Source organism: Sarcophilus harrisii, chromosome 6 (genome assembly GCF_902635505.1).
Source record: "Sarcophilus harrisii chromosome 6, mSarHar1.11, whole genome shotgun sequence".
NCBI classification, from domain to species: domain Eukaryota; kingdom Metazoa; phylum Chordata; class Mammalia; order Dasyuromorphia; family Dasyuridae; genus Sarcophilus; species Sarcophilus harrisii.
Window position 1 is genome coordinate 33,609,548 of NC_045431.1, and position 244,190 is coordinate 33,853,737.

The 244,190-nt window shown below is 32.4% G+C and overlaps 1 protein-coding gene and 1 non-coding gene across 2 annotated transcripts; one reads left to right on the forward strand and one right to left on the reverse strand.

Annotated features, from left to right (window-relative positions):
• Nucleotides 1–30,518: 30,518 nt before the first annotated feature.
• Nucleotides 30,519–159,297, reverse strand: GABRA2 (gamma-aminobutyric acid type A receptor subunit alpha2). The gene is made up of 10 exons (XM_003773285.2): nucleotides 159,038–159,297; nucleotides 158,065–158,142; nucleotides 155,335–155,450; nucleotides 95,413–95,480; nucleotides 74,030–74,250; nucleotides 71,480–71,562; nucleotides 63,127–63,270; nucleotides 61,957–62,109; nucleotides 46,182–46,384; nucleotides 30,519–33,514 (listed from the first exon to the last, which is right to left on the reverse strand). Exons 2-10 carry the CDS (start codon nucleotides 158,133–158,135, stop codon nucleotides 33,209–33,211), a joined length of 1,365 nt encoding a protein of 454 aa, XP_003773333.1. The 5' UTR covers nucleotides 158,136–158,142; nucleotides 159,038–159,297; the 3' UTR covers nucleotides 30,519–33,208.
• A 34,132-nt stretch (nucleotides 159,298–193,429) lies between these two features.
• Nucleotides 193,430–193,536, forward strand: LOC111721377. The gene has a single exon (XR_002770610.1). It is a non-coding gene; the product is annotated as a U6 spliceosomal RNA (small nuclear RNA).
• Nucleotides 193,537–244,190: the final 50,654 nt, after the last annotated feature.

Below are 244,190 nucleotides of genomic sequence, written 5' to 3' on the forward strand. Positions count from 1 at the left end.
CTTTTGTTACCACTACTACCCAAGAATTTATCTAAGACAATGTTTTAATAGCATTTGGAAGGGAATATTGAAAGAGTTTTAGCTGAGTGTATTCTCTACTCTGCCTTTTTGGATCTCCATCATCTCATTTCTTAACGTTCCCTAATGTGGACTTTCCTTCATGTGCTTCTGCTTTATTCTCCAAATCATAGAATAACAGAATAGTGAACTCTGAGATATAGATAGGACTTCAGCAATATCAGATTTAAGCCATATTCCCAAAGGAACCCTGCCCTCCCCACACAAATGTTTTTAGTCTTTGCTTTAATATCTCCAAGGACAAACACTCCATTTTTTGACAGTTCTAATTTGGGGATGATTTTTTATTTTGTTTTCCCATGATAACAAGTGCAAATTCCACACTGCATCCTTTATCATCTCTTCTCATTCTGTCATCTAGGGTAATAACATAACAGGTTTAATACCTTTTCCATATGAATATCTTATATTTTCTATAGATTGCTGTCATATTCCATTTCCCAGTCTTCTCTATAGATCAATACACAGACATGTCCACTGTATATTCTATATTGTAGACATGCTCAGCTCTCCAGTTTATCAGTGTCTGACCCACATCACAAGATGAGCAACCATAGCAAGAAGCCAAGGTTGAACCACGACAAAATCTGTTCAGTGAATATCAAATCTGTTTTACATGAAATGCATTAAAATGCTTGAAAATAGCAACTATTTCCCAAATCTTCCATAATCTAAACTAAATATAGCTACTTCCTACAATCAGTCCTAAAATCATATGGATACAACCATCCTGATGACTGTATTACATATCACATAACATATTAATGTTCTTATTAAATTCTGGATATTATTTTTGAAAACCACTTCAAATGGTATCTGAGAGAGTACCTTTTATCTCCTTATTACTGGGAATCTTTAAGTCGTAGCAATATAATAAATCATAATATATTCTTATGTTTCCAAATCTCACTGCTGATTCATATTGAGCTTTTAGTCTATTGGAATACCTAGACCTTTTTCAAAATTCTACAGAAGAATAGTACTGCAATTGACTTTTTTTTATAATTTATTCCTTTCTCTAGGACTTTGCAGATGATTCTGCTCATTTACAATGTATTTTCCCTTTATAGTCATTTCCTTCAAAACCTTTCTCTAAATCATTTTCCTTTGAAATATTTTCTTGAATTTTCACCCACAATTGTGCCTATGCACAAGCCATCTGTGACTGTAATATAATTCCTCCTTTTGCCTTTTAGAATTCCTAACCTCCTTGAAAAGTTCAGTTTATGTCCCATAGGAGACTTTTCTTGATCTCCTTGGTTGTTAGTTTTCACACCCTTCACCTCAAATTATACTCTAAATACTTACATGTTTACATATAATATCCTCTCATTAGAATGTTAATTTTTGATTAAGGATTACTTTTTTCTCTCCTTTTGTCTTCTGTTCCAGTATCCAGTACCTCACATTTAGCACTGTGCCTTAAATAATAGCAGATATTTGTTAAATACTTATTGTTTATTCTATTACCTAACTTTATACTGATACTAAATTTCTCCTAAAATGTAAAACACACAGAATATTAAGTATGACCAAAGCCCTATTTATATAACACTTTAAGTCTGTCAAAGGATTTTGTTTACACCAAATTTGTGAGGTTTAAGGTATAGTGTTATTTCATTTTTATATCTAAAGAAACTGAATTTTGGAGACATCAGTTGACTTGTACAGGGCTAAAGAGGTTACAGGCATAAGAACCAGAATTCAAAACTTGTAAATCCTGACTAAATGCATAATTTCTTCTTTACTATATTTTCTGCTCCTTTCTCCTGTTACTAAGAAAAAATAAAAATTTAGCTCCTATAAAAGAATTTATATGCTTGTTATTTTTCTCTTAGAGTTCATAAAAACTTTTTTTTCTAAATATATGCCATCAAGGTAATTAGATTATAAAACTTTTCAAATAAAAAGAGAGAAAGAGCTATGTTTTACTTTCCTATTTCTCCTGTCCTTCCACCTCCCCCCACCAAAGCACAAGATTGAATAAGAGTCACTGAAGCAAGGCTTGTTGACTAAGAAAGTTAGAATAATTATGGAAATTAAAAAAGAAGATGATTACAATAGTATCTTTTTATAGAGAGTAATGAAATAAAATATGCAATTTGCTCTTTACATGATAATATCTTATTGCAGAGAATTATTATATAAGCAATGTAATAGACAGAGCTCTTTATTTTTTTAACTAGTCCGACTTCCTATTATATATCAATCAACTATAAAAATTTAGGGAGAAAAGGACCACAAGGTAAATGCTAGAGAAGATTCCATATCCAACTTACAGTTTTGATTAATGAATTAATGGTTAATGAATGAGGCAGTCTGAGACTACTTTGATATATTTATACTTCAATATAATGATGGATCTGTGATATAATTCGTGATGTGCTTGATGAGGAATATAGTCACCTACTCACATTTTTTATAATTCTTATCCTCATATCCTTCCATAAAACTTCCATAGAATATCCACCCAATTTGGATCTCTTGATGTTGCATGGATATCAATGGATGTAGTTTTTTACTGTCATTATACAGGAGCAACTCATCTATCTCCCATCATATATCTCACTGATGCCATTTTCATACTGCATTTCCTCTGTATTTTTTTTCTTGATAATAGTTCCAGCCTACCCCTGCATCTGTCAATTGCTCTTTGAGTGATCGTAAATGTTTCATAATTATTTCTAATTATTTTTTGTGAATTATTGGGATGTAGTTGGCAGATGACTCATATATAAAAGGTAGACATCAATTTTCTAATGAAACACACCACATATCTTGAGATAATTTTTGTCAAAATTATCTGAGTAAATCCTATGCTCTTTAATTCCTTCCTACACCAAATTGACTGTCATTTTAAAAGCATCTATAAAAACAATGACCATCATCAAGTACTGCATATTTGAATAGTTCTATGTCCAAGAAATGGACACTTGGTTTTCAATGCCTAATTATAGAGATTTTTCACTCTTCCTCCAAGGGCAATTGGGAATTATTTATACTGAATGTTGCATATGACTCCAGCTGCATCATGAGGTACAAAATCTGTAAGAATTTGCCAAGCCATCATTACTTTAATTTGATGACTATGCTTTGCTATTCAATTATATAATAGAAGGTATAATGATCACAGAAAATGAATAAAGATTGAATGATTCAGCATATTAGAAATGTAGTGGTGTCTCTCAGGGGTTATAGCTGTAATTTAGCTTAGATTTCTTTCTTATTTTTTTATTCAGCCAGCTGGCCAGTCAACATTTATTGAGCACTTTGTGTACCCCTGTCCCAAGTCCTAGAAATTCTATAGATACACTTTGGGAATTGTGTTCCTGGTTCAAAATACCTTTTTATAGCTATAGAACCAACGCAGTAAGCAATTCAAAATATATACTTACTGGTTTTGGAATATCTATAGTTATTATAGACTCTATAATTTTGACTCTAGAAGATTCCCATTAAAAAACTTATTTTACCAGGGTCTTAGCAAAAATCATTCTGTTGTTTGCCTGGAGAAAAAAACTTAAATAAGTACTAAATGCCTTATCACTCACATATTGGAAACCAGGTGAAAAATATTTCACCATAATAATCTATGTCTAACATGACATAATTTAATTATGTGTTAATTATATGTTATGCTGAGTTGGAGTTAGGTCTCCAAGATTACAAGTGAAACTTAATTCTCTCCACCTTGAATTTATTTCTAGCCACTCTCTCAACCTCACTCTTCTAGAGAGTAACTTGGATTTGAAAACATAGGAGAAAAAAATAGCATAAAAAAAAATCACAATTGATTAACTTAAATATATAGAAGACAATGATAAAGCTATTTTATCTGTCATGAGAAATTCTAAAAGTTGAATTAGCAATTCTTCATATATTTGAGCCCAAATTAAGGAATCATACTTCAATTATGTCAAAATAATTCACATAAAATCAATCTTTTTCCTCTCCTAGAATATGCCTTATGGAACTTCCTCTCAAGGTATTGAGATCATAATGCATACAAATTAACAATAAAAGTTGGTAACAGCTAATAAATGGCAGTCTTACTAGTTTAGGAGAAAATGTAAATAGTTAAACATAAGTAGACAACATAAAGAACCTTAGAGTAAGCCTTCTTGGGGGTGGAGCATTAAGCTCATTGGCTAGATTCATACTATTCTCATATATAATATATATACACATATATATTTATGTGTGTACATATATCCATATATAGATGATCATAGTGTGTATATACATACATAAATACATAAACACACTCCAAATACACATATACATACATACATACACATTCAGATAGATTCAATAATGTTTGGGTGACTAGCCTCAAAAAAAGAGCTACTATTAGTTTCATATTAAAATGGCATGAATATTTTGATGGAGTAAGCCAAGGATATGTTCTGGGTTCAGTATTTTCAATTATTTTATTAATGACTTAGAGAAAGATATAGTGAGATGTTCATCAAATTTTCAAATAACACAAATTTCAGAGTTAAGAACCAAAAATAACTTGACATAGTAGAACATCATTGGACTGAATATAATAGAATGAAATATATTAAGGTTAAATGTAAGTTTTACATTTGCTTGCAAAAAAGATCCAGTTTATAAGTAAAAATGAGGGAGAACTAGAAAGATAATCTGCATTCTGAAAAAGACCTGAGGACTATGAATTCATGATTCTTGTGACATCCAAAAATAAATCAATGTAATCTTGAACTTCACTAAAAGGAACATAGCTTTTGTAAATAAGGAGATACACTGTGCTTTGATCATACCTTCTCTGGAGTATTTTATCAGTAAAATACAGTTTAAGAAGGCTATTTGGTTAATCAATCTAGAAGCATTTGTGAAGTGGCTTCTATGTGTGAGGCACTATGCTTGATGATGGGAATACAAACAAAAAGAAGGAAACAATCTCTACTTCAAAGGAACTTACATTCTAAAAAGAAAGACACTGATAACTTATATAAGTATATGCATAATAAATATCAAGTAAAATGAAAGCATTTTAGCACAATGTTGTTTTCTTGAAGCAAATTACCACATATAGGGAATAGGAAAGGCTGACTTAAGATGCTGTTTGAGTTGCAATTAAAAGGGGGAAAAAAGGGAGTCCGTGAAATAGGTGGCAGTAAAGAGGGTACGCATATCAGGGTTAAAATCAACAGTTTTAAATGTAGGATATTGGTCAAGAAGAATGAAGACTGAAAAAAGGGCCATTAGATGTGTGAATTGAGAGATAGCTGGTAAAATTTGAAGAAAGTAGGTTTAGTTAAAAGTTGATATCAAATGGCAAATTGCCAAGGGCTAAGAAATAAGAAAGAAAAAAAAAAACTAAGTAGAGTGAATATAGAAAAATTTTTCAGGGGTATCTATAGAATAATAGCCTGAGATGATTGTAGGGTCTAGGAAAAAAAAATAATTGAAAGGTATCTTAGGTATGCTTGACATAGTATTAAAGGAACAATTAACTAGGGAGAGAGAGAGAGAGATGAGATGAAGGAGAGAAGAAGAAGAAAAGGAAGAAGAAGGAAGAGGATCAAGGAGGAAGAGAGAGATGAACAGGAGAAGAAAAAAAGGAAAGAATAGAGGTAGAGGAGAATTATATGGAATAGGAGAATACAAACAATATTGCTACTAACACAGCAAACTTTAGAACTTAAGGTCCCAGGAAAGACCTGATTTAAGAAATGACATTTGAATTAAAAAATAAAGAAACATCAATGACTCCTTATTCCTCTAAAATAAAAACAAACTCATCTATCATTTCATATCCTTGAAAATCTGATTCCATCCTACATTATCTTGTCAAACAGATTTATAGTTCCTACTCATATACTCTATGTAAGAGCCTAATATGCCTTCTTGTTATTTCCAAGGCACAGCATTCCACCTATTACTTCCATATTTCCACACAAGCTGACTTCTAAAGGAAATGTTATCTCTATACAAGCCACTTCCTTCTAAGGTTCAATTCAAACACCACCGACTACACCAAAAACTACAGGTTTTTCCTGGCTTCCTCAAAACTTAGCAATTGTTAGACTTGGAAAAATATTTGTAATTACCAATCTCTCTCTCTCTCTCTCTCTCTCTCTCTCTCTCTCTCTCTCTCTCTCTCTCTCCACACACACATACATACACACACACACACACACACACACATATATATATATATATATATATATATCCCACTCCACCATATAATGTAAACTGTTCAGTTCCATGTACAGTTTTTAAATTTTTTTTTGTCTTTATAGCTCAGTACCTTGCTCATATCATGTACTAGGAAAATGAAATTTAATTCCTACTTGGTGAACTGAATTCAATTCATGATTAAAAAGCCAACATATTAACTGTTATTATTTCCATTTCTAAGATAAATATAAGGGGTGTTAAGCAATTGCCATAGCAAAGAGGAAAAATAAAACAAGATTTCTTCAAGGAAGGAATTGTTTATAATTTTGTCAGTGTTGTATACATGTTTATCAAATGGATAAATAAATGAGAGAGATTTAAGGAAAAAGTTAAAAGATAAATAAGAACAATCCAAGAAAAACAAATCAACCTATCAGGGGAAAAAAAGGATCCAAAATGCTTTGGGTTTTCCCAGTGGCATAAAATTTACTTATTGTGAGACTACCAACTACTGGTTTTTAAAAGAACTGCTGAAGGATAAGTTTAAGTACTATGCAGTGATTTTGTTCTTGTTGTTATTGTTGTTTTGCTGAGCCAGTTGGGGTTAAGTGACTTGCCCATGATCACACATCTAAAAAGTATTAATTGTCTGAGGCCAGATTTGAACACAGGTCCTCCTGCCTTCAGGGCTGGTGCTCTACCCACTGTACCACCTACCTGTCCCCTGTGCATTGACTTTTAAAGTCACCATTACACCAAGTGGCAGGCAGCATCCCTGTTTGATCAGGACTGCCATCCCCTTTCAGCAATGCTGTTGGAATGGAGGTAACTTCCATTTTTTAACTCTCTTTTACATTTTTGACCTTATTTTGAGAATGCCTCATTTAGGAGGCAAAGCTGTTCCAAGGGAACAATTCAACAAGCAGGTAGTACTTTATCAAATAGATTTAAAGCAAGAGTGATTTTTTTAAAGTTTATGAGAAGTAGGAGAGAAATGTTTTTGCAGCTATTTAGCCAAAAAGATTATTCATAATGTATTAAGATCAAGAAGTGTAAATATATATTTTAAATGTGCTGATAATTTGTACATGTAATTTACAAAGAACTTGTGCTTATTAAAATTATTATTTTCATAATTTCCATACATTATTCAGAAGTTTACCAATTGGTATAAAAACATACTTCCTTCTTTGTACTTATAAAGAAATAAAACTGTTTAAAGTAACATTCAGTGTTGTACAGTTTCTTGTTCTCAATTATGATTTTGTATCACATCTTGTTATTTTACCCACTGATCACAAACAGATATTTAAATCAAAATATTAAGATAATAACTACAACATAATAACAACCCTCACATCTTTAGTGGTTGGAGTTCTGTTGTGCTTATAGTCTCACAAACCCACCAACAAAGTTGGATACTGGAAAAGCTGAGGGAGACATACATGCATCCTTCTCTATGGCTCTCCATCCAATAAGCATGGCCTAAAGTTATCCATTCTTTTATTCACCTGTCAAATAGTGAAGCCAAGAGATGGAAAACATGGTTTTGTTATTAATTTAAAAGAACATCTGAACAATTTTGTCAAGAAATTAGATTTTTCTGAAGAAGTTAAATGACTCTGAGAATGACAAAAAAGCTACTCCTATCTATAGTGTCATTTCCTAGCAGTGCTGGTTCTTTGTGTGTTAATAGGCAGGGAGCAAACATCCTAATTCATTTTGTGAGGCTATCATTAAGCATAGCTTTAAAACATGAAAATTAGTTATAGTGGACATGATGGTTAGAACAGGAAAGGGATGGGTGAGATGATGATTTAAAATAAGGGAAAAAACCTTCAAAATAGAAAAAAAAATACAAAAGCATTCAAAATCAATGACCAGAACTGATAGCTTAGTGACTGTTTAAACATTTTTCCTTGGGAAAAAATATACTTCTGCTAATGTTGTAATTACTTCCCTATATCTTCTTCTGTCTTAGGGTAGCTTACAGCTAATATTGGGGTCATAGGGGCCAAACCATTTGCACTGACTAACTTGATTGGGGCCCATGAGGCTTGATGATGTGTCTTAATACACAGCTATAAGCAATTGTTTTGTGGGGCCCTAAATGAACTATCAACATCAAAAAAAAAAAAAAAAAAAAAGTAGAGGAAAAACAAAAAAACAATTATTTTAAACTTAATTTTTAAAAAAACTGAAAAAGTTTTCTATTGTTTTCAGCCTGGGTTTCCATTTTTTTTATTTCCAAATGAGAGATTTAATGAAATGTATTTAATCTTTATAACATCCTAGAATTTTCTCTTAGGGACCAAGGCTAAAATCTGGCACCTTCATTACCATAAGAGAGGAGGGGCATGACTGGAATGAAAGAACTATACTCAAATGTATCTAAATTCTAAGGCCTAGGAAATAATACCAAGAACATAATCCCTACCACTGTCATCCCAGAGGATGGGAAAGCCAATTATTTATTTGGTTAAACCAAAAAACTCAAGAAATTCAATGCAAACTTAAGGAGATCCATAACCTTAAGGAAGAAAATATCTTCTTGAAAATGAGAAGGGGCTTGGGGGAAACCATATATATTCATACTTAATTGTAGCCTCCTTGGGTAAAGGTGGGGAGAAAGAGGGAAAAAGAATAAAGTAAAAGGTATACAGAGGAGAACAAGAAAATAGGAGAGAGCAAAAAAAAAAAAAAAAAGATGGATAGCTCTGAACAAAATGTGTTGTTTATTACAGAGACTTTCTTGAAATGCAAATTTCTTATTTCATATTTTGAATCATCTCATATTCTGCTTTGTGTATGGCAATGATTTTTTTTCTGTTTCCTTTTCCTATTTTTCTGTTTTGTATTTGTTTTAAATAAATATTTTTTTAAAAAGACAAAAGTTTTGGGATATGGAATTTAGAAGATCATATAACAGAACTTTCCCTCCGACCAATTCCCATTAATGTTGTGGGATCAATTAGGAATCCTTGAGAGAAACAAGGAAAGAGATTATTCTCTTAAAGGATCCTTTATCAATATCAAATGAAGCATAATACTGGAACATATGCTCACCAACCTGCTTTCCAGTTTTATGGAAGATGTCCAACATAAAGTTGAAATGAAAGGTTACTCTATACATACTGAATAGGCTCTAATCTTGGCTGAATGCATAAAATAACCGAAAATCACCAGATCTCTTCAGTGAGACACGAAAAAAGAGAGCAACTTAGAATGTCACAGAGGAAAAAGTCCATGGTTAAAGAACTAATGTTACCCATGTGATAATTGCAGTTAGATGAGTGCCACATGAAATTTGGTTATTATTAGATCTTGTGCAAACATATCAAATAGCTAACATATTTGATCAAGAATTCTAGAGAAGTAAAAGAATAGGGAGGGTGGCATTTGAAAAAAATATTCTTCATCCCTTTAATTATCACAACTCTCTACTGTAAGCACCATCATTTCAAAATCCAATATATATTTTTGTTTTTTTTTTAATTTTGAGAACTGAATCCTAAAAGTCATCAGCAGTAGACACTTTCACATATACTTGTTGTGATCAAGCCTTTCTTTTTACAAATCACAAAATGATGTTTTGATTAAAGAATAAAAATTGCTTCAACTTATTACATTATGTGTAAAATTCTCTCCCCAATAAGAATATACTTTTCTTGAGGAAAAGATCTTATTTTGATTTTGTCTTTGTCGCTCCCATGATTAGTCCAAGGCTTAGCTTATAATGGAGATTATAAATGTTTCTTAATGATAGAATGGAGGAAGGAGTTCCAGTTCCATCTTGAAGATGTTGATAGGGGTTATTAGAGAATTAAAATGAATTTTTTTTATTTCAATGAGTAGTTTTAAAGGATGAATGCATTTCACAATACATTAATTTTATATATTAATATTAATTATCTATTATTAAATTACATTAATTATTATATATTAAATTCCCTATGTCATAATTCTCATTTCAGTAGGAATGCTTGTGTGATGCTCAATTTTAAAACTTCTGTCTGTTTTACCCAGGAAAAATAATGTTGAAGCATAGAATGAATGATGGTTTTAAAAACGGAAAGGACTATCCATAGATAATCTATTCCAATATCTTCTCTTCAGTTACTTGAGATTTCTATAAATTCAAGAAACATGATCAAAATCATCTGATCATTATTCAGGTTTGTTGATAGCCTCAAATAGATCTGGTGGACTGCTCATCTCCATATTAATGGGATAGGAATATCATTTAAGAACATACAGATAGCACAGTACTTAGTTCAATGACAATTCTTGATTAAAACAAACAATTGAGCTTGATTAAGTTTCTGTCCAAAAAGTTGAAATGAATGAAACCTCAGATGCAGAATTATCTGGCAACCTTAGCAACAAAATTTCTTCTCAGCTGTACATTTTAATGTTAACTTTTATTATGAGAAAGCTATCACTTTCAACTGGCTTACAGACTTTTGAATGGGATGTTGAATGGAGATTATCAGCCACTAGAAAAAGTGGCTAAAACCATTTAATTTGAATGAAAGTCCATTCAGCTGGAAAAACAAAAAGCCTAATTGCTATGAAAATTATGGTCTCTCTGGTGCTCATGTAATCAATTTGAAGACAACTCAGGAAATTCATACACTTCCACCAGATCGGTCCAATAAACAAATATTCTCTAGGAAGACAGTTGAAATTCTTCAACAAATACCATTATTTTGATATTTCATTGCTAAATTGACCCCAATGCCTTTTGCACCAAGCTTTTACTTACACAATATTTCTTATGATGAAATCAAAATATCCCATTTTTTAGGATATTAAAAAGCATATATAGGACAATATTAAATGTAACAATAGAAAGGTGGAATTGATTTTAATGAAACTGTTATTTTTGTTCATGGTACCAAATGTGACTGATTTCTCATTTTTAATTCATTTCCTCCAGGAAATTTATACAGAAAGATCACTTTTCTAACTTATAAACAGGTATCACAATTCCTTACTTACATATAAAGATATACACATATACATGAAATCCTAGAGGATTTTAAAAGAAGAACATTTTATATATTAGGTTTTGGTATGTTTAAATAATATTAAAGTTTCTCTGATTCATGGTACCTCAAGAATAACCCTCCCCCCATTTACAATGTATCTACTTTGTAAAATATATATTTGTTTGCATATTGTCTCTGTCCTCTGAAATCTGAGCTTCTTGAAGATAAGATCTATGATTTTAGTTTTCTTTGAATCGTGTAGCTCAGTTTCTGACATGTCTTTCCTGTGTTTAGCACATATTGACTGCTTAATAAATATTTTATCTCTGGGTCTATATTGTATCCAACAAGAAAATAGAAGCTCCAGGATGGTAAGGTATATATATATATTTTTTTTTTCATTTTTGTCTTTATGTTCTTAAAGTAATTCATGTCCCCAAAGTCTCAGTGCAGTTTTAAGAAATATTTTACATAGTAGATACTTACATGCCTATTGTATTTGATCAAATACATATAGATAATAAATATAAGATTTTGATTATATATATTTTAACAGTACTGCTTGCTCTAATATTCTCTATTTCCATGATATTTCATTTGGGGCAACAAAAAATTTTGTGTAAAGGATTTGATAATCATTATTTCCTATTACATCATATACTGGGTAAGAGATAATAAGTATTTACATAACATTTACAATGTATCAGTAAGTGCTTTACAAATATGCGATTTTATCCTCATGATAACCCCATGATGTAAATGCTATTATTATCCCCATTTTACAGATAAGGAAAGGGGCAAGTAGAGTCCATTTACTGCTCAGAGTCCAGCAGCTAATAAGTGTTTGAAGCTGGCTTTGACCTCAATTTTTCCTATCTACAAGCCTAAAACTTTATTTTTTTTTTTGTTTTCTTTTTTTAAATTAAAACTTTTTTTTTTTTTATTTTTCAAAACACATGCATGGACCATTCTTCAACATTATTAGCCCTTGCAAAACCTTGTGTTCCAATTTTTCACCCCCTTCCCCCACGCCCTTCCTTAGATGTCAAGTAGTCCAATATATGTTAAACATGGTAGAAATTTATGTTAAATCCAATATATGCATATATATTTATATAATTATTGTGATGCACAAGAAAAATCCAATCAAATCAGTTCAAAAAAGAGAAGCAAAATAAAATTCAAGCAAACCACAACAAAAAGAGTGAAAATCCTATTTTGTGAACCATACTTAGTTGCCATAGTCCTCTCTCTGGGTGTAGATGGCTCTCTTCATGACTGAACAATTGGAACTCGTTTGAATTATCTCATTATTGAAGAGAGTTATGACCATCAGAATTAATCATCTCATAATCTTGTTGTTGCCATGTAAATGATTTGATTCTGCTCATTTCACTCAGCATCACTTCCTGTAAGTCAACCTAGAGCTTTATTTACTGCACCAACTAGCTAGTCCTATAGCAAGATAGGATAAGATAGTTGGATGAAATTTTAGAAGTCATCTGATTCACCAAGGGCTGTAAAAATGAAGAAACAGAAATCAAGACAGGGAAATGTCATGCTTCATACTATATAGGTACTTCATGGCAAAAGTGATCTGAGAACCAAATTCTCCTGAACTGCTCTTTCCCAATTCTTCTTTCCTGCCTTCTATAAGAAAATTTTCATGTTTTCCCATACTATTAATACTTTCCTCTGAGATTACCTCTAATTTGCCTTGTATGTATTTTGTATGTAAGGAGTTAGTCTTATTTATTTATTTATGATTGGGTTCCAAGTGCTTCATACAATGACTGGCAGATAATAATACATAACAAATGCTTCCCAGCTGACTATTGACTGACTTTTTCTTCTCTACCATGGAACACATATTGACTCAGTCACACAAGTATGATAATTCTTTTGCAATAATTAGAATATTTTTATTATTTTGAACTGAGTTCTAGTGTTCATTCTGCTATACTAAAGCATTTGACTTTTGGAGATAGATCAGTATTTTCTACACCTCTTGGGCTTTTGAACCCTTGTTCTCACAGAAATCTATACCATCCAGCATTCCTAAAACTAATTATTTGCCCTGTGTGGCATTTACTTCGCTTCCAAAATGTGTATATTTGAACCCTAACTTCTTATTTTGCTAAAGCTTTTTTATTTTGAAAACAAATGCATAATTTTCAACATTCACCCTTGCAAAACCTTGTGTTTCAAATTTTTTCCTTCCCTACCTCCCAACCCCCCCAATGTTAAGTAATACATGTATGCAGTATGCAAAATGTGCAAATCTTCTACACATATTTCCATAATTGTCTTACTGCAGAAGAAAGATCAGCTCAAAAAGGAAAAAAAAAAAAGGAAAACAAAATGCAAGCAAACAACAACAAAAAGATTGAAGATGCTATGTTACGATCCACACTCAGTTCCCACAGTCTTCTGAAGATTCTGGGTGTGGATGGCTCTCTTCATCAGAAAATTATTAGAACTGCCCTGAATCATCTCATTATTGAAAAGAACCACATGCATCGGGATTGATCATTGTATAATCTTCATGTTGCCATGTACGATTATCTCCTTTTATGTAAGTCTCTCCAGGCCTCTCTGAAATCAACATGCTGATCATTTTTATAGAACAATAATATTCCATGACATTCATATACCATAACTTATTCAGTCATTCTTGAACTAATGGGTATCCATTCCATTTCCAGTTTCTTGTCACTACAAAAAGGGCTGCCATAAATAGTTTTGCACATGTGGTTCCTTTTCCTCCTGTAAGATCTCTTTGGAATACAGACCCAATGGAGACACTGCTGGATCAAAGGTTATGCACAGTTTGAAAACTCTTTGGGCACAGTTTGAAATTGCTCATCAAATTGTTGAATCAGTCACAATTCCTCCAACAATGTATTAGTGTTTCAGTTTTCCCATATCTCATCCAACATTCGTTATTATCTTTTCCTGTCATCTTAGCCAATCAGAGGTGTGTAGTGGTACCTCATTGTTGTCTTAATTTGCATTTCTCTGCTCATATGACTAAAAATGGTTTCAATTTCTTCATCTAAAAATCATTCATATCTTTTGACCATTTATCAATTGAAGAATGGCTTGAATTTTTATAAATTTGAGTCAATTGTCTATATATTTTAGAAATGTGACCTTTATCAGAACCCTTAAATATAAACTTTTCTCCAGTATATTGTTTCCCTTCTAATCTTGCCTGCATTGGTATTGTTTGCACAAAATCTTTTTAACTTAATGTAATCAAAAGTATTCTTTTTGCATTCCATAATGTACTTCAGTTCTTTTTTGGACAAAAAATACTTCTTTTTCCACAATTTTGAGGGGTAGACTATCCTTTGTTCTTCTAATTTGCTTAAATTATCCCTCTTTATGTCTAAACCATGAACCCATTTTGATCTTCTCTTGGTGTATGGTGTTAAGTATGGGTCAATGCCTAGTTTCTGCCACACTGATTTCCAATTTTCCCAGAAAATTTTGTCAAATAATAAGTTTCATCCCAGAAGCTGGGGTCTTTGGATTTATCATTCACTATGTACTATAGTCATTGATTATTTTGTCTTGTGAACCTAACCTATTCTACTGATTGACTGTTTCTTAACCAGTACCAAATGGTTTTGATGACCACAGCTTTATAATATATAGTTTTAGGTCTGGTACAGCTGGGCCACCATTATTTGCATTTTTTTCATTAATTCCCTTGAAATTCTTGACTTTTTTTTCTTATAGATAAACTTTGTTATTATTTTTTCTAGCTCTGTAAAATAATTTCTTGAGAGTTTAATTGGTATGGCACTGAATCAGTATATTAATTTAGGTTGTATTGTCATTTTTATTATATTAGCTGAGCCTACCCAAGAACATTTGATATTTTTCCAATTGATTAGATCTATCTTTATTTGCGTGAAAAGTGTCTTATAATTGTATTCATATAGTTCCTGACTTTGCTTGGCAGGTAAACTCCCAAATACTTTATATTGTCTACAGTTAGTTTAAATACAATTTCTTTTTGTATCTCTTCCTGTTGGATTTTGTTGGTAACATATAAAATGCAGATGATTTATGTAGACTTATTTTGTCCAAATTTTCAAATGATGAAATTAAAGGCATCCATAGTCATATGAAAAAATGCTCTAGATTATTATTGACTAGAGAAATGCAACTTAAAACAACTCTGAGGTACCACTACACAGCTCTCAGGTTGGTTAAGATGACAGGAAAAGATAATGATGAATGTTGGATGCGATGTGGGAAAACTGGGACACTAATACAGTGTTGGTGGAATTGTGAATTGATACAACAATTCTGGAGGGCAAGTTGACATTGTGTTCAAAGGGCTATAAAACCGTGCATATTCTTTGATCCAGCAGTATCTCTACTGGATCTATATCCCAAAGAGATAATAAAAATAGGAATAGTGATATGGTAAATTATTCTGATAGGTTTCCTACTATTCATAAGACCCACATTCTTGGTCTAAATGCTAGCTGGTCATAGTGCATGTTTTTGTGATATATTCCTGTAATATTTTTGTTAGAATATTATTAATTTTTTACATGAGCACTCATTAAAGAAATTGGTTCACAGTTTTCTTTCTCTATTTTCCTGATTTACCATTCATATCATATTTCTGCTATAAAAGCAATTTGATAGTACTCATTCTTTTCCTATTATTCCAAATTGTTTATGTAAAATTGGAAATGATTTTTTCTTAAATACTTAGTAGTGTCAATTGTGAATCCATATGGTCCTTAAGATATCTTTTTAGGAACCTATTGATGGATTACTCAATTTCTTTTTCTTAACAGATATATATATATATATCTGCAAATCCATCCATATCCAACCATTTCACATATATTGTTACATTAATTGGCATATATTTGGGTTAAAAAGCTCCTAATAATTATTTAATTTTATTTTATTTGTAGTGAAGTCACCCTTTTCATTTTTGATACTGGTAATTTCATTTTCTTTTTTTAAACAATAATAACCAAAAAGCAATTTTATTATTTATTTATTATTTATATATTTATAATAATTATAAAAATATTTATATATTTGTATAATTTATTTTTCACAAATCCAGATGATTTTTTTCTTTTTTTAACCTTATATTTAAATTTTTTAAAATTTTAATTAATTTTTTTAAATACACATTGCTTCAGGGAAAATCAGAAAAAAAATGAAAAAAAAAAAAAGAAAAAGTGAGCATTGTATGAGTTTGCAAATGAAATCTCTATAGTTCTTTTTTCTAGATGCAGATAGCATTTTCTTTCCTGTCTATTGGGACTACTTTTGATCACTGAACCACTGAGAAGAACCAAGTCTTTCATAGTTGATGATCATACATTCTTGCTTACAAAGTATTTCTGGTTCTGCTTTCATTCAACATCAGTTTGTGTAAATCTTCCCAGGCCTTTCTACAATAAACTTGTTTGTCATTTTTAAAGAACAATAATAGTCCATTACCTTCATGTACCACAGCTTGTTCAGTCATTCCCCACTTAGTGAATATCCATTAATGGGTACTCTTTTGCAATTATTTGCTACTGCAAAAAGAACATCTACAAACATTTTTGTACATGTGGGATCTTTTCCCTCCTTTATAATTTCGTGGAAATATGGACTCAATAATGACACTGCTGGGTCAAAGTGTGTGCAGTTTCAAAATCCTTTGGGCATATTTCCAAATTATTCTTTAGAATGGTTAAATAATTTTACAACTCACCAACAATGCATTAGTGTCCCAATTTTCCCAAATTACCTCCAATATTTATCATTATCTTTTCCAGTCATCTTAGCCAATCTGAGAGGTATGAGGTAGTAACCATTTGCATTTCTTTAATCAATAGTGATTTAGAGTATTTTTTCATATAATTATAAATGGCTTTAGTTTCATCATCTGAAAACAGTTCATATCTTTCAACCATTTATCAATTGGGGAATGGCATTCTTATAAATTTTAAACAGTTCTTTATATAATTTAGAAATGAGATGTTTATCAGAAACAATAACTATAAACATTTTCCCCTAGGTTTGCACTTCTCTTTTAATCTTATTTGTTTGTGCAAAAACTTTTTAACTTAATGTATTCAAAGTTGTCCATTTTGCCTTTCATAGTGTTCTCTGCTTCTTTGGTCATAAATTTCTCCCTTCTCCAAAGATCAGAGATCTAATTTATCCCTTGCTCTCCTAATTTGCTTATTATATCACCCTTTATGCCCAAATCATGTAACCTTTTTGGCCTGATTTTGTATGGGATGTGAGATGTAGGTCTATGACAAGTTGCTCACATTATTTTTACCAGCACTTTTTGTCAAATAGTGAGTATTCATTCCAGAAGCTGGAGTTTGAGAATTTATCAAATATTAGATTACTAACTCTTGATTATTCTGTCATGTGTATCTAACCTATTCCACTGATCTATCACTCTATTTCTTAGATAGTACCAAATGGATTTGACGACAGCTGCTTTATAATATAGTTTTATGTCTGGTGCTGATAAGCCACTATCCTTTATATTTTTTCATTAATTTCCTTGACATTCTTGACCTTTTGTTCTTCCAGATGAATTTTGTTATTATTTTTTTCTTTCTTTTTATTTTTTATTAAAGCTTTTTATTTACAAAACATATATATGGGTAATTTATTCAACATTGACCCTTGCAAAACCTTTTATTCCAAATATTCTTCTCCTTTCCCTCACTACCTCTTAGGTGGCAGGTAGTCCAATACACGTTAAATATGTTTAAATACATGTTAAATACAATATATGTTTACATATTTATACACTTATATTGCTGCACAAGAAAAATCAGATGAAGAAGGAAGAAAAAGAAAAAACTGAGAAAGAAAACAAAATGCCATCACTGAACAAGTGCTACTAGTTTGAGTCACCTCATTGTTGGAAAGAGCCACATCCATCAGAATTGATTGTCTTATAGTCTTGTTGCTGTGAATAATGATCTCCTGGCTCTGTTGATTTCACTTAGCATCAGTGCATGTAAGTCTCTCCCCAGGCCTCTCCCTGAAATCATCCTGCATGTGAAATGTTTTGTATTTTCGTTTATATAGTTCCTGGGTTTGCCTTGGCAGATAGACATCCCCAAATTTAATTTTGTCTACAGTTATTGTAAATGTAATTTCTCTTTCTATCTCATGACACTGGATTTTGTCAGTAATATATAGAAATGCTGATGATTTGTGTGGGTTTACTTCAAAGCCTGAAACTTTGCTAAAACTGTTCATTGTTTCCAGTAAGTTTTTGGATGATTTTCATATTTATTATTTCAATTTGTTTTCTTTAAAAGTGATTAATCTCTCCTTTGATATTTAGGAATTCCAATTTGGTCTTTGAATAATGATTTGCAATTTATTCTTTTAGTAGTTTTTTTTTTTAATTTATGCTCAATAGTTGTGATGATCTTTTCTCTATTTTATTGATGTAAACATTTAGAGATATTAATTCCCGGCTGCTTTAGCTGCATCCCATAAATTTTCTTTTGTTATGTCATTATTGTCATACTGTTTAAAGAAATTATTTCCTATGATTTATGTTTTAGATTCATTCATTCTTTAGGATAAGATTATTTAGCTTCCAATTAATTTAAATCTATATTCCTACGGTCTTTTATTGAATATAATTTTTATTGAATATGAGCGGAAAAGGATGCATTTAATATTTCTGCATTTGACTGAAATTTTATGCTCTAAATCATGGTCAAGTTTTTGGAAAGATGCCATGTACAGCTGAAAACAAAGATGTTCTCATGTATAATCATATTTAGTTTTCTCCAGAGGTCTATCATATCTAACACCATAGCTTCTTTCTTATTTATTTTATGGCTCCACTTAATTGATTGTGAGAGGATAAAGTTGTGATCTGCCTCTAGTAAAACTATATGTTATATCCTCCTGATAGGACATTTTTTTTTCCTTTAAGAATTTAGATGTTTTGCTACTTGGTATTTATATATTTAACACCATTACCTCATTGTCTATATTACCTTTTAAGAAAAATTTTAAATGATCGCTTCCTAACCTATTTTCCCATCAGTTGTTTTTCCAAGAAAGTATTTTATATTTTCTTCTATTTTTTCATTATTTTGATTTTCTTTTATTATTTCTTTATGTCTCATTGAATCATTAGCTTACACTTGTCCAATTCCAATTTCTAAGGAATCATTTTCTTCAGTAAGATTTTTGTAGCTCCTTTTACATTTGGTCAATTCTATTTTTAAGGAGTTCTTTTCTGATGTTAATTTTGTACTTTTCATTCCATTTATTCAGTTATAATTATAATTTGTTCTTTTCAATGACTTTTTGAACATTTTTTCCTGCTTGGTCTATTCTGCTTTGAAGGAGTTTTCTTTGGCAGATTTTACTTTGTGTTTTATCATTTGATGTTAAAGTTGAGTTGTGCTTCTGTGGTAGAGGAGGCAGTGTTTCTAGTTTCAGGTTTTGCTGCTGGTTTCAGACGTAGCTCTGGGGTACTGTTGGTTTTTCAGTGCTCCAAGAGGGTATATAATGGAGGGAGATATTTGGACATAGCTCTTCTAGGTCACACTCTGACTTTACCCAGAAAGGGACCCTTGTAGCTCCCTTGTAGCTATGAGTACTTGCACTCTTTTTGGCCTTTGGGATTAAGGCCATTTCCCTTTTTTCCTGCATGTGAAATTGCTAGTGCTTCTTGATGTCTGAGAATTGAGACCAGGATCTCTTCTCCACTTTGAGTGACCACAAGCACTCTTTTCTACACTAGAAACAGGACCAGGAACTGTCTCATGTTAGCCATGAATGTTATTGCTCCTTTTTGATCTGAGACTGAACCCCCAAAACTGTTTAAGCATTGTAACAGCATTCTAAACCCAATATCATCAATTGATCTTCTTCAATCTTGTCACTAATTAATCACTTGAAGGCATGGGCTATGCTATACTCCAAAGAGTCAGGCATATCCTGCTGACCTTCTAATTATTTCATCTGAACTTTTGTGGATCCTGCTGCTGTAAAATTCAACTTGAGGAGTTATTTCAGAGTTGTTTGGAGGAGATTTTGAGAAGACTGACATGAATGCTTCTCTACTACATTAACTTGGCTCTGCCTCTCCTTAACTTTGTCTTACTGGATACTAAAAAAGAAATCTCAAATACAATCACAATCCTAAAATCTTCAGATTCCTAGATTATTAGTGTAGAAGAATGGAGAGAATGCTGAGTTTGAAGTTAGGACAATGAGTTAAAGTAATCCATCAGATACTTACTAAATCTTTCATCCTCAGCAACTTACTTAAGTTTTCTTTGCCTCAATTTTCTTAATTGTAAATATATGGAAAATAATAATAATAATAATTTTAACAGGGGTTTTTGTAAGGATAAAATTAGATAATATTTTTAAAATGTTTACCACAGTACCTGTTACCTGGTAGGTGCTAAATAAATATTTATTTCCTTTTTGGCTTCCTTCCCTCCAATTCTATCTATATTCCTTTCCTCAATTCTGCTGCACAATTGATAGAAACTTCAAATAGCAGTAGACTTCAGAGATCATCTTTTCAAGGGGTTCTTGGCTTGGGGTCCATAAGCTTCCTATAAAATGCATAATTATACTTCATTGTGATTCTCATGTATTTGAGTATTTGTTTTGGGGAATCCATATATTTCACCTAATTATGAAAGGAGTTCATGATACACACATTAAAAAGATTAAGGATAACTCTATTAAAATATCCACAACAAGCTATATATTCTTTTCTTGAAAACTTTCAGTGATGGGAAGTATAATGCCTCCCAAGGCAGCTCCCTCCAAATTTGTACAGTTCTAATTATTAGGAAATGTTTCCTTAAGTCAAGCCCAAATTTGTTTCTTTGGAATTGCCATGCATTGCAACTAGATCTGACCCTTGAGACCAAGAATAATGAATCTAATTCTGTCACTCAGATTAATTTTACTTGTCTTGAGAGGGATTATTTCAAAGAAGCCTAAAAGACTTGTATGAAATAATGTAGAATAAAATGAGCAGAACCAGAACATGAATTTATACAACAATAATACTAATGCTGCAAAGACATAAAACTTTGAAAGCATTAAAAACTCTGATTAATGCAATGACAAAGAACTAATTCCACAGGATCCATGATGAAACCTGCTATTCACCTCCTGTCAGAGAAGCAATTGACTCAAGATGAAGAATGAAACATTCTTTTTTAGATATGACCAATGTGGAAAGTTTTTTCTGTGTATTTTTATAACAATCTTTGTTGGCAAAATGAAGATAAAACAAATACCTGTTAATATAAAATATAGTTTTAAAAATTGCAGGAAAGTGGTGGGTAACATTCAATCCATAGCCAATTTGGGGATTTCTCCTAATGATTTGTTAATATTACAGGACTTTAGCCTTTGTTTGGTTTAAATGGGGAAGCTTCTCTCATTGAAGGTTAGTCGTGTCTACTAGAGTCTTTATCTGAAGACATGGGAATATTCAGGAGACTGGCTAAATAGATCTTCAGAGTGAACTTCTCTCAGAAGACCTTTCCTTCCCTATAATATATAGGAGAAAGTTGAAATACCAATTTCCTTCCTGAATTTCATATTCACCTTAGTCTGTCAAGGAAAAAATTAGGAATGAGACATTCCTTTTTAAATATGACCAATGTGGAAATTTTTTTCTGTGCATTTTTATAAGAATCTTTGTTGGGAAAATGAAGATAAAACAAATATCTGTTAATATAAAATACAGTTTTAAAAGCTGCAGGAAAATAATGGGTGACATTAAATCCATAGTCTCAGAAGACCTTTCCTTCTCTATAATATATAGGAGAAAGCTGAAAGACCCGTTTCCTTCCTGAATTTCATATTCACCTTAGCCTGTCAAGGAAAAAATTATCAACAAGCAGTACTTTGTCTGAATTCTTTGAGGCTCAGGAACTAGAAGTCACATACATTTTTTACCACTAACACGACTCTCCTTAGAGGAAACTGAAATGGATGCACTGGGGCAAAGACACCAGTGAGTAGCATATATTTGCATTTACTCTGAGTAGAGAAAACTTGAATTTATACCTTCTTGTTTCAAAACATGACTCCTTATTGGGCACCAGGAATTTTTTTTTCTAAAAGCACTTGGGAGTACTCTGGACATGTTGCTGTCTATTTGACCAAAGAGCAGAGTTCAATTAGATTTTAGTACCGTTTTGTGAGCAAAACATATTCAAAAGTTTGGGGATTGGATGTAGAGAGACAAAGACTTTTCATAATGCATAAAGCTGCTTGTAGAAAGAAGACTTTTTAATTTCTTGAAGAACAAAGCAAAAATGTTATCAGGGAATGTGGTCCTACTGCAAAGTAGAATGCTTATTCCCCAATGCACAAGTATTTTTGGTTTGTTTTCTAGGGAGAATTCAAACCACAGTGGGATGCTAAGGGTCTGGGAGGAATTTGCAGAATGAATAGGGTGAGTTGATTGGATTAAACATCCAGCTGAATTAGCAAAGGTTTACTCCTGAAAGATCCTGATGCTTTTTTTGAGAGTTTTATATTTCTATATCTATTTAAGGAACCCTATCTGTACTAACTTTATCATCTTTTTTTGTGGGGTAAAACTTAATAAAAGAAATTCATTGTATTACCCTGCATGTTTCTATAGAACCCAAATTTGGAGACATCTAGACTAGAACTTTATTTTGTAGTTTTCCTAGATCAACTTCAGACAAGAACAAAGAACTGATAAAAGAAAATTGTGGATAGAAGCATTTTGTGTGATCCCAGAGCCTGGGAGAACCACTGATCACAGATTACATATGTCTCTGTGAATATAAACAATGAATTTAATAATAATAGTAAATATAGATTGCCAATTATATGCCTAATACTCTCAAATATACATTTGCATACATGTATATGTATGTACACTTATTTAGCCACACAACAAATATGTCCTTTAAAATTATACATTTAGATTTTGAGGATAAATAAGATATAAACATACATTATATCCTGAGTTAGAAAGGAATAGAAAATTCTCTCAGATTTGGTAGAATAATTAATCTCTTAATGAATTTATTTTCTCACTTCTATATATGACCCATGTGATTGAACAATGGCTTCCCTATCTATGTCTCTGAATTCTATACTAGGACTTTAGCTATTTTACTTATAATTAACTCCTAAATGATTAGAGAAGGTGTTAATGCCCCCAAATCAAGGAAATCCATTCTTTGTGATTGATCAGGCTAAATCTTTCTCTCTTAGTTTACCCAAAGGAAGCTCATCCATTGTTAGAATTACAACAAACTAGTCCTCATACTTGCTCTCAATGTTGAACACTGGAATATGTGCTCATAGATTTAAGAGGGCAATCAGAAGTTATTGAGCCTAATATTCATGTTATAAAGGTAGCTCTGATTCTCTTGAGACAGGGATAAAGAGATTTAAATCAGGGACAAGAACAGAAATAACAGTGATATATAAATAAAAACATATAGCAAGGATTCTGGAATATATTATAATATTGGAGATATTACAAAAACCTGAAATAAAGGAAAGGAATCTTTGGACTTATATGAAAAAGTGCTTCAGGAGCTAAAGGTTTCTGTTGATTTCCTGAGCTGCCACCAATAATGTCTTATAATCTCCTTTATATGGAGAGACAAAATGATAATCATATTCTGCGCCTAATAAATGTCTAACTCAGGATTCAAAGTGTGCTCAATTTCCAAATGTTCCCATGATAACTTAAGCAGATATGCACATTATCTTGCTCCCTAGAGAGTAAAATTTACAATATATTGATTTAAAATTAAATGAATACTCATGTATTTCACATATAATGATGATGGATAATTTCCAACAAGCTTAAGAGAGTGTTCTTTTACATGAGAATCTTCCTTGACTTTGAATTTTAGGAACAATAATATTCAGTTTAATCTTCCCATAGTAGCTTTACAGGGTAATTTGTTTCCTTTGTGAAGACCTCATTTTGTCATATCTAATGCTTCCTGATCTCCTTTGGGGTTTTCTTGGCAGAGACACTGAAGTGGTTTGCCATTTCCTTCTCCATCTCATTTTTTTCAGATGAAGAAACTGAGACAAATAGAATTAACTGACTTGTTCAGAGTCATATAGGTAGTAAGTGGGGCCATATTAGAACTCATGAAGATGAGTCTGCCTGATGGTAAGCCCGGCTCTATCCATTATACTACTTAGCTGCCCCTCATTCTAATTCAAGAATGTGAGTGAGAAATTTTGTTTCATTTTGAGATCCTATCCTTTGAATTCAAATGACAGAATTTTCCTATGGCTGATTTAATTAGGATCAGTTTGAGCAAAGTTCTATTTAGTGATCTAACAATTCACATTATATAAAGTTTTAAGATTTAGAAAGCAGTTACAAATCTACAATTTAGATCTATGCTCTGAAAGTAAATTGAAAGGAACCTTAAAGGTCTGGCCTGACCTTTCCTCATTTCACTATGTAGAAATGGGAGGTCATAGAGGTTAAATAATTTGCCTAGTCACACAAGTAGCAAGTATAACAGGATTCTTCTGAACCAAAGCTTCTGAAACCAAAACCGTGATCTTGCTTTATAATACAATGATGGTAGACTGATTATTATTAGGTCCTTTTACAGGTGAAAAAAATGAGTTTTGGAGATAGTAATTTGCTTATGGTCTGGTGATTGGGATGAGTCAGGTTTGAGATTATAGCCAGGTTTTTGACTCAAGATCAAATGCTTTCTCTTCTATGCTACATTTCCTCCAACACCATAAAATTAGTGCAAAGAGACTGATACAATACACAAAGGACCCTTTGCTGTAGGACTTAGTGGGTATGTTCAGAATCTTAATTCCTCTGGTATCTTCTCTTATGTTCTCAAAAAATGAGATCACCTACCTACAATACAATAGTATGTACAAAAATTATGGTTTTAAATTAAATTAACATCATGAAAACCACCTGGATTTCTGATTTTTGCAGAAGAAATTGAACTATCTATATTTTCTCATTTGACACCTTGAAATCATAGGAGAAAAGTATAATAGCTCTATTTGACAGATAAAGAAATCGAGATCCAAGAAAACTAATAATTTGTCCAGAAGCATAGACATAATAAATATTTCAGGCAAGATTCAAAACTCAAGTCAAAGATTCTGACTCCAGAATATCTTAAGTATAGGGAACTCCCAGAGAGATTGTAACTTCTCTTCAATAACATAAGTAAAGGCAGCTTGGGAGAATTAATGACAGTAGACTTTTTGAGTTTATATACCTTCTCTAGCATAATTAGCTTTATAAGCCAGAATAAACAACTTGACCACTAAGTACCTTAGATGAAAGGGTAGGATTTACCCACTAAAAACAATAGAAAAAATCCACAATGCAGTGCTTCAATTTAACGTAACTTTCTTAGTATAAGGTATCAAATAAAAGCAAACACAAAAATTCTCCTTAGTATAAGGTTGAGTACAAGAGCACCAGTTTTAATATTAATACTGTGTTAAAAAGGATATATTACAGTACTGTTATTTTTTTAAATCAACAATGTTAAATGCCATATGATTTAGGACTGTTTCATGTTTATAATAACGTTTAAAGATAAATAGATTGATGTAACAAACAGATGTATCTCCAACGATAATTAGAGTTATGGTGACGAGGTCTATTAACAGAATCTTATTAATAGAATTTTATGTGTTGGGGGAATTATTTTGGGATAATTATGTTTTGATACATCATTAGTTTAAATAGCAATACTTAAAATAATACAAATAGATTTACATTTAAATAGAATTCCATTAAATCAACATGACAAACCTAATGGAAAGAAATGTTCAAAAGCAATAAAGGCTTGAGACTGCTATTGGAGAAATAGGCATGCTTAATCACTTTATTGCAATCCTGTCATATAAATCTGATACTTTTTTGGGATGAAAATTCCTGAAAAGTAACTAATTTTCTGGTCTATGGTATCATTTTTTAAAATAAAGAATAAAAGTAATGAGGCAGTTTTTCATTACTTTATAAGTAGGAATATTATGAACATTTTTTACAAATATCCACTTCTTCACCCCTTATTCTCTCCCAACCATAACTGCCCAATTAAATACAGTTTAAAGAGAATAAGAACTAAAACTTATTATAAAGTATTTGAGGCACATGCCACAACTAAACTTGCACTGACACCAAATTGTCATTCTTATTGACTAAATATTTATCATTAAATTGTTAAGAAATACTTCTGAAATCCAATATATTGAAATTAATTTTTAATAAGAAGTACAAAAAGATAATGTTAAGTGATATGTGCAGGTAATCAATAATTTTTTGTCAACAGCAAGCAAAAAGCGGCACATTCAAACAAAGTTTAACTTAATTCTCTTACACTTAAAAAAAAAGGCTATAAATTTTCCAATTAAAACAAAGTCACAAATGAAAGAATACTATCACCCTTAGTTATATCCTAATAGCTAGAAACTTACCAGAGAAGCACCCAGAAATTTCTGTGCAATGTCACTATTCAAAGGTCAGTGTATGTGCACGTTTCATGCAATGACTCTTCATGTGGCCTTTGCTGTTAATTGGTGAGAAGAAATATAAGTCCCTCTGCTTTCTCTGTTAATTAGGTGACTCATCAAAACATTTTCTAAAGATGTTTCTGGACACCCCCAACAGACAATAAGGTTATCACATTCAAAGGAGACTAGGACTGCTTACCTGAGATTCTTCTCAACCTAAATTGTGTTTATTCCCAACATTCTCAAAGGGAGGGTCCAACCAATTTTCCTGTCTTAATAAAGTCTATTAAATCTCACAGTAAGTTGAGACATAGGCACCCATAATTGCCAGGGATCAAGCATTTGGCTGCAAGATTTCAATCTCATGCTATTACCTTTGGGCTTCAATTTCCCACAAGCCTTCAGTTTTATTGAGAAGTTTTAATCTTAGTTTATCCCCACAAAACTATTGGCCCAAACCAATCAAAAATAATAAGCACCTATTATATCCCAGTCTTTATGATAGATGCTACATACAATAACCAAAGTAATGCAGTCCTAAACCCCTAGGAGATCTGTTTCACAAACTCTTAAGAGTTATTTATTTCCTTTAGAAAAAGAACAAGGTGTTTTTTGCAAACTTTGCTTTCTAGTGGGATCAATGCTTATTTTTTTGTCATAGGAGCAGAAGTATTTTTAATACATCACTTTAATTGGAGCAGTGAGAGGTTAGTAAGAATGTGTCTTGTCATCTGTCTGGGGAACTTCGTGTAGAAACTCCCTTCACTAATGCAGATCAGTAATTCATCTACTATGCATCTTAGGATCACAAATACAAATGGTAGTTGCTAAGAACCTGGTGACCAAAGTGATAGTATTTGTTAGAGGTAGGATCTGAACACTAGTCTTCAATACCCCTCTCCCCAGTATGCCATAGTAGAGCTAAACCAGAAAATTAGATTTCACAAAAATCCTTTGTATTGAGAGAGATAAGAGGTTAAAATATCAAGTTGAAATCAAGAAATGAACCAAAGAGAGTGAAAGGTGGGGTTCTTCACACCAATAATGGCAGTACAATTCTTTTGTTTTTCTTCCTTAAGTCTCTTATAAATGTAAAAGCACAGTATTGGAATTCATCTGGGGGCTCAGATTCAATTCATGATTGTTTTTTGAACATGATAAGTAAGCACAGAGGAAATATAACAAGCAAATTGCTGACAAATTTGTGTCCAAATGAAAAACAACTTAAATGTGAAATAGTTAATAAAATTTATATTTAAAATAACTTCCTGAATGTTATTACCAACTTGGAAATGACAAAATTAAATGGCAACACAGAATGAGAAACAAAACCCTAACCTATGCAAAACTTCCACATAAATGGAATTCTTTTTTCATTTCTCTATTCCAAGAAGTAGATTTTGTTTCACAGGAGAACAATGTTGTCTTTTTAGATACTCTGAGGTTGCAAATAGCTGTGGTAATATTAAGTTGCAATATTTAAAATATATTAATATGCGAGCTAGTGAAAGCTCAGCAATTTCCTCAGTTTGCGTATACTAGATACTAGGTGGCTTTAGGCATGCATTAAATAGAAATTCCTGGTTGCCAACCATAAATACTACTCCATGAGGAGAAAAACCCCATTGGATCTCAAACCAACCAATTATATTGGCCTTTCCATGAGCATTTGACAATGAGTTGGGTACTCAGTTTCTACACACTTTTAAGAATTTCATAAGGGAATATTCTTCAAAATGATCTCTGGCATTCTTTAGGAGGCAATTATGTTATCCTGTTGACTTATTGTAATTAGAAATGTAAACGTATGAGGAAAAAAATATATTCCAGTTAGATATGATGGATTTAGGTATTATGACTAATTCCCTAAGGCTTTCTAGAGTCTATTGAAGACAATAACAATGAATATTTTCATTCATTGTTTCTCTTTCTAAAGTTATTGCCATTTCCAAAGCTAATTATTTGTTGAAATAAAACCATCATGTGAATTAGATCCTTGTTTAAAGGAATATTTTTGGTTTCACAATTTCATATGAATTTCTAATGGCTCATGTTACCTACTTATTTTCCAGGATCTTCATATGTTAATGTATAAATTCAAACTTTAGGATATTAGCTAATAATTCTTTAAGAAGAGAAGTATTATAAGGAAAAGCATATGAAATAACTTTTTTTCTTTCCAATTTTGATTATGTATTGGCATTAGGTCATTTATTATTATATGGTGTATATTTAAATAAATGTATTTCTATTTTACATAAAATAGGAATTCCTTCTAAAAAAATAAAATTCTCTGAAAAGCTTTTTCAGTTTTAACAAAGTATTAAGCCCAAAACAGATAAGATGAATAAATGTTACATCATAATTCAAAGCTATGCATGAAATAGTATGTCTTGGGATGTGTACTGTCACTACAAATTCTAAGCCAGAAATAGTGCCTTAAAGGGTCTGAATTCTGTGCCTTTGGATTTAATACACTGGTTCAAAATAGATCCTAAGGGAAAGGAGCTCACTTAATAGAAAATCAAAGTCAGAACTGGATAATATTAGGCTAGTTGATTATTCCCTAAAATTATTCACCTTTCTACCCAGACAAATCAAGCAGAAGAGTCACAAAAACAGCTTTGCGGTATATTAAATGTTAGTTAGATTACTGGAAACAAAATAAATTACCTTCTTTTATATACTTTATTTTTTAGTCACTCCAGTGGTCATTGTAAATACTTGTTAATATGGATGTTAAGAAAGTTGACTGTTCCAAATTAACTATGGTAATTCAGTCATGTGTAACTGACATTGTCAAAGTGCTCTTCCATTTGGGGAAAAAAGCCATTGAGTACAAAGACAATAGAGCTTCCTGGTGGCTCTTTTCCTATATGATTACTTACTCATATTGGATACTCTATAAATGTGAGCTGAATGAATGAGTAAATGAATGAAGATACTTAAGGAAATCGGTAATATGCAGAAAGCTAGCATATTTATTTTCATTCTCTCTCCTTCTTCGCCCCTTCTTCTTTGAAAATATTAAAGTCATGCCAAGGGAGCCAATTATTACCATCTTATATCATATATGGCAGTAAATCATAGAATAAAAAACCCAGTCTTTACCCCCTCTCCATAACACATTGAATTCAAATGTAGATTGTGAATTCTCTCATGGCTTTTGAAGCTTTCCAAATTCTACATAATAAATATAAGACCTAATGATCTTTAGCCATATAAGCAATGGATTTTTATGGGAATCTTGATATTTTTATAAAGCTGAAGAGATAATTCAAGATGCTTCTTAGTGTGATCCTGAGACATGCTAGAAATACAGAGAAACTGAAGAGGAGCATGATCTTAAGTTCCCTTGAAAAAATTATTAAGACTGACAATTCAAAATGACTGATTTTAATGTATTTATGAACGAATTTATGTTCCTTGTCATTTTATGTTTAAATCAATATGAAATAGAGAGCATAAAAATATGACTGTCTCCAGTATTAAGCTAGTTTTGCATATTTCATTGATCATTTTATTTTAGCATCCTATCTAAAGGGATGAGATTCATATTAATTTCTATTAACTTTAGTAAATTTTATGAGTTATTTTCAAGGCCTGCCAGACAATATAATTATATATATCTTCATCTCTTGTGTTCATATCTTCAAATATCACATATACACATACATGAAACTGGTATTATGCCAAGGGAGATGCTTAGGGTTTTTAACTTAATTTCCTACAGATTTTGTTTTGTTTTTCTTTATGCCTTGAAGTAAACTATTGATTTCATTAGTATCTATTTTGAGTTGTTTTTCTATTGGTTGAGTAAAATGTTCAGGCTCATGCCTTTATAATTTGTGATCCTTGTTCTCCATGGAGTTTTCTACTTCTACCCAACAAATTTGCATCATTCCTCCACATCTATTCAGACTCCTAAAGGATTCTATTTAGGGATATGCACAGAAACACATGCACCGAAGTCAGAGCAGTAACAGAGCATTCTGAAATAAATTATGTGAACATATAATTAGGACAGAAGATCTTCAACCATTGAGACCACAGAAAATAATGATTCTAAGGAATGTGCTCCAACTTACACATAGGACTGATGCCAGCAATAAACCATGCAAGGACAGCCCTTTGCCAAAAGCAGAGAGAGATTGTGTGTGGTGGTGGTTGATTTAAAGAATCAATTATTTACAAGCTTTTTTACATAAATACATATTTATAAATTTATAATTTATACCTGGGTAGTTTGACGTTAAGGACATACCTCAGAATTTACAAACAGAAACATTTTAAACGTATAATATATATATGATGAAAAAACAAAACACCCCTTTTATTGTTTGCCTTCAAACCTTACATACTTTATCATATCATTGAAAAACATATCTGAATTACATGGGAGATCTGCAATGTATACACATATATATATGAAAATGTTCCTTTTTACTTAAATGTTTAAGTTAAATGCATGTTTAAAAGTTCTTTTTTTATTGATAAAGAAGGCATCATTAGAAGGGGATTAGATAATCATATATGATCCTTTGGTTTCTTTACTGTCATATCAATTATATTGTGACCAGTGGGACTGTTGACTATTGTCTGCTTCACCATGAAGTCTATTATTAAAATGAATTTATGACCTTGATTTCAATATAGTCATACAGAGCACAGAAAAGAATAACATTAAAAAAAATACTAGAAGAAACAAAGTAAAAAAGGCAAATGAAAGCAACATTGTTTGGTTCTTTTTGCTTTTTTTTCCACATCAGAAGATATTTCTTTTATTGAATTTTGAACACACCTATTTTATGCACTAGACTCAAATACTATACAAAACTGCAAGAAATGACACTGTACGACTACACGTTTCTACAAAGACATCATCGTAAAGGTGATCTCTTGGTAAAGGTCAACTAATAACTGCTAATATATGTGTGAATCAGAAGGACTTTTAGATCGTCCAGAAGTCTGGAAGCAAGGGGGTCATACACAATCATTATTTTTTCTTTAAAAGTTATCTCAGGGCGTAAAGGATTTTCAAAACATTCAAAGGAAAACAAAAACAGAAATTTATCATTCTTATTCAACATTGATATAAAATTGAAAACGGCTTCTAATCTTGCTACTTGTGTGTTGTGTGTATGTGTGTGTGTCTCGGTGTGTGAAATAGTCAATAATTGCCAGTAATGCTTTAAAGTTTAAGTAAAAAAATGTTCAACTCTTACCAAAACCTTGACTGGTATACAAAGCCATTGTAAAGTTATGTCAGCAAAATGTAAAGTTGCAATTTACAAAAGCAGATTTACATTAAATCTTATCTGAGAGAGCTGCTTTTAGGAGAGAAAAAGTGTCACTTTAACTGCCTCTTCCATTTGAATTAGTGGCTTCCCCAAAATGGTGAAGAGAGAAGCCTTAAGGCAGAATTATCTGTATTAGTAAACAGGAACAAAGCGTATCTTACAGTTTATATATATGCATATATGTATGTATATGTATATATATATATATATATATATATATTCTCCATGACACAAACACTCTGATCAATTTCTGAGGAGTGGGAATGTGAGCTTTGTTCAACAGCCTTCAGTTTGAAATGAATTTTTCCTATCTCTAAACCAAGGCTATTTGGATGATCAATCTCAAAATAAGACACACTTGAAAGATAAGACACTTTCTTTTGTGAAATGGAGACATGAGATTTTAAATTGCATGGGGCTGACAAAAATAATTTGCAGGGTTTCGATGACTGCTTCATTGACAACTTTCCAATAAGGTTTAAAAGGTAAGAAAATAATGACTCTTGTCATTCCAACAATTATTTAATGCTAAGGATAATTAACATCCTGTCAGATTGTGAATCATCTAAAGTTTGAGGTCATCATACTGCAATATGTACATGGATAAACAAACTGTACAGAATAATTAGAGGCTGAATCTTGCTTCCTAGCATTCTTCCTATGTGCACCAAACTCCCAAATACATCAGCAGGGATTCTGAGCACTCAGGGAAAGTGTTAAGTTTGCAGAGAACAAACTCTGCTATTAAAAAAAAAAAAGGTTTTGTAATCCATTATTGTAAAATTAGACATGAGTAGAGAAAAATTCTAACATCTAACTAAAACAAAAGTGTTCCAGAAGTGTTGTATAGGACTCCCATTTTCATTTCTACAATAAATAGAGGTCATATTCAGCATACCTGAAATTGACTTCAAACCAACTTCCCTCGGTACACCTTTGTAAAAGCAATGGCTCAGTTGGCATGGGTGCTATCTGCTTACAGATCCCATGAATTAGCAAATGTGGGCCTCCTTTGGAGACTTACTGATAAGAGAGATTTCTATATACAATCTGTACATATTGGTTCACAAATTAGCAGTTATTAGTCGGACTGTACATAGCAAAACAACCTAGCAGATTTTCATTTTGCAGGAATGATACCAAATGGGAATTTTACATTTAGGTTGATGGAGCAAATCCTAAAAGCACAGGCTCCCTATTTAAATATGTTGCCCAGTACACTAAATTAAAAGTACCAAATAAGACTGGGAAAACTATTCTAGACATTCTGTCAATCTTGCTAACACTGTTGAATGTTTTCTTTGCTTCTGCTGGTTTTCCTTCTGGTTTCTTGTTGGTTTCTGCTGTAGTAGCACTCTTGGAGATGGTGGAAAGAACAGGGTCCTTGGTAATATTTGGAGCATAATTGGCCACAGCCACAGCATAAGCATTGTTCTTCTTCATGACAGATGCCTTCTCTTTTTTCTATTAAAAGACAGAGAAATTAAAAGAGTGCAGGGAGAAATGGACAATTACTTTAATGGAAACTTGGTCAATGGGAGCCATAAAGTAGATTTGCTCACAGGAATCATTGTTCATGTCATACTTCTATTATATTTTGCCATCATATTGCTATTCTGATAGCTTTTTAAAGGAAGTAGCATAAATCAGGGACATGGACATTGGGGAAGTTAATTTCATTTAAGTTGGATTGTAAAGATAGAAAGCAATCATGAAGAGAGATTCCTTATTGGGATACCAGTAATCCCTATTGAGCTGTAAATGTGGTTTAAATCTAATAAAAGGGTCATTTGGTTACAAGAAATTTCCCAATGCATCATGGCATTATAGTGTATCACTAAGTTATGTACAAGGGGCAAAGAATATAGGAAAATATGCCCTGAAAATGTGTAATTCCAAAATAAATACTCTCATTGAATTTACGTCATTTTGCAATGTGGATTTTTCCTTAAGAGGACAAATATTCAAAAAAACTTTCTTTTTTTTAGTAAGAAAAACACAGTAGAGATGTGGATGACAAGGTAAGAAAAAAACTGAATAATATACAATGAGTGTATATATATATATATATATATATATATATATATATATATGAATGAATGTCACCCTAAGAGCTAATGGAAAGGTATATAATGGATTGTAAAGAGGCTACTACAGATAGGCAATGGGGAAGTGTGAAGAAAAAATAAGTGACTGCTGTCACACAATAAGACCCAGAATTATTTCACCAAACACCTGAGGCTCCTGTGCTCAAAGGTAGAGCTCAAAGCACTTCAAATCTCAGAGGCACACAAAAAGCTTGGGAAAGCATTCCTTGTGCTCCAAGAGCAGTGCTCAGCTTTAAAAGCTATGAAATTGGTAAAAAAAAAGAGAAAAGAAACAAAAAGAAAATGAGCAAGAAACAAAAAAGATCCTTGACCATAGAAACCTACTATGACGACAGGGAAAATCAAAATATTAAGTGAAAGATCTCAAGAGGATAATATCAATAGGAAATTGGGATTCTCTGATCATGGTGAGAGCAAAAGATTTCTGAGTTTTTTTTGGTGTATGAGTTCCCTTATGATGTCAGAGGAAATCCAGGAATACTTCCAAGATGTTGCAATTTGCTATTAATTTATAGAAAGGCTTGCAAATAAATTGGCTAGATAGGTAGAGAGTATAGATAGGATGTCCCTAAGAATGAACATTCCTTAATACTTTCCTCTGAGTAATAGCAACAAAAACTACAGGAAGTAAAGAAAATTGAACCCCTAAATTAAAATTGATATCATATAAATTCCTAGACATTTAATACTAATATACATATAGCATTTTGCCCAAAAGAATGTTTTTGTATTATTAGTATGAATAATAACTACCTCTCAAACTTCTACTTTAGACTACTCCTTGATATAAAATATCTACATCAACATGTACATATTTGCAAATAAAATGACCACATATTAATGTCATGCAATGTATTTATAACAATTATCTACTCCTGGATGCTCTAAATTGGCCTATTTTTTAAAAAATTGAATTTATGTTTGAACATGTGTCTGAATATGCTATAGGAATGTAGTAAAATCACTGTATTGCTTTAATTCTCCATTATCAAAAAAGAAATCGAATAGAGAAATTAAGCCTTTTTTAATATGCAGAAGAGAACAGAGATTCATAAGGAAGAAAAGGCAGGCAAGAAAGCAGTTTTGAATATCAGTGTTAATACCTTTTAATATATTATAAATAAAGTAAGCTGTATGGAATGGAGATTCATCATTTCTTATATAATCTTTATTATGTTCTATTGTCTATTTAGATACCCTTATTATCTTTGTTGCTTTTTAATTTCATCAGTATTCCATAGTTTAAAAAATAATAAAAAGACTAACTCTTAGGTAAATAATAATAAATGTTCTAAATTGGGAAACAAATAGTAGTTGTTCCTACCTACCAAATCCATTCTTTTATGGAAGTAGAAAACATTAAGGGGGGGAGGAATTGTTGGTCATTTGACCATTATTGAACTGTGATAAAAGTTACAAACATATGTTACATGTATGTTACATATGTACAATATATGTTACAGGTATACTCACTTCAAGAAACAAAGAAAACACTTTTTAAAAATTCTCAGCATTTTTTCAGTTGTCTGAATCATAGGTATAACTGTTTATGATGGGCGCTAGTAATACTTGTTCACTTGCCATTTCTTCTATGAGTTGACACTGTTCCTCCATATGCCCTTATGATTTCAGATTTTATAATTCTCTAAAATTCTTTTATATAAATAGATAGGCAAACTATCAATTGTAACACCCTTGAAATCTCTGCTAAATGGCAGAATATTCTATTTCTCAATTTGTCATCAGAATTACTCCACAAAGTTCTCTTAAAAAAGACAGAGTATTCACAAAAGAAATCCTGCTTAAGGTCTTGGAGATTGGGAATGGATCCATGTCCCCCAAAATATAAGTAGGAGGAGAAAAAGAGAAGAAAAGCCTCCCTCTAAAATATAGAACCAATATTTGCTTTTGGTTTTAACTTTTCAAAAATTCATTAAAAGAGAACAAAAAAGACAGATATTTTTTAAAAAATAACATGTATCACGATCAAATGCACAAGCAACAAATAGTTTATATTCCTTGGGGTTTTAGAAGGTATTGGTTGGTTCTCTTAAAAATAGATCATTATAATATTTTGAAATTAAAAATAAACCCTGTTGGAATCAAATTAAGCCAGAATTAAAGCTACATATATTTGTACATTCAATTCACACTAATAGGATCCTTGGGGGTTAATTTAATTACACCTCTGTTAAAGGTTATATATGTAAATACCAATATTCATTCTACTTATTCTAACATACACAAGCAGAAAGAAGGGAGGAATCCCTTTGTTGTTTGTTCAACAATATTGCCCATTCAGTTTTTAAAACTCTTTCTGAAATTACAGGATAACCTTCACATAGACACTTGAGAAGTGAAAATTTTAAAAAGAAACATCCTTGCTATAGAGTTTGTTGATATATCCACTGAAGCAGAATGAAAAGATGCTACAACCCACCATAATTAAATTTTATTTTCTATCTTTTAAATGATGTCTTACAGGATTCAGAATATATTGAGAGTTTGTTTATTGCTGTATCAAGGCCTCTGGGTGTATGTTCAAAAGTGCCGATCACTAATATGACTAAAGAAGCAAGGGGCTTAATTCAAGCTAGGAAAAGGTCTGATTACTATCATAAGCATAACCTGTATCCCGGTGACAAAACAAAGTATGCTTTTGAAACCAGGAAGTGCAAATAATACAATGACAAGAAAAAGAATATATTTCAGATTTAGAATTCAGCTGGTCGAAAAATGTGAGCAATTGGTCCAAACTATAACTTACAAAATTTTAGAGTTAGAAGGAATCTTAAGAATCATCTAATTCAATCCACTTAATGGATTAACTTAAAAATATGGGAAATTAATGGGCAATGAGATTGTTAATGAGTTAGTAATCAAGTTGTTACTAGAATACTGCTGAAATTATTAATACCAAGATATTTCTAGTCTTTTTTCATAGGAAGAAAGAAATGTATTCTATATGAAGCAAAAGATAATCCTTTCCTAAAAAGCATAATAGTGTATGAATTTCATAGAATGGGTTATAAAAATAAAAGATATTCATTAAGGAGATAATGAACAAGTTTCTGCACTACTCCATTCCAGGTTACCAAGAGAATCTATATATATTATTCTGATACAATGATCTTAGAGTCAAATTTTAGTATCATAGATGACCATAGAGATCATTTAGTGTAAATGCTAAAATTTTGCAAAACAAGAAATGGAAACCAGAAGTTTGAAGTTTCTTACCAAAGGACACAAAACTAATAATTTTCAGAGTAGGATTTAAGCCTGCATTTTCTCTGGTTTTCTTCCATTTCTAGAATGTCCTTCCTCCTTATCTCTGCCTCCTGGTTTCCTTCAAGTCTTAGCTAAAATTTTACCTTCTACAGATAGCTTTTCCAAATCCTTAATTTCAGTACATTCTCTGTGCTTAATATTCATTTCTACTGCACACACACACACACAGATAGATAGATAGATAGATAGCTTCTTTTAAAATATTTGTTTGTTTATGATTTCCTCTATTAGATTATGAGCTCCTTGAGGGTAGTGACCATTTTTTAAATGTTTCTTGCATCTCCAGAGCTTAGCACAATGACTGGTGCATAATAAGCATGTAATAAAATGATTGTTGACTGACTGAACCCAGAAGTCTTTGATATCAAGTCCAGCATTGTGGGCATTATAAAGCCTTATCTCCAACTATTACATATATGTGTATGTGTGTTTGTAAAAATATATATATATACATATACATACACACACACACACACACACATATATATATATATGTAAAGGACTGAACTGGTCACTAAGGATAGTTTATTTTAACTCTAATTTTGCAGATTAGCACAATGAAGCTGAGAGATGCTGATACCCTCAGAGTCAAATAGGTAGTATACAAAGTCGCACTCTCTGCCTAGAGAGTATCTTACATATAGGAGAATATTATACAATATGTACCAGCAGATTGGGAGTCTTCAAGTTGTAAATAAGTGGCTGCCTTAAAGAGTTTGTGTTTTTATTTAGTAAAAAAGTTAAAATGTTCACAAATTTTTAGCATTGGAATAAAAATAGTTGTATGTAATAAATACAACTAATAATAAGTTAATAATAGCTAATATTTATATAGCCTTATTATATACTATTATCTCTACTGAGCATCTCCTTTGATCCTTAAAATAACACTGTGAGATTGTTCATTATTATATTCACTTTAGAGTTCAGAAAATTGAGGCAAAGGGGCTAATGAATTGTCCAGAGGCACACAGGTAGGGAGTGTTTAAGGCTGAATCTGAACTCATTTTTTTTACTCCAGGCTCAATACTCAGTCCATTGCATCAGCTATTTATATAAAAAATTTATTGGAGTTTGGAGACATGGGGGTCAGGGAGACTAGTTAAGAAGCTGGACAGAGTGGAAGAGTACATTGAATACTAGACTTAGAGTCATACTTCCATTTATCTATATGTAAAGTGAGGATAATAATACTTTTACACATATCATAAAATTTTTGTGAGGGAAATACTTTGTAAGTTTAAAGTGTCATTATTAGCTAATTTTCCAGGTAGGTGGTGATGAAGATACAATCACTGTGACAACAGTGGTAACAGAAAAGAAAGTCATATTTGAGGGATTTGGTCCACTCAAGAAAGCCCTATTTGGAATCAGTGGAGGGTTCAAATGCCAGGTCTGCCATTTACCATCCATGTGATTTTTGATAAATCACTTTACCTAGTGAGGCTTCAGTCCTTAACTTGCCAGTTGGAGGTTGGAATAGATGATCTTTAAAGAACTTTCTCACTCCAAATCTGTGATCTATGCTATGGCATTTTGTCGCTAACTATGCATAGGAAATTACTGAGAAGAAAAAGTAACAACACAATTGTAAAATTGGATAATGAGTGAAAAACTGAAAACTGAAGAGATCACAGATTTGTATTTAAAAAAAAAAAGATCACTCCCTTTGGAATATACTGATTTTAAAATAGTTTCAATGCATTCAGGTAAGGATAATCATTAAGAAAACTAAAAATCCAGATCAAAATTTCCAGAGAAATATGAGGTCCAGATATATAGACTACCAAAATTTCTTATCATTTGCTGTTAAATTAATTAGAGCATGTATTGAAGAAGAGAGTGAAAAAAGAGGGACAAAACAGATATCTGGAAAATGTTTTTCTTAAAAGAGAGGAAGAATGAAGAAGACTCTTAAAAATCAGGGAGGGAGGATATAGTATAAAATTAGACAGAAAACCAAAGTGGCTTGAAGGACATTGAATTTCCTAGGAAGGAGAAGGAGAGGGAAGGAGAGAGAAAGTGGAGGAGAGAGGGAGGGAAGGAAGGAGAGAGAAAGAGACAGAGAGAGAGAGACACAGAGAGAGAGAGAGAGAGAGAGAGAGAGAGAGAGAGAGAGAGAGAGAGAGAGAGAGAGAGAGACAGAGAAAGAGACACAGAGAGAGAGACAGAGAGAGAGACAGAGAGAGAGGAGAGAGCACACAGGATCACACTCACTTTCAGGAGAGTATATAATCAATAGGGTAAAATAGGGACTCTGAAAGGTCCCAGCTATATCAATGTCTTGATAATCACTAAAAAAGCATGTTTGGATGTATCAAAGGATTTTATAAGAAAGGATTAAGAACAAATGGTGGTATTCCAAAAATTTTTAAGGCATATAACTAAAGTCTTGCAAAACAAGTTTTGTTCTTCAAACCTACCAAAAAAACACCTGATCCAACCCATCTGTATTTATACTAAGAGCTCATGGGTTCTATTCACTCCCTTTATCACAACCATTAGGAATGCCAATGGGAAACACGTTAGTATTATATTAGAATCTTGATTAAGATGGAAAGTCAAATCTAATTCAACATCAAATAAAGAACAAATCCATGGACATTTCTTTTAGGTGAAAACCATGAATTCCTGACGACTGTACTATATGATTTTCTTTAGTTTCTAAATTGCATTTCTATTTTCATGGATTTTTTTTTAATATTCTTCATGTGTGATTATCTCAGATATACAACCAAATCAAAGACTAATAAAACAATTCAGGCCACCTTATAACATATATCAGGCACTCTCTTCAAATGTAATGCACATCAGCAAAGGAAACTAATGGAAACTAAACTTTTAATTAACTTGGCGAGTCAGAAAAATGCTAGGAGAGGGAATCAAGACATAACTAGGAAAGCCAAAGAACTTTTAAATCCAGTAAGTAAAATAAAAACAATATTGGCCTGAGGTGTGCTGACTCATATACATAGTCTACTGATTTCAGGGGGAAGAGTATCCTGAGCCTGAATTAAATATAATCACAAGTCTTTGGAGTTTTGTCTGGTTCACCAATAACTGCATACACAGAATTTGCTACCTCATTGTCACCAAATCAATTTATCCGTCCTCCTCTTCTTTCCCTTTCTCTTTCTCATCAGAACTTACCTTTGAATCTTTTTAGTGATTTTATCTATGCTTTAATAGTAGGGTAAAGACAAGCTGATTTTTACTACCTTCTTAGCAAGTTTTGGACATAAATGAAAAGATCATACAACTGGGAATCATAAAGCAGAAACTCTGGACAAATCAACTCTAGACTTAACTATAAATATATTGAAATGCTCTCTCTCTGTCTCTCTGTCAATCTCCCTCTCTCTCTTCCCCTCTCTGCCTCCCTCCCTTTTTCTCTTTTTTGCTCTCCAAAGAGATGCTTGAAAAGAAATTCATTTTAAGTATCAGGTTGCTAAATTAATATCCAGAAAGAACATTCATTTTAATTTGAGAACTAAAAAAAAAAGATGAAAAAGCTCAGTTGTTTCCCTGTGCAATTATGACAAGGTTTCAATGATTCTGTAAGAGTTGCTTTGTCTGTTCATGATTTTAGAAACAGATATACTTAAATGTATTATTCACCTCTATTAAATAATTGCCAATCAAGAACGTAATGCCTTCAACCACAGATCCTCAGCTTTCTGAGGACAAGTGCTATAAAAGGACATTATCTGGTACTCTAAATCATAACTGAAATGTAAGAATGATATACCACTAGGGGAGAAATCACAAAAGCATAACAAATTCCTTCTGTGGGATTTGGATACTCTACTAGATTTGGAATTAGGTGATCTGAATTTCAATCCTGTCTTTGCCATTTCACTGGATGAATAACCATGTACAAGTCTCTTAATAGCTTTTATCATCTTAATAACTCTAGTTTCCATATCTGTAAAATGATTACCAATATATTTTAACTCTCTACCTCAAAGGATGGTTAAGAAAATGCTTTGTAATTATAAAGTTCTTTAGAAATCCTAACTATCAGCATCACTATTTTAAAAAGAACATTATGATCACTTGGACCATATCACATATGCATGTAACTAATACACCTGACAAAAACTGACAGTTGCCCTCTAAATTAATGTATCAGTTCTGGAAGAAGGCATACATATCAAGATACTTAAAATGGAATGGAATGTTGACATAAATAATAATATATTGGGAAATGAAAACAATAAATAAGATACAATGGAAATGTTTAAAACGTTGAGAATACAAGTACATCAAATTGACTGCATTTTTTTCAAATGTTTATTTGATAGTCCTGTCCTATGGCAAAATTCTAGAAAGCTGGATTAATTTTAGTAATATAACACAATTTTCAGATTTTACTCAATATTTTGATATTTATACCTTGTTAGTCTAAAATGTTCAGATATTTTGAACTTATTCTTTCTCATGACATGCTTTTTTTCTCCAAATTTGCACCTTTCTGACTGACATTCTTACTCCATTCCTATCCCATGCTCCCTTTTTTGAACATATACCACACCTTGCCCTGTATATAGGAGATTTTATCACAGAAAAATTAAAATTTTAAGCTTATTTAATTGGTGATTCCTTGCATGTGATATTAAAAATAAATGGGAAGCCGATCAGATGTGGCTGATCTCCCAATAGGGAACAGCTCTGTAATGTGTGACAATCCAAATATATTCAAATTGAATTTGGAGGGATGTCAATTCTTCTTGTGCAATAAGAGAACTGTACAGTTCTGCACACATGTATTGTATCTAGGATATACTATAACATATTTAATATGTATAAGATTGCCTGCCATCTAGGGGAGGGGGTGGAGCGAAGGAAGGGAAAAGTCAGAACAGAAGTGCGTGAAAGGGATAATGTTGTAAAAATATTACCCATGCATATGTACTGTCAATAATAATAATAATAAAGGAAAGAAAAAAAAAAGAAATTGGAGGGATGTTGAGAACCTGCCATGAGTCTGGCACCATGTGAGAAATGTCATATCTTTCTAGATTACTGATTGTTTCCTTTCCCTGTTATGTTCAAAATATCACTCATTCAAAGCCCCAAAAATGATCTGTTGTCTGTCATGGATATATAGTAAACTCCAGAGATTTTTTTATTTTTATATTTTTGGCAGTGATACCAATATAACTTTGTTTCTTCTTCTTTCCTCCTTTTCCTCAGGGCTCCAGGCATTCGAATTAAGCCAAATGCTTTTCTTTGAATGAAATAAAATGCAGCAAAAGTAATCTCTTCTTTTAAAGCTTTTAGAAGCATTGGGAATGGGATGGAATCGTTACTTCAATGAAGACAAAAAAATTCAAATGGAATTGGTAAATCCTTTCACATAAAGAGAAAGTACTTTTTTTTTTTCATTTTTGAGGCAATTGGGGTTAACTAACTTGCCCAGGATCACAGAGCTAAATAGTGTTAACTTTCTGAGGCTGGATTTGAAGTCAGGTCTCCTGATTCTAGGACCAGCGTACTATCAACTGGGAAAAATTTTTATTTCCTAGGTATATATTTACATATAAGTAAAATGATATAAGTACAATTTTTTCAATGATTCATTAACAGGAATTCTTAACCTGTGCCTGGAAATTTGTTCCTAATAATATTTTGATAATTAATTTTCAACATAATTAGTTTGTTTTGGAATCCAGAAGTTGACTTTTTTTAGATTTATTTAAAATACTTTCAGAAGAGTTCCATTGGCTTCACTGGCTTGACAAAGATGACCAAGAAATAAAAATAGTCAAGAACACCTACCCTAAGAAAACCAAGCTGTATGACCTAAGGTAAGCCACTTGATATCTTATTGCCACAATTATCTGACACTAGAATTAGATGAGATATTGATATGCTTCTATGGAGAACTTTTCCTATAGGCATTAAAAACTAGGTTTAGAACACAGCAATTATATGAATACACACATACATGCATGCACACATGCATAATATTTGGAGACACAATATTAAGAAAAATTATATATACAATATTTATTTCCATTCATAGGATCAATTGTGTTGATTAAAGTATATCAATATGCAATTCTCTTTACAAAAGTCCTTGACTAATTACTCAAAAATGTTATTGACCAAAGAGAGCAAATCTAATAAATATCAATGAAAGAAATTCCATCAAGGTATTTTGGTATAATTGCTAAATGGTATAACTCTAATAACAGTCCTAAGCTTCTCAAAGAATTTCAGTTATTATTAATGGAAATTGAATTTATTTTCCTTTTTTTGTTAATAATCTAGTTAAGAAGTAGCACATTTCCAAGATATCTAATAACTACTCATTACTCAGACTGTAAAGAACAGGGCAACGTGAGAGAAAAATTCCATTTTGAGAAGGCCTAGAAACACACATGCATGCACATATACATGAGCATGCAGCCATACACATACACACAATGAGAGAGAGAACCTTCTAATGAGACAGTTTTTCTTTTCCTTTCAGGGTTATGGATTTTTATAATAATGAGGTAAATTATTTCTTATGCACCATAAGTTGTACCAAATGTTTGCGTTGCAATACACATGCCTTTTAACAAACACTTTTTTCCCCCTGTCACATTTTAAATTTCCATTCCAAATTCCCACCCACACTCCATTCCTTTTATCATCTACTGAGAAGACAAGAAGGTTGAATGTGTGTGTATGTATGTGTGTGTATGTGTGATGTATGTACACATATAAGTATGTTTGCATATAAATATATGCATACATACAAACACATATATGATGATAAATTTTCAAATGGAATATACAGAATAAATTTTATAACTATTTTTTATTTTTAAAAGACCTGGAGCTATTCATATTGTTAATATTAATTAGCTTTTCTTAAATAGATGAGCCTTTTAAAATGAAAAAAGTGCCAGAGAAATCTGTTTTTACCATATTTAGGAGGAGGAGTTGAGTGAAATACTGCACAAAAGACTCTAGGAGAGTAGCACAGGAAGATTTCAAAACAATTTATGTACTTATTTTAAAAATTTTAAATCTATTTCCAAACTTTTTTTCTAGCAATTTTGTGAATTGGATAGTTCACTAACATTTGTTCTCCAAGAGACTAAATTTTAAGAGCATTGATTGTTGCAATTGCTTTAGACCAAAGAATAATAACATTTTTGCACCTTTGGCTACATAAATCTCATCATGCCTACTGTGTCTCCTGGACATAAAAATATGATTTTGACTACTATTTATAAAATTTAATATGATTATAAAAACATCATTATTACATAATATATTTAACTAGTTCAAGATTCTGTTTGTCTTCATCTGTTCTACAAAGGCATCAAAGATCAAACAATATGCTTGTAGATTTTTTCAACTTAGAAAAGCAAACAAACAAACAAAAAAAGACAGAGGGAATTCTTCTGACAGAGTACCGTATGGGTTAAGGGAATAATTGGCAATAAGATAAAGATAATGGCTCAATAAATAGAGTGCCAGATCTGAAGTCAGAATGACCTGAGTTCCAATCTGTACTGGGGCATGCACTGTGTGACTCTGGGCAAATGACTTAACCCTGTTTGTCTCAGTTTCCTCATCTGCAGAATGAGCTGGAGAAGGAAATGGCAAAAAGTTCTAGTGTCTTTGCCAAGAAAACTTCAAATGGGATCACAAAGAGTCAGACATGAGTGATATGACTGAACAACAAAGATACAGGAGAATAGACAAAACTTGTCCTGCCTGGCATTCTATCACATAATAAAAGCGATTTCCTTCTGATCTTCCTCATCCTTCTCACATAACCAACAAATTATATTTCATTTAGAACACTAGCATTTATTCTCAAACACAAATGTGACCATACTTCATTATCCTGTGCACCTAGGTAACTTTATTATTTAAAAAAAATTAAAAGTAAATATTCATTGACTACTCAGTCACTAAGAGTAGTTTTTCTTTAATTCATTGGACTAAAGGAATTAACATTTAAGGTTTTTTCATTAACAATAATAACTAACATTTATGTAGCGCTGTCCATGTGCCAAACACTATACTCAACATTTTGTAGACATTGTTTATAATGTTAAGGCCTAATACTCTAAGACTTTAAACTACAATAATATTATTTTATTTTCTGATTCATTTAAAATCTCTCTCTTTTCTCTCTCACTCTTAAATTCTCTCTCTTTCTCTCTCTCATAAATTTTCTCTCTCTCTCGCTCTCTTTTTCTCTAGGGCTTAGAAAAAATGCTTTAAATGAAACAAAAATGAATAATTTTTGTTATTTTTGTTTCTGCTATATCCTTGTATGCATATAATTTATACATTATATGTACACATATATATGTGTACATATATATACACATACATTTGTAGATATGTATATGTGTATACACACATAAATATATGCATTGACATAACAGTTTTTGTGTATACAGATGCATATTTCCACAAACCTGTGATTTTACATTGGTTCAGGTGTACTCCTGTATAGAAATTCTTTCAATCCTTGAAGATCAGCAGCTCCTCTGAGTTATCATTTCAGAGGAAACTCTGTGGAACTATAATGTGAGTGCATTGTCCAGGGACCCACATTTAGTGTGTCAAGGGAAAAATTTTCCTAAGTTGCTTTTGACTATAAAGCCAGACCTCTATCCACTATGAAACGCGCCTTTCCTAAATTTATAGCTGGCTTTATTTGGGCAAATTTGGGGTTGCTATGGCAAATTATTAATTTAAAGGTAACTGTCACTTACCTTGTCATTGACTACACTCTTTCCATCCCATGCCCAACCTCTTTTTGTGAAGTAATTGACGGTAGCAAATTCAATCAAGGCCGAAAAAACAAATGCATAGCAAACAGCAATGAACCAGTCCATAGCTGTTGCATAAGCTACTTTGGGGAGAGAGTTTCGAGCGCTTATGCTCAGCGTTGTCATGGTCAGGACAGTTGTCACTCCTAAGGAGGAAAATGGGGAGAAATCACAATATTAGCATCAGATTTCTTTAGATTTTTTGATCCTATTTTAAAATGAAACTTCTTTTGTTCCCTTTAATATTTGGGCACCTTATAAAACAGTTATCCTTAGTTATCATGGACATTAAGTATGTATATTGAATACACATCTGTTCTAAAACACTGGAAATCATCACCTGGCATTTATTAATTACCCTAGCAATCAATGCTAAGGTACTAAGATTTGCAAATATAAAGAAAGAAAAAAAAATGAATGAAAATGGAATACATCATGTCCACCATATAAAGACCTACTTCTTTTCTGAGTGTAGTCTAGCTATAAACTTAAACAAACATGTGAGAATGGATTTGATTTTCTTGCCTGAAGACCAAGCATTTCAATTGCCCTCTTGACATTATTTTTAATGAGAAATGCCCTGAGATACTTCCCACTGACTTATTAATCAAAGACTATGCCAGGAAATAAGAAAGTCCAAGTCTCCACAATATTGTTCATTATAGAAATGCTATAAATATATTAAGCAAATTTGAGCACATGGCACAGCTAGAAATCATAAAGGAAATCATAGAGGATTTCTGGGTTGCATTTTTGGAAGTATAAATAGAATAAATTGGAAAAAGAAAGAATACTTTTTAAAAAAAATAGTGGGTCTTAAAAGAAGAAGAAAACAAAGCCTACTCAGAAAAAAATAAATTCCCAGATTTCAATAAAATATAATTTAATAATCTTGCTCATTTTTAAAATCATGTTTCCTTTGGGAGTTTTTTTTTTTCATATTGGTCTTATAGATGAAGCAACATGGTAGTGGAACAATACTTCTCTATATGGGTTGTCATGGACTAGATGTGCAATTAACAAAACCAAAACAAATATGAAACTTTAGTTTATAATAAATACCATTTTCAATTCTGGAATTCACATTTATTTAACACTTTTAAAAATAATTAAATTTTGTTTGCAAAATTAAATGTAAAAATGACTTTAATACGCTTTAAAAATTGAGTTCCTAATATTCTCCATCCCTCCTTTAGTCCTGTACCATTGAAATGATATGCATTTTCATATACATTTTAAATGTGCAGTCATGCATAACATTTTAATGTTAGTCATATTGTGAAAGAAAACACAGATTAAAAAAAACACTCAAGAAAAATAAAGTAAAGAAATAGAATTCCATGATCTGAATTTAGACCCCATCACTTCTTTCTCTGGGAATGAATAGCATTTTTTCATCACAAGTCCTTCAGAATTTTCTTGGATCATTGTATTGCTGAGTTAAGTCATTCACTGATCATCATACAGTATTATTGATACAATATACAATGTTTTCCTGATTCTGCTTATTTTACTTTGCATTAGTCTTTCCAAGATTTTCTGGGACTATCTTGCTTGTAATTTCTTATAGCAAAATAATATTCCATCACAATTGTATATAACAACTTGTTTAATCATTCCTCAATTGATGGACATTCCTTCAATTTCAATTTCTTTGCTACCACTAAAAGAGTTGCTAAACTGCTTTTGCAAATTTAGATTGTTTTCCTTTTAAAAAAGTATTTTTGGAGGTACAGACCTAGTAGTGGTGATCTTGGTCAAAAGATATGCATGGTTTTATAAACTTTTGGAAATAGTTCCAAATTGCTCTCTGGAATGGTTGGATTGATTAACAACTCCACTGGCAATCCATTAGTGTCTCAGTTTTCCAACATTTCCTTCAACATTTTTCATTGTATTATTCTGACTTATTAGTCAATATGATAGGTGTGGGCTGGTAATTCAAAATTATTTTGATTTGCATTTCTCTAATCAATAGCTTTGATTGCTTTATCTAAAAACTTTATATCCTTTAATAATTTATCTATTGAGGAATGGCTAATATTTCCAGAAATTTCACTCAGCTTTTGACATATTTTTGAAAATAAGGTCTTTGTCAGAGAAAGTTGCCATAATTTTTTTACACTTATGATTACTTTGCATTTCCCTCTACTGTGTTTTCCTCTTTTAATTCTACTTTGTTTTTCCTTTAACTTCGTCCATTATAAAAAGTATTTTGCTTCTGAATTTTTTTCTGACTTTCTCACCCCCATCCTCTCCTTTTTATCAGTGCCTCTCCTCCTATCATCTTCCTCTCCTACTTCTTTGTAGGGTTAAGATAGTTTTCTATAATGAAGTAAGTGTGTATGTTATTCTGTCTTTCAGTCAATTCCAGTAAAAAAAAAAAGACTCATGCACTTCTCCCCACATCTCCATCTTGCTCTTCACTGTAAAAGCTCTTTTATGTCTGTTTTATGTCAGATTATATACTCCATTCTTCTTCCACCCTTACATCTCCCATTTTTTTCTACATTCATTTTTCTAACCCTTAATATTTTAAACTAATCATCCCATGATATTCAACTTACATGAGTGACATCCATCTATGTATACCTCTTCTGACTGCTTTAATAACGAGAAAGTTTTTAGAAGTTACAAATATTATCTTATGTAGGAATATAAACAATTTAACCTTATAAAATGATTTCTCTTTCCTGTTTATCTTTTTTGATGATTCTTCCAATCTTTTATTTGAAAGTCAAATTTTCTATTCAACTCTGGTTTTTTTCATCAGAAATAAATCAAAATCCTTTATTTCAATAAATATCCATTTCCCCTCTGAAAGATATTATAATCAGTTTTTCTGGGTATTTGTTGTAATGCTTGATTATATTCTCTCCAAAATATATAGTTCAAATTCTCTCATCTTTTAATGTAGAAACTGCCAAATCTTATGTTATCATGACTGTGCTTCCATGATATTTGAAGTATTACTTTTTGACAGTCTCTAATATTTGGCTGTAATACTTTTAAGAGCTCTCATTTTAGTATCTCTTTCATGAGATGATTGGTGAATTATTTCAACTCTTGTTTTACCCTCAGGTAATAAAATATTAGAGAAATTTCCCTTGATATTTTCTTGAAAGGTGATGCCTAGGCTCTTTTTTGATCATGGTTTTTAGGTAGTTAAATAATTCTCAAATTATATTTCTTTGATATATTTTTCAGGTCAGTTATATTTCTGATGAAATATTTCACATTTTCTTCTATTTGTTTATTCTTCTTATATTATTTTATTGCCTCTTGCTATCACATAACATCATTCATTTTCATGCACCCAATTCTAATTTAAAAGAAGAATTTTCTTCAGTGACATTTTCCATTTGGCCATGGTTACTTTTTTAATTCATTTTTCTCTTTTGATTTTAGTGTGTTGTTTTTTACCATTTGACTTATTCTATTTTTAAGGGATCATTTACTTCAGTAGTTTTAGGTCTCCTTTACCAAACTCTTGCCTCTTTTTCATAATTTTCTAACATCACTCTCATTTCTCTCATTGTTTTCCTCCACCTCTGTTATTTGATTTTTAAAATACTTTGCTGAGCTCTGTCAAGGCCTGGGACCAATTTATGTTATTCTCTGAGTCTTTGAATGTAGCAGTTTCAACTTTGTTATCTTCATTTAAGTTTCTATTTTGATCTTTGTCACCATAACATTTTTATGTAGTCAGGATCTTGATCTGCCATTTGCTCATTTTCCCCGCCTACTTCTTTTTTGTTAGCCTTTTTAACCACACAGTGATAGCTCAAACAGATTTTGTACATTCTAAATTCCAAATTTTGCAAACATTTTAATAATTAATGTGATTGTTGAAAGAATATTGCTGTGACTGCGATTTAAAGTGCATGTCAGAAATATCAACTTGATTTTTTTTTCCTCACTAAGTCTTCTGTAGCCCTATTAAGGTCACAGCACAATATGACATAATGTTAGAGCTTGCCCAAACTTAGAAAGAATCCCTCAACATGGAGCCCTTGCTTGGTATCACCTACTTTTGTATTAAAGGGACCATTAACATGATGGTAAGTCATGGACAGTATTAATCATGTCTACAATGAGGTGCTTTTGTTTGTGTTTTATAGTGTCTTTAAAACACAAGTATGTTTTGCCATTTGCCCTTTGTGCACAGACTTCCAAACATAATATATGTATATCTAGGGTCCAAATAAACCCAAATAAAGGTATTTTAGAAATCAGTTGCTGAGATCTTCCATGGCACAATCCCATTAACATTTTTTCAAATCCAATATTTTTTCATCCTTCTGATCTGAGTCCTAGCCTACTTCTAAGTTGTCTTGATCTAGAAAATTCTCTCACATGTTCTTTTGTGCTGCTACAAAATTTGTTTGGCAAAGTTTTTGAAGTTTTGAAAAGAACTTAGACAAATCCCTACTTTTTCCCTGCCATCTTTGCCCTGTCCTCGTCAGCACTTTCAATGTAAAAGGAGGTTACTTTGCAAGGTAAAAAGATAGACCAAATTTAGAGAGTTTATAATCATTGGGTTTGGAGGAAAATGGAGAAAATATAGACATACACACAAACAAACAGATACCTATGAACATGAGAAAAATAATTGCATTGGAAAGAAAATTGGAATAAAAAAAATTGAAGAGATAGAGATTAGTTTCAGGTGGCTAGGAGGAGTGGTGAGCAGGGCAGGCTTCATCGTGGTATATCATTATGGCAAAATACCACAGTAGAAAATCAACTTTTTTTTTGTTTCTTCCTAGAGTGTCATATATAATTTTGAGCCAACTATTCCTTCTTTTTAATAATTAACATCTAATATGTACAAAATAGTTTGCTAGGCACTGTGGGGAACATAAAAATAAATAAAATGATCAAGAAATGTACAGTCTAATAGATATCCTAAGAGTATATATCATCAGCACAGAGCACAGACAGGAGAGCAGTGACATTACCTATCTCAGGATCACACAACCTTGGGAGCATATATGTTATAATATATTATAGTATAATATCTATAATAAACATGTGCATATATTTGTGTGTGTATACAGATACACATCCAGAGAGAGAGAGAGAGAGAGAGAGAGAGAGAGACAGCGAGACAAAGACACAGAGAAATAGAGAGGGAGTGAGGCAAGAGAGAAAAATATATGGAGTCAGAAATTTCAACAGTGATTGTGGATGGAATGAGCTCACTCATAAAACAAAAGCAGATAGAACAGATTAGAAACCAAAATCCATTATTCTGTTTATAAGAAACGCATATGAAATAGAAAGACACATATCATTAAAATAAATAGCTGGATGAAAATCTACTATACTTTAGCTGAAGTAAAAAAGGCAGGGGTAATAAGCATGATTTTATATAAAATTCAAGCCAAAATAAACCTAATTAAAAGGTTTAATTGGGAAACCACATTAGGGTACTTTGAAGTAATGCAAAACATTATAACAGGTTTCTCTGATAAGAGAATTTCTCAATTTCTCAAGAATTATTTCTCAAATGTATACTGACTAGAACTTAAGTCAAATTTATTTTTAAAAAAGCCATTCCCCAATAATAAAATGGTCAAAGGTCACAGAGAGACATTTTCAAAATAGATCAAAGCTATCTGATGTATATGAAAAAATATTAATTAGAGAAAGGGAAAATAAGAAAACTTTGAAGTATCACATCAAACTTATCAAAATTAACAAATATTGGAGGGGATAAGGGTCAACAAATGAATTGTTGGTAGAGAATAATTCTGGAGAATTTTGGAAAATAATTTGGAACCCTTTCCAGGGCACTATACAACTCTATATATCTTTGATCTAGCAATATCATTACTAGGTCCATATCTAAAAGAAATCAAAGAAAAAGGAAAAGAGCCTTTATGTGCAAAAATGTTTTTATCAGGTATTTTTTTTGTGGTGACAAAAAATTAGAAATCAAGTTGATTTCTCCAGTTGGGAAAAGACTGAACAAATTGTGGCATATGATTATGAGGAAGTAGTGTTGTACTATAGGAAATGACAAAAAGATGTGGTTTCAGGAAAAAAAAAATATGTCAAGAACTATATGCATTGGAGCAAAGTAAAGTGAGATGAGTCATATCATTTTTCACAGTAAAAGCATTGGTGCAATGATGATCCAACTGTGAAAGATGTGGCTACTCTGATCAACACAATGATCCAATATAATTCCAAAAAGACTTTAAAAAACATTATCCACATCCAGAGAGAGAACTGATGTCTCTGAGTACAAATTTAAGTATAATTTTCTCACTTTATTTTTCTTGCTTTTTTGAAATATGACTAATATGGAAATGTTTTTATGATTTTACATGGATAATTGTTATCACATTGCTTGTCTTCTCAGTGGATATGATATGGAACTGAGGGAGAAAATAATTTATAAATTAAAATTTTAAAATAAGGAATGCTAAAATAAATAGTAAATGTGAATGTTAACACACACACACACATACACACACACTCATTCCTAAACCAAAACCTCCAAATCCTAATCTATATAGATGTGGGCTCTAACCCTTTTTCCCCCTGAGAATGGGGTGATGGCCAAATTGGTTTAATATATAAAGATAGTTCAGAAGTTCTATACATTTTTGTCATTGTTGTTGTTCAGTCTATGTTTCTGTAGTATCTGATCACTTTCAGGAATTTCTTGGCAAAGATATCAAAATTCCATTTTCTTTTCCAATTCATTTTGGAGATGAGGAAACCGGGGAAAATTGAGTAAAGTCATACCTACCAGAGTCACACACAGTCACACAAAGCCATTAAGTGTCTGAGACTGGATTTGAATTCAAATTCAAATTTAAATAAGTCATACACACTATCCATTGTGCCACCTAGTCGCCATCAGGACTTCACATATAATTCATCCAAATTCCTAGAACTGATCAAAATTTGAGAGAGGAAAAACAAATAAACAAAATTCTGGATCTTATATCACCTATTCTCATGGATGAAAGGTCCTTCACATTTCCCAAAAATTTATAGGTATTGAAAGAAGGGAGAAAAGGTCAAAAAGAAAAGAAGCAGAAAAAAACAGAATGGGAAGAGTATTGAAAGGGTTATTGGGAAATTCCTTAATAATCTTAAGGAATCCATTTTCTTATACAGCAATTTCTCATTTTTTTTTCTAATGTTGAGAGGTCCTTTTCCATGCTATATTTCCACTAAATAAAATGCAATTGAAGCAACTGAGCCCCTCTACCCTTGAAATAATTTGAAATTGGGAGAAATTTTGAGGACCTAAATCATATACAATCACATTTAAATGAAAGAAGATCACATAGGACTGAAAGTAGTATTTAACTTATTCTCTACAGAGAAAAGATCAAGAAAATCTTAACTAATAATTGAATTTGCTTTTGATCTGGATTGATTTTGCTTTAACTATTTAGTAAAATTATGCTCTTTGGGTAAAAACCAAATTCACTGGGGCAAACCATCAAATGGAATAATAATGACAACAATCATTTTTAACATTTGAAGAGGAAGGAAGGAAGGAAGGAAGGAAGGAAGGAAGGAAGGAAGGAAGGAAGGAAGGAAGGAAGGAAGGAAAGAAGGGAGATAGGGAGGAAGAAAGAAGAGAGAGGGAGGAAGGGAGAAGAGACAGGGAGGGAGGGAAGGAAGGAAAGAAAGGGAGAAAGAAAGAAATGAAAAAGAAAGGAAAAGAAAGTAGTTAAATGATGCCTGAATTGTTTCTTTGTTATACTTATGCATCTCATTTTAGGATGCAAATGTCAAACAAGTGAACTAGTTTATATTTTAACTTACAAAATGAACTCCTTATGAGCAGGGATTCATTTTTACTTTGAATTTCAAACACTAAGCACAATGGTCCATAATAGGCAATTAATAAATATATTTGACTAATTATTATGGTGCTCAAAAAGAATCTAATAATATAAAGAACATAGGTACTGGATTTGGAGTCAGAGATGCTGGATTCAACTACTAGTTTTACCACTTTCTAGCTATATGACCTTAGGCAAGTACGTTACTGATTCCTTCTGCCTTTCAGTTTCCTAATACATAAACTAAGGACAGGTAGTCTCAATTAGAGATGTAAAAAAGCATGACTATTGGCAGCATGTATTCCATAAGATTTCTTTGTGTAGCTGAAAGAGATTAACATGTAATTAGGAAAAATTTAACAAAATAAATAAAAATAAAATAAAACATAGATAATGTTAAAATGTGGTTTTCTAAATAGGTACCCTCCAGAACCCTCAGGTACAATTTAGTGCCTTCATTTCTATTTATGTTTGACAACACTGGTCTAGATAATCTTGAAGGTTCCCCTACACATCAAAACCTAAAATATTATGTTTCTTAGATGAAAATATATTAACATTAATAATAATGTCACATGTCAATATAGTCTTCTATCTTTTTTTCTCATCTCCGTATTGGAAGGATCTAGAATGTGGAGGAACAAAGAAAACTAGACAGGTCGGAGAATATAACAAAATACTAAAGAGAACATTGCAATGATACCACCTACTGGCTACTGCTACAAGTAAAAATCAAAAAAATACTGCAGTCGCAAAAATATCACACTGCTTTTCTTATTAATTTTCTATGGCATATTAGAGCTTAATTTTGCAAGAGTGCAAAAACAAATCTATGAATACTAAGGGAACATTTGGATTGCATTATATAAGGTTATAAAATAATCAATTTACATCCATTAATCTACAATCTATGATAATTAGTTAAGCACTGGATTGATTGTGTTTTTTTTTCTTTTATATGAATTGTGAAGAAAGGGCTAATGTCAAATATTTGAATGTACTTTAAAAACTATTTCCAAACAGATAATTAATATGTTAATTACAACCCATTCTGATCAATTCATTAAAAGCAATTTCCATATCAGTTGAGTCTTTATTAGCAATGTTGCAATTCTTACATAAAATAACAAAAATGTAACAAAAGCAAAAATTAACAGTGTATATAATTCAAATATCTCTTTATTCTGACCTGTGTTTTATCAAGATATATTAGGGAAAAGATGGAATATAGTATTCTATAGATGATACATTATTAATTATTATTTTGAAAAATCACAAAAAAGGGAACATTGAAATAAATGTTAAACTTGAAAATAAGATTAGAGAAGCCTTTATTCTTTGCTAAGATACAGAAATACTAACAAGAATAAACATGTTTTCATATGTTTCCTAAGTATTAAAATTTAATATGTAATCTTTAGCAAAGGGTGTAGTGAGGTAAAAAAAAAAATCTCAGAACAGTTAACATCCACTTCCTTGTTATTTAGAAAGTTAAACAAAATTTTAATCTTACTGATCAATCATCACTAGCTGATTAAAAAAAAAATCACTTGAAGGTGATGAATCTTTTCTTCTTGATTTCTTAACTTGCATAGATTAATTCCAAATGAGGAAAGTTCAAACATGCTTAATGATATAGGGATCAATTACAAACTATTTGCTGCCTCTCGATCAAGAAATCTTAAAATCAATATATTCAACATATGTTCTATCCTATCATTGTAAGTTTGAATCCTAAAGTATTTTAAAGCCAAACTTCAGGATTTAAACACCAGCTATATACATATAACCTCATGTCTTAATATTTTTTGGGGGGTGTTGGGGAGGGTTTATTGACAGAACCCATGCCTGGGTAATTTTTTCTCATGCTTTAATATTTAAAAAAAAGCAGTTTATGTTTAGGGAATGACCCACAATGATTAATTTCAGTGAATTTTAAATGGTCATATTTTTATTAAAATAATATTTTTTCTATTGTATCCTAAAACAATAAAAATCAGCCTTATTGATTAGAACTCAACCAAAACAATTTTGAAACAACTGATATCCCTACCTTTGAATTAATCATCTATAAGTAGATACTTCATTGTTCTTTAAATTTACATCATGTATGTCCCACTCCAATATCTAATTCTAGCATGAAGGTGACCCTGCAGTCTTAAAAGATTTGACAGAGGAGTCAAAGATCTGACAAATCCTTATGAGCTGAAATGGCCTGATGAAAAATTCTAGACCTGCTGTGAGAGAACTTGCCTGAGGACTTACATTTCATCCAAGAAGCAAGAGGGATTCACTGAAGATTATTGAAGAGGAACATGACATTAAAGTATTTTTAGAAATTATTTTTGCTCATATTTAGACCAGCATCTTGTATCCAATACATGTTTATTAATGAAAATGCACTGATGCTTCTTCCAAGTATCTCATACCCCATAGATGGAAAGGGATAACTCAAAAGTTCTATATAATCTGATTCTAATTCTACATCTATGAAGGAGGTAGACTGATATTGAGCAAATCAGTTAACAAATGAAAGCCCCAGTTCAGAAATACTAATCAACAGATTACTTGAAAAGTGATAACATATCAAACTGTGCATACCCTATGACCCAGCAGTGTTATTCCTGGGATTATATCACAAAGAGATCTTAAAGGAGGAAAAGGGGCCCACATGTGCAAAAAATGTTTGTGGCAACCCTTTTGGTAGTGGCAAGAGACTGGAAATTGAGTGGATGCCCATCAGATGGAGAATGGATGAATAAATTATGGTTTATGAATCTTATGGAACATTATTGTTCTGTAAGAAATGATCAGCAGAATGATTTCAGAGAAGTCTGGAGAGACTGACATGAGTTGATGCTGAGTGAAATGAGCAGAACCAGGAGATCATTTTACACGGCAACAACAAGACTATGGTGATGATCAATTTTAATGGGCGTGTCTTTCTTCAACAGAGAGATGATTCAAACTCATTCCAATTGTTCAGTGATGAAGAGAGCCATGTCTACCCAGAGAGAGGCCTGTGTACTGAGTGTGGATCACAAAATAGCATTTCCACACTCCTTTTTCCTTTTTTATTCAATTTTTCTTGTGCAGCAAGATAAGGTATAAATATGTATACATATATTGGATTTAACATATAATTTAGCATATTTAACATGTATTGGACTACATGCCACCTAGGGGAGGGGGTAGGAGGAAGAAGAGGAAAATTTGGAACAGAAAGTTTTGCAGGGGTCAATGTTGAAAAATTACCCTTGCATATGTTTTGTAAATAAAAAGTTATAATAAAACAAAAAATAAAAGTGATAACTTTTTTTAAGTTGTGAAAATTTCACATATTTAATATTCTTAGGCATGTGGAGATGATGATTTGTGTTAGAGAAGAGAAAATGCTTTATACTCATAAATCCTTAAAGTAGACAACTCAGGTCTAAAAGTATTTAGTAAACAATTAATACTTATAGTTAGAAGTGTTTATTATGCAAAGTATTTAGTAGAGGGGAGACCAAATCAAATTGAAAACACTACTAGCTGTCAAGGGAGTTATATTCTACTGGAAAGTTATATTCTACTGTAACATTCACACAAATAAGAGAATGCAAGATAAATTGAGTAGAGAGAAAACCTTAACTAATAGAAGTGTCAAGAAATTGTGTGAGCCTTTAGTTGAGTTTTGAAAGAAATCAAAGATTCTAATAGGCAGAGGTAAAATGTGATGACCCTGTTAGCACCCTGGATACTTTAGAATCAGCCGGAGTCAGGATCAGCAAAAGTCCTTGATCTTTATTCTTTTTGGACATGAACAGAATGGCAATAAGAAGTGAGAGGAATTGCAACAGGAATCCTCCAGGAGTGACTCTGGCTTTCTCACTCCACCCCCTAAATCCTGCCTCAATCTCCCTATATGCCAAACAGATCAAACCTGCACAGAATAGTGGGGCAGGGCCATTCTTTCTCCAAGCATATGCTAATAGAGTGTTGTCCAATTTGTAATTAACCTTAAGAGCTCCGACCTCAGTGCATCTGCTCAGCTTCAGCCCATTACAGTAAAAAGGCAGTGCATCTAAGACAGGGAAGATTGACAGACTAAAAGGAAGGTTGTGGGAAAGGGAGTGAGGGGAGAGATGAAATATCAAATTCAGAAAACAGAAAGTAGGACTATGCCTATTTGGTTCCAAAGTAAAAATGGACAAAGGGCAGTGATTTGAAAAGGTATGATGGAATTGGAACATAAGCAGCTATCAATGTCAAACTCACATGTTTATATTTTATTCTAGAGGCAAGAAAGATTAACTGACAATTCTTGAACAAGGGAAAAATGCTGAAATGTATTCCTAAGAACTTAAAGCAACATTTTGCAAGTAGGCAGTGTTTATTTAATGAAAACATTGTTTTTTTTTCCCTAAATAAATTATACTTCCATCAGTCTTAGAAGTAATTCAAATTCAGTTCTTAGTTTATTAATTTGTCTAATTAACTGGTTGATTTACATATGGATAATATTTCTATAAATCTATATGGGGCCTTTGAACAATCTAAGCATATGGTACCTTTATGTTCCAGATCTTATGATAAACTCAACTGAGTTTGCAACAAAATATTATAAAAAAGCAAAAATTAAAATGACTTAGGGAAATGCAGTTATATTTTTATACTACCATAGAGCCCTTAAATATTGAGACCTAGAATTAGATGCATTCTAAAATGTGTTTTTTTTTTTCTACTACAGTGGATTCCATAGTCTAGGTAAAAAGCATGCTCTCTCTCCTTTTTTAAATTTTCTGCCCCTCTCTCTATATCTCTCTCTCTCTTTCTCTTTAATATTATTGATTGAAAGTACCTTATTTTCAAACTAAATAAATTAGTTATACACTTTTCATTTAACTCTAAATTTATGTTGTTGTTGTTGTTGTTGTTTCAAATTTCAAGGGTAACTATGAAACCTTTCTCTTTATTCCTTTTGAACTAAACAATATTTACATTTATATAGCACTTAAAGGTAATTACATATTTTACTTACAATTCCATCTACTATTAAAGACAAATATCATTATTATCGCTAGATATTTATCACATACTTTGCTTTTCTGATTGGCCATCCAGATCTCTGATGTTATCTTAGACTAATGGAATCTTTTACAATCCCTGTAATCAAGAGGTGATAAGGTTGACACAATTGTGAAAACAAAACTAGGATTTCAGAGCAGTCTAATTCCAGGTCAATCACTGAGTCAATTTAGTAAATGACTTCTCTGTGTCTTCTGAAAACTGGAAATAATGCTTATTCAAAATCTCAGAAGAAATATGTCCTTCTTTCCATACTTTAGAATGTCAAAAAGCAAATGATACCAGCAACAGTGTTAATTTATATGTTGTAGATATGACTACAAAATGATAAAGAAAAAATAAAATTTTAGAACTAATCTAAAAATCCATTCTACTCTATCTCCTATTTGTAAAAATGAACAGATGCCTTAGGAATGAAAGATAAAAAGGAATATCAACTATTGAGTCTTGGAAAATAGAATGTTTGGAATGGGAAAAGCTTTAGAGATCAACTGGGTCAGCCTCTTGATGAGAACATCAGTACCAGCTCTTAAACTTTATTATAATGCAGTAATCCTCAAAACTATCTGGCACTGGCTGAGCAATAAGAAGTTAGATCATTGGAACAGGGTAGATATTTAACATACAATAACAAGCGATTATAGTAATTATGTGATTATGTGCATGACAACTGTAAAGGTTTAACTTTTGGGGAAGAGAATTCATTATTTGGTAAAAAAAAAAAAATTGTTGAGAAAACTGGAAAACAGGATTGGGTTTAGACCAAAATCTTATACCTTTTATCAAGATAAAGTCAAAATAGATACATTCCTTTGTTTTAAAGAAAGATATCATAAGTAAATTAGAAGAACATGGAACATATTACCTATCAAACTTATAGATAGAAGAATTTCTGAATCAATTACAGATTAGAGAATATTGTGAGATATAAAATGGATAATTTTATTACGTTAAATTATAAAGGGTTATTCAAATAAAAACAATGTGGCCAAGATTTGAAGGAAAGAAGAAAATTTGGGGGGGCTGGATATATTGACAGTTCCTTAGATAAAGGTCTCATAACAAATATATATAGAAAACTTTGCTAAATTTAGCAGAATATGAATCATTTTTATTGATTTAATCAAAACTATACATAGTTGTATGAAAAAATTGTTAAATCTCTATTAATTAGAGAAATGAAATCAACACATTTTTTGAGATATCATCCTATAGCTTTCAGATTGACTAATGTGATACGAGGAGGAAAATATAAATATTGAAGGGGAAAATGGGACATTTATATACCACTGGTGGAATTGTAAAATAATGCAATCATTTTGAAGTGTAATCTGGTTTATGGCCAAAGAATTGTAAAATTATTTTAATAAATGCCTATAGACTTAACTAAATACCCATGCAGATAGCTAGTTTCACCTCTGAAAATACATATTTAAATGCATTTGCATATGTATGCACATATATATACACAATCAATGAAGGCCAATTTTAAGTAATGTGTACATCAGAATATATTGTATAGATATGAGCTAAAATAAGTGCTGTATACTTAAAAAATCTATAGTACTTCTGTAGAAAAAGAAAATTTTCTTTCCCTTTTTACTTGGATTCCTTTGAACTCTAAAATCCTACATGAATTTGCACTCCAAATCTTTGCTACCTTTTACAATTACTAAATCATCTCCTCAAATCCTCATCCTACATGACCATCATGGTAGCTGAAGTTTAACTATCTTTAAATACAGTAGAGGTCCTGTAACTTCAACAAAAATGAAATAGATTATAAGTGTGATTCTATCTTTCCAGGGAAGAGTGCCAGGCCAGTGAAGATTACAGTAGTCAATTCAACAAATGTTTATTAGCAGTTTATAAGTGTTTTGGGTGCTGTGAAAGATGTAACCAATCCATTGTCATTTTCTCTAGGGTTGTGTGATGCTTTTCAGTTAATAAAGGAAGTTTGAGACATCATCCTTATGAAATTTGAGGATGACATGAAACTGGGAAGGAATGTTAAAATTTAATTTAGGTGATAGAATTAGCATCCAAAAAAAAAAAAAGATTTGCAGAAACTGGAGTGTTGTACTCAAACAAATATGATAAACTTTAATAAATGTAAATGGTAATCCTCAGGTTCAAATGCATCAATAAAGAATGGGAATTATATGTGACAGAGGCCTGGGCTTTTGCATAATTTCAACATATATAAAAGATAAAATGGTAATCTCAAAAACTAATGTCATATTAAGTGACAACAGTAGGAATATTATGTCTAAATGATGACAGGTAATAGTTATGTTTCCCACCCACCTTAACTTGTCAGATTATACCTGGAACATGATATTCTGTTCTGGGTATGACATTTTTAATGAAGCATTGAAAAGCTTCAATAAGACTGTTAGACGGTTACCAAGATATTGACTTCTAACAGGATTGATGGATTCTCAGTGATATTATGGGGGGAATTTGCTCTTATGGAAAGGATGATATTACATAATGTTCAAAATCCTTTTTGCCTCTAAGGTTCTAAGATTATAAATGTAGAATTTTCTTTCTCTGTGCTAAACACGAATGTCAGCACTGTCATTCCTATAATTTGCAGTGCCATTAGATTGTTTTCTATGCCAATGACATGTCTTCAAATGGATACCCTGTGTGGATACAGATTGTTGCACTTAAGAGATGATCTTTGAAAGTTGTTATGGACAGAAACATTTGCCCTCTTGCAGTCCACCTTGCAATGAGTCTATTGATGACTTGATGTAACATTGTACTAAAATATACATGTATACTGGCATGCATCTACAATTCAATATGTCCCTGAGATAACTCACCAAAGACAGTTCTTGCAGGCACCGATTCTCGATTCAGCCAGAAGGATACTTGGGAGAGAATGACTGTCATGATGCAAGGGAGATAGGTTTGAATGACAAAATAGCCAATTTTTCTTTTCAAATGGAAATGGGCTGTCATAACTGTGTATTCACCTACATGACAATAAAAAAGAAAAATTCATTAGAAAAGGAAAAAAATCATTGAAAAGAACAATATTGTCTAAACCAACCTAAATTTTTTAGGTTGAACACTTGGAAAGATGTGAAGGTATAAGAGAAATTACAATGTAAAAATAAACCCTAACTGTAGCACATTTTAAATGTGAATATACCACTTTGTAACCCAATAGTTGTTTCAAGTGAGACAAATTTAAAATTTATGAAGAATTTCTGAGAAGACATACAAACATTCCTTATTGTCTGTATTGTTTTCCTTCAGAGGTATGACTTTTGAAAGCAGGTGTGTCAAGTACCTCTCTCTGATGCTGAGGTTCATTTAGCTCCTCAGATTTCTCCACAAGCACTGGACTAATATTAGTCCTAACTCTTGTTTTTTATTTTTGAACTCAGGTCCTCCTAACTTCAGGGCTAGTGCTCTATCCACTACACCACCTAACTGCCCCATAACTCTGTTTTTTGAATCTAGAACCTTAAGCACTGACCTCCAGTCACAGCATGGTGTTAACACAGCTGATTTTTGACCTAATTCTTTTACTTTTAACCCAAATATCAAATATGGGATTCCCAATGTTCTGTCAGAACTAATTCAGTTTATTCGGTCCTGTTGGGATCCTTATGTCAGGCTTCTCTATTCCCTAGGTTTTCATTATTGCCAGATGTAAGCTAATTAACCCTCACAGCTGTCTTCTCATAGATTATTGTGCCTCTTAGCCAGAGCAGCAGCTTTTCCACACTACAATAAAAGTCCAAAGATAATTATCTAGAAATCAGAAATTGTACGTGCAAAAATTATCCATAAACAGAGGGAAATAGAGAAATGAAATGAGAGGGGAAGTAACTAAATTTTTGGGCAAAGAATAAAATGAACTTTTGGGAAAAGAAATTATTGCTATTTCAACAAACTACATATTTCAGCCAATAAATCATTCTTCTGATATCCCACTGTGATTCTTAGTCGATTGATCTTGTACTCAGATATGTCTAACTTGCCTGTACTAGATTTAATTGTCTCTTTTCCAATTGTTTGGCCTAGAAGATCATACTGATTTAATCTGGATCCATCTGGAGCAACCTGCACTGAATCAGATGCATTATAAGTCCAAATATAGGTGACTTCTGAGGTTGTATATGCATCTGTAAAAGAAAAAAAAAAATAGAAGAATATAGCTTGTGAGCTTTTTAAACAATATCCTGAGCATGCAATTTCAAGGATCACTGATGGAATATTAAGTGAATATATTTATCACTCATGCTGTTTTATAGGAAAATGGTATTACTACAATGAAAACAACTGTAGTAAGGGTTGCATGAAAGAAACTAAGAATTCAAACATGACTATACTTTTTCTCTCTTTTCATAGTTCCCATATACTTATGCATAGTAAGTTTATTTTACTGTTCAACATACAGATAAAAGATAACTTTAAATTTGGAGAACTTATAAAAAAAACAAGAAAAAATATCCCTAATATCAAATAGAGATTAACGTGGCTTTTTCAAAGCCAGCATAAGATCTATCATTATGTCCAAAGTATTCTAGTTTGTTGAACCAAATGTAAGCTGGCTAGGAATAATTATTTGGCAGGAGAGACATATTTCTTGTAGCATAATGAAGAGGAATTTATTGCAATACACAATCAGAATGACAGCTATGTCACAAATGGCATTTCTAAGATCGTTGCTTTAATCCTTCTAGAATTCATTGGATGACTAAATCAATGAGAATAGAGTAAGTATATAGTATTTCCCTTTATTTTTCTTCCACATTTTGTTGCATGATTTTGGTGAAAAACAAAGTGAAGTTGTTGCATCACCCACTATTTTGAAGAATTCCACTTTAAGATGAGTATAGCCAGTAATATTGTTCTGAGAACCACAGACCATCTACTCTTCTTCCAGGTTAGCTGCTACAGCCATCATACATGGAAGCAACTATTGTCAAAAGACAACTTTGTCTCTGAAGTTACACAGTGGCCACAGCTACTGAAAACTCAGAAAAATTTTCACCAACAAAGCCAAAACTGATATGGTCTTACTAATGGAAATGACATGCAGATGATGTATTGCTATCTGCTCAACTATTGTACCAAAAGGAAAATGGGGCCATTCCATTTGAGTTAGAGCTGGAATCTTATTTCTGCATTATTTTCTTCTATTAGACTTTGAGCTTCTTGAAGGCAGGGACTGTTCTGCTATGCTTATCTAATTGCATCCCCCAGTGCTTAACTTAGTACTTTGCACAAAGTAAGAACTGTATAAATAATATTTTTCATTCTTTCATTCATTAACTTGAACTACATGTTCCACATTTTTTAAGGGCACTACTTCTTGAATTTCCACTTTTGAATGAGGATAGAAATAGTTGATGTTAAATGCATTTTTTTCTTATATAACCATGGAATGATATATCTTAAGAAGCTATTTATAAATAAAGATTTTTAATGTCTCCACACAGGATCATATTGATTAAGTTATATAATAGCCACTCTGTGGTGTAGTAAGCAATTGTTTTCAATTAACCAATCTAACGACTCTTCTATGGGGAAATATCAAAAGAAAGTTTTATGACATGTGTAATTATTCCTAGTACTTCATTTGATGAAGGCCAAATAATGTCTACTTTTCTTAGAATCTAATCCAATCTAAGTTTTCTTAGAAGAAAACTTCATGGTTCTCACTGCCATCTATTTTCAAAAGGTAGCTATGTTTGATTATATAAATAACATAACAGCATTAGAAAGAATTCACAAAACTCACCATGCAAACTTCACACCTTTTTAAATTGGACTGGGTGGAGTACAGTCTAACCTCAACAATGAAAGAGGTATGCTCCTGAAGTCATTGTATTCATAAAAACACTCCATATTGGAGACATTACAAAAATTCTTACAGGCTGTGAGGAGCAAAGCCTCCAAAAGGATACAGAGGATGCTAATGATGAAAGCTGATATTTGTTCAGTATGTATTATTTATTTTAATATTATTTTAAAAATTTGAGTTCAAGAATCTAGACCTCTCTCCAACTCTTCTCCCAGCCATTAAAGCAAACAATAAGATACCACTTATACATGTAAAATTATGCAAGGTATTTCCATATTAGCTGTATTTGGGGGGGGAAGCAAAAGTGAGAAAATATATTCCAATTTATACTCAGAATTCATTTTCTACAAATAGATCACAATTTTTTCATTCTGAGTCCTTTGTATCAAACTGCCTTAGATAATTGATCAGAATAGCCAAGCCTTTCACAGCTGATTATTCTTACAATATTGCTATTATTATATACAATATTTTCCCAGTTCTTCTTACATCACTGTATTAGCTCATATAATATATAGGTATTGACATGTTTTGTTGGTTTTTTTTTCTGAAAAGGCTTTTCTCATCATTAGTTTTTAATACAATAGCACTCTAAACAATCATATGCCATAACTTGCTCAGCCATTCTTCAATTAATGAGCATCCCCTCAATTTCTAGTACTTTGCCACAACAAAAGAAATATATATTATATATATGTTATAAATGTTTTTGTACATATAATTCCTTTCTCCTTCTTCTTGATCTGTTTGGTATATAGAGTTAGGAGTGGTATTGTTGGATGAAAGGATATGCATGGTTTTATAAATCTTTGGGCATAATTCCAAACTTTTCTCTAGAATTGTTGGATAAGTTCACTACTGCACCAGAAATTCATTAATATGCCTATTTTTTCCTCACATATATCCCTAGCATTTGTCATTTCTAATAGATATGAGGTTGTACCTCTGAGTTCATATTCCTTGTTCATTTATCAATTGGGGAATAAATCTTGTTTTTATTTTTATTTTATTTAATATTTCCCACAATTACATTTAAAACAATTTTACATTAGTTTTAAAATTTTTTGAGTTCTAGATTCTTTCCCTTTTCAGCACCCACCATTAAGAAACCATATCAAGTTATGTAAACATTTTCAAAAACATCAAGTTGTGAAAGAAAACAATTCTCACTCTAATAAAAATAAAAACCCTCAAAAATTAAGTTAAAAAGAAAAAGATAGAGAGAAGAAATGCTTCAATTCATATTCAGATACAATCAGTTCCTTCTCTAAGTATGGATAGGGTTTTTCAACATAAATCCTTCGGAATAGTCATTAATGATTATACTACTGAGAATAGCAAAGTAATTTATAGCTGGTTATTTTAGAAGACTGCTATTACTTTGTACACAGTACATTTTACTTTGCTTGAGTTCATGGAGAACTTTCCATGTGGTTTTTTTGTTTGTTTGTTTGTTTTTCGGAGATCATCCAGCTCATCATTTCCAATAGAAACTTATTTTTATAACTTTGACTCAGTTCCCTATGTATTTGAGAACTGAGAATATTATCAAAGAAACTTGCTATAAAAAATAAGGTTACAGTATATTGTTAAATAGCTGATTTTGTCTTGTAACTAGCATAAAACATCAGAAAGTATAAACCTAGAGATTTTTGTATTCTTTGTCTTTTTAAAATTCCTAACATAGGATTAATGGATTTTTTTCCTTATATCAAAGACTTTCTTCATAATTTTTTTATAAATTGTGTGCAGAATATTCAGATATGAATCAAAATGATCTGTACACATTTATTCAATAGTTCAGATTTAAATTTTGTCAGTTTTGAAACAAACTGAACAATTAGGCTAAACTCCCTAAAGAAAAAACTAAGACGTGGAAAATAAAATTATAAAGTTATATAGATCTAGAAAGTTAGAGATACAGTAATAAATCTTATCTCTTCTATTACAAGGTGATGTAGATGCCAAACTAATTCTGGTATTGATATTGCTTTTAAATAGGAAGGAGAACAATGACTATAAAAATGAGCAAAGCTATAGGAGAAAGCAAGTTATCTCCTGGTAACATAGAAGAGGAAGGGTGGGAATAAGAATGCATATAGCACTCATTATATCCCAGATACTATGCTAAATACTTTATATATGCTATATCATGTTATCCTCACAACAATCTTGTGAGATATGTGCTGCTATTATCCTAATTTTACATTGAGGAAATTGAGCAAATGAGAAGTGACAAGATGACAGGAAAAAATAATGATGAATGTTGGAGGGGATGTGGGAAAACTGGGACACCGATGCATTGCTGGTAGAGTTGTGAACGAATCCAACCATTCTGGAGAGCAATCTGGAATTATGCCCCAAAAGTTATCAAACTGTGCATACCCTTTGACCCAGCAGTGCTACTACTGGGCTTATACCCCAAGGAGATATTAAAAAAGGGAAAGGAACCTGTATGTGCACGAATGTTTGTGGCAGCCCTGTTTGTAGTGGCTAGAAACTGGAAAATGAATGGATGCCCATCAATTGAAGAATGGTTGGGTAAATTGTGGTATATGAATGTCCACATATGAATGTGGAATATTATGTTCTGTAAGAAATGACCAGCAGGATGAATACAGAGAGGCTTGGAGAGACTTACATGAACTGATGCTAAGTGAAATGAGCAAAACCAAGAGATCATTATATACTTCAACAACAATACTGTATGAGGATGTATTCTGATGGAAGTGGATTTCTTTGACAAAGAGACCTAATTCAGTTTCAATTGATCAATGATGGACAGAAGCAGCTACACCCAAAGAAAGAACACTGGGAAATGAATGTAAACTGTCTGCATTTTTGTTTTTCTTCCCAGGTTATTTTTACCTTCTGAATCCAATTCTCCCTGTGCAACAAGAGAACTGTTTGGTTCTGCACACATATATTGTATCTAGGACATATTCAACATATATAGCACTGCTTGCCATCTAGGGAAGGGGGTGGAGAGAGAGAGGGGAAAAATCAGAACAGAAGTAAGTGCAAGGGATAATGTTGTAAAAAACTACCCTGGCATGGGTTCTGTCAATAAAAAGTTATTTTAATAAAAAAATAATAATAAAAGAAAAAAAAAGAGAGAAGTGACTTGACTGGGTTACAGAACTAGTAAATGTCTAACCCAGGCTAGAAATTGTCAGATCAAGAGTAAATGAATAATAACAAGCTAACCCAAAACAGGCAAATGTCATGCAGTTTACTAAGATCTGGTGGTATAGCTCATGAACAAACATACCCAGACATTTCAAATCACCACATTATGAATGTTCTACCACATTGTTAGTGGTTTGTTTTAAAGGAATCTTTTATTAGTTCTTTTAAAACACTTGAATAAGCTCTCTTTTGTTTTTATTCTTGTGTTCTGAATAATTTGTATTTTTTGAATGTTCAATTTTTAAAATGTCCCAATGGCTGTCTTTTTGTCCTGAATTATTCCTTTACCTTAAATTTCTTATTTGATTTTAAATTTTTCATTTCTCTCTGCAATGCAACTTATGTAATTCAAATGATTGCTTTCTATTTTGTATCTACTTTAATTTTTACTCTTCTGATGTCAACATATATTTTTTCTCAACATAATTATTAGGTATTCAATATAGATTACAAATCTGAAGAAAACTTTTCAATAAAAAGAACTTTTTAGTTAATTCAAAATGTCTGTGTATGTGTATGTGTATGAGACAGAGACAGAGAAACAAAGAGACAGAGAGAGAGACAGACACACAGACAGAGACAGACACAGACAGAGATTGTGGGGAAGGGACAGTTACATGGATCAATGAATAGAATTCTGGGCCTAAAATCCGAAAGACTCATGTTCTAAATAGGGTTATAAAGAGATATACATGATTGAAACAACTGAACTACAATTCTCTGTGTTTGTGTGTGTGTGTGTGTGTGTGTGTGTGTGTGAGAGAGAGAGAGAGAGAGAGAGAGAGAGAGAGAGAGAGAGAGCAGGAAGCGAAGGGAAGGGAGAGGGGAAGATGGAGAGAGACAACCAGGCAAACATAGAGGCAGACACATAAAGTCAGGAATAGCAAACAGACAGATTGAAAGAGCAAGAGATAGAGAGAGGGGTGGCGGGTCAGGTCCCCTTTAGAAGTATAAAATGTAAGATAAATGATGATCAATTTGTTATTCTATAAAACCACAAAAAAAACCCATGTATATTCTAAAGACATCTTGTCAAAGAAATCTCAATGTGGCAAACATAAATTTTCTAAGGATATTAAGGTACTGACAGGTAATCTTTTATGATGGTAAATTGTAGAATAGTTGCCAAATTGCATAATTTCATCATGGAGGATTCTTTCCATGATGAAACCCCAGGTCCAGGTCAAATACTGCCTCTTTTAGATGAAAAGATATTAGTTCACATAGTGACCCCGATATTGTACTACAGAAGCAAGAGGAACATCATCAGTGCCCAAAAGAACATAGCATCCAGAAAAGTCTCCTCTGAAGTGTGAATCTGGAACTCTTCCAGACAATCATTTAAATCAGGGAGAAGGTACTTAACATTTCCCCTGTGATTCAGATAGGATCATGCTGTGATCTGACTCAGAGTATTCCAACAACTGCTAATTGGTCAGAGACCTGGAGTCTTGACATATGCACTGTGTATTCAGCAATGCTTATATCTGCAAAACAAGCTAAATAATTTCCCTTCAATTAATGACAAAATACCAAATGTCTTACACTTCATCATATAAGACAGTAACAAAGGAAGTTCCATACAATATTTTAAAGCACTATTAGTATCAACTTTTCAAGTGCACAGATAACTTAATACTCAGAATTAGGAAGATCATTCCCTAATGTATGTACAATTTGCAATATAAGATAATTTTATATCAAAGAAGGGCCTATACAAAGGGAATTATATAAATATTTCCATGGAGGTAATAATAAAAATATTGAAATAAAATCATAACATGTCTAAGTTTGGATAGGATTTTAGAGTTCTTATTGAGAAAATAGGGATATTTATTAATCACTGTGTCTTGAACTGTATTAAACTTTGAAGATGCAAAGAAAAACATATCATTCCCTACTCCCAAAGAGATCACAATCTAAAGGGAAAAAGCCATAAAAATAAATTGAAGAAGAGAGGAGATTATTTGGTGGGATGGAAGGGAGGGCATATTGAAATCTTATACTGAGGGTGGGAAATAACTTCAGAAAATTCTGATGATGTGGCCATTTTCAGCAATGAGATGAACCAAATCAGTTCCAAAAGAGCAGTAATGAACTGAACCAGCTACACCCAGCGAAAGAACTCTGGGAGATGACTATGAACTACTACATAGAATTCCCAATCCCTCCATTTTTGTCTACCTGCATTTTTTTATTTCCTTCACATGTTAATTATACACTATCTCAAAATCTGATTCTTTTTGTACAGCAAAATAACTGTTTGGACATGTATACGTATATTGTATATAACTTATACTTTAACATATTTAACATGTATTGGTCAGCCTGCCATCTGGGGGAAGGGGTGGAGGGAAGAAGGGGAAAAGTTGGAACAAAAGGTTTTGCAATTGTCAATGCTGATAAATTGCCCATGCATATATCTTGTAAATAAAAAGCTATAATAATTATTTTAAAAATAAAATAAAATAAATTAACTTCAGAAAGTGAGAGTTTCAGAGTTAATTTCATCTTAAAGAATGATTAGTTTCTAGAGATCATGAAATTTATGAAAATGGCCAAGTGACAAATGATATCTTTATAAGTAGGTTATAAGCCCCCTGAAGCTAGGTACTGTTTCCAATTTTTTTCTTTCTATCAAGATGGTTAGAACTTTGAGAGTGCTTAATACTTGCTTGTTACATTGATTAAATCTGAGATTATAGTATTTGAACATAAAAAAGTATTTGTAACCTAACACAAATCTTCTATATGAAAGATAGGAAAAATGAAAACTAAAGTGTTAAAACATGCACAAGATTATGTTTCTCAATTCCTTTTAGAATACTCTTTGCATTAGCTTCTTTCCCTGACACTTTGCTAAATTTCTTTGTACTACATAACTACATAATAGTTTGTTTTTTCCTTTAATTACTTCTAATGTTATCTCCCATGAGAGGGAATATGCTGCTAGAGATTTCTATTGGAAACTTTTCCTTGTGATCTTAATTGCTAAGGTTTTTCCCATATTTATCATACCCATGTGTATTTACACCTTTTATCGCTTCAGTAGAATATAAGCTCCTTGGAAGGAGAGGTTTGTTTTAATTTTGACTTGCCTGCACATAGCATGCACCTGAATTTTTGTTGGATTGGATACATTAGAAATCAATGAATCAGCAAAGTGCAATAAATCCATAAAGTGTTCAATAAATGTTAGTGTTAATGGACTGATAATAAAAACATAACTAAGGATACAGTTGGATAACTTGTGATAACTCTGCAAAGAAATGAATGCTGTTGAGTTATACACAGTCCTAATGAAGCAAAAGCTGTACCTTTGCCCATGTACTTACAGCTGCCAAATTTCAGAGGACATGAATGAGCATCCATTGGAAAGTCTTCCAAATGCATTGGACATTCAGCTTGCACTGTAAGTCTAAAAGTTAAAAGCCAGTCTTTGGTTAATCAGAAAAGCAAGATAAAGCATTTCCACTTCAGTTAATAAAATTCTCATCCATATAGAAGATGAGATTATAATATTGTCTTAAGGTAATTAACAGGTAAATACATTCTTGATGGTTTCCTTTTCAATGATGTTTATGAAATCTTATCTTTTCACTCATTAAAAGCTTGTTGACTCAAAGCCAGGCAGGCTGGAATAATACATATAAGCTGACAAAAAGATAATACAATTTCAAGTTGCTGAAAATAGTGGTTTGTGTGTGTGTGTGTACATGACATGCCTGTGTGTATTGGGGATTACCTATAGTAATGTCACAATTTATCTGTTTCAAAGAACAAAGAAATGTTGATTTTGTCAAGTATTTCTTTCTCATATAATTATGAATGATTTAAAAATAATAAAAAAAACAAATCTCTTCATTTTTCTTTGTTACTAATGTTTATTTAAAAAAAACAAATAGAAAAAGGAAACACTTGGCCAGATTCCCCTAAAATATACAGCAAAAACTATGGGAATTAAATCTAAAAATAAACAGAAACCTTAAGTAGAGAAATAAATTTCAATTAGATTTTTGTATTTTTAATATAAGGTCTAATATCAATATAGGGCTAAGAAAGTTCTAATATAACAAAGCAATATGACACTTTTATTAATTAGAAAATTATCGAAGCTTTCGTTTGACACTCTACTCAGGAATCATTTATCCTAAATGAAAATGAAAGTGGAATATCTATCTTCCAGATTCAGGAAATTCATTAGAAGTTATGTAACCCAATCTCCTCATTCTATTAATTAAAAAAATATATTTAAAAAAGTAAAATCCTACAATTAGTTATTGACAGGGATGATATAAAAATGTAGTTATTTACATTCAAAATCCAGTGTAATTTTCAGTTCCACCATGGTTTCTCTCACCTTTGGAATTAAGATTATATTTAACTTCAATATTTTAATTAGCATACTCCTAAAATATGATGTTTCCAAAATTCTGAAATTTTATTTTCCTCTATTTAACTTAAACACTAAATTTAAGGCTCTTGTTTTAATCTTGAACTAACTCTGATCGAAATGCAGCATCAATGAGAGCTCTTACCCTTGGATCAGGTCCTAGAAACAGGATGCAAGATGAGACATTCATAGTGAATAACCATCTTCTCACTATTATGCAATAGTAACTGGGCATGGTTAATTATAAAGAATTTAGTCATCCTACACAGAAGTCAAGAAAGGAATATATTTGTGGTTCTGAGATTCATTTTTCCATAACTAAAACCTTTTTGCATACAATCTGATGTATATTATTAACAGATTTATATTTACCTCTGCAAAATTGGATGTTCAACACTTCACATGTTCAACTACCCATGTCTATAAAAATATTTTTTTCTCATAGCTATCAATGTTTCCAAAAACAAGTGATATTCCCAGAAACTTTTTTTCTTTGCTTAAACATCAGTTTTCTAGTGTTGACTGTGATTTTCTCCAAGTTAGCTAAAAGTAATACCTGTTACTTGCACAAAAAAAGAAAATCTATGAGAAATAGAACAGTTATTTTTGGGGGGTGGCAGGTTTAAAGCGTTCATCCCTGTTGGTGATTTTATTACATTTGAAAATTTTGATAACCAATTCATTCTTAAATTATATTTTATAGAATTCACTGAATTATATGAATGTGATTTTTTCTACATTTAGTCATAAATAAGATGATCTACACATTGATTTTGAGATCCTAATAAACTAGCATCTATTGATCTGAGAGGTAAAACAGAAATCTACAATAGTTTATTACATGTAGTACGACAGAGAGAGTTCTCTTGAGGAAAATTTGTCTATACTAATGAAATTCCTTCCTCATTATTCTCCCTCCCCACCACCACAAATAAAATTTTAAAAACTGATTCTAAGAAAAGATGAATACATCCATAAGTATAAAGTCACAGTATTTCTACTTAAAGAGAAAGTGGAGAAAGTATATAAAAAGTATATCATGAATGCTTTAATTCCGATCTCTATTTTAATAAAGCAAAATATTGTATTAATTATAAACAATCCAAAAGATAATAAGATTTGAGACGTGAAAACATTCAATAGCATACCTAAAGGACTTTGACATTAGAATCGTTATTAGTAACACATAGCTTGGAATATCACAGCAATATTAATATTATAACCACCATTTCAATTGCTATTAACTTACCTTGTGCTTCTTTCCTTCACTTATATCATGAGTTCCATTTTTTTAGCTTTACTTATCCCTCATACTACATATTCTACCTTCTTAGCAACCATTGAACAAAATATCTTGATCATTCTAATCAGGCAATATGAATAAAAAAGATATCGTTTTAAAATAACTGACATTATATTGATTGATAATTAATTCATCATGTCTATTTCTAAACAAATAAATGCAACAGAGATAAAAAAAGGGAAAATCTACCTCATTGTGTACAGCAAAGTGCCATCATCTTGGATACGAAGAAGTTTGTTTGGCATCGTCATATTATGAGCCACAGACTTCTTTCCATTGTGAAAGAAAGTGTCTGGAGTCCAGATTTTGCTGGCCATTAGGTTATTTAGTCGGAGGATATTCATGGGACCTTTAAATTTCAACCTTTCATCTTTCCATTTTTGCCGGAAAAAAACATCTATTGTGTATTCCTGTAAAGAGGAAAAATAATTTTGAAGGAAAATAGATTCTCCCTCTTCATCACTCTTCAAGATGAGAAGAACTCTATAAATAAATAAAATCAATGAAAATAGATGCTAGAGAAGAAAATAAGGCAAATTTGCATGAAAATCAATACCTGACTGACAGAAATTCAAGGTTTAACTTCCTTTGATAATTAAGGCATAAACATACCATTTCTGTTCATCATAGTGATATATTTTAAGTAATATGACTATAATAGAAATAATTTTTCTATTATATCACCTAGTATGGTGATTTTTTAGAGAATGAATATCATGATGACTTTCTAAGAACTTGGGTGATGCAAAATCAGGCTTTTTTTTTACATTTCTCACAAAATAAATATTGTCCATTTTCAAAGGAGCATTGGATATGTACTTATATATTTACCTCTATGGGCTCACAAGAAGAACAAAAATTATTGGTTTATTACTGGGTTCTTTCACTTGGGTTCATAGAAATTATGATGAATAAAAATTTACCATAGTCTTTAGAACAGAAGAGCCTCTATAGCTTGTCTAAAGAAGCACAGGAATGAAAAGAAAACTGACTTCTTTTTGTCTTTCTTCTTCCCCCTGAGCTAATCCTAATAAAGAGTGGGTAGCAGTTTACCCAGAAGCAAAAGACAAAAAGATCTAACTAATGAGGACACAGTCATGTCCTACTTTCTGGTGTCTGTCACGCAGGGTAGATTATTTATTTGTATTCCTTTTTTTTTCTTGAAAGAAGAATTTTGACTAAATATAGTAACATTTATCTTGATTGCAAGCCATTCTCCAATTGAAAAATGGTCAAAGGATATGAACAGACAATTTTCAGATGAAGAAATTGAAACTATTTCTAGTCATATGAAAAGATGCTCCAAGTCATTATTAATCAGAGAAATGCAAATTAAGACAACTCTAAGATACCACTACACACCTGTCAGATTGGCTAAGATGACAGGAAAAAATAATGATGATTGTTGGAGGGGATGCGGGAAAACTGGGACATTGATGCATTGTTGGTGGAGTTGTGAACGAATCCAACCATTTTGGAGAGTAGTTTGGAACTATGCTCAAAAAGTTATCAAACTGTGCATACCCTTTGACCCAGCAGTGTTACTACTGGGCTTATACCCCAAGGAGATATTAAAAAAGGGAAAGGGACCTGTATGTGCATGAATGTTTGTGGCAGCCCTTTTTGTAGTGGCTAAAAACTGGAAGCTGAATGGATGTCCATCAGTTGGAGAATGACTGAATAAATTGTGGTATATGAATATTATGGAATATTACTGTTCTGTAAGAAATGACCAACAGGATGATTACAGAAAGGCCTGGAGGGACTTACACGAACTGATGCTGAGTGAAATGAGCAGGACCAGGAGATCATTATATACTTCAACAACAATACTATATGATGACCAGTTCTGATGGACCAGGCCATCCTCAGCAAGGAGATCAACCAAATCATTTCCAATGGAGCAGTAATGAACTGAACCAGCCACGCCCAGAGAAAGAGCTCTGGGAGATGACTAAAAACCATTACATTGAATTCCCAATCCCTATATTTATGCACACCTGCATTTTTGATTTCCTTCACAAGCTAATTGTACAATATTTCAGAGTCTGATTATTTTTGTACAGCAAAATAACGTTTTGGTCATGTATACTTATTATGTATCTAATTTATATTTTAATGTACTTAACATCTACTGGTCATCCTGCCATCTGGGGGAGGGGGTGGGGGCTAAGAGGTGAAAAAATGGAACAAGAGGTTTGGCAATTGTTAATGCTGTAAAGTTACCCATGCATATATCCTGTAAATAAAAGGCTATTAAAAAAATAAAAAATTAAAAAAATTAAAAAAAAAACATTTATCTTGATTGGAGGAAATACTTTTGAATTCATGGAAGTTTTTTGGTGTGGAAGACAGGGAGCTACTTAGCAGTGAGACACAGACAACTAAGATTTTGCCATTTAAAAATACAATTTAAAATATTGGTCTCTATTGATTGTCAGTATCTCTGAAATCACATTCCAATGCCATATCTAAACCATATTTAAAACCATATTTAATTCTATGCTATCTATATATAGAAACCAATGAGAATTTTATCCCTAAGTGGGAAAATTGAATTGGTCATCTTGGGGAATTGAATCTTTTGAAAGATATCCATAAAGAAGAGATAAAGTCATCACTACTCAGGAAGGATCAGCTTATGTTTGTTCTGTGATTCTTTTCAAGAATTTTTGCAATAAAAGGTATGAAATTTCAATTAGAATCAACATATCTGCAGGCTCTGATAAGGAAAAGCCCTTGAAGTAGCTTTCTATAAGGAAAGAAATCAGTTCCAGATGGATGAATATAGGATGCCCAATTTGAAATTGTGAATAAAGCTGATCTGTTTCTATTTCATTGCCTTTGATAATGTACTGCAACATGCGTTCTGAAAAATATTAAGATACACACCGGAGTTTAATCATTTAGAAATAGCACTTGCAGCAAAAATGGCCAAAGTTGCAGTTTTCATTATTTAACACCTTAGTAATTTTCAAACATCAAAATAGGGCACTACTTAGCAAAAGAGAGAGAGAGAGAGAGAGAGAGAGAGAGAGAGACTTTAAAAAAAATTGTTCAAATCCTTAGGAGAATATAAAACTATTATTATTTCTGTTTAGTGGAAAAATAAGAATTGACATTTCATTTTTACAGGGAACTTTCAGAAGAGGAAACTGTCGATGGTGATGAAGATCAATATCTGCTTTCAAAGATAGAGGTCTACAGATCTGTTTGAAGGAACTAAAATGACAAAAAAAAAAAAAGAGTCATACAAGATAAGTAGTATATTTTGATAGGTAACTTGAACCTAGGTCTTGCTGACTCTATTTTTAAGGTCTCTTTATACTACCCAATTTATTCCTTAATATAGGTTTAATATATGTAGTTATAGGTACCTATTACTAACAGATATTAATAAGTACTCATTAATGCTAATTGAATTATGACAATAAACAGCATACATGGTTCAAGGTAATACATGTAGTTACTATCTTGGAGTCTGTACAGAAGCTCCTTCTCCTTGTGCCTCCTAACCAAAACCTTCACAAGCTGCTTTGTACCTCACACATCTGGCTCCATGTGCCTGGGCAAATTCTTTAATCTCTTAATGTCTCAAATAAATCTCTAATACTATAGATGCAGAAAAGTTGGTCACATTCAATTGACAATGGCGCTCCTTCTATAATGTTAACTTTTTAATAGCCAGACATCAAAAGGCATTATAAGGGAACCTTACAGACAAGTAGGTGAATTAATTCAGTAGTAATATGATTAGAGTACAAAATATTAAAATCATATTCACAAGTTTAGATGATAACCTTATATTCTTTCTTACCTAAAAGTGCCAAAAAAAGAAAAATCACTTATGTCCCTATTTGTTTTTTTCTCAGTAGTATTTTAGTTTTTCAATTACATATAAAGATAGTTTTCAACATTCATTCTTGTAAGATTTTGAGTTCTAATGTTTCCCTCTCCCTTTCCTCCATGCTCAACAAGACAGCAATCTGAAATAGGTTATACCTATATAATCACTTAAACACATTTCCACATTTGTCATGTTGTGAAAGAAAAAAGCAAAACAAAAAATGTGAAAATAGTATGTTTCAATCTTTATTTGATCCCCATAATTCTCTCTTTGGATATAGATTTCAAGCCTGTTGGAATTCTTTTGAATCACCACCTTGCTGAGACGAGCCAAGTCCATCACATTGATCATTACATAATCTTCTTGTTATTGTGTACAGTGTTGTCCTGGTTCTCCTCATTTCACTCAGCATCAGTTCATGTTAAATCTTTCCAGTTTTTTTTTTCCTGAAATAAACCTTCTCAGCATTTCTTATAGAATAATAATATTCCATTACCTTCATAAGCTATAAATTATTCACTATTCCCTACTCAATTTCCAATTCCTTGCCACTACGAAAAGTGCTGTTACAAACTTCACTTGGGCACATGAGTCCTATTCCCTCTTTTATGATTTCTTTGGGATAGAGCTAGTAGTACTACTTCTGGATCAAAGGATATTAATGTTATAGTTCTTTAAGTAGGTGTAATTCGAAATTGTTCCCTAGAGTGGCTGGATCAGTTCACAACTCCACTGATAAGGAATTAGTATCCCAGTTTTTCCATAACCCCTCCAACATTTATCATGACCTTTTCCTCTTGTTTTAGCCAATCTGAGAGGTGTGAGGCAGTATCTCAGAGTTGTCTTACTTTGCATTTTTCTAATCAATAATGATTTAGAGCATTCTTCATGACTATAAATGGCTGTAATTTCTTCATATAAAAATGGTCTATTCATTTCCTTTGTCATGTCCTCATTTGTTCTTAAAAAGTTTTATTTTAATAAATGTAGAATAATCGTAACATCATTTACACAAAAATGTGTAAGTTCATTGTACCTTCTGAGTTATAAACAATTGTGCTAGGAATTAAATAAATGAAAACAGCAACAAAGGAAACAATTTTTCAAATCTACAATGGCTGTACAAGTTTAAGAACTTTAAAAAAATGAATGCGAGTTCCATTGCATTTCAGCTTAGTGAACCTCATGTAACTAAATCAGTTTTTACTTGTAACTAAAGCAAGATAAGTTTTGTTTAATTATTTTTTCCACAAATAAGATGGGAGCATAAAATAAAGTAGAATTTTAGGGTTGAAAGGGATGTTAAAGCACATGTAGTACAAGCTTCTCATTTTACTGAGACAGAAACCAAGGCCCAGCAAATTGAAGTAACTTAAATAAGGTGTAAGAAATAGAAGAAATAGAAGCCAATTGAAACTTTTCTCTTCTTTGATGATACTAATGATAAATGTTGGAGGGATGTGGAAAAAGTGGACACTAATACATTATTGGTTGAGTTGTGAACTGATCTAGCCATTCTGGAGAGCAATTTGGAACTATGCCTAAGAGTTGTAAATGCAAGTAAGGAAGGGGGAAAAAGTTCTAATTAGATCTATCTCAAAGTAGAATGGTCTACATTGGAAGTCTCTCACAATGACTGAATATACACTTTAAATACTGTGAAGAATTTGTTTTCATATATTTATGTTTCATATATTTATGTATATAAAACATATATTATTTTTTAAGCTCATTTTCTCTTGAACTCTTTATGTTGTTATGGGAAAGTATGCCAGAACTGGAATGATGATAATAATAATATAGTATTTATATAGGTCTGACTATGTACCTGGTTCTGGGATAAGTGCTTTAAAATATTCTTTCATTTTTTCCTCACAACTCTAAGAGTCAGATACATAATTATCTCCATTTTATAAGTATGAGTTATTGTATAATTATTTTATTTTATTATTTATTTATATAGTATGGGTTATATGTTATATAAATAATACATATATATTTATTATATTATTTTATAAGTAATTAGGTATTAATTATGAGCAAATAAGTAAATGTATTTATTTATAATTGCTTTAATTATAAGGATACTATAATTATCTCCACAGTTGAAGAAACTGATGTGAACTGTGGCTAAGCGGGCTGCCCAAAGTTACACACCTAATAAGTGTGTCAGGTCACATTTGAACTCATCTTCCTCATTTCAGGGCTGGGCTTTTCCCAAATGGAAGGCACTAAAGAAAGTGACAAGTGGGATTAGGAGATTGGTCATAAGATAGGGCTATTCCAGAAAGATAAAACAATTGAGTTATGGTGTCACAAACAAAAGCAGAGGAAAATGTTAGCTACTTCAAAATCAATCCACCACCCTACTCCTTAGGTCCTTTAAAAAAATTAGTTTTGATATATAAATATCACATACTATTTTTCATATAAACAAAGTTTTATTTAGTGCATAGAGTATGAGACTAGGTATCAAGGAGATGTGAGTTGACATCTGAGACATAATAGTAATAATCATTATTATTATTGTTGTTATTGTTTTAGTAGCAATTATAGGATGCTTTAAGGCATGAAAAACACATTACAAAATTTCATTTTATCCACATCAATTCTGTGAGTGTTATGCTGTTATGATCTCCATTTTACAGACAAAGAAACTGAGGCAGGTTTACATGACTTCCCCAGAACTATATAGCTTAAGTGTCTAAACCTGGATTTGAATTGGGACTTGCTGAATCTAGGTACAAATATAGCAAGATATGTAAGTCACTTCAGTATCTGAGTCTCATGCAAGTCTGACATGTACTAATTTATAAAATTGCAATATCACTTAGAAAAATGACAAATCCATGACCTTCAAATATTTCTGTAGAAGCTCACTAAATTCCTAAATTATGACTTCTATTTCTTAACTAGTTTTAAGTCCCCACCCCCATATCTGATGAAATATTCAGATATCATGAGCAACATCTACTTATCACTTATGATACATTAGGAAAGTTATCTAAAATCCTGGGCTTTAGGTTTCTTTCTCTGAAAAAGGAAGCAGTAGGACTATGTGCTTCCTGGGTTCCTTTCCAGCTCTTGCTCTCTCAGTCTTTTCTCATAATTATTCAGTGAGTGCTATTTGATAATATTGATTTCCTATGGAAACAGCTACCAAATAATTCATTTATATTGATTGAAAAAATGGCTCTTATTCATATTCTGACTTTAGGAAAGATACAACAATAAACATTAATTATATGAAATTTCAAAAAATTATAAAAATGGATCAATCTTTTTTTATCAAAGAACTTTAAAAGTAATAATTCATGATGATCATCTCTTAGTGGTTATAAATTCTGATATTATATTGATCAAAAATGTTGCTGAATTTTTTTTTATTATAAACTGCAAGCAAAATAGATTTGAAAATACAATATCTATTGTTGCAACTCTTTGTATTTAACCAAGAGGCTAAGAAGCAAGTTTGCAAGTTTTAGATAATGTCAGGCACTAAACACAGAAAATATTTCCCTATGTATGATTGTGAAAAGTTAGATCTAAGTTTCATTGATATATGTGTATTCACATGGGTCACATACACATGACAAAGTTGATAACTTTTGCATTTGCATGTAAATATAGCTAAATCATAAATATACTATAATAGTTTTGTTTATATATTTCAAAGGTGCTTATATAATAATATGATAAAGTCTTCACAACACAACTAAAGAAATAAAATTTGTACTCTTTATTGTCTTCTTTCCTTCAGTGTGGCTGTGCACACTGGAGGAACAAGTTGAAAGAAAAAAGAAATGTCTACTTTGATTATATTATGTTTGGATAAAAAGTCTACTGAATTTCTCTGCTTCTCTGTCTCAGTGTGTCTTTCTCTCTGTCTCTGAATGTATCTCTGCCTTTGTCTCTGTCTCTCTTTTAAATAAGAATTCAGATAATAGGTAATATTTACATATCAACTTGTATATAGTATAAAGAGCTATGGAGAGTTCAACTATGGGCCTGAATGGGGTGTAGTTTATTGTCGACATCATAAAGTACAAGTAAAGGATAAGCAATGCACTGCCGGTGGTCTATTAGCATTTACAAAATGTAAAAGGACCGGCCCCTAGTATATTGAATAGGCTCCCTCTGAGTAAATTATGGGAGAATCTGGACAAAGCTGCCCAGGTTAAGACTGTTTGGATGAATTACAAACTGTAATATTAGATTACCAGTAATATTAAGATCAAAGATTCCTCATTATTGTTTTGTAAGAAATGACCGACAAAATGAATACATACAGGTTTGGAAAAACTTACATGAACTGATGCTGAGTGAAATGAGCAGAAGCAGGAGATCATTATATACTTCAACAGCAATACTATATGAGGATCAATTCTGCTGGAAGTGGCTGTCTTCGGCAATGAGAGGATCCAATTCAATTCCAATTGATCAGTGATGAACAGAACCAGCTACACCCAGCGAAAGAACACTGGGAAATGAGGATGGAATGCTTGCATTTTTGTTTTTCTTCCCAGGTAATTTTTACCTTTCTAAATCTGATTTTTCTTGTGCAACAAGAGAACTGTATACATATGTACATATATATTGTATTTAAGGTATACTTTAACATGTTTAACATGTATGAAACTGCCTGCCATCTAGAGGAAGGGATGGAGGGAGGGAAGGGAAAAGTCGGAACAGAAGTGATTGCAAGGGTCATTGTTGAAAAATTACCCATGCATATGTTCTTTCAATAAAAAGCTATAATAATAAAAAAGATCACAGATTCCTCAAAATATTATAATTAGTTTCATTCTTAATTTATTTAACTTAGGTCCCTTGTTCTATATAACGAACTCAACTGTCAATGACATCACACTTGTGTGTTTCTATTCGCATATTTTAATAAGAAGGCAATCATTTGCATAGGCATATGCGTTTCATAACACAGGGATTGATTAAGCTGTTTATCTGTTTTCTCCCATTCTTATAAAACCAACTAGCCCTTTTTCTGATTATAAATGCCCTTAGCAAGAAATTTTACCACAAATTTCCTTAAAAAATAATTCACTAATAATACATCATATCACATATACCTAGAATATGTGTGCTTCTATTATACTTCCGGTTATTTGATATTTTGATTCTTGTGAGACTCTGGTATTTCATGACTCTCAGTAATATAAACATGTAGTGTCAATGGGAGAATATTAGTGTAAAAAAGGTGAACTTCAGTAGAACTGGGCAGTTGGGGATCTTTAAAAGCACTATTTAATGCTCCTAATGTCATCCATTCTAGTTCCTATTCCAGATCTTTTCTATATTTATATTATGATATGACATTATAATTTTCTACCTCATTCTTCTATTGTGTATAGTTTTAGTGCTTTTGAAAACTTACTTTAAATACATGTTTTTCTTTATACTCTGAAAACAAGATTTTATTCATAGTTGTTTTTCTTCCTTAGTATGAGAAACAAAAGATAAACCATGCTTTTGTAATAATAATAATAGTGATAATCACTTGAAGAAAATGGTACATCTTTCTATATTATCCTTCTTTTAATGTTTCCTAATATACTTCAGAATCCTGTAAATACACTTAAATTCAGCTTATTTTAGACATAAATTAAATTTCTAAATATTCTATGTAGAGATTCACTTTGATTGAATACATTTTCAACTGCAAACAAGAAGAACTAGTTGATATATTGACAATGATGGAAACCTGTTGAGGAAAATAAACCTCAAAAGATGTAAAATGTTTCCTAAAAACAAAACCTGAATTTTTACAAATATTTTAACATGAGTATTATTTTAATGATGCTATATAGTTATGAATTATCCATCATCCTGAGGGTTTTAGTAGACCAATATATTTCAATTATGTTATCAAAGCAAAAACTGTTGATAAAATCTCAGGTTTCATTAAAGGGTATACGGTATCTAAGATGAAGGATTTGGTAATATGACTATATCTTAGCCTGGTCAAAGCAAAAGTTCAATATCTTATTTATTTCTGATTACCTCATTTACCCAGTTGACACCTGATCTTGGCCCTTACTGTCCTGGTTAGTAAACACCAACTATGTCAAGGCTTGGTTTTGTCCATACTTCTCTTTACTTCCAAGGCATCTTTTCACCAGCATACTTGCTTCCGTGTTTGTGTGTGTGTGGTGTGTATGTGTGTGTGTGCATATATATATGAAGGAGAGGCAGCAATCCTATCCTACATTTAACCCTATGCATTTCCAGATCCAAAAGCAAAATAATTTTGTTATTGTTCCTTCAAAGGACTTGCCAATCTGCTTTCTTGTTGAAAATCTTCTCTTGCCATAACTCCACCAAATACATCATCTTACCCCATCAGAACAAAAGCTGCTTAATAACAAAGCTTATGATTTTGTATGTTTGTCTCCTACACTCAGCATAGTGTTTGGCCCACTGTTAAGCATTTAATAAATAATTCTTCTTCATTTATTCATCAATTCATTCAAAAACTGGAAAGTAAAAGTCCAAATGTAATCTAAAATGGGAAAAGGCTTCAATCTTATGCAACATAAGAAATTATTGAAAAAATAAGGAAATTTACCCTAGAGAAAAGAAAATGTAAGATGGAAGGAAGTTATATATGATAGCTATATTCAACTTTTTTGAAAAACTTTCTAATGAAAGAAGAGTAAGACCTATTCAGCTTGACCCCAAAAGATGAAAATTTTAGATACAATCATTTGGCTCGATATAAAGGAAAACTCTCTAATAATTAGAAGAAGAAAAAACTAAAGGAATTACATGTCTTCAATGGTATTGGGCTCACCAGCTATGCCTTCAGATCATTTCTACTTTAGTGGAACATTAAAGGTCATCAGTATTGTGTTAAGCATTATTCTGGTCTCTGAGGTCTTTTATAAAGCTGGAAATATTCCTTAAAACTATTTTCCTTGAAATAACTTTTGTAGGTAACTTGTTTGTCAATGTTTTCATCAGGAAATGTGTAAGTATCGATTGTTTCACAAAGGCTAAAACTGAAAGACAAGAACACTGGATGTTGTTTTCAAAAGCACAGTTAATTGTGTTCTGCCATCCTGGTGAAAAGACACCTATGGGCCATGTGCTAAGAAAGAAAAATATAGTTTATTTCCCTTAATTTTATTTTAGTTTAAGTATAAAAAGTGCATATTTCTAAACTTCTCTCATCAAAATTTTAGTAGTAATTAAGTAGTAATATGATAATAGAGTGGAACTATTCTATTACATAAATGTAGAGGGAAGTCTCACAACTTCCCTATAAATTCACCTCAACAGACCTTTACTTAGAGAGCAAGGCTTTGTTCTTCTAGAAAATCATAATCCATTGTGTTGATTTGGTACAAAAGTAATCTTGATTCTCAACAGTTATATGTCAACCAAATACAATCTCTGTAAGTTTCTACAAGATTCTAGCATAGGTCCCAAGACAAAACTTATGTCTCTATAACAGGACCAAGGAAATCAAATTCAAAGGAGTTCATAAACAGAGAAGTGATGATTGGGACACGAGAGCAGGTTGCTGGTCTTTGATAATAATGATGATTCATATCAACTGTAGTAAAGTAAGTGGGAACTGGTTAAACTGCCCTCATTTGATGGAAATTTCTATATCAATTATATCACTGTCCTGGAAGTATTTAAATAAATAGCTAAATTATGAGAGACATGATGAATAGCTCTAGTATTTATATAAATCCATGTACATGCAAAACATTCAACAATATCCTGATATCACTGTAGTTGATGCTACTAGCTCTACTCTCTGATGGAGATGCAGCTGAGGGGAATCTTTATGGACACAATGGCTTAAAAGAATACACCGAGAATACATATCAATAGTAAAAGAGATGTCTGAGTATGTAGTGAAAAATAGAAAGGAGTGAAAGCAGATAGCCTATTAGGTAAGCCATCAATAATTTATCAGAAAACTTGAGCAAGAATGGTACAAGATGAGAACCTGCTGGAAAAGGGAGGCTATTTATTTATGAATGAGAAGCCATACCAATGAAGTCACACGTCTATTAAAGAAGATAAATGGATGCAGATGAAGATACACTGTAACTAGAGTATATGAATATTCCAATGTATTACAGTATAATAACTAAATATATGTGTGTGTGTGTGTGTGTGTGTGTGCACATTCAAGTTGTTTCTCAAGGTTATAGGCAATTCAGGATTTTAAGCTGCATATGAATTGATGATATTCAGTGAGTGGAGGAATTTTCTTACATGCACATGAAAGCAAACATAGGGACAAAACTTTAGCCAACTAATAGGCAATACATGTACTCTGATTCTCTCATTCAATAGTGCTTAGAATAAAGTCAGTCATTAAAAATGCTTAAATAAATACACGGGGGCAATGAATCCTACTTCCAACATTGTTTGGCTACTTAAACGAGTACAACAAGCAGCTTTCAGAATGCAAGTTAAAATGTTCCACATTGGGAATTACAGATTTCTTCCTGTACTTTCATTACTGAAAGTCAAATAAATAATCCAATAATATTCTGACTGCCCTTAGATTAGGTGTGCTGCTCTGTCACATCCTAAGTATAATGTTTATACTTCATATAATAGTTATATGATAGTTATACTTAATTTAAGTGAAAAATGTAAACACATACATATGTATAAACATGAATAGTGATATATATGCATACACATATAATGTATATTATGTGTACATGTCATGCATAAATACAATTAAAGCAAATAAATTGTTTCTTACTTTAGGAATAGACATTCCAAATATAGGGGAAAAAAAAGAAGAAAGCATTTTAAGTTGTTTAAATGCACATACCCACTACGAATTTTGTCATCTTGTCAGCATAGTACATTCCAAAGTTTAATTACCTTCTTACTCATGAATTTTTAAATGTTGAAATAAAGTTTTTAACTTAATTGCAGACATTGTAATTAGAATCTTTAATTATAATTTAGTCCTGCAACTTTCCTTGGACAATTAGAGTGGCTAATGATTTTGAGATAACAATGTAAATGTGTGTGTGTGTGTGTGTTTCATTGTTCCTAATTGTCTTTGCTGTGCTACTTTTTTTCTCTTAGGCTAATGTCATTATGAATATTTATCACTAACCTGCAAAGGAATATTTGGTAGTGTAGGTCATGATTCTAACTGTATATTTTGCATAAAATGAGAGTACAAGGGTGAATCTGATATAAGGAGAATTTGCTTTGTTCTGCACTTTATTGTAATGATAATTCTCTGTTTTGCAAAATTGCATTTTAGTGACATTAGTACAGCATCTTATATAGTCATTGACCCAGAGCTAGAAAGGACTTATAGAGAGTATCTATCTAACCTCTGTATTTTACTGATAAGGAAACATTTTCCTTTTGAAAATTCAGCACAATGTGTTGGAAATAACTGTGGCCTGGACTTTGAGGACATGAGCTCAATCTTGACTGTGTCATATGTCAGCTGTTTTGTCTTGGCCAAGTTCTTTCACATCTCTTGAGCTGTCTTTTCATTTGTCAAATGGGGAGTTGAAGAAGACAATCTCTATGATCCTCTGTGTCTCTAAAAGTTGATAGATTTAAACTAATACTCCTTAAATATTCTCACACTTCAAAAAATCCCCCTTTAGTCATTTTCTAAAATCTTTAACCTTTTCCTTATTTTCCTATTTCATTTCATTGTCATTAATTATCTGGTTGTTCAAGATGCACAATCATTCACTTGGACTGTTATTTTGACCATATTTATCTCTTCCTAAAAGTATCTTTTCCCTCAGTATCCATTGCCCCATACTAATATCATTATCATTATAACATTCTGCTCCCTTCAGAACTTGATATATTTTCTCTTCCCCTCAATAATTGCTTATATCTTATCAACCTTCCACCATTCACCAAGATCCCTCCTCAAAAAAAATGGAAGAAAACTTATGGATTCCAGACAGGCTCATTGTCCCCAAACATTTTGACAGACAAAATGGCAAGAATATCAAAAGTAAAAAGGACAGGATGAAAAGGAAGAAATGACATAAAGCCAAGACAAATTTTTATTATTAATATATTAAATTAAACAGAAAATACTTAGTTAATCAGAGTTGTGATTTCCATTCCCATGTAAATTGCCTGTCCTCACTCAGTTCCATAGTTAGCAAAAACACATTTTACTTTGGCCAACTATTTTTCACATGTACACCACTGATCTCCAGTACAGAACTGGAAGAATATGATGATTGAGTGAAAAGCCATTCCTATTGTAGGAAATAAGGACCTGCATATTTTTTTTTTTGAATGTGGAGTGGCAACTTGTAAATGAAGCAATAATTTTCCTTCTTCTGAAAGAAATAACATATTATAATAATTTATACACACCAATACAGTCTTGGTTTCTAAAAAAATGTCTTTGTACCCTTCCATGTTCCATCTTGATTAGAGTACAGATTTGTGATATCCTCTGTATTCTATTACCTATTGTTGCCATTAAGAAGTCAAACCTACCCTGCCTCTTAATATTCTAAGGATACTTGAATATAACAAAACAGAATCCAGTCATCTGGTGGATTTTCCTCATACCTCCCTTTAATTTCTTGGAGTGGATTTCTCTATCAACAGAAATTCAGACTACGGTCCCTATTTAACTTGAGTAGGTTAATAAGGTAATTCATATTCATCCTTCCATTACAGAAAAGCTGTTTTGCCAATAAATATTCAACTCACAACAAGATGCAAATTCTTTTATAAGTTTCAAAGCTTCTCCTTCAATACAACTCTGTGTGTAACTTGCTATTGAAGATCCATAGTTTTTATTCATATCAGTTGTTAATGATCAGTTCATAAAGTAAATTGCCATCCAAACTTGAAATGACTTGTGTTTATTCACAGTCTAAGAAAGTACCAGATATCTCTTCTTCATTTGATAAAAATTCATTTTTCCTCACCATTAATTTTCTAGAGTTTCTAGGGTTACAAGGCACAGAATGTTTCACCTTATCCATGGTCTTATCACAAACCACACTCATTTGGGCATCAGTCATCTTAGTTATAATTATAAATGATTTGAATAGCTAGAAGCCCTTAAAAAGAACTAAACTACTTTCAATATTTCATCAGTTTCTAAACTACTTTCAATATTTCATCAGTTTCTTGAAATTCTCAGTGAAAGTTATTTCAATATGATTTATTTTATTTTGTCCTTTTATTTAATTAAGCTCCTGAATAAGGGACATCCTTATAACATTTTATCAATTTTTCCAACAATTGTTTCCTTGCGTTTGTAAAATAGCTAGACTTTGATGGGGTTTTTTTAGTCTATGCCATGAGTATTATATAGTCAACCTTAAATCCTATACTTTTAAATATCATTCAATTCAATAAATATGCATTACATACCAATTATAATCAAGACATTTCTAGGCAGTAGACATGCAAAGTAAAAAATAAATTAGTCACTATCCTACAAGTGTTTATATTTTAATTGAGTGATATAACATATTCATGTAAGTAAAAAGAATGTATATGTAAAATCATTTCAAGAGGGACAATATGTTAATAAATGATTATGGATATCAAGCAAATCCTGATATCAGAGGGGGGCAAATAACTGGTATTTTCCAGGAATCCTGAGATTCTATAATACAGATGAAGTAATTGTACAGACATTAAAAAAGGTTCTGAGTTCTGATCTTGCCTCTTACATTTATTAGCTATGTGATGATGGGCAAATCAGGCTCTCAGTCTCCCTAGAAAGATCTGAGTTCTAGTCTTGTGTCAGACACTTATTAGCTATGTGATGATGGGCAAGTAAGTCAGCCTCTCAATGTCACTATCCTCAGGTTACAAAGGAAGATAACAGTATACTTCAAAAGGTTGTTGTGAGGTTCAAATAATATAATACACATAACATTTTGCAAACTTTTAATTATTATATAAATGCTAGTTTTATTGTTATTGTAGAACTCAACATTTATGTTTATTGCCTTTTTATAAGGTCACATATTCAAGAGATAAAATTTTCTCCACTAGGAACACCTAGTAGGCCACTTCAGTTTAAACAGAAAATACATGGAGGTGAATAATTCAAATTAAGATTACCCTAGTAGTTGAGTCAGATTGTGAAATGTTTACATTGGAAGCTAATGATCAAATATACAACATGTTTATTTGTATTTGTACATACAATGCTCCAAAATCAGGACTTGATTTTTTTCTTTGATTGATTTTTCTAGATTTAAGAAAGTGATTGGGGGGAGGGGCAGGGCAGAGCCAAGGTGTCAAACAGTAAAGTCTCTATCTGACCTCCTCTAAGCTTCCCTCAAATCAACAGCAGATTAAGCCTCTGAGTTTTTCCTGGAGTGACAGAACCCAAAAATATTTGGAGTGTAACAAATTACCAAAAGAAGATACTTTGAAGGAATTTCTGAAATGGTCTGTTTCAATAGGGCAGGGTGAGAGGCTACCAAGCCTAGACCCCAGTGTGGGGAGCTGGGGTGAGTAACCAGGGTGGGGTGCCAGGGCTTGTAGCATTTGCACACTGGAAAATCTTCTGTGAGACTCTTAGGCTACTCTGTACTGATTACAAACCAGTGAATCAGCAGATTATTTGTAAGACACCCAAAACAAATACAAATGGTAATTTATGAACCTCTGAACCTCAGAATTCTGCACCTGGCCAAGCCTACTTAGCACTGGAAGTCAGTCAGCAACATTAGCCCCAGGACAAAATTAAGTGGCTGTCACCCCTTTGCCTTAAGAGCAGAACTCAACCTTTTAAAAATGAGTAAGAAAGCAAAAAGAACTCTTACCATAGATAGCTTTAATGGAGAAAGAGAAAAATAGACCTCAGACCCTGAGGTTGCTAAAGGCAAATCAGCTTCAGATGAAGCAGCAAAGAATGATATGAACCCTATTTCACAAGTCTCTCTTGGAAAAATTCAAAGAGGATCATAAAAGATAGTAGAACAATGAAGAAAGGAAATGAGATCTTTGCAATAAGGTATAGAAAATAAAACACAGAAAGTATCTGAGGAAAACTCCTTAAAAATAGATTTGATGAAATGGGAAAATCAAATAACTCTCTACAAAATAGATTTGACAAAATGGAAAAAGCATATAACTCCTTTCAAAATAACTATGAAAAAGAAATCAATTCACTGAAAAACAGGATTTAAGAAATGGAAAAAAATGCAACAATCTAAACACCTCAATTGAGCAAATGCAAAAGGAGATTTAAAAAAGCTAACTGAAGCAAATAATTCACTACAAAGTAATGAGGAGAAATGTTAATGATGCTACAGAGAGGCTGTTCAGAGTTGCATATCAAGCACACAATTGATATTACAAGATTGGCATTTTGGGGGGGGGTGGCAGGGAGAAGTATTAGAAGTAGATAAATAGGCTTGGGAATAATCTGCAAAGAAAGGATAATCACAATCATGGAAGTTGGTGAGCTCACCAAGGAATAAAGTATAATTGAACCTTGAAAAGAGAGCCAAGGACAGAGCCTAAGAATGTGACTTAGTGGGAAAGAAATTAATTATCACCCAATAAAGAATACTGAGGAGAATTAAAATAGAAAAGAGTCACCAGAACTGATGGAGGAAAGTGATGAAAGAGCACTCAAAAAGATATAATAGTGGATGTAAAAAATGAAGTGGAAAAAAAAATGCTGAATAAATACCAGGATATTTACAATTTGGAATCACTGGTGAGCTTGAAAAAACAAAACAATGTCAAACAGGTTACTAGTTGCAAGTGATTAAGAAGGGAATGGATGAAAATTGAAGAAATATAGACAATGAATTAACTCCTTTAAAGAAGTCTATGAATGGAGGAGAAAAGCTTCATATAGCATGAATGCTAGACAGTTATAATGAGAAGGAAGAATTCCAGGGTACTTAATCATTGGTCCAACTTGATTGTCTTAAGATCATGATAGGCTCATACCTGTATAATGAGCTCTGGGGAAAAAGAACATGCAATGCAATTCACAACTGTTGAGTTTGTTGTATAATTAATAGACCAGGTCATTTATGGAGACAATGATGTATTTCAATGTTGCTTGGTGAAAAGGAAGATATTAGAGTGGAGAGGAATACCATAACATAGATACTGACCTCTTTAAACAAGAAACAATAATGGCCTGGAGGTGAGTTAACCATTGCATTAAGAATTTAAAATAGGTATTTAAGATAGTTTTAGTTAGTCTTAAAAGAATAAAAGTGATAGTGAAAAAAAGGATAATCAGAAAGTGAAAATGGTGAGTATTCCACTTCTTCTGAATGATAGAAAACAAATTCAGAACTTGAAAGCTTGTCCAGAATCCTCTGGGGAGAATTAGATAAAAGTGGGTTTCAGTGAAATAATATGGAAGGAGTATTAAGAAATTCCCCTACTTCCAAGAACATTCTGATACTTTGTGCACATCCTGAAATGTTTCAAATATCCTGTTATACAATAGCTAAATGTATCTCCATTTGCTCTGCAGTCTGGAAAATGTACCTAGTCCACTGAATGAACTATTCAGTAGCCTGAGGAAAGAGGTAAATAAATTCCTTGGTCCAAAAGGTAAGATACACTGAACACATAATCTAATATTACTGAAGTTATTTGAAGCTTGGATTTTTCATCCAAGACCATTTGCCCAAACTCTTTCCTTAAATCAATAGTTGAGATGATTTTAGCAATCCTTTATTGTCCTAACAATGTGCCAAATCTGACATGTGATACATATTAAATTAGATTATTAAATTTAAATTTCTATATTCCTTTCTGGTTCTAATTTTATTGTTCATTTTGGAATGAGAAGAGATAGCATCTAGGGATTTCTGGTTGCTATTGAACCCTTAGGCTTATCATTTAGTCCACTTCTTTTTTAATACCATCTAACACCTTCAAATAGACTCTCTAATCTTATTGAATTATTGTCTCTTGTATCTTCAGTATGGAACACACTAAAATAATCCTGCTAAGAAGTATATTTGTTTACTCCCTTAGTACAGAAATAATTCATCTCTCTGTAATGGAAAAAAAATTAGATCACTTTTATTTGTCTGTGCAAAATTTCCCCAAGTTCTAAGTAATCTCTCCCTTTCTCTTTAAATCTTGTTTACCAAGTAGAGGATATTGTAATAACTCCAAAACTAATTCTTAGAACTTTTTTCCTAACTCTATCCTCTGTTGTCTATGGTAGTTTCTTGCCTTCTTATCTTATCCTATCACCAATTATACTTTACCAAAACTCAAACTTGAATTATTACCACTATTTGCTGCCTTTCCTCTTATTCATATAATGCTGAACTGTTGGAGAAAATTCATGAAACAATGTTGACTGGGACAGATTTATGTTACATAACTTTACCTGAGTCATTGTGCCAAACCAATGCTTTTACAATTCTGTAGTTTATTCATCCCACTGACTACAGAGGCTTTTCCAAACCTTTTCATATTTCCTAAAACTTCCTGTGGCATACCTCATCCATTTCACTTGTTCTCACTATCTCAAGTATTTCCTCACTCAAGTCCTTCCTTCACTGAGATGACAAAATGACCTTTTCTTAGTTTTCTTAGTTCCTATTTTGTCCAAAATAGATTATTTACCTTTTAAAGTCTTTTACCACTTAGCTCTTTTCTACCTTTCAAATCTTCTGAAACTTTACTCCCCATCATGAATTCTATAATTAAATTATACTGACTTTCTTGCTTTTCCTCAAATATCACTTGATACCTTTTCATAAGCTGTCTCTATGTCTGCAAGTCAATCCTTTCTCATCCTCTCCTCCTGGACTTCCTTAAGGCCTAGCTCCAATCCTGCTTTCTAAAAGAAGGCTTTACTATCTTCAACATAATGCTATTTTGCCTTCCCTCTGAGATAAATCTCATTTTAACCTGCATATATCTTGAATAGTTGCTTACAACTGATCTCTCCAGTTAGAATATAACCTCCTAGAGAGCAGGTACAGTTTTTTGCTTTTTTCATATTTCTAGTTCTTAGGATAATTCCTGGAACAGCTTATTTAATGGATTCTTATTGACTTGTTTTAATATTTCAGATTACTTGACTTAATGTGTTTTTTTTTTTTGATGAACATTAATCTAAGTATGTTAATTCCCTCTGTGCATAACAAGAGAACATGTGACATGCTGGAAGATTATTTTAGACTGGATAAGATCTGTTTTTAAGTTTTGTCCTTAAATTATACTATCTATATGATTATGGACAAGATATTTACAATTTTAAAGACCACAAATAATTCTTTGATACTAAAGATACAAGATTTTTATTTTACAACTATGGAGTGAGTTTGCATAATGGGTATTCTGTAGACCAATGAAATCTTGAATCCATATTTTTAAAAAATGTATCAAAACATAATAATTTAATTCTGTTTAAACATCATATCTTGTGTTACTCATAAGTTCTTATCAAGAAACTGTAAAATTTGATAGCTGTCATCACTGGAAACACCCAAGTCCATCAACTTTGGAGTGTGTGTGTATCATAGGAAGCAGGTTTGATATCCTTTGTCCCAATCCAATTTCACAAGAATTTAGATATCCATCATGTGTCAGCCACTGTTTTATATACTGGGGAATATAATAAATGAAAAAAGAAAATTAAAAAAAATGAAAAATAAAAATGAAAAAATATAATAAAGAAAAAATGAGAAAATAAATAAATAAAATAAAGACAATATACAAAAGAAAGAAGGAAGCAGGAGATGGGACCTTCAAAGGATACCTGGTTTGGAAGCATCTTGGTCCTCAAGAGTTGAAACTTGGCAGAGCAGCAGATGCAAAGTGGAATACACCCCTCCCAAACCTTACCTCTCAGTCCTTGATTTCACACAACTTGTTAATATTACAGGCACAGTCTATCCTTGAGAAATTTATAGACATGTATATTAATTAAAATAAGTATGGCTATTACTGTAGTAAAAAGTCACGAGAAGGGCAAATACAGTTGTTGAAATTGTTTGTTGGTTTGAACTAAGGCTAAATTTTCTAAACTAAGATTTAGTATCATGTTCATGTATACATAGTGATAAGCAGATATTCCAATAGGAAATTAGTGCAGATAAGAGTGGGAAGTAAATTCTGAATAAATGAGATATCTTTCTGAAGACAGCCTTCAACAAAACAGCTTTCAAACTACAATAAAATGCAAGAGAAAGGGGTGGGTTTAAATTAGGACAACAAACAACTAAGAAAACTACCAATCTTTCATTTGAACTTGGTAGACAAAATCTTCACCATTACATGAGCAATTTAAAGTTTAGATTTACAGTTTGTTCAGTTTGTAATATTGTTTTGTCCAATTCATTTTTATTAAAGAAGAATAAGTTGATAAAGGTTAAAAAAAAAAAAAGAATCAAATCTATGGATAGCTAAAATGGGAATTGGCAAAACCTATAAAACTAGCAAGGAATTACTCCATAGCTGGCTAAGCAGAAAATCAGAGAATATTCCTGGAATCAACGGCAACAAATGTTTAGAAATGAAGTTGAGCTAAAGGTAAAAGGGATAGTGTGAATAGTGTTTACAGAATGCCAAATTAGCAAATAATATCATGTGCCAGCATAGCATTTTTCATTTGGTCTGAAAATAAAATAGATCCTTATACTATTATCTAAACAAAATTCTTGAAAAAGAAAAGGATTTAAAATTAATAAATGATACTAAGACAGTTATAAACAATAGCTCAATCAAAATATTCTTTTAATAAAGAACTTACCATATCTGTGTCTGAGACAGGGCCAAAACTGGTCACATAGATATTAGTGAAGACTTCAGTAATGCTGTCTAATTAAAAAAAGGATAGTTTAATATAAATCATAAAAATTATAAAGGCAGAATATAAAGGTACATTTAAATATGATTTGTTTAGAAAGTTGTGTCATGAGAGTCATATTTAAATTTCCACACACACACACACACGTATACATTTATACATTTAACAAATTCCTTCTTTACTTTCACAAGCAACAAACCCATAAAAATAACTATTCTGGTTGGTGTTTTAATAGGAGGCTATCTCAATTCTAAATATAAAATGTTTTTATAGCAGCTCTATTACACTCTGTTGCAGATCATAGCTATTAAGTGCAGTCTGTTTCAAGTCTGTTTCTCCATAATAAATAGTTTCTTCAGAAACCATCCTAAGAAAACAGGCTTATAATAAAATCACCAACAATGCTAAAAATAAAGCATATTTACTGTTCAAAAGTGTAGATATTTGATTTTTAGATTTTAAAAAATTTCAACTTAAAATATTTCTTCAGGATAAGGATCTACCCTTGTAAGTTAGAAATAAGTATTTTTCCTCCTTGATGTTTAAAAATGGACTATTCATCATAATAAACAAATATGATTCATTCTACTAGGAAGGGATTTGTTATTTAATTATGTGCCACACATAAAAGCAAACAATTTATACTAATTGGAGAACAGTCTTCTATGATACACTGTCCTTTGAACAAGAATGTATTTTGAAAATTGAATTCTTAAAATGGCTAACTGATAGCTGAGATGCCTTTGCAAAAGGTGTTCACTCTTAGGAGTAAAATAAATGATGAAAATTGAGATCCTATTGGGAACTGAAGTTTCAGCATTTTTAAAAAAGGTGTGGGTTGTTTGTTTTTTTTTTTTTTTTTTGAGAAGAAAGAGTCTTTTCCTAGATTTTTGCCTATATTTATTCCAATTTTCACATATTTCCTATATGTTTGAGACTATACAACTTTCAGAAAAATGACCTTAATAAGCCCATCCTGAATTTGTCTGCAGTAAAGGTTAACCTACTTCCCTGAAGGAAGTAGATAATACAAATAGAAAGGTTTTTATGAGCTATATGATTTCAATGCTTGTAACAATCCTTTCTAAAAGCATTTAAGTAAAAATTATTTTGGTTTAAAATGCTAATGATTTTTCTGATGAAAATGAGATGTGATTCTGTTTAATTTAAAACATCTTTTTTGCTTAAAAACTGTACAAGGTTTTTTGAGATTCCAGAAAGGGAATTTAAGGCCAGAACTTTGGTCTTATATACCTTCAAATCTCCAACAGCACTTTTCACAGTCTTATGCTCAATAAATATGTGTTAAATTAGTGAATCAGTTTTAAAGCTCAGTATGGATACAGTCTAGTAAAACTAATAGTCAAAGAAGAATGGGGCTAACAAAATATTAAAAATCATCATAGGGCAATCAGATAGTAGGAGCAAAAGGCAAGTCAGAACGAGTACTAGAAATTAGTTTAAAAATGTTTCATTCATTACAAGATAAAACAAAACAACAATACATTAATACCAAGAATATGTTATGCTCTTGTCATTTGTCTGAAGTTGCAGAAAAGTTTAGCAAATGATTAAGATGATGATGACAGTTCGCATATAAGGTAGGATTTTTAAAAATTATTTGTGTGATTCAATGTAGCATTAAAACTGCTATGGGCAATTACCAAACTCATGGAGATTATAAAGAGTGGATGTACAGTGAACATGGGCTTGGTTATTACAACTAGAATCATAAGTTTTATATGTGACAACAACTTTATGTTATTTTTACAAATGAAGAAACACACTAAAAATGGCCTTGAGATATCCCTAAAATCATATAGCTCAGTAGTGGCAACTCTTGGATTAGAGCCTAGGTTGATGATTCTAAATTTGTTTCTCTTTCTATGACATTTTAAATATAAGATATGCAGGAACTAATGAATTAAAAACAATGTTTATTAAATAATTACTCTTTGTCATCCGTTGTGTCAAGTGCTAAAGGTATAAAAATACAAAAATAAAAAAGCAAAACAAATAACAGGGGGGAAAATGAGACTCCCTGTCCTAATAAAGATTATATTGTAATGGGGGAAACAACACATATTAGGAATAATGATCAGATAGGGTTAAAGGCAAGTATTATATAAATGTGAATTACTTTAATGATTAAATAGCAGTTATTTGTTTTTGAAGACCTGCATCTAAGAAACTAAGAGTTGTCATTTTCCATGGACAATTTTCCCAAATATGATTTCTTTCAACACATAAATTAGTTACATGTAACCTGAACTGTAAAACTCATCTCATCTACACTACCCACTTTTTCTATAAGTCCTCCTGATCACTGTCTGGGAGTTGCCAATCAAATCCTTAACTCTGGCACACCTATTGCAACCCCATTATAATCCATTATCCTTCAGCCTCTCATCCTCCACCACATGCTATGATGATGCCTCTAATTCCATATTACTCAGGTAAACAAAAAGTGTTTGACTTTTACAGAAAATTTTTTTCAAAGCTACACATGTATAACTTATATTGAATTGCTTGTTTTCTCAAGATTGGGTGGGAAGGGGGGAAAGAAAAGAATCTGGAACTCAAAGTTTTAAAGATCAAATGTCAAAAAATGTAATTGCAAAAAATAAAATATTAAATAAAGAGAAGGGGGAAAAAAAGGTATTCCTGGCATCTCATAATAGGAATATGGAATTAATTTTCCCAAAGAAATTCCATTTAGGATCTTGAATACTGTAATTTTGGTAAATTATATGCTTTAAAAGAAAGCTGTGGGAGAGCAAATAGAGCACTGGCCTTGGAGTCAGGAGAACCAGAGTTGGAGGCTCATTTCTTGGGTATACAGGCTACGTGACCCTGTGCAATTTAACATCTCAGGGCAACCAACTCTAGCTCCAAACACTTGTTAAACTACCTTGAAAGAGGAAGCTAAACTAATGAAGTCAAAGAACAGAACAGAAAAATAGATAAGGTAGAATAATAGATAAGTGATCTTATCTGAGAATCTGACCAGCTAATGTTGTGTTAATGAGATTTAAAAAAAAAAATTAAATTGCAGTTAATTGACATTAAAATTAACTTTTCAAATATAATTCATTCTTAAATTTTAAAATACCTATAAGTATTATTTTTTAAAATGTTTCAGCGTGCTATTATTAAGAGAAATAAGGTTGAAAAAAGTAACTCTGAAGTTAGATTTCCTACCCATCACTAGAAAATGCTGACAAAGTTGATAACAGTTCCCCTCCACCCTTATTTTAGGATAAATATATCCTTTGTACAAGACAAAATCTTGAGTCACAGAGGCAAAGAAAATAGAGAAGAGTGAAAATATGAGATGAGTGAAAATACTTAATCAAAACATGCACATTCTCTCATAGAAACATATATACAATAATAGTAATGGGATCTTTATATAATGCTTAGATGTTTTTGAGCTGCTTTCCATATAATAATTCAATAAATGCTTTGTTGAGTCATCTTAAATTGATGATAATTTCCTCAATTTCTAGCTGCTCACTTAAATTGCTTTTACTCAAAGATTTAAGTTTTGAAAGATAGAAGCATCAGCAAAAATATCATGTATAAAATAGAAAAATCTATAAATATTTCATAATTTGAATTAAAATAACAAATATCTGAATCACAAAAAAAAATGATTTTAATCAAAAAGCAATAGAAAATAACCCCATTGAAGACCAAAAGTGACTACATTTTTTCTACATATTATCAAAATATCTATATTTAATAGGTTCTCAAGAATTTTGTAGGATTGTTGAATTAAGCTTAGCTATGGCTTTTTATTATTTTAAGCCTGAGTCTTAAGCTTCAATGAGCTCAGTCATTTTTTTAGGTCAATACCACTTCCATTGGGAGCCATTCCAGAATCTTTTGGTTCTAGACTTTAACCTTTAATGCTATACTATATCAGTCTAATCACTAAATCCCAGCTTAATCACTTTATCTCTAGGTCTTCCTTGTTTCCTGAGCTAGTTTGACACCTAAATTCAGTGATCTGCCTTACTTAATTCTTTGCTGTTCAATCCCACTTCAGCAGTTGTCACAGCATGTTGCTGTTTATTTCCAATGCCTAATTCCCACCACCTCTCCTTTTTTTTCCCCTTTCCTGTTCCCTTACATTTCAGAAATGAAAAGATTTTAGTATTAATTTCTAATGGAAATATAATATAGAAATTCAGAAACAATGTAAAGGAATAAATGTTACAAATGTATAAAAGATAAAATTTCATTCTTATTGAGTCAATCTCTACCAATATTCTCAACATTTAACTTGACCCAGTGTGATTCCCTTTTTGGAAGAACAGCTAGGGTTTTTTATGGATATTTTTTACTCTAGGAAAGTCCTAGTCTGATATTGGAATTCATTCAACTGGTCAGTCTTGTCAGGTCAAATCTATTCTCTTTTCAACTAAGTATGCAGGAAGTATCTCCTTTAACTTTTTCCTAGGGTCATGAAGTTTCTGTTTGGTAGCAGCTAATTAGGGCAGTTAGGTAGTACAGGAACAGGATGAATTATAGAGCACTGGAATTAAAAAGGTCTAAGCAAACAATGCAGCATCAAATACTTATGAATTGTATGACCTTAAGAAAATGATCTAACCTTTATCTTTATCAGTTTCCTTATCTATAAAATAAGCTATAGAAGGAAATGATAAAGTACTTTTTCTTTACCAAGAAAATTCTAAATGGGATCACAGAGAGTTATACATAACTCAACAACAACAAAAATAGAGCACTTAATGGGTGCTGGGTCCTTTTCATTTTTCAGTCCCTATAGTAGTTATATCTCTCCCTTCCTTTCGGTGAACATGGGGAAGTAGATAGAAAAAAAAATTATTCCAAGTTTTTTTTTTTTTCTCTCATCTCCTCAAAACAAATAGATTCTGGGTCTATTAGACCCAGAAAAAATCAAATGGAACAAAGAGATTATAACCAAAAATTTAAAAAGAGAGTTCTTTTCCTCATGAAGTCTCTAGGTAGAGGTGATTAAAATATGAAAATAAGAGAATAACATGATATAATGAGAAATTTGTTCAGAATAGGAAAGGTAAAAGGAAATGGTTTTGTCTTTTACACGTTATAAGGATATTAGGAAAGCAAAGATTGTTCCTTGTAGAAAAGGAAAAGTTAAATTTTGATTAAGTTAATAATTCACTGCAGTGTTATGTCAGAATTATTATTGCATTGTTTGTCTGATCCTGTTCTTGATTACTGGAGTCATGGACAGATACTTCCATAGATGAGGACTGAACAATTATTAAAGCAATCAAAATGGACATGACTCTTTTCAACAATGTGGTGATTTAGGCCAGTTCCAATGGGACTGTGATGGACAGAGCCATCTGTATCCAGAAAGAGGACTATATGGAATGAATGTGCATGACAACATAGTATTTTCACCTTTTTGTTGTTTGTTTGCCTTTTTTTTTTGTTTGTTTTTCATTTTCCTCCTTTTGATCTGATATTTCTTGCGCAGCATGATAATGTACAAATATTATAGAAGAATTGCACATGTTTAACATATATTGGATTACTTGCTGTCTAGGGGAGGGAAGGAGGGAAGGGAGGCCAAAAAATTTAGAACACAAGATTTTGATAAATGGGTGAATGCTGAAAACAATCTTTGCATATATTTCGAAAATAAAAAGGTATTATTAAAAAAATAAATTGATCAAATGATATTTAAGTTCCTGTTATATGCTAAAGATATAGAAACTAACATGAAATATCATAAACTAGAAAGTAAAAGGCTACTGTCTACTTGGAAGCTTTCCCTAATTAAATGATCATCAGTTCCTAGCAATATTATTTTCTAGTAAATAACTGTTTTTAAGATGCGATGGAAAAATTGTGAGGAAGACAGTGACAAATTGTTCTTCTACATAGAGAACTGAAAAAGAGATAGAGACATTACAAAAGACAGAGTTCATAAAAATTATGATCTTGCAGGTGTTTAACCAATGGAAAAAGCTATGACGGTAGACTGAATTATTTCCATCCCAGAAGATTTTTAGGATAAACAAATGAGATAAGTAACCATCTGTTGTATATGATTCAGGTGTGCTGGACTTCTTTTGAATTGAGGAGTTATACCAAATGATTGTTTGAGATCTCCTGAAATTTTGATTATATGACTTTTTGTTTCCCCGTACTCATTCATTAAATATGAAATTATATAAAGAGCCCAAATTAAGAGAAATTTAAACCAAAATAGCACACTGAAACAATAATGATAATTCAAAGGCATAAACAATGAAACAATCCTTTGGGATCTCAGTAGACATCAAAAGAGCTTAGATGAGAATTTGCCAGTTTAGTTTGGCTCTAAAACGGAATAACAATGGAAATATTTGGTAAAGAATCTTTCCTTACTAAAAAAAAGAGTAATGTCAAATAATTCTATTAGTGTAAAACAATTCACAAGTATAGTTATGTTTATCTATGTGTCTGTGTATAGCTAAAATATATTAGATGAACATATAAATAAAGATAAATATTTCTATTAATGATGTGACAATAAGGTACACAATTCATTACATGCAAATGTAATCATAATGTAAGTGTAAATCATAATTATAAAATTATGATATTCATTGTTTTCATAATAGTTATGACAACTTTTAGCATAAAATTAGTTTTCTGCATTTTAAAGTCTATGAACCATGATAGTGATGAAATTAAATCATTAAAAGCAAAGACAATGTTACATGTCTATGTACACAACAATATGGAAGGTTGCTATCAAAGAATTGGAATGGAACAGCTTAATTTGTTTGAAATCCCAACCTAAAATTAATTGATTAGCTGATATTTATATATGTATATATGTATTTTATGCATATATATGTATAAATTGCTGAGGCAATAGGGGTTAAGTGACTTGCCCAAGGTCACACAGCTAGGAGGTGTTAAGTGTCTGAGGCAAGATTTGAACTCAGGTCCTCCTGACTTCAGGGCTGATGCTCTATCCATTGCACCAACTAACTGTTCCAATCAGCTGATATTTTTAAAGAAAAGAATATTAGAATAAAGTGTGACTTTGTAGATACCGTCATATACATATATATGTATATGTGTGTGTCAATGTATCTGGTCAAATGACATAAATAACAGTTTTCAAAAGATTTGCAATGTATTTACAACCAAAATAAAAACATTCTAAATCACCAATAGTGAGAAAAGCAAATACAAACAATCCTGAAGTTTTATCTCAGATGTTACAAATTGGCAAAAATGATCAACAGATAGTCATGGTAAATATTGGAAAGATTGTGGAAGAATTGGCACACTAATACACTGTTGATGGAGCTGAGAAGTTGCATAATAATTCTGAGAACTATTTTGAATTCTTCAATATAAAATGACAATTGAATCAGAAATTCCATTACTAGCTTATGTCCCAAATAAGTCATTAAAAAGAAGAAAGGTGTCATATACTCTAAAATATTTATAGCAGCACTTTTTGTGATAACTAAGATTTGGAAATGAAGTAGATGCCCATCAATTGGAGAATGGCAGCATATGAATGTAAAGAAATCTTGACTTGTTTTTAAAAATGATGCTTGACCAATACAGAGAAGCCCTGAAAGATCTATATGAACCAATGCAAAGTGAAGTAACCAGAGCTAAGAAATAAAAATACATGGTAATTAACCAAGATAAATGAAATGAGCATTTATATTTGGAAAAAAGAGAAAGAACAAGCAGGAGGAGGAGGAAAAGAGGGAAGAGAAAATAAAAGAAGTAGGGTGTAATAGTAGCAGTAGGAGTAATAGTAGTAGTAGTAGTAGTAGTAGTAGTAGTAGTAGTAGTAGTAGTAGTAGAAGTAGTAATAGTAATAGTAATAGTAATTAGTAATAGTAGTAAGTACAGTAGTGGAGTAAATACAGACATAACAAAATTATAAATATCTAGCTGTACTCAAATGAACAAAAGTGACATGGCTTCTTCACTCCATCCCTTTGTGGTAGTGGTATGTCCTCAAGTGCTACACATTATACATATTTTACATTTGTTTTTAATGGATTGAGCAAATGTGATGATTTTTTTTTTCTTCTCTAAAAAGTACAATTTTTTTATGTGGGATGGCACTTTGAGAGGGAGAGGGATACTTGAGATAACTATGATGATGTAAAAAATAGATGTTGATGTGGCATACTTTTAAAAAGAACGTATGGACATTGCTTATTTTTGTGGATTTTATGGTTCACCATTATGTTGATGGATAATTGGTACTTTTGTCTATGTTGCACATTGCTGTAATCTGTTGGCATGAAAACCAAAAAGAATCTCCTACTGTGCTCTTCTTTGAATCCATTTAATTCAGCAGGTACAAGTGGATTTTGGTGATATTTTCACATATATTTATAATTTTCTAATTTGTCTTTTGTTTATTTGTATATGCCTTTATTTTTATGAGATTACAAAATTTCTGAGGAAAGGAACCCTTGTATTAATTATTTTTCTGTCTTGCTGTACATCTAGTAGAGTATACGCTCTCTTTATATATATATATATAATTATTGATTAATAAGACTAGAGATGTATGCGTTTATTATATATATATAGACATATATTGGAGGGCCAGTCGACTTTGGGAAGAACTGGATTTAACTTGTTTCTCTAACAAATGCTAATTATATGATCCTGAGAAATTATTTAACTTTATACTGTTCCCAGCAACATCTAGATGTTCTAGATAGTTATATATCTACAATAACAGAACTTTTATAAAAGGAATGATTCATGCTAGTGAAATTATTTCAATGCTGTTGACAATGTCCTTCTGTGTGGTTATACCATTTAATCTCCCTAATGATTCTTTAAGATTAATAACCACAATTGCTATCTCCATTTTGCAGAAGAGAAAACTGAGTTTCTGAAAGTTTGGTTATCTTCCTTAACATTGCATAACCAATAAATATCAGATCTGATATTTGGATCCCTGTCAATTGCTCTTTTCCAACATGTCATTAAGCAATGAATGATAAATTAATTAATTATTAAGTAGAGATTATCTTATCATCAAAGAACACATGAATTAGGTGGAAACAGAGAATAAAAGGTAAATAATATAGTAAAACTTGTTTTTATTTGTCTTTATCATGACGTAAGATTTTACTAAGTATAAAGCACTCTGAGGAAAGTCCCTCAATCACTGCAGCTCAACACTGGCTTTGCAACCCAGAGTCTTTAAGCACTATGACCTTCCTTAAGGTGACTTTCCTAGGGTCATGCTGTCAAGTAACACAGGCAGAATTTGACTCCAGATCTTCCTGATTTTAATATCTTTACTTTTAGAATATGATAAATAGGTAAAAGTGATACAAAGGGCTAGGAGAAATGTGAAAGTGCATGAATGTTCTGGGAGGTATGATTAGAGAGAACTTTCAGAAGAAGTTCTCAACTAGGCTTAGAAAATGTGTAGAATATCTATTGATAGAAAATGACTTTAGAGACCAGAGCTATTTTCAGCTGCAGATAATATATTAATAATTATATTAATAAAATATAATATTATATATGTTATAATATATTATTCTGTGACTACAAAAATTTTTGTTACTTTTACAAGTATTCCTTTATCTAATGAATAACCAGATGTCTGATTAAAATCCAGTAAAACTTTGGTATCCATATTCCATTATAATTTCCAGGAGAGATTATTTACATTTATGTTTGCCAGTGTTTAGGGCAGTTCTCTAAACATATTAGACATCTGATAAATGTTTGAAGTGGTGAATCACCAAAATTTGTAAAGGAGAAGCTAACATTCTCTTGAGGCATTCCTATTAAAACCTATTCTAGATGGGTATTTGTTTTACCAGATCATTTGAATATCTGAATATAGATAAGAGACAATTATCAGAATGAAAGAGTACAATTTGTGCTGTCTGGCATAAGCAAAGATTTCAATTATGTTTACACACTTCTCTGGCTTCACTATTAATCATAAAAGTAAAAAGATTATTAAATGTGGATTAATAGGTATGAACTTGAGTGCCAGCTCTGCCATCCTCAACCGGGCAAGCATGCTTGTAGAATTGAGACTTTAAACCAAGATCTCTAATTCTAAATTCAAGACCTCCCCTAACATACCATACTTCTTTGCTTTTAGTTATTATGTAATGTGGTACATTATAGTTATCTTTGGGTCAGGGCTGCTTTATGTATTATCATACATCTAAAACATATGTGTTTATCTATCCACATTTATATTTACATGTGCACACCTTTGAATGCATGGTATTTTGAATGAATATAAATAGGTTTCTTCTACCACATGTTACAATACTTCATATTCAATAGATATTTAATAGATGTTTGTTGAATCAGTGAATACATGAAGGAATAAATGAGTGAATGGATAAAGGAATGAGTGGGAAGGATGCTGACATTTAGATGAATGAAAAAGATGTTTTTTAAAAAATAAACCATTTTTGAAAGGGGAAGTAATTATTTTGTGGTTTCATACATAGCAATTGGTAAATGTGTTATCTGAAACTTAATCTTTTAATCTGATGTTTTTGTACTTTAGAGTGGCTAGACATTCTGTACTGAGTAGATCATTTCCAGTTTGCAACTGTACCATGTACTTTACTTAGGTGCTCAAAGGGACTAGTTTTAATGCTGGTAACACCTGACTTAATAAGTGTTATACAACAATACTAAGCAAGGGAAAGAGTTGTGTATTTTTAATGCTCATCAATAGCTCATTTTTCAAAAATATTCAGTAAAAAGAATGATCCCTAATACAGATGTTTTCATATTTTCAATGTTATGACTATAAAAATTGTCATAGATTTGGTGACTTTGTGATTAACAGGGTACTGAGCCTTATGGTACTGACTTATCCTCTTAACAAACTGAAATCAGTATTCATTTTGAAAGCAACTGGGAAAAACAATTAAAGTTTACCAAAAATTTTTCATTTATGAATTTTGTGGCACTAAAGTGTTTACTGTTTATGTAATTAGACAACTATATTTCCATGTGCAAAAATGGACATTCAATGAAACAGGTGAATTCCGTTCACTTTTGATGAAAAGACTGGAGCTGAAAAGAAAATTTGATCTTCAAATACAGAACAGAAGAGAAGCATAAAAAGGTAATAAGGAAAGAAAAAAATAAATTTGACTTTTTTTAAAGTCAAAAAGCCTATACTTCTATATGGCAAGATGATATGTCTATCTGTATTTCTGTTATGGCTATAGGTTCAAATTGGGCATAATTTGATTTTATTGTGATGATATAAAAAAAGAAAATAAAGAAAAAAAAGGAAATTATACCGGAAGAGAAGGGAAATGGAGTTTAAAATGGGGTAAATTATATATCATGCAGAGGCAAAAAAGACATTAAAATTGAGGAAAAGTAAAGAGAGTGATGAGCATTGTGTGAATCTTACTCTCATCAGATTTGACTCAAAAAGAGAATATCAAACAAATTTACCTTCACAGATAAATTTATCTTACCCTATAGGGAAATATGAAGAGAAAGGGGAAAGGAAAGGGGAGGCTAATAGAAAGAGAACAGGAGCAGAAGGAGAAAATTACAAAAAAAAAAAGGTGGAAGAAAAGGGGAGAGCTGTTTGAGGGAGGTAGTAGATAATAGCAAAATAATGGGTAGGAGGAAAACGGGGAAAGGAAAAATAAAAGTATAACTTGGGGAAAACAATATGGCAGGAAATATAGAGTTAGTCATTTTTAACTATGAATATGAATGGGCTAAACTCTTCCATAAAAGGAAAGTGGATAGCAGACTAGATTAAAAGCCAGAATCTTACAATATATTTTTATAAGAAACACATTTAAAGCATAACAACATATATAAAGTAAAGGTAAAAGGTTGGAGTGAAATCTATTATTCTTCAGGTGAAGTAAAAATAGGATAAAGACCCTGATCACAGATCAAGCAAAAGCAAAAAAATAGATCTAATTAAAAGAGATAAGGAAGAAAACTACTTCTGGCTAATGGATTATGAAGTAATATCAACACTATACATTTATGCACCAAGTGGTATAGCATCCAAATTCCTAGAGCTTAAGAAAAGTAAAAGAAGAATCAGACAGCAAAACTTTACTAGTGGGGGGATTTCAAACTTCTCTTTCAGAACTGGATGAATCAAACTACAGAAAAATAAGAAAGAAGTTAAAGAGATAAATAAAATTCTAGAAAAGTTAGGTACAATAGATTTTTGGAGAAAATTGGATGAATATAGAAAGGAATACTTTTCTCCACAGTACATAGAATTTATATCAAATTGACCATGTATTGGCATAAATCCTCAAAATCAAATACAGAAAGACAGAAATAGTAAATGTATTTTTTTTTCAGATCATGATGCAATAAAAATTATCTGTAATAAAAGGTCAGGTGAAAATAGAGCAAAAATTAATTGGAAAATAAACAATCTAATCCTAAAAATGAGTAGATAAAACAAAAAATCATAGATACAATCAATAATTTCATCCAAGAAAATTACGATGAGACAATATATCAAGATGAATGGGATGCAACTGAAACACTTCTTAGAAGTTTTATGTCCTTAGATGCTTACTTACTTGCATAAAATAGAAAAAGAGAAAATGAATGAATTGGACATGTAACTAACAAAACTAGACAAAGAACAATTAAAAACTCCAATTAAATACAGCTATGAAATTCTAGACATAAAAGGGAAGCTTAATAGAATTGAAAGTAAGAAAACTATTGAATTAATAAACAAAAGTTAGAGTTGCTATTATGAAAAAAACAACAAAATAGATAAATCTTTCGTTAATTTGATTAGAAAAAGGAAAGAAGGAAATCAAATTGTTAGTATTAAAAATGAAAAGGGAGAATATATTCATTCCGCCAATGAATATATAGATTGTCCAGTTTAACAGAAGATGAAACAAATTACTTAAATAAAGCCATTTTAGAAAAAAAAAAGAAATTAAACATGTTGTTAATCAACTCTTTAAGAAAAAAATCTCCAGGGCCAGATAGATTTACTTGTGAATTCTACCAAACATTTAAAGAACAATTAATTCCAATATTATGCAAATTATTTGGGAAAATAGATCAAGAAGGACTACTTCCAAATTGCTTTTATGACATAGATATGATCCTGACACCTAAACCAAGTAGGGTCAAAAAAGAGAAAGAAAATTATAGACCAATTCCCCTAATGAATATTGATGCAAAAATCTTAAATGAAATATTAGCAAAGAGATTACAGCAAGTTTTCACCAGGATAATACACCATGACCAACTAGGATTTATACAAGGAATGCAAGTTTGATTCAATATTAGTAAAACTATTAGCATAATTGACTATGTCAATGACCAAACTAACAAAAATTATCTAATTATCTCAATAGATGCAGAAAAAGCATTGAAAAAATCCAATACCAATTCCTATTAAAAACACTAGAGAGTACAGAAATAAATGGAGGTTGCCTAAAAATGATCAGGAGCATCTATCTCAAACCATCAGCAAGCATTATATGTAATGGGGTCAAACTAGAACCATTCCCAGTAAGATGAGGAGTGAAACAAGGTTGCCCTCTATCACCATTACTATTCAATATTGTATTATAATGGTTAGCGTTGGCAGTAAGAAAAAGAAAAGAGATTAAAGGAATTAAAGTAGGCAATGAGGAAGTCAAATAATTACTCTTTGAAGATGATATAGTATACTTCAAATCCTAGAGGATCAACTAAAAATCTACTCAAAATAATTCACAACTTTAGCAAAGTTGCAATATTTGAAATAAATACACAGAAATTATCAGTATTTTTATATAATCCCACAAAGTCCAACAGCAAGTGATACAAAGAGAAATTCCATTTAAATTAACTGTTGATAATATAAAATATTTGGGAGTCTACCTGCCGAAGCAAAGTTATGAACTATACGAACACAATTACAAAAAATTTTGCCCAGAATAGTCATATTTAAACAACTGGAAAATCACCAAGTGCTCATGGATAGGTGGAACTTATATAATAAAAATGAAATACTACTTAAGTCTATTTATTCAGTGCCAAGCCAATCAAATTTCCAAGAAATTGCTTTACAATACTAGAATAAATGATAACAAAAGTTCATCTGGAAGAATTTCAAGGGAATTAATGAACAAAGTAAAAATGAAAGTACTCTAGCTATAGCAGACCTAAAACTATATTATAAAGCATTCATCATCAAAACCATTTGCTACTGGCTAAGAAAGAGGGTAGTTGATCAGTGGAATAGATTAGGTTAATAGGACAAAATAGTCAATAGCAATAGTAGTCTAGTGTTTGACAAACCCAAAGACTGCAACTTTGGGGATAATAACTCACTATTCAATAAAAACTGCTGGGAAAATTGGAAACTAGTATGGAAGAAACTAGGAATTGACCCACACCTAACACTGTATACCAAGATAAGGTCAAAATGGGTCTATGATTTCAATATAAAGAATGACATTATAAGCAAATTAGAAGAACAAAGGATAGTTTACGTCTTAGATCTGTGGAAAAGGAAAGAATTTGACATCAAAGAACTGAAATTCATTATTGAGAATAAAATATAAAATTTTGGTTATACTAAGTTAAATTGTTTTATACAAACCAATGCAGACAAGATCAGAAGGAAAGCAATAAACTAGGAAAAAATTTTACATTCAAGGGTTTGATTAAAGGTCTTATTTTTAAAATATATAGATAGTTGATTCAAATTTATAAGAATTCAAGATATTCTCCTACTGCTAAATGATCAAAGAATATGAATAGACAATTTACAGATGAAAAAATTGAAATCATTTCTACTCATATTAAAAGGTGCTCTAAATCATTATTGATTTGAGAAATGCAAATTAACACAACTCTGATTGGCTAAGATGATAGGAAATGATAATGACAAATGTTGGAGGGGATATGGGAAACTGGAACACTGATACATTGTTAATGGAGTTGTGAACTGTTTCAACCATTCTGGAGAGCAATTTCTAACTATGCCTAAAGGGCTATCAAATTGTGCATACAGTTTGATACAGCAGTGTTTCTGCTGAGTCTGTATCCCATAGTGACCATAAAAAAGGGAATGCAAAAATGTTTGTGGCAGCCTTTTATGTAGTGGCAAGAAACTGGAACCTGAGTGGATGCCCATCAGTTGGAGAATGGTTGAATAATTTATTGTATATGAATATTATGGAATAGTAATATTCTATAAGAAATGATCAGCAGGATGATTTCATAGAGACCTGGAGAGATTTACATGAAGTGATGCTAAATGAAATGAGCAGAACTAAGAGATCATTATACATGGCCACAGCAAGATTATATGAGGATCAATTCTGATGGACGTGATTTTCTTCAACAATGAGATGACTGAGGCTAATTCCAATGAACTTGTGATGAAAAGAGCCATTTATATGCAGAGAGAAGACTGTGGGAACTGCGTAAAAACAATTTTCACATTTTTTGTTGTTGTTTGTTCGCATTTTCTCATTTTTTCCCTTTTTGATCTGATTTTTCTTCTGCAGCATGATAAATGTGGAAATATCTATAGAAGAATTGCACATGTTTAACATATATTGTATTATTTGCCCACTAGGGGAGGGGATGAGAGGAAGGAAGGGAAAAAAAGTTAGAAGACAAGGTTTTGTAAGAGTGAATGTTTTCAAAACTAAACCTAAACTATTTGAAATTAGAGTGATATAAACCTAAATTAATTTGAAGACAATATAAACAAGTTTTCTTTTATAAAGGGTATTTTGTAAATAGTCAATAATACTTTGAAAAAATATTGAAAATTAGGGAACTGAAAATGTGTGTGTAATATACATTAAGTACAAATTTCAAATCACTGAATATATTCGGAGAAAATTTATTCATAAAACAAAAATAATAATATTGAATATTTTATATTTATGTTCTGCTAACATTTTTTTAGAAACATTTCTTTCAAATTGGTTCCTATCTCTAATACTACTACAACATCAGTAATGTAGGAAATAAAGTAGAAACAATGTGGAAAAAATGGCAGAGTAGAGAAGCCCTCAGTCTAGCTCTCCCAACATTCTCCTGTGAACTACTTTAAAATGATATAAAATCATATTCTGAAAGGTCAGAGTCAACAGTCAGATTGAAACATCTTTCTAATCCAAAAACATAGAGGAAGTTGGAAAGAAAGTTCCATGACACTGGGAAGGGCTGGCCTGGAATCCAATGACAATAAAATACTGTGGTGGAACTATGTTGTGGTGAAGGGGACCTGGGAATTAGAAGAAAGAAATCATAGGGAATCACCATGTTAGTATTGGATGTAGGATCAGATGCTATTTGGGTATTCCATTGCCTAAAAACACTTTTGGTCTTGGGCCAAGGCAAAGAGATGCACTTTTGGTCATGAGGGTCAAGGGACAACTATATAGCAACTTCATTACTTATAACCACTTCTGGGTAACAGCCCTAGAGTAGAGTAGAGCAGTTTGCTTAAGAGGAAGCGATAATCCAAGGAGCAGTGACATTTCCTACCCAAACTGAGAAGATACCTTAAGGAACAGCGTTGTTTCTAGTACCAAGGGAGTAGTATCTCTGAGGAGCAATATTGATTGCAGTGCTAAGTGATCAGTGGTCCTTCCTAAGAAAGGACAAGAATGGGGACAAGACACTTATGACCACATACTACACCACTTTGGCAGCACCAAAAATTTGCAAAACTCCAGAGCTCTGATAATGGAAGTGCAAAATTCTGAAGCTTGAGACAGAACCCCGTAACTCTCATGCCACAAACATTAAATTCCAAGTCAAGAAACAGAGTGTAGAGGTGGAGCCAAGATGGAGGAGAAGGCACACGCGACTTTCTAAGCTCCTCTCATTCCCCTCATAACCAAGAAATAGAGTGTAAAAAAAAAAAAAGAAAATAACAACAACAACAAAGACCCTAACCATAAAAAGTACTATAGTAAGAAAGGAGATCAAGACACAAACTCAAATTAAACAAGGAAATCAAAACAACTACAAGCAAAGCCTCTAAGAAAAAAAAAATTGGACATAAGCCTAGGAAAAATTCCAGAATCGTATTAGAGTAATAGAAGAAAAATAGTTTAAAAAAGAAAATATTGCAAAAAAATTAACAGCTTGGTAAAAGAGTAACAAGACATATTGAAGAAAATAACATCTTAAATGACAGGATTGGCTTAATGGAAAGAGAGACACAAAAGCATCCTAAAGAAAGTAATATCTTGAAAATTAGAACTGAATAAATGGAAGCTAATGACTCTATGAAACACCAAGAAACAACAACAACAACAAAAAACAGTCAAAATAATAAAAAAAATGAGTAAGGGTAAAATATATTATTGGAAAAAAAAACAATTGACTGAGAAAACATATCTAAAAACAATAAATAGAATTATCTAAAAGTCTGATATTTGAAGAGTCTAGACATCATATTTCAACAAACTATAAAGAAAATGTACTTCTAAACTTAGAAGGTAAAAGAGAACTTGAAAGAATTTGCCCATCTCCACCTGAAAGAGATCCTGAAAGGAATACTCCCAGGAATACTATAACCAAATTCATGATCACCCAGGTCAAAAGAAAACATTTGAAGCAGAAAAAAGAAAGCGTTCAAATATCATAGAACCACAGATGGGGTCGTCCAAGATTTAGCATCTAACATATTAAAGGGACAAAGGGCTTCTAATATAATATTCTAGAAGGAAAGAAAAACTGAAATTATAACCAAAAATAAGCTATCCATCAAAATAAATAATTCTTCAAGGGAAATTTATGCATATATTGAAATAGTGGACTTTCAAACATTCCTGATAAAAATACTATATAGCTGACTAGAAAATATGACTTTCAAATAAAAGACTCAAAAAAAGTATAAAACATAATTATGAAAAAGAAATTATATGGGACTCAATAAGGTTAAACTGTGTTCCTTTCCATAAGGAAAAAAAATGACATGTATCCCCTAAGGACATTAATTTTCATTTTAAGGAGGTTTGGGATGATTCTACCTAGAAAGTGGGTGAAAGAGTCAAATATGTTGAAATCATATGAAAAAATTTATAGGTGAGTAAGAGGAATGGCCTTGGAAAAGGGGAAAAAGGATTCAAAGAGTGGAGAAAATTCTCTCATGTAAAAAATTGTTCAAAGAAGAACTTTTACAGTAAAAGGAAAATGATAGGAGGAGGGAGCAATACATTAACTTCCCTTATATCCAAATTGTTTCAGTAAGGGAATACACAAATACACACACACGCACACACACACACACACACACACACACACACACAAATGTACATAATTACTTATATATCTACATATATCGTATATATAAGTTCATGTACTCAATTGGTAATAGAAATTTATTTTACCTAACATGAAACATAGAGGAGAAGGGGATAAAAGACAGTAAGGGATGATAAAAGGGAGGAAAGATAAAAGAAGGCAGAGATCAGAATCAAAACAGATTTGAAAAGGAAAACAAAAAGAAAAAGAAGAAGGGATTGAAGAATTGCACAGTTAAGAATCATAACTGTGAATGTGAGTAGGATATGGAAGTATATGGAAGAATTGATTAGAAACTAGAATATATTATTTACAAGAAGACTCCCTGAAACAGGAAGATACACACATAAAGCTAAAATAGGCACAAAATCTATTATCCAGAGGTAAAAAAAGGCAAAGAGTAACAATTATGATCCTAAAACAAAAGCAAAAATAGATCTACTTAAAAGGAATAAGCAGGGAAACTATCTGATTAAAAGAAAACAGAGACAATGAAATAATAGCAATACGAAATGCATATATACCAAATTGAATACACACATACTTATATATTATGTATGCATCCAAATTCTTAAAGGAAAAGTTGAATGAATTAAATTCAGAAATAAACAATAAAACTATCTTTGTAGAGAACCTCAACTTTGACCTCTCAGAACTAGATAACTTTAATCATAAAATAAAAAAGAAAGATGGTAGAAATGACTAAAATATTTTTAAAAATTAGATATGTTATATCTCTGGGGAAAAAAATCTGAATGGAAATATAAAGGAGTTTATCTTTTTCTTAGCTTACATGGCAACTTCACAAGAATTGGCTATGGATAAGTACATAAAACATGATCAAATGAAGAAAAGAAGAAAATGTACCCTTTTGAGACCATAACACAATAAAAGTTACTTCTAATAAAGGCCTATGTAAACATAGATTAAAAACATTATTGGAAATTAAATTATGTAACGAAAAGAATGGATGGGTCAAAGAACCAATCATAGAACTATCAATAATTCCATTGAAGAGAAAAGCAACAATGACACAATATTCCAAAATGTGAATGGTGTGACCCAAGAAAAATTAGAGGAATTTTTTTTATTTTTGAATGTGCATATCAATAAAAAAGAGAAAAAGCAGATCAATAAAGTTGGGAATGTATCTAAAAAAATTGGAAAAATGCAACTTAAAGCCTCAATTAAGGCTTTTAAATATCAATTTAAAATTAAATATCAAAAAAATTTTGTAAATCAAAGGAGAGATGGATAAAATTGAAACAAAACCATTTAACTAATAAACAAAAATAAGATTATCACTTTACGGGAAAAACAATAAAATAGATAAACCTCAGTTGGATTTAAAAAAGGTTTTAATTACCAATGCTTAAAGTGAAAATGGTGAATTCATCATAAATGAGGATGATATTAAAGGAATTATTAGTAGTAATCTTATCCAATTATATGTGAGTAAAATCTTCAATCTAAGTAGTATAGATGAATATTTACAAGGATATATAAGCTGATATATAATTGAAAAGGAAATAGAATGATGAAATAACTATCTCAGAAAAAGAAATTGATGAAGCCCTCAATGAACTCCCTAAGTGAAAACAAATACCTAAGACCAGATGGATTCACAAATAACTTCTACTAAACATTTAAAAAACAATCTTACTACTACAAAAAATATTTGAAAAAATGGTAAAAAGGAGTCCTGTGAAATTCTTTTTGTGATGCAAATATGGTTTTGATTCCAAAACCAATAAAAGCAAAAACAACAAAAATAAAAATACAGCTCAATATCTTTATGAATACTGATGCAAAAAAAAATATGATATACTGGCAAGGCGATTATAGCAATATAGCACCAAAAAAAATACCCTGAGAATTTATGATTTATATGAGGAATTCAAGGCTAATTCACGGTTAAGACTATCAGCATGATTGACTATATCAATAAAATAATAATGAAAATCATATACTTGTCTCAATAGATGCGATAAAAAAGCTTTGTGACAAAATTCAACACCCATTTCTATTAAAAATACTATAAAGCATAGTAAGCAACAGAGCCTTTCTCAAAATTAACAAAGTTGTATCTAAAACCAAGAACAAACCTTATCTGTAATATGGATACATTCATAATCTTTCCAATAAGATCAAAGATGAAAGAAAGATGTTTATTATCACAACTATTATTCAGTATTGTTTTAGAAATCCTAGCTATAATAAGGCAAGAAAAAATTGAGGGAATAAAAACAGAAAGTGGATAAAAAATATCATTCTCTGCTGATGATATGGTAGTATACTTAGAAAAGCCTAGAGAATCAACTAAATCAACTTTTAAAAAAAAATAGTTAAAATAATTAACAACATTGACAAAGTTGTAGGACATAAAATAAACCTACATATATCACCAGAGAGAGAACAGGACAGGACAGGGAAGAATAGGACAGGGATAAGTGGGAGGGAAGGGGGGAAGGAAGAAATAAGGAAAGGAGGGAAGGAAGGAGGGAAAGGGAGGGATACCACTAAGTAAAAATTTTGATTTTTAATTTTATTATTACTTTATGTTTAATATCATATTAGGTTCAGTTATATCTTTTTTCTTAATATCTTACCACATTTAATATCTTGTTATACCTACAAAATTATGGTTAGAAAGAATTTACATTTTAGAGAGCAATGTAAAATATTTATCTTATTTTTAAAGTAGTTTGGCTCTTTTGAGTTATGGCATTTTAATTAAGGACTCAATTAGCACTTATTATTGATGATCAACTAGCTATTTAGCAAGGTTTGTTCCTGGGATGATATAAATATGTAAAGATGCTGAAATCTAACTAGGAAGATAAGGTATAGAAATAAGAAAGAATCAGACAATCAAATAATACAGAATAAGGGGCTGTTATAGTATTTTGTTTAAACATAATTAAATCTTGGGTTTTATTTTGTCTTCTATGACAAATTGTCCCATAACAGACTTAAAAAAGAGCATATTATATTGCGAAATGCAGCAGATTGCTATGGACAGATAGGAACTGAATAGCTGAATCCAGTTATTTTCATATCTTTCTTTGTGATAAAAACATATTCAATTTTGCCTTCCTCTCTTTCTCTGTACAGTACTTATCCCTACTGTTACTTCATCTTCTCTTATCATCTCAATGCCTTGGTGGCACATAAAAGAATTGATGTTCATTACCTTAATACAATTTGTACAGATGAAATATTAATCCCCAGTAAACATTACTTTTGGCTGGGGGTAGTGAAAGGCATACTACTGAGTAAAGAGGTAGCATCTAGGATACATATCTAGAAATGATTTGAACAATTAATTTTACAAGTTAATAGAAGCAAAATGAAAATTAGAATTTCAGCCTTCAGAGAGAGAGAGAAAAGAAAACGGTGTTGATTCCAGAATTAAAAAAAAATATATTATAGGATTCCTTAGAAGTCTTCTGAATTAGTCTGGTGATAGATCATAACTCATAAGCTACAATTACTGGGGAATTTTGCCCAGCCCTGAGAGTGGAAAATATAGAAGAATTATGAAACCACTTGAATGGTTTGGTTTTGAGTATAGCACTTTTCATAGAGTAATATCTTCAATTTCTCTTCCTAAAATAGGAAGTATTCCAATCACTACAAACAACTCACAATTTTGCCCCTTTTCTCTCTAAAATTATTTTATGCTGTTTCCCATGATCCACAATTATATTTCTCTCCTTCTTCAGGGCAATATGAATATATTTCATAATGGAACATGAATAGGAATAGGATAAAACATGTCTTTTTTCCATTTACTATAACTAGAAATTTAGTGTTTCCTTCAATCATAAATCAAATAAAAAAGTAATCATTTCAAGTAGGGGTCCATAGGATTCATCAGACTGTCAAAGGGATTTAAATAAGGGTCAATAACTCTTAACTTTAAATAAAATATATTTCTCTTATGCAGAACTCTGTGCCTCTATTGGGATTCTTAACACAATTATAAATTATTCCCTGAATACTCATCATTGCAAATGATAATTTTGATAAAGGTTATAAGGAAACATAGGCTTTTACTATATTAAATATATATATATATATATATATATATATATACATATACATACACACTATATATATATTAATTCCAACTTATCATTTTAAGCTGCTTAAACTTTTAAGATGACTCAAGATATATACTACTGTGGTAAAACTAACAAGCATAGTAACCTATATATTATAAAATAAAAGATAATTAGGAAGACACACATACACACACACACACACACAGATGGAGTGAGAAGAAGAGAGGACAGATATTTAAACTTACTATTTAATAATATCCTATTTTTGGAAAATGATGCAAGGGGATATTTGAAATAAGACTTAGATTAATAAATAATAATAATATTATAATGCTTTAAATTTATTTCAATAATTCCAATTTAATATCTATTATATTCATTTAATACCTTAAATTATTTTTATATAAACCTTTTATTCATTCTCATTTTTCACACTAGACAAGTGTTACCAAAATTTTATGTCTTGTCCACCTTCAATATAATCTTATATAATTTTGCAAATCTCATTCCCTCACAAGTGCTTAATTAATGTTTTCATTACATGGTATTTATAATTTCATATTCATTGGCTTCTCTCTCTGGCCCTCCATTCTAAACTATAAGTGATAGAAACATTGTACAGCTCTCCTAATAGTTTAAAGAGGCATATCTATAGTATCAAGCTAGCTAATGAGTCAATAAAGAAATGTACCATATTTGCTACCCCTGAGGTAGGTACATGAGATTGTTCATATTTTTCTGCAAGGGTAGAAACACATTGAGAAATGATAGATTGTACCACAAGAAATAAAAGATATAGCCAGTTTGCTGAGGAACAGTTGTAGTTCAATGTGTAGGCTTCACATATGACCTGTTACTGCTTCACCATAACCTTTCTTTCTTTTTTTTTAAATCCACTAAACTCTTTGCTTCCATTTTATGGGGGAGTTCACCCCATTCACATTCACAGTTATGATTACCAGCTCTGTTTTTACCTCCATCCTATTTTCTTCCCTTTATATACTTTTGTTCTTTCTTTCTACCCTGTCCTTAGTTATATGTTTTTTACCCACCCCACCTACTACCTTATCTTTTACCATCCCTTTTCTTCTTACTAGTATTTTACCTACCCCCACCCACTACCTTATTTCCAATTGCCCCTCTCCCTTCTCTTAGTAATTTTTAACTCACTCCACCCGATAACTTATTTTCTATCAACCCTTCACTCCTTCTCTTATATTTTCCCCTAATGATTCTGCCCTCCCTTCTATCATTTATTTCTTCCAAAATTCTCTATTCTTTTCCTTTTCCTCTTTCTTTATAGAATTAGATAAATCTCTACACTCAATTGAATTATTAAGTTATTCCCTCTTAGAGCTAAAACTTATGAGATCAAACTTCAGATAATGCTCATCATATTCCCTTCTTTCCTTTATTGTAATAGATCTTTTGTACCTCTTCATGTGAACTAATTTTCCCATTTTATCTCTCCTTTCCTCTTTTTCCAGTATAGATCTTTTTCTACCCCTTAATGTCTTTTTATTTTATGTCATTTATATTTATAACCATACCTTCAGTCCATGTGATATGCCCCCCCCCATCTGCCCTAATGCCAGATACAGTTCTTAAGAGTTAAAGATATAGTTTTCCCATCTAGGGACATAGTTTGACCATTAAATAATATATAGTTCCCCTGTTTACCTTTCTATAATTATTTTGAGTCCTATAACTATAAATTACATTTTCTATTTAGTTCTGGTTTTTTCAATGGAAATGTTGAAAGTCTCTTACTTCACTGAAGCTCCATCACCTTCTTCCCTCTGAAAGATGAAGCTGAATGTCTCAGGGGAGCAAATTCTTGAATGAAATCCCAGGTCTTTTGCCTCCCAGAAAATTGTATTCCAGGCTCTCTAATCCTTTATTGTAGGATAAAATTGCCAGATCTTGTGTAATCCTACTGTTGCTTTTTGATATGTAAACTGTTTTTATCTGGGGCAGATAAAGGGAGTTTTTCCTTGAAATTGTAGAAGTTTTTCCTTGAAATTGTAGTTTAAGAGTTTCACAAAAATTTCCCTTGGGGTTTTCCTTATGGGATCTTTTTCCAGAAGTGATCAATGGATTCTTTCAATCAGTATTTCCCCCTTTGTTTCTAGAATATTGGGGGAAATATCCTTAAGGATTTCTTGCAGAATACTAACCATGCTTTTAAGGCCAATGACTTTTAAATCATCTATTCTGAATGTTTTGCAGGTTGGTTGTTTTTCCAGTGAGGCATTTAACATTTTCTTCCATTTTTTAGTTTGATTGATTCTGGCTGTCTCAGAAAGTTTTTACCTTCCTTTTGCCCTGTTCCAGGCAGTTATTTTTCTTTTGTTTCTGGTAGTAAATGAAAAACTCCATCACATAGTTGATTTAAAATTTTCAAAATCTCTTTTTTATAAAAATCTTTGATTTTTTTTCAGCTTTCAAGAATCTTGCTCTCCAAAATACTATAAAATTTTATCCATGAAATCATAAAACATATTTCCTTTATTTTTTTTTTCTTTTTGCCAGTGGTGTGGCAGTTTATCAGTATATAATTCAACTAAAAATAATTTTCAACCAATGCTAAATTTCCCCCAACACTTTTATTTATAAATGATATCATTCTAAATGTTCTTAACCCGGGCAACTGCAATCCCTTCACTATGAAAACTATAGTTGACTTAAAAGAGATTATGTGACCCATTTACAACAGAAAAAGCAATTAAATGATGAATGAATATTATCCAGAATACAAAATAAAGTTAACAATCAATAAGTCCATACTTCTTTGTGAGTGTCTGTAGGGTCCTTGCTTGCATTTGGGAAAGAAAAAGATAGAGAAAGAGACAGAGAGGGACACAAAGGCAGGATGTCAGAAATTTGAAGAAAAATAAGAGAGGGAAAAAGACAGAGATGCATAAGGAAAAACAGAGAAAGGTAAAAAATGAAATAGCCATTGTAGATGAAAATCTAAATTAAGGTTCTGAAATCTTTTAAAGTTTTTTTTTTAATTTAATCATAATATAATAAATTATTCTGATTCTACTCTTTTCTATTCAGTTCATATATTCCTTCTTAGATTACTCTTGATCAATAATTTTTAAAGTGAAACAATATTACATTTACATTCATAAACGAAAATAGTTTTTGCAATCATAATATTATGATTATCCATTTGGTTTTTAGTTTTGGGTTTTATATGTAGTCTTTTTTTGTATGTTTAATATTATCTGAATCAGCAAAGCCCCATAAGGGAAAGATAATTGATGGCATGACTTGGATGAGTCAATCTACAACATACATACACACATACATACAAACAAATATATAGAAACAGACACACTACAGGTGTTGGATTTAGCAATAAGAAATGAAAAAGAAATTAAATATGTTTGTATCAGCCCTGTTTTGTGGTAACAAAGAATTGGAAAGGAATGGATGTTCATCAATTGGGAACCAACTGAACCAATTGTGATATATTAAGGTAATGGAATATTATTGTTCTATAAAAATAATGAACCAGCTGGTTATAAAAAAGGCCTGGAGAAATTTACATGCACTGATGCTGGGGGAAACAAGCAGAACCAGAAATACCTTATATACAATAACAACAAGAATGTGTGATGATCATTTATGAAAGCTTTGATTCTTCTCAGTGGTTCAGTGATCCAAAATAATCCCAATGGACTTTAGATATAAAATGCCATCTACATCCAGAAAAAGAGTCTAGGAGACTGACGGTAAATCAACACATGCTATGTTCACTTTTTTTTCTGTTTTCCATATTTTTTTTCCTTTTTGCTCTGATTTTCCTCTCTCAACATCTTTCATAAATGTGTATTAAAATAAATATATTTATTATAATAAAAAGAAGAAAAAAAGAATCGAAATATGACACTTCTACTCTTCTTGATGATGAAATAGTTTGCTCTATGAAACTGTTGTTTATCTTTTCTATTTTGTGTCTATTTGTAGTCCTCTTCCTTTCATCACAAAACATCTTCTTCAGGATGACTTTTTAGTAAAGGTTCCAACAAAGCTTTCTGTAATTGTCTTTCCATTATTTTTCTTTTTTATTGGTTATACTATATACAATTTTTTACTACTCCTCTAGAGAATTGCAAAAATGATTTTACTTATTGAATTGGTGTTACTTGGTTGTTACATATCTCTGCTTAACAAGTAAGTCAAATAGTTGCTGATTGAAGTGATTTTTATCATTATTTGGTGTACTCAATACTTAATTTAATTAATTTAAAATTATGCATATAATCAATGTTCATGTTTGTCACTCCATGTATTTTTAATTTTCAAAATTAATACTATCATTGAAATACCTAAGTTGGAGTTATTTTATTGTACATGATATACTTTTCCCTTTAATTTCATTTTTTTATCTTATTGTATATTAATTTTATGTTTTTTCTAAAGGAGTCATCTGACTAAACATACAAAATTAATTCAGAATTGCATTTCCTATGAATAATGCTTTTTTGTCTATTAAAATATAATCAATCTCATTTTTTATTGAGGACTTAGTATGCTCAATATCTTCTGATTATTTTTAAAGAAAGAATTTATAATGTAAAATAGAAAGTTTCTGTGTAACTCAAGACTTCTGTCCTCTTATTAAAAAATTAATAGTTAAAAAAACAGAATAAAGCTTCATTTATTCTTGCCAGAGAGGCTTGCCAGAAAAGAGCTTTAAAGTATGAGTATCATAGAGCAAGCACATGTTGTAGATTTAGAGGTTTCACATTCAAAATCCAAAATCTAATACTTACTATATTCCAAAATCTAGTACTTATTCTATTTCAATTAATGATAATAGCAATTTCCTATAAAGCATATTATCTTATTTCTGGGTACACATTTTCTTATGTATAAACGAAAAAGTTGGAAAGGATGAGTGCTTAAATCTTTTTCAACTCTAAATTCTGTAAACTAATATTCTTTTCAGCTCCAGCATTATGTGCATATAATTTGATCCCTGTCCTTATGAATCTTCCTTGTAGTAGGGAAGATAAAAAATATGAATAATTAAGATAACACAATATAGAATCTGAGACTGCAGTGAGAGCTATGAAGCACTGTATCAGTTCAAGAAGGGAATATAGTAATATTTTAATATGATATAACATTAAATTAAATATCACATGGAAAAATTCACAGTTGAAAAAAATAGAACTTTTACTTTTTTTCCCAGTAATCCTATGTTTAAATTTTACTTTTCTTGAGTCTTATAGACCTGATCATTTGGGCTTTACTGGATCAGCTGAAATAACTCTCAGGGAATTCCTTAGGTACTGGGCAAATCAAGATTAGTACATTTTAAATGAGGCATCCTGCAGTGAATGTTAGAAAATGAATGCTTCATATAAGTAATAACCTTTTCCATAATTTTCTATAATTTAATAATAACTTTAAGTTAAAAAAAGAATTTTGGAAATCCATTTAAGAAAAATTATTTGCCAGAAAATGGCCTATTGGGAGGAGAAAATGGATCAGAAACTGAACCCAAAGGATATATTATCACTTGCTACAGTTTACAAAGAAAGGAACCATTACTGTTTATTGCACTGCTTAAAAAAGGAAATGATAAAGCACTTTTTTAAACATCAAGGATTTTGAACTGTGAATAATCATATTCAATGCAATGAAATGTTATGTTGATTACTGAATTTTGTGTCCTTGCTTTGAATATTGTCTTTTGATTAGTGTAACATAAGCACAAGTAATTAAACTTCTCTGGTCCTCAGGTTTCCGAATATTAAAATGGGCATAATAATATGTTTTATTGATTCGTGAGGTAAGTATTTTGTAGATGATGAGTGGTAAGGCTGGTAAATGATTAATATACAGAGTTATTATTATCTGAAGCAATTCCTAATACTGGTAACCTTTTCTAGTGTGAATAAACACCCTTTGACAGAGCTCAGGGGGACAGAGCCAAGGCAAGAACTCACCCAAGATCTTCCTAAATCCCAACCAAAAATCTTTAAATAATGACTCCAGATAAAATATGTAGTAATTGAACCCACAAAAATGGGGTGAAACTGTTTTTCCAGCCCAAGACAATCTAAAAGGTCTACTCAAAAGTTCTGTTATATGGGTGAGAGCAGGGTCCCAGTAAAATAATAGCAGGCTTTAGAGGCAATTGAGTCAACAGCAACAACATTGGCTACTGGAGCTCTTTTCCATAGACAGTAAGAAGGTTGGATAATTGGTCAGAAGAAAATTAAATGGATTCCTTGACTGAAATTATGGGCAGGGTTTTGTTGCACTGTCCATACTCGGTCCTGAGTTGCAGGCATGTGTGACCGTTTTATGGCCAAGGGGAACACTAACACAATAAAGCTTGTAGAAGTAAGGAAGGGAGCACCCTGGTCATAGTCACAAGGAAGCAAAGGTTGCTTGTGATTGCTTACAAATGAAAGCATAGATCAGAAAAGTAGTAAACACACCTCTTCTTAAATCATATCACCTTGGAAGAACTGAAAATGTATAGACACCCCTGAACTACCTCTGAAAACCGCTGCACAAAATACATGAAACAGAGGACAGTGCCCCCTGCAACTCAGCATTAGAACCCAACTTCAACATAAAATTAAAAGTAAAGAAATAGACTGGAAAGTGAACAAATAACAGAAATAGATCCTGACCACAGAAAATCAACTGAAGTGACAAGATCAAAATATAAATCTAGAAGATGACAAAGTAAAAACTGCCACATCTAAAGCTTCAAAGAAAAATATGATTTGATCTCAGGTCAAATAAGAACTCATAGGAAAGCTTAGAAAGAATTGTAAAAATCAAATGAGAGTTAGAAGAAATAACTGGGGAAGGAAATGAAAATAATGCAAGGAAATTATAAGATTCAATGATTTGTTAAAGGGGAACACATATGCTTTAAAACAAGATTGGCTGAATGGAAAAAAGATAAACAAAATTCATTGAGGGAAAAAAAAACTAATTAAATAGCAGAAGAGGCTAAAGAGGAAAAGATGCACAAAATTTCAATATAGAAAAGAGCTTCTCAAAAAGTAGTATTGGCCAAAAGGGAAAGGATGTACAAGACCTTACTGTAGAACATAACTGGGAAAGTGGAAGCTAATGACTCTATGAGACATTAAGAAAAAATAAAACAAAATTTAAAATGAAAAAAAAATAAATGCAAAATATCTCATTAAACAATTTACCTGGAAAATAGAGCCGGGATATATATTTTAAGAATTTTTAGACTATCTGAAATTTCAGGTGGTTTATGATCAAAAAAGAACCTACATACTATCCTGCAGGAAATTATTAAGGAAAACTGCCCTAATATTCTGGGACCTGAGGATAAAATATGAATTTTTAAAATCTACCAATCACCTCCTGAATGAGATCTCAAAATAAAAATTCCCAGAAATATTGCAGCCAAATTACAGAGCTCCTAAGTTAAGAAGAAAATATTACAAATAGCCAGAAAGAAAGGATTCAGATATGGTGCAGCCAAAATCGGTATCACAAAAGATTAATTGGCTCCTACTTTAAAGGACCACAGAGTGTGGAATATGATATTCTGGAAGGCAAAGGGTTTAGGATTACAACCAAGAATCACCTGTCCAGCAAAACTTAGTATATTTATCCTCAGGGTGGGGTGGGGTGGAGAATGAGCATTTACTGAAGTAGAGAACTTTCAAAAATTCCTGATGAAAAGAGCAGTGTCAAATAGGAATTTTGACATTCAAATACAAGATTCAAGAGATGCAAAGAATGATAAACAGGACAAAAATCATAACAGATTCAATAAGGTTAAACTGTTTACATTTCTACAAGGGAAGATGATACTTGTAAATTCTAAGAATTTTCTCAGTGTTAGAGCAATTAGGAGTATACAAAGAGAACACTGAGGTGAGTTGAATATGATGTAATAATTGTTTTAAAAAAATAAAATTAATGATTGAGAAAGAATATGCTGATAGAAAGACAAAAGGAGATATATAATGGGGATAAATTATCTCATATAAAAATGTGTGAAAGTATTTTCATATCAAGGGGTATATGGGAGAATTGAAAGGACATGAGGACTTTCCTTTTATCAGAATCAAATAAAAGAAAGAATAACATATACATTCAGGTATAAATAGCCTTCTTATCCTATAGGTAAGGAAGATAAAAAAAAAAAAAAAGAAGCCCAAGGATGCTGATAAACGGGAGAGCAGGTTAAGGAGGAGGATAGTTGAAATAAAAAAAAAATCTGAGAATAAACAGGTTGAAAGAAGATAAAGAGTCAGATAAATGGTAAAATAAGATGGAGGAAAATCCAAAATTAGTTATCATGGTTATTAAAAATAATTACATCTCTTATAAGGTCCTCATTTCTCAAATATAAAGATAACTGAGTCAAATTTATAATAGGAGTCTTTCCCTAATTGATAAATGCTCAAAGAATATGAACAAGTAGTTTTCAGATGAAGTAATCAAAAGCATCAAAAATCATTAGAAAAACATTCTTAAATCATTATAGCTTAGAGAAACTTAATTTAACATAACTTTGAAGTACCATTTCATACCTATCAAATTGACCATTATGACAGATTGGTCATAAGAGAAATAACAAGTGCTAAAGGGGATGTGGAAAAAATGATATATTAATTAAGCTCTTTTGGTAGAGCTGTGAACTGATTTAATCCTATAGAGCAATTTGGAATTATGCCTGGAAGACCATATAACCATGCATACTGTTTAGCCCAGCAATCCCACTATTAAGTCTGTATTCCAAAGATATTTTTAAGGGAAAATAAAATCTATATGTACCAAAATAGTCATAGCATCTCTTTCAGTGGTGGCAAAGAATTGCAGGATAAGGGGATGTCCATTAATTAGGAAGTAACTGATCAACTTGCAATAAATTATTGTGATGGAATAGTATTATTCTATAAGAGATAACAAGCAGAAGCATTCAGAAAAACCTGGAAATATTTGCATAAACTAATGCAAAATGAAACAAGCAGAATCAAGACAACATTATACACAGTAATACCAATGTGTATGATGATCAACTCTGAACAACTTAACTATTCTAAGCAAAATAAAGATCCAAGAAAATTTTGAAGGACTCATGACAAAAAAAGTCCTCTATTCCCAGATAAAAAACTAATGGAGTCTTAATGGACATTAAAAAACATTCTTTTTTTTTTAAAGTATTTTTCTTGTTTGTTTTTGTGTTTTCTTTTACAACATGACTAATTTGGAAATATATGTTTGCTTGATTGCATATGTATAAGTTCTATTAAATTGCTTACTTAATCTATAATGGGGGAGAGAAAGAGGAGAAAGAATTTGGAAATCAAAAATTTTACATGTAATTTAAGTCAAATAAAATACTAAATCAACTCTTAAAAAATAAAATATTGCCTCATTTCCATTTACTGCCAAGCCTAGAGAAAAAGTGTTTCTTTTTGCTTTTTACTCCTTATCTTTTGAATAGAATATATATTCATATATATATATGGGGGGAGGGGGGTAAATAAAATACAAAAATAACTGTTAGAACATCTGATAATTAGCTCCAGTTACATGGTAACATGCATTCCTTGGAAATGCATGGATATAGTTTTCTGTTAACTAAGATTGAGGACTAGAAGGGCCAAGATGGTGGAGAGCAGACACATATCAATGTGACCTCCTCTAAGATTCCCTCAGATTAACAGCAGATTAAACCTCTGAACTGGTTTTGGAGTAAAAGAACCCACAAATATTTGGAGTACAACAAATTTCCAGAACAAGATACTTTGGAAGAACTTCAGAAAAGGTCTGTTTCAATTGGGCAGGGGGAGAGGCTGCCAAGCCCAGACCACAGTACAGGGAGCCAGGGCAGGGATATGGGGCAGGGAGCCAGGGCATTTCAGCAACAATTGACCTGGGAATCTACTGTGAGGATCTTAGGCTACTTTGTCCTGGTTGCAAGCTGGCGATTCAGCAGATTTGGTGCAAAAAACCCAAAAGCAAAAACAAAAGGCAAAGTGTGAGCCACTGATCAGAAGATTGCAGGACCTAGCTGTACTTACTCAGGACTGGAAGTCAGTCTGTAGTACTGGCCTCAGGGCAAACTAAAGCAAACCTCAACCTTTAAAAAATGAGTAAAAAAGCAAAAAGAATTCTGACCATATACAGCTTTTATGGAGAAAGAGAACAATAGACCTCAAATCATGAGAACCCTAAAGGCAAATCAACTCCAGATGAAATCCTAAAGGATGACATGAGTTGGTTTCCATTTCACAGAGCTCTCTTGGAAGAATTCAAAAAGGGTCTTAAAAGATAGAAGAAAAATGAGGAATGGAAATGAAATTTTTGCAAGACAGTACGAAAAGGAAAAGCAGAAAATATCTGAAGAAAATACCTTAAAATAGACTTGATGAAATGGAAAAAGCATATAACTTCTTACAAAATAAATATGAGAAAGAAACCAATTTATTAAAAAAAAATCTGTGAAATGGAAAAAATGCAATGAACAAAACACCTAAGTTGGTCAAATGCAAAAGGAGATTTTAAAAAAAAGCTAACTGAAGAAAACAATTCACTAAAAATTTGAATTGAACAAATGGAAGTGAATGATTCAATAAGACTTCAAGAATCAAGGAAAACCAAAAGAAATGAAAAAATAGAAGAAAACATAAAATGCCTCCTTGGAAAAACAAGTGACCTGGAAAAAAGACCAAGGAGAATTATTGGGCTCATTGAAAACCCTGATTAAAAAAAGAGTCTAAGCATAATTTTTCAGGAAATCAAGGAAAACTTCCCGAAAGTTCTAGAACCAGAGGGGAAAACAGCCATTGAAAGAATTCACCAATCATCTTCTGAAAGAGACCCCAAAATTAAATCTTTAAAGAATATCTTAGCTAAATTTAACAACTATCAAATCAAGGAGAAAATATTGGAAGCAACAAGAAGGAAACAATTCAAATATCAAGCAGTCACATTCAGGATTATCCAGTACCTAGCAGCTCCATTTTAAATGATCAAAAGGCATGCAATCTGATATTCTGGAAGGCAAAGGAACTTGGATTTCAGCCAAGAATCAACTCTCCAGCAAAACTGAGCATTCAAGGAAAAAGATGGACATTCAATGAAACAGGTGAATTTCATCTATTTCTGATGAAAAGACTAGAACTGAATAGAAAATTTGATCTTCAAATACAGAATTCAAGAGAAGCATTCAAAGGGGGGAAAAAGAAAGAACAAAATAACTTTTTTTTTAAAAGTTAAAAAAAGTTTATATCCCTATATGGGAAGATGATATGTTTAATTATTGAGTATTGAGTAATTATGGGTATTCTTAATGGGTGCAGCTATAATTTGATTTTATTGTGATGATTTAACAAAGAAATTAGAGGAAGAGCAGTGATTCTACTGGAAGAAGAGAAAAATGGACTTAAAATGGGGTAAATTACATTTCATGAGGAGCCAAAAATTACCTTTTGCAATTAAGGGACAGAGGAAAGAGTGATGAGCATTGTGTGAATCTTACTCTCATCAGATTTGGCTCAAAGATAGAATATCAGACACATTTAGCATCACAGAGAAGCTTGTTTCACCCTATAGGGGAGTTGGAGGAAAAGGGTGAAAGGAAGAAGGCAGACTAAAAAAGGGAGAACAGAAGTAAAAGGGGAAACGTATAAGTGGAAGGATTGTAAAAGAAGAGGGAAGTTTGAGGAAGGGGGTGATCAATGACAAAATACTGGAGTAAAGGGAAGAGAAAAATATAACTAGGGGTAAACAAAATACAAAATTAATAATGTTATCTGTGAATGTGAATGGGATGAACTCCATAAAACAGAAGCAGATAGCAGACTGGATTAAAAGCCAGAATCCTACAATTTGTTATTTACAAGAAACTCACTTAAATCAGAGTGATATATTTAGAGTTAAGGTAAAAGGCTGAAGCAGAATCTATTACGTTTCAGCTAATATTAAGGACTACTAAATAGCTAACCTGTATTTTCATCAACATTCAGGTTTAGTATCAAGTATTACCACTTACCTAGAATTTGGTAAAAAACATTACATTGTATACTATATAGAATACATAGCATGTCTCTGTAAAGGTAGCAGCCATGCTTTGATTCAATAGGTATAAAAATCACTAAGTTCTGTAGTTATTTGCTCACTATATTTGTCTGTTTTCAATTTTATGTTACTTGCTGCATCCATATTACATTAATCATTGATGATGTCAGTATAAGGGAAGCAGAAGAGGTTCATGTTTAATGGAAACCTATTGGAGATATGTGTTTTAAGTCGTTTAAGAGCAGTAGCATAAGTCATTCATCATGTATGACTTAGTGTAATTCCCTCTAAACCACCTCCCAAAAAAACGTGTTAATTTAAATTGTTGGTATTGCCTACCACAATATTAAGAACATCATTTGTGACCACCTGAGAGAATAGTGGGGCCACCAAGAGAAAAAACTTGGACCACAAAGATAAAGAACGTCTGTGTCTGATTATTTCTTAATCAGTTCCTAAATTCTTTAAAATTAAATACCTTAGATTGATTGACTTTAAATTCTTTCAAATGATAAATATGTTCCTGAAAAGCTGCAACTATTCTTTCACTCAAAATCTATTTGATATTAATTTTGATAGCATTAAATTAAGCAGAACCATTCATTGAATCAGGTTTGCTTTTGTTTTAAGAAAAGTTCTTTATATTTCATGGTGTAATGAAAAGATCACTAAATTAGAAGTCAGTGGCCATTATCTCATTTTAGAACTGTGATTACGACTAAGTATGTGGAATTAAATTATTCAAACTTTTGAGGCCCAAGTTTCTTCATTTATAAAATTAGCCCCAAAATATAATGATTCAATGTTATCTTATTCTTTTTATTAATCTATCTATTTTGCAAGTTTATAATTTTCTAAACACCTTAGGGAATAGCAAATATTACCATTTAACTGATGTACTTTAGGAGACTTGAGAAGGATGAGTATGAACTATAGTAAAGTTGGAGTAAGACTGAAAACAAAAAGTATATTGTACTAAAATTGTGGAGTACCTTGAATACCATTATTGAAAAATGATAATAATTAAAAATTATATAGAGTCTACTTTTCATATTGCTTATTAAAATTTTTTAAACATTGAATTGAAATCATCAGAGTTCTGTTTTGAGAAGATTAATCTGTCAAGAATATGTAAAATGAATTAGAGAGAGGAGAGATTAGAAGTGGCAATACCATCAAAATAGACAAGTTAAGAGTAAGTACAAACTAAATAAAATATTTGATAACAGAAATGCAAGGAAGGGTTCAAAAGTGGTGGTATTTTGAAAATAGAAGCAATAGGGCTGGTTACCAATTCCCATGGAACAGCAAAGCAAAAAGCATCAAAATTTGAAGCCAGTGTTTTAAGTGTGGGTGAGTAGAATGGGGGTGCCATTAACAGAATTTGAGGATTCATGAAAAATAGACTGAAATGGTAAGTTTTACATATGTTGATTTTGACATACCAGTGGGACATCTAAGCTAAGATGCACAGCAAGCATTTGGAAAGAAACTCAAGATAGAAGCCACAGGCAGGAGTGTAGGAGTATGTGAAGAAGTATGTGTCATAAGAGTTGGTAAGTTTTCTGATAGATTGTAAATGAAGAGAAGAGAAAACTAAGGCAAAATTTCAGAAATTACTACATTTAAAGGATAAATGTTAGGAGATAAGTCAGTGAAAGAGAGAAAAAAAAAAGGAAGAAGTTAAAATCATAGAAGCTAGGTGGTATAGTAATTAGAGCACCAAGCCTGGAGGCAGAAAGATCTGAGTTCAAATTCTGTCTTGGAAATTTACTAACCGTGTGATCCTGGACAAGTCACTTAACCCTGTTAAGCCCAGTTTCTTCAGTTGTAAAATTAGCAGGAGAAGGAAATGGCAAATTATTTCAATTCAAATCACTGCAATATCTTTGCCAAGAAAACTCCAAATGGGGTTGCAAAAAAGTAGGATCTGACTGAAATAAATGAACAATGAGCAGAAGTAGAATTCAAATGTGAAAGTGGTATAAAAGTTGAGGAAGACTACTTAAGATTTAATGCACTTTCCTAACCTTGCTTTTGAATATAAAATGAAATGACAATAATTCAAAGAATTATTTCAGATTCACAAACTTTCCTTTCTGAATCTCGTTTTTTGTAATTTTAAATATTAACTATGAAGTAATTTGTGATTACATCAAGAAGTAGGAGACCTTTAGCATCTTGAACATTATTTTAAAGTACACACTTTTATACCACAATTGGCATGGAAATAAAGTAAAATGAAATTATATAAGTGTAGTAAGAATAGAATGTTTTAAAGAAGTAATTTGTCCTTTTATAAGACTCTTTATCCATATTAATAGTGACAATAAACCAAGTTTGACAAAGGGAATTTGCCAGAGATGTCAAACACTTCATTTAAAAGGATAAAGAGCTAAATTTTTATTTCCACATCATAATGTGGAAGAGATATATGCAACTAGTAATTTGATAATTTCTTCATTACAATGAAATTCCTATTTTTCAGAGTCCAGAAGCAATTCTCCACTTAACAGATTAATCTTATCTAATTAATCTTTTTTTCTATAGGAAGGTATTATGTTTGGGAGAGATATAAGATAGCCATAGTGTATTTGAACCAAGATAAAAATGAGTCAGGATAGATCAGATTCCATTATGTAGTATTAGTAGAAATTATTTAGAATATAGTGCATCATTTATGTATGAAGTAGATTAAGAAAATTAGCCACAGACTTTGAAAATATTGCTGTCATGTGCAATCTTCCTCCATTAAAATATCACTCTGAGATAAAGCTGTATGAAATTTTAGATTAGGAATGAACCTCAGAGGCCCAGAGATTCTCCATTTCAAAACATACCTGGAAAACAATCCCTTCTACTTCATAAATAATCAGTGACAGTACAGCCTTTGCTTGAACCCTCTACTGTAGAGTTCCACTCAAAGTAGCATTACACTCAAAGATGTCAGAGGGTTTTTTATTTGTTTTTTGTTTTGTTTTCTTGCTCTTTCTATCATCCCTATAAAATCTTTAAATACTTGAAAATAGTTCACATCCCCTAGGTGTCCCACTTTCCCCATTCCAGTCTTCTCTACAGGCTAAATATCCATTTCTTTCTATCAATCCTCATTCTTGCATTTAAAGTCCATCATCACACTGCTTGTTGTCCTATTCTGTAGTTTTCATTCCATTTTGAAAATTTTGCTATCATATTTTCCCCTCTTTCCAGTGCTTTGTTTCCTTTTGAGTTCTCAACAATCTTTCACAGATGATGAATAGTGACTGAATCATCATATTTTCCTGTTCTTTCTCTATCTTAAGCCAGGTGACATATTCACCAAGAACAGATACATAGTCCTTCACTATCTCTTTATTTATTTTGGATATCAACTAGGTGGCACAATGGATAAAGTACCAGCTCTGAAATCCAGTCTCAGATACTTACTAGCTATGTTAAGCTGGGCAACAAAATTAAACCTGTTTACCTCAGTTCCTCATCTATAAAATGAACTGAAGAAGGAAATGGCAAACAACTCCAGAATCTCTGCTAAGGACACCCAAGATGAGTGGATGGAGAGGCAGACACATGACCGAAAAAACTCAACAGCAAACTCCCTGTTAGCCATTTGCTCTGCAGATTTCAGTTCAAAAAGTCCTTGATATTTGGGAGAGAAATCAGAGCAACTGCAGGCTTAAACATCTGTTTTCTCCTTTCCCTCGGTAGGAGAAGGTAGTCCTTTATCTTCTATATCTTCCTCTACCCCAAGAATGATTTGGAAAATAGCCTCTGAGGCAACTGGATGGTAGAGCCCTAGCACTCAAGTCAGGAGGACCGGAATTCAAATGTGCTCAGATACTTAATACTTACTAAGTGTGTGACTCTGGGCAAGTAACTTAATCCCAAATGTATCAGCAAAAAAAAAAAAAAAAATGACTGTCTGAATAAAAAGTTTTAAAAGTAAGTTAAAATGCCATAAATCCAATGAAAGCTATCCCCTGCCTTGTTTTTTCCTCTCTTACTCTCCTACAAATTATTTACCCATTTCTTTCTGCTTTCTCATTTTCCCAATATTATTTTCCCAAGTTAGTTATTCCTTGCTCATTCAAAAAGAATAACCAGGAATGATTTCCAGCTCACATTTTCTTAACGATCAAATTCTACCACCAGGCTTGATTGGAAGAGTATCACAGAGGTGAAAATTAAAACAGGGAGTGCTGGGGTCAATGACTTATTAAAAAATCAATTGATATCTCCACTTCAAAATAATCCCTATTCTCTACATACAGTTCCAATAATGCTCACCTTATCCCTCTTGTAGGCTGGAATTGGCTCTATATAATATGACATTCCTCTTCTCACATCAGCAGGATTGAGGTAAGTCCCAGATGAGCCAAAAAAGATGAACTAACTATACCAGAAATGCCTATTGACTTCTAATTAGTCTCAAATGAAAAAAAATACTATTGAATTCCATAATTCATTTATTTTATTCATTTTTCCAAGCATCTTTCTTTCCCACACAATATTCTATTATCATGACTTATAGAAGTAAAAATAAACAAATAAATAAACAAACAAACAGAAATACAGAATATCAGAGCCAGAAGAGACCTTAGCGATAATCTCATTCTGCCTCCACATTTTCCAAAAGAGAATGTCAGACATTTTGGTTATCCAGTCAACAATATTTATAGGATTTACTGTATTTCATGCTGGAATCATCTTTCTAGGACACAGTCTTCTCAGTTCCTTCTCATAAAGCTACAACTGAGCATATGGTCAGAAAAACTCTCGCTATCCAGAAAATTCTGAAAGCACTAGTACAGTTGCCCCAGATGGCTTCTCTAGCAGGACTTCTCTTTTTCATTTAAACAGCCTCTGTCCAAATGCCAAACAAAATTGAAAGCCTAAAAAGTTTTTTTTTTTAAAGAATAGAGTAATGCAATATGACTATTGGAAAGGAAATCTAGGGTAATAATGAGAAAACTTCTTGTCCAAACAATATCCATTTCAAAATTTAACATGATCATTTGGTGAATTTATGATTTTGTTTCTGAGTGCTACTTCTACTGAGGTACATTATAAATCCTTTACATCTTCCCATGCAACATTATTCTTGTCCACTTGTTTGTAAATGTCCTCTTCAGAAGAACTACCAAATATACTGGAAGTCATTACTAATATGACAGTAAGTATCTTTTGATTAGCAAGTATCTAGTATCTTTTGAAAATTGGTATATGATCTGGATTTACTTCTATTGTATCTCACTATATAATCAATTTTCCTTTCTTATGAGATGTTATTGATAATATTTTATACCATTTATCACATATCTGTGATATCTAGAACCATGTTATATGACCTGTATTCCAAACACTAGGTGATTTCATTTTTTCATTTCTATCCCTTAGTGTAGCATAACATTTTTTTCCCTTTAGTCTTTGGCATTTTCAGGTTCTCATACAGCATTGAACTATATTCCAAAAATAATTTAGACCTATTTTTTCCTCAGTTGGGATAGCTCATTGTTCATCTTTAATGTCTGACAGAGATATAAATATTTATAGACTAATTAAATAAGTTACTCAACCAAAATGCACATTATAATCTGGACAATAGCTATTTGCTTAATTTGTTTTTCCTATGTGGTTGGTCTTTCAAAATTATACATATAAATATATATCTGATATAAATATAATCTTTATCTAATTAACTTTACTGCCTATTATTGATCTTTAGAACATAATTCTATGATCTCAATATAAAGGGTATTTAAAAATGTTTTTGAATGAAGAAATGAATGTTTCCTATCCAGATTAATCTTCAAATATTTTAACCTTCCTGAAGCTACCCTATAGCCATACTGACTTACCTCTATTTTTGCTGACTTTTATATAACCTAAATAACTCAGATATTAACCATGAAATGATATTTATTTCAATGTAAGACAATAAAGTGTTTGAGGTTTATGGTCACATTTTGGAAAATATGTCAAAATTAAAAAGAGATTTGCAGCTACATCATGTTGGATACAAGGTTCCTTTGCCTTGAAAAGGAAAATGAAGGCAATACCATGATATCTGTCTTCTTGTATTTGGAAAAAATGTCACCTGAAAAACAGTTCTGCTGTGACCCATAAGGAAGAATTTGAATCACTATATGAGGGACTTAAGAGGTTTTTTAATTGAATTGGATTCTTCCAATTCTGAGATTCAGAGATTCTTGAATTGGCAGGGTTCAGCTTTCCAGAGGATTATAAAACAAAACTATCTTCCTAGTCCCTGCAATTGAAAATTTTACCACAGCGAAAAAAATCATTCATTAACAAAGGTAACAAAATTTTATCTTGAAAATTCCCTTATGATGATTGTTATCCTGTTCAGATACTACAGTGGTGAAATCTTTAAAGCATGAGGTTGCCTCCCAAAAAGCAAACTGGAGAAAATACCAAGTCAGGCCATGGGGAAAAGGTGTGAGTACATGAAATTTGAAGGGTTGATATGGTTCATTGAAACTCTTGTTTACTTTCTATAGTACTCAGTTTTAAATTATCACTCATACATCAAAACTACTTTGTTCCTTAAAAATAGTAATATTTTAATGCCTTATACCCCAAGTCTTCAAGTTAGAAGCTGAGATAGTGGAAGTAGCAGAAATAGAAACTGTTGCTTAAGGATATGGTGACTGCCCATCTAGGTTTGTTGGTGCAAACCTGTCCATAAGATGGGACAGATCAGTTCATTTTTCACCATGTAGGATGCCTGCTGTTTGGGACAAAGTGTCATGAGGAATAGGCATGTTAAAATGCTTCGTCCACTCAAATAACAGTGCCTTATATCAATAATTCAATCTTCATGTCACATTATATTGCCACAGACATAAAAGGCACAATACTGTTGTGCCTCTTTGAAACCAGTGCTGCTTGGGTGTGTGTGTTCATTCTCTCTCTCTCTCTCTCTCTCTCTCTCTCTCTCTCTCTTTCTTCCTCATCCTCCTCCCTCCTTTCTCTCACAGCCAAAACAAAAAATTTCTCCTATAGTTGTTTTTTGCAATAATAGTTTTTGCAATATTACATGGAATCAAAATGCAAAACAATTCTGGTTTCACAAAATTGTGTTCATATCTATATTTCTTTTTCTTTTGAAATTCAAGTTTTAAAAGTAATTCAATTTTAACTTAGATATTTTCACCTACCAATTTAGGTTATGACTCCATTATTATGAGATAATACAAGAGCAACATCAATTATGTCATCTTCTGCAGGTTTAGTGCTTTCTACTCAGCAATTACATAATCATAACTTATGACTCAAATGTGTATGACTTATTTAGATAGAAAACTTTTTGTTTTTGTAAGAATAATCTCAAATATTTTAGAAATGTCACTTTCTAAGCACATTGTTTTCCTTTGTACTGAATATGTGAATTCAATCAGGTCCATCCACATTAAAATCTTTCATAATATTACTATATATTCACCACCATGTATAATCTATCACCCATAATCCATTTGATTTCCTGTGATTGTGAGATTCTGTCTTTAATATTGGTTTTAAAAAAAAGTCTATCCTTTCTAACACCAAAATCAGTCTCACATTGTTTCACTTCAATGATTACCCTCTTACATGCCCTAAATAACTAATTAGTTCTCTCCTCCCATATTCCCCATTGATCTGAACACCAGGCTTGCAATTCCACTTTCTTTTAATTAAGACTTCTTCTTTCCTGTTCTCCAGTTTTTAATCTTGCTTGAAAACCTGGCTGGCATTTGAATCTACACCTTTTGCTAAGAAATTGAAGCCTTGCTCTGTATGCTCATCATAACTAGTCTGAATTTATTCCATTTGCCCTCAGTCTCACAACGCAGAATAGTTGGCATATTTAATTCTATTGAAGAGGCTGGAAAAAAGTATTTTTCTAAAATCCTATAATTAAGGATTTTCTTCTCACTCTGACCTGACCATGTGAAAACCAAATAAATATCTCTGGAATCTAAAATCTTCTCAAGAGAAATTCAGTAAGTGTATAGGAAAGGCTCTTATCTCATTTCAAAAACTCCCATGACATTCACCTTCCTTCTCTAAGATGGCCATTCAATTTTAGTCTGGACTTCTTGTGTGTCTTGGAAAGCTTTTAACACATAATTTTCTACAAACATCTAACCCTTTTACATTCCTAATAGAAATTAAATGTCTTCTCAATCCCCACTAAAATGCATTAGATTCTACTACAAAAAGTAACTTAACTAAAAGGCTTCAGAATGCTATTAGGAGTTTTTTTAAAACTTTTTATCCTATCCTCCTTTTCATTCTATAAACTAGCAACATTATCAAAAAAAAGTCATTATAGTATTCATTCCTCAACATTTATAAAGTCAATCTGAGTATGTGATCTCCTATCTATTTTTTGTCTCTATATGGGAATAACACTCCTTTTTATCCTTGTTTTTTTCTTTTTTTTTCCAAATGTAGTACAAAAAAGGAAATAATAGTATTTTCCTCTGTTCCTCCTCCTGTCTTACAATAGAGAATTGTGGCATTCATATGCAGAAACAAATATTGACTTACTTTTCAATTAATTTCCATTTTAAAAAAATGATCCAATGAACTGTAATAAATATGCCCATACCATAAACAACTCACTGTGAAATAGTGATTTCCTATATGTTTCTTAAATATTTTGACTTTGGAATGTTAAAATACTCCTTGTTCTCCATGAACACTTATATAGGCTTTCCCTCTATGCATTATAAATCTCTTCTTTAAAGTTCACTAAATCCATGTCATATATCCAATCAAAAATATGATAGCTCTTATCTACCAGTCTCTCAGAACTCCACTTCTTTCTTTAATGAGATGACTCATAAACTTATTTTTTTTCCAGTTCAATTTCTTCCTTTATACTAGGGAACTTCAATATACATATTGATACTCTAAAATATCCTTACCCTCTAATTCTTCAATTTGCTTATTTCCTATTACCTAGTACTCCATGACAACTACACACAGAAATGGTCAAACTCTTTATAACGTCATTACCTTCAAATGTTCAGCTATCATGCTTATGAACTTTGAAATCCCTTTCTCTGATCACAGAAAACTATTGGGGAAGTCAAAAAACTCTTCTGATCCAATCTACTATAAATTTGCATTATTTGATTTCCACTAGGATTTCACTACAATGAGGAAGATCTTGTTGCAACTTCAAAATTGAGACACTTGCCACAGGATTTTCACTGACCTCCCCATCACATATCAGATTTCTTATAATTCCCCTTCATCCCTCTTTCCACTGAAAACTTTGTGTTATATTCATTGGGGGAAAATGATGCCATTGAATAAGATCTTCCTCTTCTCTTCCTCTTCTCCTGAAGAATTCCTCTTCAGGATTCTGATACTGTCTGTCTATTTACCCTGTCACACAACATGACATCTTCCCCATGTGGAGTCACATTTTTCTTTGTGAAGAAGTTGTACCATTTCATCTTGTCTTCTCCAGCATATTGCCCCCTTTCACAACTCCAAACTTTCACTTATCTCTCATGTTTCTTTTTCTATTGGCTGCTTTTATAGTAACTACAAATTCATATATTTCCCATACTTAAAATTTGCTTGCTTGATCCACCTAACCTCTTCTAGCTATTGTCCATATCTTTCTTCACTTTGGATGATAAACTCATTAAGAAAGTCATCTACAAGAGATAGTCCCACTTCCTCATTGTCTGGCTTCCTATATTATCATTCAAGTGAAACTTCTCTCTGATTTTACGGAGGATCTTTGAATCCTTGTGGCCTTTTCTCAATCCTCATTCTTGAGGATTGTAGCTTTTGACACTATCATTCTCTTTTTGATAGACCCTCTAGATTTTTGTGGTACTGCTCTTTGCTGGTTCTCTTCCAACCTATACGACTTCTGCTTTTTAGTGTCCTTTGCCAAATATTGATTTGAGTCACACCCACTGCCTGTGAGGGGCTCATAGGACTGGATAATGGGTCCTCTTTTCTTCTTCCTTATGGTATTTCTATTGGTGATCTCATCAGCTCCCTTGCATTCAGTTATCTCTTTGCCAAATTCTTACAGCCACTTAGCCAGTCCCGACCTTTCTGCTGACCTCTAGTCTCTCCAGGTCAACTTCCTACTATCTGTTGGACACCTTAAACTGGATTTGATACACATATCTTGTATTCAACATATTCAAAGCTGAACTCCTCACTCTCTCCCACAAACCCCTCATACCTCTCCCATCTCCCTAACTTACCAATTACTGTTACTGATGCCAGTGCCCTTCCCATAACATGAGCTCACTACTTAGCTGTCACCCTAGACTTCATTTTCTGTCATTACCCATTTCCAAACTATTGTTGAGGTCTGATGATGTTATTTTTGGAACATATCTTGTATGTTTTCTTTCTCTTCTATGACAATTACCATCCTGATATAAGTTCTCATCTCTTCACATATGGATTAATGCCATCACATGTATTGATCTCCCTGTCAAAAATTCACCTTCCTCCACCCATCCTCCACTCAGCTGCCAAAGTGGTCTTCCTAAACTGTTGGTCTGACAATATCATCCCCCGTCACCTCAAATATAAAATTTTCTGGTTCTAGGGGGTGGAACCAAGAAGGGGAAGTAAAGCCAAGTTTCCCTCAAAAAACACATAAAACCAAGCTGCTGAACACAGACTGATGAAAGGGAGTGGAACCTGACCATTGGTCCTGGCTCAGCAGAGGAGCAGATCAATGTGGCAGGTTCCATTCCCAGTGCAGAAGGCAAAATCTGGGAAACCAGACTCTTCCTGAAAAGAGCAGGCAAAGCTGCCCCTGCAAATACAAGGGGGCTCACAGATGCACAGGAAGCTTGAGGTAGCACTTTCTTTATCTCAGGAGCAGAGCTCAACCATAAAAGTAAAAAAAGAGGGAGTACCAAAAGAAAAAGAAAAAAAAATGAGAAAGAAACAGAAAAAAATCTTGATGATATAAAGCTACTATGTCAAGAGGGAAGACCAAAGCACCAACTCAGACAAGTACAAAATGTTAACAGAGGAAATCGCAAAGAGTGATATAAATTAGTTTCTAGTCCAAAGAGGCTTCTTGGAAAGGCTCATAAAAGATGTTAAAAGGCAAATAAGAGAGATAGAAATAAAAATAAGAAAAGAAATGAGAGATATGCAAGAGAATGTCAACAGTTTGGAAAAAGAAAAGCAATTTCTTAAAAAATACAATTGGCTAAATGTAAAAAAAAAAAAATAAATAAATCCACTGAAGAATATAGCAATAATTAAGTGCTAATTTGCCCAAATGTGTGGCAAAAAATCCAAGAATCTATCCAAAATGGATGAATAATTAAAACAATATAAATGGCTCAGATTACCAGAATTCCCATTTTAGAAAAATAAATTGAACAATTCATTAATGAACTTCCTAAGAAAAAAATCTCCAGGGCCATATGAATTCATAAATGAATTCTACCAAACATTTAAAGAACAATTAATTCCAATATTATGCAAACTAATTGGAAAAATAGATAAACAAGGAGTCCTACAAAATTCCTTCTATGACATAAATATGACACCTATACCTGAAGAGGCAAGTGCAAAGACGGAGAAAGAAAATTACAGACCAATCTTCCTAATGAATATCGATGCAAAATCTTCAAATAAAATATTAGGAAAGAGATTACAACAACTTATCAGCAGGAAAATATATTATGACCAAGTGCAATTTATACCAGGAAGGCGGCTAGTTCAATATCAGGAAAACAATTACCATACTTGACCTATCAATAACAAAAACAACAGAAATCATGATAATCTCCATTTAAGCAAAAAAGCTTCTGACAAAGCATAACACCAAGTCTTATTAAAAACACTACAGAATAGATATAAGGAAAACTGTCTTTAAAATAATAAGAGGCATTTATTTAAAACCAATTGCAAGCATCCTTTGTAATGGAGAGAAGTTGGACAGATTCTCAATTAGAATAGTAGTGAAACAAAGATGCCTATTATCACCGCTATTCTTCAACACTATACTAGAAGTGCTGGATTTAGTGATAAGAAAAGAAAAAGAAATTAAAGGAATTAAAATAGTCAACGAGGAAATGAAACTATCATTTTTTTTGGCAGATGATATGTTGATATATTTAGAGAATCCTAGAAAATTATCCAAAAAACTATTGGAAAAAATTAACACCTTTAACAAAGTTTAAAGATACAAAAGAAAAGCACATAAAGTCCTGTCTATTACTGACAAAGCCCATCAGCAAGAGAGAGAGAAAGAAATTCCATTCAAAATAACTATAGAAAAGATAAAAATATTTGGCTATCTACCCGCCAAGACAAACCCAAGAACTATATCAACACAACAAAAGATTTCTCACACAAGTAAAGTCAGATCTCAACAATTGGAAACATGGCAATTGCTCATAAGTAGGCCTCAGCTACTATAGTAAAAATGACAATTTTTCCTAAATTGATCAACTTGTTGATCATACCAAACTGCCAAAAATATTTTATATAATTAGAAAAAAATAACAAAATTCATCTGAAAGAACAAAAGGGAAAGAATGTCAATGGAATTTATGAAAAAAGACAAAGAATGGTGACTTAGTATCATTATAAAGTATCAGTCATAAAATTCATTTGGTACTGGCTAAGAAGTAGAGTGATGCATCAGTGGAATAGATAAGATGCATATGACACAATAATCAATGCATATATTAATCTAGTATTTGGTAAACCATGAACCTCCAGCTTCTGGAATATGAACTCATAATTTAACAAAAATTGCTGGGAACACTGGAAAATATATATTAGAAATTCATCATAGACCTCCATCTCATGCCCCATACCAAAATAAAGTCAAAATGGTACATGATTGGGGCATAAAGGATGATACCGTAAACAAATGAGGAGAGCAAGGGATAGTTTCTCTAGCAGTTCTTTGGAGAAAAAAGGAATTTATGACTAATGAAGAACTATAGAACATTATGAAAAGCAAAAATGACAACATTGACTACATTACATTTAAAAGATTTTGTACAAACAAAACAAACAGAAACAAGATTAAAAAGGAAGTTTATAACTGGGGAAAAAATCTTTACAGCCAGTTATTTCTGGTAAAGGTCCTCTTTTTAAGCTATATAAAGCACTATGTCAAATTTATAAGAATATATATCATTCCCCAATTGATAAATGGTCAAAGAATATGAACAATTTTCAGATGACAAAATTAAAGCCATCTGTAGTCATATGAAAAAAAAACAAATGCTCTAAATCACTATTGATTAGAGAAATGCAAATTAAAACAATGTTGAGGAACTGCCTCATTCTACTCAGATTTGCTAAGATGACAGGAAAAGATAATGATAAAAGTTGGAGGGGATACAGAAAAACTGGCACACTAATACATTGTTGGTGGTATTGTGAAATGATCCAATCATTCCAGAGAACAATCTGGAACTATGCCCAAAGGGCTATAAAACTGTATATCTTTTGACCCAGTGGTGTCACTCCTGGGTCTGCATCCCAAGAAAATCATAAAGGAGGTAAAAGGACCCACATGTCAAAAAATGTTTGTAGCAGCTCTTTTTGTGGTAACAGGAAATTGGAAAATGAATAGATGCCCATCAATTGGGTTCTGGCTGAATACGTTGTAGTATATGAAGGTAATGGAATATTATTGTTCTATAAAAAAAATTATGAACAATCTGATTTTAGAAAGACTTGTAAAGATTACACAAACTGATGCTGAGCAAAACAAGCATTACCAGGAATACATTGTACACAATAACAGCAAGAAAGTCCAATGATCAGTTATGAAAGACTTGGTTCTTTTCAGTGGTTCATTAATCCAGAGGAATCCCAGTTAACTTTGGAATTGCCTTTTGCATCCAGAAAATGAACTATGAATATTGAATATAAATCAACACATACTATGTTCACTTCTTTTTGTTTGTTTTTTTTCTCTTTTGTTTTGATTTTTCTCTCCCAATATAATTCATAAAGCAATGTGTATTATATATGTGTAGATAGATAGAAGAGTTTTGAATGAGAGAGGAACATATATATATATATGTATATATATATATACATATATATATATATATATAAAATCTTCTCTCATTCAAAGCACTTCAAACCATGATCTCCATATATATTTTTCCAATTTTCTTAAAGCTTATACCTCACAATATAGCCTTCAGTCAGGTCAGTAGTTGGTTTTATTGTTCTTCCTAAAACACTCATCTCTCAATTTCAAGCAGTTTTGTTTACTCTAACCCCCCAGGAATGGGATTATACTCATCTTCACCTTTACTTCATGTCTTTCCTTGGTTTATTTTAATTTCTAACTAAAAAGTCACCTTTTGCTTGCAGTTTTTTTCCCCAATTTTCTGTAATTCTAGTGCATTCTTGCTATGAATTAGCTACCAATTTATCCTGTACATATGTTGGCAAATAGCTGTTTGCGTGTTGTCTTACCCATGAAAATATGAGTTCCTTGAGGAAAGAGATTGTCCTTTGCCTTTCTTTGTATTTCCAGAGCTTGATGCAATGTTTGTCACCTAGCAAAAACTTAATAAATATTTATCAACTGATTTACTATCAATTATTTTCTTCTTATTTGATCAAGTGTTATAATTTCATTGATTAGGAAATTCCATATGAGTAAAATCTCTTAACTAAAGTAGATCAGCAACAGATCTCTAAGTTACTTTCAAAGTTACCTAAGGCAGAGATGATGATGTGATTTAAGCAGGGACACATTAACAATATATTTCAGAGGCAGAACTTGAGCACAAGTCTAAGTCTGAAGTCTATCCCCTATCTAATATGCCAGGTCTCTTCTCATTCTGTATGTGTATATGAAAAAGTTTCAATATTGTAATGCAAAATAATAAAGAGAAGCTATGGCATATAATGAAAAAAACCTGAAAAATGCTTTATCTGGTTTCTCTTAGCTGTATTCCCCAAGCTGTATGCTTGAACCATAATGTTTACCAAAACAAAAATGCTTATTTTTAAAAATAGTTTTATGATTTGAAATGAAGAAGAATAAAGTAAATCAGTGTTGAAAGAGATGTGATTATCACTTAGAAATTACTGATTATAAGCAAACTCGAAATGATATATGATAACAGATTTCGTAATTTTATATGTTTACTAAATGTCCAGTTTAATGACCTATACTTAGAAGTCATTTATTAAATGGCTCTTTTTAATATTTAACTGAATTAAATTATAGGATTAAAGAATTCTTTGTACCTATCATCTTTAAAATTGGTAGCCACCAAAGGAAAAATTTCAAGAATTAAACATTCATTTTATTTTTTTTTTAATTTTCAACCATCTACCTAAGGAGAAAACTATCAGTATCAATTTAAATGAAAACAGGGTTTTTCACAGGAAACACACCAGCAAGTCAGAACTTGATATCAAGACATCATTGGATTCATCTTTTATTACTGAAATTAAGTGATTTTCCTGATCCCTTATTATAACATGATTTATTGACCTAAGTAACCAAAAGGATTAATCTACCATGATGAACTATTTTCTATGAAGAAAATAATTTGAAATATATTTTACATTCATAATTTCAAATATATGTTAGTTCCCACTTGCAATTATCCTCTCTTGTTTGTTGATCAGTAGAGGAAGGAACAAGATGGGAAAATCAAAGCACTTGTCAAACCTTAAAAGCATCATATAAATACAGATGATTGTTAGAGGAATCATAAAATGTTAGACTTACAAGTTCCCTTATACATCATCTCTTTCAACCACTTCATTTTACAGGTGACAAAACTGGGACCCTAAGCCTAGAAATAAATAATTTAAAGTTACATAAATATTAAGTTCCATAGTCAGTATTTACATTGTTCTGACCTCAGGAAAGTGGAGAAGGGCTAAGGAAAACTGTGAATCATGAGAATTCTGCTTTCCATGTCTCAAAAGTCACTTTTCCTCAAGGGAAATTTTTGAACTTTACTCTCAACAGAATTGCCTCAAAGAGGGAATGACATAAACAATCAGTTGAGTATAGAAATCAGCCTAATCTTTGAAAAAGTAGGAGGGAAAAAATAAAAGAAAGGAAAGAATGAAAGAAGAGAGGGAAGGCTAGGGGAAGCCTGTCAGAAGCATAACACTTTTGAGAATAGACAGAATGAAAGGAAAAAGTAGAATAAACAGGGAAAACAGGATGGAGTATTCATAATTGTGAATAGAATTCATAATTGTGAAAATTACTGCAAGGATCTCTAATAAAGACATCACTTCTCAAATATATAGAGAACTAAATAAAAAAAAAGAACAATTCTCCAATTGATAAATGATCAAAGGATATGAAGAGGCAGTTTTCCAATGAAGTAAGAAAAGATATGCATAGCTATTTGGGGAAAATGTTCTAAATTATTATTGATTACAGAAATGCAAATCAAAACAATTATGAAGTCCCACTTCACACTCATAAGATTCATTAATTTGACAGAAGAGGAAAATTATAAATGTTGAAGGGGATATGAGAAAATTGGTGCACTAATATACTGCTGGTAGATTTGTGAATTAATCTAGCCATTTGGGAGAGCAAATTAGAACTAAGTCCAAACGGCTACAAAACTGTGCATATCCTTTGATTTATCATGCTATTACTAGGTTTATAGCCAAAGGCATAAAAATATAAAGAGATCTATATGCACAAAAATACTTAGAGCATATCTTTTCTGATTGGTAAAGAATTGGAAATTAAGGGGATGTCCACAAATGGGGAATTCTGACCAATTATGATATACAATTGCAATGGGAAACCCTTGTACTATAAGAAATGACAGACAGGATACTCTCAGAAAAACCTGAACTGATGCAAAGCGAAATTAGTAGAACCAGGAGAACGACACACATAGTACTAGCAATATTGATCAATTGTAAATGATTTAGCTATACTCAGCAATACAACAATCCAAGACAGTTTAGAAGGATTAATAAAGAAAAACTATCCATCCTAGAGAAGAAACTAGAGAAGAAGCATTCAGATTGAAACAGGAGTTTTTAAAACTCTCTCTATTTTTCTTGTTTTATTTTTTTTCAATCTCTGTTTTCCTTAACAATATGGTTAATATGGGATTGTGTTTTCCACGTCTGCCCAGATCTAACCTGTATCAAATTGTTTCCCTACTCCATTAAAGGGAGTAGAGGGAGAAAGAGAAATTAGTACTCAATTTTTAAAGTTAAAAATTATTTTTACATGTAATTGGAAAAATACTAAATAAATATTTTTAAATAAATAAGCATATTGAAACAAAAAAAGACTCTCTTTTCTTGATCTTATTGTCATTAATGATATCCTTTTCTCTCCTTGGTTTTGAGTACCTTCTTCTACACAAAAGAAGGAACACACAAAATAAAAACACATCATTTATAATTTGAGTACAATTCATTTATATTAATACGTTAATCTCTAGATCCCATTTACATCTCAAGCCTTTGATTGTGGTTTCAAAATTTTAGTTATTTCTTAAAGGAATTTCTGGCAAAGGCAAATATGTTGGAGAATGTTCTCCTCTTGGGATTGTTGGTTGAGCCTTAATACTAGCTTTGATATATTTCTATGTCTAACCCAAAATTATAAAAGAATTTAGTTATAATTTTATTTTATGAAACATATCATCTATTTGGGCCTTTCTAGATGGTAAAGAGAAAAGACAGGCTCCCTGGATGAAAATGGATGTCAGTAATGCTCTCTAATAATTCTGCAGACTTCTATTTTTCTAGAAAAGCAAATAAATAAATTATAAATGCATTGTCTCTTTTGATCGGTAGTTCCTGAGTATAGAAGAACATGTCTTGATTTCATAAGCTACAACTTCAAAATCTAGAATTACCTTTCCTAATCACAGGTCTACTTGACTCACAACTCTCCTCTTTTCCTAAACATTTCTCTTCTGCTTTTATTCTTCTGCCCCAAGACTCCTAGAAGATAGAAAACTAGGTATCATGGTACAATTTTTAAAAAAGTCTCTAAAGACAAAGAAACCAGATTCAAATGCTGAATTAAATGCTATTTGTGACATTAAGTTACTTAAACTCATTGGATTTGTTTCTTTTTTATTTGTTTGTTCTGTTTGGAAAATGAAGCAGTTGTATTAAATGGATTTTAAAGTTCTTCCATCTCTATTTGCAAATCTTGTCATTCAAACTTAATTTTATCCCCATTAGGATTTCAAACTTATGACACTGTCTTTGGTGTGGTTTTCCTCATTCCACAATCCAATGTCACAATGTTAATCACTATATTGATATCACCTCCTATCCCAGGAAAGCTTTAGATATTTCTATAGCCTACCACCTAATAAGAGCCAGGACATTTGGAATTGGGGATCCAAAGCAAAGAGATAGCTGCCAGGTCGATGTTTGATTGGGAGTATCGTGCACTATGATTAGATTTCATAAGATCCATAAACTTGGATGAGAACAAATGAAGTCTTTATTTCTTTTGTAATCCTATGGATTTTATGTTTGATATTTAAATTATTATTATGAGAAGTGATCACTAAACCATGAATTTAGCAAACAATTAAGAAAACTTTCCATGCTGATTAAAAAAAGCAAAAGATTGCTAAGATAGGATTCCATGGATGAAGCAAAGAGCAATTTAGCTCTGTTGACTGTGGCAAAGGATCATTGAATCACAGAATAGAAAAGGGGATGAACCTTAGATGATTATCTAGTCTGCTGCTTCATTTTAATTATGAGGAAACATAGGTCCACAGATGCTGAGTAGCCAATAGCTACACAGAAAATACATTAGAAAGACAGGATTTGAACACATGCTCTTTGACTCCAAATTTAGCACAATCTGCACCCCTCCTATTGGGACATAAAATATAGAACTCCTGTGTTAGTTATCAGTGTGAGTTTCACAGAGTGCACATGAGAGAGACACAAGGGAACAGCATCAGCACCAGTTACAATGGTCCATAATCACAAGGATTAAAAAAAGCAAAATTAGGGGAAAAGATTAAAAATTGGTTTGATACCCTAAGAAAATAACATTAAACTATTTATGTAAAATGCCTATGATTAATTTTATTGTCCCTCACTTGGGATAACAAATATTATAGAAAATATTTCAAGTTAACTTTGATGTCAGTTTATTTGACTTAAATTCAAATGTTTTACGTGTACAAGCTAATTCTACAGTAAAGCAATAAGACTGCTTGCATGAGCCATTCTTAGTGAAACTCATCATTTAGAGCCTACTCTTGTGCTTGGACAGTGGCGAATTTTAGTCTAGAGCTTTCTGCTTGTGAATAATGTTCATTTTCTAATGGTTGTTACCATATGTAAAAACTAATAAAGTAGTATTTAATCAATTAAATATTGATTTACTTCTTTGCTTTATGGTGGGGACAAGATTCCTCTCCTCCCCACAAATCTGCCCATTTCTTCTATATATTATTATGATAAAAGTATATCAGGTCAAAATTTAAACTACACAGTTGTGGTCTTGCTAATATTCTCTATATAAATTCAAAAACAAAAAAATAGATTTGTATAAATCTCTATACTAATCAGAAGACTTGCAGAAACATATTTATCATTTGCTATTCCTCATTAATCCTTTTATACTGGCTTTCACAGCTAACATGATGTAATTTTTTTATGAATTTGGAGTAGGGAGAAAGCCATAAATCGCATGGTGAGAGAGGGGAGCAACAATATGAGATCTTTTCTGCTATTTAGTTTTTTCCATGCTTGCAAGTGAGTCTAGTGCTTAGAATGAATATTCTAAGACTAATCCAAAATTTTAATATTTATAAAGTTTAATATTTACAAAAAACATGAATCAACTGGAATGTTAAATATAAACTTTGTGAAAATATACTTTAATTCTCCTGGAATCATTCCATTCATGTCCAATTACTCCTGAAAGAAGGCAAACAAAGAAATCATTTTCTTTCAATTGTTTAAAATATAGGATGCAATCACTGGAAGTCTCACATATAATGTAAAATCCCTGGGTAGAACAGAGAAGTATTAGCTAAAAAGATCAAGATGAAGGCAAATGGAAGCAAATTGATTGAGGTTCTCAGTTTTAGCTAATCTGAACCTACTGGCCTTGGTAGATAAGATACTCAAGGCAAACGTAGCTATGATTTGAGAAGATCACAATGAAACAGTCTATTTGAACACAAAAAGCCTACCAACAATCTCCTGATTTGGCAGTTTCCAAGAAGCTTTTGGTTACTAAGCTTATACTTCCAAGAGTTTTCTTAAGCCCTTTGCTCAACTAATAATCTAACAATTTCATACAACTACAGGCATAACAAAGTGTTTTTCATTTTGTTTTTTTTATTTGATTGTCAGAATATCTGCAAGAGTTATATGAATAAGATCGAATCATATTTTCCTAAATTAAAAAAAAAGAAAATTAAAACAGAGATAATATTTTAAAACTTGCAAAGTGCCCCAGAAAAGATAAATAAATCCCCAGCTGATGAGTGACAAATGTGGAATATGAAGCTAGGTCTTCTCTAACTCTAAGATCTATCATTTATATACTGCATTATAGTAATTTGTTATATGACTAGGTATTTGCAGTTGGGCTACCTTGTTATAAGAATCCTTAATTTATTCCATTTTCCATTATACCAAAAAAGTAGTACTATTTTGACTATACTAATATTTGTCTTTTTTAACTAAAAGACTGAGACAATTGGTAATTTTTCTCACACCCGCAAAGAAAAAAGGGGATTTTGGGATTCAACATATTCATACTAGTTGTTTGTTTGGGGGGATCAACTAGATATTTTAATATATTAAACTGTGATTTAAGTAATTGTTTGGATAACACCAAAAGAATAGTTCTCATCTTGGGAGCAGATTTACTTCTTTTCTTTTTGTTGGGGACAGAATTCCTCTTCCCCCCAGAATTCTGCCCATTTTTTTCTATATGCTATTATGATAAAAATATATCAAGTCAAAATTTAAACTACTATTGTTATATCCTTGGTGGTAGTCACTATACAAATTCAAAAACAAATAAAGAAATTTAGAAATGTGTAAATCTTCATGAAGAAACTTTTTTGGGTCTAGAGAATATAGCATCGATAGAACAGTAGAAAGAGGGTGCTTTAGATTCATCTCTATTCACAGAGTATATTAGCTTCCTCTGAGATAAATATTTTATAAGTGGTGGATTTCCTTTATAATCTGATCAACTAAAGCCAACTGCCCAATTCAGTTTATTCACAGATTGGTCCAGACACACGAATCTCCTGTTAGAGTTAATTGACATACCAGAAAACACATAGATGTGACCTCAGGTCCAAGTAAATGAGTCTTAAAGGCACAGTAGTCCACACACATGGACAAGAGGGGAAACAGTGCTGACACAGTAGTTTTTAGTGTTGTGTATACTAGTTTTCAAATACCCAGCTTTCTGTAATTGGAAACATGAATTCAGTAGACTATAGAATTTAGGACTCTATGAATGAAGGAAAATTTTTACATTTCCAAGTTGAAGTTCTCTGATTTATAATACATAAAGGGGATAAACGTTCTTAAGGTTCTATCTTACTTTAAAATGCTTTGATTTTATAATTGAACCAACATGGTTGGGCTAATCAATATGTCAAAGTCTTACATTTCCTTTAATATTAGTTTCTCGAACTTAAGCCATATAAACAATTGCCTGAAACAATTTCAGCCTTATTTGATTGCATTATTTTAGGTTATGGACTCCTATAGAACAAAAAAGTACACCTTCCTTTTGATTTGAAAATATTATAACCTATGTTGGGCTACATTTATTAATACAATAACTCCAAAAAGAAGGAATCTATTTTGTAGGTGAGGAAATTTAGAAAATAAGACAATAAACATCTGTACAAAGAATATACAAATAACAATAACGGGGTATACCAATTAGTTCTTTCCTAATAATATATTTTTTAAAATATATATAAATATATATACACGCATATATTCAAATATAAAGAGAAATAACTCTATTTCTCTATACATATTTATACATAAAGATCATAAAGGATAAGACCTTAAGCAATATAAACAATATATAATTAATAAATGGGTGGCTCAAAAGTGCCAAAGAATTCGAAGAAAAGAAAGTGAATTTTGATAAAATCGTTAGGGAAGGTTTTACAAAAAGTCTCACTGATTCCTCCTTCAAAAATTCTATAATTCAGCTAAAAATTGCTCTCTATTGTTTTTTCCAATACACAGTACTTCAACCTTCAGAAAGCTGTCTCTCAACTACAGAAATCTTTCCTTCCTCATCGTTTGTTCTTCTAATGCCAAACTGCCTTCAGAGCTCAGATCAAAAGCTACCTCCTACATGAGAATTCACTTATTAGTATTCCCCCTTCTATAAATAACTTTAAATTCGCTTTGTTTATGTCAACATTTACTTATCTTCATCCATGCTGGACATATCCCCTCTCCTCAAACTTTAAGAATATAAACTCCTTGAAATTATGGAATATTTCCTGCTTCTATATAGCCTCAGGATCTGGCAATGTGCCTGATGTGTAAGCTCATGGCATAATGGATATAGTGCTAGATTTTATTTGAGGATACTTACTTTAAATTCTGCCTTAAAAACTTCTTACCTTTCTGTCTCTGGACAAGTCCTTATTTCAATTTCCTTATTTGTAAAGTGGATACTATAATACTCCCTACTTCTCAGAGTAGCTGTAAAGATTAAATGAATTTATAACATTTATAAATTGTTTGACACACCTTAAAGTATTATATAAGTGTTAATCACTATTTCTAGGGGATTAATAAATGATTGCTTTGTGAATTGAATCTACTGAGATGAAATCACCACACTTTACTTTAGAAAAGCAAATGAAGATTTAGATAAGAAAAAAGAGGAAGCAATAAAACAGGAATTTCAGAGGAAGAATTATCATAAATAAAGCTTCAGAAGCAGAAATGTCCATAGTATGTCTAGGGAAGAAGGAAAAATTTGGTTGGAGCTACGCCCAGAGAAAGAACTCTGGGAGATGACTAAAAACCATTACATTGAATTCCTAATCCCTATATTTATGCCCACCTGCATTTTTGATTTCCTTCACAAGCTAATTGTACAATATTTCAGCAAAATAACGGTTTGGTCATGTATACTTATTGTGTATCTAATTTATATTTTAATATATTTAACATCTACTGGTCATCCTGCCATCTGGGGGAGGGGGTGGGGGGGTAAGAGGTGAAAAATTGGAACAAGAGGTTTGGCAATTGTTAATGCTGTAAAGTTACCCATGCATATAACCTGTAAATAAAAGGCTATTAAATAAAAAAAAGAGAGAAATTTGGTTGGGAAGAGCAATGGCAAGTAAGATTGTAGATGGATTCTGAATGGTCTTAAATGACAAAAAAGCTTTGGATAACTTTAGAATTTATTTTGAATGAATTTTGAAGTCACATTTTTTTAGAATAAAGAAGGGACACATTCCAAGTAAAATTAAGAAAAAAGTAATGTACTTATTGCATATGAGGACACATTCAAAGACACAGAAACAATCCTGGGAGGTCTTCCAAACACAAGATGTTAAATGCTTGAACTAAAATGGTAGTAGAATGAAAAGAAGAAAGACTTGTATTTGAATAGACAGGCTAATAGTGGAATTCCTTTTTAATGGTAAGGGAATCTCATGATCTTTTCTGGGGACCACACTGTTATATGTGTGTGTGTGTAAATTTAATCCGTATGTGCTACTATTAAAAGTATAAAAAAATAATCAATTTCATAAACTGCTATGATCCTGTAACATTAGGGGAAAATATCTTCTTGAAAACACCCCACTTCCAAAAATACATTATGAATCCTAAGTGGCTTTTATGCCTGGCACAGTCTCATTTCACAAGTGCTTGATAGTGGTTCATTGCCAATATGTCAGCACAAAAAGTTAATTTTTTATTTTCATTAATACTAAAGATATGTTATTTAATGAATTAAAAAAATCTGGCTTCCAGAGATTCAATTCTAACTGAGCAATAAAAGAAAATTGTCCTTCTTGTAGGTATCACTTACTAGCCATACAAATGTTCTTAAAAAAAGAAGCTTACTTCCATCCCCTCAACCCAAATCTACCTATTCAAAAGATGGATAACTTGCTAATTAAGTGTCAAGTTCCAATATAACAAGGAGGATCTCTTACTAGTTCTTATTGAAGCAATCCAATTTTTTATTGGAAATAATTTCTGTAAACAACTTGGCAGGTAATCCAGATAGAGTTTATAATTATTAAATAATTAAAGTGTTCATATTACCACTCTTTAAAAAGGTAAATAATGAAATTCATAGGAATCATTGTCACCTACCTTAAATCCCTCAATATGTAAGTGTGAGAGAAGGGTGTGTGTGTGTGTGTGTGTGTGTGTGTGTGTGTGTGTATCTGTCTGTCTGTCTGTCTCTGTGTGTGTCTCTGTCTATGCTTTCATAGATGCAAGTGATTTGGAATACATTGTCATGCCTAGGAAGAAAATAAAGAACGTAATAGAGAGGCATAATTTTTCAACTGAAATTTCTATTTAGAAATTTGCACCAGCCCACAATTTTCCTCATACTGTTCACTATTATCTAGCTCCTCTCAAAGAGAAGATTAAAGTAAACACATTAACTAAGACTAATTTCCTTTAAATTTATGACTAAAGTTGATTATTTTTCTTTGTTGAAAATTAGGGTTTTTTAAAATTGAAATCACCCTCTGTCTTTGCCAAATTGACACAGGCATCAGCTACTATGTTTTTAAATGGCTTTAAAATCTTAGAAAGTATAGAAATTCATATTGACATTCATTACAAAACAAAATCATATTTAAGACAATATGATCACAAGATGTTAAAATGATTTTATTATATTTGTCTTATATTTTCTGTTCCACTTTCTAGGACTTCATCAAGAGAAAAGTTATCTTGAGAAGGCTATAAAATAAAACTAGTAGAATTATGTAAGTACATATAGATATTGATTTAATTTACAATCAATGTCTCAAAAACTCATTTCTCTCAAATGTAAAAAATCTATTTAATTGGTCACATTTCATAAATCAAAGGAAGTTTTATGCATTCATTGATTTTAGGTGTGTCTATCTATCTATCTACCATCTATAATAGATGTTTCAAATGTAATCTAGCCTCACATATGTATTGTTTCTATTGCATTTGTATTAGTAGTGCATAGTAGTGCGTAGTCTGGCATATAACAGACAATAAATGTTGGTTAATTGACCTATTCATGTAAGCACACAAAAATCCCAAATATCATAAATGTGTGTGTATGTATATATCTATCTTTAGATAAATATTTTTATTTCACCTATATTGCTTAAATAGGCATAAAGCTATCAAAAATAAGAGTTATTATACAATCAATTAATATTCTTATTTAACCCCTATGGGCACTAAACATAATTCAGAGAATATAAAACTATTTTACCTCCCAATCCTGGTCTAAGGCGATTATCATAACCATCAAGAAGTCTGTCTAGAATTCTTGTAAAGATGGTAATGTTATTCTTAGCTTCATCTTCTTGAGGGTCAGCCAGCACCAACCTATAAAGACATTTACAATTCACAAGCTGATAGATGTCTGTTTTTATAGAATGTGAACACTCTGTTCTTACTCTGTCTTTTGATGTTTTACTAAGCTTTACCACCTAAGCTACTAGTGCCACCTTTTTTGTTATCACTACTATAAATACAAATGTATTTACAAACAGTATGGTGAAGAAGCATATCGTGTTGAAAATAGATATGACGGTGTGTTTAGCAAAAGCTTGAAATCAAAAGTTTTCACATTTGTGCTGTTTCATATTTTATAAACTTCCTAATATTTTCCAAAGTGTCATAACTTCAGATTTGACATAATATTTCAAAATATATTTAAAATATGACAAATGCTGGACAATAATTTCATTAGGTAGTGAAAATAGCCACATGGATTGAAAGTGATAATAGACACATATGTGCTAGAAAAAATTACTCAAAAATTTGAATCTTAAGTTGATAAATAGAATTAACTCTACTATGGAGAAGAAATGCTATATCTTATTGTTTGACATATTTCCTTTTTTCCTGAAATATTTTAATCCCCCAAATTACATATATCTCTTCCTTTATATATGCCTCCACCCAATGGCCACAGAAAATACAATATAGATATGAGGGAAACTCCACTGATCATGCTCAGGGAGTCCTCTGATGTCAGTACTGTGGGGGTGGGCTCTACAACAGATTAGCACTGAACACATTTCCAAAGAGCTGCAGACAGTCTTAAAGGTGCAATAGCTTTAAATCAGTCTACCACAACAGGAATAACTCCCTTTTCAGAGATTAAATTATCAGCCATTTCCTGAATAGATAATATAAATAAAATTGCAATAGGCTTACATTCTTTTCACAAAATGGTACAGTCTTTGATTTTAACCATCAACATCTCTATCAAGAGTGTTCTCAGATCCAAAGGGACATGATTGTAAAGCTCAGCTTTTTAGTGAAGAACCTCAGATAGATATTAAAAAAAGAACATTTGCTTCACCAGCATTATTTATTCCTAAGCTTGATTTTAAAATTTACATACTGACCAAAGAATTGGGGGGGGGGGAATTCTATTTTTTATTGTTACTATGTAAATATAAAATTAAGAACATTAAGGAAATCTATGATTTAATGCAAATTTTTCATTATGATTACAATTTGTTCATTATTTTCAAAGGAAACAGATGATTTTATTTGTATCTGAGAAAGTTAAACTATATGTCAAAAACTACTAAAAATGACATTATCCATATATAAATTGCATAAATTTTACACAGAGACACACACTCACACTAATGTTCAAAGCCACCTTATAGACTAAAAAACACCCAGAAAATTGATAGCTAACACACACACACACATGCACACACAGACACACAAATAGGCTCACATTGTTATAGGAACAAAGAAAACATTTAACTATGTATACTTTGCAAACTTCAGAAAACTGTGTTGTGAATTATTTCAGGTTCTGGGAATCTAGAAAGTTTCTACATTGGTTCATTAACTTATTTAAAAATATGTAAGTAGGAGAGGATTGAAATTTCACATAAATATTTACACCAAAATCATGTATTTTAAAATTAATATTTAATTTTTTTCTTTATAGCCAATATTTAAAATAGTAGATATTTTTCAATTCAAAGATCAGGTTCCTTTCAACATATTTTAAAAATGTTTTTTAAATTGGAAATGTCTTCTTTATCTTGAACTTACCCTAGTATATTTTAATAAAGTTACCTACCTTAAAGTATCAAAGACTCTTGTAAATATAAGTTGGACATCTTGGTTGTTTTAATTAATAAATAGAATGGTTACATTCAAAGTGCATATAAGAATGTTATCATCAGACTAGAATCATAGTTTCTGTTATTTTGAAAACAACAATCTAAATACATTCAACTCAATATGCCATTCTGATATGTATTTCAAATTATTTAAATAAAATCTAAAATGAAGTTACAAATAGCAGTCACAAATAAATCGTATTTTGAAGTAATGGAGGCAATGGGAAATTTAAACCGTTTTAAAAATAAGTCTTTTCTATTAAGTTGTCATTTTGAAAATGGTTGCTAAATTTACAAGATGAAAAACTTGATTAATAAATCAAGCTATTGTTTTATTGTTTAAGAATGTGAAGTTGTCTGCTATCTCCACCTAGAGGTTTAAGAACAAATATCATTTTTGTGGCTGCTATATTGGCCAAAAGATACAAATCCATTAAAATGTATTTTAAATGCTGGCTTTCTAGCTGACTTCAATAGTAACAATTTCAAAATTGTGGCAGACATAACACACTTATTCCAATACCTTTCAACTTAATATAATGGGGAGGGGGGGAGACACTTCCCCAGGCAATTTTTCTTTCAGTGCATTTCTTCCCTTTAATTCTATTTTCTCTCTGTACCGTATCTTATTGTTGAAGATGAATAACTAGCAACTTTATATGATCTCTAAAACTCCCTAGATTTTCTACAAGGATAGACTTTTCCCCACTCCATCGGAAAATTTCAAACTACATTGCTCTAATCCAATGTCTCAATAGTTTCCCCCCCCCCAAATTGTTGATATCCAAGGCAAGCTTTCCTCTTAATTCAAATATAAAATCAGATGAAAACAAAATTCTCACCTTGCTGGTGCCCACACCAAGAAAACAAGAAGGACCAACTGCATAGTGAAGTCTGACAGTTTTCTCTTCATAAGTGTTCTTTAAAAAGCCATGAAAAAAAAGAAAACAAACAACAAAACCCTCTCAGAACTACATTCGCTTTCCCCCAAGCCTTTAGTCTAAAAGACTGGGGTTTTGGTGGAATACCGAGTCGAAGGAGGATGGTGACAAAATTAAGGAAGAGAGGCTAGGGAGTGATGGGGGGGGGTGCATTTTTGAACACCGTGAACAAGTAATCTGACTTTACTCCACTAGGAACTTCGCCTATTCTGATCTTTTGCGAACACCTCGTTTTGTACAAACATGTAATTCCAGGGAACCCAAAGTGACATGTGAGCTGCAGAAGGCAAGGGGAGGAGGGAAGGAAAAGGAGGAGAGAGAGTGTGTTTCATGCTACAACCACCTCAACCCCGGCAATCACCGCAACCTAACGAGGAAGCGGAGGGGCGGCAGACCACCGAAAGCCCGGTTCCAGCATTCCCGGGGTTCCTCGGAGTGCACTGCGGTTGTAACACCCCCATCCCCAACTCAATAATCCATTCGCGCTGTTTGGAGACTAGGTCTCGGAAGGCAGCCGGCTGGACTGCTGCGAAACGACGAACGTGTTTGACAGCTGTTCAGTAACTGATGATTACAATCTGAGAAAGGGTAGCGGCTCAAAGGCTAAAGAGGCAGCAGCGATCACGGTGTGCAAAGTTCCAGAATAGAAAGAAAGCCCGTTAATGTGTCGCTGGGGAGTGGTGGTTGTGAATCTGATTGTTGTTTTCTGAGAATTAGCGGGATGGTTATTGGGAAAGGAAACGAAGCTAGAGCCCCCCTTTGCCCGTGGAGAAGAGAAAGGTAGGGTGGGGTTGGGATGAAGTGGAGCAGGATCAAACATGCACATGAGGCGAAGGGGAATGGTCTCTGGTGGAACTAACGCTTGTGACCCTACCTGAAGCAGCCAACAGGACCTGGTGTTTCCTCCCTTTGCCCTGATCCTGAAAGAAGGAGGCTGGAGATGGGAAACTTGGAGCGCTAAGGAGAGAGAGAAAGAGAGAAAGGCAGGGACTGCAGCAGTAGCAGTCGTGCAAAGGGAGCTGATTCAGAGTGGGTTGGTAGAAGAAGGAGGACAGAGGAGCAGCAGCCACAGTGGCGGCGGCAGAGGCGGCGACGGCAGCGGCGGCAGCGGGAGGTGGCAGTGGTGGTGGTAGTGGTGGCGGTGGGAGAAGGAGGAGGAGGTGGAATAGGAGGAGAAGGAGGAGGAGGAGGAGGAGGAGATAGCAGCCAGAGGAGGGGGAAGGCGCTGTGCGCACTGGCAGTGGCAGACACGAGCCCGGGCTCTGGGGGGAGTAGGAGGAGGAGCTAGAGCCCTGGGCGGAGGGCTAATTAAGTACACCCGAAAAAAAACCGTCCTCTCCCCTCCCCCCCCACTCGTGACACGAGCAGAAAAAGGACCCCCTCCTCTGGACCGCTGCCCGCTGGGTGGCTGGAGCCCAGTATTCTAGTGCGCTCATGAGTACGCTGGACAGCTCCCTCCTGCTCCCTTATTGGCCGGAGAGAAGCAGGAGCCAGTACTCCTGGCCCTACTGCTGTGTGCCAGTTGCAGCAGCTGTAGCTTCAAAGGGGCCACAAGGCTTCTAGGAGGGGGGTGTGGGTGGGTATGGGAAGTTGATGTATTGGAAGAAAGATCAGTCTGCAGGGTCCTAGATCCCCGGGATTGCACACACACACACACACACACACACACACAGCCGGCTCCTTCACAGGGGAGCATTGCTGAGGCTGAAGGGTAGAAAGAGTTAAGATTTTTGGCGGATAGCAAAAGCTACCTTTTCTGTGCCATCACCTTACCCCAGCAAAAGAAAGTTCAAAGCACCTTACTTGAAGCCAAAGATGAGGAACTTGATTTTTCTCCTCTGAGTCCTCTTGATGACTAAGTACTCGGCCAATTCTTCCATTAGACTGCAGAGGACGGGGGAGCTCTTTAAAGCCCATTAGAGACTCCTGTCCTTTCAGACTAAAATCATCAATGATCTGGATCTATTTCTATTCTATGTACCTGGGAAAACCACTGTAATCCTTTTCCCAAATTTCTTCCTTCGGATTATTTCCCCTTCCTACTACTTTACTGGGGCTACATCGAATCAACAGTTCCAAAAAGTTTATATTAACTGAGTTAGAGAAGACGTGGTGGGTTACTACGGATGCCATTTGATTCAAACATCCATTGGAGAATATTGGAGCAGTATTTGATTTTTCACTCTCTCCTTTATCCAAATGCACATTAAAAAAAAAAAAGTTTCTTAAAGGATGTGTTAAAATTTTCAATCCTACATCAGGCTATTGTGTATATTTGATCTTACTCCTTTCTACTGTGGTGATAAAATACACATAAAATAAAATACTAAATACATGCATCTATAAACAAGCCTTTCTCTTAGGTGATACATAAAATATGATGAAAGATTAGATATAGCTTACTTAGAGGAAGCAGACTGATGATATTTTTAAATGAAAGAGGAAACATTTTCATATTTAAGTGTTCCCTTTCTTCTTTGGATGAGAAAGAAAGAAATAGAGACGGGGGGAGGGAAGGGAGGAAAAGAGGGAGGAAGTGGAGAGGGAATGAAGAAGGAAGGGAGGGAGAAAGAGAAGGAAAGAGAGATATGCATTCAAATACAAATTTTTTATGATAATATATTAAAATTATGTTGTTTTGGAATTCTATAATCCATTTTTGCTTTGGTTTTGTGAGATTATAGGAGGAAAAAGAGGGAGAATTTTATACTATAAATATTTTCAAGTAGATCTTTTTAATCTATTTATCAACACTTTCTAAGAATGTTCAAAATGCTATAAACTAAACAAATATTTTATTGTATTTTCAGTCTTCTCTGTGAAAAAGACTATTAACTTTTCTCAATCAGTCTCTCTGATATTTTTATTCTCTTCTCTGTTTGCCCATGGTAGCCTAATTGAAATTCTCGAGGCTAATATGTATTCCATTTAAGCCATAGAAGCAGGGAAATCAAACTCACCTTTCTGCTTGGCTTGAATACTTCCTACTCTATTCTCCCATTAGTTATGGTTTTTTATTCCTCAGATCCATCGTTACTGTCAAAAATTGCTCCAATTCACACATTTTCTATTCTAAAAGAATTTTTTTTGGTTTTATTAGTAGTTAATATTGTATAGTACAATTTTATATACCCTTATTTATTCAACTATACTTTATTTATTCAACTCATTTTATTTCATAAATATTACTATTTTATATACATTTCCTTATACCATCATATAGAGTACATTTCTGGATTCTAATTTTGAATTCATATTTTCATTTTATTTGTATTCTCTAGCAATCTGTCCATCTTGAAGTAAATTTTTTCCCTTGTTTCTGTTAGTTTCTTCATTTTTGCTTATGTAGCCCAGCCCATAACAACCCACAACAGCAGAGGCTCCTTTACATGAGTCAATGTTGTATTATGAACCATTGAGCATTTTCTTAATGTCTAAATATAATTATGGTAAAATTTCCTATAGGTTTCAATATGTACACAGTATTAAAAATAAACTCGTCATGCACATTAAAAACCAATATGTATTCAATGTACGATTGTTTTTGTTTTCTTCTCAAAATATTTAACAAATGCCTTTTTATGTTAGGTAATGATAGGTAAGAATAGTTTTAAGTAAAAAGGAAATAAAAGAAGTTGCTGATTAAAATATAGTGTGCAGGGTCTCTATGAGTATATGTCAAAAAAAAAAGAAATCTCATTTTATTGTTACTCTCCCAGACAAATTTTAATGGTATTGATACGAGTTAATCACTCTCCCATAGGCCTGACAGATTCAACCTGATTCTCTTTCTGGGATAGAATGCAGGTTAACAGCCTGGAATGATGAGGCCTGGCTCAAAGCCAGCTTGTGTGGGCTGCAAGTAATTCTCTGCTCTTCCTTTCTGCTCCTAGAGAGTCCTAGGGCAGCCAATCCTGATGAAGAGCTAATTGGTTGCCAACAAATCTACACTATCCCAGGCTAAAGATATATGAAGAACCTTATTTGAGTTCCTTTCCTCTTGATTGGTTTTATGTGATGCTTTTTTTTTTTTTATGTGCCTCCTTTCCTCTATCAGCATTTTGAAGGTGAGTGCTAAGGAGGTGGGGGGAAGAAGACTAGCTAAAGAACTGGTAAATTCCCTTGTCTATATGAAAATTTCCGGCATGTCCCTTCTTATTATTTTAAATTCCAACATGATCCCTCACTATATTTCAGAACAAGAATTTTCTTAAAGGAAATTTTACCATTTTTTTTCTTAAGATCCAGCAATCCACAGAGTTTCACATTACTGCTCAAGAGAACAGATTTACATGACCAGAGGTCTTGCTAAATTTTTAAATTATATAGGATAAACAGTATTTTGATGATGTTAGGCTATGTAGAAAGGCATATAAGCCAATATTTATTTCTCAATTAATAATCCCAAGTAATAATGTTTAAATTATAGAATTATACATCTATTGGGAATTTTTATGAAAAAGCTCAAAAATTTAAATTTAAAATATTTTAGTTCTGCCATTTCTGTGAGGTAGATTTAGATAGATTGTATTAATAAGTCCTCTTTGCCCCAAGATTCTGAAAGAGGGCACAGTTTAAATGTGGAAGGCATTAGTCTTGCACACTAATAATTCACACACTACTCTGTAAAATTAGTGTATCTAGGTCACATTTCATAAGGACTAAATATTTCATGTACACTGGTTGGAATCAACTATTCATATTTCCTTCTTCAAACATAGTGCTGAGGTTTTCTGTTTATAAATCAATTTACACATTTTTCATCCAACATTCAAATCAACATATTCAACCAAATATTCAGCAACATCATGTAAATATGTGTAACTTTCTGGGAAACTAGATTAACAGATACAAAAACCAGTGGCCTTTTTTATTTCAATGTGTAGACAATGTGTAGTCTGTTTTACTCATCTATATGTAAAATAAAAAACTGTAACATAAAAAATTTATAATACTGCTCAACAAATGTAGCAATTTCTGAATATCATATATGAAAGACAAGCTTAAACCAGAACAAAAAGAAAGACAGTACTATGTTATAATGTATAGTATAGCTGACTAAAAATCATATTGTATTATAGTTTGATTATATCTGCTGGGACCCTAAATAGTACTAAGAATATTTATGATAGATTGTCATGTGTGTATATATTTTACACTTTATAAGAATTTAAGTATCCTTAATTCTACTTTATGTTCTGATAAGCCATTCTCTTCTTTGTTATAAAATGTCAATGGTCAAAATAGTTTGTCAGGTGTGTGAGTTTATATATTCCCACTGACAACTCTAACAGACATAAATGTGGGCAGTATCAATTAGAAAAGTAGAAGATTCCACAATTATGCGGGATATGTCTTTCATAAAATATTCTATACTTGCTAGATGTCCCTGGAATGGATATGAAGCAAAATATAGTATTGTTACTGAAGTATATAATGGTCTCCTGGTCCTGCTCTAAAATAAATATTCTTGAAAAAATCTTTTCCTAGCCCTCAACAGGATTGAAAATTGCAGCAGTTTCTAGCATAACTCTCTCTGTGTCTCTGTGTCTGTCCCTCTGCCTCTCTCCCTCTTCCTCCTCCTCTCCTTCTTTCCTTTCATCTCTCTCCTCCCTCTTCCCCTTCTCTCTCTCTCTCTCTCTCTCTCTCTCTCTCTCTCTCTCTCTCTCTGAACTACAGAGAGGTTTTAATCTGAACTACAAAAGAGAGTACCATGAGATAGTAATTAGACAATAGATCTACTGAAATACTTAACTATTAAGAAAAAGAAAGCGATAAACAAAAGAATCATATAATACAAATAAATGCTCAATCAAGTCATAAGTCACATAGGAAAGAATATTGATAATTCTCTAAAACTCTCTCTCTCTCTCTCTCTCTCTCTCTCTCTCTCTCTCTCTCTCTCTCTGCATAAGGAGTAGCCTAAATAGGAAAGAGAAAATGAAATAATTTTGCCCTATTAACAAATAACAGAAATCATGTCATAATAATTTTTAATATGGAATTACAAGATGCTACAATAGTGAAAACTAACATGGTATGATATAAAAATCCTGGCTTTAAGGCCAGGCAACTTGGAGTCAGAAACTTAATTTGCCCTATGACTTTGGACAAGTCCTTTAATCTCTCTACCTTCAGTTTCATCATTTCTAAAATAAAGAGAATTGAACTAAATGACATCTGCAATTCCTTTCAACTCTGAAAATTTGCCTAAAATCATAATATAAGTCCTTATGAAGTAAATGCAAAGTTTTATATGCTTTTGCATCCCTAAGGTAGGGATGTTCCTAGTAGGGACATTATTACCTCACTGTTGGTTGACAAAAAGATTCCATTTTGTCTGCAAATAAAGAAATATGGAAAATTTCTAGGAAGCTATAAAAACACACAGAATACAAGGACATGCATGGGTTTTAATCTGAACTACAAAAGAGAGTACCATGAGATAGTAATTAGACAATAGATCTACTGAAATACTTAACTATTAAGAAAAAGAAAGCGATAAGCAAAAGAATCATATAATACAAATAAATGCTCAATCAAGTCATAAGTCACATAGGAAAGAATATTGATAATTCTCTAAAACACTGCTCCCCATAAAATAATAACACCAGTACCAATACCATTTCTGTTATATTTAAACAGAAATAAAAAGGAATACTTTATAATCAGAATGTTTTCCAAAAGTTAAAGAGATTTGTGGCCCTTATATATATTGATTCAGTTTGTTTTTTTTTTTCCTTTTATTCTATATCACTTAAAAATCACCTCTTCAATGCAGAAAATGAAAGAGCTAAAGAGCTAGGAATTTTGGCAAATGAGATCTAATAAAATTACCATTAACATTGCCTCAGTTGGGATAAGCCACTGAATCACTCTGAACTTCAGTTTTACCATCTATAGACTATGGAATTAGGCTAGCTGATTTCAAAGGTCCCATAGACTTCTACATTTTATGATCTATTAATTTCTCCCCTTACTCCTTCTATTATTCTTTCCTTCTGTTATGACCCCTCCTTTGTATCAAACTTCTATTTTTCTCTATTGTTTTTTCACACTTTATGACTTATTGGTTATAACCATCTTTCTATCACTCAGCCCTATCCCAGCCTACATACTTTTACCCACACTTCTCCTTGTGTCCGTATTTTCCCTATTCACTGGCTTTGTTTTTCATTCACTATTTTCCATCCCTACTATTTATTTTACTGTCCTCCTTTTCATATGACCTGTCCTCCTTTTTATTCCAACTTGTTCTGTATTTCCCTTTTTACTTTTTTGTCACTTCTGTGTTCCCTTTTTCTCCTTTTTTCTTATTATTTATCATTTTTGCATTCATTTATTTATGTGTGCATGTATGGTTTAAAGTATATGTGCAAGTGTGAATTCAGGCAACTATATATATGCATATTTTACACACACATAAACATGCAAATAAGTATATACATATATATAATAGTCATATGAGTACATATACAAAACTGTGTGTGGATATATAATTGAACATATAGATATAATTGAGCATGTAAGGCACTCTGCCACTTAACTGAAGAGGTGATCTCAGAATCAGGAATTCTTAGGTTCAAGCCCTACCTCTGAAATATACTGACTGTGCACCCCTGGACAATTTACTTAAAGTTTCAGAATTTTCTAGCAGCTCTTTAAGCCTACAAGCTGCAGAACAGTTAATGACCTGTATTAATAGGGATTTCTTCAACTATACTGATAAATGGTCTAGGTTTTAAAGTAATATATAACATATCTATATACCATAGGTTATTTCATTAAATATTAAATTCTTTAAGTATTTTAACTTATTATGTAGACACATCTATGTGGCAAAGGGTCTAAATTACCAGTAAAGATGTAGGGTATCAGCTGCCCACCAGGACTGATTTTTAACACAATAATTAAGAGTAAGAAGTTAACCTAGTACTTGTTCCCTCAGTTCAGAAACAACTATTATCATAACTTAGTTTCTCCTATAAATGTCATGAGAAAGGTGTAAAATTCATCCACACTTAAATTATAGGGTTCATTTATTATCAATATGAAGATTTTGCATTTTGAAAGACAAGACAAGAAAAGATAACTATAAGTTGGTTGGCTGTTGTCCTTTGTTCCTGAAGAAGACCAAGATAACATCATAAAGTTAGAATCCTTCATAGTAGAATGGAATGGGTAATGTTTTTTGATCCATCTGTAATTTGGACTTAAGTGAGGCAGATTGCAGAAAGTCATCACTATCCAATGGCAAGAAAGAATTACTAGGAATATATCACTTACATTATAATTTCAAATGTCAGTGAGGAAGATATCAAAGAGCAAAAAAAGTCTTCCTTACTCCCCCAAACTCACATCAAAGGACTATTTCCAGGTAGCTTGGGGAAATCTAGGGACCTTTTGTACCTTAAGATCTTTCTACTTTCCCTCCAAATGAATAGACAATGGAATACAAGATTTCTTAAATTAATTGATAAAAATGGGACAAAATTGTATTCAACAAATAATTTGTCCTTTACTGAAAAACTAGTTGTTCTTGCATAAACTTTTGTACCTATTGTATTTTTAAATATTTTGCCAATGATAGACATGTCTGTGTTAAAAAAGCATAAATATTTTAGCCTTTTCAGATTAATTCTGAAAAAAAATCTAATTCTCAGTTAAATTATTTTAAATTAATTTACATTCATTCTGCTTGAATTCATTTGGAATAACCCTAATTAAGCTGTGGATTTGGGATCCTAAATGCAAATTCAGTTAGTTTATCAATTCATCATTTTACCTTTGAATGGGCATTTCTCCCCTTTCCATTGAAAACTGAGATCTTTTTCCATAAGGATTTTCAGGGAATAATCCCATAAATGAAGCAACAGAGCCCTGAAATTGGTCAAATGTTCCACATCTGAGATCCTACTTAGACAGTCTCATGTGTTCTTGCTGACATTTAATAGAAAGTCATATCATTTAAATTAGGGATTCTACTAAAATAGCAAAGGCAGAATGGTGATGCAGTTGAAATTCCAGATTTTATTACAGCTGAGTTCTCCCTAGAAAGTTGCCATTTCTTATGCTTTAATATTGACTTTCTAAAATTATCATTACTAATTCATCCCTAAGAAATCACAGTGACCATTCATTGTTGATGGGATTTTAGTAGCTGAATTAATAATGATAATGAAAAAAGATGTTTCTGACTTCTAAGTTTCCAGGATGAGTCCTTGCCATGGGACCTGAAAGACAGCTCTCTCTTTTATGTAAGATGCCTTTTAGTTGTAAAAATGTAAACTTTATCCACTTGATGAGCTAAACTCCTTTCCAGCTTGAAGCAACCATGGCTCCAACAGAAAGCAGAGACCTCCAGGCCTCATCCCCAGAATTTCTGCTCCCCAAAGAAGATAGAAAAGGAGAAAATGATGGGTCACAGGCCAGGGTCTACAGTCTAGCCAAAAATTGTGGAGCAAGTAAAACTTTTTGTTCCTTATTTGTCTCCAAGAAAACCAGCCATTCTAACATCTTCCTTAACTCTCTTTTACCACTTTGTATGGCTATTACACTTGCTAATTAAGAGAACTGCTAATTTCCTAGATCCTTGGAGTCTAGCCTAAAACCCACTGGACTTCTCCTTAGCAAAATAAGAAGCCCCCTCACCACCAATTTTGAGTCCCAGGATAGCGAAGCTTTAGGGGGGAGACCAAGTGTTTTGTTTGTTTTTCCTCCAAGGCTCATTGATCACTTGGTGAAACTGGGGCCTAGTGATCAGACTTATTCAGGGGATACTCATAAATCAAGTCGTTTTACTATTTTTGATGTGCCATTTCTTGTGAGGACCCCATTTTTTCTGAGGCACTGGGACTGGGGGAGTCAGCTATGAGAACTGAGACTGGGACCTTCTCCTCAAAGGTATTTTGGCTGGAAGAATACCTCATCCTGCCTGAGAAAGGCTAAGTTAAGAGAAAAAGTCTCACCCTGGAAGTCCCTTTATGGACTTGGATTCTTTTTGAAATTATATTGGGACTTTTACAAATAGCTTTTGCTAGCTCTTTCAGCCCAAAGAGAGAAAGAACTGGGAATGTCTTTTTTCTGAGCTACTTCTTCATCCCTGAAGGCCTCTAGGCCTAAAGGACTAGTTGGAAGGATTTTAACTATCAGGTCATAAAGAAAAATCTGACATATTTCTGTAAACCTAAAACTGGCCACTGTGGATCTAAAGAAATAATTAATTAAAGTTATGAAACTGCTAAAACATTTTAGCAGATTCTGTGGTTTTGAGACTAATCATTAAGTTGTTTGGCCCTAATTGACTTGTTTCTTCTTAATTGACTCAAAAGGGAAATGGATTTGCTATGAAACTTAGTAAATACCAATTGATAAGTAATGGTTATTTTTGGAATTATAGAACTGAAATTTGGTTTGCAGCTAAATGCCTTTTGTGGTCCTCAAAAGCCTACAGAAAAAGCTGCAGACAGAAAAAGAAGAAGTCCCATTTCTATAGGACTTTCCATGTTTCTCTTCCTTACACAGACTTGTGGAATCTGTCTTGGCTAACCTGGATTCTTCTGGACTTTATGCTGGTGCATCTTTGTTACAACTCCTCAGCATTTCTGGCAGGGAAGGAAAGTTGATCACTAAGCCTCAAACTCCCAGCCAGACGCCTGGGCCCAAAATTTTTAACCCTCTTCCCAAGGGTACTTAAGTAAACCAACTTTTTAAAGCTCTTCTTACAGCCTTTGCTGTGGAAATTGCATGTTCCCCTCCCATGTCTGTGTGTGTGTCTGAGGGTAAAAGGATATGGCTTATTGACTTAGTCATCCTGCACTTGCTTTCCCTTCAGCTCTAAATACAGAAGTTGAATAAGATAGAGGGATTTGAAAAAACAGTTTTCTACCTCCTTAAATTTTGGGACTGTGTATTTATATTGGAATTCTAAATCTGAAATTGTATGACATAATTACTATTGCTATTAACTAATGGGTGCTAAAATTGTGAACTTATTTATTCTGGTAGAAGATGTTAGAAAGTCAGGTGCAAATATTGAAGTGTCATCCACCATATCAACCCTTAAATAGTTTTAGGCACAATGAATCGTAAGCTTTTTTTTTTCCTTTTTTAGATCTAAATCCCATATGAGAGACAAATTTGAGGGAACTATAACTAATATTATTTCTCAAATTTGCAACCAAATATGGATGAAGATCAATAAATCAGAAAACCTGCCACTTCAGAGAAATGCCAGAGAACTTCAGAAGCTGGAGATTTGTTCACTTGGATAAAAGTTTGAAGGATGCCTCTTTCAGCTCACTCTACCTGAGGTCAGACTTTTCCAACTTCATTCCCCAAATTATGTACCTTTCTATAAGAATTATCCCCACCTATTCTTGAGTCTGGAAAGGGAGTGGAATTCATCCATGGTTTTCATACCTGAAGTCAAACAGCTAAGGATGCTTTATCCTGTTCCTGCTTTTTCTTTTACAGCACATCTCTCTATTCAGAGCAAGAGAACTTTAAGCTATAAGCTGGCTATGACGATTTATTTATTTTTTATTTTTATTTTTTATTTAATAGCCTTTTATTTACAGGATATATGCATGGGTAACTTTACAGCATTAACAATTGCCAAACCTCTTGTTCCAATTTTTCACCTCTTACCCCCCCACCCCCTCCCCTAGATGGCAGGATGACCAGTAGATGTTAAATATATTAAAATATAAATTAGATACACACTAAGTATACATGACCAAACTGTTATTTTGCTGTACAAAAAGAATCAGAGTCTGAAATATTGTACAATTAGCTTGTGAAGGAAATCAAAAATGCAGGTGGGCATAAATATAGGGATTGGGAATTCAATGTAATGGTTTTTAGTCATCTCCCAGAGTTCTTTTTCTGGGCATAGCTGGTTCAGTTCATTACTACTCCATTGGAAATGATTTGGTTGATCTCGTTGCTGAGGATGGCCTGGTCCATCAGAACTGGTCATCATATAGTATTGTTGTTGAAGTATATAATGATCTCCTGGTCCTGCTCATTTCACTCAGCATCAGTTCGTGTAAGTCTCTCCAGGCCTTTCTGAAATCATCCTGTTGGTCATTTCTTACAGAACAGTAATATTCCATAATTTTCATATACCACAATTTATTCAGCCATTCTCCAACTGATGGACATCCATTCAGTTTCCAGTTTCTAGCCACTACAAAAAGGGCTGCCACAAACATTCGTGCACATACAGGTCCCTTTCCCTTCTTTATAATCTCTTTGGGATATAATCCCAGTAGTAACACTGCTGGATCAAAGGGTATGCACAGTTTGATAACTTTTTGAGCATAGTTCCAAACTACTCTCCAAAATGGTTGGATTCGTTCACAACTCCACCAACAATGCATCAATGTCCCAGTTTTCCCGCATCCCCTCCAACAATCATCATTATTTTTTCCTGTCATCTTAGCCAATCTGACAGGTGTGTAGTGGTATCTTAGAGTTGTCTTAATTTGCATTTCTCTGATTAATAATGACTTGGAGCATCTTTTCATATGACTAGAAATAGTTTCAATTTCTTCATCTGAGAATTGTCTGTTCATATCCTTTGACCATTTTTCAATTGGAGAATGGCTTGATTTTTTATAAATTAGAGTTAATTCTCTATATATTTTGGAAATGAGGCCTTTATCAGAACCTTTGACTGTAAAAATATTTTCCCAGTTTATTGCTTCCCTTCTAATCTTGTCTGCATTAGTTTTGTTTGTACAAAAACTTTTCAGTTTGGTATAATCGAAATTTTCTATTTTGTGATCAGTAATGATCTCTAGTTCTGCTTTGGTCATAAAGACCTTCCCCTTCCACAGGTCTGAGAGGTAAACTATCCTGTGTTCCTCTAATTTATTAATAATTTCATTCTTTATGCCTAGGTCATGAACCCATTTTGACCTTATCTTGGTGTACGGCGTTAAGTATGGATCAATGCCTAGTTTCTGCCATATTAGTTTCCAATTTTCCCAGCAATTTTTATCAAACAGTAAGTTCTTATCCCAAAAGCTGGGATCTTTGGGTTTGTCAAAGACTAGGTTGCTATATTTGTTGACTGTTTTATCCCTTGAACCTAATCTATTCCACTGATCAACTAATCTATTCCTTAGCCAATACCAAATAGTTTTGGTAACTGCTGCTCTATAATATAATTTTAATCTTTAGCTAAACCCTTCATTTGATTTTTTTCATTAATTCCTAAATTTTGACCTTTTGTTTTTCCATTTGAATTTTTTTTTTTTTTTTAGGTCATTAAAATGTTTTGGGAGTCTATTGGAAGCCTAAATAAATAGATTAGTTTAAATATTTATCTTTATTACATTTGCTCGCCCTATCCAAAGGCATTTAATTTTTCAATTGGTTAATCAGACTTTTTGTTGGAAAAGTGGTCTTAATTTTTTTCATAAAGTTTCTGATTTTCCCTTTGGAATGATTCCTAAATATTTTATATTATCATGTTACTTAAAATTTCTTTGTAACTCTGACTGTTGGTTTTGTTTATATAAGAAGGCTGATGACTTTTGGGTTTATTTTATAAAAAACTTTCAAAGTTTGGATTATTTCTAAAACTTTTAGCAGAATCTCTGGGGTTTTAAATCCATCATGTCATCGGCAAGAGTGAAATTGGTTTTCCTCATTCCTATTCTTATTCCTTTTCTCTTTTCCCCTTTTCTAAAGCTAGCCTTTCTAATAAAATTTAAATATTAACAGTGATGTAAAACCTTTTTCCAAAGATTTTTGGGAAGGTTGCAGTTTGTCTCCATTTAAATGTGCTTTGATTTTTAAAAGAGCTTTTTTAATTTATTTTTAAAAGTTTTTTAATAAAATTTTTGGATTTTATAAATGTTTTATTATTAATATCAATGGATTAATTTGTTTTTAAATGGCCAAAATTTAGTTTTAAATTAAACCCCGATTCCTGGTATAAATCTTGAATTTTTTCTTGAGATGTTTTTTTATTTTTTTAATTTTTAAAGATTTTGCACTATTCTTAAGATTGGTCAAATTTTCTTTTGTTTTCATACCTGGTTTAAATTTAAACAGGTTGGCTGAAAATTTTTGCCTTTTCCTTTTTTAAATAATTTATTAGTTGCCTTGTTCTTTTTTTTAAAATTACAACAAATCCATTTTTTGATTTTTTTAAATTGTTTAATTTTTCATTTTTTTTCAAAAGTTTTTAAAATTTACTTTTTTTAATTTCAATTATATTTTGGGGTTTTATTTTTAGGTTTAAATTTAGGCAAAATTAAAAAAACTCTTAATTTTCCAATTTTTAGGTAAAATTCCCTTTATTTTGCTAAAATTTATTTCCTCCCCTTTTTCTAATAATTTAAATTTATCTATTTTATTGGCTTTTCAAAACCAATCTTTTTTATTAATTGTTTAGTTTTTTACTTTCAATATTTTAATTTTTTTTTAATTTTAAATTTAAAGATTTATTATTTTTTTTTGGTTTTTTTTTAAATTTAACCCAATTCATTAATTTTTCTTTTTGTTTTTCAAACCTCTAAGGAAAAACCTTTATTCCTTTCTTCTCCCAAATTTTTTAGATTCCACATTTCTTATTTTAAAATTATTAATTTATCTTAATTTCTTCCCCAATATTTTTTGTGGATTTTTATTTAATTATTTTGGGAATTTCCCCAACTTTTTGTTGTTGTTTATTTTTTTTGAAAAGAAAGCATTTACTATTTCTTTTTTATTTAATTGGGTCTTTTTTTAGTCTTTTGAAAGGTTCCTAACTTAAAAAATTTTTTTCTTCCCTTAATTTTTAAAGATTCAACCCTTTTTTTCTAATATTTATTTTTTAATTTCTTTTCCCTTTTTTTGTTTTTTTTTAATTTACGGTAACCCCTATTAAGTTTTTTTGTCATTTCTTCCCTTTCTCCCTCCTTTTGGGTTATCCATCCCTTTCATAATTTTAAATTGTATTTTTCGTTTTAATTTACCCTTTAGCAATTATTTCCTTCCCACTCTTTTTTTAATTTTGCTTTTCTTGATCGAAAAATTTTTAACCCTTTTTTTTGCTTCCCCTCTTGATTTTCCCCCTTTTTCCTTTCCCCTTTATTTGCAAAGATTTTTAAAAACAATTTATTTTTTTTTGACCATCGTGTTTTTTAGGGGAGTTCTCCCTTCCATTTCAGTTAGTTCTCTTTTTTGCCCCCCAAAATTTCTTTACTTATTTTTCCCCCCAACCCCTTTTTAAATTTTTGTACCCCTTTTGTATACAGTTCCCTTTTATAATCCCCCCCATCCCTTTTTTTTTCTCTTTTTCTTTCCCTTTTCCCCCCTTTTTGGGCCGGGAAAATTTTTAAAAAAATTAATTTTTTTTCTTGGCCAATCTGTAAAAGGTTACCAATTTTCCCCTCCAAATTCCCCAGTATAAATTTCTTTGGTTTTTGGGGGTTTTTTAACCCCCTTATTATTTGAATATTTTCCATATCTACTTCCCTTTTTTATGTTATATCAGTACAATCAAATTATACATGTATCTTTTTGTATATCCACAACAGAAATCGGCTGGTGAGTTGTTCTACTTCTTATCTTTACGAATTGTAGCAGTCAAGACTATTTTTGAGGCTCGATATAATATTGATAAAGAGGGTAAGAGAAGAGCTTAGAAAGTCGTGTGTGTCTTCTCCGCCATCTTGGCTCCACCCCCTGGCTATGACCAATTAAAAGCATGAGCAAAATCCAAGTATAAAATTTTCTTGTTTTCTCTCTGAAAGTATGTAGTCATTAGGAAAATGACTGTTTTAAATCATTGGGTAGATGAATATTTGGCATAGTCATTGGTTACTTGTTAGAAACATGTTTGTATAAGGTCTCTAAACCTTGGAAAATGTAAGGACATTAACTATTAATACAACCCTTTGTGAGACCCTGCTGTTATTCTTATGCAGTGTGACTTAGAGTATTTTAAGACAATTTTTTAAAAAGTACAATTTAGAGGTTTTGTTACATCCATGCAAAAAAGTCAATTCCATTTAAATTAATAGGGAATAACATCTGGTTGTCCTGTGTGTCTGTGACACAAGCTTGTTTTTATTCCTGATGCAGAGAAAATTCCTTAGGAGGAACATTCAGGTCAGCACAAGAACAGCAACTTCTCTACTAAAAAAAAATCATAGTTAGCTTTGGCTTCCCCAACTCTTTACAGAGTGACTAACCTTCATGTCATCCATGACATGGCTAAGGCACTCTCTCTCTCAAGCTATTCTGCTCCATCTTGGGGATTCCTGCCAATCTGGGGAAGAAGAACTTTTAGTCAGAAGGATAAAGCATGATCTTAATCTGTTATCTACACTATCCAATGCCTGTGTCCTTTTTTATACTTTGACACACATGGTCTTGGGCATCCAAGTGACCCCTTGGCTGTTTGCAGTGCTAATGTCCCTAACTTCTATCAGGTTTGTTTTCCCCCAGGCTTTTATTAATTCACCTTCAAATGACAAGCACTAGACAACTGTATTGACCAGATTTGGGGATCTGACTCGGAATTTACTGGATAACTCGCTTTAGTCATCGCCTGGCCCATCCCTCCAAATGAGCTCTACCTCCATTCCCAGCAGGATGTAGTTTCAGAAAATGAGGTCATTGTTCCAGACCCCAAAGAACTTTGGGCACCATTTTGGGGGAAAAACTGATTGTTGGGGTTAAGGGAACCCAGCAAAATGCTATCAAATGTTTTAGTGGGCCCCCAGTAAGGTGCAAACTGACTTTGCACTAGTTTTTCCTATTATGTTCTGGTAACTAACTTCGTACCCCTTTGATGTCTCCAAACTTTGGCTTCAGTTCATCTCTAACACTCCAATACCATAGACCATGGTATTTCACTCCCAGTTTCTGTATACTACTTAACAAGTGTCCCAGAATTTGGCCCCTAAAATTTTAGTGTTGATCTGATAGACCCTCTTTCATTTAAGGACCCTCAACTCACTTTGTTTTTGTTTTTTCTAGTAAATTTATTTACTTTTAATACACATTGCCTTATGAATCATATTGGGAAAGAAAAATCAAAGCAAAAAGAAAAAACCATGAGAGAAATTACAAAAACAAAAAAAGAAGTGAACATAGCATGTTGATTTACATTCTTAGCTTATATTATTAATTTACATTCTTACATCCTTTGTTCTTTTTCTGGATGCAGATGTCATTTTCTATCCAAAGTTTATTAGGATTGCTTTGGATCACTAAACCACTGAGAAGGACCAAGTCCTTCATAGTTGATCACTGCCCATTTTTGCTGTTATTGTGTACAATGTATTCCTAGTTCTGCTTGTTTCTCTCAGCATTAGTTCATGTAAATCTTTCCAGGCCTTTCTAAAATCAAATTTGCATCATTTTTTTTATAAACAATATGCCATTACCTTCATATACCACAACTTATTCAGCCCTTCCCCAATTGATGGGTGTCCACTCATTTTCCAATTCTTTGTTTAAAAAAAGAGTTGCTACAAAACATTTTTGAACATGTAGGTCCTTTTCTCTGTATTATGATTTCCTTGGGATACAGGACCCAGAAATGGCACTACTGGGTCAAAGGGTATGCACAGTTCTATAGCCCTTTGGGTATAGTTCCAAATTGCTCTACAGAATGGTTGGATCATTTCCCAACATGCATTAATGTCCCAGTTTTCCCACATCCTCTCCAACATTTATCATTATTTTTCCAATCATCTTAGCCAATCAGAGAAGTGTGAAATGGTACTTCAGAATTGTTTTAATTTGCATTTCCCTAATCAATAGTGATTTAGAGCATTTTTAATATAACCATAAATGGCTTTAATTTCTTCATTTGAAAATTATCTGTTCATATCCTTTGACCAAGTATCAACTGGGGAATGACTTGTATTCTTATCACAAACCACTTTTCAAAAGATTTCTCTAACAAGATAAAAGAGTGGGGAATGATGAGGTCCTGAATTGTGTTTTGGAGACCCAGAAACTAAAGAATTCATCCCTGGGGCAAGCAGGCAGAAGCCTCTCATAGAGATCAGTTAAGCTCCATGGTCCCACCTTTGAGGCAGGTGGGCCACTCTAAAATCCAAATTGTCAAACTCCTGAGACCTCCCCTCTGTAGAAATGCAAGTCATGTCCCTGTGGTTAAATTTTCCCTATAAAATCTACTTATGGGCCACCCAATGGCTGCTTCCTTCTTTTGGTCAGTTCACCAAGCACTCTGTCTCTTAGTATCTTTCTCCTTACCTTTCCTCCCCCCCCCCCATCACTTGGTATCTTCTTTAACTTCTCTATGCTTCCTGTCCCCACTTCTTCTTATAGCTAACTATCTATTTTAGGGTACTAACTCCCTTTCAGGATTTAGCCTATCAGCTAAGGGAATGCCCCATCCTCACGGTTGCTCTCTTTTTAGTGAGTGATTGTGAGTTCCACTGGAAATTGTCTTTCATATTCTCTCTCACTCTATTTCATATTTAACATTCCCCTCATTTTGCCTGTAACCGATTCCCCTAAATAAATCTACCTTTTGCCAAAGAGAATGGCCATTGTGAATTTTTCACACACTGAACCCCAACTTTTGATGCCTGCTGCCATTTGGGGACAATCCTACATCATAGATCACATCAAAATAAGCTGAAGAAGTAAACAGCAAACCACTCATTTCTTTGCCAAGAAAAACTCCAAGTAGGGTCATAAAGAGTCAAATATAACTGAAAGGACTGAACGACAATAAATGCATAATATAGGATTAAATTATATGGTGTGGATAATAAATACCATGGCTGCAGTAAAAAGAGAAATTTCAATGTGGTCTGAAGCACTCCTAAAAATACTTCATGTTAGAAGTCCTATTTGAACTGGTTCTTGGAAGTATGGCATTTGGGCAAGAAAATAGAGGAACCAGAATAAGAAGTGGCACGGAGATAACAAAAATGCTCTATACAAAGCTCTTTTCAGTTTAATTAAATATACATAGTGTTGTTACTGTTGTTGTTAATAATAAGAGCAAACATCTATAATTCTTCTTCAAGCTCTGCAAAATCCTTTATGTATAACATGTGATTCTCACAACAATCCTGAAAGGGGGTTTGCTAGCATTATCCCCAGTTTATAAATGAGGGAACTCAGTGTAGACACATACATACCCTCTAGGTTCACAGAACCAATAAGTACATGAGACAAACTTAGAATTCGTCTTCCTGACCCCAACTCAAATCTTTTTTGGATCTCTGCACCCTCTCAAGAAATCCTGGGTTTTAGTGGCTAGATTTCTTTCTTAAGAACCCTGCCTTAAACACAAACCACTGATTCTCATTGATTAGCTGTCAATAGATCCCAGCCAAGCCCAACTTGGTCATAATTTGGGTCCTCATTAACTCAGATTAAATGTTAATAGGAATCATTTCTGCTCTGGCCAAAAATCCTGAGGGTCTTTCCCTCCCAGTTTATTTAGATTTTTTTTGATTGAGTGACAGAGGAGATTCTTTGGCTCAATTGCCAAGTAATCACTTTATCACTTAATCATCTTAATCACTGAATAGGTGCAACCTCAGTCAAACTAACATTAGTTGATGATCTTGGTTCTAAAAGGTCAAGGTCTCCCATTGCATCCAGGGCCATCTCTAGGTCTCCTGATCTATATCTTGGCTTTGGACCCAGATGGCTCTGGAAAGGAACTGAGGCAGTTGATCTTGAACAACTTTCCCCCACTTAAATCCAGTTCACTTGCATATCACCTCCCTGGTGTCCTGGTGTCAAGGTTCTCTGCAAAAATAAAGGACAGACATCAATTTTTACTTATTCATTTAAGTATTTATTTACTTATTCACTGCAGCCCCAAGCTTTATACTTAGTAAGTACCTACAACATATAGAGTGCTGTGCTAGACATTCTGAATAAAAAGGCAAAAGCAAAATACTTTACTCCCAAGAATTTGCATTCTAGCTCTTCATATCCTCTAGGGGAAGATTTGTATTGGGCATTCATAAGGTTTTTGGTTTTGTTGTTTTGTTTTGTTTCATTTTTGCTTTTGTTTATCATTGTGTGTAACCCTGGATTCTCTAAACTTGAGGAATGGGCCTTGATCTAATAGGATATAAAGGAAACAATGTAAATCCTTATGCAAGGGAATCATAAGGCAAGGTAAAAAATGTCCCCTGAGAACAAGAAGTAATCTGCTACCCAAGGAGAAATAGGTTCTGTCCAATGATGCAGCTATAATAAGAAATTGAAGAAATGAGTGACAAAAGAGGTACTTCTTGTTCCAGATAAAACACTTGTCATCTTTCAGAGAGTTAATATTAATCTGTAGTATCTGACCTGCCATTATTCAATTGTTCATATAAACTGGTTTAAGAATAGCTTCATATTCCTAAGACTTGTGTACTTGGGAAGCACAGAGAGAATTTATATACAGATAACAAATAATCATATTTGCATGTAAGGTTAACATACACAGCATGACAATTATTGATCTCATTTTTATAGTTGAAGAAAGTGGATTTCAGTGTCTTTCTAAGTGTCACATAATATGATAGCTTAGATCTCTTGACTAGGTCTAGCATGATTTCCACCACATAAAACTATTACATGAATGATACAAACTTGTATACTTCTTGGAACATGAAATTTTTAAAAATGGCTGAAAAGGTGCAGAAATGGCATTGACTCCATCAGTTGACTCTGATGGCATACAAATGTTTACTTTTACTTACTCCTTGAGGGTGATGGTAACACAAAGGTAAAGTAACCAAGGTGTATTTTCCTACCATTATTAGCCAGATTTCCCTAGGAATTAAGTTTTGTTATTGTTTTACAAGGATCTCTGGTTAAGCCATTTGTTTGAATTATTCCTAATTCTTTTAGCCAAAGTTCCTACATGTATATAGTTTCTTGCTCAACAAATTGCCAATTCCCTAAGAAAAAAAAAAATGTCTACATTTGTGCAATTTCTAGCCAGCTGCCTTAATCTCACTATTTTCTCCTTGATATCCAAAAGTAAATATAGATGGGAAGAGACTTTTGACATGTCACCTGAGAACTCAAACCACTGTTATCCTTGTGATTATGTTGATGGATTTTTCAAACACTACATTTGATTTTTATTGAGCAATTCATATGAAACGTGATATTGTAGGAACAGGGGAAAATAAACACTGGGTGGGAAACTAAGGAAATTGGATTCTAATCCTAGTTGGGCCAATAATTAGCTGTGTAGTATGGGGTAAATCATTTATTCTCTTTAGGCCTTACATATATCATCTATGAAATGGAACATGTGACTAATGTGGGGATTTATTTTTATTTTGTTGAAATGCACATATAAATGTGTATATGTATATATATATATATATATATATATATATATATATATATACACGCAACACACAGAGAGAGACATGGGGACTATTTTTATACTATAGTAAAAGGAAGAACAGCTTAACAGAAGAAACCAATTGTTAAAAAATAAAATCATCGGCAAACATTATTTCTATTGCCCCTTTTAACTTTAAGGAACGTTTATGTTACTGTGATCACCAAATGTTTAATCACATTCTAAATGAAGAGATTAATCCATTTTTTCCTACAAAATGTGGAAACATCAACCTAGAAAGTAAATGACCAAGTTTTCCTATATATATTTTTTAGATGTTCCACTCTAAAGAACAAAATGACCACTAAAAACAAGATATCTTGGTGTGTCATATATCACGTAGGAGGTTAGCTTGAGCTCCTCCTGAGAATTCACAGTTGAATCCTTCATGCATTTTGATCTTTTCTCTGCTAAAATACATACTCAAAAATAAATAAACTCAGTAGGGGGATTTTCCTGCAAAATTAAATTCTAATTTACTGATTCCATTACAGAGGAACTTGGCTCAGCTAGCTTTTAGCTTTCCTACTGTTCTTTGGCAATTGGGTGTAGATATCAAAATAGAGAACTTGTGGCTAAGAATGCAAACCGTAGTTATTCTGAGTTAATTTTGAACAGCTTCTTTATGACACAGACTTGGAAACTATTCAGTTCATGGTTGTGATCATTTTAATGTATATTTGTAATTAAATTATGGTATTGGGAGTAAGTACATGCTGTTATCATATGACAATAAATGTTCTCTAACCCAAAGATAGATGTTTCAGGTAGAATTCGTCAATTCAATCTTTCTCTTATATTTTGATACAGAAAATGTCTAATTTCTAGATGATGTATAAAATAACAGATTTGATTACATGATATGACATTGTGAAAAGGAAAAAGAATGGGAGAAATTTTTAAAATGGGGAAATAGGAAGGAGAAGAACAATTTTTTTAAAAAAATCAATGAATAGGTGAGGACCAGAAAGAAGTTCAAATGAAAGTATTATTAGAAGATTTTGAATAACTAAAAAGAAAATTTGCTAACAATTGAAATGGTCATAGAAGAATTTCCAGATCACTAAATTCAAATAGTATTTATACTATTTCTATGTCATAGTTTAGAACACAGGAGGTCAAGTGAATAATAATCCCAAATTTAGATATATTGGAGGGAATTTTTTCAGTCATATCTATTCTATTACTATGTGTTAATATTTCTACCATTGCAATATTTCTCCAATTCTTCCTCTTCTTTGTTTTTTCTACCACTGCCAACATGGCTCAGACATATTTTCAACATTTATTTTAAGTGTTACAGACATTTCTTAATAATTCTTTCTGCTTAAAGTCTTTATGTTTATAGTTTTTTGTAACAAAATGCAGAAAGAATAATCTTATGAATAAATATAATCATGTTACTTTTCTACTCAAAAATCTTCCATGTCCCTATTGGCTTTATAAAGATTTTCTAATAAAGATTTTACATTTCCTAGCACGCATTCTATTTCCAAACTGCCATTTCTTCGCTGCCAAACACGAATGCACTTTTAGACATCTTAGTCTTATCAAAATTTTTTTCTTACCTAACATGTCCTCCCACTTCAACATTTGCCTCATTAAATTCTACCAACCCTTTAAAAGCTCAACACAAAAGGCAATTCTCTCCATGGAGCTTGACTTAATTCACAAACTCACTATAGACCCTCCTGCATAAACTTCACAAAGCACTTTGTTGTGTTTGTTACGTTACTGTCTCACATAAGATTGTGTGTGACAATTGCTTATAGTGACACCTCCTTACTGGATTACAAACATTATAAAGGCAAGAACTTATGATATATTATCTGTGTTTTCCTTAGAATCTATGACATGTTCTGTACACAGTAGGCTTTTAACAAATATTTGTTACATCATATTACATTTGTGTGTATTTTAACAATACTCCAGGTTCTTAGACATTCCAATCTAGATCTTCTGCAGATCGGTTGATTCATTCCTTTGCTCCCATCTTCTGACTATCTCAGTTCTTTTTTTTCAGATTCATATTGAGAGGTTCGAATACAAAAGTGGCCTTTATATAGACATCAAAATAGTGTCTTTGTTTCCCTGGTTTCCCCATAGTATTCCCATTCACCTTTGTCTAGATAAACTTCAAAAAGACAGCCATCTATCCATCCATCTATCTGTTTATCTATCTATAGATAGATATATGTCTTTTTGTATATATATAATATATATATATAATATGTGTATATATGCATATATGTATACACGTGTTTTTATATATATATTTCCAACTCAACATGCAGGTGCATGTGGCTATTTAAATGAAATTGTATAATGCTTTCATGTCTTACTAATGTAGTGAGAAGGTATAAATAGTTTCACATGGCAGATAATTAGTTTATGCCAACACATTATTGTGCTTACGAGCATCTGGATATCAACTACTTGGAAAAACAGTGAAAAGATGTAGCTGTTAACAAAATACTATGAAGACATTTATAAAATTGCTGAGTGGTAGATATTTAAATTAAACAAAGAATACATTAAATTGTGCTAATGGTGTGGTTCCACATTTATAAAAACAATTCAAGGACAGGGTACATTAATTCATCTCTCAGCTAAGATAGGCTAGATATTATTAATACATAATGTTCCTAAGTGCATACTTCTTAATTTTTACTATCTCCCTGAGGTACAGATAACATTGCTTAATATAGGGTACCCTACCTCAACAAAAGAATTTCCATAACTTGGTGGATTTTAAAAGAAGTTCCAGGATAATTTGATTTTCTTTCTCTTTCTCTAGATCACATATTTTAGCTCTATGGTCATTCCTATTAAAATGATCTAGCCCACTTCCAGAATAATCTTATATAACAGGAACCATTGTGTCAATCACATTATCCCTGAAATATAATAATACAAGTATATGTATATGAGTATCATATGTATTTGAATGATCACATCTGTTTATATCTATCTTTATACATGTCTACATATTTTGCAAATCATTTTACACATATTAGCTTATTTGATATTCATTACAGCTTCAGAAGTTAACTACTAGAGGGTTTATTTTAGAAGAAACTGAAGTTCAGATTAGTTAAGTGACTTGACCATAGTCATAGTGAATGACAGAGGCAGGATTTAAATCTAAGGAAGCCTAACATGCCTCCATTATATCATCCAATTACAGGGTGTAATTTCTAGTTTGTGTTTTGATTGTTCATTTTGGTTTTGAGATAGCTTAGTAGAACAGATCAAGAGCTGACCTGCGAGTTGAAATGGTGAGTTCATGTTCTATTCTGCATGTACCTTCTGCTTATGTGACTCTGAGCAATCACAATTTCTTAGGGCTGTGGGAATTTCCTGGGATTATCAGCTACACAGCAGGTACAATTTTACATGCACAATGGCAATTTCTTCATTGGAAAACTCGCATAATACCCTGCCAAAGGAAAATCAAGCATCTGTTACACAAATATGACACCTTACATTTTTATACTATAAATCATTGAGCACTAGAGGTAAAAGGAACTTTCAGATCATGAAGGTTCCAAAGTAATTTTACAAGTGATGACACTGGGTATCAAATGGGTGCCATAGTAGTTATTGGCAAAACCAGGCCTAGACTCTCATTTTTTTCATTTCTGAATTCCAAAGTTAGAAAGACTACTTAAAGGGGACAATATTTCTTTCCCTTTCTGATCTTTAGGTCACATCTTTATGATCTCTCTCTCTCTTTCTCCCTTCCTCCCTCCCTCCTTCCTTCCCTCGTTCCCTCCTATCCTTCCTTCCTCCCTCCTTCCCTCCTATCCTCCTTCCCTCCCTTTTTCTCTCTTTTTCTCTCTGTCTTTATCTCTGTGTCTCTAGCTGTGTGTGTTTGTGTCTCTGTATCTCTCTCTGTGTGTATGTGTGTGTGTGTGTGTGTGTATACGTATCCATATATACACATTAGGAAATTCAAAAAGAAGATAAAAATGATGAAACTTGGGGAATCTTAATTAGCCAATTGATTTTTCTTCTTTCATTAAACATTATTTAACTTGATTGATTTTTATTCTGCTTTTGGAAATGAGTTTCAGACAATACTTGATTTTCAAGCAAGGAAAATTTGAGTCAAATTCATACTTTGCCTTCTTTCTAACAAAATATTCTATGATCATCAATATAATGAATGTTGAGATATGAAAAAGTGAGGCAAAATATTTGAAACTGTTAGATTCTTGGAGACCTGGACTCAATCTGACCTACCAAAATTTTAGTCTAAAAATCTGGTTTTGCATTCTCTCTGCTGCTTCTTTGTAGAGAATTTTGGGCAAGTCAGGTCACATCTAAACCTGTTTCTTCATCTAGAAAATACAGTTATTGATTCTTGGAATAATTACTTGACACTGTCCCTGACAGTAACAAATGAGAAAGTATTTCATAACCATAAAACAGTTCCATAAAGCTATCAATCTACAGAGCACTTTAAAGATGCACTTTTATCTTTATCACTTTTAAGATAAGTGAAAACAAATAAGCCACATGTAAAAATGAGGACAGAACCATGTAATTATCACACTTTCTAAATAAGATGGAATGATGAAATACAGAATTATCAATTATTACAAAAACTCTGCCCAAGTTCAGTCCTTAAGAAAATCATGTCAACATTGTTGCTTTAATTACTGTATCTATGTGTCTTCTTGCTCTCCTTCTCTCTCTTTATTTTTTCCTTAGTAATTCTGTCTTTCCTATGCTAGGGAATTTAAATATCTAAACTGGAAGTGACCAAAAAGAGTTTGTAGTCCAATGCAATCAGATTACTGAAAAGGGCAGAGAAATGAGAGAGACAAGATGAATTGATGTACCAAAGATTACACAATGCAAATTTCTGGTAGATTAAGAAAAGGAGACTGGTCTCTTGATATGGACTACATCACCACCAAACTCAAACTCATTCATTCATTTATTCTTATATCTATATCTGTATTTATCTCTTAATCTATTTACATATATATGCATATATACATACACGTGTGTATGTGTTTCCCAAACACTATTTTGTAATTTGAATTTAAGTCAGTCGAGTGAGTTTTTTGTTGTTCTTCTGGCTTTGGATTTGTTTCTATTTTGACCATCTTCATGAGAAAATTTTCAGTTAACTTTTGTACAGCTAGCTCATCTGCTGCAAATAGGCAGAAATCCCATCAGCTATCACTTGAAATCAAGGACCCCAGGCTGAGTACTTGAAAACATCTATTTGTTTCCTTTTTTGTTTTCCTCCATTAATTTCCTTTGTTTCTCTTCCATCTTTCCCGACCTCTTCCCTGAGGTCTCGAAAACTAACATCCTGTGTATGAAAAATGATTGCATAAATTCCCCCAGTTAGTGGGTTTCCTGAAGGATATTTCTTCTCCTGTTGGAAGTATCTGGAGCCCTCTCTATAATATACATGCTATTAATATTCCATTTATCAGTCCTAAAAGTCATGAGGACTTCATTTTCACTTCTTCATTAAAAAATATTTAGAAGTTAACTCTAGATAGCAGGTTTCTATTTGATAGCCACTTTTCTCTTCTAATCCTTGAAATTCTTATTGCTGCAATTAATCCCACAGTAACTAGTGCAGTGAGGACCTTAAGAAACTTGATTTTTTAAATCTAAATGCAGCATTGTAAGCTTCTCTTCTCTTTTATTAATGTTCTCCAAATAAATCCAGGATATTATTGAGTGATGATATCTTTCTCTCATCCTTGAGGCATTGCTTTTAAAAAGTAGCAAGTATTTGCTCAAATATTTTTCTCACAAATAAGGTCTTTGCCCAATAACTATCTTTAGTATGTGTTTCTATTGCTTCTGTTTTATTAATCTGATTTATTGGAAACATTGCCTGAATCACAAAGGTGGACAGAGTATAGAGAATATAGGAACATTTTTGCAAATGTCTATAATGCCCAACCACTCACTGATTACACTTCAAATCAGATCTGAAAGTTGGATAGACTTGCAATCATTAGTTTACTCTGTATGAAGTCAAGTAAAAAATCATCAATATCAATAAATTTGTTTTGTGACCTACATGGCAAAATTAGTTCTGAGTAAATTGTCTGTATAAGCCTTCTGTGCATTACTTCCAGGGGTATAGTGGTTGTTCTAAATATGGTAGAGGGCATCATTAACTAGCATGGCTGGAGAAAGAGTAGCACAAAAATGCCTATGAGCATGAAATCTCTAGTGTATCTTCTTGCTGGGGGATGAGGCTCAGATGCAAGTTTCCTAACTCGACTTGAAGGGTGCATGTTTCAGAATAATAATTGTATGAATGCATTTACATATGTGTGATATTTTAAACCTACAGAACATTCTGAATAGCTTATTATGCTTTTTGCCTTCCCAAGGTGGTATAGGTTCCTTGGCAGAAGACCAAAGATAAATGAATAGCTCCATGGGAAATATTCCAATCTAGCAAATCTAATAGGAGATCCAACAAATCAATCAGGGATTTTCTGAAGTTATCCCGTTATATCTCATTTTATCCTCACAATCATTCTATGGGATAGATATAATTATCTCTGTTTTGTAGAGCAGAAAATTAAAATGCAAGAGGTTAAGTGACTTTCCAAGGTGAAATAGTCACTGAAAAACAGAATAGAAAGTTGAACTCCAGGCCAATAGTTCCCATTAGTGCTTCTTTTCAAAATACATTTTTGTAATCAATATTCGATTTCATTCTTATATTAATTTTCTGAAATAATTATGGTAGATATTTTCTTTTTGAAAGAAGTAGACAGGGAAGAAATTAACCTATTATTATGATACAGGGGATAGGAGAAATAGGCCTGGTTTCCTAATTTCTTGTCAACTTATTTCTATTATACTGTATATCTCTCAGCCAAAATAGATTTATGATTTAAGGGTATTAGAGCTGACCTCAATATCAGGGACCTGCACATTTCTCCATTAGAAAATAGCACTATTCACACTCTGACCAGAGATATCCTCTATGGTCTAGAGAAGTGTGAGAATAATGTTTTATTCTAAGATGCTCTATTTTTTAGTAACTATGCTTTAAAATATTTTCAAATAAATTATCCAACACCTCATAACTTATTTTAATTTGAGTCATTTTTGCTACATGTTTCTAAGATCACACATATAAAACTGTGAAAATGGTTATTTATCTATTTAGTACAACTAAAACAATTTTAGAATAACCATTATATACTTAACTTAATTTTAATTAAGGATTATAAATATGTTGAAGAGAGAGTCAATTGCCATCCAGTTTTTTTTTTCTCTCCAGGTTCTCTATATGCACTTTTGTCCTTTCAAGCTCCCTCTAAGATATTGTGGAATAGAGAATTTAAATCATCAATGTCTGGAACAAAAGTAAATTATTCAAATAGAGATTTCAAAATATATGTGATTCATTTTTCAATCTTCTCATCAGGAAAAACTATTCCAAAGTAGCCAAGGACTTTGCCTGATTCTGGCTACACTGACTGATTTAAGTTGAAATCACCTTACAATATGATAAGTAATTCCTTTTGACACAGAAGCAAATACATGTCATGGTACTTTGGAACCCTAGAACAACTAGTATGGACATCCAGAATAAAATGTTTATTAGAGGCTATATTCAAAAGCAGTTAATGTGGTTTGACTACCTTGTTTCACTAATTCACAATATTCTGGCTGTCCTAAAAAATAGTGGAGTGAATTGTTAGGATAGTTCAAAGCCCTAGGTAAAATACATATGTATTAGGAAATCTATAAAAGGAGCTAATACCAGTTAAAAGGAGGAGTACAAAAAATTGGAGGTACATTTAAAGCTAAAGAAAATATAACAGAAGTGATTTTGTGGGTAAGAGAGAGTGAAGAAAAGAACATGGGAGTGCTTGGTAAGTTCAGTGGAGAATTGATGGTTGCTTGCAAACCAGCTACCAGATCAGCACTATTATTCACACAACCATGAATGAGTGGCAACCTGGCTTCAGAAATGGACACCCAGTGTCCGGATCTGCACGGTCAAGTTCTGTCTTTCATATACTTGATATATACAGGTCACTTAAGTTTTTGATGACACAGGGCAAATCTCATTTGTTAGAGATCTACTAATCTACATTGTTTAAAGGATTTTCAGAACTAAGTATTCATCAAACCAACAAATCACAAGACTAGACCAAGCAAAAATACATGCAATTTATTCCCCCATTCTACAATCCTTATGATAGCTACAGATCAGTTGTTTTTTAATGACTGAGATAAAGGTAGAATCTAATTGCATGTAGTGGGAGATAGTATTCAATCCTAGCATAGAATGACACCATGGATAGGGTGATTATAAAAGCTTAATCTTGAGCTGAAAGAGGCACAAGCCTCCCATAGGACTCATTCTCTTTCTGCAGGAGGGAACAAGAATAAGGTGAACTAAGACAATAAAAAGTTCATTGAATATAAAATAAGCATTTCCCAGAATTTCTGAGGCTGCTTAGGGTCTAAAAAAAGTCTCTGCAAAAAGAGAAAATGTGAGTGTGTGGAGGAGTTGGGGGTGGAGGAGAGTGGGAATTGGGGGTAGAATAACCAGAGGCACCAAGTATAGTGGGAAAAAAAAAAAAAAGCTGCCCTCTAGCTTGAACATTCCTGCTGGCTGAGCTCTCCTAGGAAATTCTTAGTGCAGAATTAGCTACAAACACACAGGCTAAGACTTACTTTGGAATTCAGCCCTGATTGAACTGCGTGCACAACAGGGTGCCCCGGGAGAATCTCTTGTCCTTATACTGGGGAATTACTGCTATTCTGAAGCCTATGACTGAGGTACTGGGTATTGCCCTAGGATAACCATGTTCCTAGAAACAGAGATAACGTCCCCTTAGGGGAACATCTACCTCTCTCTTCCTCCACCTTCCTGATGTCTAACATTAATGTCCCTGCCCCAGTTTGAATTAAATGTGGATATGCATTATAAACCACAGGCTCGAGTTTCTCTACTTAAGAGGAAGAAGCATAAAAAGTAGATAAAACTGAGATGTGAAATGGATGAGTATGAATATGGTGAGAAGCCAAGGAAGGATTGTCCTCTCTACATCCCTCAGAAAATTTACTGTTGATAACCTTCTGGGCCAAATAGAATCAAGCTCATTATCTATAACTGTGAGGTATCAAGCCAGTCATTTGCTAAAAATGTTTTCTTTTTTGCTAGTTTTACTCTACACATTTTTACCCCTTTCTGGAGAATAGATTTAAGGATGCAATCTTAATTGATTCAATTGAGGCCCTTGTTTTAATTAACATTCATTTTCCTGAACAGATTGGAAGCAAATAATTTTCTTAGCCAATGAAAATGAATAAAATGAATAAGTAACAAAGTCAGTGAAGCAGATGACAGATAGACTAGAAACCTGCCACAAATGGAGTAAAAGTGGGAAGAAAATTAGCAAAAAATTCACTGGACCATTCAGAGAATTTCACTAGTTTTCTAGATAGTGACTTCTGCATTATACTCAATTAGCCAAAGTATATCAGGTGAAAACATAAATTTAAAAATGTATTCTTTAGCAGGATCCAAAAAGGAATGCAATGAATTTGGAATTTATAAGTCCATAAAGTTACTGTAAATCCTGGGAGAGAACGCAATCTGTGACAGAAACCTTTCAGAATTAAATGTCACTTTTCTGTATTTCTTGGAATACTGAAAATTTAAAGGGTTTGACTTGATTGTGACAAAAAGTTAATATGTATGAGAAACAGGACTTTTACACAGATCTTTTTGAGATAATTAGTGCAAGGTACACACCTAAGTCATAATCATCTAAGTCAAAAATCTGAGAAATGGAAAGAATATTAGAGAACAACTGATGCAATGTTGTATTTGTTTAAATTATCTATTGTGTATGAGTTGTACCTTTCCCTTTGAATTCCTTAGATAAAGTTATTTAGAGTCCCATTAAAGAGCTGGCTAATAGGCCACTGGGCCTAGATTGCTCAGAAGGGGAAAATGAGGCTGGTGACCTTGCACAGTCTTCCCTCACTAAAATCCACTTGCATTTCATGGCTATCACCTCCCTGATGTCAGGATTCTCTATGAGGATAAACCACAACCATAAATAAGAATTGAAATTATTCCATTGTCTGTCTACTTTTCAACATGATTTTGCTCCAGACTCTTATTTTAAATATGTGCAAAATCTTTACATTTCAAGTAACTTTCTTGAAAACAACATTCTACTTTTTAGTCTATTTGTTGTCCTCTTCTAGTTCATGAATGTCACCATCCTCATTTGGCAAAAGGGACATATAGACCAGTGTCAGTAAGTGATCTAATCAAGTGTCAAAAAACTAACACTGATTCCAAATCCTGATTATTGTCACTACACTGAAAGACACACATGGATCAAAAATAGAAACGAATTTCTCCAAATTAGAATAAAAATATGGCTTGGTTTGGTTCTTGAAAAAGGCCAGATTTATGTAAAGATAAAATAGGTAGTTACCTGTGAATCATAACTTATACAGATACTAGGAAAATCATATTAATTTTTCATATATTTGTCCTCATGCATTTCTTTATTTTTTTATTTTTCCCTGGTATTCATAAGGAAATGTGGGTTAAAATTAATTTATATATGTATAGCCAGAAAAAATAAAACAATTAATAAAAAAAAACATTTTTTTTTTTTTTTGCTGAGGCAATTGAGGTTAAGTGACTTGCCCAGAGTCATACAGCTAAGACATGTTAAGTGTCTGAGATCAGATTTGAACTCTGGTCCTTCTGAATTCAGGGCTGTTGCTCTATCTACTGCACCACCTAGCTGCCCCACAAAACACATTTTGATCTTGTTTTGGTATGGGGTGTGAGATGTAGGTCTATGCCAAGTTTCTGACATATAATTTTCCAATTTTCCCAGCAATTTTTCTGAAATAGTGACTTCTATTGCCAGAAGCTGGAGTTTGGGGTATATGAAATACTAGATTACAATAATTAATGATTATTATGATATATGTATCTAACTTACCTTCTTCTATCATACCTCCCCCATTCTCTTACCCCTTTCTCTGAGTATTTTTGTCCTATTTTCTATTCACTCCCTCTTTTTGTTTCCACTTTCTCCTCCTACTTTTTTATAGGGTGAGAAATTTCTATAGCCAACTGAATAATATATATATATATACATATATATATATATATATACATATACATATATATAAAATTTCCCCTTCTTTCTATCCTTCTCTTTAATCCTGTATTGGAAGATAAAATTTTTTGTTTGTTTTTGTTTTGTTTTTTCAATAAAAATGATTGAATGTCTCTTATGTCCTTGAGATCTATCTCTTCTCCTAAAAGATGATGGTCAGTCTCACTGGGTAGTTAATTCTTGATCATAACCACAGTTCACCACTACCAATAAAGAATTAGAGGAAATGGAATACCATATTCCTGAAGAATTTATCTTTAGGAATATGGTATTCCAGACCCTCCAATTCTTTATTTTAAATGCTGCCAGATCCTGGGAAATCCTGAATGTTGCTCCTTAATACTTGAATTGTTTCTATCTGGCAGCTTGCAGTATTTTTTTTCCTTGAGATTATCGTTCTGGAGTTTTACAACAATACTCCATGGGCTTTTTCTTGTGGGATCTCTTTCTGGAGGTGATCTATGAATTCTTTCAATGACTACTTCCCGTTCTAGTATATTGAGTATTTTTCCTGGATGATTTATTGAAAAATGCAATCCAGGCCTTTTTTCCAGTCATGGCCTTTATGTAGACCCACAATTTTTAAATTGTCTCTTCTGGACCTATTTTCCAGGTTGGCTGTTTGTCCAATGAGGTATTTTATATTTTGTCATTTTTTTCATTCTTTTTAATTTTTTTGACTGATTCTTGATATAGAGTCATTAACTTCCATTTGCCCCAATCTAGTATTTAAAGTGTGATTTTTCTTAATTTAGCTTTTCTATTCCTTTTTTCATTTGATTAATTCTACTTTTCAAGGAGTTGATTTCTTCAGGGATTTTTTTTTTTTTTTTGCATTTGGTCAATTGTATTTTTTAAGGAATTGCCTTCCTTTTCCAAGCTGTTGACTCTCTCTTGCACATCTCTCATTTAACTTCTCATTTTTTCTTCTGCCACTCTTATTTGTTTTTTTTTTTTTATGATCATTTCCAAGAAGTCCCTTTGGGCTTGAGAGCAATTCATATTATTCTTTGAGATTTCCTCTGTGGGCATTTTATCCTCATAGTGTTTTGCTCTTCCCTGTCACCAGAGTAGCTTTCTATGGTTAAGACTCTTTTCTGTTTCTTGCTCATTTTCTTCCCTTTTCTTTTTGTATTTCTTCTTTTATAACTTTTGTGATTGAAGTCTGTTCCTGGAGAAAAGGGAGTACTGTGCTTCCTGTGCAGCTTTAAGCCTCGACTGTAAGCACAAAGATCTCTTTGGTTTGGTGTTTTGCTCACAGCAGAAGATTGCTTTATCTGCTCTTTCCAAGAAACAACTTGGTTTGCCAGAATTTTCCTTTTAAGATGGGATTTGAGGTTGCCCCAGTGAGTGAGAACTTAAGAGACTTAGTTGTTGATCTGCTGTGTTTAGTACCTTCTCACTGGCTTTCCCAAACTCTGTGAGCTTGGCTGAACCTCTCCTCCCAGTGAGACTGAACTTTCTTAAAGTACTTCCAATCTATCTTGAGTTAGAGAGTGCTTTCATTCCATCAGAACTTGTGTTCAGAAGCTTGGTTGTTGAGGAAAACTGGGAGAGTCATGGAGCAGCTTCCTGGCTTCACTCTGCTAGTTCCATGGCTGAAGTCTCCAAAGCTGTCTTTTAGCAAAGTACAGATAACTCTCATCCTTTTCTAATGCTTGGAATTTCCTGAATTGGGTCTACACAAGTTATTCCATAATTAGAAATGATTTTACATGTTTGATTTAAACTAGACAAATTGCATCCTGATATGTTTGAATTGAGTTGTCTATCTTATTTCTGGTCTCTCCTCAAATGAGATGCTCTACCCAAGTTTTTCTAAATTCTATCCCTTTGGTAAGGCTTTTCTGCTCTGTAAGTTACTTTGCATTTACATTATATATGCTTTGTGTTTTTTTTTAACCTGGATATCTGCTGTCCTTCCTCTAAGTGGAAGAAAATTTCCTTGTAGGGATGTTTTTTTTTTTTTGGTTTGTTTTTGCCAAAGCCAGACATACTGAACATCACATTGTCCAGCTTATGAAATGTCTGTTGAATGGAAACATTTAACTACTCTTGACTTGTCTATCAAGAAGTGCAATAAAGAAATGCTTCTTGATTTAATGATGGGGAAGTCTCATATTTGATTTCTGATGTACATCATAGGTAAGTCAGGCAACTTCTCTGATTTTCAGTTTTTTATATGCAAAAATTTAATATTAATATTTGTATCACCTGCCTTAAATAATAAATACTCAGAGTGCAATCATTTTTGTTTGTTCGTTTTCAGAGTGGAGAAAGGAGTTAATATCAATACTCTCTTAATTTTTTTTTTCCTGATCACTCTCAAAAGTAGTGGTAGCACTTCCTCCAGACTTGCTAGCTTATTTCCCTCACACCAAATAATGGTTAAACAAAATATCATGAAGAATAGCTAGTGTGCTTGAAAATTAAAGTAATTAGTAAATGGATATTAGAGACAAACTAAAAATTACACAAATGTATACATTCTTAATCTGGAAGTCAGATAATCATTTGATTCAGTCAAAAAAAAAAGAGGGCAATTTCACTAAAGAAAATCTCTCTGGCAGTTTTTAAGAATCCAACTACTGAAAGTCAAGGGACATCTTAGAGGTTATTTTTTCATGTGTCTACAACTCTGAGAACACAGAGCTGCTATTGAAAAGTGTGCACTTAATCTCTCATTACCACCTCTCTCAAAGTTCTTCAATAATCTCTCAACTAGATTGAGAAAGTCCTCACTTTGTCAGCATATATACAAAAATTGGAATGATACAGAAAAGATTATCATGGCTCCTGTGCAAGGATGACACACAAATACATGAAATCAAAGATGCTGAGAAAGAAGGAAGTTCTTGTCCCCCCAAAAAAACTTCTTGACACCAAAATCTTTGATTGTCAAATAATTCAATGCCAAAAACAGATATGATTTTTATCATTATAAATGACATTAAAGAGGAATTACAATCTCTTTTACCACTGTACCCTAATGTATATGGTGAATTTCTAACTATTTTGATATTGAAGAGTGTCATGTTTTCTTTACCATTACAACATCCATTTCCTTACAGCAGGAAGCATATTAATATCCCTAATGCTTAGCATGTGCTTTGTTACACAGTAAATGTTTAATAAACATTTTATTCATTCATTTACTCCTCACTGAATGTGTCCTCTAGCAATATGAAGTCACATCTGCACATTCAGTGTTTGCATAGAATCAGAAATCATGTTTCCTACATATATGCAGATGAAAGGCTGTCCCCGAGAAAACCATCCTGGAATTAGTCAAAGTTTTATATCTTGAATATTGCAGAAGTATATAAGATAATTTCTATCAGAAAAATTAAGATGTAAATTCCTACTTTATAGGCCCACTGAAATATCCTGAATAAAAATCTACCAGTAAATAGGACAAGATGAAGGATTGAGACCTCATATTATTCCCACATGATACTCATCTTCTCTTCTAGCTCCTTTTATTTTGAAGACTGTGTAACTTAGAGATTATGAATATTCAGTATGGTAACATTTATGAAAAACTGTTCTTCAGTTTCTAGGCAAAAATGTTTTGCCTGGGCAAATGTGGGTAACAGTTTAGTCTGTGGTAATGACTCAGTCCCAACACAGTTTATTGGTTGAGTCTTCTGAAATGTTTTGACATCTATATTTTTAGCTTTCAGATTCATTATCGGTATGTTCATGAAAGATATCAAACTTCTGATTCTAATTCTAGTCAACAGGTCATGTCTTGATTTGTATTTGGTAGGAATTAGATCATTATACACTATAGTGACACATTGATGTATTTTGCAGTTTCTTTCATTTCTTTTTTGACCTAAATTTATCACGGAATTGTAACTCCTTAAAGAAAACACTTTTGTAATTTTTGGGGGCACTGACCTGCTATTAAATTACCCCATAAGTCATTCCATTTATATAAATAAAGCTTCATGACTTAGCAATTTATTCAATGCTTCTCTATTAACAAGCGGTTTTCTAGTCATCTCATGACATGTTGCCTAGATCAAAGGTGATGAATTTATGTCCTCCTGCTCAAAGCAATGAATTACAGCCCTAATCAGATCAGAATTGAATTGGGATATTTTTAATACAACAAATAAAATCACCACACAACATAGATAATGTTAATTTGTAGTTTTCTAGGTCAATATGTGACCCAAATGGATCTATTTTTCTTGACACTATGGGCCTACATTGTAGCTGTCATCTCTACCCTGAAAAGCCAAACTCTAATAGGAAAGCTTGGGTGTTATCTTGCCGCAAATCAATCCTCATGTTACTTGCAGCTATTTTCAGAAAGCACAACTCCATGGTATTCTTGTTCCTCACCAGTTCCCTTTTGTATTTTCTTCTCCTAGAACCTAATCTCTTCCTAGTCTATGATTACCTTGCATGTTTTTATGTGTATCTTAAGCACTAAGCATAGTTATATACAATTAATCAGTGCTTAAAGAATGTTTTAGCTATGGACTTATTAATATCTTGTTAGTTCAGGTTTTGTGCATGTTGCCCATGAAGGGCCTTTTGATTCCATTCTTGGCCATGTAATTTTCCCATACTCTGTTAGTTGTATATATCTGACAAATCTATTAGTGTGCAATTATCACCTTTTATTATTACTCAACAAAATTGTTTTTTCTTTAAGCTTTTGGTTGATTAAATTTGTATACAGAAAGAAAGAGGAATTCTACTCATTCTCTTCCAATTCTTAATGACAAAATATAAATCTTTCTATTATCTGCTTTATTTCTAATTTCTAATATTATTATCTAATATTTGTATTAGCTGCTCTAAAGTGATTGACCCTGTCCTTCATTAACATTATATGAGTTTGTGAAAATGAAAAGAACTTCCCAAATTTCTGAAAAAAAATTTACATTAAATCAATGCATGTTTTATGTAATTGTGTTTGTGGATACATGTGTACAAGATTTGCCCTTTCCTATCTTTATCTTCCCTATCATTATGGAGGGTATAATTGTTCTCCCAGTTTCTCATGCTCACAACCCAGACGTCATCCTCACTGTCTCTCACTCCACAAATCATCTATTGCCAATATCTGTCCATTTTACCTTTGTAATTTCCTTGAATATATATTCTTCTTTTATCTAACACTGCCCCCATTTTGGTGCAGGACCTCATAACCTCAAGCATGGACTGTTACAAGAGATACTGATGGAAATACCTCCCCTTACTCCAATCCATCATCCAGTTAGCCCCCAAAGTGAATTTCCTAAAGCCCAGATCCAACAATATCACACTGATACTCAATAAACTCCAATGGCTCCCTATTGCCTCTAGTATCAAATATAAAACCTTGTGTTTGATAGTCAGAGTCCTTTATAACCTAGGCTTTTCATACTTTTCCAATTTTCTTAAGCTTTACTTCCTGCCACATAAACTTCTCTCCAGTGACACGGGCTTCTTTGATGGACTTTGAGAGAGTATATCTCTTAACCTCCAAGCATTTTCTTTGGCTACACCCCCTCCCAAACCAAAAATACTTCCTTTTTTTTATCGTTGCTTATTGGTTTTCCTGGCATCCTTTAATTCTCCATGAAAATCCTACTTTGTCCCAGAAGTATTTCCCAACCCTTAGTAATTTTAATGTCTCCCCTCATAATTTTTTTTTCCAATTTATCCTATATATAGCTTGTTTGTAATATCCAGTATATAGCTTTGTTCTCCCTTATGAGATTGTGAAATCTTTCAAGATGGAGACTGCCATTCTCCTCTCTTTGTATTATCAGTGCTTAGCACAAAATCTGCCACAAATTATGCACTCAGTAAATGTCGATTTATTTAATAAATAAATAAACTGCTTTGATTTCAATAGAATTCTAAGATCACAATGGAATATATACATTTAAATTGTAATCATCATTAGTATGAAATAAATATTTTGTTTGTTATCTCAATCTATTGGGATAAGCTAAATCTAAACCAGATGAGGGAAGGGCTTGAATGGCATACATACATATATATACATATATACGTATATATGTATATACGTATATATGTATATAATTTAAATATTGGTTTATAGAAAAGCATTAAAGGAAGAGACATTATGAAATGAATGATTTTTTTTTAATTTAGAAAGAAATGATTTAGAAAGATCAGTTGATCAGATGGATACATCTGAACAGGAGATCCAAAGGGCAAGTGAATTTAAGACTTATTCATTCCCCTGACATCTAAACAAGTATAAGAAATTCTCTCCAATTCTGAAAATAGAACTAAGACTTTCCCGGATTCTAAGAAGGAAAACATGCCTGATAGTTCAAAAAGATAAGTAATTAAACCACAAAAAGCCCAGGTCCCAGATAGACCTACAGCTTTCCATTTTACTGTCTGCCTATTTCAAATTCTGACACATAGATAAGAAAACACATTGCAGCTGCTGAATGAGTCAGTCTGGCAGTTTTCTGCCTGCAAGGATGTACTGCTCTGGTTAAAGCTCATCTGCCATTCCATCCAGGACCACAATTTCATCTGTTCAACGAATAAATATTGAGCACTTACTATGTACATGCTCAGCACTGGGTTAGGTGCTCTGGGAGACATAGGAGAAGCATAAAGCAGTTTCCTGCCCAGGAGGAAATTAAAAATAACCCCATGAAAATTTAAATGCCAACACAAAGATAACAATATGTGTCACTAGCTGGAACACGATAACATTTCAAATAAATGGTATACCCAATTTTATGAGTTCCAAGAAAGGAGATATATTAATGTAGGTTATTACAAAGGAGACTTCTATTAAGGAATTGACAATAGCTTAGTGAGCAGTGACAGACATTTCAAAAGAAATCAAGGAAATATTTTTAAATGAACAAAAGAATAAAAAACAGAAAAGGAATATAAATATGACAGTTTCATATTTCCCTAGTTAAATTACACATGACCATGTCTATCTATATACATGCTTGTGTATAGATTTGTAAAGTTGTGTTAATGATCATCAAGTTCACAATAAAAAAAAAAGAATTCTTTTCTCATAAAAGATGTAGATTGGAAAATTGTATAAGAGTTTATGAAGGGGTAATTCTAGCTAAAATTCTTGTAGTACTTTTGGGTTTTCAACACTCTCTATGAATGTTATCTCATTTGAGTCTCTTTCAAAGGAAGATAGGTAATGCAAGTCTAGGAGTTATCACTTGCATTTTATAGGTTAGGTAATGATTTCAGAGAAATTAAGAGACTTATCTATGACTCCTTATGTTACCAATATCAGAAACAAGTAATAAATCCAGATTTTCCTTACTTCAAGCTCAGTCCACACTATCTATAATACAATTTTCATTGAGATTATCTTGAAAGATGGATATATTTTATGCAAAAAGAGAGGAAAATGATGGATATAGATGTTTAAGAAGCACAAAGCAGACTGACATGGGTAGATTATAGAGGTGAGGAAGTACTATATAATAAGACTGAGAAGCTAAGTCTAAACCAGATGAGGGAAGGGCTTGAATGTTAGTTTAAAATTATATATAATATATGTATATATACATATACATATATATATATATATATAATTTAAACATTGGTTTGTAGAATGGCATTAAAGGAAGTGACATTATGAAATGAATGATTTAGAAAGATCAATTGATCAGCAATGTATGGAATATATTAGACTACAAAAAGGATGACTAAGTGGTTTTTATCATGTTCATCTCCTATTACTATGAAAAATAATCCCATATGATATTGTCACACCTTCTCATTACTAAATAAGGTTTATCATTGTCTCTGATATTTTGGAAGATCTGTGATCTCGTAAATATAGGTACTCTTCCTAATGCATAGTACAACTATCTCTGTCATTTCATCATGTGTGGCTCTCGTCTGTCTCCTAAATCCTTCAAATATAGTCTAATGAGTTTTTCCTCTATACTTTTTCAAATTGTGTACATACCATTGGAATCTGCATATTGTGAACAAGTTATTCTGTAAGTTTACTCCATAAGTGACTGTAATATTCTAACTAGATTTCTGGAGGTCTGGGGACCAGCCTTATTTTCAGCAGAATAATCACCACAAGAATAGTCAGGAATAAAGTTCAAAGTCTTTATTATCTCCTTCACAATGTGTCTCCTTCGCCTGGGGCAGGGCTAGCTTTCTGGGGGACCCTCAGATGGGCCTTAGTCTTTGTGGAGGAGTGAAGGAGATGGGACAGCCACCACAAGGGTCTTTATCTTCAAGTCTGTCCTCTGTCCTCCAGCCTCCATCTTCACTGTCTGTCTCAGAGTCTGTGTTCCTTCCCAGATCTCTTAGCTCTTATATACTCTAAGTATGTCATCATAGGTGTCAATCTTGTAAAATAGGTGTCAATTTGTAGAACTATACTAAGTATATGTAAACTACATGTAAACTAGAGAAGCATTATCTTAATGCCTTTGAGTGGAAGGGTTTCAAGTCCACTTGGCCCTCTACATCTCTTGCTTTCTTTTGTTTTAGAACACAGGTGGTCAAGTCCTCCCAGACTTCTCAGAGAGGTGAAAACACCAAAAAAGGAGTTGATCACTCCCTTCCTGACTTCTCAGGAAGGTGAGAACACCAAACTAGATATTGTTAGCAGGTTTCCTCTGGATTGAAGGGTCTTACTTGAAACAGGTAAACATAAATCCATCAGCATGGGAAGTATTATACAAGCACATAGTAATATAACACAGGCTAGTAGTGATGTAACAAACAACATGAATCAACACGAGGAATTATACATGTCCATAAGTCCTAGAAATAGTCCAAAAGCAATCTATTGTCCATTACTTCATGTGTTTGGGAATCAATGATTCCTGCTGGTTTTAAAGTCCTACATCAGTCTTATTAATAATGTTTAATGACTGAATTTATGCCATTCACATTAACAGCTATGATTGTTAGGTGTTTATTTTGATAATATTTATTCTCTTCTACCTCAAAAATAAGAAAGGGAGAAGCTATTAGCACTAGGTTGATTCAATTTATATTTGTTGTGGTAATATAATTTAGTATACCTCTAAAACCTTGGATCTTATGTCCATGCACACATATATATTCCCATACTCAGCTACCTTGTACAAAGTTTGAAACAGAATGGTTTTCAATTTTGTGCAAACAGATGTGCATAATGTTGTCCCTTCTTCCTCTAAATTCAGTTCACTTACTCATTCAACAAGCAGTTATTGAATAGCTATAATATCCAAGGGCAAAAACTAAGTGCTTTAGGCTATATAAATATAATAAAATGCAACTTCTATTTTAGGAGCCAAATATTTATGAAGGGAGATAAATTATGTACATAAATTACTGCAATATCTTGAAAGCTTTACAAGGTTTCATATTTAGACATTATTTTGGACATGTGATGCCCATTTTCTAAGGACTATCTTAGCAAAGGTTAAAAATATTTATCAGATTCAATACATGGGTGATGCATTTTCCCATCATAATAACTCTTCAAAAATATCTAGTATGTAAGTTTTATAATTTATCAATTCAGGGAATGCATATATGGGAAAAATTATCCCTCCTTGAAGTATTCAAGTATATGAGGAAAGACATTATGACTTGATGGGAATCAGTAAGCTTTTGAAAAGAAAGACCTTTGTGACTGTTTGGTTTTAGGTATTCATATGTGTATGTTCCTTTTTTATATCTCCAGAACTTAACAAAGTACCTGGCACATTCTAGGTACTTAACAAATCAGAGTTGTCTTACTTGGATTCAACTTCTTCCTCAGATATATCATTTGACATAGAGGAATTACTTAAATTATCAAGGTCCCAAGACACTCTCTAAGTTAGCTGCCAGATAGTTTGGTGATTTGAATAAGTGGGATGAATTTCCACATTACTGAAATCAAAGGTCAAGGAAAATAAAATAAAAGGAGTCTATAAATACATATGTTATGAACTCTTGATTGGGTGAATTGAAATCCTTAATACTGCATATTATAAACCATCTTAATGTCTTCCTTTATTTTAATTTTTACTTCCCCCACTTACATGTAAAAATAACTTTTGAAGGCTTATATGTGTATACTCAATTTTTTTGCATATTTCCTGATGAATCATGTTAGAAGCACAAAATCAGAATAAAAGAGGAAAATGATAAGAGGGAAAAAAAACAAGAAAAAAGGGAGCAAAAGTGAATATAGCATGTGTTGAGTTTTATGCAGTGCTCATAGTACACTCTCTCTGAATGCAGATAGCATTTTTCATGCAAAGTTTATTGGGATTACCTTGGATCATGGAACCACTGAGAAGAATTAAGTTGGGCATAGTTGATCACCACACAATCTTGCTATTGCTTTAAACAATGTTTTCCTGGTTCTGCTTATGCCACTCAGCATCAGTTCACATAAATCTTTTCAGACTTTTCTAAAATCAACCCCTTTACTAATTTTATAAAACAATAATATTCTATTAATTTCATATCCAATGTTTTATTCAGCCATTCCCTAATTGATGGGCTTGTCTGATCCCTTGCCAAAAAGAGATACCACAAACATTTTTATACATGTGGGTCTTTTTCCCCTCTTTTATGATTTCCTTGGGATACAGACCCAGTAGTATCATTTCTGTATAAAAGGGTATGCACCATCTGATAGCCCTTTGGGCATAGTTTCATATTGCTCTCCAGAATGGTTGGATAAGTTCAAAACTCCATCAACAATGCATGTGTCCCAGTTTTCTCACATTCCTTCCAACATTTATCATTATCTTTTCCTGTCATCTTAGTCAATCCAAGAGATGGAAGGTCATAATATCTCTCATTAAATGTTATGTATTTTTTATTCACTTTCAAAAAGAACCTTCACCAAAGTTTACATTTAATGAAAATATATCCTAGGAAACAATATACATAATGACTACAAAATGTAAATGATAAGAATGACAACAAAAGGAAAGGAACAACTGTTTAATCAAAATGACTGAAATTTGCATAGATGAATTAAATATATAAATGCATATATATGTGTGTGTGTGTGTGTGTGTGTGTGTATTTGTAGATAGATAGGTAGGTAGGTAGGTAGGTAGATAGATAGATAGATAGATAGATAGTTGTCCTAGCTGTCATAGTAACATCTATCCATCTAAGTGGTGAAGTGGATAAAGCTCCAGACCTGTAATCAGGAAGATCTGAGTTCAAATCTGACCTTAAACGTTAGTGTGACCCTGGTCAAGTCACTTAATCTTTTCTGCCTCAGGTTCCTGATCTGTAAAGTGAGCTAGAGAAGGAAATGGCAAAATACTCCAGTATCTTTGTCAAGATAACCCTGAATAGAGTTATAAAGAGTAAAATATGACTTAAAAGTTACTGTAATGTGCCATGAATTGTAATGAAACACAAGGATACAAGTACAAGAGAGAGAAAAAAATGTGTCTTCAAGGACCATAAATTCTACTCCATAGAAGTGAGTGGTTGCCAAGAAAAGATATTTTGGTTTGAAATATTTCAGAAATTGTGATCAGAGCTAAAGGGTATTAGATCAATACACACATTCCAGTAGCAATGACAGTAAGAAAGATGAGAAATTCACCTCCTCTTGTTTTCAGAAGTAGGTGTGGAATATGAAACAAAGATTATAGACTCTCAGATTTGGTTGATCAAGGCTAAAATAATCTCTTTTTTCTGCACTTTTTCTTGCTTTTTTCCCTTAGAGGATGAAGATCATAGTTTATATACAACTAGGGTGTCATGAACTGAAATGATGGGAATGGGCTTCCTTCCTCTTTTCTCCTTCATTTTTACTCTGGTTTCAAGAAATAGGCCTGGATATTAATTCTCTTTACAATTTTTAGATGCCAGCAGGGTTACACTCCAGATCAAGAGTTTGAACCATGGCAGTCTTGAAATCAGGATTATAATCATTTAGGAATCTAGTTTGCAGAGTAGGTCAGAGAAGCTTGCAGGCTAATACTTCAATTCCAATTGTATACAGACTCTGACTTGATAAGCCTTCTCAAAAAAAAAGTCTTTAATGCGTATACTTGGAAAAAAAAACTATAGTTTAAGGGCCTGGCTACTTCAGGAAAGGGATACTTGTCACTAGGTATTTATTTTTATGATAGATAACTGATAAAATCATTTACTTTTTGGGGGAAGGGGAAAATAGGCAAAATTTCAAACTGTATCGATGAAATTGGCACTCATCAAAAGTAATGAATTAAAATTTGAAGAACTGAAGGTAAATAAGTGAATGTACAAACAGACTTTACTTGTTAGTTTTAGAACACCTGAATTATTGGATCAAACTCAAATTTATGCATTCTATGCATGTGAGAAACAGGAACAAAGCCCAGAAGTGCATGTATTTGGAAGGCTGAGAATTAGACGTGCATGACATTTTCTACTCAGATAAAAATACACATGCATATGTCTGTATGACTCATTCCACACAACTCAAAATTGCTGGAGAGTGGGTGTTGCTCTGAATATTACTGCACAATGTAGTTTTCAAAGAAAAGAAACATGTTTGGCACCTTCCATTCTTCCTGGGTAACTTTAGATTAATGGAAATCACAATTAATAACATGCTGAACTAGAAAAGCATTAAAAGCATGTCAAAAGCTAAAGAACAAAGAGAAATTCAAACACAAGGTGATGGCTGTTACGTCAAGACACACTCTGTCTCTATACATCTTAATGAAAATAGGCCAAGTCCAGATTAGCAAGCTAAAGGAGAAAATTTAGACATTTTAATAGACAAACCAAGGTTTTTGCCTCTTAGCCTATATTTTTAGATATATTGTTTGTGAGACAAATATTATTCAGATAGGATGAGTTGAGTCTCCATGTCACTTTGCTGTTGTTATCTGTAAAATCAGGTTAAGGTCCTAATGATGGAACCTAAAATGGAAATTTACACTTCTGCGGCTTTCAGTAACATTAAAAATATGGTTAACAGAAATTGCAGTAGGTCTATGTTTATCTGATGATGAACATCTAAATAACAAAATTGAAGAGAGATTCAATATTTGTAAATATCCAAATTACTTTGCATATATTCTGCCATTATTTATCTGTAAAACATGTGGCCCCCATAGTAACATATAAGTAAGCAACAGGCATAAAAGCTTGTTGATGGCAAAAACTGTCATGTTAGGATTTTTATCCCCAGCACCTCGGACAGAGCCTGACTCATAGCAGGCACTTAATAGCAGGCATTTAATTACTTCTGCTAAATTGGTTTTTTTGAAAATAAGTCTAAAGATCCACAATATAAATAAATGTCTATAGTTTTCTTTATTTTGGTTATCCAATTTCTCTTTCACTTTATTTAGTGTTTATAGGCACAGCTTAAATTATTTTTTCTCCACAGAAAAGCGTACCCCAAATAAGGTTAAGTACAGAAGGAGTGTAGGAAGCTTGATGCTATAAAAGTTCCAAATGAGCTAATTTTTATCAAAAGTACAACATTTCTCAAGAGAAATTGGCTTTTTAATTCTTTTTCTAAACATCAAACTAAGGTTAGTGACCTGTCAACCCAATCAAAACAGCTGAATAATTTCATGAATCCATAAAACTTTAGAATTAAAAAGGACTTTGTGGATCAACTAGGCCATCCCTCTCATTTTATAGATGAGAAAATTAAGGTTGAAGCAGTCACATCTACTTGTAAAGGAAAAATGATGACAATGGCTTGGCAAACAGTCTGGACACGCCACTTGTGCTGGGCTGAATGATCAATGCAGTTTGTTGCAGCCTTAGCTGTCTATATCGATTATGAGAATGGCATTTGGGAACCAAAAGTCCTTTGTTTGCTATGCTACTGCCCATTTCTTTTGGCTGAACCTAGTTTGAAAGAGGCAAGAAAGAATACAAACAACATTCCTTTTTTATTCAGTACTTTCAGGTTTCCTGACTTTTTTGGCTCCATAAAAAATGTTTCAATATTTGAATATCAGACTAGAGTTTGAAGCTAACAATTCTATCCTACTCGGTTCCCACAAAATCCTAAATAAAAGGCACCTGAGAGGCATTTATCGGGATGTTTCACTTTCAAGGACTGCCTTTACAAAATCCCTGCCAAATGGTCATCTGACTACTCTATAAAAATAGGAAATCTAATACTGCAAAAGCCACCTCATTCCATTCCTGGACTGTTCTTGTGTTAAAATAATTCTTCCTCATATTGTATTGAACCTTATTTTCCTATAACATCTATCTATTGGACCCAGTATCACCCTCCAGAGTTATACAGAACATGTCTAATCTGTCTTCATGACAGCTCTTCAAATATTTAAAGATAGTGATAAATCTCTTCTTCAGTCTAAACATCCCTAGCCCCCTCTATTGTTCCTCACATAAAAGCTTTGAATTATCTCTACATCCCAAATGCCTTCTTCTGAATGGTCTCCAGTTCATCTACGTCCCTTAAGATCAAGGTTTCTTAACTTGGGAACCCCTAAAGGAGCTGTACGTAGATCTGGTGGAGGTTGTCAGTAGACTTGTACAAATCACATTATTATTTTCCCTAAACTTTACCTGTAATTTAGCATTCCTTTTGATTATGAATACAAGGGGAAAACATAGTAACATGCACAAACTGTAACTTTGTTAACAATAGAACTCAGATATTTTCAAATCATATTGCAGCTGTTTTCAAAATGTTTTATGGCTCAGAAGTCAGCATGCTAGTAATTAGGTCCTTTTGTAGTCTCTATATTCACTATAACTGGTTTCCTTTGTAATTCTACTTTATTTCATGTATTAAAATATTACTATGAGAAATAATAATCCATAGGTTCCAAAAGAGTACCAGAGACCTATGTCACAAAATTGTAATGTTTTGCCTAAATTATAAGTCTCAGAACTAAACATAATATTTACTATTATTATTATTATTGCTATTATGAATGGTAGTGGAGCATATCCTCTTATATCCCTTTTTTGCACTCTGTATTTTGGTTCATCCATCACAAGAGTTCATTAGGCATTTGATAACCCTGTCACACTGTGGCTCAGTAAATCAAATGACAACTCTAAGCCTTATCCATATGAGTTTTTTACACCTATTGACCTTTCCCTTTTCAGATCTTGCATAAGTATTCATCTGTACCACACATGGCAGCAACCTGGCTTTCCAATTATTTTGCATGCATAAATATTTTCTTCCCGACTAAATTATAAACTCCTTGAGGGCAAAGATAGTGTTCTATACTTTTCTATCTCCATGATCTTTTCCAGAGGTTGATATACAGCAAATAATTTTTCAGCAGTTCATGAATTGAGCATCTAGTCATGGTAGTTTGGTCAAAAGGTCAAATCAAATATAACAGCACATACACCTAGCATCTGTCCTAACCCATTTAGCAACTGATTTTTAGAATATGTTTGTCTGTCTCTGTATGTACATATGTATACATGCATATATTCCTTTTTAAAGTAAAAATGGGAATCATATGTGCATGTATTTTTGTCTATGCATACACACATCATATACACATATGTACACACACACACACACACATATATATATATATATATATATATATATATATATATATATAGGATTAAAAGGCATTTAAAGAATTATTAGAAGAGCACATTTCAACTAAACAGGGAACTCAAATTCCATAGTATTTCTTCTCCTTAAATTCCTCCTCTGAATGCAGAGTTCCTACCTTCCTCCCACCTGACTGCATTTGCCAGCCTAAATTAACAAGCATCTTATGCCTATCACTGATTTATATCATCTCACCATTGATTCTGTTAATAAAATCAGAAAATTTTCTAAACATGGATTAGAATTTATAAATTTCCATCTATTGATTTATGTGAAAATGTGCATATACTATTTCTTCAAACTATTCATATACATACATACATATATATATATATATATATATATATATATATATATATATATATATACTTACTTTTAAAACATATGCCAAGAATTCAGGAAAACTTATAAACAAGTGGTGATCTTATCCAGCTAAAGATTGAATTATTATTTTTAAAATTTTAAACAAATATATATTTTATTTAAAAAGCAACTCTAAAACATAGGGTCAAACTTCTCTAAGGAGATTGCAAAAGTCAAATATTTATGATATTTATGAGCCATGTTCTTCTTTTGAAAACAAAATTACCTCATCTATTTTCATACCAGGAAGAACTCTTATATTTTTTATTTATTATTTAAGGCATGGTCTTCAGGTAAAATATAGTTGTGTCTCTCTAAAAGCACAGCAATAATAATAATAATGATGATGATGTGAATAGTTCCCATATCACCCATCAATATCTTTACAAGAAAAGAGGTTATCAAAGATTTTCTCAAATCTATTCAAATAATTTGTGTATTTGCAAACCTTCAAATTAGAATATTTCTGAAAATCTCATTACTTCTGACAACAAAAGGGATAAGATCTTAATAAAAACCTGAAAGGTATTGTTATTGAAGTTTCTTTTGTTTCTTTTGCTTTTGTTTTTTCCCCTTCAAAGGGTTCAAGACCAAGGAAGTAAGGTAATAAGGGGAACATAATAATAAGAGGGTATAATATTTCTAAGAGTTGCCATCATATAAGAAGATGAGACAGGAAGGATACTGGGAAGGTGACAAGACAGCTTTCTCCAAAGTATCGACTTTCTTATCATTTACATAATGCCCCTAGCCCAGTCTTGTACCTGCTCTTGATGCAATAAAGCTAAATAGATTCAAAGCTTGGAGAAATGGGTAAAAAAAAAAACTTACCAGCATCATTCATTTTATATAGAATATTAGAATATTGTAAATTGATCAATGAGTCAATTTAATGAGAAGACACAAACAAGAAGGTTCTCCAAAAGAATTTTCTTTGTACATATGGAAATTAAATTTCATTAAAATCATATATCATAAATAGCTGAATAGGAGAATAAAAATTTGATTGTTTCTTTAGTATAACAACAACACTGACAATAATCACTATTATGAAAAGATTTAAAGTTTATAAATGAATCACTATATATATATGGCTTCATTTGATTTTCACAATTACCCCCATGAAGTAGGTGCTATTATGAGCCTCAATAATCAAATAAGGAAATTGTGAAGCTGATTTACCCAGGTATTGAAGTAGGATTCAGATCATTCTGAATTCCAGTCAGTCATTGCATTGACTATTCACTTAGCTGACTATTGCACCTGTACACATAAATATGGTGCTCTCTGTAGCTCAAGATCTCCCCCTCAATTCTGTATGCCTCATTATTTTCATTTTTAAGTTTCCATTACAAAATGTCCACATGTGACTCTAATACAAAAAAAGAAAGTCATGTAGGGAATGGATGCTACATTCACCCATAAGAATACATACCCTCAGGAATTCTTAAGTAATCTTTATGCTTGCTGGACTTTGTTTGTATTTGAGGTTGATACCACTGTATTTGATCTTTAAATGTCTTTCTATTTTGAATGTTCAATCCCTCTGTTATGGAATCAAATTTTAATCTAAGCGCCTCTATAACTGGAATCTGAAATAACTTTCATCTACTATGCTAAAACTGAGATAAAACCATATATTTTGCTTAAATTATCCCAATATGTTATTCATGTCCATATCCTACTTTGATCACATGAGCCAGATTAGTTTCACCAAACACAGGTTATTCCAAACTAATTTTATTTTCTTTTAATGATAAGATCATAAAATTTATAGATGAGGAGAATGCTAGACAAATATTTTGCCTAGACTATGCCACAAATTTTGATAGTTCTTCTGTCATTCTTATGGACAAAATAGAGATATGATTTAGTATGATCAGTATGATCAGGTGAATATAGTGATGATTAACTGGAACTTAAATTTTGAAGGAAAGCCCAGCAAAACCTTGTTTTTTTCCTGGATTTTAGCACCATTTTTCAGTTAACTTTTTCTTCCACCCCATGACCCTCTTCATTAATTAGTGAGTTATTCCTAGATCCTTCATTTGGAAAAGGGCCCAGAGCAGTCTTGCTTCTCTCTCTGGACTTTTGTAAGTATAAGCAAATGCTTTTTCCCTCAACCTCTTTAGTCCAAGTCTCCTTTCATTGACTTCCTTTTGACCTCTTCATTTTGAGGAAAGACCCAGACGACTCACCTTTTGCCTCTAGACTTGGAAATCTACTGCTCCTTTGTTATTTCCCTTCCTTTTCAACTCCCTTTTATATATTGTCTCCACTTTCTTCCTTCCGCTACCATTAGAGAATAAAAGATTTTTGGGGCACAGCATATATTTCTTTTTTGTTTGAATTTGCATCAACAGTGCCTAGCACAAAGTAAGTGCTATGAAATTTTTGTTTGCTTAATGATTATTTAATAATGGTTCTAGGTCAATTTGGAAGGAATACTTCAACGGACTGCCCCAGGAACCTACACTTGTTCTTGTGTCTCCCAGCTATAATGTGGAAAAGTGTTACCTAAAAAAGAAAAAGCTGCCTACTGGGACTTTTGGTTCCAGTTTCCCTAATGCAACTTCTTACTCATCTGAGGGCATGAAAAGTACAAACTACATGAAACCCTAAGTCTCTCAGATTTGGTGGGAACCTAACACTATGGAAGTTGTTCTATCCTAATGACTTGATGATCAAACCTATTTCTATGAGAAAGCAAAGGAAGTCATCACTCCCAATACACAAGAATGTTAATATCCTTGTTACATATTCTTTCTGTGTTAAGGTAAAGCAAACTTCCTTTTTTTAAATGTTTGAAGACTTATGAGTACCTAATTTCATTGCAAATTTGAAAAGAAACCAAAAAAGTAATATCTAGAGAGGTCAAAATTGGGGAACTGAGCTGTGAAGTTAGTCTGACATGACAGAAAGGGACACCCTCATGACAATCCCCAGAAGTATTCTGGGAAATGCAATTCTAAAAGCTGTAGTCATGTTAGAGTAAAGAGAGATTCCTCAGTATGTCTGAATATGCTTTTCCCAAAGAAAGAACTTCACGGGGCATGATAGAACTAATCCAGGCTTGCAGAGGGAACTTACAAAATGGAGTTCAAGTCATGTGGGACTGGAGCAGCAGCAAGAATCAAGATATAAGGATTCAGATAATTACATCTTTCTAGTCTTTAGGGAAGGGCAGCTAGGTGGCATGTTTGCCCACCCTCATCAAGAAGAGTTCAAATTTAGCTTCAGACACTAGCTGTATGACTTGTCAAATAGCTTAACCCTCTTTGTCTCAGCTTCTCTGTATGATGACCTGGAGAATAAAATAGCAAACCACTCCAGTATCCTTGTCAAGAAAACCCTAAATGGGATAATAAATCATTGGACATAATCGGAAAATCACACAACAACAAATATTACAAGAAACAATAGACTAAAAATCCAAAGTGCATTATAGAAATGGAAAATGCAATTAAAAGATAATACTTTAAAAACATAAAAAATTAAAATAAAACACTACACAACATCTCACACAGAGTCAAAAAATCTGACAAAGATCAAGAGATGAGATTAAGGTTCATAGCCTTCCTCCTACCTTTAGTCAAGTCATTTTATACTTTCAGCAGCAGTAAAAATCTCTCATGTTCTTAAAGGATCAATCTAGCCTATAGTATGCTAAAGCAACTGTTTAAAACAGGATTTCTTAACCTTTTTTCAACCCCTTTCATAGTCTCTTAAATTTGATGAACCCCTTTTCATAATAATGTCTTTAAATGCACAAAATGCAATTTTAAAGTAAACCAAATATATTAACATACCATTATCATATTTTTTAAAGTTCATAGTTTCTGGGATTAGAATGTCTAGTCTTGAGAAGAAAGTAATTTGTAGAGCCTAATAAAACATAAAGGAAGAGAAAAGGGAGGCTGTGAGAGTATAGGGGAGGTTTCTTTCTTTTCTTTTTTTTTTTTTTTTTTTTTTTAAGAAAGAGAGGAAGGGATGTGTTTAATATTGACAATGAGGCATAGTTTGGGACTTGGTCATTATTAGAATTTTTTGTTACTCAAGTTTGTTTTCCTTTTTGGGGGGCAGATGTGCAAGAGGAGAAAGAGAAAATAAAACTTGTTTAATTGAAAACAAGTAAAATATATTTTCATACAAGCTTCAACCTGACCATCAGAAATGCATAGAGTTAGTATATTATTCTTTTTCAACATCAAACTTTCAATTCCAACTCATTTTCCACTTGAAAACAATAACATCAAAGGCTTTCATTCTTCTTAGCCCTAGACTGAAATTATTGAGAACCCATTTAGTGAAATTTTCAATGAATTGAATGAAATGGAAAAAAATCACAAAGTTCCTTCATCCGTAAGCTAATGGTTTGGTATGGCAAAAGTAATAGTCATGAAGTAATAAAAGAATACAGGAGAGTACTTTATAAGAAATTTTTATTTATGTAGCCTAGTCTGTTGAATGACAAAGCATGTCATTGGCCACAAAAATAAACAGTGAGAGATTCTATATTTGTAGCAAACTTATTTCACATCATGTAACAAAGTGTGTCAAACGGACAAGATCTCTCTCAGGCTACAGAAGCTGAGCTAATGAACAACTGGGAAGGAAATCTGACTTGCTAATGGTTCAAATGAGCACTATAGTTAAATATATACCAAAAATTAGGTTCCATTTTTGTAACAATTCAGTCTCTCTCTGCTCTCCTGCCACAGATTCTCTCCTCTTCACCTCTGAAAAATATCACATCCCAATTATCACTGGAATATCTTCCAATGTGGAAATAACCAAACCCTATTTACTTCCCATTTATTGTAACTGACAGCTTTTTGTATCAATAGCACAATTCAACATAAACACAACTGAAGATTCCTTCATGGTACTCAAACATGGCGTCAGCACTGCAAAACAGGTGAATGCCTAAGAGTAAATAAATCCAACAATAAGATCACTGATGACTGCATCTGTTTTAAGAAATCACTTCTATGGTTACATGAGTAAGATAAGGCAAACAACAATTCAATTACTATGAAAGAGTGGCAGCCTCTTCTATGTTAATGAAATCCCCTAGACCAGTATAAATTATTCCCATAGTGGGAGGAGGATGGTGGTGAAGAAAAATGCCTTAAAGAGAATATCTCTATTGTCGAGGGATCAAAAGCATCATTTCTGTATTTGAAGTATTCCCCAAACTTCAAAATATTTCTTGGAAAATTAATAAGAACAATTGAAGATATGAATGCTGGAAGGATTTATGATTTTTTTGTTATAATGAGGAATTCTTGATCTAAGAAGTTCCCCTACTAACAAACATTACCTCAATTATATAACTTAGAAGATGAATACTGGAGATTTGTGTAAGTTATCTAGAGTCTTAAGTGATTTGCCCAAGATTATACACCTGGCAAATGGTAAAAGCAGGATTTGAATGATAATTTCTGATATCAAGCATTCTATCCATACTACCACTTTTTTTAATTAATTAAGTTGCTAATAGACATTTAGTAAGGGCAAAGATATAGACCATATTGCTTCTCCCATCTCAAATCTATTCTCCACATAGATAGCAAAGTGATTCCTCAAGCATACATCTGAAGTCACTACCCACCTCTAAAAACCCAAATTATTGGTTATTTCTCTTTGGATGAAATGGAAATCCCACTGGTTAGCAAGAACTGTCACTATGATTTAGCCCTATTTTATGTTTTCAGATTTATTAGGCTTTAATCCCCTACTACACAAAATATAGCCTAATCAAATGAGCTATTTGCTTCTTAGAGTATCTATTTCCCTTTCAAGCTCACATTAAATACTACCTCTTCTGGCGGGTTTTTTCTAATCACACTAATTCGAAGTATCCCCAAAATAATATATGCAATACATATTATACACATGTATGTATATATGAATATATGCACATACAATTGTGTGTCCATGTATGTTATCACATGTGTGCATAAAAATGTGCACAGAGTCAATCTTCAACATTACTGTGTAATGACTTTAAGCATTCGTATGATATGGGGGCAACCTTGCTCATTTGAAGCTATCTGCAGTAAAGAAAAATAAATGAGATATGGAATATGTGCAAGTTTATGGTATCCTACTAAGTGTTTCATTGGTCATGTTGACTCTATTATTGTAAAGTAAAGAGCTCCCCAGCTACTTGTTGTATGTTTTCTTCTTTATCTATAAAACTCAAGATTTGTATTATAATTATACCCCCAAAACACAGTGCAAGTTGAATGGGTTCTAAAACCAAGTGTGCAGTCGATGATGGGACTTAGGGAGAAAATAAAGGTGTTAGATAAACTTCATGCTACAATGTCTGCAGCCACCATCACCTGTGAGTTGGGTGTTAATGAATAGATGATTGGTCTAACTACAAAAAAGGAGTACATATTCATATAAATGTTCATGAATCCTCCACAGAAAGTGTTAACATAACCTCTCAAGGGTGTGATAAGAGAATTGAAAAAAGTGAAAAGTGGCTAAGTTTTGTGTAAATGTGAGGATGGAAGAATGAAAAAGTGTGGTTGATATGGCAACCAAACTACTTGAAGGCCCAACAAATTTCTAAGTATGTAATGAAGGGCCAAAAACATATGAAGCTTTTGTAGCTAGCTGTGGGTGAGTTACTGTTGTAAGTTGTGATATGGCTTAAAAAAAAATGAAACCTTCTGGTGAAATTGGTTCTGCTGCTGCTACAGCTGCTGCTGAGTTTCAGAACAGGTTGAACACATTGATTGAAAAAAAATGTTATCTACAAGCAAAAGTGTTTAAAGCTAATGAAACTGTTTTTGAAACAAGTTGAAAGTATGAATATATTACAAAAGCCATTGTCAAAGACCCTGGGTTCAAGGCTTAGGCCAATGTCAGTAGTGACTTCAAGTGTAAGCTAATGAGGATCTGTATCTGGCCACTGGACTCAGCTGTCTCCGGAGGAGAAAGTAAGGCAGGTGATCCTGCACAGACCTCCCTCACTTCAATTCACTTTCATGTTATGGCTTCACCTCCCTGAAATGATGGTCCTCTTTGAGAATGTAGGACAAACAACAACAATACAATACAAACAAATGACAAACAATAACAAGGATCAACAAAGCTCCAAATCCCAAAGTTTTGAAAGAAAAAATAAAAAAAACAAGACTACAAAACCAGTGCATGTGGTGCTGGAATAGAGAAGCATGGATGACTGCAGAGATCTGGAGCTGGAACAACTGTTTCATTATGGAGGTAGAATGTCTTCTATAGGGAAAAATCCTTGTATTCAAGTTTGTTTTATAACTAGACAATGTGTAGGTTTATTTTCAGGTACAGCTAGAAAATGCCCACAAAAATGCAGAAATTATTTTTATGCCACTCAACACCATTTCTTTGAGCCATTCTATGGACTCAAGAATCATAAAGGCCTTCAAGTCTCATTATATCAGAGAAATCTACTCCTATTTATGCATCTACTTGAAAGGAAATCTGAAAATCATCATAAAGAATTTCTGGAAATCTGTCACTGTATTTTAAGTCATTGACTACATTTATGTAACCTGGGGAAATGTTTTGCAAGCTACCTTGAATAGTTGCTGTAAAAAAAAAAAAGTGTGGCCCACTTGAATTCAGGATTTTGAAGGCTTTAAAGATATTGATACAGCAGTGAAGCAGAGTATTGAAGCAATGATGTGTCTAGTTTATGCAATCAGATGTGAAGAGTTTGATGTTATGGGAAAGGAAGATTCTCTGATATCTAAATGCTATGTCTCAAGGTCATGATAGACCTTGATCATCAAAGATAATAATGATGAAGTTCCCAATATAATTCCACTCAGAGTTTCCAAGCTTGAAGAGTGACTTGGTATAATAAACTAGATAGTTAGAGATATGGAGGCTATCAATCCCATCATCAATTGCAGCCTCAAGGTCAATCATCAACTTATTTCTGCTATATTCATATACTCCAAGACTTAGAAAGATCACAAAGAGTATAAGAAACAGAGATTAGCTGATAGATTATTTAAAGCTGGTACATCCTTCACAATATCCAATGTCTTCAACTAGCCATGAAGGACAGTTTCAGAAATGATGTGGAAATCTCATCATTCTCAGAATCTTTTCCAAACAGCAACTAAATTCCTAGAAATGTCTTCTTTGGTTATCAGAAGGTAGCTAAATTAGAGGTGTTTATAATATAGTTTAAAGCACAATGTACTTGCACTGTCATTTGATGAAATAGAAAGTAAGATTTGGATTGAAAATGTTTTACTTTTAAAAATTTTATTTGTTGTATAATTTTCCTGGTATCGTAGCTATCACATGTCATGAAAAGTGAATGTTTTCTGAAATCTTTTCGACATATTAGAACAAAATGTCAAGAATTCTAGGAAGGTACTACTAAAAAATGTTTTCCTTGTTACCAGTTTTATTTTGTGTTGTGCATTTTGGGGATTGATTCATAGTTAGTATGTTAGGAAAAGTACATATTATCAGAATTAATGTTTTATTATAAGGAATTATATGAAAAAATTGTATTTTTCAGCAATCTCCAGTAAAATATAGTTTTTGGTGGTCACAGGAATCTAAACTCCTATTTTCCCATAAGTGTAATATATCAATATTTGCATTTTTTTTTACTTTTGTTCCATTTTCTAGGAATGTTACCTCCTTAAAAGATATATATAATGAAAATATAATGTGCTATTTTGTGTATATATATATATATATGCTCAATTAGAAAAGTCTGTCATGAAATTATATGTGTGTGTGTGTGTATATATATATATATATATATATATATACACACACACACACATATAATTTCAAGCTAATATACATACACATGTATGTATATATTCAGGATCCAAGACATGGTAGATATGAAATAAATGTTTTTGAACAGTTTATTACTCTCTTTTAAGAAAATAATCCCTTTAGTCCTGTTTTTCACTGTCACTTCATATATATAATCTTCATTTTCATCAGTACAGGCTTCTGCCTGGTGCCCACATACTGTGCTCATGGTTACTTCTCTATATTTGTCTACTCCTCATTGCCTCTACCCACCTTTACCTCAACTCCATAAAGGTCAGTTTTCTCTTATTTTGTTTCCAAACACAATCCAATTTCTATGGGCCACTTAAAAGCTTTTTCCATTCTTGGCTATTTTCATCCACACGGTTCTTCCTTTTTTTTTTTTTTTCTAATTATGAGTGAATATAAGCCATTAATTGCTTGAGTCACACATTTTGACATTTAATCCTAGATTATAAGAAGACAATCTTATGTCTTCCCTTTACAATCATGTTTCATACCCTTTGAGGACAGAGTGTGTTTAATTAAATATGGAAACTATTTTGTATTCTTGCTAGTCCCTGATGAACTCAGGAACAAGTTGGTATGCAATAAATACTCACTGAACTGAATGTAATGTACAGTAAAATCAATTGAACTAAATAAATGTTTATAAGTGGAAATATATGGTCACTCACAAGAAGCTCTCAAGAAAGTGGAGAAACAAATGTCTTTATAAGAAGGAAATAAACTGAGGGGATCTAATTATGATTATAGAGGACCACCTGAATTGCAGATTGAATTTCATCATACCAAACAGCCAGTAAAAGGGGTGGAGAGCAGGAATCTCAATGAGATGAGTGGGTTGTTCACCTATTTGGAAAACAACAGGAACAATAATAATGAAAGAAAATGATGGAAATAGAATGTACCACTATTAATTAGATCTGTCCCCACCTGGTGAGAAACAAGGGTAGACCTGATTATGAATATATGAATAATAAATTCAGTTGGAAATATTTAACTCATGAAAATAAGCTAGATATTCATCTATTTAAGCACTATACCCTTTAAAAGAAGTTTTTGCTTACTTGCTATAAATTTATTCCCAGATAGACTAGATCCATGTGACTGAATGATTCATTTCTCAAAACTAAAACAAACAACAAAAAAGATAATGTATTTCTCATAATTCAGCACATGAACTGTTATATATATGAAATTAAGTACATACATGTTGTTAGATATAAACATACATAAAATATTTATGTTTGTTTATATGTAAGACATACACAGAGATATACAGATACAGAACATAGACACATGCATTTTTTTTACAGAAATTCTTTGAAGACACTTTCTCAAAATTAATATTCTTGGAATCACAGGATTTAAAAAATAAAGAAATTTTTTAGATTATCTTGACTGATCCTTTCTTTTTAAATATGAGAAAATATATGTATCCATGGAATAACATATATTTTTATTTGTTTAAATGATAATTATTTATATATGCTCTATATAGATAATTCACAGGTTATTATATCCAGGCCCAGGAACACCCTTTATCTTCAGCCCCATACAATCAATAACTTATTAAATATTTAAAACTGGATTTCTTGTGGCTTTTAAAATTTATTATATCCCAAACTGAATTCATTAGTTCTGCTGTCCCCTTTTCAAATTTTCCACATTCCTCTCAAAGACAACACCATCTTTCTACTCTCCCAGTTTTGTAACCTTTAAATCATTCATCAATTCCTCACTTCTTAATTCGACATATTTGATCAATTGCCAAATAATGGAGTTTCCCCATTCACAATGTTTCCTATATTTCGCTCTTCTCTACATTTACAATTTTATTTTTATTTCATGCCTTCATGTTCTCTTCCCATAAGTATTACAACTTCCTCATTTGTCTGTCTGCCTTAAATCTTTCATTTCTCTAATCTATCTTACATACTGCTGCCAAAGTGAATTTCCTTAAATGCAGAACTATGTGCTTTTAGGAAAAAAAAAAAAAAAATATATATATATATATATATATATATATATATATGCACAAATGTGTATAGAAATATGCATATAAACAAATGAATGCATATACACCCCCATATAGATGCATATGTACACTGTGTATGGAAAAAGAGAGTGAGGGAGAGAAGAAAGTGCCGTATGTGTCTTTGTATGTGTTTAAGCAAGTTGAGTCCAAATTATTCTTCCTGTTTCATGACTTCATTTCTCATCTCACTGTATTTCCTGCTGACTTTATAGTAATTCAGACTGTCCTTTCTTTCCTCAGATGTTACATTCCACTTCTCTTCTCCATATCTTTATACTATCTGCTGTCCAACATGCCTCCTTATCTCTAGTTATTTCAATGATTTCTTTTCTTCCTTTATGATCTATTTCATGGACTGTTTTCTATAAGAAGCTTTCCTGATCCCCTATACTCCTAGTGCCCTCCTTCCCAAACTCTCTTGTGTTTCATTCTCTGTATATATTTGTGTTACTAACTTTATATTTATGCTTAATATATTTATATTTTTACATATTGAATGTATTTGAATATATTAATATTTATGAGGAATATATTTTATATACCATTTCCCCACAAACATATTAGCTCACTGATGCATATGTATATTGTGCACGTATAAGACATGCATACTTGTATGTGCACATAATATATATATATATATATATATATACCCAATATATATATACACATATATATATATATATATACACAAATATATATGTATATATAGTCAAAATGTAACAAGTTTTTGTTTTCTCTTTCTGGATTCTTCATATTTGTTACAAATATTGTATTTCTCTTTTTTCTCCTAATATATAGGACAAAAGATGGAGATAATTTTTTTCAATTAAAAAATTAAATGAAAAGTGAATAAATGCTGCTAATGAGTAAGGTTTTTTTCATTTTTTATACTTAGAACCTCAACACTTAACACAGTACTTCACACATAATAGGCACCCAATAAAATGTGCTGATTGATGACTTACATCTAGTATTTGCAAGCAAAAGAAATACATTTATCATTTGTAATGGTGAGGAAGTATATGCTTCTCTGAATAATTTCAATTAAATAGCCATTACTAGCTAATTGGGAGGAAGGTTGTTACTAAAATGTTCAGACCAAAAACAAGGTATCTTAGAAACTGAGACCAAGCAATATTCCTACACTCTTGGTTACATTTTTTGGACAAAGAACACTGAAGATATAAAATCACCGGGAGGAAATTTGACCCCTTTACAAATTTATGAAGAGGTAGACCAGGAAAAAAAAAATGAAAAAACAAAACAAAAACCTACCCTTTTCTTAAAAGTGGAATCACATTCCCCAGAGTAACTCTGCGTTTACATCTGATGCATCTTTCTTACTTCAAGAGGGTCTTTAGATGCATGGGTCTGTCCCCTTCAGGTGCCCATTAAAATCCACCTATGGCTTGGTGGTCTTTGGATGTTGCTTTAGCTGAGAATGGATGCGCAAAAAAAGAACATTCAAGATAATTTGCTCAGTCAGTATAATAGGAACATATTTAGAAGCTGATGAGAACAGACAAATTAGGGTAGCTACTGAGGAGAATGTGAAAAAATAATGATACTATGATTTTAGGAAACCATTTAACATGTGTATGAGTCAAATGTGACATGGAAGCTAAAAAAAGTATGGCATCCCCAAATCGGGAGGCATATATACCTGCCACATATGACATGTTGTATTCAATTTGAGACACTTCATTTTTGGGAAGGATGCAGGCAAGCTAGACTGTGTCCAAAAGAGGACAACAGAATTATGAATGGCTCTCTGTGTAATAATTCATATGAGAATATATTGAACAAATCAGGATGTTTAGATAGAGAGAAAAGAATAAAAAATTAGGACATGATGGCTATTGGTGAGTATCTAAAGGGAGTGAAATGGAAATGGAATTGTATTTCTTCTGCTTAGAACCAAAGGACAGAATATGGACCATAAAGGAAGTTACAAAGGGGCAAATCCTTGATTTAAGAAAAAACCTTGCTGTTAATTAAATGTATTTCTTATACGGTCTTGTTTCTGTTTAGAGAGCATTTTTAGTAGATATAGAAGAGTTTCTATCGGAGACAAAAAGGCATACAACAGATATAATAGGTGCATAGAATATTTTCATCAAATGTAATATTCCATACCTCTCCCATACACCTACTTATCTATGGGCTAAACTGTTCACACCATCAAATTTGCCAAAACTTGCCTTCAAACTTTATCTGTGTTGCCACATGAGGACCCTAACATTATCTATTATCTATTCTCTACTCTCTAATCTCTTATTTCTTCTCTCTCTCTCTCTCCTTCTTTCCTTCCTTCCTTCCTTTTCTCCCTCCCTCCTTCTCTCTCTCTTTCCTCCCCCCCTCTCGCCCCTCTATGTGTCTGTTTCTTTTTCTCTCTCCTTGATGCTTTTAAGGGAATACACCTTTGTTATACAGATGTTTAGCTTCTTAGCCCCAACAAATATAATTCCATTTATAAGAACAATTCATCCACAATTCTGGCTTAAACATACCCAATTACTTTGTAAAACATAAAAATAATATAATCACAAGTATTCATATGTTGAAAATAGGAATGATTAATACATCACAATCCACACTTAAACCTAGGTCATGTTCTTCTATCAATGTATTCCTCATCTATAAGGAAGAATGGACCTATATTTAAAGAAAAATGACAGAGAAATATGTGAGAGAGCAAAACCCATGTGCTTGGGCTAATTCACAACCCTTGAACAATAAAATACGCTGTCTTATTGTTATCTCAGGAACTTACCATAAAAGTTTTGTAGTGACTATAGATTTTATATTGAACAGATGCTTCTACTGCTTAGCTAAGTAATTAACTATGGCTGACTAACACTTTTCTTGGCTCAATATTTCAGTTAAAGTAGTCAAATTATTTGATACTTTAACTTATCTATTACTTACCTATTAATTTTGTTGTCAATAATAGCATCCGTTACTTCCAGTTTCAAATGTATCTGGTGAAGACCTAAAATCTGCTCCTGCACTATGTCTTTGCCATGATATACTTTTCCAAAATCCATCCAGGTACAGAGGTAGGTCATAACCCAGACTGCCAGAAATATTCTACATCATGAAGTTTGAAATTGATTTCTCTGAATGTATTATGTTATTATTCCACTTCTCTTTCTGTCTTGCAACTCCAAAGTCATTTCTTCATTCTTGTTAAGAAGATTAATCCTTCAACTCTGAAGTTCTTTCACAAACCATCACCCTTTTACAACTTTTCCTTTCCTCATCTTGAAGGTAAATCATTTCAGTTCTATAAACTCCTGTTCTCTTCAACTCTTTGCCTGTCTAAATAGTCTCAAATTTTTTACTACAAAATCATAAATTTGGATTATTCCCATCATCCAATCCACTGCTATTGTACCTACTTACATGCTGCTGAATAAAGCTGAAGAAAATTATAAAATCATGCTTATTGGATTCAATACAGATGTTTTTTACATAATATACTGGGCCTTCACTCTAGCAAGGCAGTCCTTTTACATTTCTTTAATCAATTCACAGATTTTTCCAAATGTTTTTATACCTTTTTACCTCTTTTATAACCCCACTTCTCTCAAGCTCTTTGTGAGAACCTTACCTTTTATATTCCACTGAAAAAATGGGAGTAAATTGTCAAGCATTCTCTCTTTCACCCTCCTCTTTTCACATCACTCAAGTGCCTCCTAATGTGTTGGAATGCAGGGAGACACCTGACAGTGGCTGCTGGAGATCCAACCCCAACCTACAGAATGGATCTCCTTGTGTGAGAGAATGATACAAGGAGACTGAGAGGCATTTGCTGTTTTCTGATCTCTCTGATTGAGAGGCCCTTGAGTTATCTGACTTCTCTTCTCCTTTAAGAGGAACCTTAAAACTCCATTGCCAATTATGTAATAGCCAGGTTATCTTTAATGGAGACCCGTGTGTAAAATTTGGAGCTGTGGCCAATAAAATTGGTCACTCTGGGATGGTTTCACAGCACACCTTAATTTGTGCGTTGGTATAAAAGGTGTGTCTCTTGACAGATCTAATCCTAGATAATTGTGGGGCAGGTCAATTCTCCGAGAACCTCCACAGCTGTGGATCATAGCATCTGAAGGAGTTGCAGGTCAGTCTTTGCTGACACAAGTGTTGCTGACTGGGAATGAGATAAATTGAAGGCAGAGGGAAGAGAGAGGTCAGAGAATAGCAACTTCCTCTCGGTCTCCTTCTATCATCCTCTCACAAGAAGAGATCTATTCTGCAGACCCATTCTGTATGGAGAAAACTCGCCATACAGAAATTGTATCAATTTTATATTTAATTTTCATTTTACTATCAGAAACAAGTGCAGGTCTGATTGGAGGACTAGAAAATGGAGTAAAACACCTCCCAGAGGTTCCATTTAAAGATAACTCTCAGCTCAGATATTTCTTACCAGCTATGCTTCTTGTATTCAACTCTATCACTATGTTCACATAATAGGTATCTCACTTTCAACCTTGTTTTTTCAGTTTTTTCAGTTTTCTTTTGTATATTGTCTTTTCCTATTAGATTGTAATTTATCTGAGGGCAGGATTTGTGCCTTTGGGCTTAGTAACAGTATCTGGATAAAGTAGACACTGAATTTACTGTATTAAATTCAATGAAATAAATCTTTCTTCATTTCTCCAACACATTGAGTTTCTTGAGAGGAGGGGATTGTCTTTTTCCTTTCTTTGTATTTCTACAGCTTAGCATAATGACTTGAACAAATGATTATTGACTGACAACTGTGAAATAAGAAAAGTAAAGTCAGAAAAAGGTGATGAACAAAGACTGATTGAGGGACTAGAATGGACAGGAGTCAGAAAGTAAGATATTTTAAAGATTAAGAGTTGGACATCAAAAAGAAAGTTTACAGAATTCTGGATTTTGGTGGAAAACAGTTTCATACAATGGCAAATTCTAATTAATTTATTTAAAAGTATCTCTGAAGTGCCTAGAATGAACCAACTATTATGACAGGAATTGAAGATATGGAAAAAAATGAAATTACCTATAAGCTGTAAGAAATTTGAGAATTTTGTGTCATCATCATATGAAAATTGATTTCACCAAGAATGATATTGTCAACTGACATGAAATGATGTAAATTGTAGAGAAAAAATTTATATATTACAAATAATTGAAAAAACAAGCCAAATCAACAATATAACTTCAACTAAAATGTGAGCAACATATCATAACTATAAATCTCTAACTTACTATTTTTTCAGTTTTTAAATAACAGAAATATATTTTCTCTTCCTCTCATCCCTCAACCCACTGAAAAAAAGAAAAGAGGAATAAATTCCCAGTCACAAACATATAGTTAATCAAAATATAACATTACAACACAATAAAATATAATATATTATATGATATGCTATTCTATGATATAATATATATGCGACTATATATCACATCATCATGATAATATATAACATTCTATTAATAACAATATGTCATATATTACATAAAATATAATGATAAAATATAATGATTATATGATAAAATCATACATAACAATACAACAGTGTGATAATCATATAATGTAACATAATAATAAATCAATTCTTATGAATCATAAATTGTCATAGTTATGTCTTACAGAAATATATATAAATATAGAAATGTATATATATATATATATATATATATATATATATATATATATATATTCCCTAAATATGTTTGCAAATTTGCGTAGAGGATGTCCAATGGACAATCCATATCAAAAAGGGGTTATATATACTCTAAGGTTTTCCAGAAATTCCCAACTGCAAATGATATTGTAGTGATTTGTTCAAGGTTTATGGAGGAAATTTGGCATTGGGTGTTTATTGAATTAAGGTGCTTGATACAAATCCCATTTTTGATATATATTAGCTGTGTGACCACAGGGTAGGTATTTTCATATGTTAAAACAGACATGGAAAGGTTGAGTACCTACCTCAACCTTTCCATGTCTGTTTTAACATATGAAAATTTTAATGATATCATTAATATAAACCTCACATAATTATTATGGTGCTTAATTTTTTGCAAATTTTAAAGTGGTGCATGAAAGCAACAATGATATTAACATTATTGTTTCATTATTCCACTTGGTTAATAGAGTACAAAAAGGGAAAATGTTAGGACAAGTCAATATTTTACTAATATTCTTTTATTTATTGACAACTGTATAAGTGGACAGAATGACTGCTTTTCGTAAATTAATAAAATCATGGCATGAAAGTTCATCTTGTTTAAGTTAAGATTTCTTTGGGAATGACTCCAATAATAGGCAATAATGGGGATGATAGGTAATTTCTCCTTCAATTAGATCTCTGGATTTTTAAGGTTTTCCATTTTACATAGATAAGAAGATTATGATCATTTCGTAGCATTATGGTGATGATGATGAAAAAAGAGTATTTGTGAAAAACATCTTTGCCTTTAATATGATATGATTTTCACTTTAGTGTATCTTTCTGAATAGTCAATATGTCCTAATTTTTTATAAACAGCAATGATATTTTATATAGTCTACAACACTGCCTTTTTTCACTGGAATTGATTGATAAACCTGGGTTGTTTAAAAGTAAATTTTATGTAATTTTGTTTGAAAAAGACCTTGCATTGTATAGGTATCATAAATGTCTCTACTTTTGCCTTTTTAATGCTGTGCTAGGTAACCATTGAAACACTAAAGAAATTTGTCAATTAGATCTACAAGCATTAAAAAAGATTCATATAGACCCATTTTATAATATCCATATTCCCTAACAAGAAAAAAATTCTTTCATCTTTACTATATTTTTATAAATAAAAATAGCACAGATTATGAAAAATTGAAATTATTTTTCCCCTTCCTCTCCCAATAACAATGAAGAGGGTTATGGTGATGATATATCATCTATGAAGAAGTACATAAAAGTAATTTAAGGATAAGACACATAAATGACAAAGAACTTGGGCTACTCAAATGGCAAGATGGAATAATATTTGATATCCCATTTGCTGCAGAAATATCTACATAATATCAACAAATCTATAGGAATATTATAGCATATTGAGTCAATAGCTTTTGAAAAACGTAAAGGAAAACATGGGAAAGAATCAAACAAAATAGGTTGAACTGGCTACCCATCCTGATGAGCTCATAGATCCATTGATGTATTCCAGCACTGAAGTACTTATATTTATTCTATTTGACCATATAAGGTAGAGATAAAAACAATAATAGTTAGCTTGTTTAAAGGTGAATTTAGGGTTGACTTAAAAAAAAAAAACAACTCCAAATGAATAGAGCTATCCAAGTATAATAGGTCACTCTAGAGAGGGTGGCACATTCTATTTTCACCCTTAAAAAAATCTAGATAATCCAATAAAGTCTTTATTAAGACTTGTCAGATATATTGTACAAATATTCTTTTTTCAAGTTTGGGTTGAACTAGATTACCACTTGAGATACTTCAGAAACTGCATTTCTAAGAGGAAGATTTATCAAGAATTAGTGGCTAGCCCTAACATTCATGAAAAAAAGGAGGGGTAAAATATTTAAATATTTTCCCATGTGTAAGAAATACAGGCCAAATAGGGGGTTGTTGGGCAGAATGAGAGTTGAATTTAGATGTTTGATTAGATTTGAAATAGACTCTGAAGAAAATAGAGAAGTCCTATAAACTGTTTTGGAATGAGTCATATATTCATTTAATTTTAATGGGTAATCTGTGGAATAATATACTATGAATTGGAATTCAATGGACAGAGGATAAGGCTTGTAAAAATGAATGATAAAGAAAATATAAGAGTGGAATATTCACTGACAGGAACAAGATAGGTAATATGCAAGCATCAATTACATGAAGAAGTTCACAAATATAAAATGGGAGTTATTATAGTTCATGGAGAAAAGATCATGGAAAGAATAAAAATCAATGTTATTCATTTTTTTCTTTTTAGCAGGCTTTATAACAAAGAAAAATCTATGATAAGGAAGAAGGAAAAGGGCAACTAATTCACTATTCTAAGGAAAATGTCATACTTTCCCATAAATTCAGAAGTGGTAACTAAACTTTAAGCTCTTCTTGTGGAATGATGAAGTGAGCAGTCAGGCAACTGTAATTTCAATCATCTAAAGATGTATTTCTTTTCTGATGGAAGTTTCATCTGGTGAAAAAGTATTAGACATGTAATTACAGAGTCCCAAATAAAAGAAAACTTAGTAATGGAAACAGTAACTCAAGCTTTCTTGGAAATCAAGTTTCAATCTTAGGTGAGAAAACTTTGCAAATAAATTGGGACTCTGCTGGACTCCTGCATGATCATTAAGTAGAATCCTCTTTTGTGTACAATGATCAAAACACAATGTATTATCTGATCTATGATACAGGCCACTATAAGATATAATGAGTTGTCCCGCCTTCCTTAAGTAGATGCTACTGAACCATCCTGACTAGGTTATTTCTAGAAAGGGAAAAAGGCATTAAGGAGAATCTCTCTATCATCCCTCATTAAGCCATTTTATTTCTAACAACATTCATTTTTACCACTTCTAGGAGAAAAAAAAAATCTGTGGCTTTAGAATGAACAAATCGAAATTACCAAGACAACAGCCAAAGTCCTTATTAACCTTATATTCTACCCAGCTGGATCAACCGACTACTATCATTAGATATAATTGTGCTATAATTATGATATAATAATCAAAAGGAAGTCATAGTCTTCACCTTCTTACTCTAAAATATAAACTTAGTCAAATTGTACTGTTCTATTTCTTAGAAGATATTTGATACATTTAGAAGTTAGATATTCTTGCATTAACTCAAAAGACCAGGTGTGTAATATCCATTACTCTCTGTAGACCCCAAGTAATACTTTATGTGACTAGTTTCTTTGTAAATGTATGTAAATATGTAAAGCCTGTTACAAAGCACATTAAGATAGGCCAACAGATGATATATTCAGGACTAATCGATCACTAATGCTCTCTGACTTGACTTGGGCCATTTCCTCTCTCAAATTCTCATTTGTCTCCTATGATAATCCACTTACCCAAAGATATTTGTGTTATATTTGCATTCTTTCTCTTATAGTTAAAGCAGGCTAGGAATATTAATTATAAATTTAAAATGAGGAGGGATTAAGAGTCAAAGGTAGAGAATTATAGAAGTCTAAGATCTTATATGCAACTTAACTAACAACTGGAAAATAGAAGTTTTCAATACACTATATGAGTCAAATACCACTGAATAAAGATTGAAGCCAAAAATTCTAACCCATTGCTGAGCAGCTAAATTTTTAACAGGAAGATAAGAATAGCTTTAGAAAGACATTGTTAAGTAATAAGCACCTTGGGGAAATGAGAATTCTATATCCAGAAACTCAGCTACACTAGTTCAATAGCTTTACATCTCATGGATCTGGTAGTAAATAAGAGGGAATTTGTACAGGGAGTCCCAGATAGAACACCATTTGTCACCACATGAGAATAGATTCCAATGCAATCACCACTATGTATAGACCATGTCCAGGAGTCAAGTGATACTTAGTCTCTTTCAGAGCCAAAGTTTAAATAGTTTAAATGAATCTGGAGAAACTAAGGATGCAGACTATAAAACCAATAGTTGTTAGGAGGAATAACATGGAATCATTATTGAAATAAACAGGCCTGGTCCCAGCACACATAACCTCAGATCAGGATGTCTTCATGGCAGGGATGAAAAGAACAGAGCATGGATTAATTTGTATAAAATTTGATCATAAGGACCTAGAATCCTATAAAAGGCTCCTATATATATTTTTGTTTCTTAAAGTTCCAGACATAAACGTGTGAGTTAGTTAACGTCTCTTCTGAGACACAGAAATATTGTTGGAAGAGTGTTTAGGGAAGGAAGGAGTAAGACAAGGAGAGAGAAAGGGATGGAATAAGTATTTATGTAATGCATACTATGTGTCAGGCACTGTACTAAATGTTTTTTTCTTTTTTTATTTTTGCAAATATTGTCTCATTTGATCCTCTTCTCAACAATCCTGTAATGTAATTATTGTGATTCCCATTTTATGGTGAAAGGAAGAAAGAAAGAAACTAAGTAACTTGATCATTATCTTAGGCTTCCCCCTTCTTTACTCATTGATTCAATTCTAATGTCTTTTGCTTAATATTTTTAAGAGTTACTTCTAAAAGGTCAGGAGAAAACGATTAGGTCACCACCTTGCAAGTCATTTCTCTTGAATCATTTCATTGGAAAATTCAGTGAATATCTTCTTGGGAGGAAGATAATATTTGAGACAAAGATCCTGGTTTTCAATTCAAATAGCACAGGAACAAGAAATATACTTGGTATAATTCAAGTTCCTAAGAAAAAACACTTTAATGACAATTTTAACTCAACAGAAAAACTAGAATTTTAAAAATGTATGAAGAAAAAATAATAAGTTCTGGGAAAGCTCTGAAATTATTTTACTGAGCAGGACAAGGCAAAAAGCTTCATTCCTATTATTAAAAATAAAGCAATGAATGTAGGATATGGCAGGATTTAGTTTAAAAGATAAATAAAGTTATTGAAGATTTTAATAGGAATACTTTCCAGTAAATCAAATGAAATATGGTAAGATAAGAAAAACTGTACCTATTTTCTTCATTTTGTGTCAAGGAAACTAATTAGTATAAGAGATATTTAAAGATTTCCTATAGAAATGCCCTGAGTTCCTATATTATTATAAACATCTATTCAGGAAAAGTTTAGAGAATAAGAATCACACAGAGTTACCTATAAAGTCATAATTATATATAACATTTCTATTCAATCTTTTCAAGGTGATGTCATAATAAAACTGAAGGAGAAACACCTGAACACATTGAAGGAGTTTAGGATGAAGGAATTGAAATTTAAAATAATGATAGAATCTGTCTACATGAATGTAAGAAAGCTCTTTGGGGATGCTATGAAAGAAGACATAGAGAAATAGGGAAAGATAAAGCTGAATCTGGGGTTGTGATGGGGAAATAAAGTATAAAGAAAACAGATGGAGATGCTAGGGTTGAACAAGAGATGCAACAAGAAAACAGTAGGTAGAGGATAGCTCTTGCAGAGTAAGGAAGATAAAGAGCATCTACTTCAGTAATCACAGCTTTGTCTAAGTAAGCTGAACCGAAAAGAAAAGTAAGTGGGAGGAAAGCAGAAAGAGAAATTAATGAAAGAAATAACCTAAAACTATGAGAAAAACATACTCACAGTAGATAGAACCCAATCTCAAAAGGAGAAAGGATACATGTTGTGGAATAGAGAGGGGGAAAAGTAGAATACAGCCTTATTTAAGGAGGAGCCATATAATAAGGGATGCAAAGGGGGAAAATTCAAAGGAAACAATGAAGGACTATATAAAATAACACACATATTAAGAAACAATGAATTAAAATAATAATATATAAGAAATGTAATCATTAAAGAGTTATATTATGTAAAAGTCTATGCCATTTGCAAAAGAATTATATTTTGGTAACAAAAAAAAATCCCTTAAAATTAAATATCATAGTAGAAGACTAATTTAGAGGTTATTGCCATACACTAGAACAGAGGTGGTGAAGATCTGGGTTACAGGTGGGGCTATGCTAAGTGGAGAAGAGACGGCAGATGGTAGAAAAGTTTATATACATTCAGTAAGAAACTGGTTCTTTTTCACTTAATATCTTTTTTCCCCCCAATCACATGTAGAGAGATTTTTCAACATTAATTTTTGTACAGTTTTGAGTTAAAATATTTTTCTCTCTCCTTCCTTCCTCTCTCCTCTCCAAGTCAGAAAACAATTTTATATGGGTTAAACATGTACAATCATGCTACAAATATTCCTACATTAGTCGTGTTATGAAAAAAAAATCAAAACAAAGAAATAACATAAAAAGGAGAAAAAAGTGAAAATGGGATGCTTCAATCTGTGTTTAGACTGCATTGTTCTTTCTTTGGATATGGAAATGTCTTGGAATATTTTATTGTTGAGAAGGGCTATGTCCATCATAGTTGATGAATGCACAACGTTGATATCATCGAGAACAGTGTTTTTCTGGTTCTGTTCACTTCACCCAACATCAGTTCATATTAGTCTTTCCAGGTTTTTCTGAAATTCATGTGCTCATTATTTCTTATAGAGCAAAAGTATTTAATTACATTAATATACTGCAACTTGTTCAATCATTCCCCATTTGATGGTCATGTCTTCATTTTTCAATTCTTCACCATCACAGAGCTACTATAAATATGTTTGTGGGGGTCCTTTTCTTTTTTTTTTTTTATGATCTCTTTGGATACAGACCTGGGAGTGTAATTGTTGGATACCAGTTTTATAGCCCTTTGGCCATAATTCTAAATAACTCCCCAAAATGGTTGAATCAGTTCACAATGAGAAATTGATTTTTTATGAGGAACTGAGAAAGACTGCGGCTACAAATATGGATCACTGGAAAGACAGGAGAATCTTAACATAGAATTGAGAATTCAAGAGGAGAGGTGATGTTAGGGATAAAAATAATGAGTGATAATTCAGAAATAAGGAATTTGAAACTCCAGTGAAAGTTTATAGGTGGAGAAGCCCATTGAGCAGCTGATGTTACAGAACAGTTAAGTAGTGAAATAAAGATCAGATATACAGGGTTAAGAGTCATAAGCATAGAGAATATCATTCAACATCTAAAAAGAGAGATCCAGGAGAGTACTGAAATATATTAATACAAAAAGAATATGGATGGGGATAGGGGATACAGCAAAGGAGTCAAAGAAAGAACATGGAACAGGAGAAAGTAATGTCATAGAAAAGATTAGAAGAAGTTTATTTGGGAGGTCAGAATAGTCAACAATATCAATAGCTACAGAGATCAAGAAAAATGAAAATACGAAAAAGATCCTTGAATTTAACAATTGAGAAAACACAGATTCAAGTCTTGTAACCAACAAATCCATGCAAAATTAGACTTTTTTTTTCTAATTTTCACAACCTCTCAAGCCTCTTGTTACTTGCAGAAACTACTTTTTCTACTTCATGAAAAGAATCAGGGCTTATATAGGCAAGTAACAATGAATAAGAAGAAAGCATTAAATATCATGGCAATTGGAGGGGGCAATGATGAATAAAAGTAAAACGATTAACACTGAACTGCATAATCAAGAACGTATTACCATATTGCAATACTCTCTTATTTTCTTAGATATTTTTTTATTTCAATAATAATTTGTTTTCCCCAATTACATGTCATAAAATTTTAGCATTCATTTTTACAAGATTTTTAGTTTCAGATTTTTCTCCCTCAATCCATTCCTTATTTTGAAAATGGTAGGCAATTTGATATAGATTATACATATGTAAAACATATTTGCATATTAGTCACAGTTGTGAAAAAGGAACAGATTAAAAGGGGGAAAAAAGCATGAACAAGAGCAAAGTAAGTGGTAAAAATATGCTTCAATCACCATTCATAATCCATCAGTTCTTTATTTGGATGAGGATAGCATTTTCCTTCTTAAGTCCATTGTACTTGTCTTGGATGATTGTGTTGCTGAGAAGAAATTAGTCATTCATAGTTGACTGTCAAACAATGTTGCTAATACTGTGTACAATTTTTTTTTTCTGACTACTCATTTCACTTTTCATCAGTTTATATAAGTCTTTCTAGGTTTTTATGAAATCTGTTTTTTCAACATTTCTGAAAAATGTTGCCCAGGTTGTTTTTCTCATCATGACTTTATGTCCAATAATTCTTAGGGTTTTTTTTTTTATCCTAGATTGATTTTCCAGGTCAGTTGTTTTTCCCTTTAGGTATATTATATTTTCTTCTATTTTTTACACGTTTAAATTTTTTGAATGATTCTTGATGGCTCATAGAGTTATCTTGCCTGATTCTAACTTTTAAGGAGTAATTTTCAAAAAAGGATCTCTGCATAGCAAACCTTTATTAACATCAAACATCTAAGTTAATACAGGAAAAATAAAATATAGCACAAGAAAATAAAGACTAATATAAAGGTGCCAGGAAATTACATTGTCCCTTCCTCAGGTTTGGATAAGTCTTTTTAAAAGATAACAAAAATTGAAATGGAACAAATTGTTCGAAAAAATACAGCTAGGGCAGAGCCAATATGGCGGAGAAGACACACACGACTTTCTAAGCTCTTCTCATACCCTCTTTATGAATATTATATGGAGCCTCAAAAATAGTCTTGACTGCTGCAATTCGGAAAGATAAGAAGTAGAACAACTCACCGCTGAAGAAAACCTGCAGTCTCGCCAAAAAAAGGTTGGTTCCCGGGCCAGGGGGGAGATCAGCGCAGACGGGGAGAGAAATTAGGTTCTGAGGAGAGTCTCAAACCGAAAGTGAAAGCACAGATCTCAGCAAAAGCTCGCAGCCCCAACCCGCAGTACAGGGCTTTTCTTTGGGGCAGTTGTGATCCTGCACGGCAGGAGGACGCAGCCCAGGTTAGCCTCCAATCTGCACAGTGGGGAGCTCGGCTTGGGGCCATAGAGCTTTTCCAGGGCCGATTTGCATCAGGCAGAGACACTGGGCAGAGTTCAGGGCGGTCTGCGGTCTGCGGTCTGTGGTCTGCAGTCTGTGGTCAGCTGCTAATACTCACAGTCCCACAAGAGGCTCCGGCCTGGGGCAGTGACACTTTCACCCCTTAGTCTCTAGCCCAGGGCACCAAAACCACCCCAGCCCTTAACAGTTTGATAGCTCGGCCAGTGCTGAATTACCCTGTTGGGGGAAGGGAAAACTCCCCCAGGAATTCCCATACCTCAAGGTGGTTAATCCTCCCTGCTCTGCAGAGGAAGCTGGTAACCCCCTTTGCCTAGGAGACCTACCCTAAAGGGCTTTAAAACATGAATAAAAAAGGTGAAAAGAACATCGACAGCCTTGGCAAGAAAAAAGCAGGTCAGCAAACCTGAAGAGGACCCTCAAACAACAAAATTTGCATCAGACTGTCCTCCTTTACATGATGCTCCTCAGAAAGAAGAGACCATTAAAAAGTCTCAAAAAGAAGAAAAATGGGGAAGGAAAGAAGCCTTTACAAAGGAAAAAACTTCCGGAAATACGAATTGGAAAAGTTAAAAAATTCCCCAGGAAGTAGGGAAACAAAATTGGTGAATTGGAAAAATAAAGAATCAAGAAAATAGGATTTGGAATTGGAAAAAGAAAATAATTCACTAAAAAAAAAAAAAAAATTAGTAAAATGGAAAAAATTCCACAGACCAAAACAATACATTTAAAAACTCAATTGGACTTATACAGAAAGGAAGTGTTAATGGAAAGAAAAATAATTTTTAAAAATTAGAACTGAACAAATAGAAACTAATGATTCATTGAGACAGCAAGAATCAGTCAAACAAAACAAAAAAATGACAAATAAAAACCTAATTATCTACTTTTGCAAAAACGACAGACTTGGAAAAAATAAGACTTAGGAGAGAAATCTGAGGATTATTGGACTTTTGAAAACTATGAGGAAAAAAAAGAGCCTAGATACTATTTTACAAGAAATCATAAGAAACTGCCCAATGTAATAGAATCAGAAGGTAAAATAGGGGTTGAAAGAATTCATCGAACACCTTCGAAAGAAACCCTAAATAAAAGCCCAGGAATATTGTCCAAATTTCAGAACGACCAGATTAAGGAAAAAATTTTACAAGCAGCCAAAAAAACCATTTAAATTACCGAAAGGGCCACAAAAGGATCCCCCAAGATCTGGCTGCCTCTACATTAAAGGAACGAAAGGCCTGGGAAATATGATATTCCAAAAGGACAAGGAACTAGGGATGCAACCAAGAATAAACTACCCAGCTAAATTGAGCATTTTCCAGGGAAAAGATGGAATTTAAAAACAAATGAATTCCATTTGTTTCTGAAGAAAAACCAGAACTAAACAAAAATTTGATCTCCAACCATAGAACCCAAGAGGAGGAAAAGGTAAAAATAACTTTTTGAGAATTGTATTTTGTTGTGGATATACAAAAAAGAATACATGTATAATTTGATTGTACTGATATAACATAAAAAGGGAAGTAGATATGGAAAAGGGAATGGCGAATAAGGTGGGAAGGAGGAAAAAAAAGGGAAACCACATCCCACAAAGAGGCAAAGGAAACTTATCATATTCCGAGGGAATTTAGAGAGGGGGAGGGTAGTGTGAATCCCCATCAGAGTTGGCCAAAAAAAAAATAATTGACATTTGTTTTTAGAAAAATTCTCTCCATTAAAAACGGGGGGGAGGGAGGAAAAGGAAAAGAAAAAAGAAATAAAAAGGGAAGGAAGGGGAAAAGACTCAAAGGGGGGGAGGGATTATAAAGAGGAAGCATCGTGATACAAGAGGGGGTACATAAGTTTTAAAAGGGGAAAGAAGGGTTGGGGAAGGCAAGAATAAGTAAACATAATCTGGGATTTGGGATGGAGGAAAAAGGTTTGTAATTCAACCGTAAATGGGAATGGGAACCTCCCCCATAAAGAGGAGGCAGATAGCAGACTGAATCAAAAGTCAAGAACCCTACAATATGTTGTTTTAAAAAATACATTAAAAGCAGGAATAATATTGAGTAAAGGAAAAAGGGCTGGAGAAAATCTAAAGGTTTGGTGAAGTCAAAAAAGAAATAATCCTTATCTCAAGATCAAGCAAAAGCAAAATTGTCTAATTAAAAGAGATAAGGGAAACTAACATCCTGCCAAGCCTAAAAACAAGGCAATATCAATATTAAAACATATATGCACCAAGTGGTATGGCATCCAACTTCCTAAAGGAGGAAGAAAGAGTTCAAAAAGGAAATAGGCAACAAAACTGTAATAGTGGGAGATCTAAACCTTGCACCTCAGAATTAGGACAAAATCAAACCACAAAACAAATAGGAAAGAAATTAAAGTTAAAATAGAATATTAGAAAAATTAGGTATGTTTGGATCTTTGGAGAAAATTGGGAGATAGAAGGGAATATACCTTTCTCAGCAGTTCATGGAACCTATTCAAAAATTGCCAATATTAGGAATTAAAAGGCCTCAAATTAAATGCAAGAAAGCAGAAATAGTAAATGCTTTTCTTTTCAGATCATGATCTATAAAAAACCATTCAACAAAAAAGTTAGGGAAATAGGCCAAAAGTAATTGGAAACCAAACAATCTCATCTTAAAGAATGATTGGGGAGCAAATTATAATAAATTAATAATTTCATCAAGATAAATACAAGATGAGACATCATACCAAAATTTTGGGGATGCAGCCAAAGCGGTAATAAGAAATTTTATCCAAAGGCTTCTTGAATAAAAACAGAAAAAAAAGATTAATGAATTGGGTTTGAACCAAAAAAACCAAAAAGACCAAATTAAAAACCCCCCAATCAAATACCTAAATTGGAAATTCTAAAAATTAAAAGGAGAAATTAAAAATATTGAAAAGTAAAAAAACTATTGAACTAATTAATAAAAAAGGAGTTGGTTCTATGAAAAAAAGGCCAATAAAATAGATGGCCTTTTGAAAAATCTGATTAGAAAAAGGGGAGGAAAATGAAATTAGTAAGTTCTTAAAAATGAAAAGGAGAACTTTCCACCAATGAAGAGGGAAATTAGAGAAATAATAAGGGTTATTTTGCTCAACTTTATGCCAATAAAATTTGATAACCTAAGTGAAATGGATGACTACCTCCAAAAATATAGACTTCCCAGACCCAACAAGAGGGAGGAAGTAAATTCTTGAATAGTCCCATTTTGGAAAAAAGAAAAGAACAGGCAATTAAACAACTCCTAAGAAAAAATCCCCAGGACCCGATGGTTTATTGGGTTTTTACCAAACATTTAAAAGAAAATTTGGCCCCAATGCTTAAAATTATTTGATAAAATAGGGAATGAAGGAGGTCCCACCAAATTCCTTCATGACACAGGACATGGTACTGATACCTAAACCAGGTGGGAAAACAGAGAAAGAAAAATTTAGACCAATCTCCCTTAATATTGATGCTAAAATCCTTGAAATGGAATATTGGCAAAAGACTAAGAAAATCATCCCAAGATAATACACTATGATCCAATAGGTTTATAACCAGGAATGCAGGGCTGGTTTAATATTAGGAAAACCAAATAATAATTGGCCATGTTAGAACCAAATTAACAAAAACCATATGATCCTCTCAATAGATGCAGAAAAAAGCATTTGATAAAATCCACCATCCATTCCTATTTAAAAACACTTGAGTATAGGAATAAATGGACTTTTTCCTTAAAATAATCAGGGCATCTTTAAAACCATCAGTAACATCAATGCAATGGAGACAAAATGCATCCCCCCCAATAAGATTCCGGGGAAACAAAGGTTGCCCACTATCACCGTTACTATTTAATATTGTATTAGAAAGCCAGCTTTAGCAATAAGAACTGGAAAAGTTAAAGGGAATAAGAATAGGCAATGGGAAACCAAATTATCACTCTTTGCCGATGACATGATGGTATACCTTTAGAGAACCCCGAGATTCAACAAAACGTTTTGAAATAATCCACAACTTTAGGCAAAGTTTTTTTAAAAAAACCCACATAAGTCATCAGCAATTCTTATATATCATAAAAAATCCAACAGCGAGTTACAAAGAGGGGAAATTTAAAGAATACTTTGGATTAAATTTTAGGAATCTATCTGCCAAGGGAAAATCAAAACTTTATGAGCAAAATTCCAGACCACTTTTCACACAAATTAAGTCTGATCAACCAATTAGAAAAATTAAATGCTCTTGGATAGGGGGAGCAAAATAATAAAGATGACAATATTACCTAAACTAATCTTTATTTAGCGCTATACCAATTAAATTCCAAAAACTATTTTAATGACCTAGAAAAATAACAACAGAGTTCATATGGAAAACAAAAGGTCAAGAATTTCCAAGGGAATTAATGAAAAAAAAATCAAATGGGTTTAATGTACCAGATCTAAAATTATATTATGAGCAGATTACCAAAACTATTTGTATTGGCTAAGGAAAGATTAGTTGATCAGTGGAAAGGATTAGGTTCAAGGGATAGTCAAAAATATAGCAACCTGTCTTTGACAAACCCAAAGATCCCAGCTTTTGGGAAAGAACTTATTGTTTGAAAAATTCAAAATTGGAAACCAATATGGCAGAAACTAGGCATTGATCCATACTTAACACCGTACACCAAGATAAGGTCAAAATGGGTTCTGACCGGGCATAAAAGAATGAAATTATTAATTAGAGGAACACAGGATAGTTTACCTCTCAGCCCTGTGGAAGGGGAAGGTCTTTATGACCAAAGAGAACTAAAGAGATCATTAATGTTACAAAATAGAAAATTTCGATTATAAAAACTGAAAAGTTTTTGTACAAAACAAAACTAATGCAGACAAGATTAGAAGGGAAGCAATAAACTGGGAAAATATTTTTACAGTCAAAGGTTCGATAAAGGCCTATTTCCAAAATATATAGAGAATTAACCTAATTTAAAAATCGCCATTTCCAATTGAAAAATGGTCAAAGGATATGAACAGACAATTCCTTGATGAAAGAAATTGGAAACTATTTCTAGTCATATGGGAAAAGATGCCCGTCAATTAATCAGAGAAATGCAAATTAAGACAACCTAAGATACCAAACACACCCGGTTGGGCTAAGATGACAGGAAAAAAAATAATGATGATTGTTGGAGGGGATGTTGGGAAAAACTTTGGGACATTGATGCATTTGTTGGTGGAGTTGTGAAAGATCCCATTTTGGAGAGTAGTTTGAACTATGCTCAAAAGTTAATAAACCGTATACCCTTTGGACCCAGCAGTGTTACTACTGGGATTATATCCCAAAGAGATTTAAAGGGAAAGGGACCTGTATGTGCACGAATGTTTGTGGCAGCCCTTTTTGTCGTGGCTAAAACTGGAAACTGAATGGATGTCCATCATTTGGAGGAAATAATTGAAAAATTTGGTATATGAATATTATGGACTATTACTGTTCTGTAAGAAATGACCAACAGGATGATTTCAGAAAGGCCTGGAGGAGACCCTTACAGAACGTGCTGAGGAAATGAGCAGGACCAGGAGATCATTTATACTTCAACAACAATTTATATGATGACCAGTTCCCAATGGACCTGGCCATCCTCCAACGAGATCAACCAAATCATTTCCAATGGAGCAGTAATGAACTGAACCAGCTATGCCCAGAAAAAGAACTCTGGGAGATGACTAAAAACCATTACATTGAATTCCCAATCCTTATATTTATGCACACCTGCATTTTTGATTTCTTTCACAAGCTAATTGTACAATATTTCAGAGTCTGATTCTTTTTGTACAGCAAAATAACGGTTTGGTCATGTATACTTATTTGTATCTAATTTTATTTAATATATTTAACATCTAATGGTCATCCTGCCATCTAGGGAGGGGGGGGGGTAAGAGGTAAAAAATTGGAACAAGAGGTTTGGCAATTGTTAATGCTGTAAAGTTACCCATGCATATATCCTGTAAATAAAAGGCTATTAAAAAAAAAAGAAAAAAGAAAAAATACAGCTAAAATATTTATGACATCTCCAAGTGGGACTAGAAAAGAATAAATGCATTTCTCATTACCACAGAGAATTTATATTTTAAAAAAGTATTAAGAGTGTGTGTGTGTGTATAAACATCACAAACTCCATGATTATTTCAATAGATATGGAAAAAACATAGGCACAAAGGGACCTTATTTAATATCATCTAAAGGACCCATATTCATATCCAATGGAAAAGTACAAGAAGATGCCCCAATATAAAGATGATTGAAGAAAGAATGCCCACTTTTATCAGTTCTATATCATGTGTTCTGGAAATGCTAACTCTAGCCATAAGACAATATAAAGAAACTGAAAGTATAAAGATAGGTTAAAACAAGGAGACAAAAATATTCTAATGTCCTGATAGTATAATGATTTGGTTATGTTAGGAAATCAGAAAAGAAGCTATTTAAGAAAATTAATGATGGAGCCAAGTTGGTGGAACAAGATGGTAAACACTCCTCCAAATCTTTCCAAATACTTTTATATAATGACTTTAAACAAATTCTAGTGTGGCAAAAAGATAGAGTGAAACAATTTTTCAGCTTAAGGCAACTTAGAAAGTCAGCAGGGCATGCAGGACAGGAGTAGAGCACAGGCTAACACAGGCAACAGAGCCAGAAAGAGACAGAGATAGGGAAAGAGTCAGAGACAAACTGAAAGCAGAAATCATTAAGCTTGGAAAATTACTGAATAAGGGAGATGAGGGAAAAGGAGGAATTCAAAGAAAAGACAATATTATTTGTTATCATGCTGTAGTTATAGTTGAAATTTCTCAAAGACTGAAAAATTTGGCAGAAGTACCTGGAGATTGAATAGATAACCACAGACTAGGAAGAAATTTTAAAATATTCTAGGAGAATTGACTGAATAAAAGGAATCCCAACACTCCTTTCAAGATGTCAGCAAGTGATGGGACATATTTTGAAATGATATAAAATGAGTTCATATGAGAAGGAATCCAACAGCTTTAAAGAACAAAGTAGATAATTCTAAGCTTCCAAAACACTTTGCTGAGAGTATAGGTGACATATGTGGGTGGGAATATAAGCATTTAAAAACTGAAGGAGAAAGAACAAAAGTGAAAAAGCAATTCAGAAAAGTTTTAGAGTGACAAGACAATAAAGAGGTCAAGTAGGAATAAAGGCAATACTTAATGATATTTTTAGCATTCTAGAAGATGAGAAGATAATATCTTCTATGAGACTTTTATGAGAAGTAGCATGCTTAAAAGACTAAAAGTAAATAATAATAATAATAATAACAAAGATTATGAAACAACCAAAAGTTAATTCAAGACAGTAATTTTTTGTTCAAAAAATTATTGAGAGAGAAGGGAGCTGGTATATGCTGTTGGTGGTCTAATAAGCAAGTGATTTGCTAGTACAGACATTACAACTCACAAAGTAAGCTTCATGATTCAGTTCTTTTGCAACTGGCAGCCTCTCCACAGAGTTCTAGTGTATTTTAAAACATTTTCTTAATGTGTTTTTGCTGTTGTTTTAAAAGATATATGGTAGACATGAAATACAGTGAATTAAGAAGTGATACTTTATAAAGGAGTGAAACACAAAATACTTATTTGCTTTTATTTTATTTTAAGGAGGAAGACTTCCATCATCTAGGTATTACTAATGTTTGGATGTACAATAGCTCATTGGGCATGTAGGAATTTTTAATGGTAAGTATAGCAAATCCATGCTTACAAAGATTTATCTCAGAGACACGGCCTGTTTTTTTGACATGTCTGAGATAAATCTAGAAATTTGAAGAATCCTCATTCTTAAAATATATCATCTATATTGATTAACAGGCAACTATACAGAAAGGAGCAAAAGCTATTTAACTGAAGAAATATGGTATGAAAAGATAAGTTCATCTTTATATGTTTGTAGGTGGGATATAAGTGCATGAAATAATCAAAATAGTTGAGTTGAACATAACCTTCACTAGATACGCTACATACCTCATACTGAAATAAAGGTTTATTAAGTATTAATTATTGACATAATGAAATATCTTTTACATATTTTATGCCATATTGCTGGGAAGAGAAAAATGACTAGGAAGAGCAGGATTACAAAACAATGTTACTAAATGCAATGTGATTTTTTTTTATATAGAAATTGTGCTTCAAAATTTTGTAAAAACATGTTATAATAAACATGTTTCAAAGGTTTGTTAAAAATAAAGAAGATATTCTACTAATTGCAAAATTCTACTAAATCATGATGTACAATAAATGAATGAGTTAGGAAAAAGGTTCATAATTGTTTAAAATATGTATTCATAATTCATATGAAAATTTAGTACTACTGAAATTTTGTTACTTTTTAGCCTACCTTCTCCCTCTCTGACTGGAGGGTGAAATGATGAATTCCAAGCCTCCATTTAAGAAAAGAGCTCAAACAAGATATCATCTCTCATTTGGGTGCACTACTTTGGAACTTCTCTAACTTATTTTTCCACTATGCCCTGAGTAGAATATTATCTCCTCTCCTTTATATATTATTTTTAGTTTCATGTTTTATTTTGTTCTCCTCCATGAGATTGAAATTTCTTTGACAATAGGGATTGTCTTTTTTCCTTTATTTATTTATTTTTTTTAACATTCATATACCCAGCACCTAGCACATTACCTGGAACTAGTTAATCATAATAAACATTTAGGGACTATTCACTTCAAAGTATCCTGTTATCAGTGAAGGTATTCTCCTATCACTAGTGGAGACAGAAACCATTCTAGGCCTTCCCATAACTATTTAATTCATGCCTATGCCTTTTCTTAAAGCAAATACTTTTTTTTTCTTTAAGGTAAAAATATTATTTAAATGAAGAAATAATCCATAAAAATCACAGAAAGCATTAATAGTTTTCTTATTTTTATTCTTTTCATGGTATGGTTACATGGCAGACAGATTTTCGTCTCTTATCCTAAAATTTGACTCTCCATGGATGAAGCTGTTTATGTCAATTTTTATACAATCAATGTTGTGATATATAGTCAATTTATCACAACCAGGTGTCAAGCTATTGGTACCATTTCAATATTAATTGTTCTGAGATTGTAGTCCTCACAACTTTGTTAAGTAAATAGGAAATACAAGTATTATTGTTGTTATTTTAAAAGTGGGGAAAACAAGAGATCTGTAACACTGGTGAGGAAGGTGGCCCAAAACCCAAATGGATAAAACAACAGTAGTGGGACTAAGTTGTGGTGACCAAAAAAAGTAGCAGCTTCAGGAGTTCTCAAGCCATAAATGGTAAGGGGACCTGTAAACTGGCAAAGAGAGATTACATCCTGTACTAGCACTGGATGCAGGATCAGACAATATTTAGAAGCTTCATTGGCTACACACCAGATATGTCACAATTAAAAGACAGAAAGGAGCACTTTCTGTAGTGGAGTGGAATGAGGAGTGGAAGCATTGAGGGAAAATACCATTTCTTTCTCCACGTATCAAGGACTCTGTGAAGCACTTCTGTTCCTCAACTTCTGGTCTCAAGGGAGGGGGACTGTAATGATTAGTATCAGTTGTAATCCCAAGGAATTAAGGACTCTTCCTCAGTAAGGACCAGAATGAAAAATACCTCTTCTCATATCATATCACTTTGGAAGAACTGAAAAACAAGCCCCCAGAATTAGGGCTGAAAACAAAAGTGTGAAAAACCTTGACATGAGATGGAATCCTGTTGTCGCACACCAAGAAGAGAGTACAACATTACTCTTAAGTTCTATACAAAAAGTAGAGCAGGAAAAAGAACAAAGAACCTGTCCATAAAAATCTACTATCATTACTAGGAAGTTCAAGACACAACTCAGAGGAATATTTTGAAGTTAAAAGAACCAAAAGTAAACTATCAAAGAAAAATGTGAATTGGACACAAACCAGATGTCATGGAAGAGCTAAAATATCATTTTCAAAGTTAAATAAAAATGGTAACAAAGAAATTAAGTAAAGAAATAAAAGCAAAGGAAGATAATTATGAAAAGTTAGTTGACTCTGGTCAAAATTAATACTGATAAAAATGACCTTAAAAACCAGAACAGGTTAAATGCAAAGGTTTGCTGAAGAAAATAGTTTCTTAAATTAGAATTGAACAAGTAGAAGTTAATGAGTGCATGAGACATCAAGAAGCACTAACACAGTAAAAAACAAAGGACAACACAGAAGAAAACTGGAAATATTTAATTAGAAAATCAACTTGATATGAAAAAGAGAACAAAGAAAAAATTATTGAATTATTGAATCATCTGAAAGTGATAAAGAAGAGCCTAGACATTATATTTTGCAAAATTAACATGGAAAACTGCCCTGCTATCCTAGAACTAAAAGATGAAATAGAAATTGAAAGACTCCAATGACTGCCACCTAAAAAAAGATCCTAACTAAAACTCTCAGGAATATTGTACTCAAAGTCTCAGTTCAAAGAAAAAATCCCTCATAGAGCCAAAAAAAAAAAAAAAAAAAAAAAAACTTTTAAATGTGGAAGAATAGTCAACCTTTCATAAGACTTAGTAGTTATGATGTTTTAACCAAAAAAAGTAAAGAGCTTAGAATACATTAGTTTGTAGAGTAAAAGATTTTGGATTATGACTCAGAATAATCTACCTTCTGAAACTGAAAGAACAGAAGAATCTACCCTCTGAAACAAGAAAAAACAAAACAAAACAAAAAGTTGTTATTTAATCAAATACAGTGCTTTCATGAATTCCTGATGGAAATACTAGAGCTGAAAAGATAAATTAACTTTGAATTATGACTCAAATATAAAAAAGTAAATATGGAAGAAAAATCAAAAAGACTCTGTGTATGGGAAGATGATACACATATCTTCTAAAAACTTTATCAACTAAAATGATTTTTACATAGAAAGAGGGTGTTGGTGCAAGTTTATTATGTTGGAATGGCATAAAAAATGGAGGTAAGAAAGAGTGATGCCCTGGGAAAGGGGGAAAGAAGAAGGATGGCAAATTATTTCACATAAAAGATGCCCACAAAAAGAAGAGAGGGGAATGGTGAAGGATGATACATGGATCTCATTAACATCTAAATTCCAAAAGTGAAAATATACAGAGAGGCCCACATCAACATATACATAGACACATACATAATCAATTAATAATAGAAATCTATCTTACCCAACAGGAAAGAAAGGGGGATTTAAAAAAAAAACAGATAAGGGAAAGAGGAAATAAAAGAAGGCAGTGGGCAGAAGAAAAATAAATTTTTGAGGAGGAAATATTAATTGCTCATGATAATCAAGCCAAATATAATAAAAATGCAATTTAATATAAGTTCATCTATTTATTTAGTGTCATATCAATTAAACCACCAAAAATTATTTAATGGAGATAGAAAAGTAATAACAAAATTCATCTGCAAGAACAAAAAGTCAAGAATACCACAAGAATCAGTGTTTACGTATATGGTGTGTTTACGTATATGTTCAAGGAGCTTTACATTCCAAATTATAGCCATGGAAAATGACTTCTGTAGAATACACACACACACACACACACACACACACACACACCGAATACATATGATTGACAAAGTTCTCCAAATTCACTCATTTGAATATTGCATGATTCAAATAACAATCCTCAAGGAACTATAAAACCTTCTCAAATGTCCTTGAGCATTTTAAGGATATTGGAAAATAATCTGAACTAAAAAAATGTAACATGAAATGCATCAAGAGAAGAATGCAATATGCAGGTAGACAGGCAACATTCTGTGGTAAGAATGATAGTGAAATAAAGAGATATAATCTAGCACAGGTTGGATAGAGAAAAAAGAATACCCATTCTTTCCTTTGCACTCTTTATGATCTATAAATCCTCTTTTAAGGCAAACAATATCAAATATAAGAAAATCGAAATGTAAAAGACAAAGGATAAAAAAAATGTTTTAGTATTTTAAACACTTATTCTCCTGGTTACTTTTGTTCTTAATGTTTCTTATTTGAGTTAAATCCAATTTTCATCTTGAGCATTCTTTTGATCATATATCTATATATGAGTCCAGATATAGCTTCTGCATATGGTCAATAATAAAAGAAATAAATCAAATATTTAATACATAAAGAACATACAGGAAAGCTAAAGTAGAAATCAGCAAAACATAGCTCAAAGGCATGATAATGAGAGACAGATATATATGAGTACTAAAGATATAAAATTAGAGCAGCCTATTG

Excerpts from the sequence above, each read along its gene's own strand:
- GABRA2 (XM_003773285.2), bottom strand. The coding sequence starts at position 158,135 with ATGAAGAGAAAACTGTCAGACTTCACTATGCAGTTGGTCCTTCTTGTT. Across the intron at positions 155,451-158,064 it reads TTGGTGTGGGCACCAGCAAG|GTTGGTGCTGGCTGACCCTC; the intron begins GTGAGAATTTTG and ends ATGTCTTTATAG. Across the intron at positions 33,515-46,181 it reads AGAGTGTAGTCAATGACAAG|AAAAAAGAGAAGGCATCTGT; the intron begins GTAAGTGACAGT and ends GTCTTTTAATAG.